This window comes from Antedon bifida, chromosome 9 (assembly GCF_963402885.1).
Source record: "Antedon bifida chromosome 9, ecAntBifi1.1, whole genome shotgun sequence".
In the NCBI taxonomy this organism is placed as follows: Eukaryota; Metazoa; Echinodermata; class Crinoidea; order Comatulida; family Antedonidae; genus Antedon; species Antedon bifida.
In genome coordinates this window covers 17,509,808-17,741,054 of record NC_136234.1, presented here as the reverse complement: position 1 = coordinate 17,741,054, position 231,247 = coordinate 17,509,808, and the positions used below count along the sequence as shown (strand labels likewise).

The 231,247-nt window shown below is 33.0% G+C and overlaps 13 protein-coding genes and 1 non-coding gene across 35 annotated transcripts; 1 reads left to right on the top strand and 13 right to left on the bottom strand.

Moving 5' to 3' along the window:
* Window positions 1-8,607: 8,607 nt before the first annotated feature.
* Window positions 8,608-17,331, bottom strand: LOC144851941 (N-alpha-acetyltransferase 40-like). The gene is made up of 8 exons (XM_078709609.1): window positions 17,191-17,331; window positions 14,206-14,250; window positions 13,661-13,764; window positions 13,404-13,499; window positions 12,473-12,631; window positions 11,888-11,971; window positions 11,546-11,623; window positions 8,608-11,082 (listed from the first exon to the last, which is right to left on the bottom strand). The coding sequence occupies exons 1-8, from the start codon at window positions 17,194-17,196 to the stop codon at window positions 10,902-10,904; spliced, it is 753 nt and encodes a 250-aa protein (XP_078565735.1). The 5' UTR covers window positions 17,197-17,331; the 3' UTR covers window positions 8,608-10,901.
* A 115-nt stretch (window positions 17,332-17,446) lies between these two features.
* On the bottom strand, window positions 17,447-35,613 carry LOC144851945 (adenylosuccinate synthetase-like). The gene is made up of 12 exons (XM_078709616.1): window positions 35,446-35,613; window positions 32,319-32,421; window positions 31,745-31,858; window positions 27,015-27,072; window positions 26,641-26,748; window positions 23,343-23,424; window positions 22,976-23,105; window positions 22,715-22,869; window positions 21,922-22,046; window positions 21,484-21,581; window positions 20,624-20,773; window positions 17,447-19,964 (listed from the first exon to the last, which is right to left on the bottom strand). The coding sequence occupies exons 1-12, from the start codon at window positions 35,611-35,613 to the stop codon at window positions 19,912-19,914; spliced, it is 1,344 nt and encodes a 447-aa protein (XP_078565742.1). The 3' UTR covers window positions 17,447-19,911.
* Window positions 35,614-42,244: 6,631 nt separating this feature from the next.
* Window positions 42,245-117,199, bottom strand: LOC144852524 (muscarinic acetylcholine receptor M1-like). Of its 3 annotated transcripts, none has more exons than XM_078710372.1 (5): window positions 117,165-117,199; window positions 94,799-94,898; window positions 75,309-75,376; window positions 58,523-58,595; window positions 42,245-44,383 (listed from the first exon to the last, which is right to left on the bottom strand). In XM_078710372.1, the coding sequence occupies exon 5, from the start codon at window positions 44,369-44,371 to the stop codon at window positions 42,656-42,658; it is 1,716 nt and encodes a 571-aa protein (XP_078566498.1). In that variant the 5' UTR covers window positions 44,372-44,383; window positions 58,523-58,595; window positions 75,309-75,376; window positions 94,799-94,898; window positions 117,165-117,199; the 3' UTR covers window positions 42,245-42,655. The 3 variants fall into 3 exon arrangements, with proteins under 3 accessions (XP_078566498.1, XP_078566500.1, XP_078566501.1); XM_078710374.1 differs by lacking the exon at window positions 117,165-117,199 and adding an exon at window positions 108,197-108,270; XM_078710375.1 differs by lacking the exon at window positions 117,165-117,199 and adding an exon at window positions 107,485-107,515.
* On the bottom strand, window positions 63,421-63,493 carry Trnar-ucg (transfer RNA arginine (anticodon UCG)). Its single transcript has one exon. It is a non-coding gene; the product is annotated as a tRNA-Arg (tRNA).
* LOC144852525 (uncharacterized) lies at window positions 109,135-131,632 on the bottom strand. Of its 5 annotated transcripts, none has more exons than XM_078710379.1 (7): window positions 121,162-121,231; window positions 120,092-120,593; window positions 119,783-119,810; window positions 119,475-119,625; window positions 118,543-118,860; window positions 117,933-117,977; window positions 109,135-110,199 (listed from the first exon to the last, which is right to left on the bottom strand). In XM_078710379.1, exons 1-7 carry the CDS (start codon window positions 121,162-121,164, stop codon window positions 110,050-110,052), a joined length of 1,197 nt encoding a protein of 398 aa, XP_078566505.1. In that variant the 5' UTR covers window positions 121,165-121,231; the 3' UTR covers window positions 109,135-110,049. The 5 variants fall into 5 exon arrangements, with proteins under 5 accessions (XP_078566505.1, XP_078566502.1, XP_078566503.1 ...); XM_078710376.1 differs by lacking the exon at window positions 109,135-110,199 and adding an exon at window positions 131,582-131,609 and having other exon boundaries at window positions 117,773-117,977; window positions 121,162-121,183; XM_078710377.1 differs by lacking the exons at window positions 109,135-110,199; window positions 121,162-121,231 and adding an exon at window positions 131,558-131,632 and having other exon boundaries at window positions 117,773-117,977.
* LOC144852526 (uncharacterized) lies at window positions 121,700-124,377 on the bottom strand. The gene is made up of 6 exons (XM_078710381.1): window positions 124,346-124,377; window positions 123,161-123,674; window positions 123,008-123,029; window positions 122,656-122,761; window positions 122,277-122,450; window positions 121,700-121,965 (listed from the first exon to the last, which is right to left on the bottom strand). Exons 1-2 carry the CDS (start codon window positions 124,346-124,348, stop codon window positions 123,240-123,242), a joined length of 438 nt encoding a protein of 145 aa, XP_078566507.1. The 5' UTR covers window positions 124,349-124,377; the 3' UTR covers window positions 121,700-121,965; window positions 122,277-122,450; window positions 122,656-122,761; window positions 123,008-123,029; window positions 123,161-123,239.
* On the bottom strand, window positions 125,219-128,264 carry LOC144851690 (uncharacterized). 3 transcript variants are annotated; one of them, XM_078709270.1, is made up of 5 exons: window positions 127,638-128,264; window positions 126,642-127,155; window positions 126,362-126,389; window positions 125,920-126,025; window positions 125,219-125,641 (listed from the first exon to the last, which is right to left on the bottom strand). In XM_078709270.1, exons 1-5 carry the CDS (start codon window positions 127,638-127,640, stop codon window positions 125,450-125,452), a joined length of 843 nt encoding a protein of 280 aa, XP_078565396.1. In that variant the 5' UTR covers window positions 127,641-128,264; the 3' UTR covers window positions 125,219-125,449. The 3 variants fall into 3 exon arrangements, with proteins under 3 accessions (XP_078565396.1, XP_078565397.1, XP_078565398.1); XM_078709271.1 differs by having other exon boundaries at window positions 125,221-125,641; window positions 126,362-126,386; XM_078709272.1 differs by having other exon boundaries at window positions 125,492-125,648; window positions 125,911-126,025.
* On the bottom strand, window positions 128,376-131,032 carry LOC144851689 (uncharacterized). Its single transcript, XM_078709269.1, has 7 exons — window positions 130,551-131,032; window positions 130,215-130,242; window positions 129,929-130,103; window positions 129,622-129,798; window positions 129,350-129,386; window positions 129,045-129,176; window positions 128,376-128,952 (listed from the first exon to the last, which is right to left on the bottom strand). Exons 1-7 carry the CDS (start codon window positions 130,978-130,980, stop codon window positions 128,609-128,611), a joined length of 1,323 nt encoding a protein of 440 aa, XP_078565395.1. The 5' UTR covers window positions 130,981-131,032; the 3' UTR covers window positions 128,376-128,608.
* Window positions 131,633-134,751: 3,119 nt separating the features above from the next.
* LOC144852523 (uncharacterized) lies at window positions 134,752-139,760 on the bottom strand. Its single transcript, XM_078710371.1, has 8 exons — window positions 139,727-139,760; window positions 138,125-139,246; window positions 137,456-137,966; window positions 137,242-137,263; window positions 136,766-136,964; window positions 136,430-136,615; window positions 135,639-135,773; window positions 134,752-135,520 (listed from the first exon to the last, which is right to left on the bottom strand). Exons 2-7 carry the CDS (start codon window positions 138,917-138,919, stop codon window positions 135,693-135,695), a joined length of 1,794 nt encoding a protein of 597 aa, XP_078566497.1. The 5' UTR covers window positions 138,920-139,246; window positions 139,727-139,760; the 3' UTR covers window positions 134,752-135,520; window positions 135,639-135,692.
* Window positions 139,761-140,550: 790 nt separating this feature from the next.
* On the bottom strand, window positions 140,551-143,328 carry LOC144852283 (uncharacterized). The gene is made up of 7 exons (XM_078710059.1): window positions 143,254-143,328; window positions 142,266-142,767; window positions 142,026-142,041; window positions 141,809-141,875; window positions 141,420-141,507; window positions 141,104-141,241; window positions 140,551-140,968 (listed from the first exon to the last, which is right to left on the bottom strand). The coding sequence occupies exons 1-7, from the start codon at window positions 143,254-143,256 to the stop codon at window positions 140,604-140,606; spliced, it is 1,179 nt and encodes a 392-aa protein (XP_078566185.1). The 5' UTR covers window positions 143,257-143,328; the 3' UTR covers window positions 140,551-140,603.
* A 570-nt stretch (window positions 143,329-143,898) lies between these two features.
* LOC144852522 (uncharacterized) lies at window positions 143,899-148,036 on the bottom strand. Its single transcript, XM_078710370.1, has 6 exons — window positions 147,214-148,036; window positions 146,548-147,061; window positions 146,375-146,396; window positions 145,621-145,759; window positions 145,224-145,511; window positions 143,899-144,834 (listed from the first exon to the last, which is right to left on the bottom strand). Exons 1-6 carry the CDS (start codon window positions 148,021-148,023, stop codon window positions 144,643-144,645), a joined length of 1,965 nt encoding a protein of 654 aa, XP_078566496.1. The 5' UTR covers window positions 148,024-148,036; the 3' UTR covers window positions 143,899-144,642.
* Window positions 148,037-149,245: 1,209 nt separating this feature from the next.
* Window positions 149,246-158,981, bottom strand: LOC144851682 (DBH-like monooxygenase protein 1 homolog). The gene is made up of 13 exons (XM_078709261.1): window positions 158,616-158,981; window positions 156,974-157,120; window positions 154,785-154,961; window positions 154,445-154,531; window positions 154,009-154,185; window positions 153,445-153,547; window positions 153,084-153,250; window positions 152,598-152,652; window positions 152,122-152,243; window positions 151,614-151,673; window positions 151,006-151,145; window positions 149,830-149,965; window positions 149,246-149,464 (listed from the first exon to the last, which is right to left on the bottom strand). Exons 1-13 carry the CDS (start codon window positions 158,874-158,876, stop codon window positions 149,288-149,290), a joined length of 1,809 nt encoding a protein of 602 aa, XP_078565387.1. The 5' UTR covers window positions 158,877-158,981; the 3' UTR covers window positions 149,246-149,287.
* Window positions 158,982-163,245: 4,264 nt separating this feature from the next.
* On the bottom strand, window positions 163,246-176,735 carry LOC144852898 (dihydrolipoyllysine-residue succinyltransferase component of 2-oxoglutarate dehydrogenase complex, mitochondrial-like). 14 transcript variants are annotated; one of them, XM_078710955.1, is made up of 18 exons: window positions 176,651-176,735; window positions 176,205-176,235; window positions 174,523-174,556; window positions 174,338-174,411; window positions 170,550-170,624; window positions 170,164-170,219; window positions 169,782-169,890; window positions 169,241-169,408; window positions 168,933-169,009; window positions 168,654-168,751; window positions 168,179-168,309; window positions 167,857-167,924; window positions 167,359-167,442; window positions 166,976-167,143; window positions 164,576-166,415; window positions 164,154-164,522; window positions 164,020-164,120; window positions 163,246-163,936 (listed from the first exon to the last, which is right to left on the bottom strand). In XM_078710955.1, the coding sequence occupies exons 1-15, from the start codon at window positions 176,726-176,728 to the stop codon at window positions 166,281-166,283; spliced, it is 1,386 nt and encodes a 461-aa protein (XP_078567081.1). In that variant the 5' UTR covers window positions 176,729-176,735; the 3' UTR covers window positions 163,246-163,936; window positions 164,020-164,120; window positions 164,154-164,522; window positions 164,576-166,280. The 14 variants fall into 14 exon arrangements, with proteins under 14 accessions (XP_078567081.1, XP_078567083.1, XP_078567076.1 ...); XM_078710957.1 differs by having other exon boundaries at window positions 164,171-164,522; XM_078710950.1 differs by having other exon boundaries at window positions 164,087-164,187; window positions 164,238-164,522.
* Window positions 176,736-187,469: 10,734 nt separating this feature from the next.
* LOC144852847 (prospero homeobox protein 1-like) lies at window positions 187,470-226,643 on the top strand. The gene is made up of 6 exons (XM_078710867.1): window positions 187,470-187,996; window positions 190,720-190,825; window positions 212,298-213,724; window positions 221,208-221,391; window positions 222,773-223,078; window positions 223,607-226,643. Exons 3-6 carry the CDS (start codon window positions 212,427-212,429, stop codon window positions 223,784-223,786), a joined length of 1,968 nt encoding a protein of 655 aa, XP_078566993.1. The 5' UTR covers window positions 187,470-187,996; window positions 190,720-190,825; window positions 212,298-212,426; the 3' UTR covers window positions 223,787-226,643.
* The last annotated feature ends 4,604 nt before the right edge of the window (window positions 226,644-231,247 follow it).

The following is a 231,247-nucleotide window of genomic DNA, read 5'->3' as shown; positions in this document are numbered from 1 at the left end:
TCTGCGCATGTTTATTATGCTATAGCAACCAGTTATGTCAAAAAAATAAAAACTGTTAACTATAGCATAATTGACATGCGCAGAACCCAGTATTCGACTCTGCGCATGTTTATTATGCTATAGTAACCATTTATGTCAAAAAATAAAAGGGTCGAAAATTGGCCATTTTTCGAAAATTTCCCTGTACTATAGTACAGGGATTTTTTCAAAAAATGGCGAAATTCGACCTTTTTATTTTTCGATATAACTGGTTACAATAGCATAATTGACATGCGCAGAACCTATTATTCGACTCTGCGCATGTTTATTATGCTATAGTAACAATTTATGTCAAAAAATAAAAGGGTTGAAAATTGGCCATTTTCGAAAATTTCCCTGTACTATAGTACAAGGATTTTTTCAAAAAATGGCGAAATTTCGACCTATTTATTTTTCGATATAACTGGTTACTAAAGCATAATTGACATGCGCATAACCTATTATTCGACTCTGCGCATGTTTATTATGCTATAGTAACCATTTATGTCAAAAAATAAAAGGGTCGAAAATTGGCCATTTTTCGAAAATTTCCCTGTACTATAGTACAGGGATTTTTTCAAAAAATGGCGAAATTTCGACCTATTTATTTTTCGATATAACTGGTTACTATAGCATAACTGACATGCGCAGAACCTATTATTCGACTCTGCGCATGTTTATTATGCTATAGCAACCAGTTATGTCAAAAAAATAAAAACTGTTAACTATAGCGTAATTGACATGCGCAGAACCCATTATTCGACTCTGCGCATGTTTATTATGCTATAGTAACCAGTTATGTCAAAAAATAAAAGGGTCGAAAATTGGCAAATTTTCGAAAAATTCCCTTACTATAGTACAGGGATTTTTTCAAAAAATTGCGAAATTTCGACCTTTTTATTTTTCGATATAACTGGTTACTATAGCATAATTGACATGCGCAGAACCTATTATTCGACTCTGCGCATGTTTATTATGCTATAGTAACCATTTATGTCAAAAAATAAAAGGGTCGAAAATTGGCCATTTTTCGAAAATTTCCCTGTACTATAGTACAGGGATTTTTTCAAAAAATGGCGAAATTTCGACCTTTTTATTTTTCGATATAACTGGTTACAATAACATAATTGACATGCGCAGAACCTATTATTCGACTCTGCGCATGTTTATTATGCTATAGTAACAATTTATGTCAAAAAATAAAAGGGTTGAAAATTGGCCATTTTCGAAAATTTCCCTGTACTATAGAACAAGGATTTTTTCAAAAAATGGCGAAATTTCGACCTATTTATTTTTCGATATAACTGGTTACTATAGCATAATTGACATGCGCATAACCTATTATTCGACTCTGCGCATGTTTATTATGCTATAGTAACCATTTATGTCAAAAAATAAAAGGGTCGGAAATTGGCCAATTTTCGAAAAATTCCCTTACTATAGTACAGGGATTTTTTCAAAAAATTGCGAAATTTCGACCTTTTTATTTTTCGATATAACTGGTTACTATAGCATAATTGACATGCGCAGAACCTATTATTCGACTCTGCGCATGTTTATTATGCTATAGTAACCATTTATGTCAAAAAATAAAAGGGTCGAAAATTGGCCATTTTTCGAAAATTTCCCTGTACTATAGTACAGGGATTTTTTCAAAAAATGGCGAAATTCGACCTTTTTATTTTTCGATATAACTGGTTACAATAGCATAATTGACATGCGCAGAACCTATTATTCGACTCTGCGCATGTTTATTATGCTATAGTAACAATTTATGTCAAAAAATAAAAGGGTTGAAAATTGGCCATTTTCGAAAATTTCCCTGTACTATAGTACAGGGATTTTTTCAAAAAATTGCGAAATTTCGACCTTTTTATTTTTCGATATAACTGGTTACTATAGCATAATTGACATGCGCAGAACCTATTATTCGACTCTGCGCATGTTTATTATGCTATAGTAACCATTTATGTCAAAAAATAAAAGGGTCGAAAATTGGCCATTTTTCGAAAATTTCCCTGTACTATAGTACAGGGATTTTTTCAAAAAATGGCGAAATTCGACCTTTTTATTTTTCGATATAACTGGTTACAATAGCATAATTGACATGCGCAGAACCTATTATTCGACTCTGCGCATGTTTATTATGCTATAGTAACAATTTATGTCAAAAAATAAAAGGGTTGAAAATTGGCCATTTTCGAAAATTTCCCTGTACTATATAGCATAATAAACATGCGCAGAGTCGAATAATAGGTTCTGCGCATGTCAATTATGCTATAGTAACCAGTTATATCGAAAAATAAATAGGTCGAAATTTCAAGGAGGAGGAGTACAAGGATTTTTTCAAAAAATGGCGAAATTTCGACCTATTTATTTTTCGATATAACTGGTTACTAAAGCATAATTGACATGCGCATAACCTATTATTCGACTCTGCGCATGTTTATTATGCTATAGTAACCATTTATGTCAAAAAATAAAAGGGTCGAAAATTGGCCATTTTTCGAAAATTTCCCTGTACTATAGTACAGGGATTTTTTCAAAAAATGGCGAAATTTCGACCTATTTATTTTTCGATATAACTGGTTACTATAGCATAATTGACATGCGCAGAACCTATTATTCGACTCTGCGCATGTTTATTATGCTATAGCAACCAGTTATGTCAAAAAAATAAAAACTGTTAACTATAGCGTAATTGACATGCGCAGAACCCATTATTCGACTCTGCGCATGTTTATTATGCTATAGTAACCAGTTATGTCAAAAAATAAAAGGGTCGAAAATTGGCAAATTTTCGAAAAATTCCCTTACTATAGTACAGGGATTTTTTCAAAAAATTGCGAAATTTCGACCTTTTTATTTTTCGATATAACTGGTTACTATAGCATAATTGACATGCGCAGAACCTATTATTCGACTCTGCGCATGTTTATTATGCTATAGTAACCATTTATGTCAAAAAATAAAAGGGTCGAAAATTGGCCATTTTTCGAAAATTTCCCTGTACTATAGTACAGGGATTTTTTCAAAAAATGGCGAAATTTCGACCTTTTTATTTTTCGATATAACTGGTTACAATAACATAATTGACATGCGCAGAACCTATTATTCGACTCTGCGCATGTTTATTATGCTATAGTAACAATTTTTGTCAAAAAATAAAAGGGTTGAAAATTGGCCATTTTCGAAAATTTCCCTGTACTATAGAACAAGGATTTTTTCAAAAAATGGCGAAATTTCGACCTATTTATTTTTCGATATAACTGGTTACTATAGCATAATTGACATGCGCATAACCTATTATTCGACTCTGCGCATGTTTATTATGCTATAGTAACCATTTATGTCAAAAAATAAAAGGGTCGAAAATTGGCCATTTTTCGAAAATTTCCCTGTACTATAAACAGGGATTTTTTCAAAAAATGGCGAAATTTCGACCTATTTATTTTTCGATATAACTGGTTACTATAGCATAATTGACATGCGCAGAACCTATTATTCGACTCTGCGCATGTTTATTATGCTATAGCAACCAGTTATGTCAAAAAAATAAAAACTGTTAACTATAGCGTAATTGACATGCGCAGAACCCATTATTCGACTCTGCGCATGTTTATTATGCTATAGTAACCAGTTATGTCAAAAAATAAAAGGGTCGAAAATTGGCAAATTTTCGAAAAATTCCCTTACTATAGTACAGGGATTTTTTCAAAAAATTGCGAAATTTCGACCTTTTTATTTTTCGATATAACTGGTTACTATAGCATAATTGACATGCGCAGAACCTATTATTCGTCTCTGCGCATGTTTATTATGCTATAGTAACCATTTATGTCAAAAAATAAAAGGGTCGAAAATTGGCCATTTTTCGAAAATTTTCCTGTACTATAGTACAGGGATTTTTTCAAAAAATGGCGAAATTTCGACCTTTTTATTTTTCGATATAACTGGTTACAATAGCATAATTGACATGCGCAGAACCTATTATTCGACTCTGCGCATGTTTAATATGCTATAGTAACCATTTATGTCAAAAAAATAAAAACTGTTAACTATAGCATAATTGACATGCGCAGAACCCATTATTTGACTCTGCGCATGTTTATTATGCTATAGTAACCAGTTATGTCAAAAAATAAAAGGGTCGAAAATTGGCAAATTTTCGAAAAATTCCCTTACTATAGTACAGGGATTTTTTCAAAAAATTGCGAAATTTCGACCTTTTTATTTTTCGATATAACTGGTTACTATAGCATAATTGACATGCGCAGAACCTATTATTCGACTCTGCGCATGTTTATTATGCTATAGTAACCATTTATGTCAAAAAATAAAAGGGTCGAAAATTGGCCATTTTTCGAAAATTTCCCTGTACTATAGAACAAGGATTTTTTCAAAAAATGGCGAAATTTCGACCTATTTATTTTTCGATATAACTGGTTACTATAGCATAATTGACATGCGCATAACCTATTATTCGACTCTGCGCATGTTTATTATGCTATAGTAACCATTTATGTCAAAAAATAAAAGGGTCGAAAATTGGCCATTTTTCGAAAATTTCCCTGTACTATAAACAGGGATTTTTTCAAAAAATGGCGAAATTTCGACCTATTTATTTTTCGATATAACTGGTTACTATAGCATAATTGACATGCGCAGAACCTATTATTCGACTCTGCGCATGTTTATTATGCTATAGCAACCAGTTATGTCAAAAAAATAAAAACTGTTAACTATAGCGTAATTGACATGCGCAGAACCCATTATTCGACTCTGCGCATGTTTATTATGCTATAGTAACCAGTTATGTCAAAAAATAAAAGGGTCGAAAATTGGCAAATTTTCGAAAAATTCCCTTACTATAGTACAGGGATTTTTTCAAAAAATTGCGAAATTTCGACCTTTTTATTTTTCGATATAACTGGTTACTATAGCATAATTGACATGCGCAGAACCTATTATTCGTCTCTGCGCATGTTTATTATGCTATAGTAACCATTTATGTCAAAAAATAAAAGGGTCGAAAATTGGCCATTTTTCGAAAATTTTCCTGTACTATAGTACAGGGATTTTTTCAAAAAATGGCGAAATTTCGACCTTTTTATTTTTCGATATAACTGGTTACAATAGCATAATTGACATGCGCAGAACCTATTATTCGACTCTGCGCATGTTTAATATGCTATAGTAACCATTTATGTCAAAAAAATAAAAACTGTTAACTATAGCATAATTGACATGCGCAGAACCCATTATTTGACTCTGCGCATGTTTATTATGCTATAGTAACCAGTTATGTCAAAAAATAAAAGGGTCGAAAATTGGCAAATTTTCGAAAAATTCCCTTACTATAGTACAGGGATTTTTTCAAAAAATTGCGAAATTTCGACCTTTTTATTTTTCGATATAACTGGTTACTATAGCATAATTGACATGCGCAGAACCTATTATTCGACTCTGCGCATGTTTATTATGCTATAGTAACCATTTATGTCAAAAAATAAAAGGGTCGAAAATTGGCCATTTTTCGAAAATTTCCCTGTACTATAGTACAGGGATTTTTTCAAAAAATGGCGAAATTTCGACCTTTTTATTTTTCGATATAACTGGTTACAATAACATAATTGACATACGCAGAACCTATTATTCGACTCTGCGCATGTTTATTATGCTATAGTAACAATTTATGTCAAAAAATAAAAGGGTTGAAAATTGGCCATTTTCGAAAATTTCCCTGTACTATAGAACAAGGATTTTTTCAAAAAATGGCGAAATTTCGACCTATTTATTTTTCGATATAACTGGTTACTATAGCATAATTGACATGCGCATAACCTATTATTCGACTCTGCGCATGTTTATTATGCTATAGTAACCATTTATGTCAAAAAATAAAAGGGTCGAAAATTGGCCATTTTTCGAAAATTTCCCTGTACTATAGTACAGGAATTTTTTCAAAAAATTGCGAAATTTCGACCTATTTATTTTTCGATATAACTGGTTACTATAGCATAATTGACATGCGCAGAACCTATTATTCGACTCTGCGCATGTTTATTATGCTATAGCAACCAGTTATGTCAAAAAAATAAAAACTGTTAACTATAGCGTAATTGACATGCGCAGAACCCATTATTCGACTCTGCGCATGTTTATTATGCTATAGTAACCAGTTATGTCAAAAAATAAAAGGGTCGAAAATTGGCAAATTTTCGAAAAATTCCCTTACTATAGTACAGGGATTTTTTCAAAAAATTGCGAAATTTCGACCTTTTTATTTTTCGATATAACTGGTTACTATAGCATAATTGACATGCGCAGAACCTATTATTCGACTCTGCGCATGTTTATTATGCTATAGTAACCATTTATGTCAAAAAATAAAAGGGTCGAAAATTGGCCATTTTTCGAAAATTTTCCTGTACTATAGTACAGGGATTTTTTCAAAAAATGGCGAAATTTCGACCTTTTTATTTTTCGATATAACTGGTTACAATAGCATAATTGACATGCGCAGAACCTATTATTCGACTCTGCGCATGTTTAATATGCTATAGTAACCATTTATGTCAAAAAAATAAAAACTGTTAACTATAGCATAATTGACATGCGCAGAACCCATTATTTGACTCTGCGCATGTTTATTATGCTATAGTAACCAGTTATGTCAAAAAATAAAAGGGTCGAAAATTGGCCATTTTTCGAAAATTTCCCTGTACTATAGTACAAGGATTTTTTCAAAAAATGGCGAAATTTCGACCTATTTATTTTTCGATATAACTGGTTACTATAGCATAATTGACATGCGCAGAACCTATTATTCGACTCTGCGCATGTTTATTATGCTATAGCAACCAGTTATGTCAAAAAAATAAAAACTGTTAACTATAGCATAATTGACATGCGCAGAACCCATTATTCGACTCTGCGCATGTTTATTATGCTATAGTAAGTTATGTCAAAAAATAAAAGGGTCGAAAATTGGCCAATTTTCGAAAAATTCCCTTACTATAGTACAGGGATTTTTTCAAAAAATGGCGAAATTTCGACCTTTTTATTTTTCGATATAACTGGTTACTATAGCATAATTGACATGCGCAGAACCTATTATTCGACTCTGCGCATGTTTAATATGCTATAGTAACCATTTATGTCAAAAAATAAAAGGGTTGGAAATTGGCCAATTTTCGAAAAATTCCCTTACTATAGTACAGGGATTTTTTCAAAAAATTGCGAAATTTCGACCTTTTTATTTTTCGATATAACTGGTTACTATAGCATAATTGACATGCGCAGAACCTATTATTCGACTCTGCGCATGTTTATTATGCTATAGTAACCATTTATGTCAAAAAATAAAAGGGTCGAAAATTGGCCATTTTTCGAAAATTTCCCTGTACTATAGTACAGGGATTTTTTCAAAAAATGGCGAAATTTCGACCTTTTTATTTTTCTATATAACTGGTTACTATAGCATAATTGACATGCGCAGAACCTATTATTCGACTCTGCGCATGTTTATTATGCTATAGTAACCATTTATGTCAAAAAAATAAAAACGGTTAACTATAGCATAATTGACATGCGCAGAACCCATTATTCGACTCTGCGCATGTTTATTATGCTATAGTAATTAGTTATGTCAAAAAAATAAAAACTGTTAACTATAGCATAATTGACATGCGCAGAACCCATTATTCGACTCTGCGCATGTTTATTATGCTATAGTAACCAGTTATGTCAAAAAATAAAAGGGTCGAAAATTGGCCAATTTTCGAAAAATTCCCTTACTATAGTATAGGGATTTTTTCAAAAAATTGCGAAATTTCGACCTTTTTATTTTTCGATATAACTGGTTACTATAGCATAATATACATGCGCAGAACCTATTATTCGACTCTGTGCATGTTTATTATGCTATAGTAACCATTTATGTAAAAAAATAAAAGGGTCGAAAATTTGCCATTTTTCGAAAATTTCCCTGTACTATAGTACAGGGATTTTTTCAAAAAATTGCGAAATTTCGACCTATTTATTTTTCGATATAACTTGTTACTATAGCATAATTGACATGCGCAGAACCTATTATTCGACTCTGCGCATGTTTATTATGCTATAGTAACCATTTATGTCAAAAAATAAAAGGGTCGAAAATTGGCCATTTCCGAAAATTTCCTTTACTATAGTACAGGGATTTTTTCAAAAAATGTCGAAATTTCGACCTTCTTATTTTTCGATATAACTGGTTACTATAGCATAATAAACATGCGCAGAGTCGAATAATGGGTTCTGCGCATGTCAATTATGCTATAGTAACCAGTTATATCGAAAAATAAAAAGGTCGAAATTTGGCCATTTTTGGAAAAAATCCCTGTACTATAGTAAGGGAATTTTTCGAAAAATGGCCAAAATATCCACTTTTTAAAATTTGATAATTATGCGGTAATATTGCCATATATGCACATATATTGTGTTATCATTATCTTATAGAGCCATAGTAACTAGTTTTGTCAAAAAATAAAAGGGTCGAAATTTGGCACCTGATTCTAATGTACATTTTACAAAATCTCAGAAGTGGCGTACGAAAAACTACTATTTAATAGAGAAACTTTCTCATAACTTATAATATAATACTATTTGGATGAATATGCCTACCAACTAAGTATGCGAACAAAAATTCATGTATGCTTTATAAAAACAAGGCCAACATCCATAAGTCGCATGCTAAAACGCATAGTGATACGGGACCGACAGACAGACCGACCGACATAGTGAACTATAGAGTCGCGTCCACTCGACTAAAAAAGACTAAATTAATATATAAAGTTGCCATTTCCATTTCTTTTCATCAGTCTGGTTTATTTACAGTTGAGACTTTTTATAAATGTTTTGTGCTTTTTGTGTTTGTATTGTTGTGGGCCCTTAATTGTTAGTTTTTAAATGACTATAAATAGGTTACATACAATGTTATAAAACATGACCAAGAAATTATATGCGTTTTCTTATGTCTTAATTCATTTGCTTTAATGTTGGATGAGGCTATTGTCAGTTAAGAGTGAGTGTAAATAAAGTTATAAAGTCTATAGACACAGTCAACCAATGGTTTAATGCATTGTTTTCTATCCCTACTTCTATTGCTCCTAATTCTCCATTCTTATAGGCTGACTGTGCTAATAGTATATTTAAATTCAACATAGTCAACCTTGCCGATAGTAACTAGTAATTTACGATGCATGGTTGGCCGTGCCAATAGAATCTTTAAATGCATCATAGTTAACCTTGCCGATAGTAACTACTAATTTACAATGCATGGTTGGCCGTGCCAATAGAATCTTTAAATTCAACATAGTCAATCTTGCCGATAGGAACTAGTAATTTACGATGCATGGTTGGCCGTGCCAATATAATCTTTAAATGCATCATAGTCAACCTTGCCGATAGGAACTATTCATTATGATGCATGGTTGGTCGTGCCAATACAATTTCTAATTTGACGTAGTCTACCTTGCCAAAAGAAATTAGTAATTATGATGCACGGTTCACCGTGTCGATAGTTACGTCTTCTAACTATCAAATTCCTTAAACAAACTACATCCAACATTGAAAAATTTAGAAAAACAGTTCATGCACGTCTATCAGCAAAATTGTCTAGAATCTGTTATAATACTACCTGCCTAATTTTACAATATCAAAACAAAACATCATTTCATTAGGCCATGAAAAAAAAAATTAACCAACTTTAATGAGAATTGAATAGAAAAGCGTACTTGGACTTTTGTATGTTGTTTTACTAAACATTTCAACAAAAAGTAAGCAAGCAACGAACATATGGCACACAAAACATAACAATCAGTTTGTCCGTTGTTGTCTCCTGGTGCCTAACAAATCACCTCCCTCTCAATTTTTTTCTTCAGGATAATCTACAACTTTTTTTTACGTGGCCTTGCTTCAAAGCTTTTAGACAAGTTAATTTGTTTGCTTAAAAATACTAATAGACGGCAGTGGAAAGCAATTTTTTACTAGGCTTTAAGAAAATCAACCAATAAATCAAACCCCTCCCCTCCACCCCCCACCCCCACACTCAATTTGCTGTAAAGGAAAATATTGGCATGTATTTACAAATATAAATGAGAAGTGAAAGCAACGATTATAAATTACAATTAGCCTACTACAAAATGTTATTAAAAACTTTTTCTGTGTTAATTCTGCAAAGAAAATCTTATATGAGTTAATTAATTAATTAAATATCTTATTATTGTACCTGATGCTTATTTTGTGGCAGTTTTCCAGTAGTTGTTATACTATTAAAGATGGCAAGTTTAATTGATAGCAAGTCACTCCTTAATTCTTTGTGGTTTAACCAGTCAAAGTAGGATTACAAGCAACTGTACATGTCAGTTGTCCTAAAAAACATGATAGCTTATAGTATCAGGGGTGTGTGAGAGGTATTTAGTGAGATGTTACAGAAACCTTGTGGCGATGTGGTCTGCAACATCACCTGCCATCATGGATGGTGCATGTTCAGTTCATAGGGACTCAACATCATGGGTGTAGCTGCAGGTCTTAGTGAGAAGGTACATCAACATCATGGGTAACCAGATACTAAATGTTGCCTGGTGATATCCACAACATGAACGCCCAAAATATTGGGTGTGGTTGGTGGTGTTTATGTGACCCACGACGCCCAACACCATGGGTGTGGTTCTTGGAGAGCAGGTACTAATGGTGAATGCTGCAATACACAACGCCTGACATGGGTGTGGTTTTTAGTGATCCACACCACAATGGGTGGAGTGTGCAGTTCTTAGTGAGCAGGTACCGAGTGGTGGTAGTGATGTGGCCCACTACGACGCCCGACATCATGGGTGTGGTTCTTAGTGAGCTGGTACCGAATGGTGGTGGTGATGTGGCCCACTACAACACCCACCACCATGACTATGTGCTTCTTTTTCGGCAAGTTTCTTGTGCAATGTCTTCTTACTCAAAATCTCGTAGTCGTACAGGTCAGGGCTCATTGGGTCAAACACACTCGGAGATGTTTCATCCACAGCATATCTAACATAACAAAAAGACGATGTGGAGATATTTGAAATAATCCTAGATATTATAATAGATAATGGTTAAGAATAAAAACATTATTCCCATTCAAAATTATTTTTGAACAGTACTGTTCTAGAAGTTTTATTAATTAATTATTTAATTATTAATCAGCCAGTTTCATCTTGAATTGTTTGAATTCAATAACTAAAAAGATTCAAATAATAAAAAAGAAAACTATTTTTCTGAAAAAAACTGTGCTGGAATGCATGTCAAACCAGAAAAAAAAAAACAAAAACAACCAAATAGAACAAAAATGAATTTGATTAATATATACTGTAGAACCTCTATTAAGGGGACACGTTTCTAAACAAACTTTGCCTTAACAAGTAATGGGGATGATACCTGAATAGAGTTGGTCGTGGTGTTAAAACATAAGGTGTCCCCTTAATAGAGGTACTACTTATAAAAAAACACTTACTTCAAAGTCTCCAAGTAGAATTTATTAGCAACTCTGTTTTCTTTGAATACAGTTAATACTACTTTCGACATTTTAGTTCTAATAAGAAAGAAAACATGTTTACTTAAATTAGCATTTTTGGGAAATGTAATGCATTATATAATGTAGTATTATTTGGAATTAGTGGCGCATGTTAAGGGTTGCTGGTGGGTTGTTTTTACCTTGTGTTTTGTTAATTTTGTAACTGCTTTTCTATATACTGGGCCCTCTGGGAGAACAGTCTTTGACTGAAGAGATCCCCAGTATAAAGAGATAAATAAGAAATAAATAAAAATGAATCTATACATGAAAATAAAAACATACTTATTAGCCATCAGCTCTAGAATTTGCATCATAAATTTTCCTAACCCTTTGCGCTGTACTCTTCTTTCTAGTTGAATTTCATAACTGAAAAAAAAAAAAACAAATAAAAGTTAATAAATTATTATATCCATGGATCATTTGGGCTATATTTTGACCTACGTCCTGATAAAAGCGGCATAGCACAGTCTGTTAAACTGGTGGTAGTCACTGTGTTGTGCGCTGAACCGCGAAAGACCATAGGTGTCCTTTGGCCCACCATGGTTCAAATCCCATTTTCGCTCTCTGTGTGTTCCACTGGAACACATGTAGATAGTGTTTGTCTGGCTAAATGTACTAAGTACTCTAAGCTGGCTTTGTATGCAAGTTTAAACCAGGAATTTTCACCACCAGCCAGTGCAGGTGCCTACACATGTGCATATAGAAATAGACACAGAGACATTGGCAGTCTAAAAAGATGGGATGGTACCAAATATACCATGGCTATTAACCAATCAGATGCCGCAATTTAAAAATTGTGGTATATAACACATACCACACATAAGTGTATAACTTTATTTATTCAACTTAAAAGAAAAAAGAAAGTACCAATATAACACTTCTTCATCAAAGTCCATATCAAATCTGAAATGTGAAAACCCGACATAATCGCCGTCTAAGTTCTTGGCCAGCAAGAACCATGATTTCTCGTGTGTTATTTCTTCTCGTTTATCGCGTTCCCTCCATCCACCTTGGCTCTTTTCATACCTGTAAAAAAAAATAGATAACTCACAACCTACAGATCACTAGACTACAAAGTTGTGCTAATGGCTAGGGTTGGATTGGAGCCCAAGGCAGCATAGGTTGGGTGAGTGGCCGAGCAGTGTAAGACAGTGAAACCGTAATTAATTGCCATAACACCGGCAAGGGTTCGAGGCTCACTCGCTCCATGGTTCTGGTGGTAGAACGAGTCAGTCTTCGCAGATAAGGACTATAAACCGTAGGTCCAGTGTACACGCCTAGCTCATGTGCACTTTAAAGAACCTAGTACATCTTTCGAGACGAGTAGGGGGTTACATCGGTGCACAGCCATTGTCAGACACTGCCATTGATCATAACTGGGCTCATTGTACAATTGGGACTGGACCATTTTAGAGGTTTACCACCATTTGGAGTCATTCTTACAGTATGTTATGTCTTTTTTGTTTGGATGTACATTGTAGTGAGAATTTAAATAAAAAAAAAATCCCACCAGGGAATTACTTGCAAAATACAGTAGAACCTCTCCTCTTTAGGGCACCCCTATGCAGGGGACACATTCTCATGAATTGCTCAAGGGCCATTATATGTTTTACCACTACGGCCACGCCCCATTTTAGTGGACACACCTATTAATGTGACACTTTGTTGGGTCCACTGTATTTGTTTTCAATATATACTTATTATCACAACCATTAAGTACCAATTAAGAACTACACAAGTGAGAATTAACCACAGCCTAAATTCAGTTAGAAATAGACATTTTGATGTATCTACTTACAATGCTTCCATATTTGCCTTCAGCACTGAAAATGCCCAATCAACTGTATTCTTGTCAAGGTTTGATACCTTTTGCACCTCTAATACTAATGACAACCTGGCAACAATAAATAATGTGTACTATTATAACCATATAACAGATAGAAATACAGTCAAGCATGCATATATTATAAATATATTATTTTCTATCGGCATGGTTTACTGTGCGTCTATATTGTACCCTGTTAAGTTGGGCCACAACACGCAACAAATACCTACCCATTCCTTTCGTAATTCTTAAAAGCTTTCAGGTCTGTCATGGGATCTTCAAGAGCATTGGCCGCTTCAACTACCAACATGGAGCTAGCATAACGGGCTTGCTCCTGAATATAATAAAAATTACAGTTAACAAAGAAGAGACCCTTTGGTCACAACATTCATTATTAGAGTAATATATATATATATAATAAGATAGAGAGTTAATACAAATTTGTGTTATTACATTCATACATATGAGGTATCAAAATGACCGGAATTGTGGAAGGTGGTATCTTTGTTAGTACTCTATATTATCTACAGTACTGCACTTTCATAAGAAAATACACATTTTCCTTTTCTGCCAGAAACCTTAAGTTCTGTCTACACTATCAAACTAGTTTGATTTGCCCAAATTTGGTAGTGATATGCTGAAATATGGTAGTTATATGACATCATCATGTCCACATAAAGCTTGATAGTGTAGACAGAGCTTTATATGAATTACTATACATAATGAGCTGCAAGAATGGTTACTAGCCCTAGTATTAAATTCCTTTTCACTCTACCTCTTTTCGTTTCATCTTCTTCTCTTTGCCTTGTTTTGATTTTCGCTATACAAGAAAAATTGAATATATAATATTTATTATATCAATACTTATTATTTATATTAATTATTTATAATAAGTAATATAATTTTATTAGCAATAACCCCATTATCATACTTTTGATGAATGGTCGTTAATGTGTCAATGGTCACATGATCACAATACAATGCGGCAACAACTTACAAATTTGCCTTTTAACAGATGAGCAGATTTATGTATTGTTACTTTTAACATTGGCGGCTATCATCTTGCGCATAGATCTTCATGTCAATAGACAACAGAATAAAGCGCTGCGCATTACCGACCTTTCAATAGGAAAACAACACGTTGCATGGTTAATTGTACAGATAGAAACAACTGCGCCGAAATGCATTCACATAAAATATTGACTATCGACCCAATCAACCGTGCCGGGGCAATAGGAAATCCTAAAATTACAAAGTGGGTTTTTTTATGCCAACAGAAAACTATTAGGAGGCCTAGGCCTATTCCACGCGGGATCCAGTCAAGTCGCCCCATCGCAAAGTCGCCTCATACAAAGTCGCCCCATCGCAAAGTCGCCCCAAAACAAAGTCGCCCCGGCACAGTCGCCCCATCGCAAAGTCGCCCCATTACAAAGTCGCCCCAACGCAAAGTCGCCCCATCGCAAAGTCGCCCCACCGCAAAGTCGCCCCATCGCAAAGTCGCCCACGGTTTTATTTCTGTATGATTATGAAGCGCCGCCGCTAGTAGTACGCTGTTTTAATCATATCGGTTGCGTTTGATATCGATTGCGTTGTTACTTTGGTCGCGCTAAATGTCGCATACATTATAATGTTTATCCTATTATATACATAATTTGTGTTTTAATTTTTATTTTACAGGTTTTAATGGAGTGATGTGCTTTTAAAAATCATTAAAAAAATACTCCCTTGTTTGAAAGTTCTAAAAAGATTATCCCTGATTTATAGTTTCGAAAATGTTAATTTAATATGATTTTAAAATTAGTTACCAGAGCCACAATTACGAATCTTTCTTCAACCTACGCGTGGATACCAGCTCAATTTTTAGGATAATATAATAAATGTATAAATGTGTAGTAGGCCTTCGTATAGATTTACAGTAGTTAAAACAATAACAGTGTTGTAAGACAATGAGTGTTATAGGCTACTTGATCATTTTGCATTTATTGACAAGTTATGTGTCTTAATTTTATGACTTTTCAAAATGAAGAAAAAAAAAAATATTTCATCGCCGATATGATTGTTTTACATGCAGGTATTTTAGTAAAATTTAAAACGCTACATATTGACCATGGAAAAACCATCGTACAGTATCGTGTGCGTGTTTTTTAAAAAGGGGAATCCCCGACGGTCAGCAGAAAGACGTAGCAGCTGTGAGGAAACAGATACCAGAAGGCGCAGCTCCGATTGGTTTCAGAGTTTCAGATGGCGAGTCGCCTTTTATTCAACAGCACAATGATCATTTTACTGAAGAAATTCTTTTCAACCCTTTTGGTTATAGAACATTCTAATTATCATGCCTAATAAATATCCTCATATCGGGTGTTTATTTAATTTTAAATTAAACAAGACAGAGACACGGAGTAATACGTACACGGACGTACGACGAATACACACACGCACGTCATCATTTACGACATATAGTGGTGATATGATGCAATTTTATAATGGATATAATGATGGGATTGCCTTTCAAGGCTTACAATCAATGTTCATTGTAATACTATGTATATAATAGTAAACTGAATGTTTATAAATAAATTGTTTTACGTAATTTGTTGCATATAAAATAAAAGACACAGACGCAGCCTACGTTTCCTATAAAATATTTCACATTTAAATAATTATGTACTGTTAAATGACATTACATTATGCTGGATAATACTATAATCTTAAACTATGTTTACAAATTGTCATTTTTTAAGGCACACATCTTTCTCATCATACTGACCTGTAAAATAAAAACAAAAATCAATTATTAATATAGGCCTAATAATAATAAATATTCATCGACCAAAGTAAAAATAATCTAGATAGTATAACATCATTTTATCGCGACCAAAATTAAACGCGACCGATTTCGAACGCGACTGATATCATCGTAAAACTCCGGCGGGGTTTCCCCATCTTCAGATGATGCGTTGTAGTGCGACAACGGCGGAGTAATTACGGGGGTTTCCCTCTGGTAAGCTAGCACGTTAGTGCGACCGCGGAGTGATTAGTCGGGGTTTCCTCTCTGATGATCAGGGTGCGTGACGATCGTGTAACCTGAGACTACATGGCGGGACTTCCCCTTTTATGCATACACGTTCCGTGTTATTTTGTGTATCATTGCGACATTTTACGCACTTGTAAACTATTTTTTAACGTTTTGGGGCGACTTTGCGATAGGGCGACTTTGTGATGGGGCGACTTTGCGATGGGGCGACTTTGCGATGGGGCGACTTTGCGTTGGGGCGACTTTGCGTTGGGGCGACTTTGCGATGGGGCGACTGTGTCGGGGCGACTTTGTTTTGGGGCGACTTTGCGATGGGGCGACTGTGTAAGGGGCGACTTTGTATGGGGCGACTTTGCGATGGGGTGACTTGACTAGCATCCTTCCACGCATGGTTCATTTAATTTATTATTTAAAATACCCTAAAAAATAAAATGCATTTTTAAAAACTTGTTGCACATAATAAGACTGATCTAGGACTAGGCCTAGGAAGTGTTAGCTAATGATAGCTTTAGAAGTGAATAAAGACTTAGGCTAGCCTATATCACCAATTTCAAACCACCAGCAGGCAGGAGCAGCCCAACTGCTGCGGAGCTTGAGAAGGAAGAACTCCTTCCCACCACACAAACGAGCCTAGCTAGGCCTACATTAAATCAACAGCACGAACACTCTCATCATCTTTATTCTTTCAACATGTGTTTTAAACATTTTGTATCCGTTTATACTTACACCCATGATTATATATTAAATGTGAAAGTAAACAAGTTGTTCTGTGGTTTTTAATGTCTGCGGAAAAACAAAACAAAAGATTTTTACAGCACGAGAAATTGTGGTGTACGTGACATACGAAAGCTGCTCATCTCACAAACAACATCAATCATTCATTGGGAAAAAAAACCCCGCGAAATGTGATTTGATATGTAGAGGGCGCTCTTCAAAAAACAAACAAAAAGTACAGCATTATTTTCTACAATTATTTATTTATTCCACTATTAATTTGTTACAAAACACTAATTACGAATGTCAACAAGTCGGATATCATTTATTTTCTACTAAACTGAAATACTTTACTTTCAGTCTAGATAGCCTAAACCCAAACTCGATTCAACATTTAATATTTTTAGAGATTAATATAATCTCAGATGAAGTAGTAAACTAGTAAACATTTAAAAATAAGCGCAAAGTGAAACTTCTATTATAGGAATATTCAGTAATCATACCTTCAAAAAATTAATCATGTATCATAAAGTTATTGGTACTGTAATGCAAGTAGAATAGTAATAGATAAGAAGTCTTCCATTGGCAACCACTGTTTTTAAATAGATGTTATTGTAAATAAAAAATACTAAAGCAAAAAAAAAAAAAACTACACTGAAAACCCAAGGACAATCTCTTCAAGGAATAAAAGACTTTATCTCTATCTCCTTACAGAGGATCTACTATCACTATGTAATCAACAAAAGAGTGTTGAAAACAATAGCTGGAGAAGGATTTATATACAGTATATGCGTGTTTATCTGGATCAAGAGTCAATAAAATGAACGTGTAACAAACATTTTTTTCTTCAAATTATATTGTCTACTGTTAATATACCACCATACTTCACCCACTTAACATTATTCTAACAATTAATGTAACTCCATAGACAGAACCATATTGTTTCTGTGCTTTGTATTATAGAAAATTATAAGTATGTACCATTTTTATAACATTTTTTCTAATAAATGTAAATACAGGATACTCATATGTAATTGAACAAATCGCTAAAACTAATACCCACAGCAGCTAATTAAGGCACAAAATGAATACGATATATTTGAATTAATTGATAAAAAGCCTCTACTACTAGCAACAAAATTACAGTAGAACCTCTATTAAGGGGACACCTCCAAGCCAAGACCAAACAAAGTGAACCCTGTATAGGAGTTTGTTATATTAAATGTCAAAATATATATTATCCCTTGTTTGTTTCAGTGGAAAATGACCCCTTAATAGAGGTGTCTCAAAAGAGGTGTCCTAAATAAATCAGTATTTCAAAACATTATGGAAAATGATTAGCATTGTACTAACTTACTAAACAACTGTATCCTTTGTTCAATAAAATAACCAAGTTAAACTGAAATCATTTTGGCATGACAAAAGACACAAATAACTTTAAAAATACATTGTTGCTATCCTTTTTGATTATTTCAATGTTACCGTTGAACAAAATATAATTCAGTGTGGCAGTGCTAACATAAAAGTAAAACGTAATATCAAAAAATAACTCATTTAAGTTGTCAAAGGGCAGAATTCAGCCTGTTTCAGGCAGTAGTAATAATTAGAATTTTAAATATACACTGTTTTCCCAGGAGCCTCTTTGGTTATTTGAATGCTACCTCAATAATTATATTTCAGTGTATACATACATACCCTTTGAGTTCCTTAAAAAAAATATTGTTTGTGTGCGAATTGTTGTCTATATATTTTAAAATAATATAAAATGAATATAATAACAACAAAATAAATATAGAATATTAAAAAAAATTATTATTATTAAACATTGTAAACCTATTTTTATGCGTCAATTCCAACAAATTAAGTACCTGTATCATGTAGTGTATAACTGAATCCTTGTAAATGTAAAGAAATAAGGTAGAGCCCCTATTAAGGGGACAGCTTCAGGGCCAAACAAATGTCCCCATAACAATAGGGCTAAGATATAGCGTTAAAACATTTATCATGTGAAATTGACCCCTTAATAGGGTGTCTAAAAGGAGGGGCTATCTGTAATGTACTACTTACATAAAAATTATAACTTTATTTTGTAGTACGCTCACCTTATTCTAAATTTTACGATGCTAATTACGATTGCTTGTGAAGCAAATTACATTTTTTTCTTTTAATTAAAAAAATATTTGGAATTCACATTTTTTACACAATTGTATTTTCTCATATTTTCAGAGGTGTTTACTAGAGGTAGATTCCATTTCGCATGGACTAGGATACTTAACACAATTCTTCCACATAAAGGCTAATTTACACAGACAATTCTTATGACCATTTACACAAATCGCAGAGCGGACATGCTGTTTCCGCTCAGAATAGATTCTTGTTGGACAATCTACGTGGTTTTTCGCTTACAGTTACCGCTCGTTTGTGTAAATTGGCCTTTACAAGGAACAGGGAAGAGACAGGGAAGTGGAGTAGGGAAGAAGAACAGGGAAGAAGAAAATATTGACTGGATTTTTTTTATAGTAAAGGAATACTGTACATACAGACTTTCCAACCTGGTTTCTACTTATACTGATCGACAATTGATACATTTTAAATGGCATATATATGTTATTGTTAGAATCCCATCACACTACCAACTACTGTATATCAATCTATATCATGAAGACATGATACAAGAACCCAAATAATGTGACATGATAGTTGTGCATTGTTGAAACCTGTGCTGTATACTTCTCAAAATCTTGTAATGATAGACTCACGACTCTTGCCCACGCCGACCCATTTGACTAAAAGTAGAACAATATCAAAAAGTATACAATCACTACATCAAATTATAAAATAAAAATAATGACTTAATAAAAAATGTTGTCAAAATCTATGGGTAGTCTTCAGACATAACGTAGTGGATATGATTACATTAGGTATTATTTGATTTATTTAAAAATATATTGTCCCCCAAAATCATGAAAAATAAAGATTAATAAAATCAGACTTTGAATAGGCCATTTTGCAGTTAGATTAAGACACAACTTTGCACTGATTACTAGCTGCATTATGGGAATATGTTTCCATACGTGTTTGATCGAAAAAATTACCGGGGTAATAATGTTCAGCGCTTAGAGGTTTCACAACATGCACAACAGCTATATTAATCCAGGGTATTATTATTATTTAATGAAGTTATTCACTTTGATATGAGAAAAAAAACAAACCAAAAAATGATTTCTCTTATAACAATGGCATATTCAAAAAAATGTTTTTTTAAATGATTATTTCAGGGAGACAATATATCTTTAAATTATTCTAATGTTGTACTGTATTTTATCATAATTTCCTTTATTTCAATACACTTATTTTTTACAAATGATCTGAAGTATGGCATAGTTGTATATAAAAAGATATAGTATATTTTAAAATGGTTTAATTAATTGATTGAAAAACTTACTAGGACATTTTATAAGTTCCTCAACTTTCTTGATATATGCTTGGGCGTTAGCCGGGAGCTCATCGAATGACCGAATCCCTTCTGTGCAGGTTTTCCATCCCGGCATAGTAATGTATTCTACTACGACCTCCTTCAAAATATCTTGGTGAGCTAAAAAACAAGTTGAATCCATCGATAATCATATAAACTGAAGTTTGGAAAGTTAGTTAAAAGATACCGTAAAACGTTGAAGAGAAGCCCATGGGCTTCTTCTTTATTTAGGACTCTTGGGTGGGCTTCTTTTCGAGACGGGCTTCTTTTCGTGATTACGTTTGCAAAATGAATGCTGTATATTTTGTGAATTGTTACTACAACATGATTTTTTAGACATTCCCTGCCAATTTTACGTATTTGTCAAGGAAGCAGACAAGAAAAAGATAATACATTGATACCATATGATAACACGAATATGCATTTCTATTCCTTTGACATTCAAATATATACAGTCTATTTCGAAAAGAAGCCCATCTATCTTGAAAAGAAGCCCAGTGGGCTTGATTTCAAGATTACTTTTGCAAACCACAGACGATGGCTTTTTTTAGATGGGGTTTTTTTTCGGTAATGTAACAAATGTAACACTGTAGCCAACTCTATTAAAGGAACTTTATTTGGTCCTGATGGTTTCTTCTATATTATAAATTATTATGATAGATTATTATTATATCTAACATTAGCAAATGATATGTTATGCAGTTGTTCTTTTACTTCTTTTTTCGATCCCTGAAACAACTCCTATTTATTGTTATCATTGAAAACTTATTGTAAATGTATGTTTTTGTTTTTTTCTTTGACTATTTCAAATAAATGTGAATGAAATTTACCTGGAAAAGAATCAAGTTTTTTGCCATTGTGTTGGTAACTAACTCCAATTTTAACTTCTTCAAAAACATCAAGGATATCAAGCTTGGTCATGGCTAGCCTATAGTAGAACAAAACAAGCTTTTAAATCTCAAAATGCTGGTTAATTAGTGTGGGAAATGGGTTTATGGGTGGGTTTAAGGCTGTGTTCAGACACACTTATGGTTATTTTATCTAAAATACAAAGGTATGCATTCATATAGTTTGTTCCAGATCAGTTTGAATATTTTATTGAATACATAAAAATTGTGATATCCAGATCGGCCGTTCACACACGGACTGCGATCGTTTATGCTAATGGACAGCTCCTGAACTAGATTATTTTACACTCGTGTGTGAACCAGGTCTAAGTTTTGCAGCTGTAAACATTTTTACTCTTCCCGGATTGGTGGACAACTTACGATGTGAATCCATTGATCATTCGCGTGTAACTTAGTAACACAGTGTCCATCCAACCACAACGTCGTATTCGCTTTGTCGTCACTCCAAACTCGCAGCCACGTTGTTGAAGAGTGTCTCCCAGGTCCTAGAAATTGTTTATAAACATTTATTTAATTTGTGTAAAGCTCTGTCAACACTATCAAACTTTGTGTGACAAAAATGTTATGTGCCCATATATGGACATGATGATGTATCACTACCATATTTGGGAATATCACTACTATATTTGGGTACATCATACTATTTTTGTCAAACTAGTTTGATAGTGTAGACAGAACTTTACATATTTGATTTAAATTGACAATAAGATAAGTGAACGAAACTGAAACCTATGAACCAATAATAGATGCAATATATATTACTCTCAAACCAACAGAAAAATGAACATTTGCGATATACCATACTACCCTATGCAGTAATAGGAACTATCACAATGGCAAATTCTTTCTGGGCATGTGCAGAGGCTGGTTACGCTCTAGTGCTTCAGTGATTAAAAAAACTGTATGGCTCATTAAATTAGGATTTTTTTGGGAAAAAGATGGCCTAAATTAAATAAACTTGTTCAATTTGGTTACGTACATTTGAAAGTTCGGTTGGAAAAGCACCATCACAATTTCTTTCTAGGCATGTGCAGATGATGGTTACGCTCTAGTGCTTCAGTGCTTACAAATACTGTATAGCTCATTAAATGAGGATAATTTTTTTTAAAAAGATGGCCTAAATTAAATAAACTTGTTCAATTTGGTTACATACATTTGAAAGTTCGGTTGGAAATGCGCCATCACCAACACGTGTGGTATACGCCTTGGTAACGCCGTACACCTCACCGATGCTGCACGCTGGTATTCCAAGACCAGTCATCACTCCGCCAATTGAGCAATTTGACGACGTAACATATGGATAGGTACCTCCATAGGTGCAAAACAAGGTAAAAAAAAACAAAAAATTATATAAATAAACATATAATAAATAAATATTACATAGTATAGTAATACCTAACACACGTCCACTCACCAAAGTCAATATCCAGCATCGTAGCATTAGCGCCCTCTACCAGAATTGTATTCTCGGCAGTGCTCTCCATTGCATTATGAATTAGGAATATGGTGTCTGTTACCATCGGTGAAATCTGTTTCGCAAAATCCTGGAAAGAATATTAAAAGATGTAGCAAGTTGTTAAGGAGACATATACCAATAAGATAAATATATTTGTTAACACTACAGGCTAACCCCTATTCAGGAGACGCTCCTATTAAGGGGAAACTTTGTTGGGTCTGGATGGTATGATTCCACTGTATATCAGTTTAGGAGTCGCTCATGTAACAACCTGATTTATATTATCACTGATTACTTTAAACTTAAATGAAAGTTACAAATTTACCTTATATCGTTCCAACTCCTTTTCAACATTAACGTCTAGATCTGGAAATGTTCTTTTCGACACTCTGACAAGGTTTTTGAATCTAAATTAAACAATAAGATAAGCTATGTGCTATGGACGTTAACCCTGTTTTAAGTTTATGGGTTGCAGATTTTTTGAAGGATAGAGTTCAAGTTGTTAAATTTATGGGTGAAGTATCGTCCCCCCTTCTATGTAATACTGGTGCACCTCAAGGTTGTTCAGTCACCCCTGCTATATTCTTTGTATGCTAACGATTTTGTACAGCCCATAGAGAATGGAAAATGTTTTCACGTTAAATTTGCTGACGATACATGTCTTGTGGGCCTTATCCGTAATAATGATACTTCAGCTAATCTGGCTTATGTGGAAGTGGTGCTCAGATAATTTCCTTCAGTTAAATTTAAATACATCAAAAACAAAGGAAATTATTGTAGATTTCAGAAAGATTCAGAATCATGAGCAGTTATTGTTAAATGGGGACTATGTCGAAACGGTAAAGGAACATAAATATCTAGGTAACTTAGTGGATGATAAATTAAATTGGAGTAGCAATAGCACAGCTGTGACGGTGAAATGTAACAAGAGGCTCTACTTTCTAAGGAAAATGAGAAGTTTTAAGGTGAATACAGTTATAATGAAATTATTTTATGACTCTGTTGTTAAATCAGTTATGACTTTCTGTTGTAGTATCTGGTATAACGGCCTCACCAAAGAGAACAAATACAAACTTTATCGAGTTATAAGTAAAGCAGATAAAATTATGTGTACCAAATCTGAGGATTTAGATAGCATGTGTAACGAATTGATGTTGGCTAAAGCCAAAGTCATAATGTCTGATTCTGCCCATCCCTTGCATAGTTCGTTTGTTATGTGGAGATCTGGTAGACTATGTCATCCTTTGACAAAAACAAATAGGTTTAACAACTCCTTTATTCCCTCTTCAATTCATCTCTTTAACAAACAGTTTGTGAGATAATTGCTGTGGTTGCTTTTGATGAGCTGTGCATGGGCCTACGATGTATTTGACTTATGTATAATTTTATGATGTGGTTGTATAATGTTAGTTAAAATAGGTGATTTAATTATATTACATTATTACTTAATACATTTGAAATACTTACAATCTATTTTTATATGGGAACTTTCTGTTTTTATCTTTCTATCTTTTTTGTCTTTTGGTGTTGTTCTTTCTGTTTTGATGTTTTTACATGGTGTTTTTATTACGAATGTAATGTAGGCCTATTTATTATGTGACAATAAAGTATATCTATGTCTATGCCTAAAATAATAAAATATAAAACTACAGTAGTACAGTACAGGCTGCAGTATATATTACATAAACATGCAAGGCTAAAAGTATAATGGAAATAATAACTGTACTAACAGTTACTACAAAGTGATGTAAAAATGTAATAAAGAAGCAATTAAATTAAGTTTAAATACATAATTGTAGCATGGCTGCTATGATAGTACGTTATATAGGAAATGAATAAAACATAAAATTATACTTATAAGGCCACAAGACAACACAACATAGACTGAAAGAAACACAATGTAAAACATATAAGTAAACAAACAAACAAACAAACATAAATGGAATGAAACAAATGCAAAACATAAAATGTAACATATAATATAGAAACTATGTTAAACTTAAAATTAATCGTGAAGGTTTATATATGTATAGGTGTATAATTTTAATTGTAATGGATGTGATATAAGGTCAAAACATAAACTAATATACAAACTGTGTGTACTGAACTAAGATTTAATAAAAGAAACAATTTGCTCTAACTGTAAAATGAAACAAACCAAAATTTTGGCTAATTTTGAATGCATTTATTAATATTTAGTAAATTTAAGTAGTAAATAATTGTACTTTTAAAATATTTTTCAATAACCATAAAATATACTTGTATAATGTACTGTTGTATAACAACAGAATGAATAAATGTGGGTGACCCCACAAAAGAGAGAAAAAAAAAGGGTCAATATAATTATCTTTTTCAGCACTGAAACGAAAAATAAAAATCTATTTTTGGTAGCATTGACACTGCAAAAAGGAATAGAAGAAATATTACATTTAGAATTTACATTTACGAGTACTATATCCATTTAAGATTAGTAAAGTTTTTTTAGTGCGATACTATTTATTAAAACATTTATTTTTTTTACTAAAGGAAATACCTTATCACCTCCACTCTCTCTTACCTATTTTTATTTTAGGGCTTGGGAGAATGATAGAGGATTCACTTTCATTAAAAAAAAAAGCTGGTATGATTGAAAAATGATAATGAGGGCCAAGGATATTATCTACAATAATCAAATATACAAATAATGAATGTTTATGAGTGTAATGGTACAAATAATGGCATGAGGTGAATGATGAAAGGTTATATTTCAACGAGGCAACGCCGAGTTGAAATATAACCTTTCATCATTCACCATTATTTGTACCATTACACGAATATAAAACATTCATTATTTGTTTTATATAACATCTAAATAGATTCCTGTCATTTGAATCAAATAAGGTAAGGTAGCCCTAGCCAAAGGCCTACATTTCATTTACATTGATTAAAAACAGTAACATTTGGTTTTTAATATTATATTAAATGTTATATGGATTTTATAAACACACCTACTTTAGTGTTAATTATGTCAACAAACGACCAAACAATCTTAGGCCTAGCAAGGCTAAAACGCCTAGACTAGGCCTAGCCTAATACTAGCATGGCCTAGGCTAGACCTAGTAGTAGTTTGGCTGAGAGGCAAAACTTCGACAGACAATTGGAACTTATCTAGGCTAATTATGGTTTTCCAACAATTCCACGTCTTGTAGGGATGTCCCCATTAATTAATCAAAATACCAAAAACGATCTAAAGCTAATTTAAATGCCTTTTTGAATGAAATTAGTACATATATGTCCAAATCGTACACAAATATCTGCTGCTGTTGCATATCTCGCGGTGGTGTTTACAAATGAAACTGAGACCAGACGACAGGTGTCGCTGTTGTATTTCACAGTACAGAGCCATATCATAGGGTAATTTGTGTACTAGATTTTTTTTCATCCGCGAAACGTTTTTTTTTCGTACACAAATGTTTAAAAGAGAAACGAAACTGAGGCCAGACGACAAAAATGAAAAATGTTTCAAAAAGTACTATTAAACGATCGTTTAATAGTGCATACTATTGCACGCCATGTGACCCACAATCGTCCAATCAAATGACAGGAATTTATTTAGGTGTTATATAATACATTATATTACTTACTTTTCAGAAAATGTCTCAAAATTTCCCACAAGGTCACAGACTCTCAGGCCGGAACGACTTGCTTTTGAAGAGTACGTCGGGCCAATTCCTTTCTTCGTTGTGCCAATACTGTGGTCAAAATATTAAGTAAGCATTCACATTTAATTTATTAATTATTTTTTATTTATTTTATAATCATTATTTTAAATACATTCAGAAACATTTTATTATAATGGTGTATTGTTGTCGAGAATGATTTACCTTGAAATTAATTTTACACAACATATTAATAATGTACATATTCCACTCTTTCTTTTTCAACCACATATTCTGTTACTCATTAACATAAATTATTAAAACTGATATTAATAATAATCATCAGTTTTTATCCATACCTGTTTTTGCCTTTTTCTTTCTCTTGTAAGCCATCGAGTTGTTGATGCAGATCAAACACTAATAAAATAAGATAATTAAATTAATAATTCATTAATTAATATAAATTTACAATCAGGTTTTTAAAGAATAGCAACCCATACTGAGAAACGTTTATACGTCCAGCTACAGCCCCTTGACTGTTCCATTGTTTAAGGGTGTTCATATTGGGAATAATTGCTGGGCTAGTTACCTGAAATACTATTCCACATACATTCAACTCTCCCAATACCAGACACCTTTGAGCTTCAATTCAATTCAATTCAAAGCAACATTTATTTTCTCCTTTCATATACAAAATAGATTTCAATGAACAATATATATGTAAACAAAGTTTCGAAAGAAGAAGGTACAAGCCCAGAAAGATGAAAAAAACATCTTGTGGAGGGCGTACCTATTACTGACACAGACAATGAAAATTTAAAAAAAAAAAAAAAAAAAATATAAATAAAAAACTAGACATGAAACTCGTCACTTTGACGAGTTAGTTGTCCGCACCACGACAAACGCCACGTGCACGTCATACGTTGGAATATTGCACACAGATAAGGATTATGGCATTATGACAAGAACTGAAGAATATGATATGCTGTTAGTGCTGAATTCTGTCAATTTTGTGTCATATAGTATATACATGTAAACAGTATAATCTGTATACATATTACATACAGTGTAGAATAGGTGAAATTACAGGACCCGCCAGTTATTCCAATTTTTAACATGGCGACGGTATCAAAATGAAACACTTAGATAGCAATTTCAGAAGGAAATTATCTCAGGAACAACATATTAATGTGTAGAAGAAATTTGAATACGTAAAATATAGATGCGCACCCTTTTAAATGTGATGAACTATTACGCAAAATATGAAAATACGACTTTTTTTATTCAACTGGCCATATGATGACGTCACAACATCCGATTGGCAAAATGTTTACATGAATTCGTATCTACAATCCAATAGCTTCCAGAAAACGTTTTAATCGTGATTATCACATTTTATTCTTACGAGCTATTACAGATTAAAATTTACTGTAAAGATGAAATTAATGACCCACGTAATTAAAATTTTTAGGCATGATGACGTCATAAAAATTAAAATATTTTTATCTCATGCTAAAGAAAGTTGATTGACCTACACAATATATAAATGTAGGAGAAAAAGGAATACTGTTAAGCGTGATGCGCTCCATTGAATGTGATGAGCAATAACGAAAGAGACAAAAATCCTATATTTTACATTCGTGTGGCCATACGATGACGTCAAAATGTTTTTTTAGCCTTATCGATGCATGATCCGATATCTACAACTCATCAACTTCTAGATTTTGTAATAAAAATAAACGGTTCACGGTTTACTTTAGAAACTATGACTGTTTAAAAAAAGACATTATTTTGACGATTTTTAAAGCTTTTTCATAAAAAACGCGCACGAATTGTCTAATTCAACATGTTCGTGTGGCGTTATTTAAACTGGAAAAGGTCTAAATTGTTTTTAAAATTACTAGGAAAGGCTTGAAAAATATAATTCAAGAGGAAAAAAAATGTTTTTAACGCTACGTGCGCACCGCGTGCGTAAAAAATTGGGCGCCCGTGGGAATTTTTGACATGCTCAAAATGACAAGAAACGCATAAAATTGATTGATTAGAAATTAATTTTGCGCATTTTGAAATTTTAAATGCGCGTGCGCGCGTAACTTCTTGTGAAACATGCCATTTTTAATCCGTAGAAAGTTTGCCCCTGATATGACTTAAATTTTGTCAAAGTGTCAATACTAAATGACTTTTGGTTTTTAATCTATGATCAATCATTGAAAATCATAAAATTGCACGTAAGTCACGTTGCGCAACTATGACGTCATTCAAAAATAGGAGGTGCACAACTTCACGTAAATGCCCATATGTTGTCAAAGTTATGAAATGTTATGTTTACACATTTTAGAGAACCGCGATCCACAAAAAGGAAGGATGGAAAGAAGCATAATACAGAAAAAAAATATTGATCTCATACAATAACAAGGAGTTATCCGCTCTACCAAGCAGATAACTAATAAAAAAAAAAAAATAAAAAAAAATTGACCGAGGAAAAGTTAATACCTAATGTTGTGTTGAAAGTGGTTGGTTTTATGGGTTGGAATATGTAATTTTGAACAAATACGGGTATGATGATAGTGAATTGAAGAATTTGGAGTGAACATGGAGCAGAGATGTTTGGGAAGGTTAGAATTAATAGAAGAAAAGATGAACGAGCCTTGTTGGGTTAGATTGATATCGGAGACTTTGAGAAGATTAAGCTTTGAAAAAAGATGAGATGAATGAGACAGGGGTGGGGCGCCAGATATAACCCTGATGGCCTTTTTTTGAAGAGTTTGAAGTTTTTTAATACTGGAAGGATAAGAGTTGCACCAGACAATATTGCAATAGTTAAGATAAGGCAGGATGAGGGGCAGTAAAGAATACGAAGAATGTTAGGGGTAAAAAAGAAGAAAGTCTAGTGATGATGCTATTGTGTCGAATGCCTTTGACAAATCTGTAAAAACGCCGATGGCTAGATGACCACTTTCAAATGCGTCAACAATTTTGTTTGTTAAGTCAATGAGAGCCATGGGTGTGTTGTGACCTTTTCTAAAGCCATATTGATTTTTGTGAAGAATGTCATGTTTTGAGATAAATGAAAATGTACGATCGTAGATTACCTTTTCTAAAGCTTTAGAGAAAATAGAGAGGACAGAGATGGGGCGATAGTTAGAGAAATCAGATTTGCTTCCAGATTTGTAGATAGGGGTAACGCGCGCAAACTTCATCCTGTCTGGGAAAACACCCTTTAATAAAGCAAGATTAAAAATATGGGTAAGTGGAAAAGAAATGAGATCGGCAATATGTTTGATGGGCTTGGTTTGGAAATCATCAATACCGGGTGATTTGTTGTTTTTAAAGGTAGAAATGATTTTAAAAACTTCGGCCTCATTGACTGGAGTAAAGAATATTGAGTTAGGGGTAGGGTTGGGTAAAAAGTCTTTAAATGATCTGTTACTATTGGGAATTTTATTAGCAAGTGAAGGGCCGATTTCAGCAAAATATTTGTTAAAGGCATTTGAAATTATATTGGAATCATTGGTCAACTCACCGTGAAAATTGAAAGAAGTATTTGTATGTGTATTATTTGATTTATTGAGCAGGGAATTAATTGATTTCCAAGTTGCCGTAATATCATTTTTGTGTTTGAGAAACGTTTTGTGAAAATGATTTTTTTTGCAGCTTTAATTGTAGTATTTAATTTATTACGGAATTGTTTAAAGGCTGCTTCATTTTTTTGGGTGGGACAATGGATAAATTTAGAGTACAGTTTATGTTTGTGTTTAATTGAATTAAGTAGGCCATTATTTTTTTTTTCGTTTTTGAGGAGAGGAAAGTGTTTATCATATATTGATTTTAATATAAGTTCAAAGTGTGAATAAGCCTTATTTGGGTCATCAGTGTTAATAACATCAATCCACTGTTGGGTGGAAATTTCAAGACGAAAGTTTGCCAGTGAAGTAAGGTTAAATTTTCTAAAAGTATAGTTTTTATTTGGATTAAGATTAGGGAAGGAAGCGTTGAGAAGAGAAATATTGAAGACAGGAAGATGATCGGAAATGTCGCTATAAAGTAGACCACTTGTGTTTTGGTATTCAATCTGATTAGTAAAAATGTTGTCTAATAAAGTGGCAGAAGTTTTACTGATACGGGAAGGTCTATGGATACAAGGAAGGTAATTATTACTGAAAAGCGAGTTGATAAAATCACGAGCATTGTTGTCAGTGTCGTATTTAAGGATATCGATGTTGAAATCTCCAAGAATGTAGACAATCTTGTTTTCTGTTGATAAAGAGGAAAGTACACAGTCAAGTTCATTAGTAAATTGTTTAGGGTCAAGGGAAGGCGGTCTATAAATGGTTCCAACAAGAATATTTTTTAGGTTGGGTCTAACAATTTCAATAAAGATAGATTCAGAAGTAGAGGGTTGCAGAGTTAGATCATTTCTAAGGAAAAATTCAAGGCCATCACAGATATATAAGGCAACCCCACCACCGTCTTTATGAGTTCTGTGGTTGGAAACAAAATGATAATTGGGTAGTTGGACTAAAGGGTTGTCATGTTTGAGCCATGTTTCGCTAACACCAATAATATCAAATTGGTGATTAACTATTTCAAGAAGTTGTTTGATTTGGTCAAGATTTTTTAAAATGCTTCTTGAGTTAAAATGGATAGTGGAAAAGCATTCGTGAGATTTAATATTGGTCGGGAACTGACTGGGATTGTAATATTTAGAGAGGTTTTGGTCATTAAAAAAAAAGTGAGTATCCGGATCCACATTTGTAGTAAAATTATCAGATCTGTTGGAAAAATGGGAAAAAAAATTGTTAGATAGTCAACTCTCCAAAGCTGGCCAAATATTTCTAGTTTTCTGGAAAGTCTGGTATTCGGAATGTGTTTCTAATGGTAAAAATGAATTTGGGACTTTTGGACTTCAAGAAAAGTATGGTATTAGGAGAGTTTCTGGTTTTCAGAGAGTCCGATATTGGAGAGTTGACTATAGTACAATGGGCGAAACACCCAAACAAACATGACGGAACTGGATATTAATTACAAATAAGATAAGTTATAGTCTTTAAATTATTCCCATTTGTCTTATATTTGGTAAGCGTATTACCTAAATGAGCTCTATCCGAGATTCTAAGCCTCTGTCGCCAATTCTCCAAACCCTTCTTGGCCGCCTTCTCTCCTTCCTCGAATAATCCGGGCAAGTGGATTACAACACCGTTACCTGTGTAAAATATAGAGAACACAAAGTGATAAACCTGCATAAAATGGAAGTGCAATTGCTATTGTTACTGCCGCTGGGTATAAAATATCAAACGTATGGGATGCAAATATACTTGTACAGTATTAGCGTGTCATATATATTTGTGTGTACATCATAATTGGGTATAGAGTACATACAGTACATCTAAAACTGCATTCATACTGATTGTGAAAAATGGGTGAACTGTTCTAAAGCTCTGTCTACACTATCAAATCTTATGTGACAAAAAAATGTGATGTGCACATAATATGTATGGACATGATGATGTCATATCACTACCATATTTGGGAATATCACTACAATGTGGACACTAGTTTGATAGCGTACGGTAGCTTATATTATTCTGAATTTTGGCCACTATCTGGGCTAAGTGTGAACAAAGCTTTAGAATATTTTTTTTGTATCATAGTAGTATACCTACCAATTACTGAGGTACAATCCTTGTTAATTATACCACTTGGAAGCAGATGAAAGTCATATTCCTGACCCTCGGCTACTACAGTGTGACCAGCATTATTGCCGCCCTGTACGATTGAATATATAAATACATCAATTATACTGTAGTTAATCACTTTTTATTACTTAGTCCTCCGGTCTGAGGTTTAGGCCATTGTAAGCATAGGTAGTAATGGTATACAGGCACAGAGAATTTGTTTTTTTTGTTTAAAAAAATTAATGATCTACAAAACTATTAAGAAAAATAGAGGGCGCTCATCTAATTTCGAGCTAGCTCTACACCTAGGCCTGGACTTGTACAAAAACTTCAACCACAACAAAGCATGATTGATAGTCTAGGCTAGTTAGGCTATTATTTATCGCCGAGGCTAAAGATACAGTACCGTATCCTAACTTCCGTTTGCTAAAGGTACGGTAAAATTGCATTATGTCAAAATTCCGCCAATAGGGTGCTGGTACGTGTGTGACGTCATCATATAAGGACTTTGGATTTGTTTTATACATTCCTTGTTGTTTTATCATGCTAATTACTTCCTTATTTACATACAACCTGTCATATTGGTATACAAGTACTCTAGGCGTTGTTTTCTGTTCTTCTGATGATGAGAATAGTTTCTCGAAACATGTCACATTTTAAGCCAGTTTGCCTATTCAATAAATGCCTCACGTGACTATAGTTATTCGGTGGAAGTTAAGTAAGGTAAGTTAGGTAAGTTCGGTGGAATCATTCATGATTTATACATCTATATATCAAAAGATCAGGCAGGCCTAGTAGTTAATTATGTTGTATTTTTTAAACTACTACTACTACTACTATCTCTAGGCTAGGCTAGCTAGGCCGGTGTCTGATCATTTCGGCCGCCGGTTATGGAATTGCCAAATTCATGAAGCGCCAAAAAGGACAAAATATGTATTGTTCATTTCATTTAATTCCAGAAACGTAAACAGCAGCGATATTTATGGCGTGCACATTGTCATCACTACAGTGAATATTAATGATATTTTCAGCGAATATTTATTAAATTAAACCTAATTTTTGTTCTCAATTTATTTTACAGGTGCCAAGAAGTATGTGTGCTTTGTATTATTTAAATGTCGGAAATTAATTTAGATATTTTATAAATTATTTACCAGTATTAGTACTTCATTATTTGTATCGATAACAACTTAGGACATTCTTTCTGTGCCGCCCTATCAATCTAATCTTTTTATACGATACGATACGTACCTCACTGTCAAACATATACCTGTAACCTTTACGTTTGGGATACATGTAAACTCAAGTGCTTAAAAATTGAAACATACAATAGAAAAAAAGGGAAATATTGTGTTATGAGCTCAAATGAACAAATTAAAAAACTAGCGTCTCTTTTAAATACTTTGTATTTATCAGCTATTTGTTGTGAATGACTACGGTAAGACACTAGCCTAAATTAAGCCTTATACATTCCAACTGTTTGACGTATTCGCCGGCAGGATTTCCCACTTTTCGATACATTAAAAACAATCTCATTTGCCGACTGATACGTAGCCCTACACCAGTTTTACTTTAAAATGTGTAGCTTTTATTTTATATATAGAAAAAACGTCACCATTTACATAATTAAAAGGGGAATCCCAGATTTGTTAGTTTTAGCGGCTTGCAGCTCAATAGAGGACTATGCCGCCGTTTCCGTAGCCAAAACAAAATATCGGTTAATTTTTCAACCAATAAAAGTGCGCATGATCAGTCATCAATCACATTGCAACAATTTGTCAAAGGTTAATGATTGAGAGAAAAAAGAATTAGAGAAAAAAGAATCTCCACGTGATTGATCGAACCCGAGCTTCCTTTGATATTTCGTCAAACAAATAAACAATGCATCGCGCGTCATCGAATGTTTATTGAAATTTAATATGAAGTGTGCTAAAAGAAGACCACATAAAAAAAGATACGACTACTTGTTTAGCGCATAGTAACTGTTTATAGCGTCAGATTTTTAGCCCGCCTAATATTATGACGAAATGCGACCGACAATGACAAAGAAAAATCACCTCAGATATTTACAGTTATCGTTAGCTGCGGTTTCAAAGATCATTTGTGTGTAGGCCCCTACTTAATCAATATTCATTTTGATCAAAATATTCAAACGGTAAAATAATATAACTTTAAATCTATACAAACGGCAAAAAAAACTGCATTTAGCCCATTGCACAACTGATCTCTGGTTTAAATGGCCATAGGCCTAGTTCTCTGTGTGGCATTCCATAGACTTGGTAAAGTTATTTTTTTCACTGTAATAATGTACAGTTATTTTTGACTATTTCAATTTGAAATTAATGATCATGCCATATTTTGTCTTTTTTGTAGTTTCATGAATTTGGTCGTTCCATAACCGGCGGCCGAAATGATTGGCGGCCGAAATGCACTGTGACCGCTTGGCCTAGGCCAGAGCCATATATAGAGAGAGTTACGCCATTGAATGGATTAGAAGCCGTGTTTGTGTCCAACTATTCCTATGTAGCGTATGGAGTTGAGCCTTTTGTTTTGAAAATGTATAACGTTCAAAAGGCTTTAATTATCGAATTTAATATCAAAACAATCAATTTGATTAAAGGTTTTTGTTAAAATAATAAAAAAATTATAAAGTTACTGCGAACATGATTTAAACAAAAAAAATAGCAATTTCGGAACGGCTCTGGTTGTGCGCTCCATGCACGCTCTACGCGTGCGCGTTTAGTTTGTACAGCGATTCTCTATATAGTAATGCATTGTTTTTACATTTTGTTGTTTAAAATCATGTTCGCAGTAACTTTATGATTTCGTTATTATCTTAACAAAAACCTTTAAACAAATTGATTGTTTTGATATTAAATTCGATATTTAAAGCCTTGTGAATGTTATACATTTTTTAAGCAAATGACTTGACTCCATACGCTACATAGGCATAGTTGGACACAAACATGGCCGGCGTGCACACCACGTGACTTTCTAAAATCCGTGAACGCAATGCCGTAACTCTCTCTATATATGGCTCTGGCCTAGGCTAGGCCTAGTAGGCAAGTATACTCAGTTAATCTCCCGCGTAGGCCTAGATGATTGCATTTCTTACCCCGCATCGACAAACAAAATTAGCCTCTGTCGCAAGCATGTCAACAACTTTTCCTTTACCCTCATCTCCCCATTGTGCTCCTAAAACAACAGATATTTTTCGTCTTTTAGAACAGCTAGGCCTATTTTGCGTTGCCGAATCGTTCTTTGATTCTCCATTTTCGGTCATTTTGGAAAAAGAAAAAAAAAAAAAAAAAATATGGAACGCCTCCTCTGCCTTCAGTTCACATTTATCATGCTAAGTTTGGCTTATTATTAATTATTTTATCACTGTAAACAACACTTAACTGTTACATGGAGGTTTCTTCTTAAAAATTTATATTCATTATAACTCTCAAAACATAAATCATGATTTTTCTAAGATAAAAATGTTAATAAAATACTAAAAATAAGACTAAAGTATAAAAATAATTAGGAAAACATAAATAATAATAAAAATAGTACCACTGTAAATAATAATAATAATGAATAAATATACTTATATACAGTAGGCCTATACTCCATCAAAAGTTACTATTGTATAATTCATTTCCTTTCCTTTTTTTTTTGAACGCACCGTCATAAAACGTGTGCCGCTGTTCTAAAAGCGTCTGTTCAATAAAGTTATTATTAATATTATTAGTACACACCAATCGTCATGCAGTCAAATATTGCGCAGAGCCATATATATAAAGAGTTACGACATTGAAAATTAGAAGCCATTTTTGTGTCAAAGAATTCGCACGCTGAGGGCGCGCGCGTCTCTTTTGTATAGCGTTTTCCTATAGTTCATGCATTATTTTTAGATTTTTTTGTCTATGAAATAACGCTTATATTCCGTTTTTATTTTAGTAATTAATTTTATTAATGGTATTAATTTGGTAACGTATATATATTGTGTCTATAATAACAAAAGAATAAATGCTAGGGCCTACATGCAAGTCAGGATACATCAAAGCATGAACCAATACAAAAAACACACAAATTCACCTCTCTTTTTATACAGTATATGGCTCTCTGTGTGTTTTTGACACAAACTTTCAGAGACTCGTTCATCATTTCATTTGTAATAATTTGCCTTTATTATTTTAATATTGTTCATACCCTATTCAATATATTAACAAATATATCCACGACACTTTATTATTTTATTTAGTCATCAAAGCATGCATTATGAATTGAAAATATTACATAATTGTTATTAATAGGACGTAGTTATGGGATGATTCGTTCCAAAATCAATCAATCGAACTTTATAATGTACTAGCGCACGCGCGCGCAATATTCTTTGCCGCAAGTACTTCTGTACGCTGTGCACATCGATATTTCACCGTAAAATGTGCAATTACATTTTTTTAAATATAAGAAAAAGTTTAAAGTATTTTCTTGCTCCTATACTTTACATGCAATAACGGAGACAAGTTTGACACAAATTGATCTGCATATCACGTGACTATAATCCAATGTCGTAACTCTTTATATATATGGCTCTGATATTGCGTAATTTATACCGCCACCTATTGACAAAATCGATTATCACGTGACGTTTATTAGACGGCTGTAAAACTAAGGCTATACTAAACTTTATACTACAGCAACTCACGCTATCTACTACTACACCGCACGTGCTTTACGTCCTATAGATTCCAAGATTTCTGTAATAGTTTTTCCAGACATTTTAGTCATAAAGCACGTGCGGTGTAGTAGTAGACAGCGTGAGTTGCTGTAGTATAATGTTTGAATAGCCTTAGTTTTACAGCCGTCTAATAAACGTCACGTGATATTTGATTTTGTCGATAGGTGGCGATATAAATTACGCAATATTTGACTGCATGACGATTGGTGTGTACTGCATGACGATTGGTGTGTACTGCATGACCATTGGTGTGTACTGCATGACGATTGGTGTGTACTGCATGACCATTGGTGTGTACTGCATGACGATTGGTGTGTACTGCATGATGTTTGGTGTGTACTGCATGACGATTGGTGTGTACTGCATGAGGTTTGGTGTGTACTGCATGACGATTGGTGTGTACTGCATGATGTTTGGTGTGTACTGCATGACGATTGGTGTGTACTGCATGACCATTTTTTGGACTTAATGACGTGATTAGGTCTAGTGATTTTTATACAATGATTCACAAACATTAACCTGGTTTCGACCGTGTTTAATATATATTAAAAAAAAGATAAATTACCCATAGCTTCCTTTATTACATCCCATGGTTACTATGGAACGCCTCCTCTGCCTTCAGTTCACAATGGTCATGCAGTACACACCAATCGCCATGCAGTACACACCAATCGTCATGCAGTACACACTAATGGTCATGCAGTACACACCAATGGTCATGCAGTACACACCAATGGTCATGCAGTACATACCAATCGTCGTTCACATTTATCATGCAGTACACACCAATCGTCATGCAGTACACACCAATCGTCATGCAGTACACACCAATGGTCATGCAGTACACACCAATCGTCATGCAGTACACACCAATCGTCATGCAGTACACACCAAACATCATGCAGTACACACCAATCGTCATACAGTACACACCAAACATCATGCAGTACACACCAATGGTCATGCAGTACACACCAATTGTCATGCAGTACACACCAATCGTCATGCAGTACACACCAATCGTCATGCAGTGAAATATTGCGTAATTTATACCGCCACCTATCGACAAAATCGAATATCACGTGACGTTTATTAGACGGCTGTAAAACTAGGCCATCGACTCTAGATTTCTTTTATGTTTGACATACTGTACTTATTTTAACCGCTACACATCTCTGTGAATGCTCTGTTTTTTTATATATACAATAATGTATTATGCGAGACACAGGCGCGGCTAGGAGGCCATTGCAATTATTGAATTCCATAAAAGAAGTTTAAATAGTCTTAGTTTTACAGCCGTCTAATAAACGTCACGTGATATTCGATTTTGTCGATAGGTGGCGGTATAAATTACGCAATATTTGACTGCATGACGATTGGTGTGTACTGCATGACAATTGGTGTGTACTGCATGATGTTTGGTGTGTACTGCATGACGATTGGTGTATACTGCATGACGATTGGTGTGTACTGCATGATAAATGTGAACGACGATTGGTGTGTACTGCATGACGATTGGTGTGTACTGCATGACGATTGGTGTGTACTGCATGACGATTGGTGTGTACTGCATGACGATTGGTGTGTACTGCATGACGATTGGTGTGTACTGCATGATGTTTGGTGTGTACTGCATGACGATTGGTGTGTACTGCATGACCATTGGTGTGTACTGCATGACGATTGGTGTGTACTGCATGACGATTGGTGTGTACTGCATGATAAATGTGAACTGAAGGCAGAGGAGGCGTTCCATAGGTTTCTGGTTCAAATCCTGGACATGTGTGCTTCGTGCCTGAAACAAAGATATCTTAACTTCCTGGCGAGTTGTATCTAACGACGGATAATGATATAAAAGCACTCAGAAACTGAATGAAGTACTTGGCACAACATTGCCACAGAGGGCGCATGTTGATATTTCGGCCCATGTTAAAGAATACAAATGTTTCTTTTTTTTATTTGTGAAGTTATCAATAGACCAATTTTCTTGAATTTCAATAGGCATGTCCTGTAAGTCTATACCTATTCACACAGAAAAAAAAATCAGAATGATAACTTGAAAATTGTACGCGCTATTGTGATAAATAAAGAATACTCAATCACAAAAAAAAAAAATAAATAACAAAAATAAGTACTATTTGCAAAGTAATAAAGACAAGATTGAGTGTTAAATAACAGCAATGTTTATTGTCATTTTGTATTTAAAATAGTTCTACTGTATGAATGGGTGTTAACCAATAAGACAAAATACAACAGCTTGTGTTCTGATTGTCTTAACAATAAACAAACACGTTAGGTAAAACTAAAGCCCGGTTCCACTTAGGACGCAACGCAAGTCATTTGACCAATCACAAGCGATGGATAATTCGAGCTGTCGCTTGTCATTGGTTATTAAATCGTCCACTGCTTGTGATTGGTCAAATTAGTTGCGGTGCGGTAACGTCACCTTGCGTTGCAACCTTGGCAACCATGCTTAAAGGTTTTTCAATGACGTGTGACACCAAAACACTACGATACTACACAGCGCATGCGTACAAACCAATCGGCTTTGTGATAATCGATCGTCTGCAAAAAATGTGATGTATAGTAGTATTTTATAGCTACCACAACGCCGATTGCTTTTAAACATGCGCGGTTATTTGTTACACCCTATTACGTTCGGTGACGACATCATGAAATCCCAAAAGCCCCTATTCTAACGTGAAACATGGTACGGTAGTTTATAATAACATTGTAAGGAGGTACGATACGGACCTATAGCACAAAAGGTCTATATTATTTCAGATCATTTGGTAAACTATATTACATTTGATAATTTATACGTCTTTAAAAGTGATTTTCTTAATCTAAATCAAAATATAAATAATAATACTAATTGTTGTAAATCAATAATCATGTTTTAATATGTCTTGTCTTTGTGAAAATATAGAAAAGGACGGTTGACGTCCAATCCATTGGAAAATACAGTTAGATTTCCACAAAGAAAAGAATTCATATCAAAGCTGGTTTTACGAGGCAAACATGAGTTGTGGAGGCACAGGCCTATATTCTATGATCGCCTACCTAAGGCCAATTTGCACATACGAGCGGTAACGGAAAGCGGAAACCCGCGTAGCTTGTCCCACGTAGAATCTGTATTATCATGAGCGGAAACCACCCGTCCGCTCCGCGTTGTGACGAATGTAAATGGCCATAAGGAGTAACTTATAGATTCTATATTTTTATTACCGCTCGTCTGTGTAAATTGGCCTTCACAGTACTCTTAGAAGAGTCTTTTAGAAGAACCGTTTGCGATAAAATTTTTTAAACTAAAAACTCTTAAAATAACTGTGGTTTTTGGCACGTGTGTTTGAAGCTTACAAAATGATCCATGCAAATTCTTGGCCGACCAGCAGCCTAAAATATTTAAATAAATAATTAAAAATCTTAAATAAAGATTTGGTTCCTCTCCTGTATTTACAATATTTCAAAACCTTTAAATTCAGCAACCAAGTTGGTATAAATTATAAATGAAGAGGTATATATTGCAAAAATAAATAAAAGCAATGTTCTTACAACTTAAATAAGTTTTAAAATAAATACATTTTTTATAGAAAAGCAACTTAAATACTATAATATACTGTTAAATCTAATATTGTTGGCATATTATGATAAAGACTGTATTCTCTGCTCGTTAACATTGACAATACAGTAATACTTTGTGGAGTAATGTTACCCTATATAATATGGAACGTTGAAATATAATTTTCCATTGGTGGTTTATGTTATAAACATATTCAAAGATTGTTATTGTTAGGCCTGGGTTGGTAAGCTGACGAAACGGAACCAACACTTGTTTAGTAGGCCTACACATCATCTTTAAAGTAAAACGATATGAACACAACGCCTAACCAGACGGCTAAGATGTGGAAAATTTTGTTTATTTATTAAAGTCAGTTGGCTCTGTCAGGAATCAGTCTGTTAATCAGTCAGTCGTTATAGTCATGTTAAATTAGTCAACTCGGTCAGGCGGTTTATCAGAATGTCTGTCGGTAATACAGTATGTCAGTCTGTTAGTCGATAAGTGTATATTGAAGTCTTCTTCAAGCAGCCGATCAGATGACCAGCTAAAAAATGCAGTTATAAAGTTATTTAATGGCTATTTATGAACCCATATTTGCGTCCATGCAGTCTGTCTGTTTGTCTGTCTGTTGGTCAAGCAGCAACGTATCGTAGATAGTTTTATGTCATCCGTATGTTGTAGTTACTGTCATCTGTTTGAGTCGATCATTAGACAGTTGGTCACTCCTAGATTATTGTCAATATATTTTAAATCAGAACTTTATCTGAATAACATATTTCGCCCAAATTGTTTCATGTGAATTTTACCAATTGGTTGAAGGATTTTCGGTTCGGTTTGTCAGTATGTCTGTCGGTCCACTCAGTCATGATATGTTGATTTTGAGAGGGACAAACTAAACCAAGTTTAAAATACAACAGAATGTGTGTGGACTTTTGTTAACTACGTTTTACAAAAATTATTTATGACTTTTTTATGGATGCAGGCAGGTATATTTGAATTAATTAAAAAAACAAAAACAAATTGTTAAAAATCTGCAGCAATACGATACCAATCGGTGAATACATTGTGAATACACATTACAGATAAATGAATAAAGTCGGTCATTATTACAAAATAATTGTTCGCCATATATACATTATGGTTTCGTCAGACGCCAGACTGTTTGAATTGTAATTTAATTATAAATTAATTTTGTATGTATTATAAACAAGTCCTGATCATACATTAGGTGAATTTCAATTCAACATTGTTATTTATATAGTTAAACAGTAGCACAAATATGGTTTTGGTAATGTAAACATTCTAGCGTCACATATATAAATGTAATGTGTTTTATCACTAGAGGAAATCGGATGCGTCTGTGCTTAGTGGAGCAGGTCATGTGAACCACAAAGACAAGGGTTCGAATCTAAATGTATAACACTGATCTGCTATCAAAAGGACAACAAATCAGGTCTTCATTTAGGCATTGGCGATAGTGAAATAGTTTGGTTTCGTGTAAATATATTTAATACTTAATTCTTAAGTCTTTTTCAATAATTTTTCTCTTTATTTGTGATAATAATATTTAATATTGTTATTCGATATTATTTTATATTATATTATTATCAAGCTACTGTATCGTACAAAGAAAAAAAATAAATTGACAATTTAAATCATTTTTTTTACACGTTACAAAACAATTTCAGTAACATTTTGAGTCAAAGCAAAACTAGTTCAAAACAGTTTTTTACCAATGTTCCATTAATAGGAGGAGTGAAGCAAAGATAGTATGTGTACATTGAGCCGAATAAGACATACTTTTGTCGTGTAAATATCGATTATACTATCCAACAGGTAGGGTGTATTGACGATTATTAAGGCGTCTACTTTATATAGGCCTATAGGAAATTTGAAAACCTATTTTCACCTCAAAAGAAGGCATTTCTAACTGGTTCAAAATCCATAACAAATCACACAATTCACAGAATTTATATAAAACGTATTAACAATATTCATAATGACACTATATTATTTTAAACAGTTTGTGATAAATCATCGAGAGGAACTCATTCGTTCCTTTGACCGTATTTGGAGTTGCTTTATGCGCATGCGTTGATGCTTCTTTTGGAACTTGCACGTTAAAATTTGTTTAAACGCGCGTCGGAAGTTCATATTGCACAGTGCGTAGCATATAGGGTTAATCGTACTGTTTAAATAGCATCCCCAGTATGATACAGAATACAGTCTGCTATTCACCCCGTCAGGTTTCATAGCATTTACAAGAACTAAAACACTATACGGAGTCCATGTTATGATGAACGCTAGCAAAATGGCGATAAGCGTCCGCGCCGCTTTCTTCTCACGAATCAAAACAGTTCGTTTCTTTTTCACCGCGTTTGTTGCTTTGGCTTTTGTCGCCGCCGTCTTAACGGCAGTAATAGCACTCATACTTAAATTTGAATGACCAGCTCTTGAGTTAGAAGGAACACAGATTGACGATGGTCTGCTTGACGTATGATGGTGGTCAGCAGACGTCGATACTTTGGCACCACTGTCTTTATGCTGTAGAATCGTAGGAGGTGGCGTTCGCGTATACTCCACCATAGTTATCTTCGGTACATTTTCATTCTCATTTTTGGAATGTTCATCTGGAAGCTTAATTAGAATTGTATAAAGCGAAGCAGCAAAGTTATTGTCTAAATTATCACAGGTAAGAAAATTACCGTTTCGTTGATTTTGGCTAGGGGAAGATTTTGGCGATAAGTTAATCGTATTGCGAGATTTTGTGCTAGATGTATTCGTTGTTGACGTGCTCGTGCTCGGAAGAGGCGGTGATGTTCCATCACTACTGTCCTCTAACTCATCATCGACTCCTACCTCAGAATAACATAATAATTTCTTTTTCCAAGACTTTTGCACATTCTCTTCCTCGTCGTCTCCGTCAGACAACAATCGTTTTGAAGGCGCGTGCTCTGTGCTCTCTCCCGCCTGCAAATGACGTAGCTCTTTCGAACGCTTTTCCGTTTCGCGCCAGATTCTATAATAGATATAACACATCAGCATAACAGGTAAATAAAAAGCTATACTAATTGTAACAACGTTCAGTACAGTTGATAGTGTCTTTCCTTCAGATAAAAATTGTATATAACAATCGTTTTCAGCTACGGTTCTTTGATTCCAACGCGGCCAGCCAATAATAAGAGGAATCCAAACTATGATTGATATACTCCAAGCAGTTGTAATCATTATTTTGGCCTTTCTAGGTGTCCTGTTAGCCCGGTAAGTCAGAGGCTTAGTTATAGAAAAGTACCTATCAAAGCATATCACAACCAGATTCATAACAGACGCGTTGGAAGCAACGTAGTCAATACTTAGCCAGATGTCACAAACTATTGGGCCTAGCGTCCACGATTTCACAATGTACACCGTGTAAAGTGGCATAGAGATTGAAGCAATGATCATATCAGCTACTGACAAACTCAGTAAGAAATAGTTATTCACAACCTGTAATTGTTTGTCCATATAAAAGGACATCCATACCATCACATTGGCGGTAAATGTGAATACACTGATAAAGATGCAGGCGATAATTATGAAGATCACGTGCCATGGATGTTCATGATTTGGGAAACGATCATATTCTGTTTCTGTTGTAATAATCCCCTTTGTAAATACTTCTTCTGTAGCTGCTTTGGTGGTTGGTTCTGTAAAGTTAAATGATGTAAATATGTCTGTGCTTGGCCAGGTTCCGGTCACTATATCTGTCATTGTTCTTCACGTCTGAAAAATAAAAATAAATATTTCAATATGTATTATTCTAATAAAGCAAATAAATGAGTTAAAAATGAAGAAGAAGCAATTGTTAAAAACGAAAGTTTGAGGATCATTCATTAGCGGATGTCATAAGCTCTGTCTACATTATCAAACTACTTGTGAAAAAAATGTGATGTGCCCATATGAACATGATGACATCATACTACCATATTTGGGCACATAGTGAGACAGAGCTTAAGAAGTAATTTTAATCATTGGAGAAACCTTGATTGTTTATCATATTATTTATCATTAAACTCCAAGGAAAAAGATTTGTATGTAAACAGGAGACAACGGTAAAACACAAGATTAAACAACTGTACCAGTTTTTAAACAAAACAACTTAAAAAATGGAAACTTTCCAGTTTGTAAATGTTCTTATTGGAACAATACCATATTCTTGTGAGTTTACTAAACGTATAAGAAGGAACGCCATGTTGAAGTTTTTTTCTTTGTAAAGCTCGTAATCCATTTAACATTTAAGACTAAAGCAGATGTAGGTTAAAATTATAAGTAACACCAATATGAATTTAGCAGTTAAATTGAAATTTGCTAAAATATAAAATGCGGCAATAAAAAATAAAGCAACCTTTAGTTGCGGAAGGTAAGCACTATTGATTTCCTCTAAGATATATCACTACAATGTAATACATCGCAAATTATTCAAATCAGCTATGAGTAAAATACGAACCGGTAAACTTTTATTTAAGGATGAACGATTCTCTATCTACTACATGTACAAATATTAAAGTATCTAAATCTTCCAGAACATAGAATTAATATCGTTTTCTAGTACACTCGATATTTTAACTGTTCAATTGACAAGAAGAAAGTATAAACAAGAGATTATTTCGAAATGTGTAATAAATAAAGTAAATAAAACGTAATAAATAAAGTAAAAGTAAAACAGAAACTGAGCAGAATACTTGGCAAAATGTAGAGAACGATAGCGGGCGTGCTATTTACTAATTCAGCCCATATTGAAGATACAGATAACTCGAGATTTAAAAAAAAACTTTTGTGACGTCACCAATATATCGATTTCATGAAAATAATAGGCATGGTATGTTAGTATCAATATAGCTATTGTAAAATAGACGAAATCAGTACGGTAAGTAAACATTGTGATAGTTGTCGTGAAAACAATTTGCCATTCGTACAAAGCAAGTAGGTAAAATGCAGTAGGTAAGCATCTTGGCAAGTAAATGAAAAGGGCGATGAGAACAAATAAATAAAATCATGTCATTTTAGAGATACGTAGGCGATCATGTGATCTCTATCTTAAACTTCTTAACAAAAACATTGGTGGGAACATTTTCAATCAAAATGTCAACCGCAAAGAATCATTGTAATATTTTATCCGTTTTTATTCCTTTCCGTAAACACGGTGATTTAAAACGCATCAAGACATTAACTTATTTCGTATTTTACACGAAGCGAATGTCGTTAAATTCTTATAAAGTTGGATTTCGAATGAATTATGGGATTATCCCATTTAATCTGAAATAAATCATCAGTATGTTTATGATTCATTTAAGTAAATTGTTATTGCTTGCTTTTAACTGTTAACATTAATGTTTCCAAGTAATTGCTCGTTCGCAGCTTGTAAACTCAAATTACATGATTATTGGTAAAGTACTTTGTACAAACAAACAATAAAATGGGTCTCGTCTCTTAAATTGAAACATTAGATTAATTATAGTTTCAGAGAACCTTAAACTTAAAGTTTCTTTTTTGTAACCGAGCCATCGATACATTTTCAACCATACCTTTTTATTTCAACTGGTGTACCGCAAACCTAACTTTACACTTACAAATGTTATTCTGGTCCTCAAGCTTAACTGGAAACTGAAGAAATTCGGATTTTTGGCCCTCCACGGACCCAAGGCAGTCAGCAGCCTAGCAGCATACTTCTGTTTATTCGCCATCATATATCATTTTTTAAATTTCTTGGAACTAACAGAACAATTACAGTGCTCTTCATCGTAGCGCAGTAATGATGATGAGACTTGACCACACAATTACTAATTACAGCAATTAATTAATATAATTATGCAAAATTACATAAAACAAGCATGTTCTAACTAAAATTGAACTTCTATGTGTAGATAATGATGTATATTTTTCATATGAAATTGTTTGTAATTATAATAAAAAACCTCAATCCAGCTTTTTTGGCTGCTACAGATTTTTATGTGCCTTTGAATTGTTTTGATGCTTTTATTAAATTGAAATAAAGATACCGAAATATGGCACTGACACTTATGATACGCCAACTCAAGTCAATCAACATTTTATCAATATCTATCAATAAGAATAAACCAGGATGATAAAACATCATCCTCAAAACATTTGATAGTGGATGTAGAATAATTTTCTTGTCACGTAAGACTCCTAAACAAGAATGATATATAACTGATGATTTTGACAATAATCATGTTTGATGATGATGCTGATGAAGATAATAATGATGATGATGAGGAGAAGGATGAGGAGGAGGAGGACAAAACATATGTTGATGATAATGACGATGATACGCGAGGATGTTCGTGATTGTTGTAATTACTGAAATTGATATAATAGTGATAATTTAATATTTCTTGCAGACGATATTGTTTCTTTCATTACGCACAATCATTGAGAGAAAAAAATGGTTACAATTTGCAACAATTACCTCAATAAAAGTAGGCTAGGTAATCAATAGGAATGAGTTCATTACACTAAGACAAATGTTTGTGTAAAGGAAGCAATTTCCGGATGCAATTCAACGAACATTTAACGGAATCAAACATCTCAATTTGTCGTATATGTTCTATTGTTCCGTCAACAAAACGAATCATTATGTCTGAAGCATTATTATGGTAAGTGCTACGATGCGTTAACATTTCAAAATTATTGGAAATGAACGCGAATTAAAACGCAATGAATTGAAGTAACGACGTTTTCACGCGTCAATGATTTCGGTAACGCGCGTATTGATGACGTATTTGGTAAGATCTTTGTCTTTTTTCTTTTTGAAAATATGCTTAAGCTCTATCTACACTATCAAACTTCATGTGACAAAAAAATGTGATGTGCCCATAGTGGACACGATGATGTCATATCACTACCTTATTTAAGCATATCACTACCATATTTGACATCACACTTTTTTGTCAAAACTAGTTTGATGGTGTAGACAGAGCATTGTTTTTAGACGTCAACTATTGCCATAATCTTTTTTGGAATTTATTCTTAATTTACACTGGTATGCGCAATAAGTTTAATTTAACGTCCAGCACAAACAAACGTGATCTTGGTCTGTCCATTAATTACCATACTCACTGCACTCAATTAAACTACTGTGTGGCTTGATTTTCCAAATTATTATAGACAGATGAAACATGAAAAATTAGGCGACAAAGTTCGAATAATCAGACATCATCAGAGTGCCCAATGGCGGCTAATGAATGTCTATATCACAAACAATATTTCAAAGAATAACGACTATATTGCTTTATGACGTCATCGGTATCATTTGAAGACATTAACCAATAAAATTAAGGATAATTGAGGCGACTTTTTGTATCTTGTCTCCGCCGAAGATTTAACAGATGTAGGATTAGGAAACAAAATGAAACGTACTGTTGGCTTAAAGTGGTCGTTAGAAAATGTTTCGGTCAAAATATTTACCAGATTTTAATCCGTTTAACAAATATAAACATCCTGATTTATCTAGCCTATTACTAGAAGTAACATAATATTTTGCTTAGTTTTTAAGATTTGTGAAATTGGCCCATTGGGAACTCAAATTTGTCCACTTTCTCTTGGTGGACGCTTTAAATTATAGGCTGTTCGACAGCGGGGCTAAAGACAAAACACCGGATATCACTCAGGATGGGTCAGCTTAGCCTAGCTAATTGAAAATAAAAGACCCTCTTGTGTGTAATAGTTGTATGCAAGGCATATGGAGAGTGTACAAAATGATTAAAAGCACTTTGAAGCCGCATTTTCGGCGACGAAGCTTAACGTTATGTTCTATTTCAACACTGCCCCCTAAGTTCATAAGTATTTTTTATTTTAAAGAGGGCGTCAGTTTTTGGGCTTATTTGAAACATTAGAAAAAAACATTACTTAAATTTGCAGTAATTTGTAGGCTAAACAATTATGAATAAATTAGTAAAACAACATAAGGAAGAATAAAAAAACCTGATTCAACACATTCATATATTTTGAAATTCTAGCCCTACCTGACACGTGACACACTCTAAACCAATATACTTCATGACATACATACCTGTCATCTAAACTTTTAAAACTTTCACGACGATCGGATATAAACTCCTACATAATACTTCTGCGTATGCTTAGGCGGACTTACAAACTGTCTTTCCATTAAATAATGAAATAACAGTTACAGTACAACCATCTACAAACACACTATCAAGAGTAAAATCAAATCAAATTTAAAACACACATTGAAAATATAGTTCACTAACTAATCTATGTACATGGCTGAAAAAAATATGCTAAAGCTCTGTCTAAACTGTCAAACTAGTTTGAAAAAAAAGTGTGATGTGCCCAAATATAGTAGTGATATGACATCATCGTGTCCATATATGGGCACATCATATTTTTGTGTCACTTAATGTTTGATAGTGTAGACGAGCTTGCTACGCTCAAACTTGTCTTCTAACGTTTCCTGATAATATCTATGAAATCATCGGATGTACATACCGTATCAGAGCTTGACTCAGAAAGGTATAAAGAGAGTGATCAAGTGATCAAAAGAAACAATCTTACGTCGGTTAAACTATTATTATTATGATATGATTCAGATTGGCTTAACTACGTTCTATGCAGGCGTTCAGATCAGTTCAAACCACCCAACACTTTCTATATATTTTCAACATAATCTAATAAATAACGGATTTCCCTACCTGAGCACAATAGAACAAATAATAAAAGCACAATAGATGATTAATACTGTATTACCCTATCCAAAACTCACCCACACAAACATCATGACGTGGTTGAAGATGACCGAGTAAATAAAATCATTTGAAATACTTAAACGCATATAACTGCAAAATGTAATTAAAGTCGAAAAAAAACAGGATTAAATTTGCATAAAATTTGCCATTTCGTGTTTGATCAACCTGATTAGATGAGAAATGACCATAGCGATCTAAGTAATACGTATGCCTATTAATATGTCATTTCGAAGGAGAATTATTTTAATTAAAATTAGGCCTTAATGAGAAATAAAGGTTTAGATAAATTGGAATGATTGATTAAAACCACCTTATATTTGTCTCGAAATATAATGCCCTAATTTATTTGCTAAGTCGAGAAATATTAGTCTTTATTACAAATAAAGTTCCAATTATGAATGACTGTAGATAACGATATACCTACTAGAGTAATTTCAAGGTTGAATTGAAAACAATATCAAATTATTTAAACTAAAATTAAAAACCCTAACATTATTAATAATTATTGATTGTGTATATTTTCTTGGACTTCATATTGATACCATGTGTACTCATTATTATTCTTTTATCCACCGGTTGTTATGTTGACAGTAACCTCGATACCAAGGAAGTCTTCGATTTATAACTATCAATTAATGAACACAAAACATAAATTTGTACGAATAATTCGATATCTAGCAGGAAATGTACATAATGTAACTGGACGTAAGCGGTAATTGGTTAAATGGCGGGAAAACAAGGGAATCGTGACTTTGCATAAATAGCAAGCAACCAGGTAAATGCGCAGACAGTTCATCTTGGCGCCACATAAGCACGTCCAAACCGCCAAGATCAGAGCATCTCACTGGAAAATCGATGGTTTGTAAGAGTAGTCCAGTCATTATTGTAACTAATTATTTCTTGATGAAATACGCGCCTCCGTTTGTTGTATTACATGTCTGCCTGTTCCCAATGGAACGATTGCTTGCCCTCATATTATCATCATCGGGTTTCAGCTCTAATGATTTTGAAACGAAATTAACAAGTGTCCATAGTAACTTTGAATATACGTAGTAATTTAATACTTTCTACGTGAATGTATTTATTTATTATATCCTATACTCTCTTTAGAAGAAACACTGGTTGTGTTATTACTGTTGTTTTCTGGCGGCAAATGGGTATAATTTATCTTCTAAACTTTAAGTTTTCCAAATGTTAGGTTTCGCCTGATAGAAAACCATCGTTAATTTTGCATTCACTTTCACCGCCAAAAACGGAAATCTCCGTCTTTAGAAACACATCGCCAGACCGCGAAGACGGACATTTCGGTCTTTACCTTTTTATTGTAGAATTGGTTAGAGAAGTCTCTATATTATGCGTCATATTAAACATTTAAAAGATATCTTTACTGAATACTGAAACACAAAGAGTCAAATTACTTTTTACTAAAAAAAAACCACCTATTTTACGGAACTTCTGAAGTATAAAACAAAACTTTTGTTTTTATTCATGACGACCCTTGACCGTTCTTATGGTAAATTTCCATTGGAACCATTATTATTCCACCTTTGAGTAAACAAACTGTAAATCTCTTCAATAACAACTATCAATTTAACGACAAAAATATCCTTAATAATTATCCAATTTCCTTTAAAAATAACTGTAATACCCAAAACGGCAATGAAATCAAACTTTACAAGTGTGATAGTTATTAGTAAATAATTTTATTTGTGTCATCAAAAGCAACCATGAAGAACTCTGATGATCTTAAGATGATTCCTCATATTCTCACTTCATTGGTCAAGTTATTTATCGATTAAAAGTGTGGCGCCCTTTACCACGCTTGTTTTAAAAGCTACCATACGTCACTGGATGTGGATATAGTTCTGAGATGATGATTTGGCGGAAAATAAAGCGTAATTATAATTGGATTGTATTTCATTAATAATTATTTCAAAGTTATAAGTCACAGTATATTATTATTCGTAATTACTAACCGCTTGGTTGGTGAAGAGTTACTAAGGATCTTAAAGGTTGTTTTTCTCCTGCAATTTGATGGAAATGGAGATAGAAATTCTTGATCTCAAATCAATCTTTTAAAGTATTTAAAGATTTATCTTTTCAGAAAACAAAGATGAGTAAGTAAAATCAAATTTAAAAAAAAAAATTTCGCTTATAAAAATCGACAAAATAACAATTTTTTTCTTTTAGATTATGGGTTATCTGGCAAATAGATTATGTTCGATCTAAGTTTTGGTCAAAGTGACTATGTATTATGTTATAATAAAATGGCATAATCAACAACCAAAACTTGTTACATTATTTTTCAGAACAATATATTTTTAAGTTGAAACATGAGACCTTTTTTTGTTATCAAAGAAGTTATTTTTAGCTTATGGAACAGACTTTGTCATCTAAGATTGCAATTTAGCATTTCCATTCAGTTCATTTATTCAAATTCAATTCATTCAGCCCATAGACTGATGTTTAAAACTCGATTGTGACCAAGTTTTCCTTCTAATTTATTAAGAGGATAAACTGGAAAAAACATTTTGGGTAAAATACTAGAAATTAGCTGATAATGCAATGTCTCTAGTTCTGGTATAATGCAAACGGAGCTTCGGGTTGTTTTACGAAACTTCGGGTTCTTTTTGTTTTCTTGCGCATGCGTATATTACTTATAGTGTCGATAACCACTTTATTATCTGCACATGCGTATATTACTGGTACCGCAGTTAATTCTCGGTTGTTTCATATTCGATGTGGAGTGTATCAAATAAACGTGTCTTTAGTCACCTTATAGCGTCGATAAACACTTTATTATCTGCACATGCATACATTACCTGTACCGCAGTTAATTCTCAATAGTTTCATATTCGATGTGGGTTGTATCAAATAAATGATAACGTGTCTATATAGTCACCTTATAGTGTCGATAACCACTTTATTATCTGCACATGCGTACATTACTGGTACCGCAGTTAATTCTCAGTTGTTTCATATTCGATGTGGGGTGTATCAAATAAACGTGTCTATAGTCACCTTATAGTGTAGATAACTACTCTATTATCCGAAATAGACTGGGATTTCTAAATGTGTCCGTGTTCTGTTCTATTTTAATGGGTCGAAAATATTTTAGATAGTATATGATGTTTGCTTGTACGCAGCTGGCCAAATTGATGTCGGAACCGGATCTGGCACGATAATCTATATCAGAAAAGAAAGACATACAATTCCAGGTTTACCAGATTACTTGAATTAGAATACGTATCGCGATCACGTAAGGTCTAAAGTATAAATTGTTCCGTACATCACATTAAATGTTTTATCCGAACTTTGGACATTTGAGGCCTTCCCATCACATTTATTATTCTTTCATAATCGATGTTTTAATCGGTGTACTACTACTCTGTCACTGGCTATATTTAGAGTAAAACTGTTAATTTTCACTGTAAAATGTCGAGTTTCACTCGTTAAGAGTGGTTAAAACTGTCTGAAATTGTTTTCTTTTACTTTTACTCTTTTAAGATTGGTCCTTCTGCACACCGCTAGACTATATACAAGTAATATACGATCATATTGTATACAAACATTTGTTGATGACGATTATATGAGATGATGTTTGATTATGTTGATTACATTTATCAATTGTATAGCTGTTCTTCTGAAATTATTTCAACATATTAATAAATTAATAATCAAATATAATTAAACATATTCGTATTTGATATATAATATGGCCCGTTGGCAGGTTAGTTCAAACACAGCCGTTAGTATAATCCGTCCAGACATATAACCTTGTATAGTAGTCTACGCCAGTAATTAGCTGTATTTAATTATTAATCAATGGCGATCTAAGGGTACCGACTTTGTGAATGTCCAGGTAATTAATGCATACGGTACCGTAATCGAATTAATTTTTAAGCTGTTTATTTTCTTTCCATACGCGCCAAATAGGTAATAAATAATTCATTGTATTGTTTCCTCTTAATGAAATATTTTTCATCGAACACTTGTTGGATGTAATACTCGTATTATGTGTTCTTCGAGTACATGTCGAGTAGTGCTTTACTGCCTCGGGTTTTATATTGTTCTTGCGAACCATACACGCGTGTCAATCGCGAGGAAATTGCATTGAATATATATTTGCTATTTTTATTTTTTATTATGTCGACACAAGTATTTTGTTCCATTTCTTTTTTGACTGATTGTCATTGCATCACTGTTCCTATGAGACAGTGGTCATATGTGACCAATATGTGACGTTGTATCACGAGATTTGTCACGAAACTGTATAATTGAACTAAAAGAGATATTTTTTATCACTCGCTTCTTTAATCAATGACGTAACAAATTTGGATGTTTAATATAACATAAATTTGACTACATACTTTAAATGTAGTTAGTCGGACATGACGATAAAATCCGGCTATCACCACTAATTGACATTACTGAAACATTTTCTAAATCTTAATCGCTTTCGTCAGTCTAAGTTAGAGAGCAAACTGTCTGGTTTGTAGTAAAGATACATCTAAAATAATGTTTCTTTTAATTATTTTGGACTTGAGTTAGAAGAACGGAATGGATGTTTGAAAGGTGGATTGATTTGTTGTTAAATATTTCCGTTTCTCTCTGTCTCCACATATGACAAAATATCAGAATCAGATATAGGCGAATTCTGTACTACATAGTCATATATGTATCACATGTGATGGCTGTATGTTAATGTTAGGGGTAGATGCTAGACTTATGGCCTAGGACAGTATAGATGCGGTAGGTCTATCGATGACTAACTATGTATGATGATCGAATAACGTAATCTATTTTGTAACGGCGATTTGAAGAAAAATATTTTGGCATACATGGCGTATCATACCGCTTGAGCTGGAATCACCAAAAATCAAAACGCCCGCTGTAAAAGTAACAACAATAACTAGAGCCTTGGCCTATATATGCCTATTATGCAATATTCATGCCTAGCTGATGGTCATTGCCAATAATGAAAGGTTATAAAGGTGAGAAAACAATATCATGTTTGTCTAATAATGGCAATATGGCATTAGTGACAATGGAACACAAACTAAAAGGTTTCGATCATTCTGCTGCAACGTAATTGATAAAGTAATGAATAGGTTTACACTATCAAAAATCATGCTGCATCATACCTAAACGTGTTTAACGTATAAACACGTTAAACGCGTTTTTCGTCTAAACACGTTATACGGAAACACGACAACCCATTGTCAAATACATTAGCAACAATTGAACACAAACTAAAATGTTTTGATCATTATGCTGCAACGTAATTGATAAAGTAATGAATAGGTTTACACTATCAAAAATGCTGCTGCATCATATGTAAACGTGTTTAGCGTCTAAACATGTTATACGGAAAACACGACAACCCATTGTCAAATACATTAGCAACATGGAACACAAACCAAAATGTTTCGATCATTATGCTGCAACGTAATTGATAAAGTAATGAATATGTTTACACTATGAAAAAATCATGCTGCATCATACCTAAACGTGTTTAGCGTCTAAACATGTTATACGGAAACACGACAACCCGTTGTCAAATATGGCATTAGCAACATGGAACACAAACCAAAATGTTTCGAGCATTCTGCTGCAACGTTTACATCAGGACTATCAAAAATCATGCTGCATCACACTTAAACGCGTCTAATATAGCACCTAAACGCGTCTAATATATCATCTAAACGCGTCTAATATATCACCTAAACGCGTTTAATGGCATCTAAACATGTGTTACGAGAACATTGTACATTCATTCATTTTATATTTCAAAATCATCATAAAATTAATAGCAGTTTTCACATGAGATTAAACGAAACATTTGGGACTTCATTCCGTTAAAAAATGGTGCTTTGAACTTTTTCCATACGCGCAATAGCTTTATTATGTCACCTCCGAAACTGTACGCATAAAAGATAGAGTCAATTAAAGGTCATATCCTCCTAATAATGTAATGATTAATGTACAGAATGTCAATAATATCGCGTCAATAATAATGAGTTACTGACTAAGCTGTGTCGAGTAGGCTTAACGGTACGACAAGGGTCGTCTAAACGTTAAATTAGACTGACGCTATTGGCCTTCGCGTTTAAGCATGATTATATTGAAGGGTCACAGGAGTTTACGCATTTACAGCCTGTCTTATAACCACTTGTCTCCCTCCTCTGATGGCCTAGTTGATTGATCTCATAATTTCAAGAGTATTCACAAACAATTCACACTGAAGTAACATTATTTCCGGAGTTAACAGAAGATATAATTTTCGCGCCATAATCACACTAAAAAACATTATTTTATGCCATGGTGAAGTCTGTCCATAAATATACTCTATTAGAGGTTTTTTTCGGCCATAATAGGGGCATTTGAGTGAGCCTCTTTGAGCGTTATTTTCCTGTCAGTAATGGGGGATATTTTGCCCATAATAGGGGAAGTTGAGTGAGCCTTTAAGAGCGTTATTTTCTTGTCCCTAAGAGTGATATTTTGTCCATAATAGTTGGGAGCATTTGTCCATAATAAATAGTGTATATCTTAAATTAATCACACTCTAAAGTATGTGTGATCATTGATACTTTTAATAGTGATCTTCATATGGTTAGGCATCTATAAGATGAAACGTTTACGACAATTATTGATTCATTCATCATTCATTATAACCCGCAGCCTCCGTGTACTTTGTATACATACTTACAGCTGGCGATCGTTTTTGATGGGCCTATTATGTGCTTGACATTCAAAGCATCGACTATGCCCTAATTGATTCATTATCGGCATCCTGATGGATGTAACACACAATCATCTATTTGCTACATTTATAAACAAAAGGTCGCATGATATTATGCTTCGATTTTGAAGATTCCCAACTACGTCGTTGGCTAAACATTTGAGGCACGTTTCTCTGACCCACAAGCAACGTTTTCGGCCTTAATGATGTCACAGCTTGTTTTCACACGTATTTTTAGACGATGCACTGACGTTATCATTATGTGCGTGTGTATTTTTAAACACACAGAAAGTGATGACGTAGGCACGTATATTTTGCACTGATCGTAAAGTAGCTTCAAGTATTCGACAAATTAGTTGGTTAACTTGTTGCTTATTATACAGATATTGCCTGCTTAGAGGTGAAATATAAGATTTGACATCCCCGAGGGAATGATATTATGTTCGAGGGAATATATATCCCGAAGCGGCAGCTGAGGGATATATAATTCCCCGAGAACATAATATCATCCCGAGGGGATGTTAAATCTTATATTTTACCGATATAAAAGGCGATATCTGTTATATTATATAGCCAAGAACAAGTCTGCTGGGTTGGGTGAAGCTAGGCTAGCTAGGCCTCCTATTCTATAGTATTTGTATTGTATGTAAACAAGCCTCCTGCCTAGAAAGACACCTTACCTTGCGAAGAATAATATACAGATAATTACTAATTAATGATTCCTTGGCAATAAAATATTCACTTAGGCCTAGGTCGTTTAAATTAACAGAAGAATTTCCATCAATAAGCCTATTAATAATAATATTATAATCAGGTAGGCCGAATAAACAATTCATCGTCTTCTCTCGCGAGGAGCCGAATCTCCGGATGTTCAGCGCGTACTAGTTACTAGGTTACTACCGTGAGTATTGACCAATCACAAACGGTGTTTCATCACATTTAGGGAGGACTAATAACAAATGAGGGCGCTATGTATGCATAGTTTAAATAGTTTAGATGAATAATTTCTTCAAGCAAGCTGCGTGGCGCAACGGTGGAAGCGTTGTCTTGCGATGGAGTGACAATTCCACCCGAGTTCAAATCCAGTAGATGACTTTTGTTTATTTATCGGCAAACGCGAGTGTTGCCACACGAAAATTACACAGTCAATATCATCGAACTCGAGAATGTATATGTTTAATGACAGGGGACACGATAATTACGCGAAAATTAATCGGTCAATATCATCGTTCTCGAGGATATATACGATTTACGATCCTCGCAGCGGTAGTCATGTGACGCAGTTTCAACCAATCACGTTCACGTATTTACATAGGCTATGTAATATATAATTATAATGACTTGTATTGTAAGTTAATCAGCTTAAATTACAATTACAACATTACTTTAATAGACTACTGTAATATGTATCTTTAGGCCTACCTAGTTTGTGTCATCGTTTGTGACTTCTAGGAAATTAGCACAGTCCAAAAAATCTTTACCGTTTCATCAAGCTTATTTATTTCCACTACAGTATTTACAAGCAATTTAACGTAATGTCTGTCCTTGTTTGAACATTCAAAATGTGCTAGGCCTATAGCATATTCAAATTTATCTATTAATGTACATATGAATATTAAGTAAACATGAATGCTTGCACTGTGTACACTAATATTTATAATAAACACATGAGTAAACAATGAGTGTAGGCCTAGAATAATGTATAAAACGGTGCCGTGCCAAACCATACCCACCGTGCGATTCTTCATAGAAAAGGATAAAAGGTAGGCCTAACGTGTTTATGTTGGTCCATAACTGGAAGCTGAGGAAATTCGGATTAGATTAGGCAATCTACGGGCCCATCGTAGTCAGCAGTGCAGCCTACCAGATCAGCACACCTATAGACGATCCCCTCTTTTAGGATAGTGTACCAAGTTCTTGGTGCACTGTACAAGGGACCAAGGCTGTACGTCCCATCCGAAGGACGAGGCAATGAAAGTAAAGCATCTTGCACAAGAATACAATAATTAGTATGTTATGGTACAGATAGGCTCGAACCCATGCCTATCACATGCTAGTCCGATATTATAATTACACCAGAACGCAACCGGGTCCAACGTTGCTTAACTTAGGTTTACGTGAACTGACAAGAACCGGTGTTTCATCGCAATATGGCCATAGGAATAATATGGAACTTTTGGACTGTCCTGACTAAAGTAGTAGTCTAAACAAATCTCAGCCACCATTGTTGCAACTATGAAGATTTTTTCACTGGTCATGCTTTTTACGCAGTGCAACATTAATAATATCTTTATTTGTAATGTTCCAATCCAGTGTTAACATGATCCAATTTTAATGAATCTACACTGTATCTATAAAATTGTCATACTAAAACAAGGTTTTAAGGCTTACCGTGGTTGACATCTTGTATATAATTGGAATAGGTCGTAATCCACTAGAAGAACGCTCTCAGCAGAATATGAAACTGCAGAGAAAAAGAAAAACGGTGCCATTAAACGTTAGAACAGAACCGGTCGCTCATACCAGTCTTGTATATGATTTTCCAGTCGATAACCAGGCGCGTACAAATTACGTATAGAGAGTAACGTCGTATACATATCTCCTACGTATTAGGACATACTCCTCTTGATCAGATCTAGCGTTGATTGTCTGGATCAACATCTACCATACATGGTCCTAGCTTGATAAAATGTTACTTCTATCAAACGTCAGATCAATTAAGCAAACATTAAGGTCGATTCCAAACACAACGTGTATAAAATGTGCTCCGAGTGATTATGAATATTCATAAGAGACATAAATTGTACGCTTGATCTTACACGCGCGCGTGCTCATTTTGTTGACGCGGTTACACTATTACTTTAGGCCTATACTTAATTATTCCTTTTTTATAATTTAAAAACAGACGACCTAATCAGTTCCAATCGGGCTTTTCCGTGGTGAAATATAACAACAATCAACAATAATTACAAATTTAATAGAACCACATATACCTTGCAAGGTTAGAAATGTTTTTTTAAAAATAAAACGCTCAGACTAATTTAGTACGAAACGACTAAAATATAAGCGACAGTAGGTATTTTAAAATTCATTTAGAAATAATGGTTTTAACAATAGTATAGCAACGAATGATGGAAGTCACCTAAAGACCCCGGGGGCATCGTAATAATACGATAGCAGATGTTAATTAACCCTTCAATATTGTAGATGTGACAGCGCGAATCAATGTCAATTTTGAAGATTTTAACAATAATTAAACAGCTGAGTTTTAAATTCTAGGGCAAAAAAAAAATAGATTACTATAGTTGGGAAGTAGCCAAAATATACCCTGGATTCGGGTTGGAAACCCATGTGCTGCGCTGTGAATGATGTATAGGTGAATTGTACGAATGAGAGTGAAGGGTGGATATGGATATTTAGCATAAAAATCGCTAAATTAAACGTAGAACCCCTACTTTGGGACAACCCTATTGAGGGGACACCTCTATTGAGGGGACACTCCTATTGAGGGGACACTCCTATTCAGAGGAAACATCTATCAAGGAGAAATTTCCGTGAAAAGAACAACGGGTAACATACACAGTTTACGATTAGCATTAATACAGCCTAAAGAAAGATGTTGCCCAAACCAGACTGACCTAAAATTTGATCGAACCTGAGTCTGCTTTTGAGAAAAAATGTGCATACATTTTTTGTTAATATGAATTGGTCAGAAAGTTTATAGCGAAAATACATCATTATTTATATCATTTTTTCCTTCATGTTTATATGTAAGACAACAAATAGTATAAGTATAATGCAATTACTGTAAACTGAGGTACCAGGTAAGGTGAAATTACATTAATTAATTAACAATAATTTCACTCTTCTCTGGTGGTACCTTGGTGGAAGAAGGTAGTACAGTAATTAGGAGTGTAATATATTAGGTCTTGTTATTATCTGATTATAATAAAAACTCTTTAATTATTGTGAAATATCGAAGGAATCATAATGTAAAATGCATTAATATTTCTGTACGTTATTAAAGTAGCGTCTTCGGAATTTACGCCGCGTCCGTCTGCCGAGACATAATTCCATATTTCGAAGGGTCACAATCAATATGAAATCGGAGTCGCGTCTTCCGGAGATTCCATATTCTTTGACGGACCAAATTGGAAAAAAACGAGCGTGATTATTTAATACAAAGATAACAACGTTCGAATATTTATTAATCTTAAGCTCTGTCTACACTATCAGTTTGACAAAAAAGTGTGATGTGCCCAAATATGGTAGTTGTATGACATCATCATGTCCATATATGGGCACATCGCATTTTTTTGTCACATAAAGTTGATAGTGTAGACAGAGCGTTATTGCTGAACATAATATATCTATTTTATAATGCGAAGGTATTTCAGATTTTATATATGATGTTACCCTTTAAATAACAGATTACATATAACTAATAACTAGAGGGTTAAAAAAGCAACATATAACAAAAAAGCATATTTCTCTGACACGCTGTCGCTATAATGGTTAAATTATTACGATCAGAGCATCCGGAAAGTAAGACTTGTTATATATTAAATTTGAACTAATTCAGAAGGTGTCCCAATTTACAAAGTAGCCCATTTCCCAGCCAATCACATTATGCGTTCATTGTATTTTGAACACGAATAGAGTTATAGTTAAACCGTAAAGAAATGTGATATTCAACGCTTTATTTGGTAATTGTAGGATTGTGATCAAAAATGCACTTACGATGATTCGAATAATTAAGATTATTTCATCTCGAGGTGACCTAGTGAATATCTAGCCCACTTTATAATCGTCTGAAATTAAAGTATTAAGTGCGTTGTTACGTGATTGTATGCGGATTGATGTGAACAGATATCATCTCAGTTATGTAGGCCTATGTAAACCATTTACACATTTTTAGAAGGGACCACAGACAAACTAATAAACCAATCATCTCCTGATAAATTGTAAAATCTCTAATACCACACTGTTGTAACGACAAATCGGAAAAAAATTGTGGGAAAACAAACTTAAAACAGTTTTAAATAATAATAGTTGAGGTTTACTATCGGAAGACTACTGTACTTCGTGTAACACGATTATTAAAAATAACATGAAATTAAAATTAGAAAACAATATAATGATGAAAATTATATTAGAATGCAATAGACACACAGACAGATGTGTAATCCATGAAAAATGGTAGCAAAGACATTTTGGTACAAAAAGTTAAAAGCTATTTTAAAATACAATACGTAAAAACGTATACGAATGCACACACACTTGTAATAACTAAAACCCGTAACGCAAACGAACTGGGTCGACAATGACAACTTCATTAAAGGTCTAGCAAGGTATATTGTATTAAAGTCTTATCGCTGTAATGCGTTCAATTAGATACAACTTATTATTATTACAAACAATTGGGGTACGTATATTGGATAAAGCCAAAAACAACATGCCAGGTAATGCAATTACTGGCATATAATTAAATGGGAACATTGCTTTAGGAAATATTGCCGTTATAATGACATTTCATTTAGAAACCTGGAAATTTTGTATTTTAAATATTTTAGGCTAAGCAGCAGCCTCCAACTTGGCCTTTGGTTATTCGAATTTAAAAACGGCGTGTTATTTCGCGCGTTCAAGTTCCGATAGAAACGGTACGGCTTTTGTACGCGCGCGTTTAGATGTTGATGAAATAATGTATACGCGCGCGTCGACTTTGTGTTATCCTTTGCGATGTTACGCAGGTGATGAACTATGGCAAATTTAGACAGACGGTAAACGGAAACCCGCGTAGCTTGTCCCACGTAGAATCTGTATCTATCCTGAGCGGTAACCGCGTTGTGTTTAAATGGTCGACATAGGAATAACATAGATTCTATTATTATTACCGTTATCGCTCGTGAAAATTGGCTAGACCCATATGCTGACGCGAGGTTTACATTTTTTTTTATGATTAATATTGGGTATGAAATGATTTAGAAGTATATATCTGTTTTTCAATGGAGTGTTGTGTTAACCATGACAGTATGCCCGATTACGACCTGATGACAGTTAAATAATAAAAATGTTCATTATAGACTGTATTTAACGTCAAATATTACATATTGTACTTTTATAGTTTCTGTAAACATGATCGTATAAAGCGTATTAAACCAACATTCACATACAGTTTTTAATAAAACAAACTACTCCTCCAGGAATTGTTACGTCATTTGAATAACATGAATACTTACTTTTGAGACATAATAATTCATATTTTTTCATATAAATAATTATAAAAAGCTATATACTGTTGAAACATTAACATGAAATGAGTGAAAGTAACATCTTTTAATCATAATTTTCAATATCAAGAATGCAGTTCTGACCTAATCGATATAAAAATAGTCATTAATGTTCATGGATATTAACGGGATGACATGAATTGCGTGCTAGTTAGTTTTCTGCATGTGAATTTAGACAATGTGTAAAGATACGAACAAGATGACTTGTAAATGCCTCTTGTATTGAAATGGGGTAGTTTTGTAGGCCGGCGAATGAGAGTTGGGGTGGAGCTGGTGGCGGGCGGCGGATACTAGTTTATCTTTATTGTAGCCCTACGGAGAATGTAAGAGAGGAATGCGTACGGATATGATCGGCGAGTACAATGCGCGTTAGCTACAAGAAAGTAGGGAGGAGTGTGGTGGTAAAGACCACGAGGGAAGAGTTAACTTCCCTGGTATTTAAAGTTAGTTTAATTAGTAATGCGTCAAGTATTCATGTAACGCGTTTATAGTATGGTAGGAATAACAGTAACGCGTTACACATTTAATAAATAATTATTATTAGTATATTGCTTATGCAACTGCTGGCAATCTTCATCATAATGGCAACTGCAAATACGATGTATTTGAACATAACTTGTGAGTTTATTTGAATAATTATTTGAACGTGATAAATTATACTGTTTAAATGAAACTGGATAGTGGAGTAAATATAATTTACATAATAGGTTGAACAAAAGCAATAGTCGCTATTCTATAGTGTGAACATTGTTGGTCAAAATGCATTTTTGTCATGTTGACCACGTGATCATCTGCGGGTGGAGTTCACCGTTACAATTAAACACAAATCGGCCGTCAGAGATTGGATGAATTTGCATATTATATAAATCGTATTGTTTTAGCCCAAATCAATAGCCTACTAACGATCTTAAAATTTATTAAGTTGGTCGACGCAATATCAATCGTTTGGTATTAATTTCGCGATCCAATAAATAAATAAAATAAAAGCCATCATAAAAATGACCACGATGGGACTCGAACCCACAATTTTCCGATTCGAAGTCGGACGCCTTATCCATTAGGCCACGCGGCCGCTTTTTTTAACGGATATATAAAGATTAATATTTTACTGCTTTGCCGTGCGATTAAAAATCCATATTATTACAGTACCCGTCTCTCTACTAAAAAAATTGAAATCACATCTATAATTTTAAACATTTTTATTTAAATGGCAAGCCAAATAATTACAGCCTATAATTGTAAATAATAAAATTATTTAAGACCTGAAACCTTGGCAACAATTACAAAAAAATATATACACTATTAATGTGACTGCCAGTAATAATTGATAAACGACATCATTAGGCATATGGTATTTACTGTACAATAAATTGAATCGGGGTTTCCCCATTTAATGTCTTGTATCTTAATTAGGCCAACACCAATTTAATCAACATTCATTTAAATGGAAATCATTAAATATGATTACACTATTATAAATAATAATGTAACAGCGAGCATGCGCACTATCCACTCAATGTACCAGTATAATAAATATTAATTGTAATTGTATGCGTATGATGTGTTACATCAATGTATTATAAAGACAATCAGGAGTTCCCCCATGTAAGTCTATTGTATCTTTAGACCAATATTCAATCAATATTAAATAAATACGATATACACTATAATAAGTATTTAAACAGTGAGCAGCAACATGGTGTCACACCAATACGGTTGACTAAAGTCATTTGTTTTATTTTCGTTATACAATAAAGTAAAAGTACAAAAAAAGTGACCACGATGGGACTCGAGTCGGACGCCTTATCCATTAGGCCACGCGGCCAATCTGGTTTCGTTTAGTATTGCAAGGACAAAAGTTGTTAAAAACGCAAACATAATGTTTAGCCTACTGTTCAATATGTGAATTAACACTATCAAAACTTGACAAAAAATAGTAAGATTCTTGTAAACTGTTTCATGTCTGGCGACAATAAAAAAAACCCCTGCTCGTATATTGTCATTGCCATTGCACTAGTCACTCATAAATAATAATTTTAACCAGGGAAAAGTGAAATTAAACATAAAATGGCGACATGTATTAATGTAAAATCAGAGAATATAATGTGATTGGTGGAAAACAGCAAAACTGTCAAATTAGTATAGCGCAATTATTTTTAACGGGCTCATCACACCATTCGATTATTGAACAAATCGAACCGATCAATACTATTCGATACTACTAACAATGAGCGTTTTGACCACTAAATCACTTTTTAAAAAACAATAATTCTAATTAATAATTTAAACAAAAATTCCGAACCCCTCTACAGACAAATCTATCTGGGATCACCCTTCTCTGCTTCCAACAGTTAAAAACAAATGTCATGCCCAGACAGCAGGCATACATTACACGCCCTAATTGCTAGATCCAACATTGTAGGCCTACAGTAAGTCAGACCCCCGATTTAAATGTTACTGTTGGCATTGACGATATTGAAAACAATATGAATCATACATCTAGCCTAGGCGTTTACACAAATCAAACAATGGTGTATGCAACATACCGTGATTATCGTCAAATGCAGAAAACATGCTTGTTCATAATAATAGTAATCCATACTTCAATAATGACTTCCAAAACTATTGGAAATATTCTTTGAGCGTTGTATACCTTCCATAACGCCCCTCCTGACTGTAAATGGTAAAATGTGATGGTAGCCTCGGACAGTAAACGCAAATATTTAACAATACTGAGAATCACGCAGCCGCATGCGAAGTAAACATTCAAAACCATATGTACACAGCTAGCTAGGCCTACTTTTCTTTTAAAAACACTCACCACAATATGGTGACACCGAGTCTTTCACAAACGCCAGCAACATCTATATATGTTTAAGTACCTTTTAAGCCTAAATTGATATACTTTCCACTCATATGACATTGTTTAGATTTCAATAAAGGTTTATTAAATACATTTTTATATTATTTAGGAATTTATTTTCTTTAAAAATATTATTCTTGGTGAAACTCAGAAGAATTGTCATAATATTCGATATGATGTTCCATTTTCACGATATGAAATAAAACGTAATGTCGATGCAATGTTTTTTTTTTATTATTGCCGTAACGTGGATAAAATCAAACGACATAATCAAAGTCAATTTATAATAATAGTATAATTGTACATTATTACTACTTTGGAGAGGCTAAAACCACCCAGCGTGAGAATGAATCGTTGTGAAACGGTAAAAGCCGCTGAAAAATCCGGGTTCATTTATGTGTCAACAGCTTTTCTTTCTTTCTTTCTTAGTTAAATACAGTGCTTCAAGAAATCTGTTTAATTTGTTACGTTCAAACAAGCATACAGTAGGCCTATACATCGTACCTCTGAAAACTATTGAGAGGTACATCGGTTAACAACACGAAGGTTAACCGACCAACACGAGTACTTTACGTTGGGTGTAGGCCTAACTTTGATACGATCTAGCGCGTGTGAACACTATCGGGGGGTACATCGGAGTTAACAACACCAAAGAAGGATAACCGACCGCACGAGCACTTTACGTCGGGTGTAACCCCGATACGATATATAGCGCGTGTGAACACTATCGGGGGGTACATCAGAGTTAACAACACCAAAGAAGGATAACCGACCGCATGAGCACTTTACGTCAGGTGTAACCCCGATACGATATATAGCGCATGAGAAAGACAGATTGTATACGTTCATTCTCAAAGATAGTCTAACAGTACTTAACAACTATGTGAAGATTTTTCCAACTAGGTCTAAAACCATTTATACATGAGTATATATTATAGGGACAACATAGAGACACAAAGTTTCCCCTTACTAGGGTGTCCCTTGAATAGGGGTTGTTGCAGGAAGTGTATTCCTTACATATTCTCTTCGAATAATCAGTAAATCCGGAATAATCAACTTTCTCTCGACTGTAAATTTAGTTAAAGCAATGTTTTTAAACTGTCTTTCACACTGGAAATGCCTAGAGTGTATTGACAGTATTACGGAAGTGGTTGAAAGGCCAAACCACATGGAATTCCTCACTTACCATGGACAAGAGCCTTAGAGCAATATTGGTATTCGGCGCTATATAAATATTGTGATTGAATGAGTGACGTTTCATAGGTAGTTGTACTGGCAATTTGTATTTCATTATTGTGATGTTCCGCCTGTTAAAATGTCAACTGTCATTCATTGTCCAGGAGGCGGTTATACAGGGAGATTGTCTCTGCTGTTCAACTCTTTTCAATTGTAGCGTCCTTATCAGCAACAGTGTCTTCTTCTTCAATTTAGGAGCGAACTTCATTGGTAAAGGCTACTACTCCACTGGCTCTAGTTTTCATGCACGATGTGTGGTGCATACACAGTTACCTTATAATTAACCCTTTCGCCTATTCTCCCAGATATCCCTATCCGTATCAGTGTTGTTGACATTATTTACTTTATGAGCTAGATATAATCTACTACCCTATCCAGAGGGCGACCCTAACTAACACTTACTCGTCAAATGAACAAGGGGAAACATTTTAACATCACGACCAACACTTACTCAGGGAACACACCTATATTACACTTTGTTTGGTCCCGAATGTGTCCCCTTAATAGGAGTTTGTAATAATTATATTTCTATATGAGTCTTTATTCGGCATGGGACTCAATTGACACACAGAGAGTCGGCGTCTTACTTTACTACCCGACATTAGCAACTTTGCGTTCAAACGACGCGCCACGCGTCTTTCGAGTAAAAAGAAAATTATGCGCACGCTCAGAAATACATGAGCATGCGCAGAGTGGTAAATTGTCCGTCCCGATCCTCGTCATCCTCGAAATTCCGGATCAACTTTTGTACAATATGTAAACAATAATAATGTGTGAAGGAGAATAAAATGTGGGGCATAGCCACTAAAGAGAGAAACAGACGTATAATTCATACAACGGACACTCGTATACGAAATTGACTGATTTAATTGGAAAAACAAAAAGCAAGAAATATTATAATTATGTTCTTCATTTCTCCAAGATTCAATGGTCACGCCCACAAAACAAAATTTACAAATCTCATCTTTCCGTCATTTAGTGACATATCAAATAATATTGATTTGATTTCCACTATAACGGAACTCGTATGTATTGTTTCACTTGTCTATGCGTGATGTTGCTATAGTGACCATTAGAATTGACGCGTATCAATATCTCTATCTCTGTCTCTAATATGGTAGTGATATTCCCAAATATGGTAGTGATATGACATCATCATGTCCATATATGGGCACAACACCTTTTGTTGTCACATAAAGTGTGATAGTGTAGACAGACCTTTAAGGCTTCCATTCATTCACGAATACAAGTAAAAGATCAACTAATTATCATTAAAACATCAATGGTGTGTAACTATGATATCACGGCACAAGGCAATGATTGAGTAAATAAAATAATTATTTACAAAAGCAGGTGTTTTTCTTTCCAAATATTCCGCAATAATTCCGCAAAATGAATCCGTCCAACACTAAATTCAAATACTTTGGAGCCTCCCTCCTTCTTTTCGTTCGGTTCCCTCGGAATACAAAAACGGATAATCGTTTTTCACTCTCTCTTTCGTCACATGGCAATGCTGTGGGTATCAGTGGTGGATCTCAATGGAGATACAAAATAAAATATATATTGATGGAAATGATCTTGCACATAGAATTTAACAATTTTGTTTTTGTAAGACCCTTTTAAACAAGGCCAACAGCCATTAAGTCGCGTGCTACAATGCATAGTGATACCGGACCGACAGACAGACCGACAGACCGACAGACTAATACAACATAAACAATTATGGACAAACACATAAATACTAATTCAATTTGAAAATCAAGTTTGACAATGTATGCGTCTTTAAAAATATTAAGTTGTAAGAGTCGAATTGATGTGGAAATATCAATCTCATCTGAACGAAGACAACAATTTGCTTTTCGTAGAAGCATCATTTAACCTTTAACCTTAGAAACTAGATGACAAACAAACAGTGCTTCATCTTATAATTTCAGATCTTTATAAATCCATTATTAATAGCTGTTTAATGATACATCGTCAAGTGCTAATTTGAAATATAGTAATGCATATAAGATCAAACGAACCGCCTGTTTTACATAATTAGACAGGTGGTTGAGACAATTTCAGTTAATTTACAGTATTAGTTGTATAATTATTTCAAATGTTTGCCTGCTGTTTAATCTTCGTACATTCATTCAAATTTCATCCCAATTAAAAATGTTATGTGCCCATATATGGACATGATGATGTCATATGATTACCATATTTGATCATATCCCTACCATATTTGGGCACTTCAAACTTGTCCAACTAGTTTGATAGTGTAGACTGAGCTTTATACACACCGATCCTCCGACGCCAGCAATGAACAATGGGAACACTGTTAAGCTCTGTCTACACTATCAAACTTTATGTGACAAAAAAAATGTGATGTGCCCATATATGGACATGACATGGACATATCACTACCATATTTAAGCATATCACTACCATGTTTAGGCACATCAAACATAAAGTTTGATAGTGCAGACAGAGCTTTATACTAGGAGAGAGTGCAACTTTCCTCTCATTTGCTCAACGAGATCTCTCACCGCTCGATTATAGATAAAATATCTTCTTTTTTTTAAATGAACGAAATCAACATTTGATTGCAAATTAGTTTTTAATAATTATTGTAACTGAACCACCAAAGTTGATCTTGTTTTTTTCTGAAACAAAAACTCAATCATAAACAATCAAACATTGTTATCAATACGTTTCACATGCATCTTTAAGTGAATTCAAACGTATCTAACAAGCATCATTAGTTTTCAGGCAATTTCAATTTTATTGCTAATGTAACGTCGATGGCAAATATCCGTATTAACCATGGGGAAAAGATACCGCGAACTATATCCAGTTGACATTAGATTTCCGTGTATGTATGGTCCTTCTCTGACATTAACAAAACAATACAATTTACAAAACCTATTATGGAACGATATAATGACATGGTGTAAGTTTTATGTTGGTTGGGAGGGTAGAAGGAACGATTGAACAACATTGCTGTTGCGTACTTGTACGAGTTCATAGTCTAAATATGTTGTATTCCTTCCCTCCCGCCCACTTCGTAAATCACACCATTAAGGCCTACATTATTGCTCTAAACTGTTAATACATGTCTAATAAGTTAACATTGTCCACGTGATCAATTACCAAGCTAACGCAAAAGTTGAACATCACGTTCAAGGCGTAAAAATCGAAAACTGAGAAAGTTAATGTTTTTTATATACGGTTACACTTTAACCATAACAGGCAATATACTCGCGAGTAAAATTCGAGGATAAAAATACTAAAGTGCACTTTATAATATAACGTGATTGGTCACATATATTACGCGCGTGTCACATACATACTTTATTTTATTTTATTCAATTTGCAGGTAATTTCAGGCACAAATAAAATGACAACGGTGCAGCACCCCGAGGATTTCTTTAAGTAATTATTGATTTGAATTGATTACATCATCACTAGCCAAAACCAACACGCGCGCGTTCAAAGACCGATGAACACGCGCGCGTTCAAAGACCAATGAACACGCGCGCGTTCAAAGATTGATGAACACACGCGCGTTCAAAGATTGATGAACACGCGCGCGTTCCAAGATCAATAAACACGCGCGCGTTCAAAGATCGATGAACATGCGCGCGTCAACCTTGTGTCGGTGTTACTAAGGACGATAAATGGTACATATTGAATGAATTAAACGTTTTAAAATATAAATAAGTAATGGACATAAGCTTTGAGTTGTAAATCATTCAAGTGTTGTTCACAAAATATCATCTGAAGATATCACTTGGGGATTCGTGAGATTTGAAAAACATCAACATCATAGTAAATAAGAGATAAGTGTTTATTGATAAAACTCAACTGCTTACATTTTAAAAAACAATTGAGCTGGATTCACTATTTGGATTAATATTTTTTTTCTCAATTAGAGCCTACATGGAATTGTTGGTATTTAATTATGATGACGATGTATATGTGTGTTTTTTTTAATTAAGATCTTTGATGAAAGCCATTATGGTGATAAATGATGGTTTTTTGGTATAAATTATGACGATGCTGATGATGACGAATGATGACGATGATGACGACGATGATGATGATGAAGACGATGCTGATGATAATGATGACGAAGACGACGACGACGATAATGATGACGATGATGATGATGACCATGATGATTATGACGATGATGATGATGATGATTATGATGATGTTAATGATGTGGTGAGGGTTTTTACTGCTGATGCAGTAGTGCCAGAAGATGTCAAGAATGCTGACGACATGCCGATGAGTTGATAGTGATGACGCGATAGCGTTGATGTCAAACATGTTGGTGGTCAGATGGAGTTTTATCAATAGAGGAAAACTGTGCTAAAGCTAGATTTCTACTCGGATGCAACGCAAGTAATTTGACCAATCACAATACACAGCTCGATGAGCCATCGCGTCTCGATTGGTAAAATTACTTTCGTTGCGCTTTCGGCGTCATTATGCGTCCAAAATGCTTGGTTCTTACTTGAGACGTAACGCAACTTAAGTGATTTGATCAATCACAAGCGATAGATGATTCGAACTGTTGCTTGTTCAACTCGCTTGCGTTGCGTCTACGTTCTTGCTAAAGATTGGCTTCATATCCAAAATCACAATTATTACAAAATGCATTCATGGGTGAATTTACTGAAATTTCATCAATATAATGTACTATTAATCGTATTAGCCAAGTATCTATGACGTCATACGACAATAAAGAACTGATTCTGTCGACAAAGATAATTTAATACATGTCAAAATGTCCCGATACCTAATCATGATTGACTGTTAGGATGCCCTCAATTGCGTGATTGGTTGCTATGGAAACTGAATGTAAACAATTCTGAAAGGCTTGATACACATGCTGGCTTGATTTAGTATAAAGCAATTAGTGATGATATCGGTAACTGTTTGACAAACGCTATACATTGTATCTGCATACTAATTTAGGGCACTTAAATAAACACGCGACAATTAATGGGTGCGTGTTATAACAGCCATCTTCGTCATGTTTTTATTTGTGACATTTATTTTTAACTGCGACTCATCTGTATTTGTTTATTTATTAACAATTTGACATATAGAAATGACCAATCACGAACCACGAGACCTTGTAACAGAAACGAGCTAATAACTTCACATGAAAATAGTTTGCATCTGAGCAGTAGTAGTTAAAAATAAGCCTAGTAAATTTAGTACTGTAGATTATGTGTTTAGTACTGCGTTTGTGTATAGGTACCCATAGTCCGGTTCTGGTCAGCCACACTGTTTAATATTCGTTTAGAAAATATTTTTGGCACAAATGGCGTGTCTTAACTATACTTTTAACACAACTCAAAATCTTAAGCAGCTAATTAACGTTCAGAATATAATTTTGTGATTGTAATTGTACAGCGATCGAATATTACAGATGTTTGCTTTCACAACAATTTATTTTTATCAAGTTTAGTCAAAACCATAACATTCCTAAAGACTGTTAAAGCTCTGTCTACACTATCAACGTTTATGTGACAAAAAAAAGTGTGATGTGCCCATATAATGAACACGATGATGTCATATCATATGTCACCATATTTGAGCATATCAGTACCATATTTGGACACATCACTTCTTTGGTCAAACTATTTTGATAATGTAGACACAGAGCTTAGACCTAAAAACAAATTCAGTCGTTGCTTGAACACAAGAAATTAAATAATATCTATTACCCATGGCCTCTAAAATAAAAAAGGAAGAAATAAAAACATAAAAACTAGCAACACCTAATTACTAGGAAATACGAGGTAAAGCTAATTGTTTAATACAAAATTAATCATTAATGTTATAATAGCAGACTTCTAGAGTTTTTTTTAACCATTTCTAGCATAACAAGAAATTACATTAAAATGCAAACAAATTAATAATTGATAGAATGAATAACAAAAAAAGAAACAGCAATTTATATCGTTTCAATTTTATACTTCCACTACAGCCTATTTATACTCAACTGGTGATGTGAGATTCCGTTTTCGGACTTTTTTTCTGTTGTCTTGGTCAATTTATTCGTTTTTTTTAGGCTATTTGTGGTTTATTTTACATCAACATTTTCATTTTTACACTTGAGCTAAACAGCGCATAGAGACTATTTGTATTTTAAAATTTAAAACCATTAACCATTAACTTCGGTTAACAGTAGTTTAAACATTAAAGTTCCTTCATAGTTTAAATATGTACGAACGCATATTGAAAAATAAATTAGGACCACTGATGTTCTTGGTCAACAGAAATCAAATTTATGCCGCCAATATTATTTTTATGCAGACGTCTCCCTAATAACGCATACTAACCAGATACCTCAGGCTCTCTGTAGGAATTAAGTTCTTGCGGCGACTCCGTTAATTTATATTTACATATAAACCTAACTAATCAATTCTGACAATGTCGTAAATAATTAATCCTGACATGAATGTTAGAACAAATTAAATGTTACCTTTCGACGTTAAAAAATTCCGTTTCGATTAAAAAAAAAATATCCAACGATGATGATACGAAGTATAGAAATTGACGAAGAACTCGAAGTGAAATCTGAGATTGAAATAATGCCGTGCGCTACATAAGGCATCTTTACTCGATTATTGATTTTATTTGAGACATAAATATTCGTCAAATATTACGTCACATAGTTTGCTTTGCTCGCGATATCAACCAATGAGATGAAAGGAAATAAGGAATGATTATGATCGCGATGAAAGGCAACTGTCCAAAGAAAACCGGTAAAGGGATCGATCGAGTCAGAGAATTCGAGTCATCTGCAGTTAATTTCTACCCTTCACGGGCCATTAGAGGCGTTCAGAGTAGCTATTGAGCTGTTGGTCCATATACTATTAATAACCACTGTCTAGTAATAGTAGTATTTACAATAGCTGACTGTAACAACAGTGCGAGCGAGTACTATAATAGCAGTACTGTATTGCGATATTATGTACATGTTATTAGTATTCAGAGAAGTGCGGACGAATTTAGCAGTACTCCTGTACTATTACTGTATGCGATATTATGTACATTTTATTAGTATTCAGAACAGTGCGAGCGAGTACTAGCAGTACTACTACTGTACTTCTACTGTATGCGATATTATGTACATTTTATTAGTATTCAGAGAAGTGCGAGCGAGTACTAGCAGTATGTATGCGATACTATGTACATTTTATTAGTATTCAGAGAAGTGCGGGCGAGTACTAGCAGTATTTCTACTTCTACTGTATGCGATATTATGTACATTTTATTAGTATTCAGAGAAGTGCGAGCGAGTACTAGCAGTATTTCTACTTCTACTGTATGCGATATTATGTACATTTTGTTAGTATTCGGAACAGTGCGAGCGAGTAGGCCTACTAGCAGTACTACTACTTCTACTGTATGCGATATTATGTACATTTTATTAGTATTCAGAGAAGTGCGGGCGAGTACTAGCAGTATTTCTACTTCTACTGTATGCGATATTATGTACATTTTATTAGTATTCAGAGAAGTGCGAGCGAGTACTAGCAGTATTTCTACTTCTACTGTATGCGATATTATGTACATTTTGTTAGTATTCGGAACAGTGCGAGCGAGTAGGCCTACTAGCAGTACTACTACTTCTACTGTATGCGATATTATGTACATTTTATTAGTATTCAGAGAAGTGCGAGCGAATACTAGCAGTATTTTTACTTCTACTGTATGCGATATTATGTACATTTTGCATTTTTTGCAGTGCGAGCAAGTACTACAGTATAGGCATAGGCCTACAACTAAGTAGCCTATACGTATACATGCGACAATGAGTACAGCTCTTCTATTTACTATTGGTTAAGAATACAATGTATTTCCTTGGTTTTAGTGACCTCTCTGATATAATATCCTCTCTAGTGTTCCGAATATCCATATTGGAAGAGTGCAAAATGATCCCGTAAAAGCATAAAAAAAAAATTGTTTTAACCTTAGTTTAGCGAGACACAACGAAACGTAGTTTTACGACCAAACCTTATCTTTTCCAATGCGCATCGAATGTAAGATATATATCATATACACCGACATAAAATGCGAATACACAACTAGTCTCAATAGGGATGAAAACCCCCAACCAATTATATTTCATGATGATATATTTAAGGTAATAGCTATATCCAAAATAATATCAAATTAAGAACATTTCTCTCACCATATCAATATTTTTTTTTAAAGCACTCAAAATAACTATGAATATTTATGACATTCGCAATTGATGTCCACACGAACCATTAATTTTTACACACTGGAGAATTTTTTACGATGTTTACAATTTGTCGACAATTAGTATAGCCTACTTTAAGGAGTGAATAATACACACAAAAAATATATTATTGCCAATCTGTTTCCATGGTCTGCGACAATTAACTTCAGGTAATAAAAATATACAACTTTGTGGTACCAATACAAATTCAGAGTGACGAGAAAATTGAACAATTTTGTTCAATTTCTCTTTATTCATCTCATAAAAAAACACATAAAAAAGGAGTAAAACAAATGTTAAAAAGAAGAAAGGGACCTTCAGGAAACCTCAGGGGCTTGTGATAGGAGGCCCACTAAAAACTATAGTTTGTGGAAAACCCAATTATTATTGAGAATGAGACAAGTGGTTGTTTTATATTTGATATTTTAAATGGTACCATAATGACAACATCGTCAATGTCTGGCGAACATTTTGCAAAAAATAGTAAATATAATAACATAATTTAAAAGAAATGTAATTAAATGATGTACACACCTTTGATTAAGTTTACATTTTCCTTCTTTTTTTTGCAGCCTGGGTAAAATAGTGATCGATGGGTTGTGCTAAAAAAAGATACAAAACAGTACAGTTAGAAAAGTGTATAACATTTATATTGATTTATGATTCAGTTAATACATTTTACATAAACAAGTTTTGTTTTTAAATTGGTAGTTGAGTTCTGTTATTCATTCCATGGATTAAGGAATAGAAATCCATGTTCATTCATTCATTCCTTTATTTCGGATAGTACATTCATATACAAATCATACAAAGAAAAAACAAGAAGAGAAACAATTACACCAGAAAATTAACAATATAAGCAACTTCCACAAAACCAACCTACAATATCCTAAAAAACAATTTGCACCAACGCTGATGTTAGGTTGGATTGTGGAAGTACGGTAATTATGGTTTAAATATGTTGTAGGCTTACTTTGTTTCGTTTTTCCTTTATTTATTCGACCATCATAATAGGCTAGGCCTAGTAGCAACACCATAACATACACAAATGAAAACAATCTTGACAGAAACAACTTAATGAAAATACATCGTTGTACAATTTCTACCTCTTGTATACGCCTATGTAACACATTAAATAAATTAATTAATAATTTAAAATTTTTCTTAATTTGATCATTGTCGAATATTTTGTTCAGAATTAAACTTTGTGTAGGTAGGCCCATACATAATTGAATACAGAATTAATTTAAACCGATTACTGTCAAGCAACCACTCTTTTTTACATCTTAGAAAATTGAATTAATAAATTATGTAATAAATCTAAAATGACAAATTTTTTTTTAAAATGAATCACTCGTGCGTAATTATTGATTTGTCACTAAGATTTCCTTAAAAGGCTCGAAACAGTCGTTCAAAAAGACATCCACAGTTGGCGCCAAACTAAAAGTGCGCCATAAAATTCCTAGTGAGATTATAAATCGATATAGGCCTAAATATGATCGTAAAAATGTTTCCATAATAGGAATGGTTTAGCAGATCAAGTAGCCTTCTAGCTTCGTCGTCATATGGATACTATTCAGGAATAATCTACGTGCATTAAACTATTAAATTCTATTTTATTTTCTACTGAAAATGGTGTCAAACTTTTCTAGGTGAATAAAACCCTCGTTGGTTTTGAGTATTACCGAAAAGTAGGCTAAATAAATTCGCAGAACTCATTGTAACAGACAGAAAATTCCGCTTGGAAATTCAACAAAAACCTAAAGCCAAAACATATTTTAAAAACAATGCACTACAGCCGACTCAAAATATGATAAACAAACAATCAAACTGCCAAAAATGTATCGTTTGCTTATTTTTCTATAGCGCCACCAACGAGCAATTTGCACAACAACTTTTCGGAAGATTAATGTGGACGAGCCGCGCCGAGTGACATGAGAGTAGGCCTATAAGTTAGCCAAAGAGTTAATTGAAACATACCATGTTATAGATCCAAAACTGTTGGGTCGGGGGTGCAAGTAAGATAAAGTGGTAGGGGAGAGAATAATGGCCAATGCAGGCCCGTAGTCAGGGGGGGTTTTTATGGTTCGGGCGAACCCCCCCTTTACAGCGAACCCCCCTTAACCGACTGCGAACCCCCATCCCCGACATCCCCAATACCTCACCACCCTCATCTCTGAAATTCCTCCAAATACGTGCCCCACAATACAAAAAGTTATTTGTAAATTGAAAAATTCGTTAACTCGTTCGTGAATAACTCATACCTTATTGTTAAACAAAAGAATTGGTTGCCGAAAAATAATACGAATTTTTGGTTCCAGGATGTAACATGATATTGACGTGAGCTTGGGCACGAACGAATCGTACAAAGGACACCGCTAGACAACCGCGTACCTATTGTTTCGATCACTGGCAGTCAGTATGCATATATAGCCTTCCGACGTACATCAAAAAATGGAACGCTGCGGTTACCTACAATATGTATGTGTGGCTATGAAGTATAGTGGATTATATTAAATTAAATATATTACACTATAATATCTATGGTATCATGTACTGTAGTTTACACCTATAGCATTCGATTATTTTTTTCTAGACCACCAGCCGATACGTAGGCCTACTCAACTGTATCAATGCCACCTATTTACATTGATATATTTAGTTTCCTCAACAAATTGCTGTAAATAAATATAGATAGAGCTATCAGGGGCGGTCGCAGGACTATTTTAAGAGGGTTGCCCAAAGACTCCAGGGCTGTAGACACTGAGTATTTGAGCAAGAAAATTGTTAAATGACACCCCTAGATGGCCGCAAATGGTACTCTCGCACGTAAAATTCATGATACTTTTTTTTTCGTTCAATGCAAACGTCACGGGGAGGTCCCCGATGAAGGTACTTTTGGTACGGTAATACATTCTAATAACTGTACTCAATTAATGTAATTAATTATCAATTAATAATTTTAAAAAGTTATACAAAAAATATGAAGCTGTTGCTATAAATATATTGAGCAAAAATTTTAATTCATTTAAAAATGCTAAATAAAGTCAGATGTTAAAACCACCATTTCCAAAAATTCATTTTTATTTATCCACTATAAACTTTACAAAAGTGTTGTTTTAAACCACACTCCAAATAAAACATAGAAAAGAATGATAGGACATTTGCAGAAAGAAACAAACTTTGCTCTGCTACCGGTATAACACGGTTCAAATTTCGGAACGTCTATAAATTACTACGGAAATTCGGCCTAATATTTACGAACGTACGGAAATGAAGATAAATATGGTACTACACGGGTGTGTAGAAAGCGACGACCTCGAATTGGACGACCCCAACGACCCGGGCGACCTCGAATTGGACGACCTAGAATTGGACGACCCATAACACGAAACCGACGACCCCTACAGCCTAGCCTAGCCTAGGCCTAAGTGTGGTATAACATCCCGAAGCCGAACATAGCCAAAGATCTTTAAACCATACCTTATATAATAATCGCAAGCAAGCAATTGATTGAAAAAATACAGAAATATCGCCATCTGATACTGAATGTGTCGACACGAACAAACGAACAGATATGGAACGCCAACGCCGCCGCTGAAAAAGGGGCCGTTTTGACCTGGTTTGCCATGTTTATGATATTTCGTGTGCTAATCGAGTCGAATGCAGTTTTAATGATGCACTCTTGGCGTTCCATACCTGTTCGTTTGTTCGTATCGACACATTCAGTATCAAATGGCGATATTTCTGTATTTTTTCAATCAATTGTTTGCTTGCGAGTATTATATAAGGTATGGTTTAAAGATCTTTGGCTATGTTCGGCTTCGGGATGTTATACCACACTTGGGCCTAGGCTAGGCTAGGCTATAAGGGTCGTCGGTTTCGTGTTATGGGTCGTCCAATTCTAGGTCGTCCAATTCGAGGTCGCCCGGGTCGTTGGAGTCGTCCAATTCGAGGTCGTCGCTTTCTACACACCCGGTACTACACGCATCGGAAATACAGAATACGCACAATTATGATTTGGCCTAAAAATTGGCCTTAGATTATGGAAAACCCCTGGCAAAACGCAATAATTATGGACAAATCGATTATTAGCCTTGGCAATATGCCTAATATTTAAAAGGAATGAATATAGGCTATATTTCGTTTGTCGATGAATTTTTGAATTCATGTATGAATGATTGATCCATTAGAGGTAATCTGTGATGGCTCTAGTAACACTGCTATGCGTGGGTAATTTGTGAATAACGTAGTATGCTACATACACGAGCCTAGATAGGGAAGATCTGTACTGTCGTTCATTGCGAGAGGAGGGGGAAGTCCGGTAATGTGTCATGAAAAATGTAACAAGCCAGAGATGAAATAAAATCACTAACATTTAGCTGATTGTCGTTGTTTTAGTCGTCGTCAGAAGTTTATCGACCGACATCTATTTCTCATGTGTTGAGCGTTTCTTTAATTGAATAATTTTGGATTTTCAGTAAATTGCCAATGGTTTATTCAAAGTCAAACTGTAACTAATCCCTCACTATTCAATCAAAATGTTATTGTTATACTACTATATTGTTGAAAAATGGATTGCGTGACATGAAAATGGATTGATAGTAAAACGTAACAAAGATACGTTCTTGTCTGGTTATTAGGTATTCATGCTCCGATGAAGCAGAGGATTATTTTTGTAGCGTTCCATTTAAAATGAAAAGAAATATTTTGGTTGTGAAGGTCGTTTTAACAATTAGGCTAATATCAAAACATTCAACAATAATAAAATGTCCTGCAACTCTGTAACTACTTTATGACTAAGCCTATCAAGTTCCGGGTCCGGATGGATATTGTATACGATGAAATGGAACTCAATTTTAATTTAGTGGCAGAAACAACATTTAGTATGAAATTAAGGCTGTTGCCCGGGCCACAAGGGAAACACCCCTGGGTCCGCCCCTGGCTATAATAAGCATTGAATTTGCCTTCTCACCCAAATTGTGCTTTTTTGGGGGGGCTTGTAACTTGAACGCAAAACAAAATACCGAGTGAATGATCAAACAATCGGCGGTGGTTCCGCACACAGAGCACGCGCATCTAACATACGGCGGCAACAAATGTTATCGTGAGGAGGAGGAAAAAAGTACGATCGTTTTGTTCAATCGTAGCATGCTGCATGAGAGTGTTTTTCCGGCCAATTAGAGGTGCCATTTATCATGAATGTTATGTACGAGAGTACCATTTCCGGCCATCAAGGGGTGTCACTAAATTCGCCTCAGACCCCACCCGCGGCGCAGTGACCCAAATACTTATTGTCCGAACCCCCCCTTGACAGATCCTGGCTACGGCCCTGCAATGTACGCCTAAAAACACATCACCGGTTGCTTTTGTCATGCTCAGTCGAATTATAAAATATCGAACGCCAGAGCAGTCGGAGATGATCATTGAATAAGAACGCATAAGCAACATAAACGCATTTTACATAAAACTTAAAAATAAACCTTAGAAATTATTGGAATGCCGTAGAGTAATAATTAAGCTAATCTAATTAATATCATTTCTTATATTTATTTCCCACATATACGTGCACAATGGGCATTGAACTAAAACAAATTACATAGTTAAAGCGGTGATCCATAGTTAAAACATTATTTACAGTAATTAGAAAATGGTTTCTCGTATGTTTTATATCCTATAGATATATACAGTGGCATCTATATTTATGTTTATATGTTTTCCTAGCGTGATAGTTGTATTTTACAGTTTATACGCTTGTCGTTTAAACAGGAATGTGGTCAATGGAATGCCTTTTCTCGTCATAGAGGTAAATTACCTACTAATCTTATGGCTAATGGAATATTGCCTTACCACGTACGTACCACGTACCTAGGTCAGCTTATAAGCATCAAATATAGGTCTCTACATACAGCGAGTACTTAATAATAGGCGATTCTCGTATGGCACTATATAGAGAGTAAACTGTGGGGCTGTTTTATGGCAAGCAACATGCTACCAATTCCTAACCTTGTCTCACTACATAAAACGAAACTAGACAGATTTGAACCCGGTTTCAACACGTTAACCATATCTTTACGATTGGGGCTAAACCTGTAACCATTCTACCAAACAGATCTTGCTGAAAAGCGTTGACATCACGTAGACCTATTTGAAAGGGGTTAATTTATGTAGGAGAAAGATTGTAGAACGAGAAGGTTTAGAGCCGATCGAATTCCTACAAAGTACAGAGATCTTTCTTTCAAAAAATGTCCAAAATATGAATAGCATGACACTAGTAATGCTCAACATGTAGAGTATAAGTCTAATAATACACGCCATTGATTTCCAAGTCAACGATAATGTGTTAAGGTGAACATTGTGTTAATGAACTGGTAATGAACTTACCTAAAGAGAATACAGTTCGATTAATTCAACATCAACTATGTAATAACTCTCAATTCACAACGGTGATTACATAGCGTAAACTACTTTTAATCATATAACATTAATCACAAAGCACACATTCCGTCTTTGCAGAATTGTTTCATAAATACCGGTACTGTACTAAACGCGTGTAGATTAAACGCGTGTAGATTAGGCCTAAACGCGTGTAGATTAAACTGACTAGAGTTTCTCTTAACTCTTCACATCACCTGGCAAAACTCCGGAGTTTACACACATCAAACAAAACACTGGTGTGGTAAAAAGAGTATCTACTAACGTCCTCGGTGTTGTACGGTACCCAATCATAAAATAATTATGTTAATTAGATTATTAATATAGATTACTATTAGGTCATGATAAATTAAAGTTTCACATTTTTGTTTCTGTTCTGCAGCAAGGCGTTGCATCTGTGAGGTGTAAAGTGTAATTTTGTAGGTCAGTTAAACAAACCGAATGTACATAAACACACAGGTGATAAAACACAACTTACGCTTCAACATAACACCTAATAATATTTTAAAGTGGTCCTCGTACGCCAGGATTACAGTATACTAGCGTGGTTTGCTTATACGGGCGTAAAACAGATGGGCTAGGCTGTAGAAAATCAACAGAAGGATTACGTTCCATTCCTCCACGGAGAGATTGCTATCTCTAATGTCGTTTTATAATAGATCTACGGTATCGATTGACCCTAAAGAAAACAATCATTTAACCGTGTCATCTCAGAGGTTCGAATCTAACGTAATAGTTCCATATCAGTAATCTCAATTTACCCAAGAGAGAGTTTATACAATTTGTGAATGAAATTGTACACGAATAGTTGTCGGTTTATATAACATAAAACGTCCGTACATCAATCATGGAGATCTTCATTACTAGGATCATCTTCATTAGTGTATTATATTAATAAATAATAACGTAATCTTCATTGTCATTTCAGTACAATAATCGTCCACATCGTCATTTAACTATGGAACGCCAAAAGACACATTTGGATAGGCCTATCGTTCTCATCATCCACGCCCTATTTTTTCGTCAAGATCAACTCCAATATCAACATTAATTAATCACGCTCATAATCATAATTATTTTCATAATTTAATCACTACAATCATTGTAATCTATCTCTCATTCATTCTCCGCATCATCCTCACATTCTCTTCTTCTTTTGCATCATTTATCACCTCACCATCATCTCCCGCGTCATCGTGATCGTCTGCCCGTTCCAAACTGATTGTCCAGGAATACCAGAATTAAAGATGTTATGTTAATAGAATCCTTACCGCAAAGCTGTAGGCCCGAACAAATAAATACACACATAAATTAAGCTAATATTCTTGATTCAACCGCTCTTTGTAGCCTGGCCTAAATGTAATATAGGTCTTATGGGTTGACATTTTTGGCACGTGGGCATAATACCACAAAGTACACAGAAGTACACCACATGCGACATAATTAACATTAATGACTGTTGACAGATTGGTTACTTACATTGAAAAAAAAATATTTACGTTTTACCGATTTAAATAGTACTCAATAATATTACTATTTCTTAGCTTCCTCTCTCCTACACCTACTTCACTAAACGAGTGAAAATAATACTCGCTGTTTAAAATGAAACTGAGTAAGTTTTAACTATTTTAGAGTGTTTTTAAAATATGTAAATCTGAAATGATGTAATTGCTTGAAGTAGTTCACTCTGTGTGGAGTGAAAATCGTTAATGGACTAACTTTCATTCTATTAAGAGTGGGTTAAGCACACAGTTTTAACTCTTTTAGAGTGGTTAAAATATTGTCTAAAATGATGTAATTGCTTGAAGTAGTTTAATCTGTGAGGAGTAAGATTCGTTAACTGGAGTGACTTTCACTCTAGTAAGAGTTGTCTTTAAGCACACAGTTTTAACTCTTTTAACGTTGTTAAAATTGTCTGAAATGATGTACTCAAAGTAGTTCACTCTGTGAGGAGTGAACATCGTTAATGGAGTAACTTTCACTCTATTAAGAATGGTCCTAAGCACACTCACTCGCAAGAATGACCACTTACTCTAACAGAGTGGAATTTCATTATTTAAAATGTGCTAGTGGTTAAAATTGTCTGAAATGATTTAATTGCTTTAAGTAGTTCACTCTGTGTAAGGAGTTAAAATCGTTAACTGGAGTAATTTCACTCTATAAAGAGTGGTCCTTAAGCACACTCCTCGCAAGAGTGATCACATACTGTACTCTAACAGAGTAGAATTATATTATTTTAAAATGTGCTAGTGGCTTGTAGGGTATAGGGGCGGCAACATCCCCTGTCCCTGGTAGAACAGCGTTAAACGCAAGGGTAACCTAATTTAACCAGCGCTTAAAATACTAATACACGACCTTGACATAGCTATATATCCTGCGTATCGAGCGCGTACATTTTTGAACGCATACTTTGTGTGATAATATACACATTTATAAGATGTAACACATCTCTTCGTATCTGATTATTATGATATCAACATACCGCAACCGGCATGCGAGCACGAAGCAGAGAGGCCTTACAAAGATAGGCCTACATACCAACATATGTGTTACAATATTAAATATTAAAATATTATCTTTTAATAAGGAATTTTAAAGCTTGGTTATTTTTATTTAAAGAAGAATATGACAGCAATTTTAATTTTGTTTTTTTTTAAATTTATAAATAATTATCGGCTGTATTATAACACATGATAGCTAGCTTTAAGTTCATTCATATAGCATACATGAATTAGTTAATTCCTATGGTTATACCAATCGAGCCGGCCTAGTATCTAATCATTATTAATTGACACCTACAATGGCCTCACCTGGCTGGCGCACGCCTTGGGTTTCAAAACCATCGCAGAAGACCGTTATCAATACCAATCTTGCCCTAACACGGATCCTCAAGCCAATCTTATGTCTGAACGTAATTATATTATCCAAATCTTATTAGAGAAACAATTTGGTTATAAGTAGGTGGAGGGGTGTATTCACATGGGGAGTGATTGCACTTTGGCTGCGCAAAAAGACGATTTAAGGGTCGTTCACACTTGTTCTGGTCAAGTCCGGCTCCAGTTCAGGTGCGCGTCAGATTGCGCGTACCGCGACTTTCGTCGTATGAAAGACACTTAAGAATGTATGTCCTTCATAAATACTTTATCATAAATGTATATTCAAATTATTTTGTGCAATTCTTTTAAACTTTATCTGTGGTTGTTGACTCAGTCCTCGCTTTCTCTCTCTTCACCTGGATTTTTATCCAGAATCATTCCTTAAAAAAATGTTTTTCGCTTAAGTCAGAAGTGCTTAAGTGAAAACAGGGGCTTTATTTTATAAAAATCAGTTCTTTTTATCTTACGGAACTTTGTCATTTAAGAAAAATACGTGAAAATATTTGCTTAGGTTACTTTGCTGACTTAGTAAGCAAAATATATTTGCCTAAGTCTGGTTGATAAATTTGACTCAAGGTCAGGTATAATTTACATTGATAACATACAGCTATTATTACATAGAAATTAATACATAGAGGTTTGTTTTGTTGATAAATATTTTGATCCCAAATAACTTTTAAAGGAGTATATATAAAAATAGAAAAAGATCAAAATAGCTATTTCATAACATCAAAACTTCCGTTAGAGGTATGTTTTTTTAATACTCTACACAAATAGCAGTTTCGACACATATATTTTTAGAAAAGTAATCAAAATCCTGTGTATACGAGCTGTATTACTGAATCTCCACTAATCTAGTAGGATCTGATTGGCTAACCATACTGTACGCGCTCATTCCAATTACCCATCCTAATACCGTGTAATACCGTACACTACTTACATACACGTTCATCCTTATCTATATTTGGTTATAATTGTGACAAAATAAGTGCTTATCTTCGATAAAAACAGGCTCAATATTTTATATAATAGGCTTCGAAATATAGATGGCAAATTGCGGATTACGACTACTGTAGCTTTGATTAGCAGTAATGTATTTCCAGCTAACCATCCAGCCTAATTTCATAGGCCTAGGTAATAATATTAGCACGTGTATTTATTCAACACCGGCTATTTTGGGAATGATTAAGCTAGATAAAAACAAAAAATTACTAACAAGGATTAGTAGGTGGTATGAATAACCTCACGACAGATTACTAAATTGGATGAGAGAAAAATTATTTCTCGTTGATAAAGTTCACTAAGTCACGCGGCTGTATCCCTAAATTTTGAGCCACTTATCTTGTAGTCTATGAATAAATGTCCTAATAATACGATAATAATGTTGTAAACAATTTGCAAATGTAAAAACTTGCAAACAGTGCACATTTTGTAGATAATTTATTAAATATTACAACAAGATATGAAAATACAAACAAAGTGTTTAGTCGCCTATATATTCGTTCAGTCGACTAAATAGGCCTATGCTAATATACGAGAATAGATTTTGGAAAAAAAAACTTATATATTTTTTTACATAAGTTGATATTGAAAAAGATATGAAAATGTAAACAAATATGTTTAGTATGCGTTCATAAAAACTATGTCAACGTATTAAAAAATGTAATAGATAAAATTACGAAGTGGACCATAATTACCAATTCAAACGCCCGGGTTCGAACCTCGACTATTATGTTGTTTGTACTCGCATGTCCACTTATGTATATGAAAAAAATAAAATGTAGGCCTATAATGAATCTACGACGATAAGTAAAAACTTATATATATTTGAAAAAAATGAGACAAATGAGGAAATAAAAGTGAGCGTTACTCACAAAATAGAAAAAAATATGTCACGGAATTTTCCATTATCCAGTTTTTTTTTTTTCAAAATATCACGAAAACAATTCATTCGTAGAAACCTCAATTAGTAAAGTAATGGACGTATACGGTCAAATACTTAATTTCCAATGTGATTATTTCGTCTGATAAGTTACGTGGTAATTGCATGTGTCATTCGTTAAATTGATAGGTTCGTACAGAATACTAATTATGGAGAGTGTGGAATGAATGGAATTCAACCAAACTATCAAGTTCTCGTCATAATTATCACCCCACCTGTGTTTTACAAAACAAGAGTAATTAACAAACGGTTATTTTCGATATGATCTGGTTTTATTCTTGCGTATCCGTCCTACAAACGTTTATGTAATATATGACCATTGTTGAGAATTTTTCATTTTAGAAGAGTACCAAAAACATCCGTGTCACCAACCAAAAGCAACGGCAACAAAAAATTACGGTAACAAATGTAACGGCGACAACAAAAACAACAAAAGCAACAACAACAACCAACAACCAAAAGAACGAACAAGAAAAACAATGATAACCTCAAACACGGCAACAAAAAACGGTAAAAAAACAATTTTTGTAGCGGACTTGCAAATTGTTCGTTAGTTCAAATTATTTCATTAAATTCATTATCACGAAATGTTTAAGATGGGCTGTTATGGAGTGAGTGCAGGATATGTTTTGACTATTCTCACTTGTATTTTCACTTGTTTTGGCTTTAGTCTATTCTTACTTGTTTTGGCTTTAGTCTATTCTCACTTATTTTGGCTTTAGTCTATTCTCACTTGTTTTGGCTTTAGTCTATTCTCACTTTTTTGGCTTTAGTCTATTCTTACTTGTTTTGGCTTTAATCTATTCCCACTTCTATGGATATTATTCATTGGTGACCAAAATATGTTATTAATATTATATATATATAACTATAATTAGGATGTTTGTCAATTTCAACGTCTTTCATTCATTTATTATCGGAAATCTTTGAAGGTCTGTAATGAAATATTATTGTTATCTCATAAGTGTTCCATAATTGAAACTATATACGGCCACAACAAAAATGATAACAAAAGTTGATGACATATGTGTTGATTGTTTTCTTAGCGTGTTCATAACTTGCGTTATTTCAAACTGAACGCTAAAGAAAATTAGTTTCAAATGAACGCGCTTGAATTGAACGAGATATTGACGTGTTTGAAACGTGTTATTAAAGTAATAAGAACAACAATAAGACAATTATGATACCTTGAGAGCTGATATGCTTTTTCAATCCTTAAAAATTAAACACGGTTCCTAAAGCGTGGTTTCCACTAGAGACACAACGCAAGGACGTACGCTCAGCGCAAGCGAGTTGACCAATGACAAGCCACTGTTCGAATAATCCATCGCTTGTAATTGGTCAACTCACTTACGTTGCGTTACGTCCTTGCGTTGCGTCGCTAGTGTGAACTAAGCTTTTCGTTCCATCGTGAACGTTAAGCCAAATTTTTCGCGCGACTATTTTGAATCTATCATATAAACAATCTACCTTCTACGTTTACGTTATTTTATTATACCACTTTACATTTTGCCGTAGCCGCTTTCCGCGTAAAAACACAGTTGTTCGTGCGGCAGCCGCATGTCTGCTAATCTCCCTCGTAAATCCAATGAGGCCTTTCTTCAACAGCCTGAATTATCACATCAGCAACACCCGTTAAACCTATCATAGTGTCATAGAATTGTGTCAAATTTTTCAACGGCTATTATAGACATAATTACATTAATGTTGTCGGTAAACCATAACTTAACCTGGTGTGGTATTTAACAGTAATGTGGCGAGTGACACGATTATTGTCGCGTGATGATCGACAAGATCAACATATTAGATAACACTATTAAGTTTTCCTACATAATTGAAATGTTGAGTATTAACAGACCTAATGCTTGGTTCCCACTAGAGACACAATGCAAGGACGTACTATAAGCGCAACGTAAAGCTTGGTTCCCACTACAGACACAACGCAAAGACGTACTGTAAGCGCAACGTGAAGCTTGGTTCCCACTACAGACGCAACGCAAGGACATAAGCCGCAACGCAAGCGAATTGACCAATCAAAAGCGAGGATTATTCCAAGTTGCTTGTGATTGGTCAATTCGTTTCTTGCGTTGCGTCCTAATGAGAACAAAGCTTACGTGGGTTGACCAACCACAAGCAATAGGCCTATTATTCGAACTGTCGCTTGTCAATAATTTGTCAACTTGCTTACGTTGTGTCTACATCCTTTCGTTGCGTCTCGTCCTTGCGTTGCGTCTCTAGTGGGAACCAATCAAGTGAGAGCATCCGATACTAGATATTACGCGAGTTATGCCAGGAACTTAACCTTCCCGCTCAACGCAAACGCAATATTAGTGGAGATCAAATGGTTATATTATGCGTTAACTATGTTCCTCGTGTGTGACTTCCTCCAACTGCATGCACTTTAATTTTGCACAAAGTGAAATTCGAAAATTCTATCTTCATCGTTTGCTGTCCTATGTCTAAATTTTGAAAAGTCTGCCTATTTTAAAAAACATTTAACAATTTATTATAATGTTAATTTGAAAATCTTCCGACATAAACAACATATTGAAAAGGAGCTACCGAGGATAACAAAAGTATACAAACTGTCATCAAAGATGCGCTTACCCCTGTTATAAAAAAAATAAGTAGGTCTGCATAAGAATTGCATTTGTAATTGACCTTTGACGCAATCGCCACTAATTATTTTACTGCATAAACGATGTTTGTTTAGCTCGACTATGACATGTTTATAGATATCTGTATCAACAGATAATGTCTTATACTAACATTCATGCATATTTTTTTAACCATAACATATTCAATTATCTCCAAATAGTCTCTCTTAGTGTTTAAACATATTAACTTAATGGCATTCTTTCTATGCGTCCTAGTTTAAGGGTTTTGTTCCAATAGCCTCCCCCCCCCCAACCCCCTTCCACCCCTACACACATTTTACATTTGAGAAATATGCGGATGTATTAAAGGACCTTTAAGAGCTCAACGTCAACATTTGAAAAAATACTATTTCTGTTATTATATCGCTACACACAAAAACAAAACAATAATGTTCTACTAAAAGAAATTATGAATAAAAACTTAAAGACAAATGGAAATAATATAAATAGTTAAAGATTTCGTAAAATAATCTTTCTTGTGGTATAATGATAACAGCTTGTTCAAAATATATCTTAAATATCATGTTAGAAATCATATAAAATATGTTTATCATTTTTATATATGACGTCATTATGACGTCACGTTAATGACGGTCATTCATCAATACCGTTACGTCAGCTGATAATAATGCACTACACTAATTGCACGAAAAGCCATCGTTGTCCAATATTATGATGGCGTCAACATTAAACAAAGAATTTACAAGATATTATTTTATATAAAGAGCTACTCTATCGACTTGCAACCACAGTTAAAGGCGCCAATCCTAATAATAATCTCATACAACAGAACGCCTTGTATCCGCTGTTAGCAATAAAAACCTAAAACAATGATGGGCCGTGCGTCTAATGTAGGCATACTATTATCTAATGTTTTTTTCGGTATATAACTTACCCGACAGACCTTAATGTACCTCTGTCTACAATAGCCACATTGCTAAACTATATGTTGTGTTTTTTTTTCAAATTTGACGGACCCCTCAATAAAAAAAAAAAGGAATACTTATCCCTGTTGTGCTCCGCAAGGAGTGGTACTGTTAAATATGATAATTGTGTTTGGAAGTTTGAGGGTGGTCATAGACTTGATCTTTGTATTATAACAGTATTAAGTCTTTTAAAATTATTTATTACTTAATCCTAATATTTGTTGATCTACATTCAAAGTGGAGTAAGGGAGGTGCTCATTACAGAATGGTTTTTTAATTTTTTTTTTATCTCTAGGTTCGTTTCACGGAAATTTGGGGTTCCATTGTATTTAATTTGTTTTTAATACATATTGTTTTAAATGTAATTGTTTAATATAATTATGTGGCAACGAAATTTTGATTGCTATGATTAATTATTATGATGATGCCCATGCTGATGTGACGATATAAATCTAGTGATAATATCCTGTAATTAAGCCACAGTAATAACACAAATCACTGGCGTAGTAGGCCTATTCAAAGTAATAAACATATTATTCGACTAAGTAACAGAATATACAACATTACACTAAGCCTCACAAAACAAATGATTCAGCTGGATGCCAAAGCGTGTCGAAATGACAACTAATTGACGAGGCAAAAATACTTTGAAGAAATAGCAGTAGGCCTACATACCTGAACATGGTCCGACGCCATAAACGCTCGAATGGGCTTAGAACACGGGGATAAGGCGCACACTTACGCAAACTACTTAATTGCACCTAACAAGTAATCCGATAATGGAATAAACAAATATAAAAAATGTTTTGTTATTTTTCCAAAGATGAAATTACCAGATCACTGCTGTTTTAATATCGGTGTAGGTTACGTGATAGTGTCTCATTGTTGAATGCAAATGCTAATTGTATGGTTATTCTAATTTCCAATACTAATTTGCTACACAAACTATGTTGATGTAGTATCGGATCAGATACTGAAAACATTGTGTGGCTCACGACGGCCGAAATATAATATTTTGTTATTCTTCTACGAGTACAATAAAAGGTAAGTGCATATATGAAACTAAGTGGACGATGGCCGATTTACTAAGGACACACTCCAAATAACCAAATAACCGAGTTCAACGTTTTTCTTTTCTCAATAAACACTATGAACAAGTTTCACTCGTCCTTCAGATAGAACCTGAAGGCGATGATTATGCCAAATGTCACTAGTAACTTTCACAAATATCTGTCAAGGGAAACATTTCTTTACCAATAATAAATGTCATCATTTAGAATTGACTTAATCCAAAACCTTGTATGTGATAAAATGTAGGTATGTCTCTCATTAAAGCACACTAGACCAGACGTTTAATACTTTTAAAATATTCATACGTTATGTCTGAACAATTATGGAGAAGGCCACACCTCATGGCTGATAGTATGAAGGAAAGAAGTAAAAAACCTTCCTATACTATAAAGAATAGAACAGATATAGGCTACACGTGTGAAAATGGTCATTTGAATTTACCGCGTGGTTTAAAAGTCTGTAAAACCCACTTGTTAAAATCATTGTAGTATCAACATGAAACAATCATGCAATAACTACCACTACTATTAATACAGGAAAAATATGAAATATGGTTGAACAAATTGCAACAGAATTTATTTCACCACAATGCATTTCTATAAGGTCCCATGAACATTCTAAAAGTCTAGAAAAATCCAGGTAGGGAAAATAGGTTTTTGCAATAAAGTCATCGCACTTTGTAATAAAGTTGTCGAACTTTGCAATAAAGTTGTCGCGCTTCGCAATAAAGTTGTCGCAATTTGTTATTAAGTTGTCGCACTTTGTAATAAAGTTGTCGCACTTTGTAATAATTGTTCGTACTTTATAATAAAGTTGTCGCATTGTAATAATTTGTTCGTACTTTGTAATAAAGTTGTCGCACTTTGTAATAATTTGTTCGTACTTTGTAATAAAGTTGTCGCACTTTGTAATAATTGTTCGTACTTTGTAATAAAGTTGTCGCACTTTGTAATAATTTGTTCGTACTTTGTAATTAATTTGTCGCACTTTGTAATAATTTTTCGTACTTTATAATGAAGTTGTCGCACTTTGTAATAATTTGTTCGTACTTTGTAATAAAGTTGTCGCACTTTGTAATAATTTGTTCGTACATTATAATAAAGTATTCGCACTTTGTAATAATTTGTTCGTACTTTGTAATAAAGTTGTCGCACTTTGTAATAAAGTTGTCGCACTTTGTAATAATTTGTTCGTACATTGTAATAAAGCCTTCGTATTTGTAATAATTGTTTCGTACATTGTACGTTTTCGCATTTGTAATAATTTGTTCGTACTCTGTAATAAAGTTGTCGCATTCGAATAATGTTGTTCTTTGTAATAAAATTGTCCACTTTGTAATAATATTTTCGCATTTCTAATAAAGTTTCACACTTTGTAATTATTTGATACTATAACACTATACTGTAGTATAAGCATAAATACTTAAAACATGCACAGTGAGCTATAAGAACGAATACATAGTTCACATACGATATTACTACTAGACAGATACAACTCACAAATAACGACAATTTATACCTTCTCTTTTTATTATAAGAAATGGACGATATTAGAGATATTTTATAGCTTACCACAATATCGTTTGAGTCCAATTAGCCCGTTTAAATTGACCCATAGATGATAAACAGTATATATTTCCTTTTTCATTAGGAAGTATTTATTTAATGGTTACATTTCATTTTACTCACAGAGAATCCATCAATCAAAATAAAATCAATTTGTGTGTTAGAGTGGAGAATTGCCTGTCTACGAAGAATAAAGAATTGGTCTATAATGGCAAAAATGGTTATTTGCAATATAATTGTCATCTTCATTCACATTATAATATTTCCGCCATCTAAACACGGTATGTATATCAATAATTATTTTCTAATATAATATATATATATATATTTAATTGAATGATCAAGATTCACAGGACACTGTCAGCGCAGCAAGCAGGAAATAATGTTCTATTTTGAAAAACATGAGAAAGCAAAAAGAGGACGGCCTGTACTAGGTTCTTCCATAAAATATTGTTTACGTCCTATTTGAAATATGTTCTTTCGACACACCAGTGTCCATCTCTAAAGTGTCTTTCACACCTGTTCCGGCACGGTTCCGGTCGGGCGCCGGAAAATGAAATCGAATGTTTCGTTTTCACGACGCTCCACACGACTATGCACACCAATCGACATGCACGTAGTATCAATAAGTGTAACAATATCAAAGTTGATGGCTAGAATGATCGAAAATCTATAATTTATTTGTCAGACAATTTTCAGAGATTTGCTTGACGTCTTTTCGTAACACGGCTGCGGAAAGTCTATTGTATGAATACATTTAGAAAAGGATCGCCGAAGATTGGTAAATGGATGGTCATTGTATCATCATTCGTTCATTCATATAATGTAAACACCCATTCATTTTGTCACTTTTAATTTTAATTCACTCGGCCGGACATTGACTTGCAAAACATGTCCTCTCTTTAGCCACAGATCATATCTTAAATGACTTTTAGTTCAGCTGTTATATCTGTAATGGTTGGTGACCATCTACCCTACTTCCACCCTGTGGCTACTAAAGACCACCAACCTACAACAGCTAAATTAACCAATTGTAGGCCTCCCGTCGCTCTCACAACTTTAAGCGTCAACTTTCAATTGTATTGCGTTGATCTGACAGTCCTAGCGTCAGCTTTAATTTTTTTTTGCGTGGGTATACAGTTGGTTTATTAAAAGACAAATTGGAAGATTGACAAAATTCAATGCTATTAAATTTACAATCAATTTGAGACATTTATCAAATATTTATAGCTTAAATCGGTGGTTATGTCGCACCTACTGTACTTTGTAAAGACTTGCATTTATCTTTTCCAAACAATTGCCACATATGACAATCTATGTTTGTCCAGTATCAGGGAAATTCCGTAATACAGCATCTATGTGTATCACACGGTGCCACACATGAAAATCTATACAGTATTTGTCCAGTATCAGGCAAATTCCGTAATACAGCATCTATGTGTATCGCACGGTGCCACATATGACAATCTATACAGTATTTGTCCAGTATCAAGCAAATTCCGTAATACAGCATCTATGTGTATCACACGATGCCACATATGACAATTTATACAGTATTTGTCCAGTATCAGGCAAATTCCGTAATACAGCATCTATGTGTATCACACGGTGCCACACATGACAATCTATGGGCCTACAGTATTTGTCCAGTATCGAGCAAATTACGTAATACAGCGTGTATCACACGATGCCTGTCATGGAATGTTAGGTTGGTTTATATGATGCAGGCATCATATGTGAAACACATGACACGCTGTATCACGGAATATGCCTACCATACTCTGGACTAATTTAGAAACAGCGGAGCAGTATCATAATCATAAACACTTCTTTATGTAATACCAAATACTGTATCATTATTGTTGACACAGTTTTATGACACTGAAGTTTTAATCAAACGGCGGGGATTTTAATAAACATGTTATGATCACATGGATTTGCCGAATAATACTTGAGATTATACATAATTATTATAGATTATATTCATAATTGCATTATGAATTCATGAATATAACATTAATCCTACATAATGAACTTATTACTATTATAATAATATAGGCCTGTCATAAACATAATCTTTCATGGCTATTTTTTAAAATTTAAATGCGGTAATCTTAACATTCACCACGTCATTAAATTAACAATTCTGAATGCAGGATAGCTAGCACTTATTTAATACTTTTGTAGCATATTGTTCCATTACCACTCAGTGTATCCGTTCTGTATAAATTTAATGATATCAATATAATATATAATAATTGTTGCTGTCAAAGACGGAGGAGAAAAGTTCTCACTAGAGCGCATCCGCAACAAATGCAATCGAGAAATTAATATTTAATAGGGCTATCGGTCGTTTTCAGAATAAGGAAAACATCGGCGTTTTCTCCAGACACAACAGACAGACTCTAACGTGCGTTCACACGATAAGCTTTTGTGCGCTTAAAGTTTTGTTTCCACTAATTGTTGTATGTGTTTGTCCAGGAGCGTAGGTATGTGCAAATGGGAATGCCGACAACAATGAATATTCATTAGAACAACAAAAACAAACTTACCAAAATGAAAGCACTCAAATGGACATCTTGAATCAGCATATATTCCAGGGTTGAAATTGAATAGTAAAATCGAGTTCTTATTCATGGATTGGCATCGACACTATAATAAAAGGCAACTACAACATAAGTGGTGTTCAGGCAATAACAAGTTCACACCTCAGTAAAGCCAGGGTGGCATAATCCATTCGTCGTTGATACGTTTCTCTATCCGTGACTGTTGGCTACAGAACCATTACAATTTGATTAAAATCCGTCCGCTCCGAAGCGTTTTGTCGCGGCAAATGTGCCACAATCCAAGTTAAAAGATATTTCCATCAAAATCGCGCATGCGCAGTTCTCCTAAAAAGAGTTAGAGTATCACGTGGGGGAGGGTTTCGCGTACTGTAAATGCAATTCGTCTCATGCATTCATGTTTTAATCTTCAGTACATTAATTCTTAAATAAAAGCAAAAATCAAACAAGAAAATATGCTTTAGGATTTGTCGTAGCTGGACCAAGTTTTGGGATTTGTCGTAGTGGGGGTAGGCCTACCAATCTTTAGGTATGGCGCAGTGGGACCAAGGCTACACGCCTTGTTGGGACCAAACTAGCTTTATGATTTTAGCATTTGTCGTATTGGGATTTAGTGGGAACCAGGCTTTAGGATAGCAAACAGACAGACAGACGGCCGGAAATAATTTCGAATTTCGCGTTGTTTTACAGACATTATACGCAACCCCTTTGTCACAAATAAAATACAATACAAAAAATTGTGAATAACCCGACATACATTTCCACAGCATAGACACTTTAACTATTATATTCCGGCTAGAGGAATGTCAATATAGATATTATACCATCATCTGTTGTGTTTAAAATTCCATAGTGATCAAGCTTAATTCGGATGGTCCAAAGAATCGTATGGAACGCCCATTACGCAAAAGATTCAATATCGGATGTGATGATAATCTACCTGATACTGGGTTTCATTCATGTTTAGATTATAATAGTAGAAAAGATAACATACAACTGTCGTGTCCAGTCATAGGTTATATTTATGAAAACAAAGACGGAACATAAGCTGATCTATCCTGAGTGTGCTTAGATAATGTTTTTATTTAAATACTTAGAGAATGTTTGTGTTTGAGTACACGGTATCCAGTTGGTTGTTTGTTAAGGTGCTATGAAATAGCATGAAAGTTCACAGTAAGAGGATATGTAAAAAAAACAGGAACACATTCCTGGTTGATATTTAATTTTATTTTATTTCATGAATTATCCCTTTTAAACATGATCATACGTAATAATATGAGGCGATACGATGCAAGTCATCCTTTAAATGGCTTTAACAAAACTTTAAACCAATCATATTCAGTTTCTCATGCATGAATGATTTTGTAATTAAATAGACGAGTTACAGTAATGTTGTATTGCTGGTGGTGGGGAAAACGCGATGCCTCACGACCGAAAACTTAGACCTATATGGGGATGCGGATACAGATTTTTCTTAAATACCGTGTTTTTGTTTTGTTTTGTTGTTGTTGTGAAACCCGTATTAATTAATAATAGTGCCCGATATTTTAGCGTTTAAATATCTTTACCTTCTAAAATCATATTTCATTAATTATTTCTACATGCGGTATAACATATAATGTTAATGTTATCTAGGAAGAAACATCTCTTTATTTTGTCTTCGTCTTCCGTTTATATCCCTTTCTCGTCTCTAAAGTATCATAGTAATTTTAATATCCGTTTTTCATTAGCTCTGGTATTTTTTTTATTATAGTTCAAGCGTGTTTAAAGAAATGAAATTATTCCGATGAGTATCTTTTTGGACGAAACGATCGAATCATACATTTCTCTGATCAGAACTCTCCTAAAATAAACGAATGAAAGTTCAATCGAAACGAAGGCCAGAAAAAAAATGTATTCTATAGATTAAACTAATTTAAAATAACTGACGTTATAGGATATTTTAATCAAATCAAATATGAATGTAGATGTTATTATATATATCACAGAGTGCACTTACATAGATTGGGATAAATTAAATTAAAAAATGTTTTCCTTACGACGACGTCTGTTATAATAATAATAATAATTTATCGTTATCATCTAAAAATAACCAAACAATGTTTTAAGAACGAAGAAGATAATTAGATAATTAATTAACAACAATAATAGTGACGTCATGTATTCTGTCGTACTTTGCAAAGCTCTGTCTACACTATCAAACTAGTTTGACAAAAATGTGTGATGTGCCCAAATATGGTAGTGATATGCCCAAATATAGTAGTGATATGACATCATCATGTCCCTTTATGGGCAGATCACATTTTTTTGTCACATAAAGTTTGATAGTGTAGGCAGAGCTTAACACCTGTCGCACGACGATTTTTACAGGGCGACAGTATTATAGGTTTTCATTACGTTTATGTTTGAAGTCATTATTTTTGATTTCCGATATCCATTTGGTAATCTACAGTAAAAAACGACATGATTAGGCCTAAACTAATTATTATTATTATAAAGATAATTTATAATAATCTATTAAATCTAATAACTAACTAATTCCACAGACCTTATTCAACCAATCTGTTAGGATACTGTAGGTAGATCTAAAAAGGGGAGGAGAGGATCTGACCCTCGTCTAAGTTTAGCAAAAACTACAAAACATAGAACATTAAGTTTAATTCAGAACTTCATTTTACCATGTTTAAAGCTCTGTCTACACTATCAAACTAGTTTGACCAAACAAAAACCAAACCAAATACGGTAATGATATGCCCAAATATGGTAGTGATGTGATATTACGTGTCCATATATGGGCACATTATATTTTTTTATAGTGTAGACAGAGCTTAAGCCTTTGTACAACATGTATGCATTACCCGCACATAAAACGCAGATGAAAAGCTTGCCGTCACATTTAATGCAACATTTAATACTTGATTATTATTGAGCATGTGTGTTGAGACCTATATTTTTACTTTCACATATAATCTGATGAACTTTTGGCATCGTGCTTTTTCTGACCGTGAATTGCGATCCAACCCCATTTGTATGAACAATTTGATTATAAATACTGTATCTTCATCAACCGGATAAACCGTGTGCTGCAGGGGAAGGATCCAACACAAAAAATGAATTAAAACGTATCGGTAATGCTATAACGATTCGATCTGGTTTATAATATAAATAAATAATTATAATTTCGTTAAGTTATTAGCTTAGTTAGGCCTACATATACAATAAGCAGGGCTTTCTCAAATAACGCATCTGATAATTATTAAAGCTTTCGATACTAAGATAACATGCATTCCAGACCAAAGTTTGTACCGGATTATATTATGAAAGGTTGAGTAAAAGTGGGGGATTTTATTCGAATGGAACTTCTGTTGATTAAAATAATTTATTTCAAATCTGCGAGAATTAATTAATCTCTCTTGACTTTTAATTATAAACGTAATGTAATGTAATTTTGAATGTAATTTTTTTCTTTAAGAAATTGTTGTAAATGGGTAGATAGATAGAATGAAATTAATTTCCATCTTCTAAATATTTTATACATATATCTACCATCTATGCTTCAGGCGTGGTATCGCCTGCTGGGATAAATAGGTCAAAGGTAACAATCCAACAACAACTGACACAATTCTGAACAAGACAAGTCACGTGATCTTCAATTCCATCTTCTCTTGTCCGACACCTTCTAACCAACAAAACCTGTGCAACATACCGAAGTTAATTAAAATCATTGATACAATTAAAGATTGCAATTATACATCGCAGACATGCAGTGCCCCCTTCACCGGGGTGCCCAAGCCTATCAGAATCTGATCAAGATAAAATGAACAGCCAGGGGAATTAATTACGCACATTACTCGGTGTATATAACTGAGTTTAAATTTTACGTGGAACTTAAATTGTTAATTTATTTACTAATTATAACTTAATTAGTAAATTAATTGCGAAGGATCTGGACATAGTTTGTTTCAAGACATCGAACAAACTTAACTGAACCGATTTTGTTGTGAGACTAATCTTATCTGTATCTTTGTACTAAACTATACGACAGACAAAAAGAATAGAGCCAATGTTATCTTTAAAAATCCCTAACCTTAGATGATACAGGCACCACTCGTGTGATACACATGGGATGCTGTATTACGGAATTGTCTATGATACCGGTACTGGGCAAATCGTTTAGCATGTGGAGATACAGCACTGACAATCTGGTAAATTTAGTGACACATTGACGACTGAAAGTTTTATAAATCAGTAGTTTTCGAAGAATTCATAACGAAGGACCAACGGCTTAAAGTCTCATTCAGTAATCGCTGACGTTAACTTAAAACTTAACATAAACTGTATAATGACAACTAATCAACGAAAACCAATTATACGATTTTACAAAATGAATGAAATCAATGGATACAGAGTGTCGCTCGAGTTTTGACATATCTGATGTTGATACATTACTATTTTTATCTGACGAATCTTCACAAATCATTGTCGGATGAATTTTAATGATTTTATCAAATCTTGAATGTTGTAAACGAAAATTTATAGTGTAAATGTATTGCCTGAAAGGATTTGCAAGAATTATGTTATACTGTTTAAATATTGCCTTGTTCAGGGAAGAGTGAAACTATTTTGTAATAATTTCACTCTACCCTGCCGTATGTATGCACTTGGATTGCCATATATTGAGGCCTTGTTCGACAATACAATAGAAGAGTAAGCCTAAAGCTCTCTACACTATCAAACAAGTTTGATAAAAAGTTTGATCTGCCCAAATATGGTAGTGATATTCCCAAATATGGTAATGATATGACATCATGATGTCCATATATGTAGACAAGGCTTAACATTTACTCTTCCCTGGTTCGTCGCGACGGTCAGTGATCTGGTAGTGATACTTCTGAGCTTCCTATTTACAGTCTGTACAAATTATCTTACTATCGCCATAGTCACGCGCATACTGTCATTAAAATACAATATTTAACTCATCAGTTTTGTATCATATTCTTACGTTATGAAAAACAAATGAATCATGGCTAACATATGTTATTTGTTATCAATTTTTTAGGTCGGAAATTAACCGATCGAGTTGTGCGTATATTTCAATTTCGGAATCGGTGAAATATATTTGAGTGAATACCATTATTGACGATAAAAAAAGAAGAAAAACCAATATTAATCCTCCAAAAGGCGTTCCATAGGTCCGTTAACATTATACTTTGTATTTTAAAAGCAAAAGCGTACGAGTTAAAATTAATTTATTTTATTATACAAAATAAAATATCTAAGTATGCGGAAGAAGACACATTGTTTTCAAAAATTCCATTAATACATGACAGAGCCTAATTAATCGAAACACTTTTACTATCATTACTGTCTCTTACTTTTCAAATCATTTTTTAATACATCAAAAAAAGTTACCTTACTGCAATTTGCACCAAGGCCGCTGTATACATAATTCACACAAATTGTCATCACGGAACTTTACATAGCTAGTGATGTTCGATTTGAGTTAAAACATCCGATAATTTATAAATTATTACCAACATTTTAATTCTCAATAGCCATGGGTCCTCTTTTGATGCCTATTAGGAAATATAGAACATGTGTGAAAATGACGAAAATGCATTTTTTATGCAAAATAAACACTTTGATAAGGCCGTCATAAGAGTATTGTGTATTAAAATTTTAAAGGAAAAATACCTCTAAAGAACCTCGGTAACAATACACAAAAGAAATATTTTTTGTTTTCTGAAAAAGTTTGTATGATGAAGGAAGATATCTTACACACTTAGTTAATGAAATAACAAATCAAACTGTTACATTACTCAATTAGACTAAAACAAAACGTTTTCGTTTAAGAGATAATATTGTGGATTGTCATTATATCACTGACATAAAGTTGACACGTGCGTGCAAAAGACGTGTCGTTATCATCACAATTTAAACGCGCGCGTCGAAGTGGCTGTTGCTGTCGTCACTAACATTTGTACGCGCGCGTCGAAGTGGCTGTTGCTGTCGTCACTAACATTTAAACGCGCGCGTCGCAGTGGCTTCTTTTTTAGTCACTACAAATTGAACGCGCGCGTCGAAATAACTTTTCTCGTAAAAGGCACGCGCGCGTGTCTTCACTGATGTTAAACAGGAAGAGGAAAATACAAATCCGCCAAGAAGCGATAGAAATGAGAATAGTATTATAGATGAAAAGTTCAGTATTTTTTTTGTTAAAATAAATTAACTGTAGATTAACCTTTTGTGTGATTTTGGAATAATTGAATGATGTCTTCTACCTTATCATTATGAAATGGAAATTGAACCTGAAACATTAACAGCAAAAATGTGTAAAACAAATTCCCTTATGCTATTACATTCACACATCCATTCCATGACTAGAAGTTTTCAATCGCTCCAATTCATTAACCACCGAATTTGAGTTGACCAATCACACGCGATAAGTTTGGATGTTCTATCGCGTTGTGACTGATCAAATTGTTTGCGCTTACGTACTTGTTTAACGACGGTTTATGAAAATACAGTGGATAAAGAACTCCTATTAAGTGGGAACACTTATTTTTGCCTTAAACAACTTAGCCTTATCTATTTATCTTTCCGCGCCAGTTTGCGGTAAGCTGTCGTCTGAACGTGTCGTGCCGCTGGCAGTAATTGTTTAGATATAATAATATATCTATAGTAAAAAGTATGATCTAGTAACGTTTATGTCTTGTCGTCGACAGCCTAAAAGTTAGAAATAGCTGCAGGCTCGAGACTGTCTCGTTTAATTCGCAGACTATCATTTCACGGTTTCGCGCGCCGAAGAGTGGACGATCTTAATATAATATTACCACGTGTCAAGTTTAGCTATCAAATGTGTTGGTTTTTGGACGTGACTTACACATTGGGATTGAGTGAGGATGAATTATTGATTTGCAGACAGACGGTTTCAATCATTGGATTATGTTGTATGGTGTTAATTTAATAGAATTCTAGACTGCGTCTGTGATTTATGTAGCCCGGGCATCAGTGAATTGAAGTTCTGTTTTCCTTGAAAATGACAAAATTACTTATGATGAAATTTTGTTGTAATTTGTGATGAAACTCTGTTCGAAATAATTTATCTTTAAAAAAAAGTATGCAGATTTCAATGAAATATCTTTTTTTAATTATAAAAATAGGGATTGGTTAATTAGATTATCATAAATAACAATAGTATAATACAGTCCTATAGACTTTTGAGACTAAATCGATCAAGGTTTAACTGTGTATAATTAAATAAAATAGAGAATTCTGCTTTAATTATCAGTTTTGTTTTATAGTTTCCATTCTGAAAGTAAGTTCATTATTTTAATGGCTTCCAGAAATATTACTTTAATTGAAAAATATGTCTACATTTTTTTTTTTTTGCATTTAAAGAAAGAAATAATTCATTTTTATATGTGAATACAGATGCTCCCGACGGCCATTGAAATAGAATATTGTAATGGTGGGATTATTTTTCGCTAATTTACCAAAGTATCTTAAATTTTCGTGTTTTTTTTCTTAAAATATTATACATTTTGTTTTTATTTGTATGGGCTTGTGTTAATGTGTGAATTTTTTGAAAATCGAAATCCATTTCAGGTCCACTTTCAATGAATAATTTAGGAAACCTAACCTAATTTATGTTCACTGGGAAAACTTCGTGAACCATCCCTTTAATAACGCACTAGAGCAACATAATTACAACCGGTTACAGTCTGCCACCTTCATCATGGGTAGGATATTCGCGCTTTTTTAATCGAATACCTTTCTAGAAAAACATATTAAGATGATATAAAGATGAGTAGTTAGCAGATATTGGAATGCTGGCTATGGGCCTAGGCATTCCTAGCTGTGTGTCGAAATGACCAGCTGGATTGATCATCACTTTCAAAATTCGTGCGAGATTAGACACTTGCAAAGCAGGCATAATGTGTTGTTGTATGGAAGCTGAGGAAGGAGTAGGTTATTGATGAGACTGAGGAAGGACGATTTGTTTTTGTACAGCGAGTTCCTTATTTCGGTTCATCGGGTATTGCCGGTATTTAGACGAATCCATGTTTTCAGACTGGACTGATATCTTCCAATATCGAATCGAAAATCATCTTTTCACTTGAACCATACCTCTTTTGGGTTGTTCAACGTATCACGGCATTATACACTGTCTGCTAACTGACTACTGGTCGCGAAATGAAAAAGTGACAAAAAAACTAAATTAGAAAATACAAGTTTCACTTAATTTGGAGTACGTTCATATGTTAATATTTTGACGATTATGGCATTTCATATCTGTTTCATACTTTGAGAGCGAAAGCGAACTCCATACTACAGCTGGTTTTCAAAAGAATGAGATACCTAATAAATAGTTAATACATTCCGCGAAGCTGTGAAATGGATAGATATTGTTTTTAACTTTAAATGCAAATAAAACATGGTTCTTGCGGTTCTTCCTATCACTTTTCGATATTCATTATATCTACAAAAATGTACAAAAATATTAAAATGTTTACTTTACTCAATTCACAAGTCAAGCCCCACAAACTATCTTTAAAGTGCATTTGATAGATTTGTAGACGTATACTTCTCTGGGCCTAGGATCATTAGTTCTTGTTCGAGAAGAATGCTACAGAAATCGGGCGATAATTGATGAACGCAAGCAAAGATTGAGTTGTTAATTATCACCATGCAGCTAATTGTAAAGCGGTGATTGTGTGTGATTAGTTGCTCCACATCGACCATAAGATCGCCTCTTCATCTTCCATCTTTATAAACATTGTCAGCGTTTAAGTAATATAACTGTATATTGAAGAAATATAGTTTCGGATGGTGTAGGACCTACTGTGCATGATGGATGATCAGTTCTTGAGATTGGAGGAGTGCCGTATCACATCTCGATGGTACCAAGACCTATATTATTGCTTATGCACAATTGATTCTGTCATGGTCTCTAACTTCAGCAACAAAAAAAACAGAATCACTTATTCGTTATTATTCATAATCGGTTGAAAAAAAAGCAGGTACTGTACAACACTCACGCCGCTTTCTGGGTCGCTTTCTGGGTCGCTTTCTTCTTATAAAACCTAGTATAGTATCCTCTTCTCCTTTATCATTATTCCTCTCTTTATCTTTTACTCGTATATATCTAGTTAATCTATTTTGAATAATATTTACCTCTTATACTAGTCTGGGTTCCAGGCGGAAAGATAAATATTTTGGCCCATATGACGTTTCATACGTAAACTACTTGTAAACTGTATTTGTATTTAAGACAAACATCGAAAATCCTCGAAATAACTACAGACTTGGGGCAAGTTTACTCTTATACTTACAGTGTATCTAATAATAGAATTGATTTTTCTACTAGATATAGTAAACAGGAAGGATCTACATTTTGAACATTCTGATCAAATTTAGAGAAGAACTTTCTTAGACTTCATATCCTTTACTCGTAATAATATATAATTAATGTACTTTAAATATTGTACTGTACTGCTGGCACAGTTTTTTAAAACTCTAATAATAGGTTTGTCAAATTTGATCAGAAAGTCCAGATTTAGATCCTTCCTGTTTACTATATCCAGTAGAAAAAAATCTAGCACATCCAAATTAATCAAACCTTATTTTCAAGAATAATGCAAATCTCAAGCTGAGCTAAAGATTAATGAGTGATAGCACAAATGAACGAATTAATAGTTAATTATAGAATCAGTAAGTAGTTTCAACAGATCCAGGTAATTAAACAAAATCCCTTGACCTCTAAAATACATATATAATAAAAAGTGTAGAAAATTCGGTAATAAATATACACATCGCAGTAGGCATCTAGGCAATAAAAGTAATAGGACTTCCACACGCAAAATCGCAATTCTGCGTGATTTTCTTAATGAAATAGAAAATGACAAGCTTTAAGGATTTTGATCTAATTCTGCAATTTATCTTCGAGTGACATTTATCACGCCAAATGCCATGGACGAGAAGCACGGAATACAGCGTTTGTTATGGATTACCAACTTCTAATACTTACGAAATTACTAGGTGGTCACACTCCCAATAAATGAATATTAGAGAATAAGTATAAGAGAAAAACAAAATAAATCGTCCTATTTAAAATTGTTTAAAATTAAAAATATACATGGCTGCAGTCGCGTGCTCAAGTTAATGATTACCGACCAACCGACCGACCGACAAAGTGAGCTGTAGAGTCGCGTTGCACGCACGCGACTAAAAATCGTATGGTAATTAATAATTTGTGCGATATTAGGCTGCTATACGTAGAGTGAAATATTATGAAGCAAAGGGGCCTCTTACCATATCCAGTGACCTCCCCCTTAAATACTGTAACTTTTGTTTGAATTGAGGGAAAATAGTCGAAATCTTCACCCACTCATCAACATAACTTATTTGAAAAAAGAGGCAATTTATACTGTCAGTAAGCCATGTGGGAGAAAGGTTGTAGTAGGCTAAGTAGAAAAGAAATTGCCGGTGGTGTTTATTGTCGCTAGACATGATACAGTACAGGAATCGTGTGGTGAATCGTGGTTTGAAAGCATGGCAGGCGTACACCATGTACGTGTTACCATGACCGATCTAATACGGCAAAGAACGAGAGACGGTAGTGCCAAAGCAAACATTGTCTGTTAAAAATCGTCGATAAGTTTAGCGCGTAATGTCACATCGATACCGTCAACGAACGACGCTTCTAGCCTTGTATATAATGTTGTTATGAGTCTCTTTTCTCCCACATACAGTGCTCATAAATGTTATTATTCACATAAATGTCATCTCTCTAGGTACATGTTTCTGCCAAGAGCAATTGGGAATTTTTAAAATTAAGTTAATTATCCAAGAAGATACAGCATAAATAATATTACAAATATGTATTGATAACCTATAAAATATTTCCGTCACCAGAATTCGAAGTTAATTTGTTCGCAAGTGTATTAATAATCATATTGGATAGACCAAGGGAATGTAACAACAGGATACTGAGCTCCGGAGATCAAAGGGTTTATCTGTGGCTGCAACACGATCAGTTCCACGCCCATACATACATTGTACAGTATACGGATGGTATTTGTCGCAGCCAGACATAAAGATCAAAGGATTGTTACGAGTTTCTATCTTGGCAAGGCTTGATAGACACTCTTCATTTAGGCCTAAGCTTCACTATAGTAGTCCTACTTCTGGATGGGTAACTGATTTATGTTCGTTCGAGCACTTTAAAGTATCTTGCGTTTTTTAACAATCAGCCGTGATTGATTGATGATATATTTCTTTGTATATCTGACTCGAACCACGTTGAGATTTTTGCTTATAAAGCAGGTGATAGTATAAAGGAAGAGTTTATAGAGAAAAATATAACAAAAGAAAAAATTACAAAATATGATCTTTTATCTGACATGACCCACAAACGTTGACTTAATTCTTGATCGAATAATAAAGTAATTATAAGAACAGGTGATAATATAAAGCCAGGCTTTGTACAAGGGACTGATATATAAAATATAGAATATCAACAATATATCTTAAAGGATGCGTTTAATTATCGTTTACAACATTCCAGTTACTCTCATTTATCAAAATATAAACATTCGGAAAAAAAGGTCATAATAAATTGTGAGTGACGTCACTACAGAGAGACGATGAGTTGATGCGTCGTACGACAAAACCATACCACATTCATATTGTTGGAAAAATAAATCGTCACGAAGTTGACACGCGCGCGCGTACAAAACTGTTATCCATCAGTGTTTAAACGCACGTGTCAGTTGATGTCTGATGTACCAAAATATGGTGGTAATATGCCTAAATGTGCTGGTGATATGCCTAAATGTGCTGGTGATATGACATCATCATGTCTATATATGGGCACAGTTATAGGCAAAGTTTGATAGTGTAGACAGAGCTTAACGAAAGCTATGATTTATAAAATCACATGTATGTACTGTTAGGATAAGATATTTAACGCAATGGTATATCTCTGCTATTTTAAGTACGTCAGAACTGTTTGAAATGAGGGCGTTACATGTTTTATAATCTAATCCGTACGTGGACAACGGATTATCCGAATGAGGTTTCGTCACTTTAAACGAGCGCTGGGCATCCTAAAGAGTTGCCATACTAAGTGAAATCAAATCTTTTTACAGCTAGCACATAAACATACACGTCATAGAAACAACGTTAAAAGCATAGAATGGGTGCGCGTAAAACACGTCATAAAACAGCGTTAACAAGATCGGAATGGGTGCGCATTAAAAATGTGTGATAGTTACAATACGGTGGTGTTTATGATAATACAGTATTATATTTCTCATATGATTTATGATGAATTACATTTTTTTTAAATAACCGTACTCAGGAATTGGGCTGCATGCAATAGTTCAAATGATCGATAGTGATGTCACAAACAGTAACAAAGTTCTGACGCGCGCGTACACGATTTGATATAACACTCCAGATACGCACACAAGTGACACGCGCGTTCAATTGTGGATGAAAAGTGTACGCGGAAGTACGCGCGCGGAAGTCAACTTTGAAACTAGATCTCAGCCGTTCATGTGTCGTGTCAAATGAAGTTCTCTTAACCAAACTCTATTAAAACAGAGATAAATTAATCAACTAAAATAATTCAAACATGTGACCTTTCGCTTAGAAAACGTGTATTTTACCGTTATAACCATTATAATCAATTTGGTCGGAATTTAAATCTGTATAGAAATGAAAAACATTGCATACATCAGACACATATAATAAGTTACCTCATAAAGTAAAACGAATTTATATAATCGATTACGATTTTGAATTTTAATGTTTTATTAAATAATAATAAATCATGTTCCCGTATTTTCAATACGTGTTGGGTGAAAGATTTAACTTCAAATTAATCATAGTTCACGATTTGGACAGGGTGTCATAGGAAATTTATATGTTTGTATATTATTTTGTATCAACACGATAAGGTGCCGTTATATATACATTTATATATAGAAATACATTTTCAGTAAAACAAATTGATACTACAAAGCATACATCAATATTTGTTATATCGTGCAAATATATCCATTAGACTCGCGTGTCACACGCGTTTAATAATCGAGCGACGTGTGTCACGGACAATGTAGGCCTACTCCAACATTTCACTTCCATTAACACGTAACACGGTCGTATAGGGCCTACCCCGCGGGTATGTATTGTAAAAAGGAGTACAAATAGGCCTAGGCCTATGTATGAAAATTTATATAACATTTTGAATTTCAACTCATACCAATATAAACAACACCCAAGCCCATGAAACAATATAGACAACAACACCTAGACCCATTTGTCACAAAAACTATTAAAACTGATGAAATAACAGGTTATAGGCCTATGCCTACTTACATTTTTTACGGCGTGATATGTTACCTCCAAAAAGTCAAAGCAATTACCATCGTACACCAGACGCATTATACGCATGCGTACTGTCACGATGAGCCTTGCATTGGAATGCTTTTTATGGATCATTGCGCCATATGTTTGTCTATCACACGTTACTGTTCTGTTTACTTACGAACAGTCCCAATATGTTACACCTGTAATGAATTCGTATTCAAATATTTCTACCGCTTCTAACCTGTCATTTTTTCCATTTTGATTGTCATGCATGTATTAAGCTCTGTTTAACTATCAAACTTTATGTGACAACAAAATATGATGTGCCCATATATGGGCATACCACTACCGTATTTGGGCCGTATTTTTTTCTCTTTCGTGGGGGTCACCCACATTTATTAATGTCGACATATTAACGACATGCCGAAGATGACGTTCTTTGTGACGCCAGGTCTTTTAAATAAAATCATACAATTCACTTTTTGGCTCAGATATAATATACTGTTTCGTATGTTTTTCAGCGTTTGCAACCCTCTTGAAACCATGTCAAAATGTTGGCTACAACATACATTTCTGGGGCATTGTAGGTCATTACCTGTTTTTTAACTACGAAAGTAATTGAAAGTGTTCCGTTAAAGCGCTAATCGTGTACAGCGCCACCTACCGGTGGTTCCGGGAGCATTTTGTCATAATGACGATGATAATCATAATTTATTTATTTATTTATTTTGTATTTATTTATTTATTTCCCAACCAACAGTGAACTCATGGTTCACCACTTACAGGAAGGAATACAGACAAACACGTACACATACAATAAAACATATTAAACTAAACTACTAACAATGTTACGAAACTTACGGAGATTATTACTAAAAATATGTAACTCAAGTTTGACTAATTTACCATTTACATTTACTCTACTAAAAGGAACTAATTTACAGTCAAATAAAGAATTAACACAATTATACAAAAAAACAAGATCAAAAAAGGTTCTACGGGACTTCGGAGGTTGGACATGGAAATGAAAATCAGGATTCTGGTTGTGGCTGATGTAACGTAAAAAACGGTTATGCAGACGCTGAATGTGCGTAGACTGAGTTTTCGAAGTAGAATTAAAAATAACAGAACTAAGGTTGAGAATTGGATGGATATTTGAAAAATGGCATAAGTCATTTTTATACGTTTAAAGATGTATTGTCCCTTTGACTAATTCAAAAAAAATAAAAAATAACAGATTTCGAAAAAAGGTGGGTCATTTTGAAGTATTATAATAGTTATTAACTATCACCAAAAATTTGTCGAAAAAAAAAAATCATTTAACTGAAATACAGATGTTTTTTTGTTAAAGTCAAAGTTTTTGATCAAAACATATCCCATAATGAAACGCGCTTGTTTGGCTACTCTCTGTATGCATAATCATAAAACTTCCTCACGATCTGTTTGAAAATACCTTCTCAACCGTGACGAGTTGTAAACAATCCTAATTAGCATATGCATAATGCGTACTCGTGTTTTGAAATCTTTGTTTACTTTCGCTCGCGACGATTTTCCAGATGAAATGTAATCCAACTAATTTACCTGTTAATTACGTAAACGTGTTGCTTTTGGCTCGAATTTTCGACTTAAAGTGAATAACTTTAATATTACTTTGATATGGCCAATTTAAATTTAGAATATTTTGACCTTCATTTTTTTGTGTTTCAAGGGACAATACATCTTTAATGCCTAAAAATGACTTATGACATTATGATTATACACGGTAGTACTATTACATTTAAAATATCAATGTACATTGATTACACTAAAAAGTGCTGAGAAAAAACGAATTCAACCTATTCTAATTTATGACTCGTATTAAATTAATTTTTAATCAAACCTTCTGTCATGAGCTTATTAATGAGGTTTTCAATAGCATGCTCATTAGCCCCACCCATTGACTGATAACCCTTGGCTTCCGCTTTGGTCCCAGTTACAACATCAGTAGCGGTCGACGAGTAATACTTCCAAAACTTATGCCCTTTAAAGCTGAATTCCCGGTTGTATACTTTCACCTGTGATATTAAAATAAACACGAAATCATTAGTTTTGTAAAAAAAAATACCAACATATAAATATACTGTAGGCCTAATATTGCATTTAAATGTTTGTTTTTGAAAGGTTTTTCTCATCATGCGGAATTTCCTTATGTACGTTATGTTGTGTTTGTTTAGGTCGAAATAAATGAAATGAAAGTCTAGTAAGCCCCCTGAAAGGAAATCGTATTAATTTCTTACAGACATTTTCATCATGGGTTTTATGCTAGTCAGTACACTGTCGGAATATCAATTGATAATAAAATTCCTCATTATTTAGACTAGATGGTACGCTCGCTTCGCTAGCGTACCATCTAGGTCGTGTCCACAAATGGTTCTCGAATACTCAGTAATTTCAGCGTAAAAAACTGGCGATTTCAAATGTACGTACCGCAGGACTATAGTACATTGTCGTTTACAGAAACGAATAAATAGACACGATGATTTATGTAGTCAACTAAAATTAGCACCCTGGGAATTAATTAGGCCTACTTCCGAAGGAGAAACTTGTCTTAAAAATGAGTCCAAATTTTTTATTTGAACTCATTTAAACACACCCAATTTGTGTTTTGTATATAACATTAGAGTTGAGGGATGGGGAAGAGGATGGGAAGAAAAATGTTTAAATATATTCTTTATTCCCTCAGTAACGAAATATTGTTTTAAATGTTTTATAGGCCTATCAATAATATACCACTAAATACAGTAAAACATTTACGATTTAATACTTTTTTAAAACTGTCCCTGTTATAGTCGATTGAAATAGTAAAGTACATGTAACGATACACCACTACGACGTTTATATTTTTTATAATTATTAATTAATACAAACGTTGAGAAGCAACTGTCAGTAATACAGTTTTCATTTGTATATTATTTGTTTATACCCACAGTCACAGTAATAAATGTTCTTTGTATAGACCTATGTGTTTATATATCCAACAGTAACTACATTCACAGTAAGACAATTTCGATTCAAATGGCGACCAAAAATGGTTAATACTTATTTACAATATTGTCAAAGTATTGCAATACTATATCTCAGTTTTAAGTTTATTCTCCAGGGGCCCATAAATTTACCTACAAACTGGGAGTCTGAGAGATTGGAATGTTCCATTCATCGCAAATCAATACATTTGTATAAACGTATATTAACTCTATCAAAATGGTATTTTTTTAAAGAAAATCGGCATGTCTTCAACATTATGATACTGTACTCGAGCTGTTCAACCGGTTTTCAACCATTAAAAACAATTATCGTAGGAGGAGATAGGAAAATGCGAAGCATCCTCGTATTATCGTCTGCGGATATTTTTCAAGACGGACATCCATTAGACAGTGTATACTACGATCGGAAAACACCCCTATTTGGGGCAAATCGTTGAACCTAAATTCGTTTTAATCGTCAATAACTAATTATCGAACTCAATTTAATTAGTAAACAGGGTTACATCAGGCGGTTAAAATCAGTACCGAAAGTACGAACCAACTTTATATACCATCAAGTAAACATTCTAGAAATAAGGCGCGATTTACCGAATTTTGCCCTTACGTAAATTTATATATAAGATACTGTATTTCATATACTATAATAAAAGGCCTTACAGTTCCACGCCTATTGTTTTTACGACCCATATTTTCCTTCATTTTTCTGAGTCCTTCTTTTTGCCAATCTTTCGTATAACAACACCACCACCATACAACCAGCACCACCACAATACTCAGTGGTATCATCAATAGCCAATATCTGTTGACAAACTATAAAAAAATATATCCGTTAAACTCGCGTGTCACACGCGTTTAATATTCGTGCGACGTGTGTGGACAAAGTTTACTCCAGCATTTCACTTCCGGACAAAACCATTTCAAATGCCAATCCCTAGCTGTTGAGTTTACAAATCCCTACTAGTCGAGATCGACTAGACACATACCTATCGGTCGAGTTTACCACACAGCACTAGTAGTTAATGACAAACTATACACATCACTGATGGTCGAGATTTACACATCGCGCTACCGGTCGAGTTTTAAACACACATCGCTACCGGTCGAGTTGTTTTTATACACACATCGCTAGTTGTTGAGAATTATTTTAGTAGACATGCGCAGTAAGGGTTTGTAGAACGCCACCAACGTTCAGAAAAGTTAAATATACTTGTTGCGCCCAGACAAAAACCAGAGTAGGATCATTTTTGGTGTTCGCAGCAAAATGACTACAACACCTAAGCCCATTTGTCACGAAAACGATTTAACTGATTGAATAACAGGTTAGGCCTACTTACCAAAAAGTCCATAGCATCAGAGCGTGGCTGCGGCTGTCCGAATGGGCCCGCATGTCGTATGTCATCAAAATATATACAAACAAACGCCAACACAATGCCCAGTGCTATCAATGGCCAATATCTGCAGACAGACTATAAGAAACAGAAGAAAAGAATCATTATTTTGAATTTGATAAAGAATAAATCAAATAATAATTGATTCGTAGTAATGCAAATCTTACAAATGTCAATTAAACTGAATATGGTGAAAGTGAATATCTAGTATAGGTTCTAGACCAAAGTTAGTAAAAAGATAAATATTTTGGCACATATGGCGTTGCATATTTTTAATGTCTATGTTAGACTTATTGGTCCTTTTTGGTGTTTTTTTGGTGTTTTACTATTTAGGCTTAACTTTTATAATGTTCCTGTATAGTATTTCTGGTGTCAATATATTATAAATAATTACAATTGGTTTTATACTTTTATACACATTTTAATATTGAGAATAATGTAAATATCTTTATAATTCAGCTAAGGCTGCGATGACGATATTGAAATAAATGAAATGAAATGAAAAATAGGCCTACGTATAATACATACTAGGTATTCAGACAAAAATCAAAACGCCGACTGGTGGAATAACATAAAAAAGAAAATAATTACAGACTTGGGGTGAGTCTAATCGTATACCATAACTTATAAAAATTACAAGTTAATTCTAAATTAATTTTAATTGACCTTGTCTAAAAACAAATCTATACACATTGCCTTTGAACTGTTGGACTAGATCTTTACGTACACTATAAAACTAAGTTAATAAAATTCATACTGCATAATAATTATGTACACCTAATTATTTGTTCGTTATTTCTATACTAGACTCTGCTATGCGTTTGATCTGGTCTAGGTTATTAAACAATTTTAAAACTGTCTAAAATGTAGAGTATTTGAAATCGATGGCAGGAAAAGAAAGGCAGTGCTTTTTTACGCGTTGAAAGTTATTTCAATACGATGTCAGAGGTCAAGACTGACAAACCGATTAAATACATATTATAATAGGCTACTTCACATTAGTTAATTAATCATTTAAACAAAACATAATGTTTCACCGACATCACTTTTCTTGATATTATTTTCCTCTTTTTCCTCCTCTTTTCGGCTGAGCTCTTCCCGGGCTAAGTGTGCCTGAGGGGATCTAAATTGGAAAGTTTCACAATACGGTATTTATTGCATTCATAATCACAGTATCGTGGTTAAAGTATTAACCTCTTCTAAATATTTAAATTTATGATTTTTTCTTTTTTCATCGTGTTTGGATGAGAACAGGTTACAAAACTGAGTATTTATTTATCCGCATGTCAGCACAACGCTACAGCAAATTGCAACTTAACTTTACTGAAATTCCATATGTTTAGTAAAGATTATCTCTTACCTAGTTGCAGTCTTGGAAGCAGCAGCTGTGGAAAGGAAGAATGTTTTTTACAATTATACTGCAGGCATACAAAAACTTCTACTTTACAATTTAAAACCAGAAGTGTAAATTTTATCAAGAGTCTGATTTACCTAGTAATTTACTTCCTGTCTCTTTGTTTAGTAGATCTGCAAACAATTCGATGTTTTTCATGGTATTATCTAAGAGTGCCTTTTTCTCAAGGTGGAAAACAACATCCCATATGTTTTCAAAGCCATGGTGCTTAAGTTTATGAAAACTAATAACCTGAAGTAAATCATCACGCCCAACATTCACGAGGGCTTCAAAAAGTGCCTTTCGATATGGTGTTAATCTTGTTTCCAATGTTTCTTTGCATTGTACAGTCTTTTTATATTCGGCTATACGATCTATTGCCGATGTCTGTCCGGTGGTTTCAGCAACCTCTGATAAAAGGGACACATCAGTTTCTGAAATCATTCCAAGTTCAGCAACTTCATTGAATAATTGAAATCCTGTAGTGCTAGAATCTAAACATCCCTTAGGTATAATACAATGTAGAAGCATTCTTAACCAAAGGTACTTTGAACCAACATCTTTTAGAAACTGCTGAAATGTGATGTGGCCTGTATCCTATAAATATAAAGTTCTTCAATGAGAGGAAAAAGATGGCTATTATACATTAGATTAGCTTACGACGAGCCGTTAAAGCAATATTGACAAATGTCTGTGTTAAGTCTGTTTTCCAATAGGCGAAAAAAGGAAGTAATATAATTAACATTTATTTGAAACGCAAGAAATAATTGTTATTTTTTAGTTGGTTGATCCTTGTACCTAGGCCCATAGTTAAGTGTTGGGGTAATGAGTTTAACATACTATTCACAAAACTACAAACGGCTACATGACTTGGTGTATTGAAGGAGGTATAGAATGATATCCTAGTCCTAATCCTAAAAGTTTTTCAAATTGATTTAAAATACGTTGTACTTACCATGTTTTACAAGGTGTATGTGTCGATATGATTACAAGGAAGTCATTATTCGACACAATAATGATATTACCCTTACTCAACTGATAGTGTTATGTACACAATTCATACAAAGGGAAATTCCATCAATACAAATAAATACAACATCAATTATTCAACTGGAAGAATGGTTTTTAATACTGATTCAGTACTACTAGGCCTACTACTAAACATCGGGTCATTTATTCATTATTCATCAGTGCGGTGGTAAACCATTTATACCCGTTAATATTCAAGAGCTTGGGAACAATCATGGCTACCATTAAAACGTTAATTGATCGATCTCGATATACTCTCATCTGTACTGTTAAAATAAATAAAACTTATTTATCTTTTTTTGTTAAAGTCTGAACAACGATCGTTATGAACAGACCTACATTAAAATACCAGGCCTATTAAAAATACATATTAAGCTACAATTTAAAGACTGACATTATAAACTGTCGTTTTGGAGGCCGTCTTCATAATACCAGTGTCATGAGAGAGGAGAGAGATATGGTTCATTTGTTAGTGTAACATTTGGATATAATGTCAGGGGTTCAGAACAAGGTCCGATGACCTATACGATAATAAATGTTTATCTTTATTTTAGTTGGTTGATCCTTGTACCTAGGCCCATAGTTAAGTGTTGGGGTAAATGAGTTTAACACACTATTCACAAAACTACAAACGGCTACATGACTTGGTGTATTGAAGGAGGTATAGAATGATATCCATGTCGTAATAGTTACAATACTAGAGGGTACTCCGAGAGTAAAAACCTCCGCCTACTGTAAAATTCCCCTACATAAAATGTCCCTGGAAAATATACATATTTTTTTTAAATTTTTTTTTATTAGTTTTAAGTGTAAATAGGCTAACTGCACACTACAAAGTTGTGGATGAGCGTTTGGTGTAATGGTTATGTATCCAGCCTCTCACAGTTGAGATCGCTGGTTCAAGTCCCGCTGAGGTTTTTTTTTTTATTATTATTTTTTTTTTTTTTTTGTGGACCTTGATCTTTGACCCTGACCCTTCAAAATTTAACCACAATTATATGATGAGTCATTGATCATTGTGGCTAAGTTTGGTGAGAATCGGATAAAAACTATGGTCTCTAGGCAGTAAAATAGTTTTTTGTTAGTTGTGACCTTGACCTATGACCTTTTCCCCTCAAATTCGAACTCGTCCGAGCTTTTTGGGCTTAGATCATTGTGACCAAATTTGGTGAGAATCGGCTAAAAACTGTGGCCTCCAGGCTGTTCACAGACACACACACACACAAACACACACACAAACACACAAACATACAGGGGTGAAAATATAACCTCCTTGGCGGAGGTAATAACTTTTAACCTATACGAATCCTTTTTATTTTCCAAAATTCAGTTATAGTTAACTGATGATAGAAAGCATACCGTCCCAGAATCATTTTTCTTATAATCAGAGTCCTTTTTGCAAATCCAAAGGAGCATTGACGTGTGGTGAAGAATTCGTTATCTCTATATATATTGATATAAAACTGATTCTAACAACATTTCAAATATTTTTCTGTTTTTTCAAATTAGATATGAGAATTGTCGAAGAAATGTATGAATTACTACTTATAGCCTAATATACATACAATTATGTTTAGTCATTGAAGTATATTACGCAAAAAAAGTTCATTGTCAAAAGAACTTATTTCTCAAAAGAAATTAATTAAGAAGTCATTATTTTCACCTTCTTTCCAGAGTCTTAGCAGCTGCTGAAAAGAATAAATGCAAACATTTGTGTTTCATAGGAAATGTATACGTTTGTATATTTCGTATAAACGCGATAAGGTGCCGTTATATATACATTACTGTATAAAATAGAAATACATTTTCAGTAAAAACAATTTGATACTACAAATCATACATCAATATTTGTTATATCGTGCAAATGTATCCGTTAGACTCGCGTGTCACACGCGTTTAATATTCGAGCGACGTGTGTGTGGACAATGTGTAGGCCTAATCCAGCATATCACTTACATTCACAGTAACACGATTGTATAGGGCCTACCCCGCGGGTATGTATTATAAAAGGAGTACAAATAGTACTGTATGCAAATTTAATACAATAACATTTTCAATGTCAATTAAACAATATAGTAAACAACACCTAGGCCCATTTGTCACCAAAACGATTTAAACTGATGGAATAACAGGTTACCACTTACATTTTGTACGGCGTGGTATGTTACCTCCAAAAAGTCCAAGCATTGACCATCATACACGCATGCGTACTGTGACGATGAGCCTTGCATTGGAATGCTTTTTATCGATCATTACGCCATATTATGGAAATGATATCTACATGTCTTTGTCTATCACACGTTACTGTTCTGCTTCTAACGTGTCATTTTTCCATTCACTTTTTGATTGTCATGCTAGCTTTCCCGTTTATATTTCCGATCAGACTGTATTTTCTTTCGTTACTTGAACAGTTTGGGACCCGTATTAAACGTATGTACATTGACATAGCTGCGTTGGTCACTAATATATATTCCTCCCCCCCCCCCCCCCCCTCCCATCTTTCTCAAACATCTGCAATAGGGGCGTACAGTTCGAACTAGGACTACTTTACTTATAACTATTATTTATTATCAAGTATTAAAATACAAAAAATGCATAACAATGACTTATGCCATTATGATATACGGTAGTACTATTACATTCTAATTTTTAAAATATCAATGTACATAAAAGATTACCGTACATATAAACGCTAAAAGGGTTCAGAAAAATTAAATCAAACTATATATTCTAATTTATGACTCAAAAATTTAGTTTTAATTTTTAATCGAATTTTGTTCCATGAGCTTATAAATAAGGTTGTCAATAGCATGTGCATTAGCCCCACCCATTGACTGATGCCCCGTAGCTTCTGCTTTGGTCCCAGTTGCGATATCAGTAGCGGTCGAATAATACCAGGGATACCTCAAAACATCATGGCCACCTTCAAACTTGAATTCCCGATCGTATACTTTCACCTGTGATATTAAAATAAACAAATATGTATTCACAAAAACCACCTAAACGAATACTATATGAGATTAGCATTAATTATTGTTATAATACCTTCTTTTCGCATGCAGGTGTATCCTAGATAATATTGTAAATAAGAAATTTAAAAAAACAAAAAAAAATGTATTTATTATTTATCATTGCTGGTGTTCTATTGTACTCAATAACCGTTTAAAACATTCATTCTAATATTATTGGTCGGTTTAAAGAATTTCGTCATATCTGTCAAATTTATATATAGGTTGTTACTGGTTTTTTTATCTTCTTTTTACAAATTTATTGTGAATTTATACTTGCAATTCAGTTTTTTTATCTGCAATGATGAAGATAATTAAGTGAAAGGCAAAACATATTAATAATAAATATACTAGGCTTGCAATTGGGCAAGTAGCCTATCTCTCTCTCATTACCAGGCCAGGAACGAAATCGACTACTCTTCACTATAATGATCAGAATGAAAGAAATTTGGTTAATTTAGATAATACTTCATATTATATATTTGTTAATACTGTAATAGTAAAAAGGCCTTACCGTTCCACGCATATTTTTCTTAAGATCATTTTCCCTCATTCGTCTGAGCCCTTCCGCTGGCCAGTCTCTTGAGGGCGCTGTGGGGGTTACTGGTAATATAAATTTCGTAGGTTCGGTGGGTGCTCCAACTGGTTTTGTCGGTGGTTCCGTACCTGGCTGTGCAACCGGTTCTATGCCATCATAGTGTGGGTGTGGTGAAGGCGTGGTTACCTGTTCGAATAGGGGAAGTCGTATTTCATCAACTTTATAAGAGTATATATTGGCAACTAACGCCAACACAATACTCAGTGCTATCAATGGCCAATATCTGTAGACAGACTAGGAAACAGAAGAAAGGAATAAGTATTTGGAATTTGGTGAAGAAACAACCAGATTAATTCGTAGTAAAGCAAATGTTACACATGTTAATTAAACTAATTATGATGTCGATTGGATACCGTATACCTTAACTAATTAATTTGACCTTGTTTAAAAACAAATCTACACATTTGTGCAAAATGAATGATTCAACTTTGAACTTTTGGACTAGATATTTACGTACACTATAAAACAAGACAAGTTAATACAATTCATACTGTATATACACCTAATTGTTTGTTTATTTTTCCATATTTCTGACAAATGTTTCAGTTTAGATTTGAGTGACGTCAGACTCTGTTATGCGTTTGGTCAATGGTCTAGGCATTATTAAACAATTTTAAAACTGCCTAAATGTCCTTCCTATCGTCAGGAAAAGAAAGGTGGTTTTTACGCGTTGGAAGTTATTTGGATACGATGACAGAGGTTTTCATTTATTTTTTTTTTCATTTATTCATTTAGCATCCATTCAACAATACATTTAAAATTTTTAACAAAGAAAAAAAGACTGATAAACCGATCAGTTACATTATAATAGGCTGCATTAGTTAATTAATAATTTAAACAAAACATACTGTTCCACCGACATCACTTTTCTTGGTAATATTTTTTTCCCCTATTCGTCTGAGCTCTTCTTGGGGAGGAGCTTCCGAAAGAGGACTTGATTTGGATTGTGTAGCTAGCCGTCCATCCAAGTTTGCCTGAGGTGAAGGTGCCGTTGCTCCTCTAAATTTGGAAAGTTTTTACAATATATTGATTGTTATTTATAACAGTATCATGGTGGCAATTTATTTTCTTATCTCAGTCCTGCTTGGATGAAGACAGTTTACAAAACAAAAAATAATAAATCAAATTACATGTTTTAATAAAGATTATTTCTTACCTAATTGTAAGAGTCTTAGAAGCAGCAGCTGTGAAAAACAGAAGAATGATTTAACTTGTGTTTTTCATAACATTTGTTCATTTTGGAAAGATTAGGTATTTTAGAGAAGATACTGAAAGAGATACAAGAGCTTTTTTAAATGTTTCAAACCCAAATGACATCTTCCACCAAATTTTAAATATGTATGTACTTCCATACAAAATCACTAATTTCTTTAAAACTCTCCAACTTCTCAAAAAACTGAGCAACTTCCCTAATACTAATTTATAAACAGAAATGTATATTTAATTAAGTAAGAGTCTGGTTTACCTAGTAATTTACTTCCTGTCTTTTTGTTTAGTAGCTTTGCAAACCGTTCGATCTTTTCGTGGGTATCATCTAAAAGTTCCTGTTTCTCAAGGTGGAAAACAACATCCCATATATTGTCAAAGCCATGGTGCTTAAGTGTATAGAAACCAATGACCTTAAGTAAATCATCACGCCCAACATTCATGAGGGCTTCAAAAAGTGCTTTCCGATATGGTGTCAATCTTGTTCCTGTTTCACTGCATTGTATGGTACTTTTATATTCTGCTATACGATGTTTTGCCGATGTCTGCTCGGTGACTTCAGCAACATCTGACAAAAGGCTAACATTAATTTTTGAAATCTTTCCATGCTCAACAAGTTCATTGAATAATTCAAGTCCTGTAGTGCTAGAATCTAAACATCCAATGGATATAATACCATGTAGAAGCATTCTTAACCAACGGTACTTTAGACCAACATAGTCTTCACTTAGGTCTGTTAAAAACTGCTGATCTATATGATCCTGTAATATAAAATGTATCGATATGAAAATAAAGTTGGACTTATATGGCATTATGTATAAAAAACAAAGTTCCTATGCTCTGACGACGAGTCATAAACTTTGGCAGATTATACATGAATCATGCAATATACTATTTGTCTACGATGTATTATTTGTTCTACATTTGTAGACCTACGTGTGGTTAACTGAATTATGTCTGGAAACACAAATTACCACAGGAAAGAACGGTTAGCGCTGACTCTTAATACATACTACTGTACTTTACATAGCTAAAATGTCTTAGTTCAGAATTAATTAGCACCACCCTGAATAGCACCCATTTCAACCCCTTTTAGACGTACACCGAAGTAATATCATTTTACATTGTAGGCCTACGTCGATGGTAAAAGAGATAAACGATGCCTATAGTTACATCACTCGATAAAGAGGAGAATACAATGGAATATCAGATTCAATTATAGTTGTAAAGATGGTATTTTTTGGTATTGTTATAATTCCAAAACGTTGTAGGCCTACTTACCATGCTTCAATGTGTTCCTAACCTCCAAAACAATGTAGGCCTACTTACCATGCTTCAAAGTGTTCCTAACCTGATACTGTATTGTATTTAGTCTACCATTTTAAACACAATTCATTCTGCGTACAATTGAAATTGTCATGCATGAATTAATTTCAATTGATTTTACTCACAAAAGGAAATTCCAAAGTATAAAAATAGAATTTGCTATGAATGGTTTAGCATGCTGGACACGTTTTCAGGTTCGCCCTTTTTAACATGATATACCATAATTTGTTGATATGTATCTCCGTCAGTAAGTATTTAAATTTAAGACACGCTTCATTCCATTCGTCTGGTATTTTTGAACTCCTAAGACAGCCCTCTTTTCTGGTTTGACATTAATGCAATAAAACGTATCCCCCACCCTCCCTCTTTCTCAAACATCTGCAATACAATTCGAACTAGGACTACTTTACTTATAAATATTATTTATTATCAAGTATTAAAATACACAAAATGAACAATGAATTATGCCATTATGATATACGGTAGTACTATTACATACTAATTTTTAAAATACCAATGTACATGAAAGATTACCGTACATATAAACGCTAAAAATGTTCAGAAAAACTTAATCAACCTATATTCTAATTATGACTCATATCAAATTTAGTTTTAATTTTTAATCGAATTTTTTGCCATGAGCTTATAAATGAGGTTTTCAATAGAATGCTCATTAGCCCCACCCATTGACTGATACCCCTTGGCTTCCGCTTTGGTCCCAGTTACAACATCAGTAGCGGTCGACGAGTAATACTTCCACAACTTATGGCCACCTTCAAACTCGAATTTCCGATCGTATACTTTCACCTGTGATATTAAAATTTAAAAAAAAATTGTATTCACAGAAACCACCTGAACGAATCAATTAGATTAGAGAGAGATTAGCATTATTGTTATATTTTTTCTTCTTTTTACCAATTTTATGTGAATATATACTTGTAATTCAGTTTTGTAACTATAATGACGAAGATAATTGGGTAACTATCTCAGTCACCAGGCCTATCTCTTCACTATAATATTATTTAATCAGAATGAAGGAATTTAATTAATAATAATTCCTAACATTCAGCTATTATACTTCATATAATATATTTGTAAATTAGTAAAAAAGGTCTTACCGTTCCTCGTTTATTTTTCTTAAGATCATTTTCCTTCATTCGTCTGAGCCCTTCCGCTTGCCAATCTCTGGAGGGCGCTGTGGGGGCTAATGGTAAGTTAAATTTTGGAAGTTGAATGGCGACGAACACGACTAATATACTCAGTGCTATCCATGGCCAATATATACGGACAGTCTAGAAAACAGATGAATATCATACAAGAATAATAATTTAGAATATGCGTAACGCAATTGAGACGAGGAAACTCTGATTGTGTCATTTACAACCACGACTTATAATGACCTCAGTACAAAATAAAACAATATAAACATTGTACGAAAAATGAATGTTGACTTCACTAAGCCTATTATAAATTTTAAAAAGTTCATACTATCCTTACTGTATGTATTCCTGATAAGTACCTCGCCAAATTTGGTCTTTGGTCCAGTTTGAGAAAATGCTGAAGGTTTGGTTCCAGTAGTTGAGGTGAAGTTGTGGTTGCATCTCTAATTTTGTAAAGTTTATTATACCTTTATTAGAGTTTAAAATAATTGAAGACTAAAACTGGTTTCGGTTTCAGACAAGGAGATTGGCAAACAAATATGTTGCATTTAATAAATCCAAGTATCAATTATTGGCCTATATTATCTTGAAAATCAAACCCATTTCATCTAGTTCACAAACATTTTACACTTTTTTTTGTTAGTCCGACTAACAAAATTATAAATTGTTGGTAAAGTTCATTTTCTTACCTTTTCAGAGTCTTAAGAGCAGCTGTGGAAAAATAATTGATGGAACATTTAACATCTTTACATCTTTAACACCTCACTCAATTTAGAATCGAAAAAAAGTTTGCAGATGAAATAAAAACCAGTATAATTCCAGTAAGAGTGAGTCTGACTTACCTAGAAAAACACTTCTTGTTTTTTTGTTTAGAAGATCTGCGAACAGTTTGAACTTTTCCTGGGTATCATCCAAAAGTTCTTATTGCTCAAGGTGGAAAACAACATCCCATATGTTGTCAAAGTTATAGTCTTTCAACGAGTAGAAACCAATAACCTTAAGTAAATCGTTAGGCCCAGCATTTCTGAGAGCTTCAAAAAGTGCTTTCCGATATGGTGTTAATCTTGTTCCCAACGTTTTACTGCATTGTATGTTCTTTTTATATTTGGCTATACGTTGTTTTGCCGATTTCTGAGAAGTTGTTTTAGCAACCTCGGACAAAAGGGTAACATCGGTATTTGAAATTTGTCCAAGTTCAGCAAGTTCGTTAAACAGTTCAAGTCCTGTAGTGCTAACTTCCAAACATTGAATGGGTATAACACCATGTAAAAGCATTCTTAACCAACGGTACTTTAAACCAACATAGTCTTTGCTGAGGTCTGTTAGAAATTGCTTAAATTTGATCTGGTCTGTATCCTGTAAATAATAAATGAGATATAAATGAGAAAAAAGATGGCTACATTCACATTTAAAAAGTGGCTTAGCTTACGACGAGCAATATTGACAAATGTCTGTGTTAAGCCTGTTTTCCAATAGGCGAAAAAAAAAAGAAGTAGGCCTAATATGATTAACTTTTATTGAAACGAAAGAAATAAATGTTTTTCTATAATTTATTTGAGTTGGTTGATCCTTGTACTTAGGCCCATTGGTAAGTGTTAGGGTAATTAGTTTAACACACTATTCACAAAACTACAAACGGCTACATGACTTGGCGTATTCAAGGAGGTATAGCATGATATCAATGTCGTAATAGTTACAACATAAATAGTGATACACTGTTGAAGTGTGTAGCAGATACAGAATTGGAATATCCATTCAAACTTGTATTTTAGCTAAACATCATCCTATCCGTACAGTAGGCGCACAGAAGAAATATGGTTTATACTTTTACTGTTGTCCATAGATAGATAGACAACAGCCTACTCGAAGCCTACAGCCTATTCGAAGCCTACAGCTTATTCTAAGCAGAATAAAAATGGCATCTCAGATATCTAGATTAGGCCTACATAAAGTTTGTTTTAAGATGGTATTTTCACTCTCTTAATCCTAAAAGTGTTTACAATTTATTAAAAATACGTTGCACTTACCATGTTTTACCAGGTGTAGGCCTACGTGTCGGTGTGATTACGAGGAAGTCATTATACAACACAACAATGATACTGTACTACCCATAATCCACTGAGAGTGTTTATGTACACAATTCATATAAAGGGAAATTCCAGAGTATAATAATACAACTTATTAATTATTCAACCGGAAGAATGGTTTGGTATAGTTCCAATAGACTACAAATCATCGGGTCATTCATTCACTCATGTGCGGTAGTTAATGTTAATTGCTTTGTTTATTTGACACCGTTCCAAAGGTTAAAAGCCAAATAAATAATACTAAATAAAATTTAAATACTTATGGACCGTATGTCATATGTACATTACAAACTATTTGAAATAACAGTATCAGTGGGTGGTGTTGCGTATGAATGGGGTTGGGGGACATACGTATTGTAGACGTTTGTATACAATACAAGGTGAGATCAAGCACCCATTTGAAGTCAGTTGAGACTAAAATTTAAGGTGAACGTGTGTTTGATGTTATTGACTCATTATCATGGATAAAATGGACTCACTGATCTACGCGATTTATCAACATCCTAGGTTTATGGAAAGAATAGATAACTTTTTAACTTTTGTACAATCAGAATGTTTAGATAGCAATTTAGAAGACTTTTATTAACATTTTATTATAGCATATTTTTCTATGTATTTTTTATATTGTTATAATCTAGGTTTTATTGTATCGTCCTAGTTGTCAGGGGCTGGTCAAGCACATCACAAGATGACAGTTTTATTACTTTTGCTTTTCCGATACTCCACTGTTATACTTATATGTTTTTTTTATGTAGAAAGATTAAAAATATAAAAAATAAAATAAAATAACAGTAATTTAAATGTAACAATCAAATTAATCATTGTACAATGTTTTAAAACTTTTACATTCCAGTTAATATGTGAAAATGGTATACAACAGCTGTTAGCAATCGAAACTGTCCTGCAATAGTTTCCGTTTTGTATATATGGAATAATTATTCTGAAATAAAGTGATCAATCAACAAATCAATACTTATCTTTATAAAATATATAACACTATATTATTTACATCAATTCAATGATCAATTTATGTTCGATTAAGTTCTAATTTCTTATGATACCCTGCGCCATTAGTTTATAAATGAGGTTTTCGATGGCATGTTCATTTGCCCCGCCCATTGATTTGTAACCCCCAGCTTTCGCTTTAATCCCAGTTGCAATATCGGTAGCTGTTGAAAAAAACTTCCACCATTCATGGCCACCATCAAACTTGAATTCTCGATCATATACTCTCACCTGTAATGTCAAAATAAAGTAAGTATTTAAATAAAATAAATAAGTTATTTATCTTTTTTTAACGTCTGAACAACGATCATTATGAACAGACATACATTAAAATACCAGGCCTATTAAAATACATATTATACTACAATGAAAACACGGACATTATAAACTATCGTTTACGTCTCAGTGTCATGAGAGAATGAGAGAGAAAGATGGTTTATTTGTTGATGTAAAAATTGAACATAATGTCAGAACAAGGTCCAATAAAAAATTTATGATAGAAAGCATACCGTTCCAGAATAATTTCTCTTAAGATCATTTTCCTTTATTCGTCGGAGTCCTTCTTTTTGCCAATCCAAAGGAGCATTGACGTGTGGTGAAGAATTACTTGTCTCTCTATTTGGAAAATTGTATTACATTTAATCATTTACAAATAATTAAAGACTGATGCTAACAATGTTTCAAATATTTTTCTGATTTTTTTTAAATAGGACTACATGTCAGACAAAGAGATGGCAATTGTCAAAAAATATGTAATGAATTAAATCAATCAATGGTGTAAGCACACAAACATTTACCTTCTTGCAATAAAACAATAATTATTCGTTTAGGTCAATTGTCTTTGATCAGACCAATAAAGTTTATTATTGATCCATTGTTGGATTATTATACTTATTTATTAAAGGTATCATTAAGATTATCATTCTCTTTTGGTGAAGTCATTATTCTCACCTTCTTTCCAGATTCTTGGGAGCGGCTGCTGAAAAGAATAAATGAAAACATTTAACGTGTTTTACAATTTCAAAAAATACATTTTAAGATTAAAACTCTAATGAAACCTTTCCCCAAGTTTAAATCTGATCAAGCAATAGTTCATTATAATCTATGGTAAGGGTATGCTAATTCCATGGACAATCAATGAAATATTCTATTTTCTACCCATGATATACCCAATTTAGCAAATGAACAATGTACTTCTGAGATCCTCTCAATCTTTCCTATTCTTATTTACCTAATAAAATACTTCGTGCCATTTCGTTTAGGAGATTTGCAAACAGCTTTAACTTGTCCTGTGTATCATCTAAGAGTTTCTCTTTCTCAAGGTAAAAAACAACATCCCATATATTGTTCAAGCCATAGTCTTTCAGTGTATAAAAACCAATAACCTTAAGTAAATCATCACGCCCAACATTCCTGAGGGCTTCAAAAAGTGCCCTTCGATATTGTGTTAAACTGGTTCCTAATGTTTCGCTGCATTGTATAGTCCTTTTATAATCGACTATACGATTTTTTGCCGATGTCTGTTTGGTGGTTTCAGCAACTTCTGACAAAAGGGTTACATCAGTTTTTGAAATTTTTCCAAGTTCAACAAGTTCATTGAATAATTCAAGTCCTGTAGTGCTAACTTCTAAACATCCAATAGATATAATACCATGTAGAAGCATTCTTAACCAACGGTACTTTAAACCAACATAGTCTTTGCTGAGATCTGTTAGAAATTGCTTAAATTTGATCTGAGCAGTATCCTATAAATACAAAATTGATCACAAAAAAAATGGCATTAGTATACACAAAGCTGCTATGCTTACAGTATGACGAGTCATAAACATTATTGATAAATTACGCTGTATGAAACTGTTGTTATTATTATTATTATTATTATTGAGTTATCTGGAAACACAAATTACAGTAGGAAAGAAAACGTGTTATTGGACATGACTCATGAATTCATCGTTAAAAAACTACGTACCGCAGTTAAAATGTCTTTCCATTTCACGATTATATAGCACTCTGAATCCAAAACAATCCTATCAATAGGCCTATGATTAAGACGTTCACCGATGTAATATTACACTGATGGGCCTACGTCGATGGTGGATAAACTAGGCCTAGTAACATCACTCGATAGAGGAGGATATAGTGGAATATCAGGTACAATGTATTATTAGTCAGTATTTGCCAGATGGTAATTTTGCTAATACAATCCCAAAAAATAGACTGTACTTACCATGCTTCACATAGTGCTATAACTTCGATATATTCTATTTAGGCCACCATTTTAAACACAATTATTTTTACCACTTTAATGTTATGCATCAGTTAATTTCAATTCATAACTCACAAAAGGAAATTCCAAAGTATAAAAATACAAATTATAATATGAATAGTTTTGATTCTGACTGCTGGTTCACGTAGACTAATTCTTTCCGTGAAAAGAGAGAGCGTACTTTGAAGTCGCATGGAATTATGACAGTAAATTTCATCATAGGAAATACATACAGCCAAACTGTCAACTGTACTTGCGTCACAGGAAACAGTGTACGGAAACCACAGAACATAGGTGTGGATGCATGTATATCTTATTGCTCCTCCCAGTTATCATACATGGGAACGAAAGTATATGTTAACAGTTGACGTAGGTAGGCCTACACCTAATGCATGGAGCAAGTTTATTTACATCTATATATTGTGGCCACGCCAAACACAAACATCACAAGACGCGTAATATATCCAGATGTATGCAATACTGCTGCACTCGGCTTCATGCTTAGATTTTAGAAAAGTTTACGAACTTGTATGCCGTACTTACGGCTTGAAATCAATAATTATTTGTTTTTATATAAGTGTAATAAATTCTCTGAAATCTGATGAAAATCTTGATATAGTTATACAAATTTTTACTAAGAACCTTAAAAACAAACCCAAAAATAATAAACTGTATGGTTTAAGACTACACAAGCATAGATTTCCGTGTCTCTAAACATGAAATAGAATGCAAATGTACATAATTACAGCCCTACATTTTAAAAACAAAGTTGTATGCCTAGATAGGGAATAAATTAAAATGTAATAAGTAGTGGAATAATTTATATTTTAGTTTTGATAAATACCATCTACATGTAGTACTGATATTCGTATTTACGGTTACCATTTTTGTTAACCGTTTGATGTTACCCAGATCTTACATGTATAGAACACTTAACATTCGCCCTCACTAAAACTAATATCGTCAATAACAACTATCTGTTTACCGCTACCAGATGCTTTTCCGCCAAACATAAAGTAGGAATTTTGTTTATTGACAGTATTGATGGTAACGGTTGCAGAGTTCCATTGTTCATGACGATGTTTGGGGCTTTTGAATCCCTTTTTATGTTTGCCGTTAAAAATGTGATCTACATCGATTTGTGAATCCCTGTTACTAATATAATAATCAAATTTGAGACACACGTCGTCCCATTCGTCTGGTATTTCTGGACTGTTAAGGTAGCCCTTGTTTCTGGATTCTCTGTCATTTTTTGCAACATAGATGTAATAATTATCTGAAATTAAAAAATCCATAGTCCTAATTGCTATCAAAATATGACGTCAGTCAGGCCTATTGAATTAAAAAATAAGAATAATTATTCTTTACCTGATCCTGAGTAACGCTCTCCTAAATTATAGCCGGAATTAATTATTTTATTGTGTATCTCCCAATTTTCGCTACCATGATCCTCCCAGCCAGCATAATTAATATTTTTGTGGTTGAAATCATTCAAAATACCTTTAAAATAAAATAATACTACAAATATGTAAGATGCTATGTAAGCGTACACTGAAATACTTTATTATTAATTTATTTTAAACTGACGGTGCCTCCTAACACGGCTGTATATCTTAGACACTTAGCATAAGCCTGTTAAAGAAAATATTCTATAAGTATGAATGTATACTTACTGCTTGAGATTGTCCGTTCTCTAGCTGGATCTGTCGACTATTAAGAAATAAATAAAACAATCAGTGCGTTTTTTTTATAAGGTATCGTATACCACACACTACATCAAAACATAGAGAGGAGAACTTATCCCAATGATCGTCATATCCTAACAAAAATCGACATCTATCATTTAATGTCAGTACTCCTAACATTTGAATATGATACTACAATGCAATAGCATGAGGAATTATATATATATTTGCAATAGGTAATCAGTAAAAATATACTTTACCCTTTCATGCCTATTATTTCCCTTCATTTCTCTGGGTTCTTCTTTTTGCCCGTCTTTGGAGGGCACTGTTAGTTTTGTAGTCGTTTCTCCAACTGGTTCTGTAGTCGGTTCTATAACTGATAGTTGTATGGCGATGGCAACCAACGAACCTACAATCACTAATATCCATAACCAAGTCTAGAAAATAGTAGATATAAGACAATCATTTTTAATATTGTTTAGATTTTGAGAAATTATTAAATTATTTAGGTGTTATATAAAATAGGATACTTTACATTAGTTAATTATTATTTTAAACAAAACATACCATTCGACCGACATCACTTTCCTTGGTAATATTTTCCTTTATTCGTCTGAGCTCTTGTTGAATGTCATGGAAATGAACTTCCTGGAAAGGAACTTCATGGAAAGGAACTTCCAAATAAGGACTTGGAGCTAGGCGTTCATTCAAGTCTGCCTGAGGTGAAGGTGCCGTTGCTCCTCTAAATTTGGAAAGTTTTTACAATATATTTAATGCTATTTTATTATTTTTACAGTTTACAAAACAAAAATAATAAATCAAATTCCATAGTTTAACAAAGAATATTTCTTACCTAATTACCAGAGTCTTAGAAGCAGCAGCTGTGAAAAAAAGAAAGATTTAACATGTGTTCCATAAAATGTAATCATATTGGAAATATCTTTCTGAGAAAATACTGTAAGAGATACGAGAACTTTTTAAATGTTTCAAACCCGAATGACATCTTCCACCAAATTTTAAATATGTATAACAATTGTTATTGGACATCTCTAAAAACTCACCACACTTCCATAAAAAATCACGAATTTCTTATAAACTCTCTCTAAGTTCTCTAAACATCAGCAACTTCCCTAATAATACTAATTTAAAAACAGAAATGTATATTTAATTAAGTAAGAGTCTGGTTTACCTAGTAATTTACTTCCTGTCTTTTTGTTTAGTAGCTTTGCAAACCGTTCGATCTTTACCCGGGTTTCACCTAAAAGTTCCTGTTTCTCAAGGTGGAAAACAACATCCCATATATTGTCAAAGCCATGGTGCTTAAGTGTATAGAAACCAATGACCTTAAGTAAATCATTAGGTCCAACATTCCTGAGGGCTTCAAAAAGTGCTTTCCGATATGGTGTCAATCTTGTTCCTGTTTCACTGCATTGTATTTTCTTTTTATATTTAGCTATACGATATTTTGCCGATGTCTGTTCGGTGGTTTCAGCAACTTCTGACAAAAGGGTAACATTAGTTTTTGAAATGTTTCCAAGTTCAACAAGTTCATTGAATAATTCAAGTCCTGTAGTGCTAACTTCTAAACATCCAATGGATATAATACCGTGTAGAAGCATTCTTAACTGACGATACTTTAGACCAACATAGTCTTCACTTAGGTCTGTTAAAAACCGCTGATGATCCTGTAATATAAAATGTATCGATATGAAAATAAAGTTGGACTTATATGACATTATGCATATGCTCTGACGACGAGTCATTAACATTGGCAGATAATACATGAATCACTGCAATATACTATTTGTCTACGATGTATTATTTGTTCTACATTTGTAGACATACGTGTGGGTAATTGAGTTATGTTTGGAAACAGGAATTACCACAGGAAAAAACGGTTAGCGCTGACTCTTAAAATACATACTACTTTACATGAAAAAATATCTTAGTTCAGAATCAACTAGCACCACCTTGAATAGCACCCATTTCAACCAGGCTATTTATGAATACGAAGACATACAGTGAGGTATTCATTTTACATTGAAGGCCTACGTCGATAGTAAAAAGAGATAAACGATGCCTATAGTTACATCACTCGATAAAGAGGAGAATACAATGGAATCTCAGATTCAATATCAGTTGTAAAGACGGTATTTTTGCTGCTGGTATAATTTGTTTTAAATACGCTGTACTTACCATGCTTCACAAATGCTGTCTAACCTGATACTGTATATTGTATTTAGTCCACCATTTAAAACAATTCATTTTGTGTAGGCCTACGATTAAAATTGTCATGCATGAATTAATTTCAATTGAATTTACTAACAAAAGGAAATTCCAACGTATAAAAATACTATTTATTGTAAATGGTTTTGAATAACTGCTGGATCACGTAGACTAATTCCTTCATGGTATAGATTTCTGCGGTGTGACGTCACAACGACAGATGGCGCTGCGTAGTTCTAGCTAAGCATTTATGTTGATAATATTGTAATGATTTTGGGGTAGAAGAAAAAGATAGAGGGCAGCAGATGGAGGCAGAGTTAGGCAGGAAGAGTAGCAGAGAACGGACGTGAGAAAAAGGGCAGAGAGGGATTGGAGAAGGAAGGCAATGGAGGGTTACCTCGAGCTTTGTTAAAAAGGAGGGAGATATTGGAGCTGGAAAAGCGGAGAAGCAGGGAGAAGACGTGTAAAATAAGTAGAGACATTAGAGAAATTGGAAAACAAAGTGTAGAGAAGATTAGAGAAAAGAAAGAGAAAATTAGAGCTGAATAATAAAAGGAGAGTTAAGACACAGCAGGTAAGTTAGCCGGAGGGTACAGCCTACTGCTTGTGCTGCTGTTGGAGACATAGTGAGCCGGAGGTTGCGCCTACTGTACTGGTTGTATCACTATTTGAGACATAGTGAGCCGGAGGTTGCGCCTACTGTACTGGTTGTATCACTATTTGAGATAGCTGAGCCGGAGGTTGCACCGACTGGTTGTGTTACTGCTTGAGATACAGTTAGCCCGTGGTACACCCTGTGGTTGTGATACTGCTTTGCTGGTGGGTACACCTATTAGCCAGTGGTTAAGACTACTGGTGGTTACCCTGTTAGCCGGTACGTGGTTACACCATTGTTGGTGGTTACGTTGCTGTGGAGGTTACACCATTGTTGGAGGTTACGTTGCTGTAGAGGTTACACATTGTTGGTGGTTACGTGCTGTAGAGGTTACACATTGTTGGTGGTTACGTTGCTGTGGAGGTTACACCTTTGTTGGTGGTTACGTTGCTGTTGAAGGTTACACATTGTTGGTGGTTACGTTGCTGTGGAGGTTACACATTGTTGGTGGTTACGTTGCTGTGGAGGTTACACCATTGTTGGTGGTTACGTTGCTGGTTGGAGGTTACGTCATTTGTTGGTGGTTACGCTACTATTGGAGGTTACGTCATTTGTTGGTGGTTACGCTACTATTTGAGGTTACGTCATTACTGGTGGTTACGCTGTTGTTTCAAGTCCGGCGTAATAGCAGAACTAATTTAATTAATTATCATAATCGGTTGTTACCAATAATTTGGAATCATAGAAGAATAAAGGAGGTTACTCCAAAACTTGTAATTGATTTGTTTGTTTCATTCAAGTGTGCTGCAGTACCGCAGACCCCTCCCCCCAAAAGGGAACGAACCCGAGAACGGATTTTCGTTACAATATAGATCTGTATTTCTATTAAATGATGTACATCTTAGCTTGATTTTTTTAAACTTAAACTGTAGTTGAAGAATAAATAGATTATTTAAAACAAATATTTAGTGATCTTTTGAAATTTTAGTTTGTTTTTATTGAAAATTATTAAGTTTTTAAAATGACTACTTCAATAAGCCTATTCCAAACCATTGATGACCTTGGAGCACCTTCCGTCGTGACGCCTGCATCGCAGAACTCTATAAAGCCCCTTTCTCACAGAGCTGTGTACCAGGAATGTTGCAGGAATATTACCACGCCGGTATATGGTTTTCTGTGAGAACGGGTCATCTTGGCATCATGCCGGCATCGACATTAAAATAAGGGGAAATGAAGAAATTTGTAGACAAACGAATGGAACAATAAGGTCGGCAGCTGTTTACGTTAATAATATTGTTTGCAAGCTGGCCGTGGTTGGCGTAAAACGGACAAAAAACAAGTCGTAGGCAAGCTGAAAACGTTAAAGGCCAGGTACCATATCATTTGACGGCTATTTAATTGCTGTACCTGTATAATATATGCACAATATGCTATAAAGGAAGACAATAATATGTATAACATAAAATTCGCCGCCATATCGCTAGACAAAAATAATAAACAATAAAGAACGCCCTCAATCATTATTTTGTCAGACTTTTTATTGGCCAAATATGCCCGACTCCTTTCTCACAGTATATACCGGTTATATTTCCGGCACGATAGTCCGATGAAAATGGGTATATGCCGGTAACGATACCGGCACGACGCCAGCATCATACCGGTATATTGCAGGTACGTCTGTGAGAAAGGGGATTACTTTTGAATAACGAAGGGCGACGACAGTCGGATTATATGCATCAGCGGAAATACATACAGCCTAAATACATAAAACTCTTATTTCTCCTCAGGGGCGAAGCCAGTTGGTGGGGGATCACGGTGGTCCTGATCCCCCTAATTTTTTTTGGAAAAAAAATTAAACAGATCGTCCTTCAAAACAATCACATCACAATTGTATCAACTTAGAAATTGAAATAAACGATGTGCGAACCGACGACATCGATACGGCCGCAGTTTATTTCACGCAACAACGCAAGGCAAGAACACACGTTGACCAGCAAACCAAGCACTAGAGAGAAGCAACGCAAAGACGTAGACGCAACGCAAACGAGTTGACCAATGAAAGTTCGAATAATATAAATCGCACGGTGAATGCTTACGTTGCGCTTACGTCTTTGCGTTGCGTTTACGTTGTGTAGGTTGCGTGGCTGTAGGGGAACAAAGCTTATGGCGGGAAATTAATAAATCAAATCCGTTTGCTTTCACACGCAACAACACAAGGCAAGAACACTAGAGAAACATACATCGCGTAGTCAAGTACGTGGGGTGAACCAGGTCAAAGTGTATACCCGGCAACTGATGTTGGGTTTACAACCTCTCTCACCCAAAAAAACAAACAAGCAAGAACGATGGTTGACTGTGTGGCATGAATAAACAATTCTGTAATGAAAATGAGAGTTATTTGTTGTGCGCGTAAACTGATCTGTATTGCTCTAGAACGCGTCAGCTTCCCTGACCGCCTCTTGATTTCATCGCTTGCTGCGTCCCTGCTCTTACCAGTTATCATACATGGAATAGGCCTACACTTGATTTTTATATTCGACGTGTAAACGATGTGCGACCCCTAATTTACAAGGCATCGTGCCTACGCCAAACACAAATTTACATCAAAGGCGTGTAAAATATATCCAGATGTACGCACTTGTATCGAGCGCAGCGGGCGTACTTATAGCAATTGACATCAAATGAAGTCTAACAAATTATCTTTATATTCCAACTTGAAATCTGAATACATGTTTCGAAAAGATGTAGACATTATACAATTTACCATAGAAAACTCTTATAAAAAAATAATATACAATGTTTAAGATTACACAAGCCTTTAGATTTCCGTGTCTCTAAATATGAAAATTGAATGTAAATAATTATAAATCTGTAAAACAAAATAGTAGGCCTAATAAGTAGTATTGGTATTCTGGTATATCGTATTTACTGTTAAATCTTTGTTTGAATTCCTTTGTAAATACAACACTTTTATCACGCACTATCCAAGCATTCGCCCTCGCTAATACTAACATTGTCAATAGCAACTATCTGCTTGCCAACTCCAGACGCTACTCCGCCAAACATAAAGTAGGAATTGTATATATCGACAGTATTTATATGACCACTTGCAGAATTCCATTTCCCACGTTTATGATCAACAAGTTGGGTGCTAAAACCCGGTTTAGGTTCGCCGTTAACAATATGATCTACATTAATTCGTTGATGTGAATCTCCGTCACTAATATAGTAATCAAATTTAAGACACACTTTGTCCCATTCGCCTGGTATTTCTGGACTCTCAAGGTAGCCCTCGTTTCTGGATTGTCTGTCACTTTTTGCAACATAAATGTAATAATCTAAAATTATAAAGTAGGTATATTTATATTTGTTAACAGTATTTCAAACTACATCAATTTTGTTGTTATTGAAACAAAAACAATGTATCGGATTTTCAAATGTTAATCAAATTTTTACCCGATCCTGAGTAACGGTCTCCTAAATCGTAGCTGACGTTATCTCTTGAGTTGTTTATCTTCCAATTCTCGCTACCAAAATGCTTCCAGCCATTAAAATAAATGTCGTTGTGATTGAAATCATTACAAATACTCTCTGAAAATTAAAAAAATATTATACAAATATTTAGGCAGAATATGCTATTTAAGCGTAAACTAAATGCTTCAGTTTATTTTGTTTTTAACCGACGTGTTTCACCCGAGGTTTTATCCCTTTTATCATAGTAATTTATCTTTTACTTGGCATGGCCCTGTTAAAAGAGACATTTCCATAATAATATGAATTATATCTACGCGAGATCGTATACCCCTTTCACACCAAAAGCAAAACTCCGGAGACACCCCGGAGTTGACGCCCCGCTGTTTGGTGTGAAAGGTAAAATCAAGCAACTCCGGAGTTTAAAACTGCGGGGTTGAACAGCTGAACATTCTCCGGAGAGCGAACTGCGGGGACACCCCGGTGTTTTGGTGTGAAAGGTACCAACATCAAACTCCGGAGTGTTTCGGGTCAAAAGGTCATCCTCACACGATCACTCATTGCTTTAGTTTTATTTCAAAATACTTTAAATATTTGTACAAAATATATAGCGGGTTTAAAAAATAATAAGTAGTATCAATAAAACATTATATTACTTCTGAGACTTTTGAAAGTAATTATTAAATTAAAAATATTGTTAATTAAAATTATTCTAATGATCGTCGCTATGTAAACAAAAAAAATAGAGGGCGACATTTACAATTTTATTTTATTACCCCGGTGGCGCTAGGTTGGTATGAATGGCGTATCTCCGGAGTTTCTTGACGTTTTGAATGGTCATAAACCCCGGGGTGTACCTCGGGGTGTCTCCGGAGTTTTGGTGTGAAAGGGGTAGTAGTCTGTTCTGTTGTTGGTTCCATAACAAGCGTTGCGACGGTAGCCACCACTATTGCAATCAACACCTAGAAAACAGATAGATATAAGAAAGCAATATGATTATGTACGTACTTAAAAACAATAAATTATTTATGTGGAATTGTTTGATTGAATACTTTTAAGCTTTCACTTCACTATTAGGCCTGCAATAAAAGAAAAGTTCATGTCATTCTTACTGCTACGAGTAGGCCTATTCTTGGTATGTGTTTCTCTTGTTTTCTGGCACTAGACCTACTACTGACAAGTGTATCAGTTTTCTTATCAAGTGACGTCAGATTCTGCTTCACGTTTGCTCGTAGGTCTGCGTCGGAAAAAGACACTGTTTCAGGTTGATGAGTAGATTCGGATTGCTGAGATGAATACTCTGTTTCTTCTCTAAAATATTATAACATGGTTGTTATTAAAAAATAATTGAAGACTTATTGATTGCTAAATTAACAATGTAATACTGTATTCATCACTGACTGACACATTAAACATTTAAAAGCAATATTTAATTTCTTGTCCCAACCTCAAGTCATACTTTTGGTTCAACCCTGATTTATCTGCATAACACTTAGACTAGAGCAGCCCAAATGCCAGTGGCTAATACTGAACTGAAAACGTCATTACATTATCCATATATTTTCATAAAAGTTCAAATTTTTCGTACCTAATTTTCAGATTGTAAGCATCTGTGGAAAAAAAGAAAAACAATTTAACGTCTGTGTACCGACATTGCAATATTCATTATGAGGTTTAAGAATCGAATGAAACCTTTCAAATTTAAAGATACACCTTCCACTTAAACATACCACCTTGGAAATAACACAATTTGAAACCACAAATGTAATATTTCTGATCAAATAAGATTGAGTCTGACTTACCTAGTAAAATATTTTGTGCCGTCATGTTTAGGAGTTCTGCAAACAATTTGCACTTTTCTTGGGAATCTTCTAAGTGTTTCTCTTTCTCAAGGTGAAAAACAACATCCCATATATTGCCAAAGTCATGGTCATTCAGTGAGTAGAAATTAATAACATTCAGCAAATCGTTATGCCCAACATCAACAATGGTTTTAAAAAGTGCCTTCCGATATGGTGTTAATCTTGTTCCTAATGTTTCACTGCATTGAATGGTCCTTTTATATTCGGCTATACGATCCTTTGCCGATGTCTGTCCGGTGGTTTCAGCAACCTCTGACAAAAGGGTTACATTAGTTTTTGAAATCTTTCCAAGTTCATCAAGTTTATTGAATAATTGAAATCCTGTAGTGCTAAGTTCTAAACATCCAATAGGTATAATACTATGTAGAAGCATTCTTAACCAACGGTACTTTAAACCGACATAGTCTTTGCTGAGATCTGATAGAAGCTTTCTAAATTCGATATGATTATCCTGAAAATAATGTAAAATTCATCGATAAAAAAGATATATAATAACATTAAAAGAACAGGTCAATATAAAAATAGAACGCTATCCAAATATATTAAAATGTGCATGCTCAGTTGTTACAGTACGTTTTTGTCGAAAAGAAAAACTCATGATATTCTTACTTTATGTATGCCTAATATTTGTTTCTGTTTTTTGTTATCGAGTGACGTCAGAATCTGTTCCGCATTTGGTCGTTGATCTGGTTGGTAATTCCAGCATTTTAGCATAACATCACGCACGTCACATTTACCATCAATTTTTGGATGACCACCGTTAACCACGTGCTGAATGATACTTGGCACATTTAGATCCTCATAGGGCCTTCTCTGGTGATACAATTCCCATAAGACTATTCCTAAAGAGTATACATCTGATTTGAAATGATCAACCCCTTTTGATCCATTCATTACTTCAGGAGACATCCAGATGAAAGTACCGCGTCCACTATTCGAGGTAGTTGAAGTGACATCATGTTTCTTCACCTTTGACAAGCCGAAATCAATTAGCTTGATATTATCTCCAAAAACTAAAAAATTCTTAGATTTTATATCTCTATGTGATACGTCTTGACCGTGGATATACACAACCGAGCGTACGGCCTGTTTACACCACTCTAAATAGTCATAGTGATTTATAGGCCTAATATTTAAGAGATCATATAGGCTTCCTTTGGGTGCGTATTCAAGCACTAACCCCGTTGACAAGTCACGGTAAATAGTTCCTAACAGTCGGATAATATTTTTGTGTCGTAGTTCTTTCAATATATCCAACTCCCGCTTGTCAACCTTGATATTTTTTACTACTACTAATTCACCAGTATTTTTCACAATTCCTAAGAACACATTGAACTTATGATCACCTCCCAACTGCTGCTTGATCTCGATATCTTCTGGTTGAAATATATTCCAGTTAGCCATTTAGTGCCCCTGATTTGAATGTATTTGTATACAAACGAATCAATACTCTAATTATTTGCATGGATTGGTTTCAATACAAACTGGAAATACCAAAGAACAAAATAAAATAGAGCCGTACTGTAATCCTAGATATCTACATCGATATTGATGAAACTAAGACGACCATATCAAACATAATTATTTTGCGTAACTGCAATCGACAACAAATTCAAAAGTACTTGAGGGTGAGCTCACACCCTCTAGGCGATGGCACACAGAATGTTTAGGCCTAATAGTGATTGAGCTTTCCGGAGTTCTGTTAAAAACTGCTTAAATTTAATAATTATCCTGTAAATAAAAAATGCATGAATAAGAAAAAAAAGATGTACGTATGGCATGCATTATTCTGCATAAAAAGTTGCTATGCTCGTAATCATTATTGAGATTATACATACATGCATGAATCATGTATTAACATTATTATGTTCTAAGTATAGTTTGCAAACCCTCTTTACGTGGAGATTATCGAGTTTATGTCTGGTAACACGAAATGTCAACGGTTACTGTGCATGAATTTTAAAATAAAATAGCCATTTTATATGGCTAAAATATCTTACTGTTCAGAATCACCTTGAAACACACCATTTCAACACTATGTAGGCCTATATTAATACGAATACGCAATATGATTTTACACTGAAATAAACATGCCTATATAGTAACATCACTCGATAAAGAGGATAATGAAATATCAGATTCAATATTATTGTAAAGATGGTATTTTTTGCTGCTGGAATAATTTGTAAAAAATACGCTGTACACACTTACCGTGATGATATATTGTATTAAGCCTTGGCCACCATTTTAAACACAATTATGTTTACGTACCACTATTGATATGCATGATGAATTCATTTCAATACGTTTCACTGACAAAAGGAAATTCCAACAGTATAAAAATACAATTTTCTATGAATGATTTTGCTTCTGACTGCTGGTGCGTGTAGATAACACATTTAAGGTATAAAGAGAGAGCGTACTTGTGAGTAACGTAGGAAATTACGACAGTATTTTCATCATTGAAAATACAATGAAAATACATATCAGCGATGTCAACCATGCTTGCGTCGTAGGAAATAGTGTAGGGTAGAAACCATACTAAATATAGATTTGGACGTATTTCTCTTCCTCCCCCTCTTATAGTTATACATCTAATCATGGAGGTATAACAATCTATTTTTATCTCCCTGATCTAATATGCAGTATTATTATTATGACTGGAAATGCGGTCTATAATAGACTGCATTTCCATGCTCGTGCGCAAACAGGTGCTTATGTTTTAGAAAGTTGTACGCACTTATCAACTTAATATTTATTTAAATTTAATCAAATGAAACTCCGTCTAATTAACAAATAAATAATAGAATAACAGAGAAACATATAGTTATTATACAAAGCATTACCTATAAAATAATAAAAACAAAACAGACTAAAAGTTGATGATTATTATGGTTTAAAAGAATACACAAATATAGATTTCCTTGAAACTAAATATGAAATGTAAATCATAAATTGTAAAAACAAAATAGTAATACTATATAATAGAAAGGAAATAAACCAAAATGAAAAAAGGGAGTGGATAATATTTTAGTCTTTTTAAAGACCATTGTAGTTGGTATTCGTATTGTTAAGTCATTGTTGGAATTCACTGAGTATCATTACATTCGCCCTCACAAATATCAATATTGTCAATAACAACTAGTTGTTTACCGTCAGCTAATGCTACTCCGACAATCACAAAGTAATACTTATTGGTATCGACAGGCGGCCTATTGAAAGAAAACTTGCATCGTCCCCAATAACCAATGTTTTTGAAGACCGTGTTGATGAAGGCCTCCTCATGTGTGTCGTTAATAATACGAAGTATATTAATTTGTGAAGCTTTGTTACTTTTGTAATAACAAAATTCAATACACACGTTGTCCCATTCGTCTGGTATTTTTGGACTGTTAAGCCAGCCTTCTTTTATGGATTCTTCATCACTTTTTGCAACATAAATGTAATAGTTACCTAAAATTATAAAGTAGAACTTACATGAACACCATTTCATACATCAGCTAATTAAAAGATCAGTTTATTTTGTCGTTATTTGATAAGCAAAAGTTGAATGAATTTTCTGATTTACAATGTATGACATCATTTTACCTGATCCTCCTGAGTAATTTCTTCCCAAATCGTAGCCCACATTATGTCTTTCATTTCCTACCATCCACTTTTTGGCACCATGATGTGTCCAGTTAGCACACGGAAATTTGTTGTGGTTGAAATCATTATGAGTACAATCTAAATACAAACAAAAGAATAATAATAACAATATTTTACGAATATGTGTAAAGCTTCAGTCAAACCATCTTCCTCTCTAGTACCACACAAAAACAAATCACAACTGCGCAAACTTAGACAGATTTAAAATTTAGAGATTTAAGATTAAGGAACTGGGATATTTTAAGGATTTGCTTACGATTATTTTCTTTCATATGCACTGATAAGTGATATAGTATTGCAAAGGCAACCAATAACAGTGCAGGTATCCAATACCAGTTGTTAGGCTAGAAAACAGATATAAGACAAGATTAATTATTATGGTTTAGAACTTTGTTCAAGATTATCCAAAATTCACAAACACGAATCAATGACTTAAACCTAAAAAAAATAATATAAATGTATAAATGAAGATATTTACTCATGTCATATACTGTATATAACATATAAACTAACTCAAAGGCATTGTATAAGACCTGCGATATAAACAGCGGTAGGGTACATATTATGGCAGTGTCCATTATATATGGTCGAAAAAAACAGTTAAAAGATGAAAACAACAAGTATATAAGTTTATAATATCCTTACTGTAAATATTTGTTTGCTTTTCATTTTCTGAATTAGGCCTATTCTCTTCTGAAGAGGTACTGCTTCTCTAAATTAAGAAAGTTTAGTCATATTTTTAATAATTTAGGACTATATAACCAAGCTACTGTATATATTCTTATCGCAACAAGTCATACTTGGATAAGGCAATCCCAACCTGATTCTTTTTTTTAAACGTTATTTTTAGCCATTGTCTTACCTATTATTGACAGCATCTGTGAAAAAAGAAGACAAGGTCGAGTTATCCGTTTTCCATACGAGAATGTTAAAGAATCGAATTAAATATTTCACCAAGTTTAACTCTGTAGAGGCAAGTTTTCAAACAATGGCAACGAATATTTTTTACACTCATTGGAAAATTATCCAATTTGAAACTAAAAATGTACTAGAGTACAGTAGTATAATTACATTTGATCAAAAAAGATTAAGTCTGACTTACTTAGTAAAATATTTCGTGCCTTCTTGTTTAGTAAATCTGCAAACGGTTTGCACTTTTCCTGGGTATCATCTAAAAGTTCCTGTTTCTCAAGGTGGAAAACAACATCCCATATGTGGGCAAAGTTACGATCTTTCAGTTTGTAGAAATTGATAACATCATGTAAATCATCAAGCCCAACATTCCTGAGGGCTTCAAAAAGTGCCTTTCGATATGGTGTCAATCTTGTTCCTGTTTCACTGCATTGTATTTTCTTTTTATATTTAGCTATACGCTTTTTTGCTGATGTCTGCTCGGTGGTTTCAGCAACCTCGGACAAGAGGGTGACATCAGTATTTGAAATCTTTCCAAGTTTAACAAGTTCATTGAATAACTCAAGTCCTGTTTTGCTGACTTCTAAATATCCAATTGATAAATGATCATGTAGAAGCAGTCTTAACCAACGGTATTTTATAGCTTCGCTGAGGTCTTTTAGAAACCCCTGGAATTTAATCTGATCCTTTTCCTGTAAAATTCAATAAAATGATGAAAATGAGCAGATACTTTTCATGCCTAAAAATAGCAATGGCTAAAGTGGCATACTTACTAGTCGCATGTACGAAAATGACTTTTAAGATAACACAAACAAAATTATAATAACAATGGTTACCGGTGGTACTGTGAATCACTCTTAAATGAAGATCATTAATATTTAAAAAAATATTATGATTGCTAAAATATCTTACTATACTAGTAAAAACATCATTAGACAGCGCTAAACATCTCTATTTCAGAGCATAGGCCTACACACAGTTCTACGCGTAGAAAAATTAACAGTACGCCAAATGGTAAAAGGTAGACTAATAGGCCTATGACTCGATTAAATCGGTATCTACAGTAGATCCCCTATATTTAGTTAGTTGTAAGGTAACATGTTTACCGATACAAAACATCTAAATTACGATGGAGCATGGATGAATTGAAGTCAAACTTCCTCCATAGATGAACTTACCATAACTTCCCAATGCTGTCTATCCTCGATATCTGATAGAATTATTTAGCCAACTATGCCCACTACGGATTTCAATCGATCATTTAGGCCTACAATTGGAAATTTCAATGTAAAATACAAATCGTTATGAATCGTTTTGTTTTGAATGGTGGTTTGTGCAGACTAACACCTCCATAGTATTAAGGGTGTTATTTTTATTATACGACAGTATCATCAATCGAAACACAGTATAGCATGCAATCAATCATATTTGCGTCACAGGAAAATGTATGATGGGAACCGCACTAAGATGTGTTCTCCTTATTCCTTCTCCTAGGCTAATAGACTTCGACGAAAATTCAACTAAAATATGTGTAGGTGTCCTACTTCCTTCTATGTACTGTAATAGATGGTGTTAGTGTAACAACAATATAGTATACATACACTATTGAATCGTATGTGTATGTATTGTATATTGTATAAACTGTATCGTGGCCAAACACAAACGTCACAAAACGCGTAAAATATACTGATGTAAATACTTCACTAGTAGTTCCATATAGTGGTTTTAGAAAGTTGTTAGCACTTATATTAGAGAGCACTTTTATGGAGACCAATTCATTATTTATTCAAATATAGTAATGTTTGCAAATTTAATACTGTAGGCCTACTATAAAATTTATCTAAAACATTAAAATACATATGCCTATAATGTCACGAAAACAACATAACTGATTGAAAAACATGTTAGGCCTACTTACATTTAGAACGACATGGTATATATACCTCAAAAAGAAACTTAACAAGGCACACTACGAATCATCGGCGCGGGAACGATTTTTAAGTGGGGGGTCCGGTTAGGTCAGTTTCCCTCCCTGAGGCTACGAAGTCACATGTCCTTTCCGATCACTTTTAATTTGTATAAAAACGTTTATTTTTAGGTTCCCTTTATGATTGTCATTGCTCTTTCCTCCATGCTTTTTATTTTTATTTATTTAATCGGTATAAAAAGACTCAAAATACAACTCATAATTGAAATGAAAAGCTTACATAGGAAAATGATAATTCATATAAAACAAAGTTTAACGAAGAAAAAACACATTAAGGCCTATGATACAGTAATTAGTTACTGTATAATTCATTTAAACTTAAAATTACTATATAAATTGCTTTAGTCTCCAAAAAGATTATCTTCCCCAATCAAACATTTTAATTAGGATTATATGTATAAATGTTTTATAGTAGCAAGTTTTAAAACACAAAATACATCAAAATGACATCATCCAAATTCCATTATAAGACCATACCTGTATTATTAAATAGCTCAAAATTACTATGATATATTATCAATTGAACTACACTAAATCAATCTATAGATAGTCTAATCTGTAATTCATAGAAAATTCAGTTTCAATTTTTTATCAAACCTTTTGCCATGAGCTTATAGATAAGGTTTTCGACAGCGTGCTGATTAGCCCCACCCCTTGACTCATACCCCATGGCTTCCGCCTCGGTCCCAGTTACAACATCAGTAGCGGTCGAGTAAAATTTCCACCATTCATGGCCAGATTTAAAGCTGAATTCCCGGCCGTATACTTTCACCTGTTATATTAAAAATAACTTTAAATACTATTCACAAAAACCATCTGAACGAATAACAAATGCGATTTAAATAATTATTGTTATGCTTACTTACAACAGTAGAATTGTAACCAAATACGCCGCTGTATTGTAAATGGTGTACAGTATATTGTTTTAATCTCTGGAGTTCCAGTGTATATATTCATAAGTATTGTTCTATTTTTGATTTAGTAAATCTATACAATTCAGTTTTGTACTGCACTGTATGAAGAGCTGCAGTACAAGCCGTAGTTATATATTGGTATTACATACAGGACTTTTACTATTGACCATGACTATTTTAACTAAAGTGTTATATCATAATAATCCAGTCAGAAGTAGGCCTACAATCATCTAAATGTTAGCCTTACCGTCCCTCGTTTGTTATCGTCAAGATGATTTTCTCTCATTCGTTTTATCCCTTCTGCTGGCCAATTTTTAGGGGGCGCTGTGGTGGTCATTGGTACTGTGGTGGTTATTGGTGCTTTAGTGGTTATTGGTACTGTAACGGGCTGGGTAATTGGCGTTGGTTCTGTGACTGATTCTTTCGTTGGTTTAACTGGTTGTGGCACCGGTTCTTTACCAGACTGTGAAGGTAATTTGGATAGTTGTACATATACAATCGCGAATACCACAATAATCAGTGCAAATGTGCCGATCTAAAAAAAACAGATAAATAATATCTAAAAAATAGTAATTATTATTATTTAACATTATTATTTGGAATAGGTCTATTTAAATTAAATTTCTGGTTTATGCTATCCTTACTGTATATCCTGGAAAGTGCTTTTTCTCTTTGTGACTACTACTGACAAATGTTTCCGGTGTTGGCTTCGCATTTGGTCTTTGGTCAGGTTCCAGAAAAGAAGATTGTTGAAGTGATGGCATACGGGTTACATTTCTAAATCTGCAAAGTTTTATCATTGACATTGATTAAGTTTTTAAATAATTGAAGTGCCGACTTCAGACTAAAGCTCTGTCTACACTATCAAACTGTATGTGACAAAAAAGTGTGAATTGTGATGTGCCCAAATATGGTAGTGATATGCTCAAATATATGGTAGCGATATGACATCATCATGTCCATATTTGGGCACATCACATTTTTGGGCACATACAGTTTTATAGTGCAGACAGAGCATTATTCAAACTATTAAATCCCAGCAGGGAAGAGTTAAATTACAATTACAATTCAACTCTTCCCTGATCCCAGTATCAAAGGGCAATTATAATTAACTGTAAACTTTTAAAATGAAACCAGATTCATCCGAATGTTGTCCCAAAGCAAGAATGTTTTGCTAACTCTAATATTGTGGCTACTAGCTTTACATGTATTTTTGTTTGCACGATAACATCCAAATTTTTCAAATTATCTTATTTTTAAATTATCTGAATTTTGTGAATAACTTATACTGACAGACCACCATGCCTAATGATTATCAGAAAAATGTATCAATTCGTTTCGTCCGATGTTTAAAATCGCGAGTTTTCTTATTTTTTCGTTTTGGTAAAGACTTCTTACCTTATTAGGGTTTCGGGAACAGCTGTGGGAAAAGAAAACATGGACAATTACAATATATATTCTAACATCCGATTCTATTTAGAATTGAAAATTCTTCCACTAAGTTTAAACCTAATAGTATTATTATAAATTATATAACCAGAAATGTATAATTATATTTTATCAAGATTTACCTAGTAAAATACTCCCTGTCTTTTTGTTTAGAAGATCTGCAAACCGTTTACACTTTTCTTGGGTATCATCTAATAGTTTGTGTTGCTCAAGGTGAAAAACAACATCCCATATATTGTTAAAACCATGGAATGTAACTTTGTAGAAACCAATGACATTACGTAAATCATCACGCCCAACATTTCTAAGGACTTCAAAAAGAGCCTTCCGATATGGTGTTAATCTTGTTCCTAATGTTTCTCCGCATTGTACAGTCTTTTTATATTCTGCTATACGATCTTTTGCCGATGTCTGTTCGGTGGTTTCAGCAACATCTGACAAGAGGGTGACATCAGTAATTGAAATCTTTCCAATGTCAACAAGTTCATTAAATAAGTCAAGCCCTGTAGAGTTATCGTCATAACATCCATTAGGTATAATACCATGTAGAAGCATTTTTAACCAACGGTATTTATTACCAGCATAATCTTTGCTGAGGTTTGCTAGCAAATGTTGAAATGCAGTCTGATCTTCTTCCTGCAAATATAAAATTCATCAATTAATGAAAAAAGATGAGCATGTTTACCATTAACAAAGTATATATTGACAGACTCGAATGATGTATTTACAAACCTGCTGTCATTGTACTGTATTGCAGAAATTACAGGTATTAATAATTATACTATTACCTTCGAACTACTTCTGACCAATATTTCAGGTACGTTATCAAGTGACGTCAGAATCTGCTCTGCGTTTGGTCTTTGGTCTGGTTGGTAATTCCAGCAATTCAGCATCACATCACGCAAGCGTACGTCACATGTATCATCCATTTCTGGATGACCTTTATTAAGAACATGTTGAGTGATACGTGCCATACTTAGATGCTGATAGGGCTTTCTCTTATAATATAATTCCCATAAAACAATTCCTAAGGAGTATACATCTGCTTTAAAATAATCGACACCCTCCGCTTCATCCATTACTTCAGGAGACATCCAAATGATCGTACCGCGTACATTACGCGAAGTAGTTGAAGTAACGTCAAGTTTGAAATTTGACAAGCCAAAATCAGTTAGCTTGATAGTGTCTCCAAAAACCAAATAATTTTTAGATTTTATATCTCTATGCGATATGCCTTTACTGTGGATATACACGACCGAGCGTACGGCCTGTTTGCACCAATCTAAATAGTCGAATTGAGTTCTAGGCTTCTTATGTAAGAAATCATATAGGCTTCCGTTGGGTGCGTATTCAAGTACTAACTCTGGTGACGACGTGACCTGTTCGCTCTCAATAATCCCAAACAGTCGGACAATATTTGGGTGTTGTAGGCCTTTCAATATATCCAACTCCCGTTTCTGCACGCCAATTGTGACATTTTTCTTCACTGCTACTGATTCGCCAGTAATTTTCACAATTCCGAAGGACACGTTCAATTTATCTCCCAGATTATGCTTGATCTCGATATCATCTGGTTGAAATATATGAAAGTCAGCCATATTTCCTTGTGACTGTATATTATTCAATACTGTACTCCGAATTAAATGCATGAATGGTTTCAATCCAAGCTGGAAATTTATCAAAGAATAAAATAAACTGGAACAACGGGTATTACTAAGTGTGTATTCTAATGTCTAAAAAAATGCTGTAGGCCTAATATACCGTCAGTATGCCTACCTTAGGAAATATCATTTGTATGTACGCACATGGGATAAATTACAGACGGGCCTACTAAAGATATCTAGAATATAATGGTATATAGATCTAGATCCTATTGATATATTTATCAAGATGGCATTTGATTGTAATTTTCAAAAATAGGCCTACACTACCAAAGTTCGTCAAAACTTCCGTCGAACTCGATTTGATGGAATTTTTGTTAATACACCATATCCAACATAATTACTTTGCAAATGAATAACAAAACTCGTTATGAATGGTTGGTTTTAAAGTTTGTGTATCGTATATGGTATTTCTATATGTTATAATAGAAAGCGTCAGAATCACAAAGAATTACGACACTGTGTCATTAAAAATACATAAACAATATTATAGACTTAGGCCTACGGTATAGGTCTAAGTAGTGAACCATACTTACGTCACATGAAATAATCTGTGTAGGAGGGTGTTCATCTCGTTCCTCCCCCACATTGCATGTTTGACGCGCAGTTTTAGACAATTTTATTAATTACCTCTGCGAACTAGCAATAATTTATGATAAAATAATTCACATCAACAAATATTGAAAGATAAAAACTATATTCATCATCTTAGAAAAGTCTTATTGTTGTCATTATTTTCCAAAAATCATCAAAAATATTTCTTTATAAAATGAAATTATATCCTCAATTTCCAAAATCATACAAATGTAGTATTTTAAATTAATTTACACAGTTGTCGTCCCCATATCGTCTTGCTTGAAAACTCACTAATACCGATAGGCCTACACATAGAGATATTATTAACTATAATAATTATCTCTATGGCATATAGCATCCTATAAATCGTTACAAGTTATCTTTACTACCTAGACTAATGATTTATTATGTAACTTATGGTGGCGTAACGCAGAGGCCTGAGGCCCTGACTTAGGAACCCCAACAGCTCAGCCCCAATAAGATCCGGTCCCCTGGGTTTAGCCAGTGAACGCTTATAGCCGTTACGCCACTGGTAACCTAACAGTATATCATAAACAAAAAAATAAATCGTACAAAATTGTAATGTATAAAATATTGTAAATGAAATCATATTCTAGTTAAAAAGTTACACACAAAGAAGGCATAAGGCAATCGTTGTGATAATGCTGTAGCAGCCCGCCATCAACGTATTGCCTCTGCCAACGGGTTCGTCATCGTCGTCATCGACGGAGCATACATCGGGCGCGACCATTGTTTTTTCTGGATCAAACCACTCTGGAAAGTTCAGCTCAAAATGGTCTTCCTGTTGAAAAAAAACCCAGAAAACAATTTTTACGGTATACTGTATCAAGTTTGAGAATATTTAAAAGTAAAAAATAAGAGCCTATCGCAGTGTTCACATGGTTGAAGTGAGGTGGTAGCTCAGGGAAGGTAAATAATTTCCGGATTTGTTAGTTGGCTGTTTAATTCAATTCCAAGTTCAGACGATAAAATACGCACTTCGCGTACATTACGCTACTGTAATAATACAGTCAATATTCAACACTGTAGAACTACAGCATTATGCCTATAATTTTAATCAAGTATCTAAGGTTTAAACTAAACTAGCTGGAACTAACTATAGAATTAAAAACTAATTAAAATCATAATTATGATGAAATTGCTTACGTTTAGTTTTAAGTCTGTGCTACCAAAGCAGTAGTTGTAGCGTTTTGCTCTGTCCGTTACATTTTGCAAGCCAATTCTCAATGTTTCTGGCTCGGAATTCACTACGTGTGAGTATGTGTATAGAGAATAGTCTTCACTGATTAAAATAAACAAAATTAATTCATTTTTTTCAATTCTCCACATGGTAAATAAATAAATATAAAATTTGCTTTTCGTCCCATTCACTCTCGTGATTTCTGTGATTCAGTAGTAGTGGTATAGGGTTGATAGCCAAACACAGTGATAAACTACAATGGTTGAAAATGGATTAGAATTTACTCCAAGTCTTCATTTATAAGTCTTTTTTATGTTAGTCCATCAGTCGGCGTTTCGATTTTTGTCTGAAAATACGAGCTCATGCATTATACGTATGAAACGCCATATGTGCCAAAACATTTATCGTTTTACTAATCTCGATCTAGACCCTGGACTAAAAATGGATAAGTTAAGAACACCTAGCAAACACCATGTTTTTCTCCAATGATGCACTGGGTTCTTTTAACTACAAAGAGCCAGATGTGTATACTGGTTTTTGCTTTTCCAGTCTTATCCGAAAAGACTCGTTCTACCACCAGAACTATGATCGAGGTGAGGCGAATATGTGCCGATATTATAGTAGTATAATGACTGGAATTTGCAGTTCAATTGTCGTAACCGCTCGACTTGTTGTCCACTTGTAGAAATTTCAAATTGATTTGACACCGTACAATTACTATTTACTCTCTACACACGAGTTTGTACTTTATATATGAAAATAATTTAAAAGCGATGATATACTACGATACCTCTAATTGCAAAAACAAACATTTTAAATCCTTCCAAAACAATTACATGGTATTTGTCCACAGTTAACGGCAGTCATGTTTAAGAGCGTGCAACGACTTAACTCTGTCCACACTATCCAACTTTGTGTGACAAAAAAATGTATGTCATATCAATACCATATTTGGCCATATCACTACCATATTTGGGCACATCACACTTGTTTTGTCAAACTAGTTTGATAGGGTAGACAGAGTAATCTGGACCAACATAGAAAGTGAATGTATGTGTGTAAGAAAATGTAATGTTTTTATTTTATTTTCAGAATATTATTTGTGGTTTTAGATTATATTCTTTCAATTAGTATCAACTTACATGCCCTCGACGTATGGAATGTTGAAAAACTCCCAGTAACTTGCTAAACTTGGAGTTGACGTGCAATAATCTATCTTGGTTTTTCTTGGATAGTAATACACAAAGACCAAACACATTTCCTCGACTGTGCCTTCTCCTCCCTAAAAACGAACATTAAAACAGACAATATCAAAAAAAATTACCCGATTACAAAAAAGCTCTAGGAAGTCGCAAAACAGTATGGTCACGGCTGTACTGTAGACGTAATTGAGGTTTTTTAATTCTTTATTATAAATATATTGGGTACAGTAGCCTATAATAATTATATAACCAATATTATTATATTATTATACTATAATATTAAATATCATTTGGAAATTGTTTTGTTAAATTTTGTTTGAAGTTGTAGTTTTTAAGCTCTGTCTACACTATCAAACTTTATGTGACAAAAAAATGTGATGTGCCCATATATGGACATGATGATGTCATATCACTACCATGTTAAGGCATATCACTACCATATTTGGGCACATCACATTTTTTTGTCAAACTCGTTTGATAGTGTAGACAAAGCTTTAGACAAAATCGACTTTGTTTGATCAAACTTTGATCACCATTGCCTTACTTACTTGTGTTACTTCATCTCTACCAACTGTATTGTACGTACACGTGACTACGTAAGAATCACCCTAAAAGAAACATAATAACGTTAAAATCGTGCCCTTCGGGAGCATTGTGTCCAGTAAAGCTTGATTCCCACCGCACTTCAAGGCCGTAAACGCAACGTCTTTATTTGACCAATCACAAGTAATGGGTTATTCGACCTGTCGCTTGTGATTGGTTACTTGCGTTGCGTTTACGTCATTACGTTGCGTCCTAGTAGGAACCAAGCTTTATAACTAATAACGATAAACTAGACTCGATAAATTCAAAGTTTGAATAGATCATTTTGTACTGTATAGCAATAACAAAACGATTTATTTGTTTTTGTTTTCCTCCTCGAAACAACCAGATTTGAAACATCAACACGTCAGGAACTTTTCTAATCACTAATAGCTCTAGAAATGTGACGTTTGCATTAAGTTGCGCTATCATCACGTTATATTCCTAGTTACTACGTTACGTGTACGTCCTTACTGGTTTAAAAGTGCTTTCTGTCGCCAGTATACGGGTTTCTTGAAGGTTGAAGTCGTAGTTGTCGTCTCTAAGTTCAGCAATGAGCTCATCGCCACGGTACTGTTGTAAATTGATCTGTCGAGCTAAAGAACGGTCATTTAAATATAGTAATGCATTTTAAAATGTATCGTTAATGATAGAAAGCGTAATTAAGATGTTACACGCCGCCTATTCATGCCGGCGATTATTTTAACTTTGGCAAAATGCTGAGAGAAAGAGGGCGCGCTATATTATATTTATGTCAGTATTGAAGGTAGAGATAACTCGAGATTTCATTAAGCTTTTGAGACGTCCTCAATATATCGATTTTTATGAAAACTAATAGTAATTGTCTGTCGGCTTTTAAAACAAACAAATCAGGAGGATAAATTGAAAAATGTGCACATTATCGTGTAATTTTCAAGCATTTTTGTAATGATAATAGTAAGACCAAATACCTGCAAGATGTCCGTGTAACATAGCTGCAAAAACATGAACATCCTCATCCATTCCCTGCAAAATAAAAACATCCTGACATAAGAACTAGAGCGAAGATAGAGTACAGCGAATATAGTTGTTTAAAATGACCTAGACACCATGAGGAATATGATAACCTATGTTATTGTAGGTACAATCAATACTGTGTTCCTTCGAGTCGAGTGGCCTAGCGGTTAAGCAAGGACGCCGCAGACCATACTTATATATATTAGGCACAGATTTAAGGCACACCACAACCATTATTCTGGTAGTAGAACTTGGATAAGGACTGCTTGTGTGAATCCAGTTTATCTTTCGAACGCTTAGGTTACCCTGGTCATTGTCATTTTGAACAGACGAATGAGCGCCATTCGCACATTAGTGCGCAACTCAGCCCGGCAGGTTGTGAGTCGCAGGTTATTCCCCCACATTTACATTGATACGATATGTATATATTGTGAACTTACAGCTTCGGTACATTCACCAAAGCAAAATCCGTATGTTTTGAATGCAGATTCATTTGGCGGGATAAGGTGCATTAGGTCAATATTTTGTCCGACCATCCATATATCAGCCGAGTACTCCCGAAGCGTTGGCGTGTAATGAATCCGCAATCCAGAGTTGTCGTGGAAATCTAAACAAATCGGTAAATGAGATGCATTAAAATTAAATACTGAACCGAGTAAGTACTTGTGGATGACATGAAATAATTTATGTGATAGACAATGAGAGTTGAGCAATGAGCCCCTAACCGAACATTCATAACATATTTCTACCTCACCTCATCCTTCACCTGGCACTTTCAAAAGGATTCTGAAGAAGGTTTACCTGGGGAAAATGCAGGGTTGTCGTAATGCATTTCGATCATTAAAAACGTTGGACCATCCTCGCCACCCAATGGCAACCCAACGTGCTCTGGAAACTCGAAAGACTGAAAACAAAATTACATAAGATTACAAAACAACACGTTAACTCCATTTATAATTTAATTCTAACAACGATGATCTGCTAACAATTACATAAGACCTACATTGACCGATCCACCTGTACCAGCAATAAACTATGCATTACGTCATTCTAAAAATTAATCAAGCATAACGAAGAGTAACTAGTGCCATCACAGTCGTCATCATCATGAAAATCATACATTAATATTCTGTATTATTATTGTTTTTTAATGGCGCTAGTTACACTCCGTTATGCGTGAGTAATTAATAGAATGACGTAATGCATAAACAGTCGTACATTGCAAATACGGCAGACCGATATACAGCATGCTATTATTATAAGCCAGCACGTGTAAATAAAGTACTAATTACTTTAATCGATGTCTGTTATTTTATACTTGACGTCAGAAGAATATTGACCGACAACATCATAGTTATAACTTACCTTGGCGCCAATTGCCCATGCGTATATAATTTCGAAGCACTCCGACATATCAGGCGGCATAATCTCACTATCACAATCCAACGACCAACCACGTACGGCTGTTATGTTGCCATAGCAGGCATACATCAGCATATGGTGAACCACAGATTTATGGCCCTCTTGTACAATACCGTCGAACTAAATATATTTTTAAAAAATTATAAATTATCAATTATAAGATACTGTAATTGACCCGTTCAGCCTTAGTTAACTTACCCGCTAAATTGACTTCATTGACCAATTATAACTGTTGAGATTTAAACAACTTAATGTGTAGCAAACATGTCTATTCGAGCCTTCACAAAAGCAGGGGCCTTATTAAGATGAGGTAGGTGATAAGATATCTTATAATAAATTGTAAACATTGACAATTTTCTTGAAATATGTAAGCACTTACACGAATCACATGAACTTCTTGGTCAAATTTTGGCACGTCGACAGCTATACACCAGTACGTTGTGTCCTTATCGTCAGGGACTGTTACCTGTGGAGTGTTACAGTACAGTAGTATAGTTCAGTGTAAAAATTGCTTGTAGTCATAATAAACATCTTAATTTGTTGATGGATACCGGATTTTGAGTTTAATAATATAGTAATAGGCCTACATTGTTTATGAAGAAGATATATTTTTAATTTATTTAACTGTATAGAGTCGCATCATAAAATTTATATCAAAATAACTTTCAACCAATAATGAGTAAGTAAGCAATCAATATGTGCTAATATAACCCACTTACATTTGGCATTGTTATGTCAAAGAATCCGGCATCTGCAGGTAGTTCGCTGATCTTTGACGTCGCCGCATCTAGTAACACGACAGAGCGCACGCCTCTGTTATTGCTATGGTACATAAGATCGTCTAAATTCATGGGATCGGCATCATTCACAGCCCAAATTAATCGTAATGTATCACTCTAAAAAAAAACAATCCAGAAATATCAGTTTATCTCATACAAACACAAAACAAAGTAGCAGTGCCGGTTTGGGCATGCATGTTGAAGGGAGATTCAACTCGAGTATAAAATATATAGGACTGTAATAGGGCTGAAAAATCCTATAAATGCTTCGGGTATTGTTTCCATTGTTGGCTAAAAGGTTGGTTCCCTGTAGCGACACAACGTAACGCAACCTACGCAACGTAAGCAAATGTTCTAATAATTGTGTTTGCCCCCGCCTGCGTGAAATCAAACCTGCGATGTTTGCAGCACTGTTGCGTCGTCGGTTCCACTTTTGATTACGCAATACAGCACTTTGCGACTATACGTCACCGCGATGCGTTCTATTGGGAACCACGCTTTAGGGCGAAAATCACACGGTTTCATAAACGGTCTTGCTACTATACTCTACGTATTCTTTCTTTTGAATTATCGTTTTCAGTTTGTTGAGTCCTATTATTAACACTAAACAATTATTTTTTTTATATATTATACACACACTATTTACATTGTACATACTGTATTAGAAACTGGCTTTTAAAGCTCTTATTTGTTACACGTTTCTGTGGTTAATTCAATTCAATTCAATTCAATTTCATTTTATTTCGGAAATATCATCCATAATAGGGAGGTTTCGCAACCTTACGAATACGATAACGAAAACGGATACGTCATACATTTGTGAAACTTTTGAGCTGATCCCCATTTCATATTCGTAAGGCGTATTCGTGTTGACGAATATCACCAGTCATATTCGTAACTACAAAACGAGTATAGTAGAGAGGTTTCGCAATCTTACGAATACGATAACGAAAACGGATACGTCACGCACACGTATTCGTTTTCGTAAGCCATAACAAAATCTGTTTCGCATGGCAACGAAATATCGAGGCGCGTCCAAAATATGACTGCGGTAAATTTGAGCGAAGCGCAGGTACGTGTTGCTTGGTGCTTGGCTGCCTAGGCCTAGCGTAACATCAAAGCGAGTGAGGACTTTGAAAACTGCTATTTATCTAAATTGACCTGGCATTTTAGTAAATTACTTTAGTAAATTGCTTTCAATAAATCTATAATTATATTATAATCATGAATCATTCCTAATTCAAATGCAAAATGTGCAAAATAGATAAAAAAACTATACTCGTTTTGTAGTTACGAATATGACTGGTGATATTCGTCAACACGAATACGCTTTACGAATATGAAATGGGGATCAGCTCAAAAGTTTCACAAATGTATGACGTATCCGTTTTCGTTATCGTATTCGTAAGGTTGCGAAACCTCCCTATTTTTTGATCTATTTTGCACATTTTGCATTTGAATCAGGAATGATTCATGATTATAATATAATTATAGATTTATTGAAAGTAATTTACTAAAGTAATTTACTAAAATGCCAAGTCAATTTTGATAAATAGCAGTTTTTAAAGTCCTCACTCGCTTTGATGTTTACGCTAGGCCTAGGCAGCCAAGCACCAAGCAACACGTACCTGCGCTTCGCTCAAATTTACCGCAGTCATATTTTGGACGCGCCTCAATATTTCGTTGCCATGCGAAACAGATTTATTTATGGCTTACGAAAACGAATACGTGTGCGTTACGTATCCGTTTTCGTTATCGTATTCGTAAGATTGCGAAACCTCTCTATTAATAAACTTATAAACCATAAAACTAAACTTAAGTATATAGAATGCTTCTCCATCTACAATACATTTTGGAGTTATGGAGCATATGTTTGCAAACACAAGCAACGAGGATGTTACCACTATTCAACATACGTTGCATGAAACCATAGGTAGATTTTCGCATGTACTCATTAAAGGAAGGAACACCATGTTCAATAAACATTGCACTGGCACTACTACTTCTAGAGACATTAAGTAGGTTTTAAGGATATGGAGAGCCACTTTGATAGTGCGTCACTGTATTATGTTATTTGTATTAGTTCTCCCTATCTGGCAACTAATAAAAATAAAAATAAATAAATTTACCGTGATTATATTATCTTTATCGTCACATGTGTTCAGCTTGCGTTTGAAGGCCATGGTCGTTTTACCGTTTTCTTCGTAACCATACAAAAGTTCATAATCGTCCGATGAATCGGCCACCGGTCTGGAATAAGTCGTAGCGTGACGATCCTGAGGAATAACATTATTTAATAATGAAAATAATAATAATCAGCATCATACATTTCCACCTTAATTAAACGAAGATATTCAATGTGTAAAAGATATTCAATGTGTAAAAGATATTCAATGTGTGTGTAAATGATATTCAATGTGTAAAAGATATTCAATGTGTAAAAGATATTCAATGTGTAAAAGATATTCAATGTGTAAACGATATTCAATGTGTAAAAGATATTCAATGTGTAAAAGATATTCAATGTGTAAAAGATATTCAATGTGTAAAAGATATTCAATGTGTAAACGATATTCAAGTAAAAGATATCTTATGTCGACTAACTACTAGTACATTTGTACTTTTTGTTTCACTTAGTCCCCTAAAATCTGTTCTTTTCTTTTATTTCAAAAACAATGGTCTCAATTTTTCACATAATAAAATCTGTATTATTTTCGGACATACAGGTTTTTCTTTTTTCATAAGCTTTAAATAAGTTGCAAAAAACTTAATTGTATGGGTTTTATTGTTTACAAAACCTATTTTTAAAGGCTTGTATATATTTAAATCAATATTTTTTCCTAATGTTTTTATAAAAAGGACAGTAAAAAGAAAATGTTTTTCATTTTCTAAACTTAATTGATCAATGAACATACATATTCTAGACTCTCGGTTAATGTTTAAATGTCGCCCCTTTTTAATCTACAGGTTATGAAAAGTGACCAATGATCGATCCTTTGCAGTTGTAGCTCCTAAACTGCGGAACAATCTTCCTAAATCCATTCAAGATTCACATTCTATCGAGGTTTTCAAAACCTTTTTAAAAACCTTTTTTTTTTAATTCTTTGTAATTCAATCTGTTTTTTTCTCCCATAGTAATTCTTATTCTAGGCACTTTGGTACAATATGTTGATTGTTAAAAGCGCTATACAAATTTAATAACATTAATATAATAATGATTTGGATTTAGATTTAGATTATTAGATTTCAACATATCAATGTGTCTTGGGTAGGAAGCAACATTAAGGTGTGGTTTTGCAATATGGTATTTTAATCCATATAAGTGTGTTGTACACATATGCGATGTTGAATATTAAGTCAACAAAATTAGTAATCAAGAGGGAAAGATATATTTCTATTACAATTGAAAGAAAACAAAAATAACAGAAATAAAAAGAACGACTTACCATACACCTTAAAAATTGGCTTGAATTGAAGTCGACACAACGCGTTGACTTATTGGCTCTGTACTAACTAAGATTACTATACTATTCTGGCATCTACAATTCCTGCTTTTAAGCGATTTTCTGTTTATAATAATAGGCCTATAGTTTTTTTGACAATTTGATAGCAGCAACTATAGCTTTTTTTTTCTACATGAGACAGTACCGTATTTTGTGTTCGTGAGTCGTCCCTGTTCATGGTAATGCGTGTTAGCATGTTTTACGCTATACAGTACGCGATTGAAAAACTATGTATACTTTACCAAGTAAAATTCGATTGATAACTTACCGATAAATATGCCCGTCCGTTTTTTACCCATCCCGCCACGATGTCAGCTCCTGGCATACCGCCGTTTGGAGAGAATCCAATCGCCACATAACCCGTCGTCGCAGCGCTCATTTCGAAGAAAATATCATCTCCATCTACTCTCCACTTTAACATAACATCGTTTTCCTCATTTAAAGCCACATTGTGGTCTTCATTGATGGTATTTTGTGCTTTAATATTCGAGAAAATAGACAAAAATAGGAGAACGTAAAACACATCCATCTTATCGATCGTCGTCAATAAGACACAATGCCGTGGTATCAACACTGGTATAGACTTATAAATGGTTTCAAATTTGCAGTCACTTACTATAATAAGGCAAGGCTTCTGTGTAATACGTGGGCTGCTCTTGGCGGTGCCTTGGCACCTGCCGCGGGCTATTTTTCTCTGAGCATCCCTGTTGTGCTTACTTAGAATTGGGAAATTATTGCTATATAACTTATATTTGCTTATGACTTTTATGTGCAGTTTTACATGGGCGAATGTTCATTTACTAATTAAACTATTTAAGCCAGAACTTATGTTGTATGCGTCTTTATTTATTATTCTATGAGTTTGTTAATTGTCGCAGTCTCCGAGTAGCAAAAATCAAGAATTGGGTTGGGAACACAATTCTATTTTGAGAACGAAGAGGGCGGGTTTTTGACCTCTTTGATCAAGCATCCTCTCTGTTAACACGATCACATTAAGTTGAAGACAATTTTCCCTCCCTCCCGCCCAATATTACGACACTTATGGCAATAGGGCTATTTTTCTCTGAGCATCCCTGTTGTGCTTACTTAGAATTGGGAAATTATTGCTATATAACTTATATTTGCTTATGACTTTTATGTGCAGTTTTACATGGGCGAATGTTCATTTACTAATTAAACTATTTAAGCCAGAACTTATGTTGTATGCGTCTTTATTTATTATTCTATGAGTTTGTTAATTGTCGCAGTCTCCGAGTAGCAAAAATATTTCGGCGACTGCCTCTGTGCAGAATCAACACACGATCACGTGGGTAACAACAAAAACAGGTTGATGTGACGTCAATATAATTCTATTAATATCGGTTTTCCATTACGTAACTGACCCAATGTAAGAATAAGTCGATTTATCGATGAGCATCGTAGTCAAATAAGTGTCTTGTCGAATAACCGCTGCATTCGAAATCAACATCGTAGTCGAACAAGTGTCTTAAAACCGCTGCATTCGAAATGGAGATCGTAGTCGAATAAGTGTCTTGTCGAAAAACCGTTACACTCGAAATCAACATCGAAGTCGAATACGTGTCTTGTCGAATAACCGCTGCATTCGAAATGGACATCGTATAGTCGAATAAGTGCCTTGTCGAATTAGCGCTGCATTCGAATGGACATCGTAGCAGTATCGTGGTCGAATATGTACCTCTGTCGAATAAGTAGGCCTACCTCTGTCGAATAAGTGTAGGCATACCATTTCCGAATAGGTAGGCCTACTTATGTCGAATAAGTAGGCCTACCTCTGTCAAATAAGTAGGCTTACCGTTGCCGAATAAGTAGGCCTACTTCTGTTGAATATAAATAGGCCTACCTCTGTCAAATAAGCCTTGTTTAATGAAACCATTACCTAGCATTTTAATCTTATACTTTACAAAATACCGAATGCACCATGTAAGTAAAAATATAATAATATATATTATAAATACACAAGATTTCGCATTGACCACATTTGCAGATTCTATCACTTATTTATCAATTTAGTATGACATACCGTAATTATCTTTTGTAGTCAATAAAAATACCGATAATATATTACAGTATTACATTTACTGTATTCTTTGGTCTGTTAAAAGTGATCGTAAACGATGCGTGAAAGTTACCATGGTTTCGACGAAATGTTGTTAGTACTCACTTTAATTATTAAATGAAATTACTAAAATATAATACGAACTAATAACTGACATAGTGATAGCGTAAAATAAGATTTTCGTAGAATGAAATATTTCGAACTCGGCCAGTGAACACATTATCCACGCTTGGATAAATCTGAATAGTTCTTACACATTTACCTACGTCAACAATCACAGTCGCTTGTCATTGGTCAATACGCTTGCGTTGCGTTTACGTCCTTACGTTGCGTCCTAGTGGGAATCAAGCTTTATGTGTATAAAAGTTAACATCGTTTTGGGTTCACATGTTTCGACAAAATATTGTACTCATGACAATTGTATTGTTCTATTATAAAACGTTTTCTCGTATTAACATACTCTGAAATAAAAATGACTGACAGTGAAATATGATACAAAATAAACAGACATAAAATTGTTGCGTGAAATATAAGCAAACGTAGCGTGTAGTATAGGAATAAATGTATAACTCGGTCAGTGAATAAATTATCTTCGCTTGGATCTGTTTCGATTTATAGCAGATAATTATTTAATTGTTCGATTTTGTAACGCCATCTAAATTGAGTATAAAAACCCTCTTGTTTCAACAATCCTTTCCAACAGAATAAAATGTTTTATTTTTTATTTTAATAAAGAATTTATAGAATATATCTTAAACTTATATAACGAAAGCGGAAAGTCGGATAAAGCAAATGACGTGTGCGTAGAAATAAAATGTATAAATTACTATCACATAGAGTAATAATACAATCAAGGCCTGTAAGGCTTGGTTCCCACTAGCGACGCAACGTAACGCAATCTACGCAACGTAATAAAATGGCCTTCCAATAATTGTGTTTGCCCCCGCCTGCGTAAAATCAAACCTGCGATGTTTGCAGCACTGTTTCGTCGTCGGTTCCCACTTGTGATTACGCAATATAGCAGTTTGCGTCAATACGTCGTTGCGTTGCGTTGCGTCGCTAGTGGGAACCACGCTTTAGACGATCACGCCTAATATACATTCAGGATAGGCATTTATACGGTCTTCGATGAAAATTGTATTTTTACAAGTCAATAAGAACAACACAATACATACGTCATGGTCATGACGTCTTAGCGTAAATAGGTCCTTCTAACGGTTTATCATACTATATGAAACGCTGAGAAGAAATTAACATACGGCGTCGCAAACTCTTTCTATACATATACAATGTTATAGCCAGAGAAAATAATGTGTTCTTTAATGGATAACGAACGAAACAAAAAACACGACGCGTAAAAATGCACATTGTATACGGTTTGTTATCATAATAATGATGTTATGTTGTGATGTTAATTAGGCTATATAACGCAATGCTGTTTCGCCACTTTTTCGCTACTTCTCTACAAATTAGCGTAAGTGTAAATGCTCTTGTTTCGCAGTGGAATTCCAGAACGTACATTTGATACGTATCTCATTGTGTTCCCGTATTTCCACCTAACAAAAGGAAATAAAAGAAAACGCTCATCTATTCTTGGTGGAGTGTTTGTACACCGAGCAGACTTTAGGTAAAGTTACGTATAATATTATATACAGTTTTCATGGCAGAGAAAGGCCAGGAGGGGTGTTTTTTAAAGATCGGCAAAAAACACTTTTTCGGGTGGTGAAAATTAGCAAGTCGTCTAGCGCTGCTAGTTATACGCCATTATATTGACAAATATTATAGCCTTCTTATTGATGTATGGCTACAATAGGGTACTATGATGACCCTGTCTTCCTAGAGAAGAGTGTATTAACTTTTCCCCGTCTCCCTTAGTAACAACACACACTTGAGCTGGCATCTAGACCCAATTTCAACAATTATTTACCCAAGCTAACACGCTAGTAACACTTCACTCTAGGGGTGGGTATAATTGACAATTATTGACTTTTGTGTCCTGTTGTACCGGGAGGTTGACAGAACACTCGACGCAATTTATAAAGACAAATAACCATACAAATAAAACAGGAAAGTACTGTACATTAGCTCATCAATGTGAACCAACATTCTTGACATTTCTAATAGTCATAGGCCTACCCATGTTTGTACTTGTCCGGTAATCGCATCTCGTGATAATTACGTATTTTAATATAATAATTAATTGTCAGGTACGGCGGAAGTTGTTGAATGGTAGTCTTTTGTTTTTTTTAGTAGGAATTAACATCCTCATTTTTGTATTTCTCTTTTTTATTATTATATTTTGTCTCTTTGGACGCACCTTCACAAGTTGAAGTGTGTAAATTATTATTATTATGCTTGACATTTCTAATAGTCATACCTATGTTTGTACTTTTCCGATAATCGCATCTCGTGATAATTACGTATTTTTTCTATGATAATCAATTGTCAGGTAGGGCGGAAGTTGTTGAATGGAAGAAGCCATGCATTTAACTTAAATAAGGACAACACACAATACATAAATATAAGTGGTGGTTACAAAGCAGTAAGATCTCGTGAACATATTATTTTTAGTAATCTTTCGCACCGCTAGTTTTTTTGTTGCAATGTCTACCAAACTCCATAAATCTTTATGCGGTAGGTTACATCCGCTATTGTAAAACGCCAGCTAATGTAGCAACAAACGTTAATGTAGAAAAATCCACCGAAACCATATAACATTAAAAGGAACTCATACGTTTCCCGTTTAATTCCGACACACGCAAAAAAAAAACCCCCACAAAAGTGAAAACACACCAAATATGAAAACATAATGTACATGACGTATTCCTCAAACGAGCGTGTATTTTGACGTTATTGAAAACATCTATTTCAATATAATAAAAATTGAAAGAGATCAACACAATATTATATTTATTACTCATTAAACATTCCACAATATTCTTGACAAATTATTATATATTTCATTTTATATAATCGTTACTATTTAGCAATTTAACCAAAACTGTAATCATAAATTATTTTTACTTTTACACTAGTCCTAAATGTCTATTAAACTCAGCCGTCTATTGGGGTGTAATAGTCAAACGGGATCTGTTCACTATTTACTTGTTAACACTTTGGCAAAAACCGATGAAAAATTATGAAAAGTCCGAATACCTGAAAAATATAGCTATTGTACCAGTATTGCTCAAACCTTGTCGTTAAAGGAAGAACTGTTGTATAGACTTATTTAAACTTATATTTTAAATGTCACATTTTTACGGCCTCGTGTAGTACTAAATCTAAATCGCTATATATTATTCTTTAAAAAACGGAACTCGAATTTTATATTGTTTGTCCGTTTATCCGTTTAGAATTTAAAATAGGGTATGGGATTAACGGAAATAAAACAGGTAGATCAAATTTCTGATTTACAATTGATATATATAATTGGAATTTCTTGAGCTGGAAAAAAAGGGACGTCTTTAATCAGAGACACCTCTATTAAGGGGACTCCTATATTAAGGAGACGCCTCCATTAAAGGGACGTCTTTAATCAGAGACGCCTATATTAAGGGGACACCTCTATTAAAGGGACGTCTTTAATCAGAGACACCTCTATTAAGGGCACACCTATATTAAGGGGACTCCTATATTAAAGGGACATCTTTAATCAGGGACACCTCTATTAAGGGGACGCCTCAATTAAGGGGACTCCTATATTAAAGGGACATCTTTAATCAGAGACACCTATATTAAGGGGACACCTCCATTAAGGGGACTCCTATATTAAAGGGACATCTTTAATCAGAGACACCTATATTAAGGGGACACCTCCATTAAGGGGACTCCTATATTAAAGGGACATCTTTAATCAGAGACACCTATATTAAGGGGACACCTCCATTAAGGGGACTCCTATATTAAAGGGACATCTTTAATCAGAGACACCTATATTAAGGGGACACCTCCATTAAGGGGACTCCTATATTAAAGGGACATCTTTAATCAGAGACACCTATATTAAGGGGACTCTTATATTAAGGGGACTCCTATAATAAAATGACATCTTTAATCAGAGACACCTCCATTAAGGGCACACCTCAATTAAGGGGACGCCTCCATTAATAAGGGGACTCCTATATTTAAGGGACATCTTTAATCAGAGACACCTCTATTAAGGGCACATCTCTATTAAGGGGACGCCTCCATTAAGGGGACTCCTATATTAAAATGACATCTTTAATCAGAGACACCTATATTAAGGGGACACCTATATTAAGGAGACAGTATCCCATGACATGGAAAATGGGCAATATATACAGTTATACTACACCTATTAAAGGGACACTTTTTAAGGTGTCCCCTTAATAGGGGTTCTAATGTATAGTTTGCCAATTGATTAGATGAGAAAATTTATGTTTTGATTAATTTTTACAAACAATAATGTTCCAGAAAATATTTTATCAAACGAAAGTACTGATACATGTCTATTTTTGTGCAAAGTTGACATGCGTACCATAACTATCTCAATGAATTTCAATTCAACAAACTTTTTTACAAGATAAATTTATAAATTCCCAAACAACAAATTCCAGGTAAAACAGTTCGACAGAAAATTTAAATGTATGTATAGAGGAAGACTGTCTACTGCAGTACCATTATAACTTACTGCAGTAATAACACAGTCTATTATAAAATTCAATATTGACTCTACTGCATGAACAAACATAACATAACAGACATGGGTTCGTCAATACAGAGACTTGAATGGTGGAGAGTTTTGAGAGTCATAGCTATTTTCGTGCCATGACGTCATAACACAGCAATTAAGCAATGCTTTTAAGTTCTCATAAAACAGCATCGTACCATGTTCAGACTTACCAATAAAAAACCACACGATGGAACTTTTGAGTCATACCAGGTTTTTTGTCCTTGTTGTAATAAAAGAATTTTTAAATATAAGAAATATTTGTAATAATTCTTGTAATATTTATATGAATATGTAACTAAGAGACTTACTAAATTGCATTTTTTCCTGTTTTCTTTGGTGTATATTTAGGTCTATACATTGTAATGAGTTTGACATTCCGAAGCGTTGGTAGATGTAGATTATTTTGAACTGGTGGCTTAGGCTACTGTAGATCACCAAAGATTATTTAGTTCCATTAGCCAGTGTATAATCTGTATATTACTCCTGAACATAGAAAATTGCTATGTATTCCACACTGGCATAGATTGTGACCTTAGACACATTCACACAGACTGGATGTGACTGGTGATGCGAAAAATACTGTCTTAACACCAGGCAGATCCAGGGTATTGACAGCTAAAATGACTACGCTTTGATATTCATTTTTGACAAAATATTAACTACTATATATTATGTTAGTGTTCTCCCATTAAAAAAATATTGGATCCTCCCCTGAATGAATGAGTGGTCGGGGGGGGGGGGAATGAATGGGCCACGATTTTTATTGAGCGAGAGTGATTAACTTTTGATTACTGCCGATTGCCACGCCAAACGCACCTTCAATATTTTATGAATACAACAATGCTACTAACTAAGCCTGTCATTCGGGGCTTGTCACTTTGCTGTTAGATGTTTGGAGAAATCAAATAAGGTACATAAAACCACAATCATTACAATTACTGCAGTACAAAACAGCAATTTCTGCAGTAAAATAAATCCGATAAAGTCCCAACAAAGAGGTAATAAACAGTCACCACTTTTCTTCTGAAATAAAACATATGTAAATAATCCACAGGTTATCACTAAGTTACTGCAGTAACTGCAGTAATATATAGTGATTACTGCAGTAGAATACAGCAGTTACTGCAGTAGAAAAAAACCTGACACAGCTCACTTATTAATGCCTAGATGTCTAGTAAGTGTATATGTGGATCTTCTACTGCTGATTTGATCTTGCGCAGAAATATAACTGCTTCTCGTCCATCTATCAATCTATGATCGTATGTGAGTGCAACGTACATAATAGGTTTGATTTCAACCTGAAAAGAAGAAAAACAATTACCATATTTATTCAAATAAATTTATTGTTCATGAGTGTTGTTGGAAGGGGGGGGCGGAGTTATTTGAGGGATGGGTTTATTTGAGGGATGTGTTTATTTGGGGGAGGCGTATATTTTTTTTGGTGTAATAATTATGGTAACATGTATTATACAGATATTGACTGCTTAAAGGTTAAATATAACCAATTTTCACCACTACTAGTGTAAACAATTATTAATTATTCTCACATGTTGATGACAAATAAAAAAAATGTAAATAAAACAGTAAAAGAGAATTATCAAGTTCTCTTGGATAAAATCGCAGGATCTTTTGAAAGAGTAGGGGGTTACTCGGGAGTTCATTTCAGCCCATGTCATTTTGGACAATCAAATGAATGCCTGTCACATCACTCTACGCTTAGGGGAGATGAAAGTTCTAGACCACTGTGCTTAAAAACGATTATCGTATAAAACACAATATAAATACAAATCAGTATCGCCAATGAGGTAAGAGGGACCAAGTTTTTCCTATACATCCCCCTACTAAGATATCTCATTACCTTTCCATTGATGGCCACAGGTCTATCTACAACAGCATGCATGCCTAGAATTGCTGATTGTGGGGGGTTGATAATAGGGGTACCGAACATTGATCCAAACACACCACCGTTACTGATGGTAAACGTACCACCATCCATATCTTCAATTGCTAGTGTACCAGATCGAGCCTGTTGAAAAAAAACAAAACAAAATATTGATGCTAAAGAGGGTTGCATTCCATTTTCATAATACTGGGTTCAAATCTATTGATCAAGTAATAGGTGACTGCATCAATCATTCAACTGACTGGCCATTTGATCAACTGACCATTCATCCAACTGACCATTCGTCCAACTGACCACTCACTAAACCAACTGACCAATTCATAAGTCACAACATTTACCTTTTCTCCCAATTCATTAATTGTTCTTTCAATGTCTGCAAAGTTCATACTACCAACATTTCTAATAACTGGAACAACAAGACCCTAGATAACAAAACACAATGCTTGTAAGGTTAATGAAAATATACTGAATATATATATATGACACCCCTTTTCCCATGAAATGAACTAGCAGAAATACATATGTTTTAACAATACAGCCAGCCTCTATCTACCACCCTCTATTTGGAAGAGAATAAAAGAAATAGTGATTGGTTGGACAAGAATATAATAACTAAATAACTGTAGACTGACTGAGCTATTTTAAGCCTTGTCTACACTATCAAACTTTATGTGACAAAAAAATTTGATGTGCCCATATATGCATATCACTACCATATTTGGGCACATCACACTTTTTTTGTCAAACTAGTTTGATAGTGTAGACAGAGGTTTATAGATATAATATAGTTTATAGATTAAAGTAGCACATATTTATAATAAGAGTCCTCACACTACCTTTGGGGTTGCTACCGCAACACTGATGTCAACATAGTCACGGTATACAATATCAGTACCATCAATAACTGTGAAAATAATTATACAGTAGTTAGATTATTGAAATACATAATATATCCAATGTCCGACATTTTTAATTTCTAGTCGTCATTTTGGCAAGCTAATTTTGACAAGTGGGAGAAAACAACTAAAAGTCCTACTAGACTTAAATTATTCAGCAAAATTTTAGCAGAGTTTATCAAAATAAAACATAAATTCAGTCATTCCTGATGCTTGCATGCATTATATATCTACTAAATATCTAGATATCACTTGTACTTACCAGCATTTACTACAGGTACACTATTCAAGGCATGGGCTGAGGCCTTCACGAATGATGACATAAAGCCTAGCTTGAATCCATGCTTCTTTAAAAATTCATCTTTATGCGTCTTACGTAATTCTATCAAATTTCTAGATCAACACGATTTTTAAATAAATATATTTTTTTATAAGTCACCAAAATTAGTCTATTGAAGTTAAAAGTTAAACTGTATCACACAGCAACGATGGCAAGAAAGCAAAATAAGCATGTTCACAAACTTATCTGTGTTTAGATAGCTTCCGCAACTACCCCAATTTGAAAAACTTTACTGACTTAAGTTTATCTTAGGTAGTAATAAAAAAGAATTGACAACAGTAAAATCAATCTGTCTTCCATTTTGTCTCCAAAACCTGACAACATTTGATCTGCCCACAATGTCCATTTTTTTAGTAATTTGGGACCTTTATGTGTGAGAAAAATTTTGGATACTCACGTCATGTCAACCTCATTAAACGTGGTGAGCATAGCGCAGGTGTTTTGTGCGTCTTTTAGTCGTTGCGCAATTCTTTGTCTCATTCTGTTCATTTTTACCTGTTAATAAAAAAACAATTTTAAATGCTTTGTTATCTTGACAAGAATGGAAAATATATTTTGTGTTCAATGTAGCCTCTGATTTCTATTAATTTAAATTTTTTTTAAAAACAATGAAAACCCTCAGGATTTAATTTGCATTGATATTGTATAGCTGATAAAAAATAACAACTACACTTACTCTATGTTCTGATGGTACACCAGCATCAGCTCCACCACTAGAAGTACTTTGAGCCACAATCGGTTTTACTTCAGATACTATACAACAAATGATAAATAAGAGAAATTCAGTAAATAATATTTCCTTTTAATTTTTGATAAGAATTTATACTACCCCAATACTGTATACTAATCTTACTATGCTGTGTGATGCAGCTCTGAGTTATTTTTTTTAATATTTACAAATAACAAAATTATACGAATACATTTTAAAAAACATAAATTAATTTTAAATTTTTTTGTTTTTCAGAATTTACTTCTTCAATTTACCTGGCTTTGATGTCATTGGTGCAGTTGGTTTAGGTGGTATTGGGGGTGGTTGTGTTGGTATAGGTCCAGCAGTACTTGTAGGGGTTGGTGGTGGAGGGGCTGCAGCTTCGGTTGGTTTCTCTGCCGGGGGAGCAGCTGCTGGGGCATCCTGAGCAGGTGGAGCATCACCTTCAAAACAAAATTTAAATTTCTTAGAAAATTATTTAAAATTTAGGAATTCCCTTAATACATTACTTAATTTGTTCTCTACCTACTGCAGCATGTTCTGATATTAGTGATATAGTGAGGTTTCGCATCAGGGCGATATTCGAAAGGAGACGGCACTATAACAGAGCATGAAAAAGTGTCTTCTGCCCCGTTTTGATTTCAGGACACAATCACCGACAGCCAGTTTCCTCCTAGACTGCAGACCCTGTACACACATGTTGACAGGCATAATATAAGGATGCTTATTTTTTTTACATAAATCTAGAACAATCAAAGTGAATTCAGTCATTCAAAATAATGCATCAAAAATGATGATCTAAGTTCCATTTCATACCTGAAAGGTTAAGTTTAAATAATTGTTGACCTGCGACTACAGTACTACCGTCTTCAACAAGAAACTCCACAATAACGCCACTAGCTGGGGCAGGTATTGGTATTGCAGTCTAAAACACAAATTACATACAAACAAATGAATGATTGTAGATATGGAAAGTTATGACCTTCTGCCTATTCTGTTTGCAAACCTGTAACCAGGATTTTTTTATAGGTGGGGTTCTTTTTTTCCAAAAAAGGGGGAAATTGTCATACGTTAAGCTAGTTAGGCCTATTTATCATCACGATTTATCTGCTACTGGTTTTTAAAAGGGCATGTTTAATGTGCGGTTTGTTCAAACCCTTCAAAACTTCTGGCTACAGGTTGCACAACAATTCCTTACCTTATCTGTTTCAATTTCTCCAACTGTTTCATCTTCTTTTACAAAATCACCAACAGCTAAACAAATAAAACATGCACAATGTTAAAAATTGTTCCAAACACATACAAATCCTAAATCGAAAATTTCACATAAAAAAACACTACAGCCCCCTCTACTGTTTTGGTGGCACTTATTACTATGTTTTGTAGTCAATCTGTGAATAAAACAAGCGTCAGTTTGCTTGCAATTCACAACAATCACACACCATTAAACACATCACCAAGAAACTGATATGTTATGAAATTAAATGCTATAAATAAGCAATAATGCAAAAAAGTATAAGTGTTGCTGATGAGTACAGTAAGTCAATAGCAATTCAACAAAAACTAAACAAAAATTGCTTATACCTTTATCCCACCTGACGTCACCTTCCGATACAGATTCAGCAAACGGGGGGGTTTCAATTATGCGTACTTCATCATCTAAAGAGAGAAATCTAACATATGTGAATCAAAATATAATACTATAATTCAAGTAGTTTTAGTAATTTGAAAATGTTTTCTTTCTTTCTATTATCACAACTATTAAACTTAAAGTGAGCTCTGTAATAACATTAACCTAAAGAAAATTAATACAGTTGAACCAACTACTGTATTAAGGAAAGATAATAGAGGTGTTCTTGTATGGGTTAGCCATACTGTTAAAACATATATTGCCAGTTGTTCATTTCATATGATTAATGAAATATTTTGGGAAAAAATATGACACAAAAATTAATAATGTTACTTTTACACAACCTTGAGAGAAATATTAGACATTTTGAGTACAGTTCTGTGGATTTGTCAAAATATTTGATGTGACCTGCATACGTAGGTAAGACTCAGACTCGTAAACCCACTCGACGGCAACTTGACTTTGACATGAATAAATGAAATGTTTATTGTATTGTTTTGATTGAAAAAAAAAAGAAATCATTATCGTTATTAGATATGATATTTGCCAGCTCAACTAATCTAGACATGAGAGACACTAATCCAGCTGAGTAGTTAAACAACAACTTATAAACATACTCAACGAGTCAATTGTTGTCAATAGCAAGCTTAATAATTACGTCTCCACAGCACTATCGCAAGACCCAGAGGGCCAAGATGACGCCCTGTGTGACCGCAATGCTCGTCTGTCCAAACGTGTGTAATCTCAACCATAAATAAGATTTAGTCGTCCAATGCTGTACAAAGTACTGCAAAGTGAGCATGAGAAACCGACCAATAGGAGAGCTTGATGTAAGGTAGGATGTGTTGGCTATAAGTGGCGGAGTTGAGTGGATTATGTTATATGAACAAGCAATGATGTTTATCTGCCAATAATGAAGCTGTATTGAACTGACGTGTCCCAAGTGTAAAACCTATCCTACATAATCTCAAACAGCACTTAACACTAACCGAAGATTGTCCCTCAACGAACGCTAATTAATCTAAACTGCTTTTAAAGGCAATTAGCGGAGGCATCACGCGGCGATGATTTATTGCGACTTCTTAAGAAAAGATTTCAGAAACAAAAGCGGTTTTAATGTTAACGATCCGATTAATTAACTTTCGATTGCAAAGATGATTTCTCTATTGAACATTCACTTAAACGGTGGCGTTTTAACGAAGATGAAGTCATAACAACATCTCTACTTCACAGAGGGAAACTAATCACGTCTCGTCGTTGATTTCAATCACGCTGAGATAAGTTTCGTAGATTGTAATTCAAGAGCGTATTCGTCGTGTAAATAATCTATTAAGATCAATTAGACGCTTCAATAACAAGCAATAAAATTAGCTTTAAATAAATCACAATGAATTAAATTTTTGTAAGTGAATAAATCAATGGATACGAGAAAATACTTCACACTCTCTCAGATTAAATTTAAAGAGATACTTTAAAAAACAGTTACTAGAAAGGATCACCTATAATTACTATTTTTATAATTATTACATTAATATTATCTAATCAATTATATTCAAATATTAAATATAAAATAAAAATAATAAAATAATATTTAAATAATAAATATTACAGAATTATTATTAATAATAGTTTAGAAAATATACTCTCATTTTTATAGTGTTATTATAGATTGCATATTAATTACATTTTTATAAACTGTACCATCAGTATTATTAGTATAGAACTCCTTCATTTGGGACATCAATATTCAGGGGACAACTCTATTATTAAGGGGACACCTCTATTAAGGGGACAACCTTCCCATGAAACAGACGAGGGGAAATATGTGTTTCAACAATACGACCAACTCCTATACAGTGGACACCCATATTATTATAGGATTATTAATTAACTTGGACTATTTTGTAGTTTTAATTAACATAGAAAAAAAATGGAAAAAAAAATATGTTTTCATTTAGAAAAAGACAAAATAAATGGGTTTTGGCAGCCAATTTGACTATCTTTTACTTCAAATTACAAGTAAATAATTTTTTTTCAATCAAATTTTTGGTCAAAGTGAATAACTATTATGTGACTTTAAAATGGCATATTCAACTAAAAAGTGTTTCTTACAATCTTTGATATGGATATCAACGGGAAACATTTAGTAAAACGCCAAACACCTACATTCACGATAATAATTACTCGATAGCGAATGACAGAAACCGTGATTGCAGAAATCCGTAAAGACAACCCTGTCGCGTCACGCAAATGGATTGCGTGTATCTTATTACTAAGTAGTCACTTAAAACATTCCATTAAATTATTAATACGGCATGAAGCTTTATTCCTACGAGAATTCGTTGCCTAAATCTCTGTGTCATCCGTAGATGCGATACATTAACTATCTTGAGAAATGTAGATCATAAATCTGCTGAAAAACAAAGCTCTATCTGTCAGTAAGCTCTGCTGTATGGTTCAACTTCTCCGTCGCACACTACTTTTCGAGCGTGTAAATACCCCGAAAAAAGCTTGGATTAAGTTGGAATATCAGAATACTCTAGAACTACTAGGTTTTAAGCTCATGCATTTGAAATACATACTGGTACTGTTTAGCTTGTACTTTGATTTTGAATTTCTATATCACTAATGGACGGTTAAAAATAAGGCTATAGATTAATTGCAATAAAAGTGTATTAAGTTCTGATATCATTCTTTAAAAAATAAACTTTTATATGTACATTTTAAAACATGATTTGTATCAGTATTAGCTCCCTAGTTATAAAAAATTAAAAACAAATATTCAAGATTCAAGAAATTGATTTGATTAATTTTGCTTGGCATATTAGGACAATAAAAAAGACAATAAAACTACAAGAAAAACATATCAAATTGCACAAACACTATACGCCAATGTTAAAATAATTAAGCTCTATAGAGCAGCGCCACCAATAATACAATACAAATTGTATCAAAATGCTTTGTAAATTGTAGATCATCTGCATTCAAAAAATTCTACTACTTGATATAATTTATTATAAATAATACAGTAATTGTATGTTATGAATGTGGCAGGCATATATTTAAAGGGTGGAGTTTATTCAAATAAATATGGTATTCACTTTTAATAATTATCATGATTACATCAAAACTCATATATTATAAGAAAATTAATTGTTATAGTAAATTATATACAGTAGATGCATACCGACTTGTGTTCTTGCAAAGTCTGTTAGTGTTAAGTGGGCGTATAAGAGAGGACTGGCTATTACAGTATATTCATACACTGTAACAACTACACACTGCACCAGTGGCGTAACGGCTATGAGCGCTCACTGGCTAAACCCAAGTGCCCCGGGAGTTATTGGGGCCACTGAGCATTGACCAGAGTAAAAAACAGGCATTAAAATATGTCAAAAAGAGGCTAAAAACGACCAAGGCCTCCAGGTTACTTAGGGTTTATAAACCAGGGGCCTCAGGTCTCTACGTTACGCTACTGCACTGCACACTAAGAGTGTCCAGAAAAGTTATGAAAATTTAGACAAGAAATTTATCTTTAACATAGACGGACAGACAGACAAATAGGGGTTACAACATAACCTCCTTCATGGAGGTAAACACATTTAAACTGTATGTAAATCACTTACTGTGACAAGTGTCACTCTTGAAAATGACTAAGAACATCATACATAACTTATAAGCATCAAACACAATAATGTCTAAAAACATGTCACCATGATAAAACAAGGTCACAATTACTCACATAGGGGACATCCAAAATGGAACCATCTTTGAGTGGTCACATGGTTATTGACATATTTCTTCCCACAATGCAACCTGAATATTGATAAAATACTGTACATGTAAGCACATGATGTATATTTATACTCATCTATTATGAATTATATTTTTAATTTAATTTACATTACAATATAAAAAAAAACATACCTAAATTCAGTGTCCGATGAACTTTTTATATTTGCTGTATTTTGACCAAAAAAAAGGTTTTATTATGTAATATCACAAAATGTTTATATTATAAAATATCATTTTTTTTTTAAATATTTTTTTCTAATCAAATGTCAAAAACAAAGATTAATACAATTTAACTTAATTGTTTGTAATTATTTGTCCCAGTTTGTAAAAATAATAATCTTCCCACTCATGCTGCCTAATGGAAAAATATTCTAAAATCTCAGTCAACAATATAAATAGTACGCAGATATAATAAGTCAATTATTGCTGTTATGAAGTTAGAATTACACAATCCCTTGTGGCTAAAATTCTGTTAGGACTAAAATGTCAGATGAAAACCAAATCCTCAAAATACAGAACAGGCTTCACAAATAATATTGTGCATTATGATATGCTCAGGCTGATTTAATTAGATAATTAAAAAAAACTTTTAATATAGAAAATTCCCAAAGCATGAACTTCTGTTGTTTTTTAAAACTACAATTAATGAAACAATGGTTGGCTAAAGCTCTGTGTACACTATCAAACTTTATGTGACAAAAAAATGTGATGTGCCCATATACTGTATGGACATGATGTCATATCACTACCATATTTGGGCATACCGTATCACTACTATATTTGGGCACATCACACATTTTTTTGTACATTCAAATTCGGCATAGAGCAGAAGCTAGAGACATGGTTGTGGATCTAACTAAGATACATGAAATAATTACTTTTCACATTTTAATTTAAATTGAATTAATTGTTAATTAAAAATGATCATTATTTATCATTTTTGAAAATGTTAAATATTATTGTATATCATCATTTCAGTTTTGGTAGTAGTAGTAGTAGTAGTAGTAGTAATACTGTATACAAATTTGGTGTGTTTTCATGCTCGTTTTTCCCCAAGTCAGATGGGCTTATCCCGAGTCAAAGTGGATGCTTTCTGTAGAGGGGCTTATTTCCGAGTTAGAGGTGAAATGTTTATTCCCAAGTTTTATGCAAATTCAATAGTCAGAGAGTACAGTATTCTATAGTCAGAGAGTATTAGTATGTAGACTTGATTGTTGGTTTGAAAAAAAGAACATTTCTAATAAATTATTACTACAAACCAGATGAACATTTTCAATCAAGTATGTAGGCTTATTCCAAACTTTTACACCAATTTCCACCATAATTTGTATTATACCCCAAGGTGAGCTTATACCTGAGTCAGTACTACCAAAACTGAAATGTTAATTTCAAACATTAACTGCGTTAAGGACACCGGATGATCTTACAATAACCTTCAAAATTAAATTTGAATGCATACAGTACATATGTTGTTGTCAATATCAACAAATAAATTCTAATCAACTACAGTACTACTAGTATTACTACTCAATTGTTTAATATTCTGGTAAAAACACATGTACAAAATCTCAAAAGCATAATTCAATTATTTCTATCAATGTTATACTTTTTGTTTTGATTGATATTGTACAGTACATAGTAAAAAATAAAAATGTATTATTTAAAGACGGAAAACATGAAACATAGGCTAGAGTAAAAGTAGGCTTATAAAGAATATTATTGTCCACCTGAAAAAAAAAAGTTGAAGTACAGCAGTAGTAGTGTAGTAGTTTAGTATAGCACATTTTAATGTTAATTTAATAAAATGTACTCACTTTTACACACAGAAGATAGGGGACGGAGTACCTGGAAATGGAAAACAATAAGACTACTTACTATTATCATAAAAAAATAATTAATTAAAGGTGTTCATTTTAGCCGGCTAAACTTCTAATTTCTTGGTATTTATTATAATAATACATCACCTGTCTGTAGACAGTGTATATACTAACTATTATGAAGAAGACTAGGCCTAGATATAATTTATGTTGGGGTATTATAATCGTGTGATCACATACTGTAGGACTTAGCCAAGCTAGGCCTAGAACCTATATTAGTAGAATGTCAACAGGCACAGAAAGTCCCTCCTCCCCGCGACCGGCGTTTCTATCTGGCTATAAATAGGCCTAACATTTAATTTGCAAACACAGCCCTAGGCTTCATAAAAAGCAATACTTTATCATTATTTTGATTCTATAACTATATGTATATCATTACATACCCTACAGTATGTTACTTGATTACAATAAGTAAATAATTTAGTCGGAATTGACCCGGCTTTCCTCAGGGAGGAATACATTTTTCGATCGGCCGTGAGAAAAAAGGTCAAGGGTTAAAAATTATTTGTCCTCTTTCACATATTATTTTTTATGATTTCAAGTTTATGCACAATTTATTATTTAAACTAAATATTTTATTATTTAATAACATATATAGAAATAAAATATATTACATAACATTTGAAAATTATAATACTCTGTTTTACTTTCAACTGATGCCTTATATAAAGTGTTACTTATCATGTCATAGGTCATGTTTTGTTCGTAGTAAAAATTCCGCGAAATATGGATGACATGACAACCGAAGGCCCGTCAAAATTACATTTAAACCCAATTATAAAATTCACCAAAATCACAAATAAAGAGACAGAAGTCTGAATACATAATGTAAAATGTAAGGAGTACATTTTTTAACTATGTAGTGTTTTACTGCAAGCCCCATGTGATGTATTTAGTTTAGGCAGGCTAGCGAACCGAAGTCTTGAAGAAGAAGGCTGACAATAACATAAAAAGTTCTCTGTGCTGGTCGTTTCGACCAACTTCAAATGCCATGATGTTAATGTGTTAGGCTAGAACATACATAATCAACATGCTTTTTCATTTTATAATTCTTTGTGAATTTTCGAAATTCTTTAATTCAATACATAATTGTATTGTGTTGTATGTGCACAGTAATTTCTTTATTTAATTGGCATTTTGCATATTATTAAAGTAAGAAAATTCTAAAATGTTTGCATGAATATTTTTGTGAAAGGTATAGTATAGTAAAGCATTCTGCATGTACAGATGTCAGATCAGAGTACAAATTTTTCCAATATAAACACACAAAAATAAAAAATATGTACACAGAAATAAAAAATAAGTGCACAAACAAAGAAATTATACATATTAATTTAGCTATACTGTAATTATGATTAAGAGGGGACTCTGCAGTAAATGTAATCTTACAATATTTTATTATTTTCCTTAAAACATTTTAAGTGATTAAATAAATAATTGTTAGGCATTAAATGGAGAAAACAAAATTTGTAAAAAAAATACTTATTATTTCCTCAAATGGTAATAATTATGCTTTTAATATTCAGATGTGAGTGACTGGAAACAATCAAATACATTCCAAAAACATGGCATACTATGGCGGAATGATAAAAAAAATGGTATTGATGTGGAGTTTAGGTCCAAGTAAGTAAATTTCAAACAAAGAATCCAATAGTCACCTACTGTGACTGTGACAAACACATGTATTTTAATTCAATTCAATTTATTTCCACAATATTATAACATACATACAGTATAATAAATGCAATGAAGTAATCATGTGGGGGGAGAGTCATATAAGTCAGAAAGACTTTAAGTTTGACCCACCCCAAGATATAACATTATTAAATACGAATACGAAAATGAAAAAAATATATATATATATACATAAACTAATAATAAATAATAAAAAACAAAGCTACAATTTCTATTTAAATCATATTATCCGATCTTAACTGGTCTTATAAAATATATATATTTAAAGTTCATCATATCTTGAAAGTAAATTAACATTAGGCCTAAACATATGTTATGTTGCTCAAGCCCAACCAACTCAAATATCTAGAGTCAACTTTTATTTGTTAAATTTTTTTATATTTTTTTGGTAATTGATTAATAAATTGAGTAGTGAATTTTTTACAGTGCCCTCTATTTTTTTTTAGATTTTGGCCCAGTATAGTAGGTTATTATAATTATGTCATAACAAAAAAAATCTGCCAAAAAAATTAATCTGCCAAAAAATCACCCTGTTCTTCAATATGGTATTGCAGTGTTTATCATTTTTTAGGCCTTATCATGTTGATATATTATATTGTCCTATCATTTTGTATCATAAAACCCTACCCAGGGATACTGGGCCTACTGTACCAGGCGTAGATTAGTATGACCTGCCTAAATGAATGGCTATTTTATTTATTTTATATTTTTTAATATAAACTCATAATATATACTTTTTTTTATTAAATTATTTTATATTTTTATTCAATTTGTTATCTTGAACATTTTTTATTTTTTTTATTATTGTTGTTTCTTAAGCTCTGTCTACACTATAAAACTAGTTTGACAAAAAAATGTGATGTGCCCAAATATGGTAGTGATGTGCCCTAATATAGTAGTGATATGCTTAAATATGGTAGTGATATGACATCACCATGTCCATATATGGGCACATCACATTTTTTTGTCACATAAAGTTTGAGAGTGTAGACAGCTTTAGCTTTATATTTGTTATATTAGATTTATAATTTATAAATTAACATTGACACTACAAACTTCATTTTATCATGGAGACATATTCTCCATGATTTTGATAATTCATTAAAATATTTTTATATTGTTAATGTTATAATTACTACAATTCCTTATTGTTATACTGATTTTAAATTTATTTATTTGTTCTTTCTTTAAACTGAAATACACTTTCAATACAAATATTATGGAGTTCTGATTTTTGGTAGAGAATTCCATAGTTTTGTAAATCAGATATACAAACTGTTTTATGAAGGAGATACATATTTTCATGAAGACAATTTGATTTTATCATAGAGACATATTCTCTATGATATCAATAATTCATAAAAATGTTTTTGTATTGTTATAATTACTACAATTACTTATTGTTATACTGATTTTAAATCAGATATATTTAGCACAGCTGGCAATCACTAATATTTATAGCACTTAGCACTTGTATTCCTTGCATTAAGAGTGTCTGTTTTTAAGTTTTATATCTGCTTGTGGATTTCTGATCAATTAGTACAAAGTCTATGACCACAGAGTAGTCTACTTTTAAATTTTATACTTTATCAAAAAAGAGGATATTATTATTTAAAGGTAGTTTCCTACCTTGTTATTTTCTTTTGTTTTAACGATATTGAGTGACCTTGATTAATAATATGTTATATACTGTGTGATAATTAATTGTACTTATTTATACAATATATATATAAAGTTAAATTAAAGAGTCACTAACAAATCGAATTTGAACAATACCATAAAAGCCCAGTGGTCTAATGGTTAGGGCATCTGCATATCAAGCAGAAGGTTCCAGGTTCGAATCTCGATTGGGACAACTTTTTTCTCATTCTCACAGATTTCCTCATCTTATTGTTTAAAATTAATTAATTAAATCTCAGTATATATCACTGTGTGGTTTAGAATTTATTCTATGCATGTAATGTGTATAAAGTTAAATTAATTTATATAAGAAAACATTAGTTTTAAAATTGTAAACAGTATATAGTGTAAGTGTATACTAACAAAGTAAAACTATTATGAGAAAACATTATGGTATATATTAATAATGTAGTATATTAGATTACTGTATATACATCATAATTTATCATTAGTTATTTGGTTTTTTTTCTTAATTAATAGCTATAATTATATAAAGTTAATTTATATTAGAAAACATTAGGTTAAAAAGTTAAACTATTATGGAACATCATAATAATAATCATAATTTATCATATTACTGTAGCCTATGTTCTTTTGTATGATTATTATTAAATATTAAAGTATAAATTGCACATATTTTGTATTTTTCATTCATTTATGAACTTCTGCCAGTATTTCTTAAATAATTTATTTCTTAATTTAAATCCATTTTTATTTATTGTAATTTAATGAAAATACACTTTTACATTAATTCATAAAAAAACATACAAATACATTAATCAAACATCACAAATACAATTGGAATTATAAAAATTATAAAAAATAATTTGAATAGCACCTGCACCAAATCGTCTGAAAAAAGACTCAATCACCCTGCACACTATAATTTACACTATAAAACAACAATGTATAAAATAAAACAACAATGGATAATATCAAATTAAATGGATTAAATCATTAAACAAAATGTTTTTATTTCTTAATCCCATAACATCCGATTGTTTCTAACTTTGTACGTCTTGACCTGTTTTATTATTGTCTGTATTTTCATTCGGCAATCACTTTAACATGTGTAGATAATCAAAAACCAATTTGTTTAAGATCTCTTTATTAAAATGACAAGTGATACGATTACTTTAGTTGTTTTTAGTTAACTAGAAATAAAGTGAGCCCTCTATTGTTTGGACTTGAGATAGTTAATTGGTGTGTGCTTGTATAATCATGATATACAATGAACACAATAGATTTAAATAATATAATAAACATTTATATTTAATTATTAAAAAATAAATAAATTAGGTTTGTTTATTATTTACTTAATTTATTTATTAATTAATTAATTTCTGATTGAAGTATATCCGCCTCAAAATGCATACCGTGTACCTATGTATGTTTTAATTTTTAACTTTTTATTACTGTAGAGCAATTATATAAACACACATACATACAAAAAATTATAATATATTTTTTAAATGAAAACCAAATCTACTATTTTGATTATAGAATTATGCTTATTTTATTTGTATCTTTATTGAGATCCAACCACTGATACCCACAGCATTGTCATTTTGTCAGTGCTTATTTTATTTGTATCTTTATTGAGATCCAACCACTGATACCCACAGCATTGTCATTTTTCAGTGCTTATTTTATTTGTATCTTTATTGAGATCCAACCACTGATACCCACAGCATTGTCATTTTTCAGTGCTTATTTTATTTGTATCTTTATTGAGATCCAACCACTGATACCCACAGCATTGTCATTTTTCAGTGCTTATTTTATTTGTATCTTTATTGAGATCCAACCACTGATACCCACAGCATTGTCATTTTTTATTTCGGTAGTTTGCTTTTGATAAATAATAATCATAAACATTATTCTTATATTGAATACAATAAATTAAAAATATTTTTTATATAATTTCTCAGAACAGAAAATTATTGGTTATTACAACAAAAATCAGATAATATTCTTAAATTTTAATATTAATTACCAATTCATAAATCACAATTCTTTATAAATTATTAAATATTTGAACTATTGATATTTAAAGACAATATGTCACAAGACAAAAACTGGTTTATAATTCAATAAAGCTCCTATTCACCTAAGATTTGCTGGGAGACCTTCCATCTGTGGATACCATCTTCTGTGAATACTAATACCAATGTTGGCATTGTCTGAACAAATTTGTATTCATTTACGATCTATATAACTGCTTTATTTTATGCATAGATTCTTTTGTAATGTGCGTCATATTATTTCATTCGTTTTCTGTCTGTTACTGATTTTTTTTTTTATAAGCTATGTGAATTCCAAAACATGTAGTGTACTCTGTACAAGGACACTATTAATATTACTATAATACTAATTTTACTTCTAATATCAATCACAAATGATCTTTAATATCATAATTTAAATTTCATATTTAATTACTTTCACCTTGTGAGTAGGTAACTCGGAGAATAAATAGAAATTTACAAAACAAATCCTATTGAAATTTTATTATGATATCACTGGTTTTTATGTCAACTGCCATGATGCAAGAAATTATTGTCGGCGCCAAGTGAGTGGTTATTAAAATCATGAGTCTTGTGTGGATAACAACAAATTTGTCAAATAAAAAAGGGCAAAAATATAAAATGGTGATTGACTATTAAAGATGTATTGTCCCCCTGAAAAATTAATTCTTAAAAATGTTTTTGTTGAATATGCCATTTTAATGTCACCAAATAGTTATCCACTTTGACCAAAAATTGGATCGGAAAAAAAAGTATTTACCTAAAAAATGTAATTTAAAGCAAAAAATAGTCAAATTGGCTGCCAGCCAATGGGTTTTTTGTTGAATTTAACCATTTATTTTGTAATTTTATAAGTGAAAACATTAATTTTTTCCAGTTTTTTTTTCTACACAAATTTCTGTAGAAATTAAAGCTACAAAATAATCAATTCAAATTCTGATTTTATTAATCTTTATTTTTCATGTTTTTGGGGGACAATACATCTTTAAAACATTTGTAAGAATTGGTAGATTGTGTACTTACGTTTCTATTGTTATTATTATGATTTTTTATTTCATACCGCGAAATTGAATAAATTAAGTAAAATATAACTGAAGAAAGAGAAAGCCTGACAAAATCTAAATTAAAATGTTCAAAAAGTAATTAACAATTAAATGTTTTTAATGTAATGACCATCTTGAAATGCAGACAATGTAAAAAAAAGTGTTGGTCAGTAATTTCCACCTGTTATTCAAGGTCATTGACCCTGAATTTTGTCAAAGGTCATGTCCAGATACGTCTGGCTGATTTCTTTAGAAGGGACCGCTGCGTTTTTCTTTTAGTAGTAATCCATGTGAATGGGCTTTTAATCAATAGTGCTCCAATAGAGATCTGTCTACACTATCAAACTTTATGTGACAATGAAAATGTGATGTGACCATATATAGACACGATGATGTCATATCACTACCATATTTGGGCACATCACTACCATTTTTGGGCACATCACAAATTGGTTCAAAATATGTCAGTGCTGTCGACCCTACTTTTAAAAGGTTACAACCTTTTCGGGTTAGTGACACGTTCAATTGTGATCTTTAGAAGGACCACTGCTTGGCTTTTCCTTTAGTATTTCATAAAGATATTATTAGCAATATTATATAAAGTAAAAATTGCTTAAAAGCTACTTGAATACAATATTTACTGACTAAATTAAAGTTAGGTATAGTATCGCCACACTGAGCACAATCTGTCATGTTGGAAAATCTAGCAAATATAAGCATTGTGATAGCTTCTGCATTTACACCAAAGTAAACAAATTTACTTTTTTTTTCAGGTTTTTCAGAATGTGAAAATGTATTTTGCTATATAAGTGCATACAAAATAAGCTTTTCAGTTGTTTTTCAATTGTACGCCCATTTACCCCACACATCTTAAAGATATATTGTCCCCCTAAAAAAATATTTTTTTAAATATTTTTGTTGAATATGTTATTTTAATGTCACATAATAGTTATTCACTCTCACAAAAAATTGGGTCTGAAAAAAATTTATTTACCTGAGAAAAATGTAATTTAAAGCAAAAAATGGTCAAATTGTCTGGAAGACAATGAGTTTTTGGGTAATTTAACTGTTTATTTTGTCTTTTTATAGGTGAAATAATTTTTTTTCCCCGTTTTTTTTCTTATGGAAGTGAACAACTTCATTAAAACTGCAAAATGGCCTATTCAAAGTCCGATTTAAAAAATCTTTATTTTTCATGATTTTGGGGGACAATACATCTTTAAGTTATTTTTAGGAATTGTGCTCTGGATTAAGGTAATAATGAAGAGCTCTTTGGGCGAACCTTGTATAAAAATTATATAATTAAAGGGGAACAGAGAGTCTGTTTATTTTTCTCAAAACCACAGAAGGTCAAGGCTTCTATTCTGAATTGTGAATTCATATCAAAATTACAAATATTAATAACACACATCACAGACCTAGAATGCCTTCAGGAAATGGTTGGTTACACCGGAAGAGTATCCCCACACTATTTTAAGAATGAACTTATGCATAGGACCAGTGTCTACCTTGCACCAACAGCTTAACATCTCCTCGGAAGGTTATATAATTTGAGAACTTTTGGTCAAGGACGAAAAAAATAAAAAAATATGTCACTGTCTTTCTTACTGTTTTCTATACCCTTGATAATAACAGATAATTTTATTTGTTAACCTATTTCAAATTTGAACTTCCACAAATCGTTTATCTCTATATTTGTTTTCTGCTTTATCTTCTATCGATATCCTCACCTCTAGTCACCTATATGTACTCTGTCTACACTATCAAACTTTATGTGACAAAAAATGTTGTGCCCATATATGGACACGATGATGTCATATCACTACCATATTTTGGCATATCATTACCATATTTGGGCACATCACACTTTTTTTGTCAAACTAGTTTGATAGTGTGTACTTTGGCAGGATTTGAACCCAAGATCCTATTTTGAGTAAGCATCAATGTAACTACTCAACCACATTCCCACTACAACGTTGACACTCAAAAGATATGTAAAGTACTTTTTTAAAACTTATTTTTGTCTACAAATACACCACAACCCTTTAAAATGCATGCAAAATCATCTTATTTTATACTTCATTTGTTTTTCAAATTGTTCACATCAAATCATAAAAAAACATTAAGGAAACTGTTTTCAAAGTAGATCTCAAAGAAAGATGAAATTGGAAGACATATTATAAGATATATTTCTCATTCTTGCTTGTTTAAAAACAGCTTAAGCGTGTGAATTCGCAATTATATTTTATGTTCCCTATCCATCCAAAAATTACATATTTTAAATTGAGAAAGAATATAGAGAATGGTAAACAAAATTATGTTTATTAGTTGTTTAACAGTGCGATTCATCTTCATGTCTTCATATTTGATACAAGCCAACAATCCTGTTTTGGCCGGGAGATTCCTGTATTTTAGACTCATCTCCCATTCTTTATTTATGTGCTCTCGGTCTACAATATAATATAACAAAACAGCTCAAACTCAAGATTTAAGTAATTGTACGACCATCTGAGTTCATAATTTTTCACACTGCACTCTCGCCTCGTGGTCTCGATGATAAATAGAGGGCGGTGCCTCATGTCTGGAAGTGGCTGCTGCACCCCCTGTTTGGTTTGTATGTAAGTGACCTTTCAGAATACTATAGTTTCCATCCATTATGCCATATAATAATAATAATAGTTCATTCTTATATAGCGCATTATAAGCAAGCTCTCATATCACATAATATACTATACTGACGTTGTTCAAATGTATTTTTGACTTCTGTAACCTCCCACCCACATAAGATTAAAATATTCTATGAAACCAGAGAAACACATATATTTATGTTCATGTATACACTGTACTTTTGTGTATTTATTATTGTGGAAAATAAAGAATTGAATAAAAAAGAATTTTCAGATTTTTTTAGTTTGGTTTGGTCTTGAATAACATGTCTGGATGAGGCTTTTCATATTAAATACTTAAATAGCTATCATAATTTTGTTCTAAATATAAAATTATATTGTATACATATATTGTATGTAGTACCAAGTAAATTCTATGTTTTTATTTATTATTGTGGAAAATAAACAGAATTTGTCTATGAATATTTCTTCAAAATAATACTATACAAACACATTTTCATATTAATATTCTTAACTTTTAGACATAGTCGTATTTATGATCTTTGATTAGAAGCCTACCTGTATTCCGTAGTACCAGGTAAAGTCTACGTTCTTGAATAATTAATAGAATTGAGACTCAATATTCATCAATATTCTTAATATCCTATTAGATATTTAAACTACTATTATTGTTTTCTTATTCACAAGTACCAGCATATTCAGTATTTTCTACAATACCTTTTCAAACCATATTCCATCTTCAGTCAATGCAATTTGCTAACAAAGCAATGGCTCCAAACATTTAAATATTCTTAAAATAACAACGGACATCCTCCCTTGAATACACTTTCATTAAAATAAATAATATTTATTTAACATTTTTGGAGAATTAATAATTCATGAAATCGTTTTACATGAAGAGACATGATTAATGTAAAATATGTAAATCTGCATTAATGTTTAGAAACTTTTTTTGAAATGTAAATTTGACAATAAATGATTTTGTTTATGTTGCTAATTGCTTGAATACTATAAAATGTATATTCTGGGACAGCCTATTTTGAGGACGAGCCTTATACAGACACACCCTATTTTGAATACACCCCTATAAAGAGGAAACCCTGTTAAGAGACACTATTAAAATTCAAGAGGACATCCCTGGGTATAAGGTAAGACTGATTCTCTAGTGAAACAAATAAGGAGCAAAATGTTTTAACATTATGACGAAGACACCCCTATTAAAGGGACATTTTGTTGGTTCATGAAGGCATCCCGTTGATAAGGGTTCTTCCGTATTCACTATGACAGAAGATGAGTGTGTGTAAAGAAGATGTGATTTTCTTTCATAAATTTGCATAGCATGTCAGGTGAAAATTGTCTTTGTTAAAAACAAAACTTTTGTAGTACAATTATCTACAGTATTACTTTATTATTATGCTATAGAATATTAACTATTTAATATGTTTATTACCTACTGTATGGTCACATTAAATAAAGACAACAGACCATTTTGTTAAAATTATTTCCCCTGCATTATTCAGTGTAAAGAATTAAATGTCTGGCAGTAATTGAAATTAACAAATTTACTGAATTTATAGAATCATACATAAATACAGAACTTGGCAATAAAATGTAAAATGTTATTGGTATTAAGGCAGGCTAAGTTATATCTACCACATAATACTAATAGTGTCCTTAATAGATTGGATGATAAAATAGTGGTACAATTTTAATTGTTTAATGAATTTTGATATTCTGAATTGATATTATATTTCATACAACAATATCCAAAAAGCTTAATCAAAACACAAAATTTTATTTCTTGGAAAATGCGAACAGATTTAATCCATAGCAAAATAAAATCGTACTTCATTAATGCACTAATATAAAAAATATCTTTTTATGTTCCGAAAAATTTCATATTTTTGTTTATATCATTGCTAGCAAAGTTATCATATTTTATAGTTTATTTTACACTTGCCATTTGGGGTATTAAATATGATGACGATGTTTCGGATATGTTAACCTATCCGCTGGGAATACTTGCCGTATCAAACCGAGCTCTGTGACGAAAACAGTAACTTAGAGATGAAGTGGTAATATTACACACAGCCTCAGTTTTGAGATACTGTAAAAGCAATTTACACTCATTAACGCACATGTCTTCACCTTAGGGATCTGAATAAAACAAGACGAGTTAATGTAACACTATCAAGCTATATGTAAGTCTACTTAAGTGGGTTGAATCAATTACAGTCTTAAACGATTAGTAGGCTATCCAATTTTATATCAAAAAGCAGTACTCCAGTCTCGTGGAATAATTATGTAAAAAAACTTATTTTTGTGTTTATCCGAGTGTCATCTTCAGTGATGTTCGCACCTATATGAGGTCGTGCGTAACAAGAGTTATCTCAGTTGTTACGAAGGTTCCGTGCGAAAGACACGCTTGAGAGGAAAAGTTGCATAACGCTAGGGACTTGATATGAATCACGTATTATTATAATTCAAATATATTATTAGTCAAGTGTTGTCATTAACGTTATTGAGTGATCACTTTTGAACGATTTCACACATTCCTTGTGTTAGGAGTTGCGCTAACGGAAGTCTTCTTCAAGAATATTGTTTGTAGGTGAGATGCTCAGTTTTTCCAGTCTTCTTCTAAATACAGGGATACATTTTTGGTGAGTTTAAATTTTTATTTTTAGGTATGTCATTAAAACCTTCTACTGTTCTATTCTATAAATATTTATTTTTTCAATCTTTTTTTTAGTGTATACATTCTTCTATTTAGGTTTTCTAGATTACTATGAATTATTAACAAATGAATACCTTTTAAAAAATTATTTTACAGTACTTTATAATTATTTTCCACTAACAATTTGAAGAATTAAATACATTTAAAGTACTGTATTATTTTAAAGCCACAAAACAGTGTAAATTGTATTTAAATGAATGAATTTGTTTATTTTGTTTTTAATACTTTTAAAAAACCTATTCAATTCATATAATTTTTATTGAATTTATCAAAAATAATTTAATTTTGCTTTTTTGTCTTTAAATAACACCTTTTTTAATAGTATCATTTATTGTACAGGTATTATTTGGGTTTTCTTCAATAAGAATAATAATTCTTCTTGTATATTTTATATTTCAATACAGTACAATGCAATATTGTACTCTCTATTATTTTTTCCGAAATAAAAGATGAAATAAAATGAATGAAATACATACTTTAAATACATATACAGTTATTTAATATAATTTATATTATTACATTTATCAAATTGATAATTTTTAGTTAAACCTTTCAATTCTTTTTCTTTTCTTCTTTCTATTTATATTTTGTATTTGATGCATTTTTAGTTATAATTATTTATTTATTTTTTAGGATATCTTTCTTGTACTTTCTCTATTAGAAATTATGAGCTATTGACATATTAGAAAATATTAATTACACTTCATTACATTTCTTAATATTGTATACTGTACATTTTAACTTGAATTTTATGTCTTTAAAAAATTTTAATAGTAAATATACATACAAACAATTCTTATTTTAATACTAAAATATCTACATATAGAAATTAACATAATAATAATAATAATAATTTATTGGAAACTTCACTTTTACAACAGTGGCACACTTTGATGATAAAGATGCGTCCAAGTAATAACTTAAAATGTAACAAAATAAATGTTGTGTGAAATAAAGCATACAAGAATAAATAAAATAACATATTAAAATACCGATACAGTAACAAACATATTCAATCCATGTAATTTTTATTATCAAATTATAATTTGATTTGCTTTTTATTAAATATTGTATTAATTTGCTCAATATTGTTTTATTTCTATGCCACTTCACTTTGAATAGACATTGTCATTAGCTTGTGCATGATTGGTTTTCTAATTAAATAAGTAAATAAACGTATCATCCTATATGTATTATGTAAACACAATAAAGATGTCGGTATAGACGCAACTGTTCAGGTAGAATACATACGTAAAACAAACAATATCTGTTTTGATTCTAGCATGTATACTATATAATTAGAATAATTATTTTTATGACCAGAACATCTCTATACTGTTATTAATTTTACCCATATAATATATAATAATTTATTAGTAAATACACTTTTTTATCAGTGGCGCTTTTGAATGTGTGGCATTAAAAAAATACTTAACAATGCAAAATATCACTGGCTGGTTTGATAATTTGTAGTTAAACCTTTCAATTTTTGTATTTATATTTTGTATTTGATGCATTTTTAGTTATAATTTTTATGACCAGAACATCTCTACACTATTATTAATTTTAACAATATGTAATATATAATAATTTATTGGTAAATGCACTTTTTTAAGATTTGAATGTGCAGCCTTAAAAAAAACATACATAACAATGACAAATATGGTTTTAGTGTAATGTATAGTGTATCATTAGGTTGATAAGGTAAAATAATAATTATTGGCTTTCTTAAACCATTATATTTTATTTATACATCTTCCTTTAAAGGTATATTACCCCCCTGAAAAAATAATTATTAACAAAATTTCTGTTTCTGTTTCTGACCAAAACTTGGATTGGGAAAAAACTAATTTAGAGCAAAAAATAGTCAAATTGGCTGCTAGCCAATGGGTTTTTGGTTGAATTTAACCATTTATTTTGTCATTTTATAAGTGAAAACTTTTTTTTTTCTGTTTTTTTTCTACAGAATTAACTTTATTAAATCTACAAAATAACCTATTTAATTAATCTTCATTTTTCATGTTTTGGGGGACAATACATCTTTAATACTTTCTAACATACTGATTTATGGAATTGTATTACTTCTGTAATATCGGATACATTTAAAAAAAACATTCATTTATTTTTTATATTAAATAAAAATATTCTATATTAAAGCAGTCACTCCTTCATCTCTTTTATTGGATATAGTTTATTCAGAACCATATTTAGACAAGCTGTTTCTTAGCTTCCTTCTCAATATATTGATTACGCTGTGAAACAGTGGCATTCAAAAACAATATGGAATGCAAGTAGACGACGACTCCCAATAATGTATTAATTACATGTTTATGATAGTTTAAAGGCTTTGTTAATGAATACAACAGAGCAAAGACTACAGAGGCAATATTTGATGATACCAAGTCATCACCATATGGAAGGAAGAAAAGATCTCCTCAGATGGTCGTTCAATTATTTTAAGAACAATAATGGGAGGTCTATCTCTCTGAATCTCTAATTAGAAAAAAATAAACGTTTAGAGTCAATAAGAAACGATTGTATCGCCAAGATGTTACTCTGAAGTGATAACGAAAACATAGCCACACTTGTAACAGCTGGTGAATATGCAAATAACCAGACACAGTACAAATATTCTTATCTCGTTTATAGTCTTTGAAGAACCTATAGTTGTGACTTGCTGCTGTACTTTGGCGGGCACAAGAAGCTCACGGAAAACCTGTTGACGGGGAACAAAAGGGGACAGTCTTTGACACAGGTAAGGACCCATTGTTTGGTTAAGCGTCTTCACTGAGATTAAGTCTGAAGAGATTTAAACAGATTTTATATCCATTGTATGAAATGGACAATAGCAAGTTGTAAGCTCACCTTAAGAATAATGAATTGTATGTCATATTATAACAACCCTTGACTGTTGTTTTTTAAGTTTATATAATTTAAATTAGATATATACAGTAATTTAAAGGTTAAATGTAAAAAAGACTTATATTATTGCTCCATGGTATAATTTACTTCATTTCAGGATAAGTTATGAAATGTTCCTATGTGTACTATTTTTGTTTCTAGATAGATATTATTTCTAGATATAAAACTATAGAGTAACTACAAAACCAATTCAGCAGCACAAAATTATATTTTTATTTATGAAAAGAAATTGTATTCTTTGTTATTAGGAAAACAATAGTTTAAAGTTAAAATATTAAATTAAATATTTATTAATAGTAAAGTTAATATTATCCTACTACTCTTTGAATTAACATTTAATAAAAACATAATTAATTCCGGAATTTCATTAGTCTTAATTTCTTTTCTTTGGTTTATTGCATTTTGCCTTTAGTCAATAGATCAAAGGAACAATCTATAGACTTTAGTTGCAGATTTATTGCTCATGGGTTCAATATTTCTTGAAGTCATTGTGTCATTATTAATGCCCTAACGTACTAGACCTTTGATAAGATTAAAATCTTATTCGGTAAGATGTGTCCACAGGACTTTGGACTTGGTGTTAAGGTGTTGCACACATCACCACCCACATTCAAGTGGCTTAAAAAAATAACACTTATTTTTCTAAATTTAATTATACACTCGTTTATTAATGCTGGGTAATTTAGAGTGAGATATAAACGTAAGATAAAGGGTTAAAATGTACAGTTATTTAAAAATATTACAAAAATGTTTTAAAAATTACCAGTAAAAAGATGTTAAAAGTGGAATACAATAAAAAATAACACTTATTTTTCTAAATTTAATTATACACCTCATTAATTAATGCTCGGTAATTTAGAGTGAGATATAAACGTAGGATAAAGGATTAAAATGTACAGTTATTTAAAAATAGTGTTTAACATGTTTATAAAAATGTTTTAAAAAGTACCAGTAAAAAGATGTTAAAAGTGGAATACAATAAAAAAATAACACTTATTTTTCTAAATTTAATTATACATTCATTTATTAATGCTCGGTAATTTAGAGTGAGATATAAACGTAAGATAAAGGATTAAAATGTACAGTTATTTAAAAATATTGTTGAACATGTTTATAAAAATGTTTTAAAAAGTACCAGTAAACAGATGTTAAAAGTGGAATACAATAACAGAAATTTTTAAATAGAAATTGTACTTAAAGTCACTTTAAAATGAAAGTGCACAAACCCAAAAAAAAAAAAAATTATCCAACAGCTACCTTTACTAGGAAGTAATTGGAGTTTTAATAATAAGAATATATTCGGTTTCCAATTGTTATCTAAATATATATTTAGTAAAGGAAGTAATTGTGATATAATACCATATTCGATTGCCATAGCCTTGTATTTAAAGGTTTCACGATTCAACACCTTAACTTTTTAGTTTAAAGACTGCATTGCCAGTTGAAGAAATCATACACATTTTTTAATCTGAAAAAACGATTTCGTAGAAGCCCCTCTTTTGGGACATCCCTAAAACACTTTGTTGTGAAACAAGATGTAATGCCGCTTAATAAAGCTCTGTCTAAACTATCAAACTTTATGTGACATTTCTCTACTCAAAGGTTGTTTTGTTTATTCTTACATTACTAAGAATGAACATTTTATCCTGGATTATTATTGGAATTTCTGACTCTTTCCCAAGGTTAAAAATAGTAAAACAACAAAAACATTTCCACGATTAAAGGTTATATACTTTTCTAAATGTCATGATCATCATTAGTAGATAATTTTTACCTACTGTATATTTCACTGATAAAAATAAGATGATCAGGGCCGTAACCAGGTTTGACGGCGGGGTGGATCGTTAAGTCCTTTAGTGGAACCCAGGGGCGGATCCAGGATATTGAAATAGGGGTGGCGTAGCTTTGCGAGCGAAGCGAGCAAACATTGGCTGGGGGCCAGGGGGCCGCCAAGGGCCCCCGTTCGGGGTCCAGGGGCCGACGGCCCCTGAAAATTTTGGCGTTCTAGCGCATTGTAAGTCGTTTAAAACGATTTACAAACATCTCATGTCATTTACCAAACACTCTAAAGCTCGCAAATTACGACATGTGGAACATGCAGCTGATACTTACCTAGGGTACCAAATGCAAGCTAACAACTTGCCTGTACTTTACATCTAAATTTTTACAACGCGACGATGTTTTTCAGCTTTTATAAACTTGTCCTTACGGTGGCCCACAACTGTCACGCACACTATATAAATCATATTCACACAATTAAAAAAGGAATCACACAATAAAAGAAGAAATCACACAATTAAAGAAGGAATCGCATATAAACAAAAGAAAGCATGAAAATATAAAACGAAATGCACAAAAAAGAAGAAACGCGCAAGAGCAAGAGCTAAACACAATTAAAGTCCGCAACAAATTCGAAAGCTCCTCGCACAATTAAAGAAGTTCGCAACAAATTCGAAAGTACCTCGCGCAATTAAAGAAGTTCGCAACAAATTCGAAAGCTCCTCGCACAATTAAAGAAGTCCGCAACAAATTCGAAAGTACCTCGCACAATTAAAGTACAGTAGTCCGTATGGAACGCCATCGCTGCCTCCGGCAGCAAACTTTAATTCTATTCGGCTCTTTTACCATTACGTTTTTTTTTTGAGCATTTGGCGCATTTCTATTCGGCCCATTTACCATTACGTTCGGCTCTTTCAGCATTCGGCGCATTTCTATTTGGCCCATTTACCATTACGTTCGGCTCTTTCAGCATTCGGCTCTTTTTTATTCGGCCCATTTACCATTACGTTCGGCTCTTTTTGATTCGGCCCTTTTTTATTCGGCTCTTTCTGCATTACCGTTGGGCTCTTTTTAAATCGGCATTTTTTTATATGGCGCAATTAAAATCTAACCTTTGACATGGGGTCAAATGGAAGAAAATCAACGACTGGAAATGAGTCTATGAAAAGTTTACAAACATTTCATCATCATGGCGCCAACCATGAGTAGCCAACCGATTAAAGATGTGTTGAATAACCTAAAATTAATTCATCTTTTAACAAATTTTGAGAGAGAAAGGGTAAATTATTATTATTAAATGTTAGGCTGACACTAGGCTAGGCCTAGCTAGCCTAGGCCATAAATCAAACCTTTTCTCTCTCAAATAAGGTGGGACAATTGCAAGTTCTCTAACACATTAATCATGTCAATAAAATTATTAGTCATATTGAAATAGCCTTCAAATTCATTTAATTCAACCAACCAAACACTCTACATGCTGCATCTATATGTTTTGTAAACTTTTCATAGACTCATTTCCAGCCGTTGATTTTCTTCCATTTGACCCCATGTAAAAGGTTAGAATTTAATTGCGCCGTATAAAAAAGGGCCAAATCAAAAAAAGCCGAACGTAATGCAGAAAGAGCCGAATAAAAATGGGCCGAATTAAAAAGAGCCGAACGTAATGGTAAATGGGCCGAATAAAAAAGAGCCGAATGCTGAAAGAGCCGAACGTAATGGTAAATGGGCCAAATAGAAATGCGCCGAATGCTGAAAGAGCCGAACGTAATGGTAAATGGGCCGAATAGAAATGCGCCGAATGCTAAAAGAGCCGAACGTAATGGTAAAAGAGGCGAATAGAATTAAAGTTTGCTGCCGGAGGCAGCGATGGCGTTCCATACGGACTACTGTACTTTAATTGTGCGAGGTACTTTCGAATTTGTTGCGGACTTCTTTAATTGTGCGAGGTACTTTCGAATTTGTTGCGGACTTCTTTAATTGTGCTTAGCTCTTCTTTAATTGCGCGTTTCTTCTTTATTTGTGCATTTCGTTTTATATTTTCATGCTTTCCTTTGTTTATATGCGATTTCTTCTTTAATTGTGCGAGTTCTTCTTTAATTGTGTGATTCCTTCTTTAATTGTGTAATTCCTTCTTTAATTGTGTGATTCTGTGTTATAATGTGCGTGACAGTTGTGGGCCACCGTATGTCCTAGCCTAGGCCGGTATTATTTTCTTACACGCGCGCCGGGTCGATCGCGGTCACTACTTCTTCGCATGCAGCAGTAACATGACGTCACGTTAAAGCGGGTCGTCACAGAGTCTTGCTGAGAGTGTTTTCACCACGCAACACATGCGACGCAAGATTTATCGAAACTCCGAGCCATCTACTGACGGTCATGTTTTTGACAATTAAAATCACGGCATATTCAACGACCTGGTTTAAACGATCGTTTAAAAATTAGCGGTCCGGCTCGATTACATTATATTTAGTGATTTGAAAAAAACAAAACACCTCTTTTGTCATGATGTCATCGCGATGTGTTTATGAGAATCATCGACGGGAAAGCAAATAAAACAACAATGGTCATGAAATGCTGCAGCATTGTTAATATTTTAATAGTAATACGTTTTAATAAAATGTAGCCCTAACGGGATAATTTTCATTGGCACTATACAGTCCTAGCCTTTGTTTTTATTGTACTTAATAAATGGGCGCGTAGTATAGTAGCACTGACCATGTTATTGTTATCTATTTTTAATCTATTTTAAAATAACCGGTTAAATTGCGTTATGCAGCAGAAACAGACCCCATGTGGCTTCATCAACTCTATTGATCGTCTGAGGTACCGCTATTCTACAATACGGGAGTGACGATCACAAAGGATGCCGACCTGCTTAGTGGAACGCGACCAAGCTCACCACGTGGCTTTTATCAACTTGCTCCTTTTACACTTAACTGTGACGCTAGAGATTGATAGTACACAAAGGATGTCGACGTACATGCTTGGTGGAATGCGATCAAGCTGACGATGTGCTCCGACGTACTATTTTCAATATGAAAATGCGCAAACCATCGGTGATTGATGACCGTCGAAACGATACGTGTTTTTAAAATCTATTTAATTTTTAAAAAAAAAAAAATCGCAAATCGCAAATCGCATTTCCGGCTATTCTCTTTTGTTTATGAACTATAAGTTGGTGTAATTTCCAGCCCACAAATTTCAATTGCCGACCTTATATTGTCAGAGGACGGCATTCTCTTGCCGACCGAAATTAGGCTAGAGCCCTCCTCCTTTCAAGCCTCCTAGCAACAACATGGTACATTAGGGATCGTATCATTGAGACTTTAACAGGCATATTCACCATCATGTGGTGTTTAGGTAAAAAACCATGGAATTAAGATGATCTCTGAATTCACTCAACCGTTGCATCTTGCACTTGCGTGTGAGCTGCATGCTTTCTCTATCAAGCAGCTGGCTGGGCACGTCACACGCACGCGGAGACCTGTGTAGGGGAATACCCTGTTATGTCAAGCAAACAACTCTGTGTACAGCTCGCTAGCTCCAGAACCACGATGTTCAGCAGTTATCAAATAGAACTTATCTTGTAAATTTTAGTGTTAGGTTTTTATATTTTAGTTAAAATATATATATATATATATTAATTAAATTTATTAAGGCTTGACTAGGCCTGTAGTGAACAATCGTCGTGTTGTGTTAGTATGCCCAGCAAAAAAAAAGTGGGAGGCCAAGCGGAACTCGCTGTTCAGCGGGGGGGATCGTACGATCCCCCCGATCCCCCCCTGGTTACGGGCCTGGATGATGTCTCTCAATCATAATAGGGCCATATACATAGGGCCATATATATAGGTACAGTGTGGATATACACAGAGTAATTTTGATAGGGCGGGGAAGTTGGTCAATATATTACATCCAGTCAAAAGCCTATTTTAAAAACTTTTACCCAGCCTAATTTTTGTGTTTACCATAAGGAATTTGGTGGTTTGTGGGGAAGGGGAATGGTTGAGGTGCGAGGAGATGATCATATTGGAGCATGGGATTACACTCGATCGTATACAGTATAATATGAGAGTCCTACTCCTAGATAGTATATTATGCTGAATATTCATGGGACAAAACATACAAAGTATTGACAGAATATCTTGGAACCGTTGATACTTATAATGTGTACATTGTGAATAGACAAACTGACTTACAAATAAGTAAATAGACAAAATATGTCTTTGCAGACATACAGATGAAAGAAATGATAAAAAAACATGGAAGTAAAAGTAACTAGTTATTAAATTCTTTAAGTTAGTTTAGTTCAGTGTTTGTCGAATAATTACATTGTCTTTCTTTTCTCATTATTTGTTTTGTTTCTTATTTCATAGCAAATGCACACTTGACTATCTATTGCAACACAAATAGTTTATTATTTGAGTTCCTTTTTAGTGTCATTAGTATTGTTAAACATACAATGTTATCTCTCAAAGAATATAAAAATCTCATTGCAAATTTAAATTGAAGTTGCTAGTTCTACTTTTGCTGGTTTTATTCAGGCCTGTTGTAAATTGCAGGTGTGCCTATAGCGCTCCTAGAAACATTCATTTGCTCTGTGTGCTGTTATATGGGTGTGTAGAAGTTTACCAAAATGTAAGTGTGCTGTAAATGACATTCCTACTCAAACTTTATGTGACAAAAAATGATGTGATGTGCCCATATATGGACATGATGATGTCATATCACTACCATATTTGGGCATATCACTACCATATTTTGGCACATCACATTTTTTTTGTCAAACTAGTTTGATAGTGTAAACAGAGCTTTACAGAAATGTTACGTTACGGGTTAGGTCTGTGATCACACTCTCATGACTTTAAAACCCTGTTTATGTAAACATGCATTGTGATTACTGGGTTTTAGGTTTAAATATCTGCTTTACTTCCAAACAGCTGAATCCCCAATCCTGTTTCTCTTTGCAATTTCATTTCATCACCACCAAAGATGATCTTTCTAGCCTTTTAGTATAAGCTAAACAGCTGAAAGCTGGCCCCGTCCTTGAGGCTAACTTATCGTGAGTAAGAACTTCCAATGAAATTCAGGTATATAGTTAGTCATTTTACTTCTCAAGACAAGAGTTGTTATTAAACTTTTGACAGAAAGGAAATGTTGGATACCATATGCTGATTTTAGTAGGCCGGGGGGTTCTTTAATAACTTTAGTCCCAAGGTCTGAGGAGCAGGCTTAGGGAAATGATATCAGAAAAAAATTATCCCAGTAATGACTGATTTATTTGGCACCCTTTCCTGAAGAACTGCATCCAAGGTTGTTTTAATTGGTTCACATAAAAACTTTTGCAAGTTTAATATCATCTTGATAATATCATTTTTAAGAGACACATGTTTGAAATTGGCAACAACATTATATAAATAAAACAACAATTTAAAATAATGACAAGTTGTTTTTTTTTTAATAAAAAGATATTTTTCTGATAGAATTCAGGAAAATATAAAGACACAGCCTTGGGGATATGAAGTTTTTATCATACTTTCCACTTGGCTTAGGCCCTCCTAAATTTTTAACAATACAATTTTAAAGATAGAGCATTAGGCTTAGAATAATGGAAAACAAATTTTTAATAAAAAGATATTTTTCTGATAGAATTCAGGAAAATATAAAGACACTCCAGACATTTTTATCATTGCATACTTTGACGGATACATGGTTGCCACTTGGATAGGTCCTCCTAAATTTTGAAAAATGCAATTTTAAAGATAGACATTAGATTAGAGTAATGAAATGTCTTTATATTTTTCTGATAGAATTCAGAAAAATATAAAGACACCGCCTGTGGGATATGAAGTTTTTTTCATTACATACTTTCCACTCGGCTTAGGCCCTCCTAAATTATGAAAAATATAATTTTTTTAAAAAAGCATTAGGTTTATTAATTTCAGCACACTTTAAGCTCTGGGATCCTCCACATGGAAGTTTATAATTTTTTCAACATGCAAACAGAAACTTTTAAATGGTTAATAATTGTTTGATTATGCCCCGCCCCCAGTCATGTTGTGAACCAATCAAAATCATTTTCATACTTCATCAGCTCATACATATCTCCTATTCATACTGCAGTGTAATATATACACAGCATACAGAGGCAGAACTTAGATTTTAATATTTTCTATTTATGTTTAAAAGCATGTGTTATCATCATCATGTGATCATAGAAATTATATATAATATGATATTACTATTATAACATTGAGAGGAAATTATTAATTGACATGTGCATGTGGTATAAGGCCAGGCTTTAAACAGAAATCATATTTGAATATAATATATATTTTGATTTGTAACTATTTTGGAAAATCTGTCTTATTTTGCCGTTGGGCAGTAAAATTGTAAATGACATTAGCAAGGTCACAAGTCATTTAAAATTGTGTCATATTTGGTTGTTTTTTTTTATATATCTTTTAGTTTATTGACTTATGCCTACAGTAGTTTATTATAGTAAACAAGGAATTTTGTATCTCATAAAATCACTGTTAAAAACATTTGTAGAGGATTTAATGGTACAGTATAATAATAACCCAATATTAATAAACACACTTTCCTGTTAAAAGAACAAGGGGCAATAAATGTTTTTAACACTACATTTTTTTAGGTTTCAAAGTGTTCAATCCTTTTATGTGTGCATTCAATCTCTTAAAGCGGAAAACCGTGTAGCTTGTCCCAGGTAGAATCTGTATCTATCCTGAGCGGAAACCGCCCACATTGTATGTAAATGGTCATAAGGAATAACATAGATTCTATATTTTTATTACGCTCGTCTCTATAAATTGGCCTTTAGATACATTTAATCATCAACAGCACTGATAACCAGGCCTATTTGAGTTGATTCCTATAGTTTTATTAATCAAATATTATTATGTAATCTCGATAACTGTGTTGTTAAAAAGCTTTTGATATATAATAATTTCCTGTTTCATAATTAATAAGGTTAAAGGCAATGTGTTGATACAATGTATCAATTAGCAAAGTATTCCTAGTTGTATAACATTTTTTATTCATTGCATGTGTAGAAAAGATCTTATACAACAAACAACTCCTTCCCTACAACTGTTCAGGTAACACCCCTATTAAGAGGCTGTTTCCGGTGAAACATGGGGGAAAACATTTTTTAACACTGCATCCTTATTAAGGGGGACACTTTGCGTGATACTTAAGGTGTCCCCTTAATAGGGGTTCTACTGTATTTCTATTTCACTTTTTATAGGTAGAATAAATTCAAAGGGTAATACAGAAAAATTAAAGCTGTGTGCTACACCAACAGGCTCTGAATCTCAGTTTAAATTTAAAATACATAAATACATAAGAAATAGCGAAAAAAAAATGAATTATTATTTCTGAAACTCAACCTTCAAATAAATGGTTTTTTAAACAAATATGGCTAAAGTGAATCCAGGAAATAAGAAGGTATATATTTCAAAACGCAATTTCTGAAGTATTTTTACAATTTTCCGCATTAATAGTGAGCATACACAAAAAGAACTTGGCAATGAGGATGACGTATTGTTAAACTCGTGGGTTGTTTACAAAATGCCCTTTCAAGAAGGTATTATGTTTACCCTGATTTCTTAAGCCTTTTTTGTATCTAATCATTCATGGTTGACACGCAAACCAATTCCTATGCTTTTGTGCACAAAATTCCTCTCTTCACTATTCAAGAAGATTGTAGTTTCCTTATAGCACGCAAATCTTTACAATTTGCTGTTCTGCATAGGTGCTGCTATTCTTGTTGGAATGTAGGGGTTTTTATTGGAAATTAAGATATGAAATCTGCTTCACTTATTGTACAATAGTTCCAGAACACTGAGTTTATTTCAATGTCATCTCTCATGTTTAAAGTGGTTTTAGTTTTGTTATTAGTGGTTGAAAGTATTACTGTATACAATTTTATTTGATTTTCACTTCATCAATTTATTGCGCATGAATTTATCATTTTTCCTGAAGCAACATTCCAAAATTTAAATCTAACAAAATGAATTCCCATTTGTCTTTAGATTTGTTCATTTATAAATCTTGTATTCTTTTGAACTGGTTAAGTGTTTATGTTGATTTTAAATAAAACCATAAAGGTAAAGTGGTATGTAATAGATATCTAGCTAGTATATGAAAAACAGTTTGAGAAATTTCTGTGCCATATTGTTTGTATCATTGTCTCATCCTTCAGATGGGATGTAAAGCTGTCCTGGGTACATAAAATACATACATGTACACAATAAAGAAATTAATACACTATTCAAAATGAGTTGATCATGTACCAGCTCTGTCTACACTATCAAACTTTATGTGACAATAAAATGTGATGTGGCCATATATGGACATGATGATGTCATACAGTATACCAAGGGTCCGTAGAAGGCATAATCAAAGTTAAAAGCTGAGGACAATTTTTAATACATTTACACTCATTTACAGATGACAGGAAATCTGCTTATACCAACCAGATTTTTCACTCTCACATATCTCATCTTTTGCATATTTCATCTTTACACAATCTCACCTTTCCATAACATGAGAAAGAACACAGCTTTGCCAGCTTGCCTATTCAATTGTTATTCAATTTCTCCTTATGGTGCGAAGGTATATCTCGCAAGGTATTATTCTTCTGTTATGAAATCGTGAAATGTATATTGATTACATTGATTTGGTTGCATCTGTGCGCCAACCTTGGGTAATCCTTATCTAAATTTACACCATACACAAAGCTCTAGTTTTCAGCTTCAATGATTACTCCTAGGCTCACCTAAAATTCTGTTCTTTGATTTCTTTCGGATTGTTTCCAATTTATCATCTCGTTATCAGTTTTACATAATGGTTCTGTAGTTTGTTGGTTAACAGGCTTGCTTATCAATCACAAAGTTCGGGTTTGAGTCAGTATTATCATTGAATTCATTTTTAAATACAGATCTATGGTTTTGGTTATAGTAAATTAGACTTACCACTGAAACAAAACAATTATGTACCATAATAATTTGATGAAAAAACCTTATTTTTGTTAGTATAATTGCATTTATTGTTATGTTGTCAATAAGTTTCTGTTTTATATATTTTTACTACAGCAGGATATCTTGTGTTGGAAGGGTTTTTCGTCCGTTCTCAAACTAAATTTCATTTTCAATCATAGTGGTCACACTGTAGTCAGATGATGCAGTTTTACTGACAGATCCTTATCCTGCTACTATACTGTGACATCACAATATCTGTATAAAGTGTTTGTTTTGTTATTTTCATTTATAATTATACCAATGTTTGTCCTAGGAGCCTCAAGAAGTCCAGATGACCACATACTGTACATGCCAATAGGACATAGGTGACTGTTTCTTGCCTAAAAATAATTATTTTAAAATATTGTTATTACGTAGTTTTTTAAACGATTCACTGAAAAAATTTCAGGTAAAATTGTTTAATTTTAATTGAATTGTTATTTCTGTAATATCTTTTATCTTTCTATCTATTATATTATTTTCATTTGTATGTATTCATCATCCTTAAAAATGATTCAGATATTATAAAATTAATTAATAAATTTATAAATTACAAAAATATTTTTCTTTGAAATGTTTAAATGTTGGAAAGTATTAAAATTAAAAAAAAAAAACATAACCTATATAATATTTATCCCATATTTTGTAAATTATAGAAGACTGATCCTGGCAACCCATTACATAATTTTTAAAGTCGTATAAACACTTGTTTTAAGCAATCAACTTTGGGAAGAATTCTATATACATTCAATATTTTCTTTGCCAGAAAATTAATGATTTAAATTGTCAATAGAATTGACCCATTTCCATGTTAAATACAAGGTCATAATTATTCAGATACTAGTCATATTTATGGGTGTATGTACATTATGTTATACTTGTTTAAAATTATAGATCCACCAAAACATTATTAAAACAGTGTTTTTAATAATTTAATTTGCTAAAGATATTAACCCACCATTCAAATTAAAAATAATTGTGTGAGTTATATTTAAAAATTAAATAGTATCTCATATGACATTTTTTGTGAAAATTTGACTGACCAAAACAAGCCAATTTCTGGGTAGGTTATACTGTTTTTAATACTTTAATTTGGTAAAGATATTAACCCACCATTCAAATTATAATTAATTGTATGAGTTAATTTTAAAAATTAAATAGTATCTCATATGACATTTTTTGTGAAAATTTGACTGACCAAAACAAGCCAATTTCTGGGTAGGTTATACTGTTTTTAATACTTTAATTTGCTAAAGATATTAACCCACCATTCAAATTCAAATTGTGTGAGTTATATTTAAAAATTAAATAGTATCTCATATATGACATTTTCTGTGAAAATTTGACTGACCAAAACAAGCCTATCTGTGGGAAGATTAGACCGGTTTTGATACTGTAATTTGGTGTTACTGGTAAAGATATTAACCCACCATTCAAATTCAAATTGTGTGAGTTATTTTAAAAAATTAAATATTATCTCATATATGACATTTTCTGTGAAAATTTGACTGTGACCAAAAACCAATTTCTGTGAAGGTTATTAACCTTTATGGTTCTACTGGCCATCAAAGTGATAAGTATTGTAAAGTCATCCCTTTTTTAAAAAAAGATATGTTGAGTAAGAAAGTAAATGTTCTTACTGTATAATGTCCATTGTGATACCTTATGCTGCATTTTCTGTATCCGTAAGCCGTACTTAAGAAACAGCTCATACAGAGAGTATTACATCCTGAATCCTGGTATGATGTCTAGTTTGCGATCATTTTTATAGTAGATGATATTGTAAAAGTTTCTAATGTTGAATTTAAATTAGGTCTTATGATTGTTAAATTGATTATAGCAATCTCAGATCTAAATATATCCCAAAGTTATATTTACATTTCCTTATAAAGTTAAGTTCAAACTATTAATGACAACAAAAACAACAACAAATTCAAAAGGTAGAAATTCATTTTGTTGGCTCACAAAAAGAGTAAAAAACAGTATTTTTCATAGGCATGATGGAAATAATTTTAGGTCAATTGACCTTTGCATGTTGGGATAGCGAGGGGCATCTAATTAAGTTTCGGATTTCTTGTTTTGTTTTTTATATTTCTCCGGTCCGAATCATTATACAGCGCATTTAGAAATGAACTTTTATCTACCTGTATTAACTTATGGTTTCTGTAAAATATAACGACCAGAGGCCTATGATTGAAGTAAAATCCCCCCAAAAAATGGAATTGAATTGATTGTTAACGTAAGTTTATGTTTACAGGACTTTCAGTTGTGATTGTACATTTCTTATTATCCTACTGTAATAAAACACAATTTTGACCTAACAAATATAGAGTTGGCCGTAGTGTTGTTAAAACATTTATGAAAATGATCAAATATGGGTGTCCAAAAGGAGAGGAGGTTGCAAGTCGATAAGCGAAAGCTTTTTTTTTGGTCTTTTGTCTTAAGCTCTGTCTACACTATCAAACTTTATGTGACAAAAAAATGTGATGTGCCCATATATGGACATGATGATGTCATATCACTACCATATTTGGGCATATCACTACCATATTTGGGCACATCACACTTTTTTTGTCAAACTAGCTTGATAGTGTAGACAGAGCTTTAAGTTTTGATTTTATGTATGTGAGAAAGAACAAAAAAAAGGAAGACAATAAAGATTATATATACATAATGTAAGAGTTAATTAATTTAGTTAATGTTTTAATACCAACTCCATGATAGTTCAGTTCTTATAGTAATAGTCCCTTTCATGTACATGAACTAAACAAATTAAACTATTAAAATATAATTTTACTAATAAATGTTTGACATTACATTTCCAAATTACTAATTTTGTTGTTAAAGATCAATTAATTTTTAACATTTAAGTTTTTATTACAATACATATTTCATAATACTAAATTAATTTTGCACTGAGCTAGAGTTGCCCGAAAGCTCTGAAAATTATTCTGCCTGTTTTACTTTATAGTATTGATTTACCATTTTGTTTATTTTATTTTTGTATCTCCGTTGAGATCCAACCAACGATACCCACATCATTAATTGTCATTTTTCAGTAATTTGCCTTTGGATTTATAATACTAAACTAAGTTATTTTTCGTGACATATTTTTATTATTATATTATATTTTTGATCTTGCACTTTCGGTTAATTGAAATATACCTTCCAATTAATAATGCCGAAATATCTTGTGTTCGAGTAGACAGTGTTAATTTAATATCACAGCACACAAGGTTTTAGACAATTGTTTACAAAGACAATCGTACACATATGTCCTTAATCATTTGTTTAATATAGAATTCTAATATCCACCGGCATTCATCACCTTATTCTCTGCCAGTCAGGCATGGCTAACACGTAGCAACAGATGGCCAAGAAGCTGGCGAAGAGGAAACAAAAAATCTTAGTCATTGATTGGTCCTTGAATTTGTGGGCAACTTCACTATGGTTGATTTGGGTTCTACACTCCTTTTAAATAAATCCTTGTATGCTGACCTTAAACAGAGGGAATAATATTCTGGAGCCTACGTGAATTAAATTCCGTAAGCTTCACAATCCGATTCGTGAGTGATCAAAAGTGTTATTCCTAATATTATCAAGTTTATTACGTAAAAGGTTGTGGTTAATCATTTTTATGTCAGAGTTTTCCGATGCAATCCGTACACGACTATTTCCTATATCCTTGAGGAATCTTAATGTTTGATTCCCCGCCTTCACTTCCTGTACGATGTCTTTGGGATGGTGGCAGCAGTATTTTTAGTATACTCAGGAAAGTGGGATCACATTGAAGCGTTTGCGAAACTGGACTAAGCATATTTACAACACTAGGTGAGATAAAATCTTGATAATCTGTGCTAATTAATTAATTCCTTTCTCGTATTACAACTATTGCTGTAGGCCATCGAGTTTGATAACTAAACGGAACTTTTATGATAATCAATGTTTCCTTAAGTATATCTGGCATATTTTATTTTTGTTTTCTTTTTTATGATGAAAACTTACTAAAACTGTAATTTTGCTTATACTTTTCTTAATACTTATGCACAGAAATATTTTAAATTATCTGCTTTATATAACTTTATTTTATATTTACTTTATATCATATATGTATATCAAAATCAGATTGAGCAACTTTACTAAGTAATATGTAATTGTTTAATTAATATTTAATTAATAAAAATTTAATTAATTATTTAATAATAATTAATAATAAACAGTGTATATTTTAAACATTTGTTTTATAAACTGAATATAGTTTTGTGTATTTCAATATTACAGATAATACTGTTAATATTTACACCAATCATTTTTCTTTCTGTTTTGTACTATACTTTGAAAATCAATGCTTTATAGCACTGGAAAGCTCTCATTTTGGAGCTTCAGTGCTGAAGAATGTAGCAGAGAAAATTGTTCCTCTGTGTCAATTTTTTTTTTGTAATTTAGTCTAGGATATTTCATCGACTTTTTTGTTTGTGTAAAGCACTTGGAAATATATGTAACATAAGACAAATAATATTTGTAATATAATTCAAATGTTAATATTAAAAAAAAAAATGAATAACACATCAACCATCGTTTGAAATGTACAGTATTGTGTATTTTATAAGTATAATAATTCGAAAATAAAATGTTTTTTTACACTGTTTTTTAAAAAGTTCATTATGGTCTTAACCCAATGATTCTACTTTTAATTCAACTTTCATATTCTATATAAATAGTAATTTCAAGACTACATACACATTAAGAAAGAGAGTGAAAGTATTATTATATTGATGTACATAAACGCAAGGGGGTTATTTTCATTAGCCGTTGTTTATTCTGCAATCTCAATCTCAGAATTTTCAAAACTTTCCAGAAGATATATTTCTCATTTGTTCTAAACTAATAAAATATTAGCATTAGCAATATAAATATGGCATTTTCCAGTATCATAGTCAAATTCCATGACATAGCATCACATGTGTGTCATATGTGATGCTCATTAAGATCAGGATATCATTAACAACATTAATCTAGCCTATGATACACATGTGATGTTTCATCACAGAAATTGTCTATGATACAAGAACAATCTTATATGTAGTTACAGAAAATTAAAATATCAATGAATCAGTTTCATTGCCAAATATCTCAATTTAATTTTGTTTTTTTTAATTATACTGTCATCATCTCCAATGTCCAAAAATTGTATTTTTTTTAAGTAAAGAAAAAGATTTTAGTACATCAATTATGTCTTTACCCCTTCAGCGGAAGTACTCTCACAAAATGTCTACAGCCCTAAGGGGTATACATGGTGTTAGGCACCAATGCCATCCATGCCCCAAATGTATTCTAACAAATCCAATGTTTCCTTTTTAATGTTTAGGCCTAAGCCAAAAAATTGTTTTAATCAAATAATGTTTTACAATGCACTTGACCCTTTCAGTGACCCTTCTATTTTTAGTCAAATTATTCCCACATTTCTAAACTTTTATACTGCAATTTGTTTTTATCCTTGACAGGATTTTTTAAAATCCAACATTTCCATTTTTATCTAGATTTCAACGCATTGTTCTAAGACGGTACCCCTCTCCCACTGGTACAACACAGAAACAAATAATCATTAAAAAGTATCATTTAATGTCACTTTTGACACCAGAACACTGGAGGATGTGCTGGCGTTGCTATGACTAGCCGTGTACGTCGTAACAGGTGCCTCTATCCAACATAATTATTCCAAGATCTAAATTCATATTATATCATCATTATAATTTAAAAAATGACCTTAGAATCCACAATTAGTTCCAACTCGACCTAATTATCAAGGTTTTCATTTGTATAAGAATCAAAATGTAAATTCTGACCTTGACAGAAACTGAAATTAATAAAGATTTATCTCAGAAAAATTGTTTTTAATTGGTAACTCATTAAACTAACAAGTAAATTGAGATTAATTACGGTAGCATTGTTACGTACAGTAAGTTTATACCAGTAAGATTGGACAGAATCTTAACTTGATAAATATTGGGTTAATTATCTAGCAACCAACACCTGGTTATAATAATTGGTTTCTTATTTGATATTGATATCATAATAATATACGTAAATGAGTATCTTTAATAATTAAGTGAAACTCATGTTTTGCTCTGTCAATATTTGCTTCTTCTGTTTTAGTATCAATTGCGTGAGAAGCTATTCCATAATTACGTCTTCAATTACAGCTTTATTCTCTGAATTTAAATTTAATTGAGTAATAATAATAATACTAATAAAAGTGTTTCTCTTTATAAAGATAATGTTATCACTTCTCAAGAATTACTACTTAAGTGGGTTTTTATTTTATCTTTTCTTTCACTTCAGTTTGTAAACTTATCGGTAAATTTCCATTTCTTTCAATGGCTGTTACTTTATTGTTTTTGTAAGCTTTAGTTTATTCGTCATTGAGATCCAGCCACTGATACCCACAGCATTGCCATTTGTTCCAGTACCATTGGATACATATTTACAGTACAGTACAGTATATTCATTTTTTGAAGAATTTTTTTAGGCTGCTTTACTATATTGTTTTGATTTAGGTTTTTGCTTATTTTATTTTGTATCTCGATTGAGATCCCGCCACTGATACCTACAGCTTTGTCATTTTTTTCAGTAATGCCTAATTTGATTTAATTTTATATATGTATATATTAAAGATTGATTATTCTTTTTATTAGTATTTAGTTTTCTTAAAATAAATACATTACTAATTAGCAGAACCAGTTGAATATTATATATATTTATATCTTTCTATTGTTGTGTCTCCAGGCTTTCTATATTTATTTTATGAGTCTAAAACTATTATCTTAGCCTCTGTTCCGATTGGTTAAACCAGGGTTTTTTTGCCAAGCTATTAAGCCTAAATTGAAAGTAACTTTTTGACTGTTTAAGAGGCCTAAATCACCGATTTATTTCACAAAAAGCTTTGGAATTCTATTATTTTGTTAAGTAGCGAATTGTTGTACTTATACCAGCATGAATTCGGGAAATCTTCTGTACAACTACTTAATAATCAAAATCAATCATGCAGTTTGGAATATTTAGTTTATTAACATAATGATGGTATGAAGAAGCCAGAACAAACAATTGATGGATTTTAAATGCTAAGTGAGTGAAAACACTGCACATATTTTTCTTACTTGGTGTTCTGCTTTTAGGGAAGTTAGGCTGCTCTTTTTTCGAGGCTGTGAGTTTATCATTTATTAAAGGTATTTGTTTTCAATTTTCACTTATTGATTAAGCACAGTAAAAACTCCTATTATGGGGACACCCTCTGGACCCAACAAACTGCCCCCTTATTTAATAAAGATGTTCTCTGAATATTTGGTTGGCAGTAGTGTACAGTATAAACATATATTGACCCTCGTTCGTTTCACAAGACTTACAGGAGTGTCCCAAAGAAGTGGTTCTACTATATATTAGTGTATTTTTATTTATTAAGAAATTGGATAATTTAATTGTATTTAAGGATTTTTTTTTAAATTAAACAGTTTAAAGTACTTTAATTTAAAGTGATATTAAAATCTGTTTGTATTGCAATTTTTGTTTTGTCATGTGAAAACAAATTGTTGTTATAAGAAATTAATTTAAATGGTATAGTTTATTTATAGATTGTTATATTAGAGCTAGTGTACTTTCTTTTATATTTACAAAGTACTTTTAATCAATTTAAACTCTGAGATCTGAATTTAGAAGTAACAAGTTGTTTCATTTAACTTAAATGTACACAGACTATTAGGGTTAAGTCTTATGTTGGTATAGGATTTGCCTGAATATGAGGTGTAACAAAATAGAGTAATGTATAAGAATTTAACAAAGAATAAATGTGTTGTGTACATTTTGTATGCTTTTATTCAGGATAAGGACCTATGACGTTTACATTATACCACAAATTAAACAGTACAGTTGATACTACCATACATTGTACTGTACTGTACATGGTACTTGTGAGTCAAAGTGTACCACTAATAGGATTTGAACCTATGATGCTGGTCAACCCATTTAACCACAAAGTATATATGTATAGATAAAATTCATAACAAAATATAGGCCATAAAGAAAATACCATAGTATACTTGACGTGGGACTTGAACCTATGATACTAGAATGTAGGGCGACCAGTTTAAACATAAAGTATAGATATAATTTATACAATCCAATATGGCTGTATAACGAATATACCATAGTCTGAACTATTATAGGATTTGAACCTCTGACACCAGAAAGTTTAAACAACCCACTTAACCATAAAGTGTATAATAGTATTATAGATGTAGCCATAAAGGATAGAGTACGCTTGCCCTTGTGAGTCAAAATGTATCCAATCTTAACAGTACACTGTGGACTTTAAGTGCCGTCCAAAGTTCAAAATACACCAAGCTTTATTGACTCATTTGTTTTTTGATCAAGTCAAAAGCCAATCCTTTCTTTACTAAGAGGTACTGAGCCGCCGACAATGTTACAATCTTGGTGAGTTCTTTCTTCGTGTTACTATTGTGATCTCTTTTCGCTTCTAATCTCAATGACTTTTACCCTTGGTGGTATTTTCACCCATTGTACCAAAATCTTAAGGCCGCTATTTATGTTCTTAAATAAAGACGTGATTTTAATAGTAACTAAGATTGAATAAGTGCATACGTGACTTTGTTGATTTCCTCAAAGATAGTTAGTTCAAAGGGGGTGTATTTAGGGTACAGCATCTTTGGACTTTGATTTCTCTCTTTGTTAATCATTTTACACCTCAGCCATTATTCTCACGTAGCTATAGTCTTGTCTTAACACCGGCTGTTAGTCCGTCACGGCTTGCTGAGGAATTAGGAAAAAAGGAAATTGGACACAAGGTATTTAGATCTTTATTCTTGTATTGTTCTTTAAGGACATTGTAAATAAAGAGACTATCAAACATATTGGAGATTTATAATCAACAGGTACTTACAAATCACAGCTAAGCCAAGATGGTATCTGTAGACAGTGAATTATATCAGAACAATAGATATTTTCTTATTTCTTTCTTAGAATTATTCTAAAGGAAACACAAATGTGTCAAGGAAATCCTGAAATTATTTGTTTGTAGTTGTCTTATTCATATTCTGTAAGCATCTTATATTTTTCTCATATGGTGGTTGGTAATACAGTCATTAGGTAAGGTAATTTAGTTTTTACTGTACAATAATTTTGGTTTTTGCATTTCCTTTACAGTACTTTGTCATTAATTAATCCTAGCCTTTATTTGTGTATGGTAGGCAATTATTTTACTATTAAATTCTTTTGTAATACCTTTAATTAAAGGATTTAACATAGTAGTACTATAAGTATTGTACTTTTTATTAATTTTTATAAAGAATATACCATTATACAATTATTATATTATCTTTTACCATTAGTATTCAATTAATAGCAGAGAATCAGATTTTTTTTAAATTATAATTTACATAAAATCAAATCATAGACATTTTATTTCAGAATTTGCTTTAATGAAGAATTTGTGACTTAGATTAAACGTCAACAATTAAAAATTTAATTGGTTATGATTATAAAGAATATTTTATCTTTATATTAAAATATTTAAATTAAATCAAATTTTATTATTTTGCACTCTGTAAGACATGCGTGGGAATTTTACATATTGTCAATATGAAGCTATTAAAAGGCGTACTGTGTATCGACTTTGATTGATATTGTTCAACAGTTGAGTAATCTTACTGTGTGTATCGTAGCGTGTAAGTTAGATGAGAATTCACGTAAACGTTCTCACTTCAGATGTATTAACACTTGTTTACATTACACGCATTTGTAAATAGTCAGCGTATCTGATTGTTTTATCGCTTATTAAAGATTTCTTTATTTTAAGAGGAAAGTAGTCTTGTTATCCAATTACGGTTAATCAATAGAATAAGAAAGGAATCTGTTCCGCACCTTGGGAAGCGAGACAGCTGAGTAGTATGCTTCACAGCTATGCCTTTCAAGTGTATTCAATCCATTGTTATATTAACCATGAGAGAATCAATAGCCAACCTAGAGTCAGTTTGCTAGTCCGTCATCCCTTCTCACTTCTGTATCTATAAAGCTAGCTTGCTTTCGTTGTGATTTCATATGACTCAGAAACTGTGAGATAATTTTTACTAAGAGCAGACAAGGATCTACATGTGAGAATACAGATAGAGTTTAATTAGCAGACAACAATAACTTTCTTGTGGATTTTGTAACTGACTGGGCTTATATACCTGTATACAGTATATTGTAGGAGCAAACTAAAGAGTTTAAAATTGACTTTAATGCCGTAAGGTGTGTTTATTTTCTAAAGGGTATTCAACGTAAACTGACTGTGAACCGCACATAAGTACATTATCTTTATTCAGGCTTTTCTCCAAAATTGCATGGTTATTGAGTACATCTTAAAGTTGTATTGAAGCAGTGTAAGCTTTGTGTTTAATACCAAGGTTAAATATAGACTTTGTGTTTTTCTTTCAGAAACTAGTCAGTATAGTGTATTTGCAACCAAGCAGCACAGACCATTCATTAACAGCAGTCAAGCAGCTATATATGTTCTTTACCATTCAATCTGTGCAATAGAAGAAATCAAGCAGACAACAGAGAAGAATGTCTGATGTGGACGATCAAGTAATAAGGCAGAAACGACGTAGAGTCGACGTAGGCGTGCCGAGAAGTGTTCATTCTCAAAACAAGTTGCACGCTAATGCCATGCTAATGAACGGGAACGGAAGTATGTCCTTAACGTCTTCCGACACGACAGAGGTTCTACGCAAGTTGTTAAAACACGGTCAAAACGTAAGTGAAATGGAACAATCTTTTGGGGATAAATCACACGATGGTTCTTCAATCATGTCACATATTTTAAAAGCAAAAATGCAGGCAGCGAGTCAAAATAATTTAGACATGATGCAACGATCACCATCGTCTGAAGCAACTCATGAGATGGACACAAAAGAAGAGAGTTTACATAATGGTGGACAATATTCTATAGAAAGACGATGTAACGGAAATCAAAGTCCTGTTTATGAAAACACGCCAGACAGCGCGGAAGCGAAAAGAGCGCGAGTTGAAAACATCTTGAGCACCATGCGTCAGTCACCTCTTCGTCAAATCCCAGAACCGTCAAACACTCCTCCTTTGGAATCGCGTAGACAAAAACGTAAGCAATCACAACCTCAACAGCAAAGAGTTTTGGATGAACGCAAACAGACTCGCAGGGAAGAAAGACGTAAGTTGAAAGATCTTTTATATCATCTTCAGCAACAACTAGATATGCTTCAAGAAAAGTATTTTGATCTTTACGAAGATGACAACAGTAGCTTGTCGGATAGTTCTGATGATCTCGATGACATCAGAGAGTCTCCAATTCAAGTGCCTAATCTAAGCAAAAGCTTACAGAAATTAACGGCTGCCAGCCAGAAATCAGGAAAATTCACAGATGCTCTAAAACAAGAACTAACAAATGTTGTATCAGCCACGGTTGATTCTGTCTTAAGTCAGTTTAAGCCGCCACCGGCATCTGCACCTGAATCACAAAAGTCTTCCAAACAACGAAAGCCAGTTGCAACCCTGAGCCCAGGTAACAACAATAACAATCATTATGAAAGACCGTCGCCACCCAGCCAACAGATGCCACTAAAGCCAACTCCGAGAGTTCACCAAGACATTTCCGAACAGATGGAAGCCATCCCTTTGATCGTGCCACATCGTACACGAGTTCGTGATACGAACGTGACAGCGGCAGCTTCTGTCCGACATCGTACCGAGTCAGAGTTTGAAACGCCTCTACCATCGTCTTTGCCAACTAGTGTAGCGATTCCAAACCCGAGCCTCAATCATTCTTTATCGATGGCAATGATGCATAGTGCCATGCCAGAAAGTCGAGATGTTCTAGAAGATATGAGGTAAGGACAACTTTCTTTTTCTATCATTTGTATCAATTACTACTGTTTTATATTTCAGCAAGATTTATAACACTTTATAAATGCTTAAAAATTTCCAAATAAACTTATTATTTTAAACTACACTAAACTATAATCATGAAAATAAAATGAAAAATACTGTAAGGTATAAATAATTGTTGAAATGCACTCAATACTATGGCATGCAATAAGTTGGTATGTTTCAAAACATGTGAAAGTAAAGAAACGTCAATACCAAACAAAACCAAAAGCATATATGTTATTCTTATAAGTTTTGTAAAGGTATTGTGTTAAGTTACCCAATAGTAAATTAACTAAATAATCCCAAACACAAAAATGAAGTTCATATTAGAAAATAATTCTTACAATTTTTTATAATTATGATAACATGTTTATTTTTAAACACTGGAACTTTTAAGTAGGATCTATGTTATTTTTCGAAACGGTTGATTTAACAAACAAATGGTTATACTTGTAGCGAGTTAGTTTATAACAAAATAGTGATTCATCAGTACAGATAATTACAGTAGTAGACAACAAAAAACCTACAGTACTTGGTAAAATGTGTAGGTTTTTTTGATACAAAACAACAATATACACATTAAATTTATCCACAGAAAAAACTGTTAAAAATTATAATTTGTATAACAAATACATTCATTTATCCGAAAATGAATTACTATCTCTTAATATAAGCATGGTTCACGCTAGTACGCAATGGAAACGCATCACAAAACGTAAATGATTTGACCAATCACAAGTGACAAATCATCCAAATCAACTTGCATTGCGTGTATGTCCTTGCGTTGCACCCTAGTGGGAACTAAAAGCTTTAAGTAAGTATATTATTTAAAAATCAATATTTTAGTTTAAAATATTGATAAATATGATGAGAAATAAGCAGATTTGAAAATAATTTTAGTAGCTGTTATTGTCGGATTTATTCATTTGAGTGATTCAACCATGTTTGTCTACCAACTGAGATTAAACCAATCGATATAAGTAAGGCGGGCGATTCATGGTATTCAGTGAGGCGTAAGTTTGGTTGCAAAGCTTGTTTTGAAATGATATGTTTTCTTGTCACATTGGGACGAGTAGCTTAGAGAAAAAAACGATCTGAATCACTTGTTGCCGTCCCGACATCTGATCAATTCCCACGTACACACTTTGAATTTTACTTTAATGCCTCCACGTAAAGGATTTAAATCAGATACATTATTACATTTTTTCATAATAATTTCAAAATCATTTTCTGTATATAAATGCAATAAAATTTATTGTGTTCATATAATTTTTTTATTATACTATAATTTCGATAGAAAAGAATTTTAATTTATTGGTAATATAATTATCTTTAATAGAAATATTAAAATATTATATATCTAATAAAAATAATGTGTCATTGTCTGAATTACACATAATTCTACGAACATGCATATTGTTGAGAATTAAACGAATAATATTAACATTTTTCTGCATAGTTTCAAACAGAAAAAATATCTTCAAATTCTTCAAGTACTTTTGAAAGTTAATTTTTTATTAATTTTTATATTACTTGATTATATTTTTTGGTATTTTCTTCCGCTGTACTTTAAACAAATGGTATACTAAACCAATTAGCATTTTTGATTTAAGATCGAATAGTAATATTTTATTTCTTATCAATATTGAGTATAGCCTAAGTGTTTACATTTATGTATAAATACATGCAGGTATATGCATACTTTACATTAAACTTCCTTATAATATTAACAATTAAATCTTACCCACAATTTTAATAATTAATACAAATATTAGATTTTCCTGGTTGCTTTTAAAGCGACACTTTGTCTTTATTGTACTTATGATTTTAAATATTCGGTTTAAACCGGAAAAGATCACTTGTTGAATACACTTTAAATCAAGTATTTATACTAAATTAATTATTACATTAATTAAAATAGATATTTAATTTTCACTGATTAATACGAGTAAAGATCTTAAAAACTGCAGCTTTATCCTAATACAGGTATTTCATTTCATGATTTCAAACATTCAATTTAAACAAGAAAGGATAAAATTTAAAATGGCCCCTACTTTACTTTGTATTTAGTGGATATTCATTAAGTTTTTTTTAGATTGTTATCTTTTATTGTATTTTAACAAATATTACGGAAATTTATAAGGTCAAATCTGTCATCTATTTGATTGTCAATAAACGTGTTCGATTGTTCAAAATACTGTCATACTTATATTTTGGGTTTCCCCAAAACTATCTACGAATTCAGTTAAAATTTATTTAGGTGTATTAACAGTTTTCAAGTGTGTACTTTTGGGATTGCCAAACCCAATGAGAAATAGCTAAAAGCAAATATTGAAATTATACTTTAATACCAGTTATTCTATTTAAGTATGTATAGGTACCAGTGGGCGAGGAAGACAGTATTTTTATTGATGTTATCTTAAGTTTAATGCTGGTTTGTTTGGTATAAATATTTACATTTTGCACTGTATTTATTTGTGATGATAATGATCTAATTTGCATATGATAAATTAGGCATCCCAGGCTGCAGCACTACAGTAATTACACGAGTGCCACTAAACTTGAATAACCGATGATATCCTAACATCCAGAGAGCTATGATACTAAAAGATGAGCATTTTATTTTTAAACACAAAATAATATATACACTTAATTTGTTCACCTTTTAACTGTAATAGAAACAAACTGTATTGATGCTAGCCTTCGTCATTTAATTTAATTCCTTTGAAGTGTAATAAATTGACTTAGATTCCTAGAATATGCATTCTCATACCATTCAATAGGTTATTTTTAAATGCATTAAAATGAATAGACTTTTTAAACTATATCCTGAATACCTGGTTAAGTACTTTCTATTGTAAAACAAAGTTGAATGTTGTCTATATCATGTGATGTGTATTGCAATAGGCATTTTTGTCAAAGATTATAAAACTGTGGGGATTTGCAAATCCAATTGGCACTGAGGGGGAAAAATCTAGTTTTGGAACCCCACCCTCCTAAAAGAAATTATAGGAAACAATAGGACATTATGTGAAGTTTAGTATGCACTTAATTTTTTACACATTTTTAAGCCCAAAGCCATATCTCTTCCCCAACCATTCCGCCCCTATTTCAAAATCTTGGATCCGCCACAGGTGGGTCTAAATAGTTTATATGTCATTTTGCCTCGGTGTTTCTACTGCCTTTAAAAAAAGTGTCATTTTGATTGATTAAAAGCATTCTTTTTTTTTCTTTTTTTTTATGGTTGGAAGCGATTAACTTTAACATTATAACTTATTTTATCTCAAGAAATTTCGATTATATCCTACGTAGGTTAACTCGTGACATATTGATTTACCGTAGTTCGTGCCTCTATTCAAGTGTATTTAACCAAAACTTTATTTAATCGGCTCCAAATCTTTTAAAATATTTTTTCACAGATAAGAATAAATGAGAAACAAGTTCTGCTCTAAATACGAAATATTTCAAACTCTAAACAACAAATAATAACAAAAAGGTTTTGAAAATAAAAGGATGTACAACACAATAATAAACTTACAGTTCAGGGTTAGTAATTAATCTGTTTAAGAACACTCAAGGAAAAATATTTTCTTGTGTTGTCTTCATTGTCCTGGTTTGTATTATATCCGATACCTTACATCTCTCTGCAATCTTCCCATTCAAACAACTTTTTTCAAGGTCAAAACTATTTGTAATATAATAGAAAAATAGGTGAGTCTGTGAGTAATCATAGATTTTCTTTTGAACTACTTAAACCCACAGGAATAAGGCGAGGTAGTTACTAAGATCTTTGCTAATCTTTATGTTTCATTGATTCGTTTCACATCAGTAACCCCACACCCTTTTCAAATTATTGTTGATAGATTCAAGTAAAACGTCATTTTTATAGTTTCGTTTCAGTACATCCTTTAACTTGTATATAACTATGTCAATATAGTGGTGGTCCTGAGCACACAGCCTCAATTCCTTGTTGTTTAGGTTCAAATCATAATGCAGTGCATTGAATAACTGATGAAGATCCCATTCAATAATAATTATGTACTTTGCATATATATAATCCAATGCTCAATCCTACTGTATACCCCCTAATTTAGACTTTAAAAAAAAAAAAGTTCTATTGGTAATTTCACAGTATTTTCCTACTCCATAATTTTCCCCAAAATCCAAACATAGTCCCCTGGGGCTATACTCATACTCAACATATGGAACTGTTCTACAAGGCACACCCTTCAATTTCGTTTACTTTAATTTGGAATCATAGAATCTCAAGAACAACACACTATTTTAAGTAATTATAATCAATAATTTAATAATTATTTTTTTGTATGATAACAATTTAATATACAAAACATTTTTCAGAAGGAATCTTTATTATTAATGAGTAAATTATTAGTGTTCTCAAACTATCAAAATAGTTTATCTATTTGTTAACATTAATTAAATGTAATTAAGTCTTATAAGTACATCAACCAGGAAGTGATAATGATCAGTAGTTCAAAGAGCTCTGCCCAAAGGGAAGTATTCTTTCAAGTCCTGTCTACTTAACTAATCTTTTCATCAGACATTCCAAGAAGATGTATCTCTAGTTATTGAATAAATATCAACTTATATGAAGATTATCAACTTTACTTTACTTTACTAAAATGTATTAATAATAAATAATTATGTTCAATTTATATACAGTAGAGCAAAAAGCGCTGAACAATCAAGAAAATGTAAAAAGCACAAAATTAATTAATGTTGAAAGTGCAAATTAAAAAGGAGGGATTTGAGGAGTTTTTTTTAATGTGGCGAGTGATTAATGTTTCTAACATTTTATAAAAGAGTATAATCTTTATTACAAACGTAGTAAAATAATTTGTGGAGAAATATATAATAATAAACATTTTTTAGAAATCAGAAAAAACAAAAAATAAATAAATTTAATATTTATTATAATGAAACATTTTGACATATTTATTAATACTCCTATTGAAATAAGACATCTTCAAAAATGATATAAATCAAATTATTATCTATAAAAGTTATTTTTAATTTTGGAAAAATAAAAAAAATAATAGCAATAATAGGAAATGATAGCAAACAAACATACAATAAATTACTAATTCATATAATAAATTAAACATAGTAACATTTAATATTACGCCTATTAATTTCTTTATAATTAAAATAGCATAAACTTTTAAACCGATAATAAACAAAAACATCATGTTTTATCAAAACAATATGTGCATTAATTTCATCAAGAAAAATGTATTTCATTGAAAAATGAAAATTCCTAACAGCTGTCAAGAATTAGAAGTAATGGAATTGTTTCCCATTTTTAATATCATATTTATAACGACAGATGATGATTGGGCACAGGTGATGGTGCGCTCTGCAATAGGTTGAAGGTCGCCAATCCTTCATTTGATTTCCGTAACTTCAACTGGCGACTACTTCGTCTCTATATCTGTAGCATGTAATTAGGTACAATCAGGTGCAATAAAAAAATCATGAAAATATACTTATATGTTCGATGTTACATCACTTTGAAGGATACGATGTGTTGTGTTTATGATATTTGTAATCGATTTATCACGAGAAAACCATGATTTAATAATTGTTATGGATTTAAGGTCAATTTGATTTAGCATCCCCTTCAACAATGTCTAATTTCAGTATCAAATATTGTTGTACATCCTTTTTGTGCAAAGCACTAAAAATCAGGATGCACTTTTTTTATTTTGCCTATTCATACAAAATTAATATTTATGTTAAATTAAGTTTAAGTAACATTTCGGAGGGAAATTTCACATGAAATGGTCAAAACGCTTTAACTAACAGTAACATTTCCCATGAAATGGACGAAGGGAAATATGTTGTAACACTAAGGCCAACCAATATTCAGGATACACACATATTAAAGAGACACCTTCTTGGATCCTAAAGGTGTCCCCTTAATAGAGGTTTTATCTACTGTACTTTTATTTAGGCATGGCTACATTTGTTTTTATGGATCGATCATTTAACATTTTAGTTGAAAATTAATATTTTCAGATATCTAATGATCGGATGACAGTTATAGAATTGTTTATTTTAAGATTATAAATATATTGTATTTTTTCTTCCCTTTTAATTGCTACCTATCATCAGATATTCTTCCGCTCATTTTTTCCGACCGTAAGTAACTTATAAAAAAATATTTGTGTTCATGTTATTTGGGAATGTTTATGTACCGTGTGTTTATGGAATTGTGGTATTTTATATTTTTTTCATATCGCTTGCATTTAGGCTATTTATTATTTGGCAGTTAAATCAATATTTGTTATTGTTTGTTGTTTTATAAGAATAAAATATAGAAATCAATTAAAAATATTTTGTATTTTTAATAAACACAACAACTCACAGCAAATTTGCATAATTACTATACATTTTATATAAATATGTATATATTCACTATGAAGCAGAGGCAGAGTTTCTTTATCAAATTTATATTACACATTACATAAATATAATAATATCAGAGTATAATTGTGTTAATAGCTTTCAATTGACACATGTTAATTAGTATTTTATTAATTATTGTAAAATTTGGAAATATGTTGCGCATGTTTTTGTTGAAAATTGTTGGTTTTATGTCTGTTTAGTCTTTTAATTAATTGGTCTTTTTTAATATTATATTGCAAACAAAAGTTATTAAATTAATAATTTATTTACATTTAGTCATTCATTCAATAATTCATTCATTCAATAATAAATATATTTTCTCAATATAATCTCTGGTTTTACTAAATATTTTGGTGGTATTTATCGAAAATTCCCTTTTTTTTGTTTAGTTTTTAATGGAATTTCAAAAGACACCGTATCAGACATAACCGGATGTAATTATATAAGATAATGGGTTTAACTAAACAGATTCACCTTAATTTCTTTGTGAATATATCTGTTAGCATGACGGATTCTGAACAATATCATATTTGCATTGAATATCACGGTTTATTATTTTGTTAAATGGTATTGTTGACATTGTTATTGAATCTGCTTTTATTTTGCAAAATATTGTATATAAAAGCATAATAATATTGGAATTAAAAATACTATATTTGATTAAGTTTTTATTTGTATTTTTTTTTATTATGCAGTTATATTGTGTACAATTCATGTTATTGTTTAGGTATGCATGGTAAAGAATGTACAGTATCTTAAACAATTAGTTATGTTAACAGTTGTTAAACAGTTTTCATTGTTGAACTACAGTAGACACCCCTATTCAGGGGACATTTTTCCCCATAATATGAAAAAGGGATAATGTAGTTTTAACACTTCAGTCAACGGCTATTCAGGGAATACCTCTTTAGGAGACAATGTTGGTTCCTGGAGGCGTCACCTTCAATCAATCAATCTAGTTCTTTGCAAACGATTAATTTTTGTACTAAATTTTAAATTTATTTATTATTTTAGATTCTCAAGTAGTCCATTGATGTCGCACCATGCTGCTAGCATGCTACACACTGATGCTACGAGTGGTGACATGCCACACTACGAAGCGTTGACCGTACCAATGATAAAAACCGATATGGGCGATTCTGGTTACTACCACGACGGAACTACAGATCTTTCAATTTATAATGTTGCCAATGGAACAATATCCTTTGTTTATTGTTTATTTATTAATAATATCTTTATTGCTTTATTAATATGTTTTAACTATTTGTCTTGTACTTGCGATTGTCAACTTTGACCTAGGGATTGGGTTGTCCAATTGATGATAGAAAGGAAAATTGATGATTTAAAATGTTATGAATTTTGTCAGGTCCAGAACCGTGACTTGAAATTGTACATACTGATTATAAAGTATTTCCGTGCCATGTTTTTATATTTCAAATTAATAACATATTGAAGCCTTTTTTAAAAATAGTGAAAAAACACAAATGAGGGCTACATCTGATTAATTAACTTAACTCCCTGACATTAAGTTACATGGTAATTATTATCATGTGATTCTTCTAAGCACAATAAACACCTTTTTCAAACTATAAAGATGATCAATAGAAATTTATGATATTAAACAAAATTGATAAAACTTAAAGATCAATTCTCCATTATTCTTATTAGATTAGCATAATAATTCTTCTAAATTAAAAAAGTTAATTCAAATTTATTTGACAAAAATAAAAAAAGGAAGTCTTTGTAAAGTTGTTGCCAAGAATGACAGACTACTACCCATGGAATTTATCTTTATTTAAAATAAAACAATATATTTGGAAATAAAGATTTTGATATGAATGGAGCTTTATATCCGATAAAACAGACTTAAAATTATTACTTCACAACCATTTTAATCCACAAAACCTCAGGTAAATTCATTGGATCTTAAGAATAGGTCGGTCACGTATCGATGATAACCCTGATATAATTTGCTTGTTTAATTTTTGAAATGATACTACTGTATAAAGGCAACCGTAACAAATGACAATTGTGAATTAAACCAATAGATAAAGGCCTGAATTCTTCATTCGTTAATTACTCAAATTTAATTAAAGAAACTGAGGTCAAAACACAATGTGGAAAATTGCACCTACTTTTTGGTTGAAGTTAATCAAAGTTTATTTTATGATTATAAAACATTTAAAAACAAAGTTTAAATATCAAAGACAAGGTCATCAAGTATATATGTCAATTAAAAAATAAATAAAATAACTTTTCAATTCAATTCAATTCATTCACATTTATTTAGTCATCGTTTATAATTACAATTTCAGTATATAATTGATGGCAAGGATCCTGCATAAAGAAGTTTGCAATTCTGTTTTAACAGGACTCTTCATAAAAACATAAAAAATAAAACACAACATAAATTAAATAAAAGTGAGAAAGAAACGACAATTCCTATATACATTTTAGTGTTGTTCATCAGCATAAAGCGATAAATATTTATTGGTTATTATATAGTGTTATTTTGATATATTTGTTGTATGTACTGTAATTCTTAAATTAAATTGTTTTAATCCTTAACCAAAGTGTACTCGCTAACATCGACACTCACGCCCTCTCACTTGAAGAAGGCCAAACTCATGTTCTTCTACACCCGTTACCCAAGTTCATCCATCCTCAAACAACACTTCCCAGACGTGAAATTCAACCGACACAACACCTCGCAGATCATCAAATGGTTCAGTAACTTCCGTGAGTTCTACTACATTCAGATGGAGAAGTTTTCCCGACAGTTTCTCAGCGAGGGAGTCGAGAGTTCCGATCAGATTAACGTGTCAACAGACTCGGAAATATTCCGTTCGTTGAATCTTCACTACAACAAAAGCAATGATTTCCAGGTATGTTTTATCACTGTACAAAGTTCTCAATGATTTGCTAATTAGACAAAAACATCCAGGACTGTGCCGAAATTTGACAAGTGTATGACCAAGAAGTTAGTAACTGTAGGTCAAGCTTGTAAGAACGACAATTAGGTTGAATTAATCCACCCTTGGATACAATCATCATGCGGTCACAGTACATATCGACCACCATATGGCATGCCCAACTTCATGGTGCGCTACTGTGGACAAAAATGTTATCATGTTCATTTGACAAGTTTGAGCCACCACCAAAGAATGTAGTTATCCAAAAAAATGGTGTGTAAAGACGATGGACCAAGTAAATCTGGCTTAAATCTTGGTGGTGATTTATATTATAACGAGACTGGCATGCCATGAGTTTAGGTATTCCATATAACCGACATGATCAGACATGCAAGTATTCTCATATGTACTTAAAGTACAATTACGTCAGAGTAGGGAAAACATCTGACCAATTATACAGTATTAAATTATTCATTCACTATTTTGTATTATATGTTACAGGTTCCGGAGAGCTTCTTGTCAGTTTCACAAGCCACCTTAGTTGAGTTTTTTAACGCAATCAAAGCTAACAAAGACAGCGAGCCATCGTGGAAGAAAAACATCTATAAGGTGATTAGCAAACTAGACGAACCATTACCTGAATTCTTCAAATCAGCAAACTGCCTTGACGAGCTAGAATAAATATTGTGATTCATAATTCGCCCGGAGATAGGGGATGCGGGCCCGTAAAGCACCAAAGCTCTTGCGGTGTCCGGTTCGCTTCCACTGGCCCTTTGAAAATTCGAGGGACATGTGATTCCACACCATTGACCCAATCCGGACTAACACTAAGACAAGACACTGTTGTTGATCGTGGTTAAACCACCATTTAAAAAAATTGTGTATCCCATTGGGGTTTTGAACAAATTAATCATGCTGCAGAAGCCTGATTCTGATTGGTCTGTCTTGTTTACAGTAGAACACCAATTAAGAGGACACCTTCAAGACCCAAACGTGTCTTCTTAATAGGGGTTGGCTGTAGTATTAAAATGTATATTTCCCCTTCATTTATATATAGGAAAGTGTCCCCTGAATAGGGGTGTCCGAAAGGAGAGGAATCCTACTGTACTTTAAGTAAAGAAATATCTTTTTTGTTTTTTCGTTTATAAATACTGCAATATGATAAAGATAAAAATATTACTTATTTAATATCAGCCTTCATTTTTTGATTATCTATAAATATCTTGACGTAGTTCAAGTAGCAACTGATATCAAGTCTTTCCAATTAGTAAATAGTAATTATTATATATATTTTGATCAAATTGATACTGTACATGTTTCTTCCATATAATCAAGTGCCTAATTATAGTGTTTGTAAATTTTTAACTTGACGATTTGTAGAAAAATGTGCCTTTTGTAAATATTTCAAATAATGTTGTGGTCCAATTTCTTCCAAATTTGTAGATAGAATGATCTCTGTGCCTTATTAAATAACGATAATTTTTTAATTATCTGGGATAATATGTCAGTCCTACCTCAGGAAACTAAAAAACTATGTGATTAGGGAAAAATGATAAAATGGTTTATTTACATTATTTACTATAAATGTATTCTTCATCATCAGTAGAAATAGCATTTATGACTTACCTATGACCGAACCTATGACTGTAAAAATAAAAGGTGGGCACCTCATCCACAATACCACATTTCATTCCACTACTAAATTTTCTACAACTAATTAAAGTTAGTATATTATCTGCGTGAAGTTCTTTCAAGAACTCAGTATTAATGTAAATATTGTTGTCTATTATCAATTACATTTATTTATTTTATTCTTTAGCGTTAGATTGTCAGATTCATATGTCATTAAATATTAAATTTTAATTAATATAAAATATTTTAATTGATTACAAATTTGGGACCAGGTTCGTGGTATGTGCAAAGATTAAATCGATTAGTTTTGTTTATAATTATATATGATTACAAATTATTAGAACTAAATTAACATTAATTTATTTCAGATGTATTTAGAAAAGGTATTTTGTAAATATTACAAATAAAGTGTTCTTCCATTGGCGTTCTATAATTGAATTTGCTGCTAATTCTGTGGTTTTTTTTTGTTTTTTTTTTTGTGCCAGATTATTTATTTCTGCGTGTTTATATTTTTTACGTAGTTGTCACTTTTATTAGTTCGGGTTAAAGAATTTTTTAACTAATTATGAATGTAGATTTTAACATATTATAATTGCTATAACATTATTATTAAATGGAATATGATTAAACTGGAATTTTTCGCATTTAAATTATACATATTTATATAGAAAAACAACTCATTTAAATATTAATGTGTGTTTGTGTAATTGTGCATAATTTTACACAGGGGTAATATTATATATATATACCTTAATTTCACATTTGCATATTTCAAATTTATTTGTATATTACATTACACGTACGTATGTGCTAATATATTCGTGTGCATGATTTTACTGTAAAAGCATGCATGCTAAATAGGTTATGTTAAAATTTGTATTTTTAATCATTAAACATGAAATTGGTTTTTTAAAAATATAAAAATCCAGTTTTAAGAATATAGAATACGAAAATTATATTAATTTATTCAATGACATTTAAATTTCTCCTGCTGCTTATTAAAAAAAGATATTTTCTAATGAATACTTCATGAATATTCATGAACTGTATTTGGTTACATTTTTAGACTTTTTATACAATATTTAATATTCAATGATTTAATAACTTCTGATTAATATTAATTAATATTTAAAGTGGGTTGAATACAGTAAAACTCCTATTGAGGGAAAACCTTTGGGAGAAAACAAAGTGTTCCCTTTGTAAGGGTGTCCCCTGAATAGTTGGGTTGGCTAAAAACAGTTAAAACTTAATTGTTTCACAGGAAATTATTGAATAATCACATTGGTGATTGACGGACATTTCAAATGAAATTAATTTTAAATCGACACATGCTTAATAGCAATATCTACTGAGTTAATTAATTTCTTAAAAGATGAATATTCATAAATCTATCAGTATCTTTCCTTTCGCTTATTGGGTCAGGAGATAATGTAGTGATAGGTGATATATTTCACCTCGTTTTTATTCACAATATCCAATTCATTTTAAACTACATAGACATCAAAGTTGTAATTTAATGGGCAATTTGGTAAAGAAATCTCCTTTTTTAAGAACTGCATTTTGGCATTCATTGGAGAGAATAACAATTATAACAAACTTTCTGTATGACTATCACACTATTTCAAGTACCATTGTGTTTAAACTGGGAAATGCCCAAAAATAGAAGTAATATTTGGTTATTGTATTACACATGAATATTATTTGGTTAATTAACCTTTGATGATTGAAAATAAACATGTCATATATTTATTATTTTTGTGAATGGTTCCTTTAAATTCGCAATGTCACTTTTAATCAGCATTATTACATTGTCATACTAATATAGCATTATGTTATTGTTATGATTATTATAATTATGTCAAACAATGTTTTGTTGGTACCTTAATAAATAGTACTGGTTCATGGAGTATTGTTTGTTGGCCATTTTCTTTCAAATATATCGGTGTTATCACATCATTCTCTTAATTTCATTTCAATCATTTCATGCGAAAAATAAAACACAAATAATATTGAATAAAAAAGTAACCAATTACCCAATACCGTCTAGTAAAATCGAAAACTATTAATTGGATAAAGACTTGTACCCACAGTTATCCATCTTAAACCATAATTTTTGTGATCCTAAATATGCAGATTTCCAATATTGTGGACACTTAAGCTTTGTCCACACTATCAAACTTTATGTGACAAAAATATGTGATGTGCCCATAATTATATGGACATGATGTCATATCACTACTATATTAGGGCATATCACCACCATATTTGGGCACATCACACTTTTTTTGTCAAACTAGTTTGATAGTGTAGACAGAGCTTTATGTAATTTTTTTAGTTCCTTTAATAGTCTTCAAAGTTATTAATATTTAGTTCAAGTATAAAGAAAAATAATCTGTGTGACGTAAGCGAGATAGTTGTTAATAATCATCTGCAATATCTTGCACGGTTCATAATGAACTGTCGGGAGTTCTGTGGCTAAGCTTCAAATTGCCCGACTTAGATTTATTTCTTTACTAATCCTGTGTAATGGAAATAGATGTAAATGCCAATTTAATAAGTGCGAGTTCTTAAGTGCATGTCATTAATAACAAGTAGTGCGTACTGTGAAGCTTGGCGCTCGTACTTTATATGCCATCTACTTAATCGTTTGAAAATCCAAATATGAAGCTAGTGGAACTATTTTTCTATGATTCTATAAGCTGACGACGTGTCATACTTCTTACGATACCTGTAACCAGTAACCTAGTCTTTAAAATCGATGATGCTATTATGTTTATGTAGTCATATTATTATCAATGTAAAAACAAATTGTATTTGTAGTTAAAATGTAAGAATATTACCGCCGTATTGTTGCTAAATACGACGGTAAGGTTAGCCCCCTAGACCTAGGCCGGTTCCATCATGTACACGCGAGCCTTGTGTGTTTGAGAACGTTCTCTGAGTGGTAGCCACGTTGATTGGTGGGTCTGCTTAGCTAGGCCTTGAGTAGGTACTTAAGACAATCTAATCATAACATAAATTAAAGGTACAAGAATGCTTATTTTTAAATACTGTAAGAATCAAAGTTAATAGACACAAAACACGCACAGGATATACGTTATTCATATTAACTGTAACAACAAATAAACGTTCAAAACTTACCGCCTGCTCACTGCATGCGTCAGCCATTTTCATTGGGTGAAAAGTTGAAGAATGTCGTCACCACATGACGTCATCCTATTAAACGCATGCGCTTTCTATACCATCCCCTAACCGAATGTTTCCTTCTATTCTGCATATATTACGCTTATATCCTATAATATCTAAAATAATAGCCTATATATTGATAAATTAAATTCTTTATGTTTTTTATGTGTCAACCCTTCTTTGAGCTTTGGAATCGTTCTGCATCTAAATTATACATTACATTATAATAGCAGGTTATACATACAACTCGTTAACATGTTTTTGAGAATTATGACTCGAGATTTTATTTTCGATAGCATATTTGATTCTGATATTCTTCATCAGAGCATTCGTTAAATTACATTTTATTCCTACACTATTCCCAGTATCTACAAGATACATGTCTTTCCATCTGCGAAAGTGATCAATGCAGTAATATAAAAGTGTCATAAGTTACGCTTGTAAATTAACTAGAATTTAAGCTTAAGTAGTATTTTTAACTGCGCTTGTTCACGGGCCAACTCGCTTTATCAAGGCCTAGTTTCACCTGAGTTGCTTATGCGTTAATTTTGTCTTAGTAATTTTACAATATGTGTCTTTAATGATATCACACACAATTTATTAGCTAGGCCTGCGATAGGATGTTCAAACGAGAAAGCATAAACTGACATGTGTAGGAAGAATTAAATAATACTAAATGAGAAAGTATATTCTTTGTATTTATTAGGCAGATGTTACCACTCCACTCCATATGTAACATCTTTGCATAATAAAGGCTTGTGTTTGAACCAAATCACTGATTCTAATTCTTCATTATTTTGTTATTGGCTAACTGTTGACAAAAGTACTTTAATCTATAGATGGATCGATCACTTCGTCTCTAGTATAACAAATAAAGAGACAAACAATTACAACAATAAAAATATTGACTTATATAATTCCTAATTCATACCGTTCTAAGCGTCTGGTATCGTATTAAAGCTTGGTTCCACCAACGTAAAATAAAGCGTGGTTCCCACTAGAGGCGCAACACAAGGACGTACGCGCAACGCAAGCAAGTTGACCAATCACAAGCCACTGTTCGAATAATCCATCGCATGTGATTGGTCGAATCACTTACGTTGCGTTATGTCCTTGCGTTGCGTCGCCAGTGGGAATCAAGCTTAAGGACGTAAGTGCAACGCAAATAATTGACCAATCACAATCGATGGATTAATAAAACTGTCGATTGTTATTGGTTAATTGTTGTGCTTTATGTTATATAGTCTCAAAGCGCTACTATGTTACTCAATATATATTTTTTACTGCTGTATAATTTTCATGTGTACTATATCATAGTATTATTTATTGTCAATGATTTATTTATTGTTTTATAATTCAACGTTCTTTCCCTCTAGCATACTGTGCCGGATCCGTCCTAAATTTATCTTAAGTACCTGTACATCCCACTGTTTATTGTTGACGAATTGAACCGACCGACAGTGTACTGTCATTTTCAAGACAAAGTGATGGTAATCTCTCAACAGATAGTAATAAGTGGCTAAATAACCACCAAGAGAATGTATTAATGTACCTTTGAACGAAAAGCTAATCTATATTATTGTACTTTGTATCGATTATGAACAAGCTGTGGCACAACAAGCTGTTGGTTAAAGACTCCACCGCGATCTCATTAGAAACGAATTACTTGTGTATATCTCATATTAGGCAATGAACGTATTCTCACTGTTAGGCCTAGCGATACACATGCCTGCTTTGCGCTGCCTGCTTATAAGTCCCGCGGGAGATTTTAGCAGATTCTTCTTCATAAAACGCTTGTTATTAGATAATCATTGCTGCTAGAATAATCACTCTACACTAATAAATGAGTCTTTATCACATATAGTATATTGCTTTGCGTCTAATAGACCGTCGCAAGAGTTTACTTGTCGCAATTTTTATTAAAGTGTTGATTTTTGTTTGTGGCAATTTCATTCACGGTTTCGTTGAGGTCATTTCTATACTTGTGGGACGAAATATCTTGAGCGATACATTTTAAACGACCACTCAAGTGGTTATGCTTGCTGTAGCTAATTGCAAATTAAGTTTACATTCAACATCAATAAACACGTTTAATGCGTTCGTTCACTCAATCTTTCGTTTTCACCCATATATAATAATTCGTTTTAACAACTTCGTCTACATTTTACAAAACATTTTAATGTCATCCTTCTATCGAATTTAGTAAATATAGTTAACAATATTTTGTTTATATTCTAGTAATAATAATTAATATATATGTATATCAAGCTGTTTGATCATGCCGCCGGATCTTACAAAATGACTTGAATAGATAAACAGCTAAAGGGCCCGCGTTCGAATCTCGGTTGGGGCAGCGGCAATTTCTCATTCTCACAGATTTCCTCAACTTATACATTGTTTCTTTGTTGATTAAACTTGACAAATATACTAAAGCTCTGTCTACACTATCAAATAGTTTGACAAAAAAAGTGTGATGTGCCCAAATATGGTAGTGATATGCCCAAATATGGTAGTGATATGACATCATCATGTCCGTATATGGACACATTATATTTTTGTCACATAAAGTTTATGTAATATAAATGTTTATATAATCTAATATTAGTATTACCATCATGCAATATCAATAAACATATTATTTTGCCGGTGAATTTAATTTAATATTCTCCGCAGTGTTTGATCATATCTTTTGTTTGTTTACAAAAGCTTTATTCAATTTGTATACTGAGACATATGTGGAACCACATGTTCCTTGTCTTTTGTACGCAGGTAATAAAATACTTAGATATAATACTATAGTATTAAATCTCAGTACAAACTTATGCATGATGTATGGGATGATCATTAAATGGTTTTACAGAGGTGGTCGACCGTAACTTATACAGCAGAATCCCTTTTATTAAGAGGACACCTTCCGGGTTCCGGCCCCACCAAAGACCCTTAATGGATGTGTCCCCATAGGAGCCGGGTTGGCGTATAGTGCTAAAGCATGTCCTTTGTTCGTTTCACGGGAAAGTGGCCCCTTCTTAAGCCCTGTCTACACTATCAAACTTTTAAAATGTGATGTGCCCATATATGGACGTAATGATGTCATATCACTATCATATTCTGGTATATCACTACCATATTTGGGCACATCATACTTTTTTGTCAAACTAGTTTGATAGTGTAGACAGAGCTTTAAATCAAACAAGCTGTTCTATTAACGGAATCTACAACATAAATAATACCGTATATGTCTATACTTAGATCATTTTCCACTAAATAGAGTATTAGGAATATATTAGTGTTTTTAGTAGGCCTACGTTCCTGGTAGTCTTGTGA

What these genes read in the sequence shown, in the direction of transcription:
- LOC144851941 (XM_078709609.1), bottom strand. An exon ending in AGAAGATGAAACGAAAAGAG is followed by an intron (nt 13,765 to 14,205) that starts GTAGAGTGAAAA and finishes TATTATATTCAG; the next exon opens with GAGCAAGCCCGTTATGCTAG. An exon ending in GATGAAGAAGTGTTATATTG is followed by an intron (nt 11,972 to 12,472) that starts GTACTTTCTTTT and finishes TTTTTTTTTCAG; the next exon opens with TTATGAAATTCAACTAGAAA.
- LOC144851945 (XM_078709616.1), bottom strand. Translation starts at nt 35,613, where the DNA reads ATGACCGAAAATGGAGAATCAAAGAACGATTCGGCAACGCAAAATAGG. An exon ending in AGGAGTTGGAACGATATAAG is followed by an intron (nt 23,106 to 23,342) that starts GTAAATTTGTAA and finishes TATTCTTTCCAG; the next exon opens with GATTTTGCGAAACAGATTTC. An exon ending in ATGATCAATGGATTCACATC is followed by an intron (nt 21,582 to 21,921) that starts GTAAGTTGTCCA and finishes GTTCTACTATAG; the next exon opens with GCTAGCCATGACCAAGCTTG.
- LOC144852524 (XM_078710372.1), bottom strand. Translation starts at nt 44,371, where the DNA reads ATGACAGATATAGTGACCGGAACCTGGCCAAGCACAGACATATTTACA.
- LOC144851690 (XM_078709270.1), bottom strand. An exon ending in GGCACGAAGTATTTTATTAG is followed by an intron (nt 126,390 to 126,641) that starts GTAAATAAGAAT and finishes TATTCTTTTCAG; the next exon opens with CAGCCGCTCCCAAGAATCTG. An exon ending in AGAGAAATTATTCTGGAACG is followed by an intron (nt 125,642 to 125,919) that starts GTATGCTTTCTA and finishes TTGACATTACAG; the next exon opens with GTGAGAGTATATGATCGAGA.
- LOC144851689 (XM_078709269.1), bottom strand. Translation starts at nt 130,980, where the DNA reads ATGCTTCTACACGGTATTATATCCATTGGATGTTTAGAAGTTAGCACT. An exon ending in GACAGGAAGTAAATTACTAG is followed by an intron (nt 130,243 to 130,550) that starts GTAAACCAGACT and finishes TTTTTTTCACAG; the next exon opens with CTGCTGCTTCTAAGACTCTG. An exon ending in GAAATAATAGGCATGAAAGG is followed by an intron (nt 129,387 to 129,621) that starts GTAAAGTATATT and finishes ATTTCTTAATAG; the next exon opens with TCGACAGATCCAGCTAGAGA.
- LOC144852525 (XM_078710377.1), bottom strand. An exon ending in AAAGTGATGTCGGTGGAACA is followed by an intron (nt 118,861 to 119,474) that starts GTATGTTTTGTT and finishes TCTGTTTCCTAG; the next exon opens with TCTGTCTACAGATATTGGCC. An exon ending in AGAAAAATATGCGTGGAACG is followed by an intron (nt 117,978 to 118,542) that starts GTAAGGCCTTTT and finishes TTAATATCACAG; the next exon opens with GTGAAAGTATACGATCGGGA.
- LOC144852523 (XM_078710371.1), bottom strand. Translation starts at nt 138,919, where the DNA reads ATGGCTAACTGGAATATATTTCAACCAGAAGATATCGAGATCAAGCAG. An exon ending in AAATATTAGGCATACATAAA is followed by an intron (nt 137,967 to 138,124) that starts GTAAGAATATCA and finishes CATTATTTTCAG; the next exon opens with GATAATCATATCGAATTTAG. An exon ending in ACCAACCTAGCGCCACCGGG is followed by an intron (nt 135,774 to 136,429) that starts GTAATAAAATAA and finishes TTTAATTTTCAG; the next exon opens with AGAGTATTTGTAATGATTTC.
- LOC144852283 (XM_078710059.1), bottom strand. An exon ending in GCATATGAAAGAAAATAATC is followed by an intron (nt 141,242 to 141,419) that starts GTAAGCAAATCC and finishes GTTTGTATTTAG; the next exon opens with ATTGTACTCATAATGATTTC. An exon ending in AAATTACTCAGGAGGATCAG is followed by an intron (nt 140,969 to 141,103) that starts GTAAAATGATGT and finishes TTATAATTTTAG; the next exon opens with GTAACTATTACATTTATGTT.
- LOC144852522 (XM_078710370.1), bottom strand. Translation starts at nt 148,023, where the DNA reads ATGGCTGACTTTCATATATTTCAACCAGATGATATCGAGATCAAGCAT. An exon ending in TGGTCAGAAGTAGTTCGAAG is followed by an intron (nt 147,062 to 147,213) that starts GTAATAGTATAA and finishes TTATATTTGCAG; the next exon opens with GAAGAAGATCAGACTGCATT. An exon ending in AGCACTTTCCAGGATATACA is followed by an intron (nt 145,512 to 145,620) that starts GTAAGGATAGCA and finishes TGTTTTTTTTAG; the next exon opens with ATCGGCACATTTGCACTGAT.
- LOC144851682 (XM_078709261.1), bottom strand. Translation starts at nt 158,876, where the DNA reads ATGGATGTGTTTTACGTTCTCCTATTTTTGTCTATTTTCTCGAATATT. An exon ending in ATAAAGATAATATAATCACG is followed by an intron (nt 154,962 to 156,973) that starts GTAAATTTATTT and finishes GTTTTTTTTTAG; the next exon opens with AGTGATACATTACGATTAAT. An exon ending in GTTACACGGACATCTTGCAG is followed by an intron (nt 152,244 to 152,597) that starts GTATTTGGTCTT and finishes ACCGTTCTTTAG; the next exon opens with CTCGACAGATCAATTTACAA.
- LOC144852898 (XM_078710949.1), bottom strand. Translation starts at nt 176,728, where the DNA reads ATGTATTCCTCCCTGAGGAAAGCCGGGTCAATTCCGACTAAATTATTT. An exon ending in ATCAAGTAACATACTGTAGG is followed by an intron (nt 176,236 to 176,650) that starts GTATGTAATGAT and finishes TTCCATTTCCAG; the next exon opens with GTACTCCGTCCCCTATCTTC. An exon ending in ACCAATGACATCAAAGCCAG is followed by an intron (nt 169,010 to 169,240) that starts GTAAATTGAAGA and finishes TTTGTTGTATAG; the next exon opens with TATCTGAAGTAAAACCGATT.
- LOC144852847 (XM_078710867.1), top strand. Translation starts at nt 212,427, where the DNA reads ATGTCTGATGTGGACGATCAAGTAATAAGGCAGAAACGACGTAGAGTC. An exon ending in GATGTTCTAGAAGATATGAG is followed by an intron (nt 213,725 to 221,207) that starts GTAAGGACAACT and finishes TTATTATTTTAG; the next exon opens with ATTCTCAAGTAGTCCATTGA. An exon ending in ACAAAAGCAATGATTTCCAG is followed by an intron (nt 223,079 to 223,606) that starts GTATGTTTTATC and finishes TATATGTTACAG; the next exon opens with GTTCCGGAGAGCTTCTTGTC.